Below are 228,668 nucleotides of genomic sequence, written 5' to 3'. Positions count from 1 at the left end.
GCCAGCCCGTTCTCATCCTTTAACGTCATATAAAACGCTATATGACAAAACGGCGCTATACTACGCACATGGCACCCTTTATCGTTAATATAACACGCGAACCCAAGACGTTATAAATCCTTTAGCGTGAATGTGACACGCACACCCTACCCCACACCTAAACTTAGCCCTCACAGCACGTGTTATATTAACGATAACGGGTGCCATGTGCGTAGTAGCTATAGCGCCGTTTTGTCATATAGCGTTCTATATGACGTTAAAGAATGAGAATGCGTTGAACATGCTCATGCTGCCCACTTTGGTGATATGGTTCTATTGCAAGGTACATTACCGTGAACATCCATTGTTTCATAGAATAAGGGACAAGACTAAACTAACTAACAAACTATAAAATATACATTGTATACAACATAGAACATTTTTCCAATCTAATTCATGTAAAGGCAAAAGAGCTTAAAAATAAAAAAATAAAAAAATATAATATAACCAACACATGAATTATTAGATCATGAAAATCAATTAGATGATCAATTAACATTCCTTGTGTATAAGCATTAGTGTGTTAAAGTCCCCAAACAAAAGCAATTCTATTTATATATTTCATTTATTTATTATAAATTATTTATAAATACAAACAATGGCCACACTAATCCTCAAGGCAACCAGCTCTTCAGACTAACTGAACTTTTTATGTTCATTAATCACATTAAATGCTGCTTCCCACTGAGCCAACAGTATAGCAGTATTAAGAGATAATGCAAAGGAATTAAGTTAGAGAACAGTATCTGTTTATCATTAATTATTAATAACAGACTTTCACATGTTCTGTCCAGCAATATGACAGCATCATTTAAAACAGGTCTATTAAATCTTGAAATGATGTGCACACCAACAGTATCACTGGTATTTCGCCACGACACATGAACATGAACCAACAGGATTGTTAGCATTTTTGTACTGTTTGCCTTGAATGAACTTGTGGGTAGGAATGATTTAGTCTCACAGGCTTAAGGGGCTGGAAGATTTGCTGAATGAGTGAAAGGGAACAATAAAACTTAAAGAAAGCTAAACTAAACCTAAACCAAATAAACATGTACATTTGCTTCGAAGAAATGTAACAAATTGTGCAGGAAGAAAAAGGTTTTGGGGGCGGTGTTAACGTAAAGAATATTAAACCGATAAAGCAGCAAGGAAGTCTCACTGTAAAAGTTTACAATAATATAAATTATAAACTTTTACAGTGAGACTTCCTCGCTGCCTTATCGGTTTAATATTTTAGCTCATCTTCACACACAGATGAGTGGCTTCAAACAAGATCAACCTGGGGGGCCTCTCTAGATCAGGTGTCTCTGAGGCCATTTCCAACTTTAAATAAAAGCATTCTGGAGCCTAGACACCTCAGCCCTGCGCAGTGTTGTACACACATCGCTTCCCACATAAATTACACAAAGGCACGATCACCCTCTCACTTCCACTGTTTACTCAGCACTTAGTGATGAATGACCATTAGTCTGCTTCCTTTCAAAGACCCAGTGGGGAATTTTGCCGATCAGGGTCAGAGGAGATTGACACATTATCGGATCAATGCTCTGAGTCCTGAAAGCGATAATCTACCTTCACTCTTCACATAGACATTGAATTAATTCCACACAATGCATTAATGCAATTACAGGTATCACTTTATAACTTTCAGTAATAAATCATTAACAAGCATTATATAATGTTTATGTTTACTAATTAACCTTTTTTGAAACATAATGATTAATAGATCATTATTTAATGTAAATTGAAATGCTTACAAATGTCAGTTCACATATAACATAATTCACTTTCTAAAAATTCTACATTTACAAATGTAGAAATGCACAAAGGTGTTTGTTAGCTACGAGTCCAACACATTCTCACCCCAAGGCGTCACCTTTGACCATGCTTCAATATTTGACGTTTTAGGCGCCCTTTAGCGTCACTTACATGACGCGATCCTACGGCGTCATCTAACTGACGCTAAAGGAAAGCGTCAGTTAGAGGACGCGGTTAGGTTTAGGTATGGGGTGGGGGTAGGGTACACGCGATCCTAGGGCGTCATCTAACTGACGCTAAAGGGCGCCTAAAGCGTCAGATATTGAAGCATGGTCAAATGCTTCCCAAGGCGTCAGTTAGGTGACGCCTTGGGAGTGAGAATGGGCTGACGAGTCATCTGGATGTTAAATAGAAAATTGAACAATAACAACTACTTGTGTCAAAAAAATTGTCAAGTGTACTCTATTGTGTACTCATTTGTAAATTTTAAAAAAGTGCATGATCATATGAATTGAAAGTTGAATGACATTTGAAACTGCATTTCAATTTAGATTAAAAAAATTTCTGCTAATCATAATGGCAAGGCAAGGCAAGTATATTTATGTAGCACATTTTATACACAATGGTAATTCAAAATGCTTTAAATAGAATAAACAAAATTAATCAAAACAAATACATATCATTAAAACAGTTTAGAATAAAAAAAATAAAGTACAGTCAAAACAGTCGGACGAACAGTGGCACGGTGCTCATTCAGTAAATACACAGCTAAACAGAAGTGTTTTGAGTCTGGATTTGAATGTGTTGATCTGGTTTATTTTCAGTGAGCATATCTGCAAATATTGAGGTCCTAACCCATTGATTGATTTATATACCAGTAATAATACTTTAAAATCAATCTTAAATGTAACTGGGAGCCAGTGTAAAGACCTGAGGATATTTTCTGGTCCTGCTCAGAATCCCGACAGTGGCGCTCGAACTGCAACTGTCTTATGGTTTTTTTGGGAAGGCCAGTGAGGAGGCCATTACAATAATCTACCCTGCTGGTGATGAAAGCATGCACAACTTTCTCTTGGTCTTGGTCAAGTCTTGATTGGAAACCAAGCATCTTGCAATATTTGATATATGCTGATTATTGCTTTGACACTACTACTGAAACTAAGGTCTGACTGTAGAGACACACCAAGATTCCTGACTTGATTTTTAGTTGTTGGACCCCTAGACTGAAGGTATGCATTCACCTTGAGAACTTAATCTTTGTTTCCAAACGCAATGACTTCAGTTTTGTCTTTGTTTAACTGCAGAAAGTTTTGACACATCCAACTGTTTACTTTATCAATGCATTTGCACAAGGAGTCAATGTGGCTAGTCGTTAGGTGATAAGTTAGCTTTTGCATAGCTGTGGTAGCAATATGGTTCTTTCTCATTATTTGGCTCATTGGGAGCAAATACAGGTTGAAGGAGTGGCAGGAGTGGCACAAGAATTGAGCCTGGAGGGACTCATGAATGTCCACTCAGACTTATGGTCTCCTATACTCACATAATAACCTCTCCCTTCTAAGTATGACTTGAACTATTTTGTCAAGAAGTATGTGGTGATCGACACAGTGTCAAATACAGCACTGAGGTCAAGTAGAACCAGTACTGATAATTTGCCAGTAGTATTTAAGTGAAAATCGCTTATGAGCTCTGTCTCTATGTTGTGATTAAACCAGATTGAAAATTGTCAAAGTATCCATCAAAGCTTAAGGATTTGTTCAGCTAATTGAAGACAACTTTTTCAATGATCTTGCCTATGAAAGGAAGATTTGAGATCGGTCCATAGTTGCTTGATATGGTCTTATCTAAATTGCTCTTTTTTCAGGAGGGGCTTGACAACTGCAGTTTTCAGGGAGTTTGGAAAACTCCCAGAGAGAAGTCAGGCATTTACCACTTCTAGGAGATCTGCTTATAAGCTGTTTAACACACTTTTAAAAAAAAGATGCGGGTGTGTCAAGGGTTGATGTTTTAAGGCGCTGTACGGTTTCTTCCAAAACTTTGCCTTCAATTTCTTCGAAAACAGACATACAGTAGTAACTACTTTCTCCAGTTGTGGTCTGATCTGCCTAACCCCAGAGCAACTCAAGGATGTGCTGATCACCTTTCTGATATTATTGATTTTCTCAGAGAAGAAAGAAGAAAACTCACTGCACTTCTGAAATGCTGTCTGAGAGCATTTCACTGGGAATCTGGCTTGGGGAGGGGGTTGTCAGTCTCTCTACAGTAGCAAAAAGAGTGCATGTGTTTGCTAAGTTGCTGTTTATAATATTCGAGAAGAAAGTCCGTCTTGTGTCTAGCTTTCCATATTAAAAGCACGGATGCTGTCTTTGTAGATGTAATAATGGACTAATGAACTTTTTTGTCTACCACTATTCTTCCCGACTTTCACTGGAGCAATTTCATCAATTACACTTTTATATTTTGAGTTTTGAGGAGAAAATCAACAGAGTCAGCATGATATGCTTGGTTTTAAAGATATAGCCTTTATAAATAGCACACTGTGTTCTCATTTAAGCATCTCTTCTTGACAGACAAAGATCTTCAATGGCAGGAGAGATCAGTATATCAAAGAAAATACAGAAATGTTCAGACAGTGCTACATTCTTAATAACAATTGATAAGATATTTAGACCCTTACTGATAAGTAAATCTAGAGTGTGTCCACGATTGTCTGTGGGACCATGTGTACATGCTGAATCACATCAAAAGTTTTTAAAATGTCAGATCAAGTGGTTTTGATTTATTTTACCATATGGTTTTCTGCATTATCTATGTAAATGTTAAAATCTCAACTCAAAACAGTCAAACTCTGAAAAAAATTGTTGATAGCAGTTCTGTAAAGTCCTCAGCAAAGGCTGGAGAGTATTAATAAAAAAAGAGTAATGGAATGTTTAATACATTAATTAGTAAACATGAACAACCACATTATCTCATATTTGTGAGAATATATATTAATTAATGATATGTTGAGCATTTGTTAATGATTTATTAATGAAAGTTATTATAAAGTTGTACCCAATATAATGTGCATATGCAAGTTATTTGACATAGTTGGATGTAGGACCTGAAACACTTCATATTATTGTATATTTTAAATATTGTAAATATATTTTATTTAGTTCTCAACAAATTGTCAGTGAAAGGAGGTGCTTAACCTTGATCATTTTAATGTCAGCCTTAGGAGGTTGTAAATACTGTACGAGAGATGCAACCTTTTCCCTAATATTTAGGACATTTATAAATACAGTTAAAAAGTTTCCAGATATAAATTGTAAAACATTAAGTAAACATTGAAAGGAAAAAAAATATGAAACAACATAAAAGCTAAAACAAAACTATGCCGAAATGGGCAAGCTATTTTAGTTTCAAATTTTGGTTTGTAGTTCCTTTTCTCATAAATTAAAGTTTAATTTACAGTCCTTGTCTTTATTTCATACTGAACAAAGGGACCATCCAAATAAAGTGAAACCAAGTTTAATTTACAGTATATGGCTAATTAAACAATAGCTAATCCAACAGTTCTCACAACAATAAACAGCGGACTTGTGCTTTTAACCGTAAAAAAAGTGCCATATTCTTCGAAAGTGCCACACATTATACTTGCATTGAAATAATTATTTTAAAAAAAGGTGCATTAATCTATCAGTGAATTTAGCTGCCTGGACGACGGACATTTGGATGTAACTTGGCAAAGAATGAGAGAGAAAGAGAGAGAACGAGCTAGAGAGAGGCGTCATCTCTCTGCCTCTTCACCAGCTGCTCGGTGCAGCCCGGCTCTCCACTCCAGGACTTGCAGTAGTGGGCTGTATTGCCGCAGATAGGCTGAGGAGGGTCAGGGGGGTCCTCTCCTGGGACAGCTGTGGGGGGTGGGGGCTGTGGAGTGGGCTAGAGTGCTTGAAGCAAGGTGGGAAGTTCAACCGCAGAAAAGTAATTCCACTGAGACAGGAAGAAAAAATAAAGAGACAATAGATTTGTTTTGTTTTTTTGCAATTTCTCTCTCTTTTGCACCATCTCTCTCTCTCTCTCTCAGGATCTTTTTATTTCAGAAGTTAACATGCTAATGTAATCCTTAAGTGCAATGACAGTAAACAGATTTGGCTTGCAACGGATGGGACTCGACTCAAGCTCTTAATTCCCCTCGGACTTCTTAATTAGTGGAAATTAATGAATGTGTAATAAAAATATTAAAGGTGGAGTCTGAACTGCATAGGAGTCGGAGAAGGGAATAAAACGCCTGCGTGTATATCTTCACATTGTGATACTCAGGTTTAGATAAACATCCTCACAAAATGTAATTTAGAAGTGAATGAAGGGGAACAAACAAGGATCAGAAAATATTGCAAGCAAAATTCGAACTCACACCACCCAGAAGCCCTTACCAATATGCAAAAGCACCAACCCCTCCAACGCGTTCTCATCCTTTAGCGTCATATACTAGGTGACGCTATATTACAAAACGGCGAAATATACGCACATGGCACCCATTATCGTTAATATAACACGCGCTGTGATGGGTAGGTTTAGGGCAACACTAAAGGATTTATGACGCCTTGGGTTTGCGCGTTATATTAACGATAAAGGGTGCCATGTGCGTTGTATTTCGCCGTTTTGTCATAGCGTCACCTATATGACGCTATAAAGGATGAGAATGGGCATGGGTTTTCATAACTTCATCTATTGTTCAGCTCACATCACTATTCTTAATCTAACACTGCCATCAAAAATGAAACAAAATGTCTTGTAACAATATTTCACAATGTTTTCATTTTTACTGTAGTTCTGATCTGTAAATCCTGAAAGCTTTTTGGCCTATATTGTGTGTGGAATTTTTTTTCTGATTTTTTACGCGCCGCAACCCATCAGTTTGGGACTAAAGTTTGGGACTACGACTTTCCATCCCACTTTAGTTCTGATCAAATAAATGCAGTCTTGTCAAACATAAGAAACTTTTTTTAAAAATAAGATTTGAACAGTAGTGTATATAGCATGACTATCAAAAAAAGTAAACAATAATGCCACAAAGTAGTTATTCATATCCAAACAGGATCTGACATATGCTCATAAAACAAAATTTACAATTTACCATTTATGTAATCTGTGGAAGGGGAACTCATTTCATGACCCATGTTGTTGTGTCACCTCACCTGTATGTTTGTGACATTGCTGGCAAAGTGGAGGACAATTCAAGTGTTTTAAAACTCAAAGACAGACTATACTCGAATGCTGAGGGATCATGATATCATAAGTTTGCTATGATACTGGAGAACATTTGATGGATGGGGAAAAAAGAAACAGCTGAACCTCTGCATGAAAATCAGAAAGAACGAAACGATCCCCCATGAGGCGAGATGGTTTTCACTTCCTACAGTGGGTAAAGAGGGCTTTCCTTTTTCTGAAAGATCCTGCTAATTTGTCTTGGAGGATTATATAGACATGGCAGAGTGCTGACAGACATTTTTCGCCTGCATCCCGCTTGCTTTCTCTTTGCTTGTGGCCTTGATGACAGGAGGTCTGTCTGTCTGCGGGAGTTTTCTAGGCTGTGACAAACAGGGCTCCCTGTTAATTCAGTCACTCAATAACAGCAAATCCACAGCACATATACACCTGCGCAACCTGTGACAGGGCACAAGCTCAGCCTCACGCTCTGTCATATTGCATTCCAGTGGGAATGAGAGGCTTTGTCGGGCTAAAGAGGGACACTGGTTTTCAATAGCTGAAGCCAGCAGCTGCCGAGGAGATAGCTTGTGCATCACAGATGCAGATTGCTTGATTACAGATTGGACCTTGAATGTCTCATTTTGCGCAAAAAGAAGTGGCAGTGGTAGTCGACTTTAATGGTTAAAATTACATCCAACTAACATCAGTCAATATATAAAGGGGGGAAAGTCCAAGTCTCTCCCGGCATGTAAAAATACATCAATGCCGTTGACATATTCTAAATTCTGGGGGCAACATGTAGCAACAAAGAACACCTGGGTGAATCATACTGAGAGAAATTGGTCTGACATTTCACAATGATGAGCTAACAGCTCTTGATAAGTAAAAAGCTTTTGCATACATTAGCGCTCGTGTCAACCTTTCCTACTTCAGACACCACCGAGGCTGATGAGTCACACCGAGACCCTCATGCGAGTCTGCCTCGATAATGTTTAGAGGCCAGACCATCATGACCATTTTCTACTGTTTACTGAAGGCCACCAACTTCTCTTGTCAGGCGTTACAGCCTGAAGCAGGAATCAAAATCACTTTTTGTATTGTTCTTCAAAGAGGAAAAATAGATATGTATTGCTCTGAACTATAATAACCATTAGAAAAAAAAGAATAAACCATTGAAATTAACATGAAACAAAAATTGACACTTTTTTTTTACTGTCTTTATGCAGTTTCCTAGTGTACGATTCATTGGTGCACATTAAAAATGTTGCCTTCACATCCTTGTAATCATTTTCTTTGTGTAAACTTTTGAAAAAAAAAAAAAGAATAATTATGTATCTACATATACAAACTAAAATAAAAAGAATGCTGTTCTTTTTAACTTTCATCAAAGGATGTTAAAAAATGCATAATGTTTTCCAATTAAATATAAATATTAAGCACCACAGCTGTTTTCAACACTTATAATAAGCATTTTTCTTGAGCACGAAGTCAATATATTAAAATGAATTCTGAAGGATCATGTGACATTGAAGACTGGAGTAATGGCTGAAGAAAATTCAGCTTAGCCATCAGAGAAATACATTGCATTTTAAAATTTATTCAAAATAAAGAAAGTTATTTTAAATTGCATTATTTTTTCACAGTATTACTGATTATCAAATAAAGTAGCCTGTTATGCATAAGAGATTTTTTCAAAAACATTTTAAAATTTTACCGATCCACAGATTTTTTTTTTTTTAATGGATAGTGTATTCAGTAAACTACCATTAATTTCTGGCTCCTTCCATTATGCAATGCCCACTTTTCAAGATCAAAACAATTACAGATGGATAAAATCAAGCCCATCCTACATTTTTGCTCATTTAATGCTCATTAAAGGAGCAAAATTGGTTGTGAATGAGTCGTCAAGTCCAACATGACATCATGACTTTTGCATAAACATATACGCTACTTTCAAGTCAAGTGGCGTACGTTATCTATATGCATTTTGAGCTATCCGCGTGTATGCGTGTATGTCTACGCCGTTAAATGTCTGAGTGATTGTGCGTGTAGCCTATGTACACGCCGTTAAATGTCTGAGCAAAATGTAGATTTACATCTGGGGTGCGATATTTTTTTTTCCTAGGATGGTAGGGGAAGACTCATAAATGGTATTAACCCCAGTGACGGGTAGGTTTAGGGATGGGGTTCGGGTAGGAAAGGCTGAAAAGCGATTATGCGTGTTGATAGCACGCCAAAAATGGAAATGCGAATTGGCGTGTCATACAAGTTTACTAATTTTAATACCAAAATCTATGCCTTTAGGATTTTCATGCTGTACAAATACTATCAATATACTTCTGCACAGCCTGACTTTATTGTGTTTGCAATGCAAGACTACGTTTACATTCATTAATTTAGTAGAACTCGTAGTGCACTCAAGGTATGCATGTTTCAATTAGCATGCGCATTGGGACTCAATCTCCTGCTCTACCAACTGAGCAACAGGAAATATAATGTACATCTGTGTTTGACAGATGCATATCTCATACATCGTTTAAATATTTTAGTGCTATTCACAACAGTCTGTTTAAGATTGCAAAACTTTTAACATTTAACCTGAAATCCCCAATTTATGGAAAATATGATTAAACAAACTGAGTGATAGACAAAGTAGGCATATTTCCTTTTAGTATTGTCTTCGGAGGTCTGCCTCACATCAGTTCACTTCAGCCACAGTCATTTTCCCATCACTCACACATAAAAAACTGAAAGTGCTCATCTCTGGACATCCCAGAGCGGCCCCAGAGAAGTAGTACATCATTTCTCATCTGCAACATGTGGGTGAAGGGACAGAACAGACAATCTCTCTTTCCTGGAAACTAAGACACTATTGATGTCATACTTCTGTGGCAAGTATGCTATAAAAAATGAGCATTAAACACAAACTTATGATCATTTTTTGGGGGTTTCTCTGATTAAACAAAGGACATTCATGGCAATACAGTTGTACAGTATCATACAGAACCATGGTGTGTGTATATTTACATGTTTACACATATATAAAGATATATATCAACCTCTAAAACCTCTAAAGAGTAAGGGTTGTGTGTCCATTTAAAAAGAAACAAACTGTACGAATTCTTCAAATAAGCATCCTCTTTTAAGAAGTATTTCTGTACTTTTTCCAAAGGTTCAAGGCCTGTATAGCCTACACATTGAGATTTTAAAAAAGGTCAAAGTGATCTGAGGTTTAACCTTTGCTGGTGTTTTGATGTGATTGCAGTTTAAGTTGCATGTGGGATTGGGAAATTCTGAGTGTGGATTTTTTTTTTTTTTTTTTTCATTTTAGATTTTTACAAACACTTGTCCTCTCACTTTCTCTCTCCCTCTCCCTCTCTCTCTCTCTATTCAGAAACAAACATTCAAACGCAGTGAAAGCCCATTGGGAGACAAGGCACCCTAGTAACCATGGCCGTTGCTAGGGTAACAGCGGAGAATGGGAGGGTGACGAGTAGGTGTCCAAATTGAGTTTGCAACAGAAACATTATGGGCTCAATAAGACGGAATGACATAATGTCAGCTTTTTCATTGAAACACTCTAAAATAAACAACAAAAATATAAAATATTATTTCATTATCATATAAAGCAAAACCATATTCACAATCATGTTGTGGTTCAGCTTTAAATAAAGAGTTTTTTATACAACAACTGTTTAAACAAGAATGTAAAATGTACATGTAAACTTGAATTCTGTAAGAGAGAAGTAAATAGAAGGATTGGTTTTATTCAATATTTGTCCCCCCGACTGAGTCTGATTTCTCCCAATATTTTTTTTTTCTCCATTTACATTTAATCATTTAGCAGACACTTTTATCCTAAGTCACTTACAAATGAGGAGAATAGAAGCAATTAAACTAACAATAGGGCAACAATATGCAAGTGCCGTGACCAGTCCCAGTTAGTCCAGCACAGTACACATTGCAAGTTTTCCTTTTCTTTTATAGATAAAGACTAATTAGTGTTAGTATTAATGTTACTGAAAACTATACGTCTACAGCAGTTTCTTGAAAATGGCTAAAGACAGCAGCTCGAGTAGAGGTGGGCAGGTCATTCCACCAGCAGGGAACGGTCCAGGTAAAGGTCCGAGAATTTGTGCAGATTTGGTATGGCAACACAAGGCACCGTTCACTTGCACAACGCAAGCTTCTGGATGGCAGGTCTGGATTAATGAGTTTAGGTATAGGGGTGCAGAGCCAGTACAAACCTCAGTGGCTTGAATTTGATGCACGCTCAATTTATGAGAGGTGTGACATGTGCTCTCTTCGGCTCGTTAAAGCCCACTCTTGCTGCAACATTCTAGATCAGTTGCAGTGGTATGCACATACTGGAAGGCCGCGCAAGAGAGCGTTACAATAGTCCAGTCTGGATAGAACAAGAACTTTGACAAGGAGTTGTGTAGCATGCACTGATAGGAAGTGCCTGATTTTCCTAATGTTGTATAATGCAAATCTTGCGGCACCAGGCAATTCTAGTAATGTGGTCTGTGAAGTTCAACAGATAATCAATTAAATGGATGAAGTTATTGTTGACAATAACACAGTCTCATCCCAAGAAGTCATATAACTGACGATACGTCAACATCCGCCTTTTTAGGGTACCCTTAAACGTAGGTTACATGACGATCCCAGACAGTCATACAACTGACGCTTCACCTTTAACGTCGGTTAGGTGACGGGGTATAGGTTTAGGTCTGGGGTAGGGTTAGGATCCGATAACGTCATCTAACCTACGTTTAAGGGTACCCGAAAAAGGCGGATGTTGACGTATGGTCAAAAGATGAGACTGCGCTGTTGACAAACCAAGCTGAATGGAGAAGTTGTGATGAAGTGTTAGGTTGTCTGAGACCACAAGCAGTTCTACCAGAAAGACTCGGGAGAATAAATACTATAACAATACATTTATTGATAGCCCAGCAAGCAGTAGGCCCCGTCCATAGCTCGCAATCCGAGGGTCTGGACTCAGGGGTGCAGCCGACCCACTGGGAGGTATAGGAAGGGACCATCCTGGTGGTGGTGGGGAGGATGGAAGGGAAGGAACCATCTTGGAGGTGGTGGGGAGGATGGAGGTCAATGGAAGTGTCGGCATCTCCGAACTCAAACATGTGTACCTGTCTTTTTCATTACCTGTCTTTTATACCGCAAGAATTAGACACGATTGGATAGATGAGGAGGTAATTAGTGATGCAACGATTGAGTCTTCCTGGCAGAACTTGATGCTAAAGCTTCCATTTCTGTCTTTTGAAGGTTTAGTTAAAGGTGATGGTCCTTCATCCGGCAGGAAATGTCGAGATGTGAGCCTCAATCACCGGATTATGGTTGGTATAAGAGGTAGAGTCGTGTGTCATCAGCATGCCAGTGATAGTAAAGTCCATGTTTCTGAATGACAGATCCTAGTGTTGACATGCAGATGGAGAAGATTAGTGGTCCAATCACTGAGCCCTGAGGCACCCCAGTAGCTAGATGTTGCAACTTAGACACCTTACCTCACCCCTCCACACCGCCCTAGACCTACCTGAGAGGAAAGACCTGAACCATTGGGGTGCGGTTCCTGAGACTCCCTTTATCTTGAGGATTGACAAGAGGATCTAGTGGTTAACAGTGCCAAAATCAACATACAGATCCAGCAAGATGAGTTCTGAGGAATTGCAAGCTGCCCTTGCCAGTTTTAGAGCTTCAATAACCGAGTCTCAGTTAAGTGGACACTTTTGAAACCAGACTGTTTGTTGTCCAGGGTTCTTCTGTGTAAGGTAGAGACCTGTTCGAAAATGACTTGTTCAAGTGTATTAGCAATGAATGGAAGAAGGTCTTTAATTTTCTAGATGAGCTGTGGGGAAGGTACCAGTGTGAAGACAGGTGTTGGTAATATGAGTGAGTGAGGGGACAACTGAAGTAGTAATGGCTTGAAGGAGATGAGTGGGTATAGGATCAAGCGGACAGGTAGTAGGGTGATTGAAAAGGATGAGTTTGGAGACATCTGCCTCAGAGAGAAAAGAAGGAAAGAAAGAGGGAAGATTGTGTGTGTCTGCTGTTCAGATGTGCTTGTTGATTTGTGGTGTGGGAAATTGGCCACTGATAGTTGTTGTTTTATTTATAAAGAATGTGGCAAAGTCATCAGCTGTTATGGTTGATTAAAGAAGGAGGAGGGTTAAGAAGAGACGAGAAGATTTTGAAAAGCGTGCAAGAGTCAGAAGAATTGTTAAGTCATTTTAGCAGTAGAGACATCAGCAGAGAAGGAAGAGAGGAGGGCTTGGTACAAACCAAGTTCAGTGGGATCTTACGATTTATGCTACTTCATCCCTGCAGCCGTGAATTTAGAATGATGCTCAGGGAGAACATCAGATAACCAGGGGGCAGAGGAGGTGGCCTGGATGAAAAGGGTCAGCAGTTGTCTATGCAAGATGTTAGAGTAGAGAAAAGAGTATCAGTTGCACTGTTAGTATCTAGTGATGAGAGCTGATTAGGGAGAGGAAGTGTGGATGAGACCAAAGAGGATAGGCAGGAGGAGGAGAGTGGGCGTAGGTTACGGCAAAAGGTGACATGTGGAGGAGTATTTGTTGTATCCTGAGCCAGGTTAAGTTTAAGAATGTAAGATTTAAGTTTAAGTGATCTGAGGTGTGGAGTGACCAGCGTATGGTCAGTGGAGTAGTAACTGGAGTAGGGCTGCCAGTGGCTTAGTGGTTCATGTAGGTTGTTTACACACCAGTCCATGAGCAAGACACCTAAAGACACCCAAGCTGCTCCTGACAAGCTGGATGGTGCATTGCATGGCTGACACCATATGCCGTCGGTGAATGAATGAGTGAGTGAATGTGAGGCAAAATTCAAAGTGCTTTGGTGGCTGGGTGAAAGTGCTATATAAAGGCAGTCCGTTTACCATTTACAATAAGGTCCAGTTGGTTACCTGATTTGTGAGCAGCTGTAGTAGGCCTACATATTCACTTGAGGCCAAACAAGACAAGCAGAGTGTGGAAATCAACAGTTTTTCTTGGTGGATGTTGTCTCCAAGAACTACCAGAGGAGTACCATCCTCAGAAAAGGTTGAGAATAACACATCCAACTCGAGGGCTGCCAGTGTGGTAGTGTTCTCTGGTCTGATCCAGGTCTCAGTCAGGGCCATACGGTTGAAACCTGAATGGCTTGTAATAGATGAAGTATACTTTGGCAATTTTGTCATTATTTACTTACGTAATTCTGTCACCTAATGGAGTTTCTTGCCCCTTTTGGTTTGGCCCATTGACTCATTGACTCTATTGGATGAGAAGTGAACTGAGCTGAGCTGGATGACGACATCACTGTTTTCTACAGAGCTGCTTTACAGCCTAATTGAACTAATTTAATAATTGATGATCTTTATAAAGGAACTGAACTGACAATTACTTTTTTCTTTTGCTAACTCTGTTTGTATCACTGAATAATTTTTTTTTTCCTGTTGATCACCCTAAAGCTGCTTGAAACAATCTATATTGTATAAAGTGCTATAAAAAAGTAAAACCTATACCAGTCAGAATCAATTATTCCAGAAAGCCACTTAATGCCAGCAAAATATAATATAATATAATATAATATAATATAATATAATATAATATAATATAATATAATATAATATAATATAATATAATATAATTACCTGAGAAGCAAAACTGCCAAGCATCAAGAAAATAATTTTTTTTGGTACATTTTTCACTTATTAAACATAAAAAAATGTACTAAATTTATTACTTTATCTCTTATTTTTATACAGACATTTCTGGCAGTATGCACACGTTTACATGTAGATTTGGTGAACATTTATCTCACCTCACAGTGCACTGCTATAAAGGACATGCGAGTGTGAAAGGATCTGTGGACCCGAGTATAGCCCTGTGCTTTTTACAAGATGAATATTGAAAGGCTGTATGACTCCTCTAAGAGTAGAGTGACAGGGAGGTGAGAGGCATATCTACATGTGTCGGTGTGTCTAAGTGTGTCACTCTTTAATAGCGGTTGTGTGGGCTGTCGTACATTCTTCTAGCCTTATTCACAGGACTCGTGTAGGCGGTAAATTCGTGTTTGTATTCCGCAGGTTTACCTTAGGGGGGAAACGTTTTATTATACACTCTCTTTGAAAACGATGACTAATTGCTTTCTTTTTTCCCTCTCCCAGCCATGGTCCATTTCTAGATTGCACATTTTCTTGGGTGTGGGGGTGAAAAAAGGTGGGGGTTGGACGTCTCAAGGTGACTCGAGCAGATGGTGAATTCGGCGGGTGAAAAGGTGCCTGAGCAGATCTTTATTTCTTTGTATGGATTCTTCCAGTTTTTTGCTTATGTAGGGAAGACAGGCAAGAGGCTAGAGCTCCAAAGTGATGTGCAAACACAGGGGTTGAGTCATTTCATTTGCATACAAGTGCATGGAAATAAACTGACAATTCACAGAAATATGTCCAAATATGTAGTAATGGCAAGCAGAGGTCCAACAATGAATCAGACAATGAATGGAATTAGTTTCAGCAAAATCTATTATACAACATCTGACATCATCAAGATAAAAAAAACAACAACTGGATTATAACCCAATTACTTAATGCTATTACTGGTACTGTTAACAGAGCAGTTCACCCCAAAAACAAAAATCTGTCGTCATTTACTCACTCTCATGTTGTTGCAAACCTGTAGTATGACTTTCTTTTGTGGAAACAATTTTTGTTAAATATATTTTTTATATATATATATATAATATCTTGTTTTTTTTTTTTGGTATCCAAAATTATTTTATTTTTATTTAAAGTAACTGACTGTGAACTGGGACTATGAGAAGCCACATAATTACAAATGAAAGTATCATAAAAGTCAGTGGTTAATACTACCTGTGCTCTATATTCTTAATATTCTGAAGTTTAAGACAAGCTCTGTGTGAGGAAAAGACTATAAAGCCCAATGATGATCTTGACATCTGGCCTGGTTCTTCTTGGTATGTTCAGAAAAGTGCAAAATAATAATTGAACAAATCAGCATTTATTGAAAAGACTATGAATTGAAATTGGTCATTTGTGAAAGAATTGGTCTTTTGAGTCAGATCTTCAGTGATTCATTCAAAGGATTCGTTCACAGTCTCAATGATAGTCACACAACTTTACTAATACTTTAATAGTGTTTGTTTTGTCATTTTGGAGCTAGACCTTAGCCCTTTTTATTGTTTCCAAAAATTCACCTATTGTGTTTTACAGAAGAAAGATGATGGTGAGTAAATGAAAAGATTGTCACATTTAATTTGGCAAACTATTCCTTTCTCAAGATTGTCAACACTTACCAACATGATATCACAATTTTTGATAAAAAGGAATCTGCTTTTCTACGTGAGAAAATTAATAGCATCCTTCCAGTACATAAAAACAAACAAACAGTAAGAGTCCATACGTAAGAGCTTTTCATATAACACCAAACAAAATGAAGCTTGAAATGCTGCAGGAAATTACAAGATGCCTTCATCAAAAGCAAATTTTCTACAATAATTTAAAATGCATTCACAAAGTCCAATTGAATCGTGCATCAAAGTTGTCAAAATGAATGAATGATTGTGCCTATAATTATGCTCTTGCTGCATGAATTTCCCTGCTCCTTATTTCAAATGATTACGCTGGCAAAATAAAAACATGTTGAATGTGACAGGGAAAGCTGAATTTGGCACATTCCAGAGAAATGTGTCTATTATAACCCAAGCATGTATTGGTTAAACTTTCCTCATATTTGGCATTTAAAAACAGAGCTTTTTCCCCTCAAGAATTACAAAACATTGAATAATTATATCTAATCTTTTCAATTTTGTAACAGGTATTCTGGTTCTGGTGCAATATGGCTGCCGTTGCATCATCCAGGTGGATGGTGGTCGTTGTGGAGATTCCCCCATCCGTGTAAAATGCTTTGAGTGCCAAGAAAAACGCTATATAAATGTAACAAATTAGTATTTATTTATAAATGTATTAAGTTAATGTTAATACCTATTGAATCACATTAATTTAAATGCTAACACATGCAAGCTAATGTAAACAGTGTTTCAACAAGTTGAAATTCATCAAGGCCTTCACAAATACAGTTAACAGTGTTCATAAACAACATTTTACAGTAAGGTTAATGCATTAGGACTCGTGAAGTATAACAATGAACATTACTTTTACAGCATTTACAGTAATAATGTTAGCTTCTTCACAATAATACAATTTTGGCATCGGAAGTTATATGAATTAACATTAATGAACTAATTAAATATATATATATATATATATATATATATATATATATAGCATTAACATTAATATATTCTGTGTAAAAATTATATTCATATGCACCTAAACCTTACTGTAAAGTGTTACCTAATCAACAAACTTTTGGTGGTTTCGGTAACAAGTGAAAGTAGAAATTTGAATGTCTGTTGACATAAGTAAACACCACAGAAACCCCATCTTTGAATTTATGAACCTTATTGTTTGGCTTAAAGATGCTCTAAGCGATGCTGGTTGTCGTCACTTCTTGTTGACGTTCGAAGTTCGAAGAAGAAAATGACAAAACGGAGACTAGCTAGACCCTCCCTCCTCCTCATCCCATCCCATCCCCTAGGCGAACATGAACGTCGATTTAGAAAAACAAAAAAATAGATTTACCCACCTGTCCAGCAACAACAGAGCTACCTGAATATCGGATTAGACGCTCTTCTGCCGGCTGAGTTTTCGACACCTTTCAAATGCTTTTCCAATGTAAATTTGGGACTTTGTACGTTCCTTATCCTTTTCCCTCTTCTTTGCAATTTGTTCATCGGAAAGTCGTCTCTTTGGTCACATGTCACCCATATCAAACGTAAAGAGAATATAATTCTAACTTCCCTCTTCATGCTTCTCTCCTCCACACCCCCCTTCATGCGTACGCACACCAACCCCCCTAACCCCACCCCCAAATCATTCTTGTCGGTTATTGGCTGGAACACTGTTTGTTATGTTTCGTGGTGCGGGTTGGCCCAGTTTGTTTTTGTTGTCGTTTGTGGAGCTGTCGTTTTTTTTACAGTGTGTCCTGGGTAACGACAGCTTGCGGATAGTGAAGAGATGTTTGCTGTGTGTGACAAAAAATGTGTGATATCGCTTATCAGAGCACCTTTAACTTTGCATTAGACAGACCACATCTCACTACTTATGCTGACTTTCTAAACACTGCTAATATTTGGAAGTCCTTACTGAGCTAAAAACAGGGTCCGAATTTGATGAAGACCCAGACAAATATAAATTTTTAAAGATTTGTGGATGCGTAAAAACATACACTCTAAAAAATGCTGGGTTGTTTTAACTTTTAACCCAATTTTGGGTCAAATATGGACAAACCCAGCCATTGGGTTACATTTTTACATTTTTACATTTTTACATGATATTTTTAACCCAATGGCTGGGTTGTGCCACATTTTACCCAAAATTGGGTTAAAACAACCCAGCATTTTTTAGAGTGTATCTAGAGGGACTATTTGACACACTCACAAATAAACACAAACTCAAAGTCAGTACCAAAGGGTAGAGACCAAAACTAAACCCACAAATGTTTTGGTCTTTGAAGACAGGTTGGCATGTGAATGACTCTGTAGTTTCAAAGGTGACGGTGATGTATGACGTACATTTGTCAGTAACCTCGAGGTCAGCGAATCAGCCTGTGTGTTTGTTTATGTAAAGGGGCAGGGGGGATACCACACAAATATTAGAACATTGCCCTCAATCAAGTTAAAAAATAAAGAGTATATAATTATAAATACATGCATTCTTCAAGCAAAACGGCTAATTTCTTTAAATTGGAAGAGTATTTGTGCACCAATAAGACGTTGGCCAAAAGAAATGGTAACAAATATGTCAATGGAAAAGATTACTTAAATTTTAAAGTCAAATATAAAATGTTTGATGGAGTTTGGGGACCTTTCAGAGATCATTCTTTAAATGTGGTAGACTTGGAAAGGTATTAATAAAAGAGGAGGTATAGAATAGCAATGTAAAATACTGAGATGTCTAAACACGTGTATATGTTCATGTGTTTAGTTTAAAAGCAAAAACAATAATAAAAAAATGAACATTGCCCTCAAATGAAGTCTCTAAAGTCTCTCTCGAAGACAAGCGTCATATGGCTTCAACAGCAGTGAATGAACAACACAGAATAAGCTATAGGAGTCATGCAGATCTGCTGAATAATAGTGAGGTTTAGCACACTGTGAATAAGGAGGCAAAAACGAAGTGGCGTGTGAGAGAAAGACGGCCAAATGAAAGAGGGAGGGAGTGGTTTCTTCATAGCGGTTCAACCACAGTCCATCACTGCCGAAGATAATATGACCTATACTGTAAGAGGGACGTCAAAGGCCTTTGACACGCTCAGATCTGTTTGCTTTAGTGTAGGCTGAGTGACGTCCAGTGTTATCAAGCCTTTTTTCCCCCCATCAATTAAAACATTTCAGCAAACGGTCAACTGCCTCCTGTAAAGGTCTCATATTGCCTCAGAAATCTCCTTCCACATTCTGGTTTTTGTAACACAAATGGTACAAACTATTTTCAAAAATGCCACTACGTTTGGGTAGTTTTACAAGGCAAAAATAAATGTCTGCATGACATAGTTGTGGTGGCTTTTTCCTGAGACATGGCATGCTAAACACATGCAGAGGGGAGAAAATTGGGTGTGCAGACCACGGAAACGACGACAGAAAACTCTGCTGGCAAGTCATGAAACACACCATTATACAAATTTTTATCATTAAATACAACTGCAGAATGATACCGCAGGTGCAGGCTATATTTTGCACAAAATGAGCGGGTCACTGCTAAACAACGAATAATTAATTGAAAGGCTGAACACAGTTCAATGCACTCAGTTAAAGGCTTTTAACAGAATATTGCGTTTAATAACCACTGTGGTCTCTGGAACCATATCTGGTAGGTGAAAATACTGCTGTAACAGAACAAAGTGATTCCACTCACTTCAGGATGCCAGACTCTCAAAATAAGCACATCTTCCTTGAGAAGCAGCTAGCATCCAACTAATGAGTAGAAGTCTTAAGGTGCGGTCACAGCAGACTTTGAGCTCCGTTCACTCACAATACGAGTGCAAATGTGGGAGAGCGGAAACAAAAGCACATGCAGTTGTTTCATCCTCCACTGTGTATCAAAGTTCAAGTTTGCTGATCTCTAACCTAATGAGAAGACATTTGACAATGTAAACATCATATATCTTGGCTCAATACAAAGAATACAAGTAAGATTTTTTTTTATATTCAGCAAGGATGCATTAAATTAGTCAAAACTGACAGTAAAGACATTTCAAATAAATGCTGTTCTTTTGACATTTCTATTCATCAAAGATTCCTGAAAACAAATGCATCACGGTTTCCACAAACACATTGGGAAGCTCTTTTAAGCATCGATGATAAAATGTTTCTTGAGGACCAAATCAGCATATTGGAATGATTTCTGTAGGATCATGTGACACTGAAGACTGGAATGGATCTCACGGGAATTCGTACGAATTTTACGAGGTGGCTAATTCGTAACAATTCGTACGACCTCACTCGTACGAATTAGTCCGATTTTGCTAAATCGTACATATTTTACGAATTAGCCAATTCGTATGAATTCGTACGAATTACCTACCCCTGACCCCGCCCCTAAACATAACCGTCACGTGGGTTTAGACAAATCGTACAAATTCGTACGAGTGAGGTCGTATGAATTAGTACGAATTAGCCACTTTTTGAATCACTCGTACGAATTCGTCGTGAGATAGGGTAGGATATTGCAGTGATAGCAAAGCTTTGAATTACAACCCCAAATCAGAAAAGGTTGAGACATTTTGTTAAATGCAATAAAATCAAGAATCTGATATTTGTTCATTCTATTTTACCTTTTATTAGCTGACAAAAGTGCAAAGAAACGTTTTCCAATGTTTTCACTGACCAACACAATTGTATTTAGTAAATATGAACAAATTTTGATTTTGATGGCTGCAACACACTCCACAGTCCACAATGAGCAAGTGAATTGGTAATAGTTGTGGGTATCATGTTTGGGTGTAAAAGTGCTTCTCAGTCTTTCCCAAGCTAAGATGGGTCATGGCTCATCACTTTGTGCCAAATATCTTGAGAGAACTGTCAAAAAATGAAAAATTGAAAAAAAAAAAGAAAAAAAAATCACATTTCTCAATGCAAGATTGCAAAGCATTTATGCCTTTCATCATCTTCCATGCATAATATTCTCACAAGATTCAGGGAATCCTGAGATTTCTCTGGATTCCCTGTAGACCTCTGTTGAATGTGCGTGACCTTTGAGTCCTCAGATGGCATTGCACAAGATACCATCATGCTACTCTGTCAAGCCACATGTGTTCAGGAGTAATTTGGATAACTATTTTCACTGAACGCAGTCAAGAAATCAAGAGCTGTGTCAAGAAATGCCACTAGAATCTCTGTTACGCAGGGAGAAAGCTTTACATCAGTTCTATGTGGAGATTTCTATCTGGGCCTGAGCTCAGATGATCAAGAAGAAAGTGCAAATGTCTGCTGTGGTCAGATGAATCCATGTTTTAGCTTGTTTTTGGGACAAAATGGAATCGAGTTCTCAGTCCCAAAGACGAAAGGGACCAACCAGACTTTCACCAGTGACGGGTGCAAAAGCAAACATCTGTCCTGGTATTGAGGTGCATCATTGCAAACGGTATGGGTAACTTGCATTATTGTGAAAGTACTATTGACATGGCAGCATATATTTGGATTGTACAGAGACATAAACTGCCATCAAGATGGCATCTTTCCTGGGAAGCAAGACAATGCAGGCCTCATTCTGAACGTGTTACAACTGAGTGGTTTCTAGACACTCTGCACTAAACACTCTTAGAAAAAAAGGGTTAGGATTCTTTACTCAACGCGATTGTTATTTCCAAAAGCTACCTTTAACAGACGGAACCAGATTGGCCGACCCGTAGCCGCCCACAAGCTCACTCATAGCATATGGACGATCTGACAGGATTAACGTTACGTTACCTTGGTTGAGTGGCCTGACTTCTACACCTACCTTATAGAGAAACTAAAGAGAAACTGGGGGCATATAAATCTTTAGATGCCTATATGGTCCTGTACAAGACTTGTGTATACGATCCCCAGTTCTGCCGAGCCAGCGCCGAGATGACGACAATGTAAACAGTGACATTACGGTGCGATTTTAATGATGTGAATATTTTCTAGAACTAAAAATTCCAGATACAGCATATTCATTTTTCATCAATTCTTGCACCAAACAACACAACATGATGACATTTAATAATAGTAACAATTATTTAAGCTTGGTCAGCGAAAACGTTAGAAAACATTTCTTTGTACTTTTGCTAATTTAAAAAAAGGTCAAAAAGAATTAACAAATTACAAATTCTTGATTTTTGCAAAATGTCCAAACTTTTTCTGATTTGGTGTTGTAATAATATAAATATATTCAAATAAAAAACAGTCGTGTTTTGCGATTGGATTTAAATCGGCGAATGCTTAAGAGTATATGATTGGATAATTATTTAATTAGTAGATCATTATAAGAGAATAAACATCTGATTTGCTTAGATAAATTCCTAAAGCATACCTGAACTAGCAGTAGCGTTAATGTGTGATTAGATACTTTTTTTAATCAATAACTTTATTTGAATAAGTTCATCACAGAATTTCAAAGGGTCTAAATATTTTATTCTCACAATTGTAACTGAGTGTGTGTAGACAATGAGTGAGTCTAAAACCTTCATGAGCTAATTTAAGAAAATAAGATAACGATTAAAAGAACATTGTTATCTGTAGTACAGATATCTTCAACACAAGGGATAAAAAGCAGCAAAAAATGAAGAAAAAAGGCCTGATTGTTTCAGCTTATTATAGTCATGAAATTAATTTTGGGATTCCAAATTATCTGCACTCATTCAATCATTAGGCATAAACGTAACGTACCATTAGCAGAAGTAATTTCATTACAAAAAAAAAAAAAAAAAACGAGAAAAATAATATTACATCATCTGTGATACAACAGCTTAGAACTGAACACTGAGCAGAATGTGTGAAGATGCAAAATGAAAGAAATAATAAATAAAATATCACGGCCAACATCACACCTGCCATGTTGGCCGTGGTTTTATTCCCTGCCTACAAGTCAGCAAGAATTATTTCAAAATACCAGCTGAGGTAAAAGGATACTTGTATAACATGTGACATTTGCTACTCACTGGAGAGTTTCTAGGCTATTCTCTGCACAGTACAGTGATCTCGTCACAACTCCAATTGCGTGTGAGGGGTGCTGGGATCCCAGCTGATCAGATCAAGGCGAACCGATAAAACCATGCCACGTTTAGTCAGAAAAAGAGAAACGATTTTGCCGCAAGTGTTTCATGTGCCCCTAATCAAATGGTTTCGAAGGGCACAGAGGAAAACATAACTCAGATAAGACCATCCCCTGCCCTTTTATTTGGCTAGTCAGGAGGTCGCTTTATCAGGTCGGCCCACTTTGAAACACTTTACAAGGCCATAAATGTGTAAAAAAAGGTATTTGAATATTGAAGAAGCCAGCCCACGCACTCACACCTTTCTTATATTGGTTTTGGATTCTTTGACTGAAGTCTCAAAAGTTTCTGAAACCGACATTCAAAAAGTAAAACTGACTTGAATTTTTATGATACAGGTATATTTTTGCCTTTTAAATTACTCCAACTGTTTATTATTAAAGAAGTGGAAGTGGGGGGAAATTGTTTGTAAAACCCATCATTTTACAGATGCCTAGCAACAATGTTCAGTACACAATTAAAACAATTCGGAGAAGGGAGCTGTTTTGTTACCGCAGCATTGACATCAGTGGGCTTTCACAAGCTGATGTGACATAATCAGACTGTAAACTAGAAAGGGCACAAAATGTCATTGACCCCTTAGAAAAACCACAGCAGAGAGCCAAAACAAAGAAAATGCCAACAGCTCAAAGCATAGTTCAAAACAACATGATAAGATCATTGAATGTAAAAGATCACTTTCACAAGGGCTCATTTAATTTGAACGCTTTCAAATTTGAACTATTTTCTTACACATACAGTCAGTAGGCCTAAATTTTCCAATGTAAGGGAAAAGAGTAAACCTAATGCTTTTTTCAGACACGGAAATTAGCCTACTTGAAAAATGTTTCTTTAAATCGGTGGCCTTCTTAGCATGGCTGTCCTGTACTCGTCTCCTCTCACCTGGCCTTACTCATCATCACTAAAGTCGAGGGCTTTATGTGAAACACTGTGACATCTTAAAGGCATCAATCAGCCGATGGAATGGAGAGAGTGGCTAAAGTAGATGCTCTTGATCTGAAGTAGGCAGTGTGTGGGCTTGTCTAATAAGCACACACACTCCTGGCTCCTCAAAGGATGTCATCCACACAGGTCTGAGTCGAGAATACAGCAGGTTAATGAGGACTGGCTGAGAGCTGCATGCAGCACTCTGCTGGGTTATGCAGTGGTTTGACTTTACTGGCTGATGCCTGTTCGTAGTCGCAGGGTCTGAGTTTAGGTCCCGCTCGGGGGTTTGACAAAATGACAGAAAGAATCACCTGGATCTATCAAACTTAGTCTCAGACAAAGCACCCACGGTGGCCATCTGATGCATACCGCAGTGCACACAAAAAGGGCTGAAATTGGCACTTCTGATTGGCCGATCACCTCGCCGCATGCATCATGTGACAAATTACTTGGGAGCAGCAGAAAAGCGTCAACCTGACAGAAACATTTTCACACTTCTAATAGCCCTCAAAATGTTTTTTATTAAAAATCAGTCAATCAAACAAGTCAAGACAAGTCACCTTCATTTATATAGAGCTTTTAACAATATAGATTGTTTCAAAGCAGCTTTAAAGTGATAATAGGAAATTAAAGTAACAGAGACTGTTTTGGCTTCACAGCAGCTCTAGAATAAAGTTATTATCTAGATAAAGTTAGTTTTGATTGATTCACTTCTGTCGCAACGATCATTAGTGGCCGCTAACACGACACCGTTCAAACAGAAAATCCTTAATGCGATCCGGCCGCTCATTTGCACAAAACAGTGCCTGGTGGCTCGAGAACGCAAACTGTGAAATAGGTTCCAAGGTACAAACCTTGAAAAATTATAATACAGAAGGTCCTTCATCAGATCCGGATACGGCCTGGATCCGGCGGACTGCGGTAAACCTCGGAAACCTCTGAATAAACAGAGAGACTAATATTAGCGTAGACGCCATTCTTCCTAACAAGTACATCAGAATTTATGGAAAGTGTTCCGGCTGACCTCATTTATGCAACCTAACATTAAATTATAGAAGTCTATAATGTGTTATGTGTATGCTAGGTCAAAGAGATGTGTTTTTAGTCTAGATTTGAACTGACAGACAGTGTCTGCTACCCGGACAATGTTTGGAAGACTGTTCCGAAGTTTTGGTGCCAAATAGGAAAAGGATCTACTGCCAGCAGTCGATTTTGATATTCTAGGTAAGGTATTATCAATGAGCCAGAATGTTGAGATCGCAATAGACGTTATGGACTATAATGCGTTAAGAGCTCACTCAACAACTGGCGAGTTAAACCATTTAGCACTTTGTAAGTAATCAGCAATATTTTAATATTTATACGATGTTTAAGAGGGAGCCAATGCAGTGTTGATTGAACTGGGCTAATATGGTCATACCTCCTGGTTCTGGTAAAAACTCTAGCTGCTGCATTTTGGACCAGCTGTAGTTTATTTATTAAGCGTGCAGCAGGGCAACCATAATAGCATTACAATAATCAAGCCTATCGAACGCATGATCTAACAGTTCCGCATTTTTCATAGAGAGTACATGACGTAATTTAGCAATATTTTTAAGATGGAAAAATGCAGTTCCAAATGGATAGTTGATGCCATAGTGCTGGTATACAGGTCTAAAGGCTTGAAGTGTCCTTTAGGTGTTAGAGTGTACTCCACAAGTGGCATGGCCTCGTCGTGGGCTTAGTCTAGCGGGATTACCTTGCCACAACGCATTCTCACCCCAAGGCGTCACCTTTGACCATGCTTCAATATTTGACGCTTTAGGCGCCCTTTAGCGTCAGTTACATGAAGCGATCCTACGGCGTCATCTAACTGATGCTAAAGGAAAGCGTCAGTTACATGACGCGGTTAGGTTTAGGTCTGGGGTGGGGGTAGGGTTACACGCAATCCTAGAGCGTCATCTAACTGACGCTAAAGGGCGCCTAAAGCGTCAGATATTGAAGCATGGTCAAAATGCTTCCCAAGGTGACAGTTAGGTGATGCCTTGGGGGTGAGAATGGGCTCCTTGCCAGATATCTGTATTGCGGCAGGCTGGGCCTCACGGCTTGAGCACCGCTAGCTGATCGAGAAAATTACTCCAAGGGCAAAAGACCCGTACTGTTACACAGTTCAGGCCGAACAATTTCACCCTGACTGTGTGGAACACTGTTGATGTGATTATCTCCCTTAGGACGCAAACTTATTGGGAATGACGCTTCTAGCCTCTCTTCTCAGACTCTTTGTGAGTCCCTGGTGATTTTGCACTATATGAGCCCCGGGCACCTGCCCTTGGGACTTTGGTGTTGGATCCCAGCTCGCACGGCGTTTTATACTGTGTTCCCCTAGTGTAAGATATTACACAGTAAGAGAGAACCTCTCGTATGAGAACGTACTTGGTTACTAACGTAACCTCGGTTCTCTCTAGAAGAGGGAACAAATACTGCGTATCTTTGCCGTGCCTGCAACACGCTCTGGTTCGCTTCGGCGATGAGAAAACAGATTGTATCAGACCATCAAGCTATATTTAGGCTACACATACCCACTTTGGCAGGAGGTGACGTAGTGGGCACGAAGCGCCCTCTCCAAAGGCCTCTCTCGATAGGCTGCTCCAGTTGCCACAGGATAGCCAGTAGGCACACAAGCCGCCTTGCCTATGTCTGCATGCTGCCGCAATGCGTTTTACATTAATTCAAAATTAAGGATAATTTTTGGCTTCAATATCTTGTGGAAAAGAGGATTGAAGATTGGTATCAAAGAGCACACGCAGGTTCCGAAACGACGAAGAAGACTTGACAGAGCAAGTCTTAGACAGTGTTCTAGGTTAGTATAACACAGTCTCATCCCAAAAAGTCATATAACTGACGTCTTGGGACGTCTTTTAACCATACGTCAATATCCGCCTTTTTAGGGCCCCCTTAAACGTTGGTAGATGGCGATCCCGGGTGACGCTTTACCTTTAACGTCAGTTAGGTGACGGGTTAGGTTTAGGGTTAGGTTTAGGTCTGGGGTAGAGTTAGGATCCCATAACCTCATCTACCGACGTTTAAGGGGGCCCTAAAAAGGCGAATATTGACGTATGGTCAAAAGACGTCCCAAAACGTCAGTTATATGACGTCTTGGGATGAGACCGGGTTGGTTAGTACTGTATGTGAGGATGTTTTTGGCCAATAATTAGAATCTCTGTTTAGTAAGAATTAGGAAGTATTAGCAATACATTCCATTAATTTTGTGAATTGGTAAGTTTTGTCAGGGAGTGAAGAAATATAGAGCCGAGTATCATCAGCATAACAGTGAAAACTAATACCCTGCTTCCTAATGATATCTCCTAAGGGTACCATGTACAGAGTGAACAGCAACGGTCATAATACTGAGCCTTGTGGTAGACCATACTGAACTTTTGATTGATAAGACATCTCTTCATTTACTGCTACAAACTGATAACGGTCAGATAAGTATGATTTAAACCATGCTAATGCAATTCCACTAATGCCAACATCATTTTCAAGTCTATTTAAAAGAATGTTGTGGTCAATTGTATCAAATGCACCACTAAGACCGAGTAACACTAATAGAGAGATACAAACATGATCGGATAATAAGAGCAAATCATTCGTGACTCTGATGAGAGCTGTCTCAGTACAATGGTACGTTCTAAATCCTGACTGAAAATCCTTCCCGAAACTGGCCTCACAACCACAGACCACGTGTAACCATACCACCCTAGGACCTCCACATCCAGCATCTTCACCTCCAAGATCGTTGAGACCAGCCACTGGGATAGCAGCTGCAACAATCGGTTTGCATAACCAAATAATTTCTGCACAAATTTCTTGACCTGACTGCAGTTCATCGTCATAACCGACTTGGGCTCACATTTGATGGCGTCTGGCACTTTAGAGAGGAGTTCTCTTCACGGATGAATTCCGGTTTTCACTGTACAGGGCAGCATGATAACCCACAGCCCTATGTTGCAAGGATCTGTACACAATTCCTGGAATCTGAAAACATCCCAGTTCTTGCATAGCCAGCTTACCTACTGGACATGACACCCATTGAGCATGTTTGGGATGCTCTGGATTTCAAAGTTTCTTGACAGCAAGTTTCTTTGCGAATTCTTCATTACACTGTGGATTTACAAATCCAAACCGTTTACAAATCCAAATGCTCCAAACAAACATATAATCCTAGGAAGTGATCAGGGATGTCATTTAAATAAAGCACTCATTTGTTACCGAAGTTGGGAACCTTCTGAAAGTCTGTACAGTTGTTGGCAAACAAGTTGTTTAAACTAGATGCATCAAAGTGAAAATTCTTTCACTCTTCCTTTTGTCCTCTTGTCGACAGACTCAAGAGCTCTGGGTTCGTTCGTATCCCGTGTAGACAGCCATGCTCTGGAGACAGTCATATGCAAATGTATTAGCCTCTGTGACATCATAGATCCAGCATATATAAAATAAAAGCTGTTTTTGGAGCTTTTTCTTCCAATAAAAGAACTGTTTTTGGAACTTCATTAAATAAATGCTTTGTTTATAATGAGGATGATGTTTTAAGTTATGAAACGAGTTTACAGATATTAAATTACAGGATTTATTTCAATATTCATGAGAAATTCTATTTGAATATATTCTTATAAGAGATATAAGAACATAATATGATAATTATCAGTATTAACAATTGATTTAATTTAAAGAGGTATTTTAGCCTATTAGTGTGGCATCATCAATTTAGGATTTACTTGTTCATAAACGATAAAAACAAAAACTTTGGTTGGTGGTTTTACGTCACTTCCTGTCTAACAGTCGAAAGGCTGGCTGAGCACCATCAAACTGATGTGTGATGGCTTTTTGCATCTTTAAACAGCATTAGACAGGGAATTTTCTGTGTACTTTTTAACACTACTAAGGAAGTACGCTGCATACCGCATGCAGATATGTGCGTGCATGCGTATGTTTAAGTATGTGAGAGTACTGGGCATGAAGTTACGCCCCACAGTCCTGTTCCCACAGCTGGGTTGGGCCAGGCAGGGAGGATAAAACAAGAACCACAAAAGCCCTTAGGAATGCACTTCCACTAGAACTGGGAAACAAATCTGTTTCGTTCAGACATCAGAGTGAAATGTGCATTCAGTTAATAAATACATTTTTAAAAAATAATTATGTTGACAGGTGGCAAAGCAACTTATTGTACAATATAAAAGCAAGAATTTAAGAATGAATCTTCTCAGCTGTCTGCAATAACCCAACACTTTGCCAGTGGTGCCTGAAAAAATAAATAAATTAATTAATTAAAAAATAAATATATATATATATATATATATATATATATATATACACACACACACACACACACACACACACATATAAAAGAAATCCAAGCATATCCTGGCAACCGCAGAACACAGAATGAAGAGAAGACCTTGGCATTTCTCTTCACATACCACATTTCATTCAAAGCTGTCCATCTCCATCCCTTATCTGGGAAGGAATTAGTTTCCAAGACCGTTTCATTGTTTCCCACACAAGCATTGTGTGAGCTTAATAACGCGTGGGTGTAGTTTCGATCAGTCAGGTAGGTCAGGTTTCTGTTAACGTGACTGCATACCTTTGAGCCATATCGGCATACACAATGATCTGTGGAATTCTTGGCATGCCTGCCATGGTCGCAAAGACAGCAGTTTAGAGAGCAAACAGTGCTGACCCCCTTGTTTCAGTCTGGTTTCTGCATTCGTGCAGCGAGTCACAGGTCAAAGCGTTCAGAATTCACACACTGCTGAAGCACTCAATATTCAATCAGTTCTTTCATTCATTATCTCTTAAATTTGTGCAAACGTGGACACAAGAACGTATGGAGCAACTGATCTGATGTTCTCTAGATGAATGAGCATGTGCAGGCTAGAGACCACCTGATAAATAAGACGGTGAAAGCAGTTCTGCAGATGCTCAGTTCTTGATGTTAAATGATTACGCAAATAATATCTGCCATACAAAGCTTTGTTAATTAGTAATGCTGCTGCAATTGCTTTATACAAATATTTCTGAAATTCGATCCATTTAAAATGTGGCCCCATTTAGCTAGAAATAAACTGTAATTGCAACATCTGTATAATAAACTAATCTGATTGATGCCACTATGACTTAAACCACAGACAATAGGCCAAAAAATGTCGTTTGTTTCCAATTAAGACCCAGACATGGACTGCAGATGCAGATTTTCATATTCAATATATCCACATTAAAATATTTCATTCAACTCGCGTGACCACACAATATGCAACCATCCAGATATGATGCATTCTAATCTTCTTTTAAATCAGAAGTACTTGCAACTTCCGTACAACTTTATAAATATTTACGCAGTCTAACACAGCAGCTTTGGGCAAAAATCTTTTATAGCATTTCATTCATTAATAATTCATTCCACCATGGTCAATAGGAGCAGGGCATATACTCCTACTTGTCCTGATTCTGTACAGGAGACGAAAAGAGAAATATCAGTTTGTTTGTATAAAATTTTACTTCCCAAAAAAAAATAATTAATGGTTTATTAAGAAAAGCATAAGGGGTGAATGAATTTCTGATGTAATTTGGCAATAACTGATTTTGAAGTACTGGAAACCAGCAACAGCAGCCAATTTTTTTAGGTGTTTTCAATTCCTGTGTTACAGGGTTTGTCTACAATAAATAGATTTTTACAAAAGCAAATTGATCCTACTATTACCAGAGAAATAAAAGCTAAGTGAAATCTAATCAACTCCCATTAAAGCAGAATCAGTTTGAATGTGTGCAGGGTTATTCTACAGCTGCTGATGTCCCTGACACAGACGAATAGATAGAACGCCCTTTATGCTAACAATACACACCGTCTGCCTGTTCCCTTTCACTACGAGTGTGGAGATGTCACACACTTCTCCTAAAGACACAGCTGAGGGAGATGGTCAGCATCCAGCAGCTCTCATTTCATGCCACACTCTTGCAGCAATGCTGACTTTCACCGTCATGCTGTCATCCACCTGAAGCAGGAATATCTTTTACAGAGGGAAGAAATAAATAGAGGTTTGGAAAATAATATGCAGAATAAAATGTCCTGCACTCTCTTGTACGGCATGAATTGGAAAGAGAAGGAATGAATAAGACAGGGGCAGAGTTGCAGGCAGTGAAATTTATGTCGATAGCTACATGTTTAACCTAGAAGAATGCATGAAGTGGATAATTGACCAGACATAAAATGATTTTTAAAAAATATTTAATCAGTGAAAATATTTATTTTTTGATATCACTACCTCATGCATAAAGGAGGTCAAATTGTCCTGTATTCATTTCCAGCGCAGTCTCATCGCGAGACGTCATATGACGTCTTGGGACGTGTTTTGACCATACGTCAACATCCGCCTTTTTCGGGTACCCTTAAACGTCGTTTAGATGACGTTATCGGATCCTAACCCTACCCCAAACCTAAACCTATCCCGTCACCTAACCGACGTTAAAGGTAAAGCGTCAGTTGTATGACGGCCCGGGATCGTCATGTGACCAATGGGTACCCTAAAAGGCGGATGTTGACGTATGGTCAAAAGACGTCCCACGACAGTGTTTTTTTTTTTTCTCGATACATCCTTAGTATATATAGTAGGTGAAAAGCAGTATCTAGGCTATATGTCTGAATACACAGTAGCCTATTCATAGAACAGAACAACGCAAAAAAGATGAGTTACTACTTCTGCCATTCGCATCCAATGGACATTTTACTATCAGACCTTGAGAGATGAATGGAAAGGATAACTCACTCTGTATCTCACATGACAATGCTGACAAGGTTGATTCAGATTACACTCATACAACACACATTCATGCGTGATAATACCTTTCATTCTGTATTAATTCTGTACACATGCACACTTTTTTAACGTAAAGAAGTTCTCAGTATGCGCTTTCATATCTAGTATGAAGGCCACCCCAGACAGCAAACTGACATTGAATCAACGTGGAAACGACGTCTCTCATGACATTGAAACAACGTTGATTTGCTCATCGAATTAACGTTGAACCAACGTCAGACGCGGCATTCTTCAAAGCTAAATGAAAATCGAAAATTGGTTTGCTTTCATAACGTTGAAACAATGCGTTGATTTCAAGTTGATTTTCCGTTAGTTTTGAAAGAATGACGCGTCTGACGTTGGTTCAACGTTAATTCGATGAGCAAAACAATGTCAGATCAACGTTGTTTCGATGTCATATTTCCACGTTGATTCAATGTCAGTTTGCTATCTGGGACAGGAAAGGAAAGCTGAAGGCCCAAACAAAGGAAGACGGGTAAACTCTGCCCAAATGTTATGCTTAGAAAGGTGCAAATCTTAAGTGATATGTTCTGTCTCTGTCTGCAAAAATCATTTTTACATAGTCTGTGAGAAAAGTTGAGTGACTAAAAAACAATCTATATTAGATTAGTGTCTTTATAATAAGAACAACTGCATTAAAAAATGTAATGTAATCTTTTGTAATGCATATACAATATATAAATATTAAAACATTTGTTTATCATAAATTATTTGAATCATTTCATTAATTTTGACCCACTTTATGCATTCGTCCAAGTTCTTTGTTTCATGCATTGTGTTAGGGAAATATATATTGGATGCTTGAATATTTTGTTTAATTTTGATCTTGTTGACTCAAATTGAACTAAAATAAATGAATATGACATGATCGAAACATTGACTAAATTTAAAGAATTGTTTGTTATTGTTTGCTCAAACAAAAACTGTGTAAAAGTGAACGCTGTTCCCATGTGAAGGGGAATGGGATGGATTTAGCTTTAATTCATTCTAGTAAATGACTTACTAGATTATCATGTTTCCATTAATTAGCCATTGATTGCACATTGTGCCCTTTTGCTTGACTCTGAAGATGTTCATTATTAACCTTCTATACAGGTGGCTCGCATCCCTCACCCCCTAACTGTGAAATCTTGAAGCAATGTTAACTTCAATTGCGACTCACATCATCACACTCCAGGCTAACGTAGTATATTTAATAATATATTCCACCTGAATTAAGTCTGCACTCCACTATCAAATGGGCCTCCATAAACGTTGTACATTAAGATTAGCTGAAAGCAGACAAAAACTGCGAGCTCTGTCTCGGTGAAGCAATCTCACCATTGTTTGCTGCACAAAAAGCTTCCAGACCCAAGTCGCCTCTTCTCTCCCTCTCCCACTCTCATGCTCAGCCTAACCTAACTATCAGTGGCAGTGATTGAATCGCTCTGTCCTTTGCAGCGAGGGCCCTACCTTATTTAATCCTTTACGTAGCAGGTCACTCTGTGAGCGGATGCTGTGTAAACAGTGCGGGCCCTTGATGTGGGGGCTCTGGGGTAAGAGAGCAGGGGCCGAGGGTTATGGAGTCTCCCGGCTCTTGGGAACAATGGCCCTTTAGAATGTGGGGGCAATGGTGCACTGACCCTTAGCAAATAAGAATCATGTTCTGGCATTCCAGCCTTGATTGGCACTTTGAGCTTGAAAAAAAATCTTAAAGGAACACAGGAAATGCTCCTTGTGTAATTGGTTATATATTAGTGCTGCATTCTCTCATTTAAAGGATGGGAAATTCCTGGGTGACACATGGAAGAGACTGTGGCATTCCACGGGTTGAGGTTAGCCGGAGAAAGCGGCAAGATCAAACCACCTGGGGGCCATGGCGAGGAGAGAGGTACCTTAACACCGCTTGCAGATAAATTATCTTCCTGGCTTGTTCTCTTTCTCTCTGTCATTGTTTTAGCTCTCTCGCTTCAGACGCTCTACTAAAATAATTTACTCATAAGTATGGATCAGTAATTAGAGCATTAGCACACATATGAACGGTCAACTTGAAATTCATACAGCTACTTGAACGTGTCAAAAAATGGGCCAATATTTTACTTTTGAAATTGGTAACAGCAATGCATACCTTTAAACAGCTATGTGGAGCATAAAGGTATGGTAACATATACCAAAATTTGCAGGCGAAAGAAAGCGGGAACACATATGACAAAATATGATGAATGACATATAATGACGACATCATCCCAACATCCCAAGGTATTCTGCTGGCTAGCAAATGACCCAAAATGAGTACAATAAAATATCTGATATTGACTAATATGAAAATTAAAAAAAAAAAAAATCTATTGTCGGCAAATAACCAATACAGATATACTGTGCATCCCTTGAGTAGATCTGTTGAGTACTTGATGAAAGTCAAACATGAAAGAGGATGAATTTTGTATTCCTATTTTTCTACCTAGCTAGGTTAGTGTGGATTTACCAATGAAATTACAACTTAATTTGGAAAAGATTGCAAAGCAATGGAAACGCGAGACCAATCCGTGCATGCAAAAACGCACACACACTCTTTCTCACACACACACACACACACAATCCTTGGTATGTGACCTGGGGAGAAACTACAAAAACAGGCCCATCTTCTCGTAAATTAAACAAAAACTTGTCAGATCCCCACTGTCTCAGCCCATTAAATTCTAAACAAGACATGGGAACCGACTCAGACAGGACCAACCGCCAGCCATCCCTCTCCTTCACTCCTCATTCCTGTTTTTCCTGTGGAGAGCTCTGATCAGCCGGGAAGAGTTCGTCTATCACCTGCTCCATGTACGACACCACAGTGTAGGCCCAAAAATGAGTCACAGAGGAGGGATCAGAATGAGGGCAATGTAAAACATGTGAAATCAGCTCTGGAATTTCAACAGCTCCACGGCATACCGCCACCCCCCGACAGCACCCCACCCCAAGCCAGAGGAAATCTGATCAAGATAAAGTGTGGAGGTTAAGGAGATGACCTGCTTTCACTGTAACAAGCCATTTCTGCTCTTGGGTGGGAAACCAGGAAGGGGGATTCATTCGGAAGAGTCACGATTCATAAAAAATTTTGGTTGACACTATAAGATGGCAATTATTGAGCCCGATCTCATGAAAGTTCGTATCTATAGCACGAATGTCATTTCTCTTGCCATTTATACGGCAAAACTAGTTTTTGCGTGTATATGGTACGAGTTTTTCGCGTGCAGATACGCACTTTTTGATGTATAATAAGTTCGAACTCCCCAACTAAACCCCCCTAAACCTACCCAGGGGGTTTTCAGTGTGTAGTATATGCACGTAAAGCGTATAAATTCCACGAGAAATGACAATCATGGTATATATACGCACTTTCATGAGACTGTGTTGTATTTTCATGTAATGATAACCAATAATTGGCAGATATTTAAATTCTACACTATTTTTACTAAAACCAAAAATCATCAAGCACAACTTGATCTATTTGGGTTGTATTGATTCATCGATATGGATCAATGCCTCGATTCATTTTTAACAATAAAGATTCGGATTTCCCTGTTGGGATACAGCATTTGCAATTTTCAGAGATCAATTCAATTTTCATGTTTTCGGTTACATTTGTGAGTTACTAAAAATGGATCTGGTTGTGTATTTATCACAATATTATAATATTGATCAAAGGTTTCTGGATCTTAATCTAATCAAACCACAATCAGATCGCTACATTTTTTGAGGTATCAGCAAATATAGAATAGCTGATTAAGAGAATCAATGTCAAATAGTATCATGATGAAACGTCCGATCCGATATACATTCTTAATATCTATGGACAGCATTCAAGTTTATTTGGTCTGCTTAAATTTCTTTGAAAAAAACAGCCCGATCTCATGAAAGTTCGTATCTATTGCATGAATGTCATTTATATGCCAAAACTAGTTTTTGCGTGTATATGGTACGCGTTTTTCGCGAGCATATGATACGCACTTTTTGCCGTATAATAAGTATGAACTCCCCACCCCCCTTCCCCCTAAACCTACCCAGGGGGTTTTCAGTGCGTAGCATATGCACGCAAAAAAACATTTTTGGAGTATAAATGCCACGAGAAATGACAATGATGGTATAGATACGCACTTTCATGAGACTGTGTTGGAAAAAAACACTGGTCATCCATTTTAAAATGATACAGTAATGAAACCCTCAAAAAAAAGAGCACAACTTTTAGCACAACTATCTAAATCTAGGGCTGATTTAGATTTATTTCCATGTTATATCTGATAAGCATATCATGAAAATCTGTACTAATAAATTAAATGCATTAATAAAACATTTTTCAGTGATTTAGGGATCACAATAGAATGAAAATGAACAATTATTTTGAGATTTTCTAAGTATTACATTTAACAATGTTGAAAGTATCGAATTATTAATGTTTTAAAGATTACCTTTAATGGGAAGTAATCTAAATGTAATAAATAAATAAAAAACAAAGTTCTGTCATGACATTCAAGATGCTGCAATAGCAACCCGGTCTCATCCCAAGACGTCATATAACTGACGTTTTGGGACGTCTTTTGACCATACGTCAATATTCGCCTTTTTAGGGCCCCCTTAAACGTCGGTAGATGAGGTTATGGGATCCTAACTCTACCCCAGACCTAAACTTAACCCTAAACCTAACCCGTCACCTAACTGACGTTAAAGGTAAAGCGTCAGTTGTATGACGGCCCGGGATCGCCATCTACCGACGTTTAAGGGGGCCCTAAAAAGGCGGATATTGACTTATGGTCAAAAAACGTCCCAAGACGTCAGTTATATGACTTTTTGGGATGAGACTGTGTTAGCAATAGCAGTGCAGCACACTTTAAGAAACCCTCCACCTTCCCCAGCTCCACCTGTGTAGATCTGCGACAGGTAACTCTACTTTGTATAGCAGCAGCATGTCTTACTTGCTCATAGCAGTGTGTTTTGTATATTGACAGTCGCAAGTCCCATACCTGCTCTGCAGCAGCAACAAATCTATTCTGCCAATACCAAGCATATCAACAAGGTCATATCTATTTCCATACCAAACACTCCAAGAGTTGTCATGACATAAGTAAATAAATAAATGAGCATGCACAATTGGATATGCAATATTAAACATTATTCCTCTAATATTTGTTCTTATAAAATATGCAGGGCCTCGTGTCAAATGGCTCATTTGATCTTGTCTACTTAACAGGTGCTAATACCTTCCACATTGGAAAAGGATGTACACTAGGAAGATCATGGATAAATGAGATGTTTAACATTGCAGAAACATGTTCCAGACATGACCTATATTCCCAAGCCTCACCGAAAGGCATTCTGACTGATGTCTGTTGTATTATAAATAAACATACACATTATCTCTAATATCTTCTGGAAAAACGATCCTCATCTCTGCAGTGAGAAAGAAAACATTTTTCAGCTTCATTTCTGCAAGTCACATCTGATGCTCTCCCATCTAAAGAGCAGGATCAGGAGGGTTCACTCCCCGGCATTCCCAAGCAGGGCAGAATTGACCAGTTTCTATCCAGTTATAGAGCCATAAGTGAACTCTGACATCCTGCGAGAGCTTTTAAAATGCCTTCTGTAATCCCTTGTTTGAGCAGTCTGGAAACGTCTTGTCAATGCCTATCAGTGCGCTGTGACTGATGGCATGGGCAATGGCTATAAAACATGGGTGGCTTACGATTTTGAGCGACTGTAAAAACGAAGGGGTTACGAACACAAATCGTTGTTTTAAATAAGCCTAGATATGGTGACAGTTAGCCTGCGTGGTATTTTGAATGTATGCTAAAGGCATTCCCTCCTAAAACAAACCAAGCTGCTGTGCACTAGTCTACAGTCACATGAACCTGGGAATGATCTGGCTGATGGAAGACAGACCGATCCACTCTAGCTCCCCCAGATCACCACTATGCCTGTTTCTAAGTGCCGTTACTTGACCCTTATGTTCATCTTTAAAGGAAACGCCAAGGAATGCACGGGTTTTGGGAGAAAAACGAGATAACCGGGGATGTGAATCGACATGTCCTGTTTACACCACAATAACAATCTGTGCGAACATTGCGGAGAACAAGATTCAGGCATGCCGGTTATGCACTGCGCCACACTGGAGGTGTGTGGGCAGCGCCGGAGGAAAAATATGAACACAATAGAATGAAAATATGTTTATGTAAGTGAGAAGGGGTCAGGCGTAACAGTGTGCAAAGTATTTAAACGCTGGAAGGAGCAACATATATTGTTTGAGATCTGGCACCTTAAATTTGTTGATGCTGCAGCTGCGTGAAAACAATTAACTGTTTGTTGTGTAATTAGACTATTAGTAAAAAGGCAAGAGTCTTTGCACAAATCACTTTGTATAATGACTAAATCATACAAAAATGTAAAAAGGGCTCCTGAAAACTCAAGTACGAGGCTGAAGATTGACCACACACGTAGGCCTACTGACATGCCATCCATCCATTTTTTACAGCCACTAAGTAGCTCTCAAACATTCAAGTGACTTTTCTTGCAGAGCAAACCGTTCAGTATGCAATATCGCCATCATCTGGTGGTTTATTGTTTAAGTGTACATTAGTGTTGACTAAATCAATCTGAATGTAACAAATGTTTTCGCTCTCATCTATGCAGCAGATTACACCCTATTGCTCTGTCTAACCTCTCACCCAAATAGCAAGATGTTGAGTCGGAGCACCGTAAGAGCAGGCAAGTTTGAACAAGGAGGAGACAATTTGTGGTTTTGGAAGACCTTTAAAAAGATGATAGGTGCGGTGTTCAAAGCATAGCATTTACTTAATCATCACCACAAACTCATGTGCTAGTTATGAAAACAGTCTTAGGCATTTAAACAATATTACCCAGACCGAAAGCACTGCAAGTGTGCGCTATGCTTGTTATACAGTAGTTCAGTATACAAACGTTAATGTAGGCTATACTGTAGATTAACGTTCATTTTAAACAAAATGTAGGTAGCTTGTATGTTTTTGACGCAAAAAAAAAATAGTTCTTAAAGAATCAAAGCATTCTGCCACCTTGCATTTATTTTGCCATTTTACTTCTTCAATTATGTTGTGGTGTGAAATACAGAAATGTGTCAAATATCACGCATAACTGCAACTTTATTAAAACCTAATTTATTTTATTACCTTTAATTTATATTTATTATTACCTAATTAAAAATAACTTTGTTTGTTGTTTGTATTTTTCGTTTTTTTTTTTTTTTTTTTCATGCATGATGTTTTTAAATATTTGCATTTGAATTAAAGTGTATTGAATGAAATCCTATTTATTAAAAACTAACAAACAAACAAGTGGTTTTCCAGCAGGACTGGAACTATTCACTAGTTGAGTGGATCGCTTTCATTTCATTTTTTATTTATTTATTTTTTTTTTTAATTTCCAGTTCAAGTGAACTTGGATTGACGGAAGACGCTCATAGGATTGGATTGACGGAATATACGCTCAGGTAGGCTATTTTTTCCTGCTAGCATATGTCTTTTAAATTGATTTTGATTGTATTATTCGATTTATTTTTACTTATGTTTTTTGTCCTTTTACTGTATCTTAGTGGTTCACTTTAAAAAAATTAAAAAAATAAATAAAAAAAACTTTCTGATCATTTACTCACCCCCATGTTATCCAAGATTTCCATGTCATTCTTTCTTCAGTGGAAAATAAATTAAGGTTTTTGATGAAAACATTCCAGCATTTTTTTCCATAATGCACTACTGGGAACCAAACGGTTCAAGGTCCGAAAGACAGTTTCAGTGCAAATTGTTCAAAGGGCTTTAAACGATTCCAGAAGATGAACAATATCAAGTGCAACATTCGCTCATTTAAAAAAAAAAAAAAGTTTAAGTTTTATAAACTCAAATGCTCGCCTTGCTCTGTTGTGATGCGTGTTCGTGACTCTCCTTTTTTGCCTTACATAATTTTGAATTAAATGGGCATCAAAAGTGGATAAACAGTGACATCGAGTTATAAACCAATGACTTATTAACAATGACAGTTTGAACTCTCAGAATGGCACTTTGTAAAATATTGTAGCAATGTTTAAATGTTAAATAAGAGTAATAACCATGGATGCACCTGTTCCCCATCATCAAAGCCAAGTTTACATTAGGGTGTATAACAATATATTGTGTCACACTACACAATTACACTATTACAATAATAAAATGCAACAATATGTATTGTGAATAGTGACAATGTGTTTTGTGACCCAAAATTAAAATTACTGTGTGAAAAAAAAAAAATCAAGTTTGCATAGTTTTAGTGTCAGTACTACATTAAACTACTATAATGTTGAATATAATGTATAATAATCCAATGGGGGAACATTTGTGGGTCCCGGTAATGTCAAAAGTCTTATGTTACCAGTAAAAATTGGCCTCAGAATCATAAATATGTTTATTCTGGTGTGACCATTGTCCTGTGCATTGGGTTACCAGCACCAAGTCCAAGCCTATTTTCACTCTCAATGCAGTACCAAATTTATCCCTTTTTTACCATAGGCAATGTCTTGGAGTATCGAATCATGTTTGTTTTGTTTGCTTCTTTACACGCGAAGTAATACTTAAATCCAGCAGGTGGTGTCGCTAGTGATTCATTATGCTACTTCCTCGTCCATTATGATGGTGAATATTTAAAGGGTTAGATCATTAGGATTTTATTCACATATGAACATTGATCAGCAAACGTAAACAGAAGCTCAACCGAAAAGCTTGAAGCACGAGAACAAACAGCCCATTCTCGGAACAAACCTCATTTGTTTTTGCAGAAGCAAGCGTGCTGCGTAATAGACGAGGAAAAAAAAAAACGTATTGGTTCTCTCAGGTCAAGCGAACTGCAATGATGATGAGCTTGCTTGATCATAACTGATTGATTAATATTTAGTTTTATGATCTCATTATGAACTTGTTGAAGTGTCAAATTGTAGTTGTCAATGGAGAGTGGGCCTACAGAACTGGCCCAAACAGTTTAAAATATATTCATTTGTGTTCCGACGACGAAAAAAAGTCTTATATATTTGGAACAACACAAGGGTGAGTAAATCATGAGTCACGACAGAATAAAAAATGTTGGTGAACTAACCAAATTGGGTTGTTGGGAATAACCAAGGTGATGCTTTACACAAACTACCAGTAGGAGGCATTACCGCCACATCTTATTGATGTAATGTTTGAAAATCCATGAAGAGGTGCAGCCCTGTGCAGCAGACCTTCCTCATCTGCCATAGACAACTTTTCATGTCAAACATTTGCTTACCACAGTCATCATCCATTATTGTTCATAGACGAAATAGTTTTGGTCTGTGAGCCTAGAATACATCATGTTGTAAAATGTAAAGAGATATGAGATTCAAAAGTTCCATGTGTAAACCATTTCTGATTTTGTTCAATGCAAAGTTTTGTGGTAAAACGCATATCAATGCAATACAATTTCCAACACTGGTCCCATTTCTCTAGCAGAGGAAACAGACTTTCAGATGCTTTGCGTAAAGATGTTCTGCGTCAGAACACCCAATTCAAGAGTGCCAACTATTTCAAGTATATTTTATGAGCTGCCAGCTTAATCTGTGAGACAAGAGGACATATTTTATAGGCTTCTGTGAGTGTGACAAACTGAAATAAACAGCCCTCAATTAACAAACCAGTGGGCCACATCACCATTTGAATGTAGTAGGCCTAACTGGATTTTTAAATAGCCTGTTGCTCATGATGTCTTCAAAATACAGTCTTTTTCTGAAAATATCAATATAATAGAAAAATGTAAATGGTAAAAGGTAAAATGTACCACAAAGTAATTTAATTAACTTTAAATGATCCAGGTCACAGCAAACTACAATACAAAACTAATCAAATGTTTTCAGTTTCACAGTTTCTATCAAAATTAATAATATAAAAATATAAATCTTAGAGTGTTATTATTATTCTTTTTTATTCATTAATTGTTTTCTGGAATTTATTAACAAGCTTATTTTATATTTTAAAATTCTTTGGAAAATGAAATCTGTGGTGCTTCTCGGTACTAAAGTGCAAAATTAATAATATAAAAATATAATTATAATAAATCTTAGAATTGTATTATTATTCTTTTTTATTCATTAATTGTTTTATGGAATTTATTAACAAGCTTATTTTATATTTTAAAATTCTTTGGAAAATGAAATCTGTGGTGCTTCTCGGTACTAAAGTGTTAGCACACACTTGATTTTGTGAGACATGCAGTTCTACGAAATTAAAATCAGCACATATTTTGGCAAACGTACTATTTAATATGGGATCCATTTACTGAAGTTAACATTATTTCATTTTATCCATGCCAAAAAGAGCACAAATGCATACTCAGCTGGCTGTTTCTGTATGTGAGAAATGGTTTGCCTGTACATTTTACTCCGGCAGACAGTGGACTCCTGAAGCACACTTAAGGGAACATTAGTGGTTTCTGACACCTGGCATGGAATTGGTTGTAACTTATTTTTATGTCTTCCTGCATTCTTCAATTTATTATTATTTACCCGAGGGCCTCATTAATTTACATGTGACAAAATGTCCCTCTCTTGCTAAAAACACCTAATCATTCCCCCCACATTCCTCTCTTTGTAGAAACCTCAACCAAAACACAACTTTTATTTGGGTGAGAGAGCCCTCTATCATTTAAAGCGGAAATTCTCATACCTTCCCTGATTCACAAAGAAACGTGTGATGGTCTAAATGAATCACACAGCCTTTTCCTTGCTTCAGTTTTTAGTTATTGGAAAGAATGTTCTCGTTGGATGATTCAGTTCCCTTTTTGTCACTGCAGTGAGTTGACCTTATAAAGTTTCCATAGAAGAGGTCTGTTAGATCAATTAGCCTCGGTCATCCTTTCATAATGCATCCGTGCAAGGTTTGATCAAGCTCTTCAAAGGTGCCAATTAATGTCTATACAGATAAAAAGTGAGCTTTACGAATTAGCTTAACACATGAAATTATTTTATACCACGGGCTTTGGATGAAAAATGTTATTGTTCAAAAATTGTTAAAGGAGTAAAACAACAATGATGTAAATTCTATGCATGGGTTTTGTTGAATTATTAGCTGCAAAACAGATTAGTTAAGACTGTCACAGTGTCACCCTGTCTTTACACCGGATCTGAGTGGCACGATGCGACATGTCAAAAGCCAATTGAACCCCTAAAAACACGCAGTCTAAAATGGATGTGGCGCAGTGCGATGAGTACTTTAGCAAGTGGCTTCATTAGTGGTCACATTAGTGAAATTTCACTGGTAAAAAGGTCCATATTGTCATTATATGGTGCGATGTATGAAGCACAGTTCACAAAGTAATCACTTTCAAACCAAGCAGCTTTCTGTTGGTCAGCACTTCTACTGAAATCACTGTGGAGAAAAAATAAATAAATAAATAAAAAACACTGAATAAAGGTAAACAGATAGCCCATGTCATTCTATGTCTGACGTAGCCTACTCCATGCGGCTGCTGTAATTTTGAGGACAAATGATTTGGAACTTTCGCTTTCAGTGTCCAGTGTTGACAAAACATTTAGTAACATTCGAATGTGAATTGCATGAACACCCTACAAAACGCTCAAGTGTTCACAAACCATTCAATTATCACAGAGCGAGATGTTCAGTAATTGCAGTCAAGAGGTTTTCAAAAAATGTGAACTTTAACACACTCCATCTGCAGCAGAACCAATCAAACATGTCCTGACTCCACAGGAAGACGTTATGGAAAAGTACTGGAAAAAGGATTTTTGGACATTAGCCCATCCAAATTCACAAGAGCAAATAATGTGTCTCACATTTGACCTGTGTTGATTCAACACATATAGCATATGCTTTATTTACTCTGGCATATAACAGTCAAATTTAGCCAGCGAAGATTTAGTTGTTGTGTTTATCCATGTCAAATTCTAAGGGATTTTATATATATATATATATATATATATATATATGTGTGTGTGTGTGTGTGTGTGTGTGTGTGTGTGTGTGTGTGTGTGTGTGTGTGTATGTGTATATGTATATATATGTACATTTTAGGTGCTAATATGTACATTTTAGGTGCTAATATGGACATTTAGGTGCTTAATATGTGCATTTTAGGTGCTAATATGGAAATTTAGGTGCTATTATGGACATTTTAGGTCATATTATGTACATTTTAGGTGATAATATGTACATTTTAGGTGCTAATATATACATTTTAGGTGCTAATGTGTACATTGTAGGTGCTAATATGGACATTTAGGTGCTAATATGGACATTTTGATGCTATTATGCACATTTTAGGTGATAATATGTACATTTTAGGTGATAATATATTCATTTTAGGTGCTAATATGGACATTTAGGTGCTAATATGGACATTTTAGGTGCTATTATGCACATTTTAGGTGCTATTATGCACATTTTAGGTGATATTATGTACATTTTAGGTGCTAATATGTACCAGCTACCTATATGCACACTTTAGGTACTTTTGAAAAGGTACAGCTCCAGTGACAGCTTTTGTACCTTTTTTTCTGAGAGTGAGTGCCCCTGCTTAGATTTTCAGACACTTTCTGTACAATATAATAGAATATCAGTAATTGATAAGAAAAAGACAATAACAGAAGGACACATTTCATGCTCAGTATGGTGAGGTCAGCGTTGGGAATAAACCACTGCATGGTAGCAAGAAAACTCAGCATCATCTACAATTATTCTCATGATTGTGGAAAATGGCAGGCAATGGGAAAAAAAGGGCTGGCAATGTGGTATTTGAGCGCTTGGAGAGAAACCTTGAACTTGTACTGAAACACTGTTCATTCACTTAAGTACTTTATAGGTCTTTTTTTCTCTAAACTGGAAAAATTTTCTCTAAAAATACTGTAGGTGGAAAATGGTAAGTGGATAATTAAGCTGATAAAGTAAATTGCATCTACAATGTCTTTTTTTCCCATTTATTGAATGATGTTTGTCTTCAATATGGAGCTTCATTCAGAGATGTATTCCAGATATCACACACAATTCCCTTTCATTGCGATTCTGAGGAAATAAAGAACAGATGTTCTTCAAGGTTTTGTCCATAATAAATCAATTACAGTGGCCCACAGAAAACTTTTCATTGCCTCACAAATCAATAGATGTCTCACCCGCAACACTGCTAACCTACAGCCTCAATAACAACAGTTTGTTTAGTTTGTTAATAAAAGTACAAGAGTATAAATATAATGTGACTGCCTAAAATGAATGACAACATTTTTAATTGGCCCTTAAAATTCCCTCCCAGTGGTGATGTTCAGAAGACCACCTTCATAAACATCATTTTTCCTGCAACCAAACATTTATACAAATTATTTACGTACAACAAAGGTCAGATATTTTGTCACAGCACAATAAGAGTCATGTAACCCAACAGATCTGCTTTTGTTTATGGGTGTGTCACCACAAACGTGAAAAGCCCTGGATACACACAGATACAGAGAGAGAGAGAGAGAGAGAGAGAGAGAGAGAGAGAGAGAGAGAGCAAATGTCCACAGGAAACCCACAAGACTAAACCACCACTGATGGTTCTTATTAGAGAACTACAACAGACCATCCTGGCTTTTACAGTCAAAGACACATGTCTGTGCTTTCTACTCATAAAGGAATTCCTCTGAAGAGTAAATGTGTTTTTATAGTGCTATCATGAAAAGAAACAGAAAAGAAGAGGGTGAAAATCTATACTGATGATAATGAGTACTACTAGTGCAGCATAATGGCTTATTCTGTATTATGTATATTTGCTTTGAATAAAATCTACTAAATAAGTAGGAATAACAACATGGTAGTGACATTCAAAGTGTTTTGGGCACTCAAAAGACAATTAAGTGATATAAATATGGTACTGTACAAACTGTACCGCATTCCATCTGTATTCAAGCCTGCAGAAAGGTGTCGAAGAAGTGGGTACAGAAATAACATGCCACAGCATTCCATTACTATTGGCTGAATATTCTGCTTTGTATCACAAACACATATAACCATCACTCATAAGTAAAAGTCATCAAGAGGCTGATTTTTTTTAAAGGGATAGTTCACCCATAAATGAGGATTCTGTCATCATGTATTTCCAAACCTGTATGAGCTTCTTTCTTCTATTGAACACAAAAGAAGATATTTTATTGAATGTTGGTAGCCAGAAAGTTGACGGTAGCCATTAACTTCCAGTAGGAAAAAAAAAATACTATGGAAGTCAATGGCAACCGTCAACTGTCTGGTTACCAACATAATATAACATATTTTCTTTTGTGTTCAATAGAAGAAAGAAGCTCATACAGGTTTCAGCATGAGGGGAAGTAAATGATGACAGAAAAATGATGATGGATTCAGCCTTTTTTTATTTTAATTGAATTGAATTTGATGTTTAATGTTAAACGCAAGCAAAAGCACCTTTAAGTAAGTCTTTGGGATACATAACTTCTGTGTCTTAAACATAACATTACGCTGCTCTTGACTGACTGGACCTTATACTGTGTACACAAGTAACCATGGCCTTCTCTCTCTCTCTCCCTCCCTCTCTCTCTCTCCCTCTCTCTCCCTCCCTCTCTCTCTCTCCCTCCCTCTCTCTCTCTCTCTCCTCTCTCTCTCTCTCTCTCTCTCTCTCTCTCTCTCTCTCTCTCTCTCTCTCTCTCTCTCTCTCTCTCTCTCTCTCTCTCTCTCTCTCTCTCTCTCTCTCTCTCTCTCTCTCTCTCTCTCTCTCTCTCTCTCTCTCTCTCTCTCTCTCTCTCTGTGTGTGTGTGTTACAAAAAGGAAGTGGAAACTGGTAGAGAGGTGAATGTGTGGGGGCGAGGAGTGGGAGAGGTGGGTCAGTCCTGCCTGGAGCTGAGCACAGAATGTTGTTCTAATACCTGACTGTGGAATGCCTTGTTCAAACACTGAAGTCAAAGCTGGCTCCTTAAAGGTTTAATATAAAATATCTGGCTATCCTTCTTCAAACATAATTCAGAGGGACACATTTGATGTTGCGGGCTGGTACATCAAGGTACATCAAATAAACAACAAATAATGAGGTCTTTGAATTCATTTTTTTTTTTTAAGAGAGGGAGGTAAGTTTACATTTTCAAATGAATTAAGAAAGAAATGAAAGCATAAAAACCCCCAGTAAGTTGAAACATTCTCATAACGAATGACATCTGAAATGACATACAATTGTTAAAAATGTTCTTGATAAACTAAGTAGATTAATTTGTTTGAACTAGGATGTTTGACATGCTCTCTGTGAGATGTCCGTTTAAAACAAACTATTTATTATAATAAAAAGCAGGTGCTTTATCTGGTAAAATTCAAGATGGTCTGGATCTTATTATGAATAAACTCTATACTGAGAACTTACTATGAAGCCTGAAAATTGATTACCTCATGTCTGTGGCAGCAGATTCATGATTAAACACACAAAAAGTCCAAAAATAATGTGTTTCCAGGGATCATTTTAACATTGATAGTACCATATACTTAAGCAGCTGAGCTTCAGAAACATCAATCACTTTGCTAAGACTACGACCCTAACCACGGTTATATTTTAAGATGATATTGCAATGATTTTAACAACATGTTTTAGTGAGAGCTGTGTTGTGTCCTGATCCCATTCAATTAAGACATAATTTAATATCCCAACGAGAAGTCAATGAGGCCCAAAAGAGAAGAAAGTCAAACAGGTTTGGAATGACAAGAGGAATTTTCTAAATAAAAACAAAATGTTTTGGTCATGGTTATTATTACTAAAACTGAAACCATTAAAAACAAAAAAAAAGAAATAAAATGCACATTAACTGAAATAAACTAAATACATTTATTTTGTTTTATGTTGCTAAAAAAACTCAAATTAAATCAAACTAAAACTTAATAAATACTACAGTATATGGGTGGTATTATAAAAAAAAGAACAAAACACAAATCAAAAATACTAAAATAAAATGAAAAAATTAAAATAAAATCTAATTCAAAACATTAATAAAAACTATATTTATCAACGATAATAAAATAATGTGTTCGGTGAGCTTTCCCTTTAATACATAACTTTTACATGTCCATTTGACATATGAAGAGTTCAGATGCAAAAGCCTCTAAATGCCATTTGAAATTTTCTTCTTTAATGATGATTTTTATCAAACTTGTATATTTAAGTTCAGTAATTTCACTTAAATAACAATTAATAGGTAATTATCATTGCCATTTAAGTGAAATTACTGAACTTAAATATACAAGTTTGATAAAAATCATCATTAAAGAAGAAAATTTCAAATGGCATTTAGAGGCTTTTGCATCTGAACTCTTCATATAACCTATTCTTGCTCACTGACAAAGACTGATGGCACTCTGCCGTAATGTTTGCGAGGTCAAATTTGCACACTTTTGCAAGTGGTCCAGGTCCACAAACAGTGAGAAGGAAATTAATGACTTGTCCGAAGGGTTTAATTTCACATGGACCCCAGACTACACATGTTCTTCCTGTACAGTGTGTTTGACAGAAGTCTGAGATATAGTGGAAATACTGTATAGTGGAGAGATTATGGGTTTTACCTCATTTTTATGGGCTGTTGAGGTCATTTCAACTGGAAGCAGGATGGGACAGCAAATGTTTGAGATGCCTTCATTTAATCTGTGTAAAACAGAAAGGAACAAGAGTTGAAAATATTAGCACAAATCATGAGCTGGTCCTCACCGCAAAACATGAAATCCAGGGGAAGGAGATGGATCCAGATCTAACTCCTCCCACCTTACATATACCTAAACCTATCCGTCTCCGCCGTCTCCACCCCCTGATCTCTAACCCCACCCCTAATCCTACCCATCTCCACCCCTGATCCCTATCCATATTTTACCCATCTCCACCCCTTGATCCCTAACCCCACCCCTAATCCTACCCATCTCCACCCCTGATCCCCAACCCCACCCCTGATCCCTAACCCCACCCCTAATCCTACCCATCTCCACCCCCTGATCCCTAACACCTTACATATAACCTAGACTAAGAAAAGTTGGATGACCCAACTTTTGGGTCATAAAAAGACCCACCTGGTCCATTTCCCTAATCAATCGTTTGTCTCATTAAAGCAATTTCACACGTGACAAAGTGCTTAATGGCCTATTAAATTAAAAATACAATAAAATATTAAAAATGTTGTTATAATATTAATAATATTAAAAATATTAAAATGTTGTCATAAATATTTAAAAAAAGATCTGCATGCTGAAGTGAATCCCGTGCCTCAGAGGGTTAATTTAATGGATTTTATCCAGGCTGTTTTCGCTTCATCTATCAAATCTAATAACAGGGGACTCTTGGGCACAGTCAATTTTCAATTACAGCTCTGTAAAATTAAGGGAACATTGCCAGTGTCTCCTTGTATCAGGGTTAGATGTGTGATGAGTTTTAGCTTCCAATCCTCAAATCATTTTTTCATTACCTTGTTGTAAAAGGCATGTGTAAATATTATGTTTCCCCACTTTTTAAAGCAAAAGTCTATTTTTATTCTTTTAAATTTATGCCTCAGCTCTGCTCAGATGAATGGTAAAGTATAGTGTAGAGAGCCCACACACAATTTCTGTCCGCAGAACTCAAAATGTTCCAAAGATTTCTAAAAAAAACTACACATCCTCTACCCCTTGCATGTTTGTTATCAAATATCATGCTACATTACAGTGCCAATGATTAGCAAAGAAAATTTATGAAAAGTCTGCTGATTCCATTTTGCCCTAATTATTGCACATTTCTGAGATTCCCATAATTTAAAAGGCTTTGGCTTTTATTACAAACTAATGCACTGTAAGACCCACGTGTGTCAGGAAGCGAGCATGGGTGTACTGACTAAGTCCTAAACAAAGTCTAGTACTGGTTGCTGATTTCGTGGATTTAAGTTTAGACATGTGCGTGTGATCTTACACGTAAAATAAAGACGGAGAGCGTTCATTAATGTTATTATTATCTAGCAATTTATTTTCCTGCATATCATACAGCGGCAATATCTTAACTCATAATATAACATACAACACACCGTATCATTTACCCCAAGCGCAAGACCATGGGCACAGTCGAAAACTGTTTGCTTCTCAATCAGCGACACCTGTGTCTGAGTTACCTCCAAATTAAAAGACTTACACGGGCTGACCCAAGATCAGCTGTGCCACAAAGCACATACAGCCCCCTAGTGGCACAGCACAAAAATTGACAAATACAAAGTGAATATGGCTCATACACTCCAGCCCCTAATTGCATCTTTCAGAGCAATTACACCAAATTCAAAAAGAGCCATAATACAGAAAATACATAAATACCCCACTGTGAACCAATTACTCTTTAGCTTCATTTAGCAAGCATATTTTAGTAATGGGTCGTTCAATGATGTTTGTCTTGGTCTTCAAACGAACCACACGTACCAGACCTCTCTTATCGGGGAAGGTTTCCAGGACTCTTCCTAGCATCCATGACCCACGTGGTGCTGTTGAATCCGCAACCATGACCAGATCTCCAGGAACAAAATTCCTCTTCTCCTGGTTCCATTTTTGACGCTCTTGTAAAAGCGGTAAGTACTCGCGGATCCACCTCTTCCAAAAGAGATCCGAAATGTACTGGGTTTGTTTCCACCTTCTCCTTGCGTAAATATCCCTTTTGTTGAACAATCCTGGTGGGAGAACTGGTTTTCCTTTGAGGAGTAGCAGATGGTTTGGCGTCAACGCCTCTAGATCATTGGGATCCTCTGACAGTCTTGTGATGGGGCGATCGTTAAGTATAGATTCAGCCTCACAGAGCACGGTATGGAACCCTTCATCATCTAAGGTTTGCTGTCGGAGCACAGAGCACAAGATCTTCCTAATCATCCGTATCAAGCGCTCCCATGTGCCACCATGATGTGACCCAGTTGGAGGGTTAAAGCTCCACTTAATTCCCTTTTTAGACATGGCTCTTCCAATGCGGTCATGATTCAAAGAGGCTAAGGCTTCTCGCAACTCCCTTTCTGCACCCACAAAGTTGGTACCATTGTCAGATCTTAAGTGTGCAACTTGTCCTCTTCGACAGATGAACCGTCGCAATGCGTTGATGCACGAGTCTGTGTCAAGGGAATAGGCCACTTCCAGGTGCACAGCCCTGCTTGTCATGCAAGTGAATACTACTCCATACCTTTTCATGATGCTACGCCCTCTTTTTATGTCAACTGGCCCAAAATAATCTACGCCAACGTTAGTAAACGGCGGTAGATCAGGAACAACTCTCTCTTCTGGGAGGTCTGCCATTTTTTGCTCACCAGGTTTTCCACCATGGAGCTTGCAAATGAGGCATTGTGATATGATCTTCCTCACTGCAATAGTTCCACTAGTAATCCAGTATTTTCTCCTTGTAGCGGAAAGAACATGGTTTCTACCTCCATGTCCAAGCTGTAAATGGACATGACGGAGGATAAGATCGGAGATATGTTGGTCCTTGGACAAGATGAGAGGGTGTTTAATGTCCTCAGGGATTGCTGCCCTTTTCAGCCGTCCCCCAACTCGTAGAAGTCCTCCTTCAAGAACCGGATCCAATTTGAGAAGGCTGCTACTTCTCGGCACTTGTGGCTTTCCAGAAATTAGTGCAGCAAATTCTGTGGGGAATCTCTCTCGCTGGCAAAAAGTAATTATGGAGGTCTCAGCCTCCAAGAGATCTTCCAGGGTTACCTTCTGATTCCCAAGCGATGTTGAGAAAGCTTGCATCTCCTTTTGCACATCCAAACTTGCTGTTCCAATAGCACTGGTATTTGCACGCTCCAACTCTTTCCTCTTTTCTTTTAATTTAAGCAGAGTTCCTTTCAACCTAATGAGCCACGCAACTGCAAATTTCAATCTTTGCCAATCAGAGAAATGGGTCATCAATTGCGATGTGGGATTGGTGTCAACAAGTATCGCATTGACTGTCAGACTGTTCTTTACTTCTGGGTCATCAGCAGTGACACTTGTATCCACAGGAAATGTTGGCCACATTTCTTCAGGTTCCCATAGGAATTTTGGGCCTTCTATCCATCTTTGCTTCACAAGATCTTCTGCCTTTAATCCACGTGAAGCATCATCAGCAGGGTTCAAAGATGTGGGAACATATCTCCACTGCTTAATTTCCGAGTTGAGCCTGATGGTGGTTACCCTGTTAGCTACAAAGGTTTGAAATCTTCGGTCCTCATTCTTTATGTACTTAAGAACTGATGTGCTGTCAGTCCAAAAGCAAGTCTTCTTTAGTGGAAACTGGAGCTCCGATCGAAGCATCTTGTCCACTCGTACTGCTACAACAGCAGCAGTGAGCTCTAAACGGGGAATGGTCACAGTCTTCAGTGGGGCCACTCGGGCTTTACCAAATAAGAAAGTAACATGAACTCTCTTTTCCATGTTCTGCATCCTCAGGTAAGTAGCTGTACCATAGCCGTTCTCGCTCGCATCAGCAAAGTGATGCAATTGGGCGCTGACAGTCGTCCCAAATCCAGCAGGTTTCACACATCTGTGGATCTTAAAATATGCCACCTTCTCAAGATCTGTCAGCCATTTGTTCCACTTCTGCTGAAAGGCTGGAGGTATTGGATTGTCCCAATTATACTTCATCCTGCATAACTCCTGCAACAGCAGCTTGGCCGGGAATACTATAGGCGCCAAGAACCCCAAAGGATCGTAGACGGAACTGATGATGGATAGCATGCCTCGCTTGGTTGCCGGCTTCTCCTTGACTTTCAGCTTGAATTTGAAAGTGTCCGTCTCGATACACCACTGCAAACCCAAAGCTCTGTCCAGCGGCAGCTTATCCCTGTCCAGATCAAGCTCTTGCAGGTTCGTGGACTTGAGATCATCTGGGAGGCTTTGAAGCACTTCTCGACTATTACTGATCCACTGAGTGAGGGTAAACCCTCCTTTGCCGCAAATGGTTATAAGGTTTTTAACCATGGTAACTGCATCCTCTTCAGAGGGCAGACTCTTCAGTAGGTCATCCATATAGAAGTTTCTGTTGATCGTTTCAATCACTTCTGTTGGAAAATTAGCCTGATTGTCTTCAGCAGTTTTTCTAAGAGCAAGGCAGGCAACACTGGGTGAGGAAACCGCTCCAAATAAATGGACAGTCATACGATGCTCTACAAGATCTTGCTCCAGGTTACCTTGAGGCCACCATAAGAATCTTAGGTAATCCCGATGTTCCTCTGCCACCTTAACCTGGTGGAACATAGCCTTAATGTCCGCCATTACGGCCACTTGTTCCTGTCTAAATCGCATAAGAACTCCAACTAACGAGCTGGTTAGGTTCGGTCCTTGCAAGAGCTGACTGTTGAGCGAAATCCCTTTGTACTCTGCTCCACAGTCAAACACCACTCGTAATTTTCTTTTCCGTGGATGGTACACGCCATGGTGCGGAATATACCACACCTTCCCCATTGGCGTTTCCAACTGATGCTGCGACACTTCTTCAGCATAGCCATTGCTAATAACATCAGAAAGAAAGTTGTTATACTCTTCATGAAAGCCTGCATCTTTTTGAAGTCTCCTTTTCAGACCACGAACACGTTGCATGGCAACACAGAGGTTATTCGGCATTGAAACATCTTTCCCTTTGAAAGGCATTTGAAACGTGTAATGTCCATTTTTAAACTGAGCAGAGCCTTCCATTATCTCCACAAACTTCTTCTCTTCCCTTGACATTTCTTCCTGTTCTGCAGAATCTTGCTCATTAAAGTCGTAGTTGTACTGGCTGGTTAACAGTTCTTCAATTCTATCAATGGCAATTCTGTTGGCATAAACTAAAGGGTGGTCAATTCCACAGTCACTACTTCCCCGAAAAGGACCATTTATTACCCATCCCAGTAGGGTTCTGATCGTGTAGGGTCCTTCACCATCACGACTGTTAATCACCTCCCAAGGCTCCATCAACTTGGAGGCGTTTGTGCCAATTAATAGGTCAACCTCAGCATTTATATGGGGAATCTTTACATCGTCTAAATAAGGCCATTTTCTCAGCTCCCTTTCACTAATTATGTTGGCTGTAGAGATAGGTATCTCTTCCTGGGTACACACTTTAGAAAGTGGATAGAAGCACTCACTAGAAACTCCTGAAATTTCCAGATTGTCAACAATGGAGCTTTCTACTGCGTTATCATGGCCCAAGGTGCGAATGTGAATTTTGCATTTGCGTCCTTCCACATTCAACTTGTCGATGAGCTGCCTGGTGCAAAAAGTTCCTGTACTCCCCGGGTCCAGAAAAGCATAGGTTTCAATAACCTTGTTTCCTTTTGAGCACTTCACCTTAACAGGCAAAATGGGAAGAATTCCATTGCAGTGACCAGCCCCTGTAAGACAACAAGCGGAGGATGTTGTGCAGCTGTCGGAGGAATTCGACGCCTCAGTAAATTTCTGCTCACCATCCTTCTGATCCTTTTGAATAACTCTTTCCATCTCTCCTATATGCAAAACACTGGGGTGCGTTCGGTTACACTTGTTACAAATAATGCGCCTATCGCAATCTTTACTCAAGTGTCCTGTGCACAAGCAACTGAAACACAGACCTTTCTCTTTTAGATAGTCCAGTTTCTCCCTGTGTGTCTTTTTCCCCAGTTTAAAACTTTGTTCCAAAACATGATTACCAGCAGCACAATACAGACAGGAAACAGAATCAGTCTTGGTAAAGGATGTTCCTTTTTTCTGAGCCATTTCCTCGGTACTATCTGGTTTGCTGTATCCTTCCTCAATGACCACCTGTGTTACAAAGCTGTTTCTTCCCAACTGAGGTTTTACCTGTGACTTGTTTACTTTTGTAGCTCCCCTAATAACAGGTAAATTGTCTTGTATATCACCAAAGACTGGATCTGCAGTGATTCTGACCTGGCGCTCGATGAACTCCACAATGTCTGGGAATTGTGCTCTTCGCCCAGTTTTCTCCAGTATCTCACATGCCCTTGCTCTCCACTTGTCTCTGAGTCTGTATGGAAGCTTTTGACACAGAATCTTTATGTTTGCTGGCATGTTAAGTTCCTCTAAATACCGAAGGTCCTCCATAGCGTTGGAACACTCACGGAGGAAGAGACCATATGCTTTGAGCGCGTTGGGGTCCTCAGCTTTGATACTTGGCCATCCTATGACTTTCTCCATGTATGCTTCTGTTATCTTAAACTCATTTCCAAAGTGTTCCTTGAGCAATTTTTTGGCAATAGCGAATCCTCTATCTGCATTCATATGAAGGCAGCTGCGCACAATATCTCTTGGCTGCCCCCTAGTAAATTGCTCAAGATAATACAAACAGTCACCTTTACAGCTGGTCTTTGCCTCCACACAATGTTCAAACGCCTTTATAAATGTGTTGAACCTAAGAGGATCTCCATCATAAATTGGAATTTCTCGGCGTGGCAGCATTTGTAAAGTTTGCATTTTAACAAGAAGAGCTGTTATATCATTCTGTTGCTGCAGCAAATTGTGGATACCTGCTGTCTGATTTTGGCTTGGCAGGGGTTTATGTTGATCCAGAGTGGATGGAAAGCTTTGAGTTACAGTTGGCTTTGGCAAGATAGATGGATTGGTTAAAGGTAAAGCATTGCTTTGTAGTGGTGGAGATGCATATCGCTGTGAGTGCGGAGGCACAAATACTGAGGCCTGTGGATTGAGAGGGGTGGGTGGGAGCTTAGATCTAGCTCCTTTCCTAATATAGGACGCTATTCCATCAGATTGCCTTGAATGGGTGCTACTACCGACCTGTAGCACTGCTAACTTAGCAGAAGTGGCAGCTATCTCAGTGTCCATCTCAAGTTGCTCCTTCTTTCTCCTTAAGATGAGCTCCTGCTCCTCCAATGCATGTTTGTCCTTTAAGGCAGCAGCTCGAGCCAAGAGTGCAGCCTGTTCTGCCCTTGCCCTGAGTCTGGCTGAAGAAGTGGAGGATCTACTACTGGAGGACCCACTACTTGACCCATGGTGCCTTGACTGCACATTTGAAATGCTGTCTTGAGGTTGAATCTGATCATCTTCCTCATCCTTTCCACCAGCATTTCCTCTTCCATTGCTGGCATCAATCTCATTTCCATTTTCAACATCAACATTTTGAGTTTCAATTTGAACCGGCAAATCATCATGATCATCATTCACTTTAGTAACTGAACAAGCTTTAGTGTCATACAACCATTGATTTGTACCCACAAAAAACTCATTGAAACTCAACATTTTCGCTTGATACCATATTTCATGTTTTTTTGCTTCATCAGCAGGCAATAAACCCAATAAAGATGTATGTACATGCTGAATTTCATCACACAACTTATTGTACATGTTAAATTCATGTTCAACCTCACTGACATGCCTTTTATCACCCATCAATTTAGTAATAGATTCTTTTGCAATTGACAATTTGCTAAATTTACACTTTCTTTCCTTTTCTAAAGTGCTTATTTTTTCCAACAAAGCTTTGGGTGTTAATTTAACCACACGTTTTTCAGTCTCAGGGCCAAGCTGGCCTTTTTCCTTTTCAGCCATAATGACAACACAAAGCGATTTAGCTTATTAATCAATAAGTTCGCAGAATAGTTTTGTGTTGCGCAACAACTCGTCTAGACGCGTAAAGTTATTTTTAGACGGTTGCGAATTACCACCAATGCATTGGTTTTACGTGAATGTGTGCACACAAATTACCATGGCCATTCATAATATCAGCGCTGTTTACCACATACCCCAATCGAGCGTTGGCCGGCTTGATGAATGGTGTCCCGATGTAAAGATGCTGATAATCCGTTGACCCAGCAGCTCGCTCCGGTACAGCTCCTTTCAGCAATCGGCAACTCCAAACATTTGCCCTCCTCACATCCGTGATTTCCAAACGAACACAGTAAAATCCACTTTATGGCTGGTCCGGCCGCGTCCTCACGAACGATTATCCAAATCGAAGCAGTTTTCGACCTATTGACTAAGTCCTAAACAAAGTCTAGTACTGGTTGCTGATTTCGTGGATTTAAGTTTAGACATGTGCGTGTGATCTTACACGTAAAATAAAGACGGAGAGCGTTCATTAATGTTATTATTATCTAGCAATTTATTTTCCTGCATATCATACAGCGGCAATATCTTAACTCATAATATAACATACAACACACCGTATCATTTACCCCAAGCGCAAGACCATGGGCACAGTCGAAAACTGTTTGCTTCTCAATCAGCGACACCTGTGTCTGAGTTACCTCCAAATTAAAAGACTTACACGGGCTGACCCGAGATCAGCTGTGCCACAAAGCACATACAGCCCCCTAGTGGCACAGCACAAAAATTGACAAATACAAAGTGAATATGGCTCATACAATGGGTAATAGTGGATTTAAGTAGAAAACTTCAGTAAAAAAGTCAGATGTGGAGCAGACTTAGTGAACATAAAGGAGAGTAGAAAATAACAGAATAGAATGCACTGTATAGACCTTGCTCTAGAAGATTGTACTGTATGGATGGAACCCTCTCATAAAAGAATCATGAGTTGAAAAGAATATAGATCTCATGATAATTATTTCACCTTTGCAATATTTTAGAAATCTGTGTATTGAGTTCAGAGACGTAATGTAACAACTGTTGTGTGTCCATGAACAAGATACCTAACCCCAGCTGCTCCTGACGAGCTGAATGGCACCTTGCATGGCTGTCGGTATGAGTGAAGGGTAAATGAGGCAATATGTAAAGTGCTTTGGTGGCCATTGGGTCTGTGAAAACACAATATTATACTGGTATTTTTTTATTTGTATTTTTTTATCATGTTGTTGGTATATTATGATGATACTCTAATACGTTTTAAAGGGTAAGAAATACAGTACCATGTACCCCCTGGATTCTCCTCAGCAGCTGTAATCATCATACAGGCCTGATGTTTTAAAGGATTAGTTCGCTTAAAAAAAAAAAAAAAAAAAAAACTTTTGCTGATAATTTACTCACCCCCATGTCATCCAAGATGTCCATGTCTTTCTTTCTTCAGTCGAAAATAAATTAAGGTTTTTGATGAAAACATTAAATGATTTTTCTCCATATAGAGGACCCCAACCGTTTCAAGATCCAAATGACAGTTTCAGTGCAGCTTCAAAGGGCTTTAAGCACTACCAGACGGTGAATAAGGGTCTTATCCCTATCCAGCGAAACGATCAGTCATTTCCAAAATAAAAAAAGTTTAAGTTTTAGAAGCACAAATGGTCGCCTTCGTTCGTTACTCTCCTGTTCGAACTCGTTCATCAAAATGAATATTTTTTAATATTCAATATTACAAAATATTTTTTTCGAGTCATTTGGTTCATTCAAAGAACAAAAGATTCGTTTAATTTCAATCTCCATTGTTGACATTGTTTAGTTAAAGAATTTTGACCTTAGTTTGATACATAAAAAAACAACAAAAAACATTAAGTCTTATGTTAATTAAGACTTAATAAAAAGTTATGTCACTCACTGTTAGGCCCTCTGACAAAGTATTTGATTATTTATTTATATATTTATATATTGTTTATTTAAATAATTATGTTGTGATAACAAAAGTGCTGTATCAGTCTGAACCGGCTCTAGTCTCAAGAATAAACTAGGCTATTGTGAAATATTCTAAAATATGTGATCCCAATCCTCTAGAGACTTACATTCTTTACTCTGAAATATGACCCTATCATATATTACCAGTTACATGCTTTTCATGATATTTTCTATGGGTTGCCAGTTGTAGAATATCTGTGCATATATGTAGCCTATGTAATATATATATGTATCAATCCAAAATAAACGACCTTGAAAATGATATGATAGTATTTTAGATTCACCAACTAATGTCATGTATTGGCATACTCATATGCATCTTCTCGCCATTGTCACCTTTAGTTTGCTTCATTGGGCACCATTTTCTTAAAATAATAGATTTAATTAACATTACTATAGTGGAAGGGAAAATATATACAGTCAACTTTAAAAAAAATGTTTTCCAAATTTTATGTTAAGAACTTGCATAATATGGCTTTAGAACATTAACAAGACATTTATTTAGTTTGCTAAAATCCTATTTCTCACACTGTAAATGGCCCCTTATAAATAATATACCTTTGTAATGTTCACTAGCAAAGTTATCATCATATTTTTTTTTTTTAATTTGAGAGCCAGTATTAAGGTTCATTCTAATAGCGGTTTTCTCAGGAGTAAATCTATGCGCACTGGCACCCCTCAGCTGCATGGGTTAGTCCCTTCCCTTGCGCTCGTCAGAGGATACAGAGGCTGCTGTGCTGTTACTTTTTGACATGTTTGGGAAAGCTTCCAGTGATAAGGAGCCGCACAGAGCTTTTTCCATACTTTTCGAAGTATTTCTGACGTCTAATTTTTCGCGACGTGCTTTTTGTTGAAGTGGCGCGTATCAAACTTCTCAAGACTCACTAAGGACCGGAGCTTGACTTCATGGAAACTATTTTCAGTTGGTTAAAGGATTGTATGTATTTCAATATAGGAACGATGAGATGAGAAAATTTGGCGCTGGGCAACAGTAAATGCCCCCTTTGCTTTGAATCAGCCATATCTCGCGCTGAATGTTCAAATGTTTCCTAACGCACTTACAGGTAAACAAAGATCGATATAACTTTTGTCTTTATTAAAGAAAAAAAATTGTATTGGTTTGTTAAGTATCTAAAGATGGTTTTAACGAACATTTGCACTATTTTGCACTGAGCATCAGAATTATAAACTCTTTAAAAATACATCGGATCTTATGACCATTTAATGGATTGTATCTCTCTACTGACTTAAGTGTATCTGAAGATTTCAAACATGAGGGGAAGGTACATGCTTGGTTTCGGTGTTTTGTGTCTGTTTACATGGGCTGTTTACGTGTCTGAGAGCAGCCCGACCGATAAACAAGCAAAACTCAGAATGCTGTCCATAAGACGAGCAAGACAAAACAAATCACGACAGGGTCAGATTTTTAGAACAGGTACTTCTTCATGGATCAATGATAAGCGGCAGCAGTTGCAGGGAGATGAAGGTATAAACGTTACCAGGAATGTCCAATCCAGAAAAATGTTGGTACAAAGGAGACCAGCACAGGGTGGGGCTATGAATCCAATCCAGCAAGATGATGGAACACCTGGAGCCAGGGCCAGAGCATCCCGCATGCCAAACAGTGCCGGTTCACCAAACTTATTGGCATCATTTGCAGGGAAAAATCGCCTGCTGGTTATTTCCGCACCCCACGACTCTGATGGTTACTACAGATTGATGATGAGTCTTCTTAAACCAGAGGTTTATTGCGAGTTGGCAGAGCGGCACGTGCATCAGATTGTCATGTTTCACCAGGAAGGAGAGTTGGGTGGGAAAATCAGACGCATTACTAATGAAGGCAAAGTGATGGAAGAGCCGTTGGATACGACTCTTATTCCCAGGCTCATGAACATTCTTAAATTAGAGAAAGGAAAGTTTGGGATGGTTCTTCTTAAGAAGACGCTTCAGGTAGAGGAGCGCTACCCCTACCCTGTCAGACTGGAAGCGATGTATGAAGTTATCGACCAGTCGCCTATGCGCAAAATGGAGAAAGTCAGGCAGAAAGGCTTTGTGCAGAAGTGTAAAGGGGCTGGGGTGGAGGGTCAGGTGGTCGAGGGTGTCCCCAGCACTGAGAGAAGAGAGGAGAGGAAACCCAAGCGAAGACCTACCACAACAACAACTCCAACAAGACCAACAACCACTACCACCACTACCAAAGGAACTACCACCACCACACGTCCCCCAACTACAACTCGATCCACCACCACAACAACGACAACAACACGGGCGACCACAACACGGGCCACCACCACCCCAAGGACAACCAGAGCTCATACTACCCCACAATGGATCCCAACCCACAAGACCACCGCCGAGCCTTACTATTACAACCGAAGGGAGAGATACCAGACAACCTCATCCACGACACTTCCTGTCTACACCAAGGCTGACACAGCGAAATACAAGGAAAACCGCACTGATAAAAAAGAATACAACCACAGACATACCAACATTATACCTACACAACACAAACCACCTAAAGTTAAGCCTACGAAGAAAAAGAATGGCGATAAGGAAATTAGCAATGCTTACGAGGAGAAATATGATGTAAGTGGGCCCACCAACGGCTATCCTGAAGAGAAGGAGGAAGAGATTGTGCCCGTCAAGAAAGGCAAGGGCAAGACAGATAAAAAGAAGAAAAAGGTGTCCAAGAAAGACAAGGAGGAGAGGAGGGGAAAGGATGGAAAGGGCAGTAAGAAAAATGGAAAGAAAGTTTCAAAGATCCACGAGAAAGAAGAGTATCAGAAACCAACCAAGAGACCACCACCACCTAAAGGAGCTCTGGCAACCTTTTTGGACTATTTTGAAAGCAGAAGGAGACTAATTGTGAGTATAATCTGATTCAAAAATATGGATTTCTTTATTATAATATTATTTACTGTTCTTCTGTTTTACACTCTTTTCTTCAGTTGATCACCTCTCCAACAGAGGAGAACAACATGTATGTTCAGCAGAGGGATGAATACTTGGAACATGTGTGTGAGATGGCAATCAGAAAGGTCTCCATCATCACCATCTTTGGCACACTTACAAACAGCACCATGAAGATAGATCATTATCAACTTGGTAAGCCACTTTTGATTTTATTCAAAACACCAACCATCATTTCAGTTAGCATAACGCTTACAAAATGATAGGAGAAGGTCTTCATCACTGCATGCATTTTCCTATTATCTTTTTCTATTGTTTTACTTTCCTCATTCTTAAACAGTAACTGCTGAGAATCAATGTCATGCTTGACATATGGACATTTAAGCACAGGCTATGGAAGTTCCAGTCAATGCATTCTATCCATTCCCACTGAGACAAACTGAACTCAGGCCACCCATCATAAAAAAAAAACTGTTTCCTGTTCTTTGAGAGCTTCACTAGTTGTGACATGCAGCTATGAGTGATTAGGCCGAAGATGGATATGATAAACACAAGCCATTTTCTTATGCTGTAGATTTAGAGCTATTAATTGTATGGCAAACAAAATGGGCCTTTTATCCAACAGTTGGCACTCACTTGTAAGTTAGGGAAGCACTTTTCCAGATTATGACCTCATATGACACAAAACCTCACAGCAAAGGAACTTGAAGTCTGGTCTGGGAATGGAGTGAATGGTGCTTGTTCATGTGTCACGGAATGCTGCTAGATGAATCAAATGGAAGTTTGGGAGCAGAGTCTGCCATGGCATGTTATTCTCTCTTGTTCATTATCCAAGACATGGGAAAATGTCTGTTTCCTTTGTAGCTGATATTCTGACTGGAGAGTTTTAGTTCAGTAACAGCAGTCAGTTCTTGGCAGGCGAGACCGTTTTTTATGGAGTGTAGAAGTAGCATACATTACTCTACTCTTGTAATTTATTCATTGGACATTTTACTTAACAGTTTTATCTGAAAATGAATTCTACCTGGGCCATTCAGAATTTAATTGATAAAGCCATTCAAATTCAAATTCGATTCCTGTTTTTGATACAGAATTGCATCCACAATTTGAATTGGAATGTAAGGCCCCGTCCACACTACTGCGTTATCGTTTAAAAACGGAGACCTTTTGCTACGTTTGCACCTCCCGTCCAGACTAAAACGCAAAAAACGAAGACCTAAAATGGAGAAGTTTAGAAACGCTGCAGCTCCGTTTTGCGTTTTGAATCTCCGGAGGGCGTTTTATTGTGGACGAGACAAAACGTAGGACTTCAGAAACGCTGACGCAGGGGCTGACACTCGGCTCTATGATTGGGTGTTATCAGTCGTGACGTATCCTTCCCTGATTCGCCAACCACTGTTTGCACCGGCACGCGCATGCCCAGTGTTGGTGAATGGTCACGTGATCCACATTTTCAGTCGTTTTAATGTGGACGGAGATCATTTCTAATACGCAGATAAAACGCTGGTGTGGACGGAGATCGTATTCGTTTTAATTCACCGTTTTTTTACGAAAACGCAGTAGTGTTGAGTGTAAGTAGATTTGAAATGAATTGAAATTCTTAGTTGTAATTTTAACTGTTTTTAAAAAGCCTAGTTCAAAATCAAGCCAATTCTTCAATCCCATATTTTGCGCAGCCCTGGTTGTCACTGTTATTGATAATTCGCCAGACGTCACACAATTAGATTCTACAAGCATTAAAGGGTTAGTTCACCCAAAAATGAAAATCAAGTCATTAATTACTCACCCTTATGCTATACCAACCCCGTAAGACCTTCGTTCATCTTTGGAACTCAAATGAAGATATTTTTTATTAAATTTGAGAGGTGGATCACTGCTACATAGGCTCCTAAGGGATTCAAACTTGACGGCCCAGAAAGTCATTGAAGAAAATGTTTAAATGTTCCATGTGACTGCAGTGGCTCAAGTATAATTTAGACGAGAGTTCAAGAGATTTCCCCAAATGCATGCGCGAGAAATGAACTGAACTGAAGTAGAGTTGAAGAAGATCGCAATTCTCGCGTATGCATCGTGGAAATCTCTTGAACTTCCGTCTCAGGCCTACTAGGAAGAAATGTAGTAGTCGAATAAAGTAGTTATTTTTGTTTGTTTTTTCCGCACTAAAAGCATTCTCATCGCTTGATAAACTTATACTTGAGCCACTGTAGTCACCTGGAATATTTAAACATTTTCTTCATTGACTTTCTGGACTGTCAAGTTTCAATCCCTTAGGGAGCCTATGTAGCAGTGATCCACCTCTCAAATTTAATCAAAAATATCTTCATTTGTGTTCCGAATGGTATGGTAATTACTTAATTTTCATTTTTGGGTGAACCAACCCTTTAAGACAAAATGCTGTGAAATAATAATGAAGTCATCATCATCTGGACTGCCTCTGAATGAGTCACTCCTTTGACTTTTGTTCCATATACTCATCAGTCTGGACTGTGTCACATGGTTGTGTGTGAGGGGTTACTTTCTCTGCCACAGGATGGACAAATAGAAGCAAAGCAGGTACACATAAACATCTCTCTATAGTGAACACAAGGCTCTCTGTGATCGCATATATCTGTCTGGCACGTTCTGAGCATTTATAGCCTGCCAGCTCACTGTTAGTGGTTCCAGTGCAGCATCAGAGGTACTAGAAAGGAAACATGACTGACTGTATGATCAGTGGTTCTTGAACCACAATTAAAGGTTCTCTGCTGTGGCTATGGTAGGCATATAATTAGGAGCACTGCTGAGGCTAAACCTAATCTTTCATGTTCCTTTTGTAATTTCTATGATGTAACTTTGCAGTTTTATCTTTATTATTTAAAAATGATAGTTATTTATAGTAAGATTGCAAGTAGCGTCATTGAGTAGGAAATATGCCTAAAGCCTCCTTATTTATTTTTGCCCTGAGAGATAAATAAAGAGCATATTTAATGAAAACCCAATGTTTATAGGAAGAAATACCCTTTTCCCTCCGCTTTGATTCGTTTTTGATTGTAGTTCACCTCCCGTGCTGAAAGTGGAGTGCCTTGAACCATGTGTTTTGTTGTCCACTAGAAATCAGAGTGAGAAATTCTTTGGATTTTGTGGAAAGGAAAACAAATATTTTGGTTCGGCCTCATCCTCCCGTGCTGTCTCACGCACCCGCAGAGTTTCCACAGACTAAAGGGGGTCTTTCACATGAGTTGCTCTGTTTTTATCTGTCTCTTTTAGAGCAAAGGAAGCCATGTTCCCAGAATAAACATGCAGAACAGCCATGCGGCCCTGCAGCAATTCATTAAAAGACTGCATGTCTGGTGATTTTCCGTTTAGATAAACAGCAGAACAGCATTTGGCTACTCATGTAGCAGAGGGCCTCAGTGTCCCGAGTTCTACCGGCGTTGACCGCACCGGAGGGGTCGCCCTACGTACTGTATGTTATGAAAGACGCACATGTCTCTTTGAACTGCAGTCAAAACAAAACTAGCAGACTGTGCTATCTGTAATCTTCTGTATTTATCTCTCTGGTTGGTTGATCAGTCTGTGGGATTTTGTGTGGCGTCTTTTCAGAGAATGACAAGCCCATGAAAGGTTTGAGACAGGAGGATTTAGAGAACCAGAATCTCATCACGGAGCTGAGGAAAGAGTATGGAATGACCTACAGCGATTTCTACATGGTCCTCACAGATTTGGACATGAAAGCAAAGGTAAAAGACATGTAACTTGGCACACACAGTACATTTTTAAAGCTTTAAATCTCTCTTCTTCCACAGTGCTTTTCAGTGGTACGCGAGGTGTGCCAGCGCAAAGCTGAGTTCTGTTTCTAGACAGCTGGAATAAACAAAGAAGCCACTGTGCAGTCAGGAGGTGGATAGAGAGTAAAACTTCTCAGAGACACCCACAAATGCTGATTTAATTCTGGGCATATAGAGTTGTGAGAGCTTAATGTTGACATAACTGACTATACATAAACTGCCCACAAATAAAAACGGATCATCACGGTCCTTGTAAATTAATTTTACTTTTTGTTTTGTTTTAACATCCAAAGTAATTTTATTAATTTCATTCATTTAATGCGCTGTATTTGATGTAATGGTCAATATAAGACAAATAAAACAATGTAGCGTTTGCATTAAATGTAGGCATTTACATAATAAGTTAAGTTTAATTAGTGTAATAATAAATATTAATTTGTTAAAAAATAATTATACATACATAGCATTATTATAAAATTAAGCAATACCGTTTAAACACAATAATAAAAATGGGCGTCTATACAAGTTCCACAGAAGAAATGTGATGTTGGATGTTGAGTTTTGCATTGCATTCTTGTTTGACCAGCATATTTGTTGTGGTTTGCAGAAAAATGTCAAGAATTCTTCACAGCTCTGTCAATTTGACACATCATTTTAGCTCCGGCATTCTTGGCTGCTCAGAGCCTATTGAGAAAAGTCCCTTACTAGTTAAGGTATTCGGTTTCTAACCCTTTATGAGGATGTTTATGAGGACCCTCTAAGTTGTATGTCTCTTTTTATTATTTCCAGCAATACTATGAAGTTCCAATTGCAATGAAGGCTGTTTTTGACTATATCGACACGTTTTCCTCACGCATCAGAGAGATGGAACAACAGAAACGTGATGGGGTGACGTGTAAAAAAGAAGACAAGCCAAGATCTTTGGAGAACTTCCTTTCCAGGTAAAGCTTTTTTCCATTGAAATTGTGCTGTGCTGGAGCCAGGGCTCACAGGGGGATCTCCAAAAGAATGAAATCTGTGCTTTTATGCCATCACAAGCTGTCTTATATGTATAATGTCATTATATACTGAATACACATCATTTTCATTAGCATTCCACATTAGCATTTCACACACATATTTGTCAATATTTCTATTTATATATTTTTTATACAGACAAAGTGGAAAAACACTTAAAATATTAACAATTATGTATTTGTCAGATGGTCCAGATGGTATTGTTACAAAAATCTACCAAGAGTTAACCAGAACATGCTAACCAGCAACACCAGACATATCATTTTATAAAATCTGTTCAAACATGTTTGGTTTAACTTTTTGATCTGTTAAATAATCTAAAATGTTCAATAACTACATTTAATCTGTCAAGTAAATCTCTCACAAATGGTATTATGTATAATATAAGTATAGTATAACATTCGAATGACTCAAATGTTGTATCAATAATAATCATCATAAATATTGGTGATTCATTCAAATATAACTGATAATGTCTATTCAAATGTGAGGTGATTCAATCTCTGCTGGATTTTTTTTTTTTTTTTAATGGGGTGGCACAAAGGGGACCAAGAATCAGTCAGGGGGGACCTGGGAAAACAGAAATAAATGCTATTTGAAATAAATGCTAAATGTAAAATAAATACTATTTGATAAATGCTATATAAGGGGATTTTACTAAATATTTACTTCTAGGTTATCTGTATTAACATTGTGTAAACACTAGATAGATGTATATGCATGCCTATATATACATATTTAAAAATGGTTGTGTATTCCCTAGTTGCTTGGAACATTGTTTTCAGACATAACTTGTTTTAGGTTTTTTCATTTGGATATATATTTACACATTATTAAAGACTACTTTTTCTTTTGTTAAGTTATTTGAAGTGTCAGTTTTTGCATGAATTTATAGAGTCAAATCAGAGAAAGCATTTTGTTACTCGTACTGACTACATATAATAGCTTGATCAGTCACACAAAAGTAAGTGCAAATAGGGCTATATTTCAAAATATATAATTGAGTGTTCATATTCAATGAACAGAAATCTGGTCTGTGGTCTCTCCTCCGGTTTGAAAATCTCTGCATTTTAAATCAATCAGCATTTGACAAATTCAGTTTCAAGTTGCGTTATTGGCATAGTAAAATGGCTTTACATTGTCAAAGCATTGACTGGGCTCTGATCCAACTGTGCATTGTCAAATTTATTTATATTAATGGGCAGCAAGTAAGGCAGTGATGGACAGCGCTTTGATCCAATGGCGTTGGGCATGGTCAGAGTAACAGTACCTGTTCTTGACAAGCGCGTGCTCCAGACTTGCATTGGTAACCGTCAAATTTTGCATGTGCGCTGTGTTCTCATCAATTGCCTGTAATTTTAAAATCTCTATCCAGTAACACTGGATATGAATGACTAGTAATGTAGAACTAGATCAGAAAATATTTGCAAAAACTGCTGAACAGAGATCAGGTGGGCCCATTGCTACACCCTAGATTTCCCTATGTATTAATCCACACCTGCATTGATCTAATGATTTTGGTCTATCATGCCATAGGTTCCGCTGGAGACGTAGATTGTTTGTCATATCTGCACCAAATGATGAGGAATGGGCCTATCAACAACAACTCTATGCACTAACCAGTCAGGCGTGCAACCTGGGTAAGAATGATAATCACTGAACTGTATGTCATTGAAGGAGAATTTCGATAAAATTACCAGATCACATTATTGCAGGGGTAGATATTCTTTAGGGACTCTTACTACAAATTGATCTATTTACCCGCAGGGTTTGCAGATGTTTCTTTCTCATGTCTCAAGTTTGCCAAGATAGTATCTCACATTGATTGTCTCTTGTCACTCATCGAAGATTGAAACCAGATCGTTGTTACTGTAGTTCAGACCAAGCCAGTTCTTATAAACTCCACTGAGTTATGGATTCTTGGTATTATTCCCAAAAACAATGTGTATTCCCGACGATACTGACAGTCAGAAATTGTTTCCCACAAAATAAGCTTGACACAAACAGCGTTGAATGTTTGCCATTTTGTATCTTGTCCCAGAAATCTTGACAAGCATACAACTCATGTAATTAGCTAAGCATTTATTCACCATTGCAGCAAGCTCTTGAGACTTGAGTACCCCTTTTTTGTGTTATAGCTTTGCGTAGACAAGAATATATGTTTGGTAGTTTATTAGCCAGTTCCAAGTGTTGACCAAGGCCAGTGACCACACCTGGAACAGCTAACAGTGAGGTGTAACCTCATGTTCTTAGTCCAGAAGAAGCCCAATCCACATGAAATGAGTGTGGGAATCAGTAGAGATGTTCCTAGTTGTAAATAAAATAGTAAATAATAGCAATTTAACAACTTGTTAGCAACTTACATAAAAACAGCTGCTTCATATTTCACACGACTGTAAATAATAATGTATAATTTAGGTGGTGTGAAAGTGTCTTCAAATAATGTCAACATGCCTTATTTTACTCATAATTTTTAAAGTGCTATTTTTAAAAGAAAGTATTAAAAATATCATAGGGAACCCATGTAAGATCAGACTACAAAGTGACATCACAAGTTAAGTAGCTTTGTAAAAAATATATATTATGTGGCAGAATATGACCCGGAAAAGATCTTCAAACAATAAGAATGATGTTTGACGAGACATGAATGAAAAAAAAGAGGAAAAAAAGACCAGCTTTCTCTTATATTTAAACTAACATCGGTTACCACAGTGGATTTGACTTTGGCAATCAATTCAAGGATAAATGACTTGAGAAATATTTCTTTATATTAATACATCACCCACATATTCCATTAGTAAGCCACAGACATGCCTTTAAACAGACTAAATGTCAACATTTGAAGACTCAGCGGGGTGTTTAGATTTTAGTCTGATGCACTTTAACCTTACAATTCCTTTTGTGTTGGTCGATTTGCAGGTCTTCGCCATGTATCAATACTGAAGCTGGTGGGGACAGATCTGATAGACATGGGAGGAGTGTTAGAGCTTTACCCCATCAATGGTAAGACCATTGTCGCCAAAACACTAACAAAAAAAGATTTGACACACCGTCTACACTCTTTACTCCACTTTTTTGGAAATAGGCTCATTTTACCACTCCCCCAGAGTTAAACAGTCGAGTTTTACCGTTTTCGAATCCATTCAGCCGATTTTCTGATTTTTAGAAGAATATCAGTAACCAGACAGTTTCTGGTCTCGTTGACTTCCATAGTAGGAAAAATATATATACTATGGAAGTCAATGTCAATGAGACCAGAAACTGTCTGGTTACTGATATTCTTCTAAAAATCAGAAAATCGGCTGAATGGATTCGAAAACGGTAAAACTCGACTGTTTAACTCTGGGGGAGTTGTAAAATGAGTCTATTTCCAAAAAAAGTGGAGTATCCCTTTAAAATGAAAGGTTCTTTATTGGCATATTTTGTCCCATGATGAACCTTTCCACTGCACAGAAGGTTATTAATTGTGGGGGAAAAGGTTCTTGAGATTAGTAAAAAGTTCTTTACACTAAGAAAAAAAAAGGTTATTTTAAGTAGCCTACTGTTCACTTAAAGGTTATTTGGAGAACCCAAAATAGATCTTCTACCTCCTTTTATAATCTTTATTTTTAAGAGTGCTCCTAAAATGTTATATATATATGTTTTGTGGTGCGAAGAGCACTATTAACGTGTGTGTAAACATGTGTAGCAGTGGTTTAAAATATCAGCTGACCCAGATGCTTATTTATTGTGGTCACTTATAAAATATGAAAAGCATACCTGTAGCTGCAACAGAAGCCAGGTGTTTTGTAAGTGTGTTAAGGCATAGCTGTCAACCCTCCCGTTTTTTCCGGGTTTCTCAATTATTTTATCTCTGTTAATCTCTGTCTTCCCGTTTTAGTATTTTCCTGTAAAATATCCCGTATTTTTACGTTCTGATTGTGTGAGATGTACAAGTTTGGACATATTCGGCTTGAAGTCGTTCATACTCGGATGCAGCGCCGCGCGCGCTGGCCGGAGACACACTAGCTGCGTGCGTCTCAGCTGCGTGGCGTGACCGTTTTTATTTTACTGTCTGGTTTTTATTTCGGCTCCCATGTTAACAGATTAGAGATTGCACACTGCCTGCATTACACGTCCAAACGAGTGCATGCTAGAAATAGAACCAGAGATGCCTATTTTTCACGCGACACGCAAGCTTGTTGGAAGCGTTTCCAGGCAAAAAAACTGAAAAAAACAAAACGATGTTTATATGTCAAAAATGTCCATTATTTTTTCCTCTATATATTTTCATGTAATTTTTTTTAAACAATCGAGTCCTTGTGTCCACTACAGAGGTCATAGCATAACATAGGAATAAAATATCTTTTTTTTTTTTTTCATTTGTTTCTTATGCTCTTAATAATGTAAAAAACAATTCCCTTATTTTGGCGATGGATTCCGGGAAATCTCCCTTATTTTCATTGTTCAATGTTGACAGCTATGGTGTTAAGGGTTAATCAGCACATTAAATGAGAGCGGTGGTGTTGTGTTGACATTGGCTGCTTTTTTGTCTGTCAAAAGTAGCCAGTAGCCTCTGGTTTCAGGCGCCTCCCTGCATGACTCAGCCTCTCCAGCTCTGGCCGGGCTCAGAAATGTCCAAACAGTTCCCACAGGAATTATATTTTGCAGGATAGAAATGAAAGAGGGCTCAGGTGTTTACATATTTTCCATCATTGTTGAAAAAACAGACAACTTTGCCTTCGATGGCACCCAGACCCCTGTGCATCCGCAGTCTGTCTGATACATTAAGATCTAAAGATCTGTTTTTAGAGCGCTGGAACTCAAGTCTTCTATGTAAGATGAAAGCAATGTCAATATCGGATGAAAAAACATGTTGGTTTTATAAAATTAAATCTGGTTTCTATTTGAAAATGTTTTGTCAAAGATTTTTAGTACTATATTATAAGCCTCTTCATTTAGAGACGGTCAGTGTTATTTAGCTTTGAAAAAAAGATGAATAAATGGAAGGAAAGTTGGTAGACGAATATCTTTTTTATTTTATAATTTCAAAAGGTTCCTAAACATCCAAGAAATCACAATTTCTCCATTTTTAAGGACCTCCCCACCACATTATCTATATAATGTGTGTGTGTGATCCTTATACATTATTTTTCCCATAAAATATAATATTTGTTTTTTTCTTAGTATGTTTTTTTTCACAAGAAATGAATACATTTATTGGGCAAGGGTGCATTAAATTGATCAAAAGTGACAGTACATTTATAATGCTACAAAATATTTCTATTTAAAATAAATTCTGTTTTTATATTAATTAAACCATCTTGAAAGAAATGTATCACGATTTCCACAAAAATTCTAAGCAGCACTGTAACTGTTTTCAACATTGATAAAAAATATTTCTTGAGCACCAAATCAGAATGATTTCTGAAAGATCATGTGACACTGAAAACTAGAGTAATGATGCTGAAAATTCAGCTTTGCCATCACAGAAATTACACTTTAAAATATCATGAAATAGAAAACAGTTGTTTGAAATTGTAATGTTTCACAATATTACTGTCTTTACTGTATTTTTGATCAAATAAATGTTTCCTTGGGGAGTATTAAAGGGATACTCCCCTTTTTTTTGGAAATAACATTTTACAACTCCCCCAGAGTTAAACAGCTTGGTTTTACCGTTTTCGAATCCATTCAGCCAATTTTCTGATATTTAGAAGAAAATCAGTAACCAGACTGTTTCTGGTGTCTGGTTTCTGAGACCAGCAACTGTCTGGTTTCTGATATTATTCTATATATTAGAAAATCGGCTGAATGGATTCAAAAACGGTAAAACTCAACTGTTTAACTCTGGGGGAGTTGTAAAATGAGCCTATTTCCAAAAAAAGTGGAGTATCCCTTTAAAGATTTGTTTCAAAAACAAAACAACTCAAATCTCGCTGAGCCAAAACATTTAGTGTAGTGTAGTTTAACTATTGAGATTTAACATTATACTTGTTTTGCATTACACATCAAACTCAAATCTGTCAAATATTGTAAAGTCATTTGTGGAGCACAAATGGCAGAACTTCCTGTATCCCCTACCATTTTGACCATCAACGGTTTTGACACTGACACGTGTATCTGTTTCAGGAAGTGCAACGGTGGAGCGTGAGGGGATATCTGCCAGTCTAGTGCGGGACATTAGAAACTATTTCCAGATCAGCCCTGAATACTTCTCCATGCTCCTGGTGGGAAAAGATGGAAATGTCAAGTCCTGGTACCCATCTCCCATGTGGTCCATGGCCATCATCTACGACTTGATCGACTCCATGCAGCTCCGCAGACAGGAAATGGCCATCCAGCAGTCTCTAGGCATGCGCTGCCCAGAAGATGAGTACGGTGGCTACGGTTACCACCACGGCTATCAGGATGGCTATCATCAGGGTTATGGATATTAGGGTTTATAACATTCATAAGACAGTGTCATGGTAAGAAATAACTGAAAACTTCCTTTCTGAACTGGTTTTATAATTATCGTATACAGCTGATGTATTTATATTTAAAGATGCATATTATCTGCTATACATCTGTCCCTATGGACATAATCTTTTGTAGATAAAAGACGTTGACGGAACATTTGTATTTATTGAATGTCTTCACTATACGAAGTGATCATTTTTTTAGGTCACAACCTGCTTTTTCATGTTGAACTGTATTGTTACTCTATTTTTAAAGAGCACTGTCTTATTTATAAACGTATAAATTGTACGTTTATTAAACTTTAATTTCAATAAAAAATATATATACTGATATGGTCTTAATAAGTTCTTAACATTGCAGGCCATCATGCAAACTCTACATAAGCTGAACTGATGTACACCACAGTTGAGAATTATGTGCTTATATTATGTGACGCTTGAATTTTCCCCCATTATTTTATAAAGGCACTCTTCTGATACAGCCAATTTAAGCACCATATCAAACTACCAGTATTTTTTTTCTTTGCTTTATTTCCCTCTGCTGGTCAGTGATATGTTGGCAGTTGCCACAAAATATCAGCATTAAGCAATTATTTGAGCATATAGAATTAAAATGTGGACTTTATTATTCCAAAAACCCACACATTTTTTTAAAGGTCAAATTTCATTAAATACAACATGCATCAACAGTATGGCACATTATACATGATGCTTTGAAATGTGATTGTTCCATAAGAGATGTTTATAAAAATGACCTTCCTCTTACTTCAATACCTGCACTGTCACCTTATGATCTACAGCTGTATGAAGAAACAAATAACAGTCCAACCAATAAAAATGAAAGCAATAATATCACATGCATGCTCATAATGGTTATACACACAATATGTAAGAGAGTATTACAGACTATATAAAGTATTAAACAACTCTTTGATCCCTAGTCTCATAGACATTCCACGTGATTGAAACACTTGTCATTCATTATAAATACAGTAACACAGGCTGATTCCAGAATATTTACATGATAATTAGAGAGATTCAACACTGACTTAAAAAGATTCTTCTTCCGATTCGCTCTCGGTGTTAGCCTTCGTAAGCCTCTCCAACTCTTCCCCATCCTAAAATAAAAACATGACACACAATCATGAAATACTACATACATCATTTTTTAGAGTAGACCACTGTTATGCAGAAAAACTTGACAGCTTTTAGTGATTTCCAATGAAAAAGGTTCATACAGTACTGCGTGTTCAGGAAATAACAGGGTCGTTCATACAGAATTCGATTTTGCATTTAAAGTCGGCATGCACCTGAAGTTGCGATACTCTTTTCTTGCCTATTGTGATGTATACCAGCTTCTCGAACTAGAGTGAATGTAGGGTGGGGCTTCATTTTTGCAAACTTGTTTGTTGCATACACAGAAAAGATGTTGCAAGAGGAAAGGAAGTTATTCTGATTAAAGATTATGAAGGCACATAGATAGAAACAAGCCATAGATACTTGTTTTTTTTTTTATAGATTACCTTTTTTTTAAACCTGACAGCTTTTAAAATAAATGGCGGTCAAGTGAGAAGTGAAGGACCAGTCAAATACTTCTGTCTAGCAAATGTCTATATTAAAAAAAGACCTCAAACACACTCACACAAATGTGTGTAAACCAGTCCCTACTAAACTATGTTGAAACAAGCAGGACTGGTTCACACGTTTTTGCGTTTTGAGTTGCTTTTTAGTCCTTTTTCTAGGTAAACATGCGATAGACGGGGGTCTTAATTTGAATGTTGCGCAGTCTCACGGCTATTTTAAATGCTATCAAATTAGAAAGTTTTCAAAACAGGTCTTTTTCACTCGGCTGCGTCTCAGAACAATGCGTTCTATAAGACGTGCCAACAAGCCACTAATCGAATTTCCAGCTCCATGATATATTTGATCTAAATAATGCTATAATCTAAATTAAGGCTTTGCTACGCACTTAATCAGATTAGTTTGCCAGATCTCCTCTACAAAGAGCCCCTTGTTTAAACTGGCAGTGTCAAAAATGAACGTGGAAACGAACAGGTCGAAGTAGCCCTCAATCGCGTCATGGGGTCTATACTACCCCAATCAACCTTTACTTAATAAAAAAAAGGTTCCCTTCATCTCAGTGGAATAAGATTTTGTGACTTTTCATACATTATCTATCTATACACACACAAAAAAACTGGGCTTGATTCGGTTGTTCTGATGGTATGTAAAAAAAAAAAATGTTTACACTTCTGGTCTTCGGGGTCAATATGACCCCACATTGAAATGAATGGGAAATGTGAAAAAAAAAACTAAATATATTTTCTTCATGCGGCAAAAAAACAAACAAATCCGGTATAAATCTGATTTTTTTTTGCAATGCAAAAATGCAATGTATCATAAAAAATAATAATATTTGATATGCAAGCTAATGGTGTAGTTGAGGAATTGTGTGGAATATGGATACAAAAGTACTTTATATCTCCAAAAACACAGCATTAATGAATAGATGAGAAGTAAACAAAAAAAATCATATATTATTTGTATGATTAAAAATGTATATTTTTTGTACAATTACTAAAATAATTGTTGGGGTCGTATAGGCCCAGAAGTGTAAACAGGAAATGAAGACCATTTAAAGGTTAAACAAATGATTAGCTAAGCTGCAAGTGACCAACGTTTTAAAATGAAGTCTATATTTGACCCTTACCCCTCTTGACCTCTCAAACACTTCTCCATTGATGACCCTGAGCCTCTCCTGCTGCAGAGTGTACTCTGGATCTTTCAGTCTGCTGCTGTGGTAGATAAAGATGGCTAGCAGTACTATAGGCGCCTGCAGGAAGAAATCCATCGATGGGCGAAAGTCAAATAGGAAGAGAGAGAGGGCAGTGACGATGACCGTGGTGATCTGACCCGTCAGAACGTGGAACATGTTATCACGGAACTTGAGAATGAAAGCCACCGACAAGCCTAGAGTGGCTGTGACGAGGACCAGGGCGATGGAGAAGACGTTGTGGCCGTAGAGGAGGCCGCAGTGCACCGTCAGTTCACGGTAGTCAGAGTGCAGGAGCAGCGTGAGGCTGTTGAAGATCAAACCGAACACATACAGCTTGCTGTTCTGGATGAAGATGCTCTCCACGAGCTGCTCCCCCTCTTTGAGGATCTTCTCGTTGTAGATGTTGGCCAGCGCAGAGATGAAGCACTGCAGCAGCAGTAGGACGTAACCCAGGCCGAAGCTGTTCAGCTTGTGGATGAGCTGACTGTCCCACAGATCACGTGTCCAGTACGTTTCGTTATGGTTTTGATCCTTCAGCTCGGGGTGGGCGTATTTCAGACAACTGTTGGAAGGGGTGGAAATGTGGGCTGGGTGGAGGCCATGTACGGCGATGGCATGCTGGTCACCACTGCCAGTGGTCAACGACACAATGGACAGAAACAAAATGGTCACAGATGCCCACTGCACCCAAGACAAGCGCCTCCTGCAGGCCAAAGGATGAAAAGTCAGCAAAGGATATATTTCAAGGATAGATAACTAGAAATGCCAGTACTTACTTTAGAACGACTCGGAAGAGAAGGGCTGTTGTAAAAATAACAATGTTGGAAAACATTACTGCCATAGCCTATTAAAACATGAGGAAAAATCAATAATTAAATTCATTGCTGATTAGAAGTAACAGTAAAGACATTTATGATGTTAATGTAATTTATATTATAAATTAATGGTGTTTTTATTCATCAAAGATTCCTAAAAAAAGTAACACGGTTTACAGAAGAATGTGTAAATAAGCAGCATAACTGTCTTCAATATTGATAATACACCAAATAAATGTTACTTGAGGAGCAAATTATAATGTTTTCTGAAGGATGATGTGACACACTGAAGGCTGGTAATGACAGTAATTCAGCGTGTAAAAGATACAAATTTTTAATTGTAATAATATTTCACAATATTACTAATTTAACTGTATTTTTAATCAAATAAAAAAAATAAAAAAACATCTACCCAAACCATTTAAAGAAATCTCACTGAACTATTGAACAGTAGTGTATGTGTACATTTCTTTATTTTCATATGAATTGAATAACACTAATCCCAGAAGATTTTTTAAATATTATTATTTATATAGGTAAAAGTTATTTCATTACTAACATATTATAAATCACTAAAGATTTTTAATAATCCAACATACAGGTTGCAGATAGGTCATCACATAGAAGATGATAAGGTTGTCAAGGAAGTAGAGGAATGCAGGAACAGACCACTTCAGGTAGCTGAGAAAAGAGGCACCAGATGAACATCCCAAATCTTTATAAGAGCGGCCCTCTGGAAAACAAAAGCAATAGTTCTAGCCCCAAAACAAATCCATCATATGCTGAAATAATGAGAAACATCAAAATTCAGTATAGACTGTACAGTATAGCTTAGTATATTAATGAGAATGGTAATTTTAGGACAACAAATCTGACTCACCTTGAATGATCACCCGTACTGACATGACTAAACAAAATACTAGTTTGATGGCCTCAGCCATTAAATTCACAGATGCAGGAAGAAAGTCATATTTGTTTTCTGTAATATAGAAAAAGACAGATTTGATAACATTTAAAATTCTCTACATTGTAAGTAAAAGTAAAGTTATCTGGTATTATGATAAGGAATATACATCAAGTTGCTTCATGGTAACATGTTACCTTCATTGGCTGAGAATTTTAGTAATAGGATACGACTGGTTCCCAAGGTGACAAAACCCAGACCCAGGGCCAAAGAGTAGGCTGAAGATCTCGAGCACAGCCGCGAGCAGGGGCAGCAGCGGCGGCATGAAGAAGAGGAGGAGGAGGAGGAGGAAGAGGGCCGGGCCATTATGGAGAACGTGAGCTGAGGCTGGTCATAGGAGGATGAACAGGATCACTGAGAAAACATCAGACAATCATATTAACCACACTCATAACACTGAAAAATTACACGTTTTCATGAAATAATAAATCGGATTGGTCTCTCCATACCCTTTTACAACTCATATACCTATTTGTCAAGACCTGCCGCGTTCTGTATCTAGAGCTTTATTTTCAACAAGCACAAATTATGAGTCAGCCATCAAAACATGCAGCGATTAAATCATGGAGCATTGGGTTTAGTGTTTACAGAAACAGAATGGAGGAACGTGAACATTGTGTCTTATGTGAAGGCAATGACGTTGTGTACATGTCTTTCAGTACAGCACTGTTTATAAACATCAAACTTCAAAATGAATAATAACTATAGACGATTATGACTTGCTGTGATCTTGGAAATATAGAAATAGACATTCTTAATGTAAAAAGGTTAAATAACATGTAAACTAAATTATTATAACGCACATTAATAATATGATTTACAATAATGTGGATCATCACATTCCCAACATTGTGCAATTCGATATTGATTGTTATGATGTTCGTAACGCAATAATAAGTAGTGCGGCATTCAGTTACAAGACAGCAATGTATCTATTATAATGTGAATGTCGTGATAAAGCTCAAACGGATTCATATTCGGTGCTTTATTTACCTGTCCATATGTTCTCACTCCACCAAACAACCTGCCCACGACTTCCGCATCTTTGCGCATGCGCATATCAAAAGCTACGTCATCATTTTATTTGACGTTGCAGGGCAACGGGCTTTGCTTGTTATACTAAGATTACTCCGACCTTCAACAGCGAAGCCGTGGCTAGCTGATGAATATTAAAATCATCCTTAGTCACAATTAAAGACTTTAGTATTGTTTTTAATCCCTGAATGTTAAATCTGCAAAAATGTTTATTTTATTTGAGCGTCGGATATAATGACAGATAAATATAGCCTACAGAAAAATTACCTTCTAAAGTTTTAGTGTATTTTTGTTAGTATACTTTAGGATTGAAAGTAGTTTTCCATACTTGTGTTAAGTGTTTCTCAGCTTCTGTCTGGAAAATTTAATAAGGGTAGTTTTTTTTTAGGAAATTTCAAGTAGGCCTATGTCTTCACCCAATAGGCTACTTCTTAGGGAAATGTCATGAGTGAGTCATGCCAAATCACATAAAGTTTGGTTCGTAACAATGTTTTCCTTTATTATTGTTATTATTACATGACGTGATGCTCAAAGAGTTGGAGGCAAGTGTTAAACAAAGTCCAGACAGTATTCTTCAGATACATGACTCGTTTTACTCATACATTTATGCAGCTTGAACACTGTAAACAAACAATGAATTAAGAAACTATGCAAGGGAAATCAAAAGGATTATGAGTAAATCCTTATAATGGAATTGTTGCTGTCTGGGGCAAATAAAAACGTTGCAATGGTATTTCACGGAAGCTGAAGCCCACGGTCATTTAGTTCTGATTTCATACGGTGTAGAAGTACCTTTTCATTTTGTGCAGATAGTAGTTAGTTGGTTATTATGAAAATTTTCAATATTTGTGCATATGTGTAATCTATGCCTGCATGCATTCAAATGGCACTGACAAACACACTCAGAAAAAAAGCAAAATTGTACATCTTCGTACCTTATTTAGGCCTACATGTAAATGGTACAGAATTTAAAAGTATTTGTACCTTAGTGTACCCTACATATTGGTACCTTTCAGTTTCGTACCTTTTTATTTCTGAGAATGAATATGTTCAAGGAAACTCTGTATTTTCCATTCAAAATAGCATTTGCTTACAAAAATAAAATAGTTTTACATGTTCAAACAGCCTTAGAGGTACTAATGATGACTAAACAAAAACAAGAAGTTTCAGTTATTTGATAATGATAGTCAGCCCTTGAATGTGGAAGTGTGTGTGTCTGTGTCTGTGTGTCTGTTTGTGCATGTGTCTGTATCTGTGTGTGTTCAACAAGGGGGTGGGCGATATAAAGCTCACTGTCATTTCTCTGAATGTTCAGAATTTCCTGAATTCTGGAACAGACCGTTTCTACCTGGAGTTTCATTGTCAGATATGAAACGCCACTCCTGGCCAGGGGCCCTGTGTGGTTTGGCCCTTCTGGCATTCCTGTGTCATTGTGCAACAGCTGTGGAGAGACGCTATTACATTGCAGCTGTTAATATTAACTGGGACTACACATCTGCCGGACAGCAAAGGTATGAAAAATAACATCATTTGTTGGGGTTCAAATTAATTCTTATATTTTTCTAAGCAGTTATATAAATAGTTTGTCTTTTACTTGTTCGGTTCTTGTGTTTCAGGAATAATAACTCTGTTGTAAAACTGTATCAAATAATTACATATCTGTCCTGGGACAGTTTGTTATCTGACAAGAAGTAGCATTCAAACTGAATATTTTTAATATCAAATTTATATGCAATTCAAACAAGGACAAGTGACAAAGACATTTTATATGAAATACAAAAAACCCAAAATAGACAAAATGTTCAACCAGCATATGGTTTAACTGGTTTAACATTTTGCCAATTTTAGTTGTTTTTGTAATTCATATAAAAAAAATTGTATTGTTGTTTTATAGGACTGGACCATTATACAAAAAAGTAGTATACAGGGAGTACAATGAGGGATTCACACAGCCTAAAACACATCCCTTGTCTTCAGGTACCTGTTTTTCGAACACCTATTGACTTTATTTCAATATTAAAATCCATTTATTAGGTATTAATGCTCGAAAATACATGCTTATGCATAAATCATTTACTCTACTACATTAAGTTTGAAATTATGATTTTTCAAAACGAATGCTCTAGGGTTACTTGGGCCTACATTACGTGGACAAGAGGGCGACACAATCGTTGTCACATTCAAGAACATGGCTGATCATCCCTGCAGCATTCACCCACACGGCATTGCTTACGAGAAGCAGTCAGAGGGTGTGTTTGTGGTAACATTATGATTAGCGCAATAGTGTTGTAATATATAGCACGTTAGTACATGGTGCTATGAAATAATAGAGATTATACATTTCAAGAGGAATGTTGTTTAAAGGACATTATAGATTATTTCAGTAGTCTTCGTTTAGCTGTGTAAACACCTTGAGCAACACAAACATCTGTGTTTGATTTCTTTGGAAATAGGATACAAATTAACCACAGGCTGTACCTAAGTCCAAAGCATTGAGTCATAAATAAATATTTACCTATACAAAATCACAATTTGTTTCTAAAAGTACAATTTGTTAACCAAGATACATGGTTATATACTCATTTATATCATCATTAGTTTCATTTGTGTATGATGAAGCTGCATCCTTTTTTCACCACTAATATTTCCATTTAGGATCTTCATACTTTGACAACACATCACTGCTTGAGAAAATGGATGACATCATTCTCCCTGGCCAAGAGCACACATACTATTGGGACGTGACATCTGAGGTGACCCCGACAGCTGCAGACCCCCCATGCCTCACCTACACATACCTTTCCCATTACGACATTGTCAAGGACTACAATACAGGGTTAATAGGCACAATGCTGATCTGCAAGAAAGGTATGTGAGAGAGAAAAAAAACAAGATCCTCGATTTAAAATGTGATGTTCAAAATGACATTTGTGCTGGGATGGGTTAAAACTCCCCTTTATCTTTTTCCTTTTGACCACTAAATCACATCTCAACACATTTACTAAATATCCCATCTAAAACAGGTATTAGATTAAATTAACTTTTTTTTGACAAGGATTAGTGATCTGTAAATGTATTTTATGTTACATATTAAAAGTGTTTGCCTGTTTTTTTAATGGGGGACTTGTGGACACAATTCATTTAGATTTGTGCAATACACTTCTTTTTTATTTTATTTAAGTGAAAAGCTCAAGTGAAACTCTTGGGACAAGGTGCTGCCTTTAGAATTAGGGCAGAAAGCTGCTATATTTTAAAGAAAAGATTTAAAATGCAAATGTGGATTTACTGTCAATTGTAGTACACTAGGTAAAAACCTCTATTCAGTGAAACCAAATAATGGAACATTTTATCGTAGTGATAATATTACTAATAATAGGCCTAATACTATTACTTTGATTGTACTGTAAAATAAAAAATAGCATTTAATAATAATAATAATTTTATTTTACGGAAAACAACAATTTCTTAAATCCATAAATAATGTCTTAATTTCTTTGTTTTCAAATGTTAAACCAGAGATTTGATTTTGCCTTGAATCCTTACAGACCTATTATGGATTTTAAATTATGTTTTATAAACAGTTCGGGAGGAGCACATTCAAATAATTGATCCAATTATCACATCATTCCAACCAGCTTAGTAATCAACTTGTCTCAAAGCATCTGTGCTCAGATCCTCTCAGAAATCCAGGACACTGGCTCCAGAGGTGGACCAATTCCCAACTCCAGTTCCTTGCTATTCAGGACTGATATTCTCATAACCCACTCGATAAAACCCCCCTCGACGCATCACTCGACACCATCCTCCAAGCAGTTTCTTCCTGAACCCTCAAATTCTACCTGACCGCTTGGAGACGTTTTAAAGCATTCCATGTCTGTTCCATGATTTTTCTCTTTTTTTATCACCTCCTTTATTTTCTACCTTAATAGCGTTAAGGGCCTACAAGTCGGGTCCATTAAAGGTTACTTGAACGCCATTCAGTTTTTTCCCATAAATTGATATACAGCACTCCCTCCTCTGAGATAAACAATTCACAAACCTCTCTCCTGATTAAAGGGATTCAAAGATCCCAGCCCCTTCCCGACGCCAGACAACCCAAAAAAGGTAGACATTCTCACCAAATGTATTCACGTCCTCCACACAGGCTACCAGCCCCTCAATACCGCCCGCACACTTGCTATGCTATGTTTATCCTAGCCTTTTTTGGTTTTCTTAGATGCTCGGAACTCGCCATTACTTCCAATTTGACCCAAAAAATACACTCGACCATCTCAGACTTGTCAGTACTATATTTGATTACAGCCCATTCTCACCCCCAAGGCGTCACCTAACTGACGCCTTGGGAAGCATTTGGACATGCTTCAATATCTGACGCTTTAGGCGCCCTTTAGCGTCAGTTAGATGACGCCCTAGGATCGCGTGTACCCTACCCCCACCCCACACCTAAACCTAACCGCGTCCTCTAACTGACGCTTTCCTTTAGCGTCAGTTAGATGACGCCGTAGGATCGCATCATGTAAGTGACGCTAAAGGGCGCCTAAAACGTCAAATATTGAAGCATGGTCAAAGGTGACGCCTTGGGGTGAGAATGCGTTGTTGATTAAGCAAAGTAAGTCCGACAAAACCAAAACAGGTCATTAAATCTACATTTTTTTTTACCTCTCATCACCAATCTAACCATACCAGTCCATTCTGGCATATCTGCAACGGAGAAGAAACATGTGACACGCTTTTGGTTCCAGTCATACCTCAAATCTGTTCTACAACTTTCAGGAATTCAAGAATTTCTCAGGTCACTTCTTCGGTATTGGGGCAGCAACTTCAGCAGCCCAAAAAGGCCTCTCCCAACAGAAGATCCAAGCTCTTGGGAGATGGTTCTCAGATGCTTCTCAAAGCTATATCAGGACCAACCAGTTCCACATTTAAAAAACCCACCAAACCCTCATTGATTAAAACCCCCTGAGTCGTCCACCTCTGGGGGTCTCTCTATTTTTGTCCAGCGAGCATTTGGCCTCACAGCGAACGCAGCGAGAACTTTTCCGGTAGAGCACTTACACTTTCTTCCGTCCAGCGAGCATGGGTCTTCCATTGGACGTACTGTGTACTTGTATCTCTAACTCTCTCTGCAGTCAAGTGAGCATTGGTCTCCGAATTGGATGGACCATGTACTTATCTCTAATTCTCCCGTCCAGCGAGCATGGGTCTCCCAGTGGACGTACTGTGTACTTCTCTCTAACTCTCTCCCATTTAGGGAGCATGGGTCTCCCAGCGGGTTTCCCTCCAAATGCTACAGTCTTGGAACCAACCCCAGTAGCCAACAACATCAGAACACAGATCTTCTCAGGTGCAGACATTTATTTATCTTCCTGGACACAGACCTCCACAACAGAGTGTCATCTCCACTTCCGCTGGAGTTCCGTTTCTTCTTCCAACTCGCTCCATTCCCGTGGAACCATTATCTCTTCTGCTCCAGCAGGTGCTCAACAGCAGTGTCATCTCCTCGACTCCCGCAGGAGCTCCTTTTCTCCATCCAACTCTCTTCCACTGCAGCAGCTGTACCATTCTCCGCTTCTGCCCATCAAGTACAGTAGATAATTCACATCCTACCACCCGAGAGGCACATCCATCCGACCTCAAGACAACCAACTCCCGTCCTATGTTACAAGAAGCCTTCCAGCAAATCACCCCTTCCCACGGCTGATACTTTAAGCTTTGCATTTCACAAATTTCGGGGGGTCATCAACATCATTCTGGCAGCTGTCCCGCATTTTATTTGCAGCTTTTTGGGGGAGTACTCTAGATTCAGGCCAAATACCGAGCCCAGAGCCCTTTCCTCGGACAGCACGGGAGGAGCATGTTCAAAGAATTGATCCAATTATCACATCATTCCACCAGCTGTCAAAATTCTGTAATCAAAATTACATGTCTATCCAATCAGCTTGAGTTGGAGACCTATATACTCATTTGACCAATGTTCCTCGACAGTTTTTCAGCATCCCTCCACCACCCCCTCTCCTCTCACTCACCTGGTTACTTCTTAACCAGCAATACAGGGGGAGTACTCTGCATGGGTTCGGGTCGAATACCGAGCCCGGAGCCCTCTCCTTGGACAGCACACCAAATACGTATTTACTCTATATGACTTATTTGTAAGTGTGAACTCGTGAAATGGTGATTTTTGTAGAAACCGAATCAGGCTACATTCACACTGTCAGTCTTGAGTACTGACAACCGCTTTTATTTACTGCACAACTTACAGTATAGCATCTCGAATAGGCCTACTGTCTGTGAACGCGTAAGTCGAGTTTATCTATATCATCATTAACCAACAACAGCAGCTTTTATAGAGCAGAACACCAAACTAGCATGAAGCCCCATTGGAGAACAGTGACTGGATGTATTGGGATCCTATACCTTCAGATAGCACACAGCTCTTATCTCTATCACTGCAAGTTATAGTACTGTATAACCACACAAGAAAACCCTCGACACATGGAAGATGCAAGTTTATGCAGCTGAGCGGCTCTCTCGCACTGACAACAGACAACTAGTTGTCCAGTCCGGTTCCATTCACACAGCACGTTTTTTCCTAGAACATGATGTTAATAATGTAATACATTGAATGATACATTATTATCCTGTAGGCTATGAATGTTCCAGACCAATGCAGACTCATTTTGACAGTAAACAGCTCTGTTTGTTTAGAACAACATGTCCTTGTTCCACAGGCACCCTAGACAGCTCTGGAAAACAGATTCATTTCCACCAGGAGGCTGTGCTGTTGTTCGGAGTGTTTGATGAGAGCAAGAGCTGGTACAGCACCGGGGGCCCTCACCGGGCACAGGATGTCAAATACACTATAAATGGCTACACAAATGGCTCTGTACCAGGTTGGTTTGATATATTTCACACATAGCCTAGAATGTTAATTTCTGCAAATCTACTTATGCATAAAACTTCTTTTCGTTCTCCAGATCTGGACATCTGTGCTCACTCCAAAGTCAGCTGGCACCTGCTGGGAATGAGCTCTGAGCCAGAGCTCTTCTCTGTACACTTCAATGGGCAAGTCCTTCTGCATGATGGGCACAAAACCTCAGCTGTTGGCATCATTAGTGGAACTGGCACTAGTGCCAGTATGACTGGTATCCATCCCGGCCACTGGCTCATTTCCTCTCACATTAGCAGGCACTTGGAAGGTAAGACCTGCCAGAGAAAAACACGAATTATTCATTAAAAACACTAACATATCTCTATTTCATAGCTTTGTAGAATAACTATTAATTCCGACAGTACTTTATAAAAGTGTTTACAGTGCCATACACTGTAAATGTGATGTCATATTTGCAGCTGGCTTGCATGGATATCTAAATATCAGGACGTGTGATGAGTACACAGCACCAAAAAGAAGACTTACTATCCAGCAGAAACAAGAAAGCCAAGAGTGGACTTACTATATAGCAGCAGAAGAGATCATTTGGGATTATGCACCAAATATGCCAGACAACATTGATGGGTATGTGTGTGTCATGGTTCATCAACAGGACATGATCTTGTGTGAGCTCCATTCTAATATTTCTTTCTCAATTTATTCCACTCAGGGATTTCCGGATAAAATTTTTAAAGCAGGGGGCTCTGCGGATAGGTAAAAAATACAAAAAGGCTGTGTTTACCCAGTATAAAGACAGCACATTTAAAGAGAGAGCGGAAGACAAGCAGAGAAAGAAGGAGCTTGGGATTCTCGGGCCAGTGATAAGAGCCCAAATCAGAGATGTCATAAAGGTACAGCTTCTCACATAATCACAGCCCTCATCATTATTATATTATTCTATTTTGTGATGAAAGGTAAACAGAATAATATTTCAAATGTTACTTGTCAGGATGCATAATGATTGTGATGTTGTTTCCATAGATTGTCTTTAAAAACAAAGCATCACGTCCGTATAGTATCTATCCTCATGGACTGACCATTGATAAAGCAGCAGAAGGAGCCAGTTATCCTGAGGGAGGTTCGTCTAATATCTGTGAATCTGCACCACACATTCATCAATGTACCTCTATTTAAATAAGAATTCAACATTAGGAGATGTTCTGATATCTTTACACTCTCAGAAAAAAGGTAGGGAAGCTGTCACTGGGGCTGTACCTTTTCAAAAGGTAAACTTTTGTCCATTTTATTTGCTAATATGTACGTTTTAAGCATTAATATGTGCATTTTAGGTGCTAATATGTACATTTAGGTGCTATTATACATTTTAGGTGGTAATAAATACCCTTAAGATACCAATATGCACCCTTTAAGTGTACCTTTTGAAAAGGCACAGCACCAGTGACAGCTTTTGTACTTTTTTTTTCTGAGAGTGGGTTACACAATTCATCTAAATAAGATTGAAATAGCCATACAGCTTTGTGTGATTGTCAAATAAATATATGCGTTGCTTGTTTCAGAGGAAAGTGCACCACTGTGTTCATGATCCGTTTTTTGTTTCAGTGAAGCACGAAAAAAGGAGTAGATAACAAAAAGAGTCTTTGTTAAATCTAAATAGAAATCTTAGATGATCGCAGGAGGAAACAACAACCATATAACAGTGATAAACTGAACAAAACAGGGAACACAGAGAAGCAAACAATGGAGCTAAATGATACAATTAATCAGAATAAAACCACAGGAAATCAGGAAACATATGAAACCAAACTAAAACACAATGAAACTAAACATAATTGTGACTCAGAACAGCTCGGATCATTTACTGTGAATTGAGTTGCTCCGAGTTATCACACGCGAAACAGCTTCACTATCACAGCCTTTGATAGTCGTCTGTTTTTTCCCCCCCAGTATCATCCAGCTTTAATATATAAACTTCTTTATCCATGGCGAAGATAGGCTACGTGTAAAATCATAAAATAAAAGCTTAAGTGTGACGGAACCAAGAAAAGTTATTTAAACAAACCTGCTGTTTATTTGAAAGGGAATCAGACACATGGCATTCAGCCAGGAGAGACCTACACCTATACATGGAGTGTGTCTGAGGAAAATGTACCAATGGACAGTGACCCCAGATGTCTGACCAGGATGTACCACAGTGCAGTGGACATTCCTCGAGACATTGCTTCTGGTCTTTTGGGCCCTCTTCTCATCTGTAAGAGCCAGTCTCTTACCAAAAAGAATATACAGGTAAGTGCTTTCTGTTCGCCTCACTGAATCAGAGTCAAATGCTCAAATAATTCAAATGAATCCATTCTATGTAATGGCTTTATATAAGGCATCATAGGAGCACCTTGTAAGGGAAGACTTTTCCAAACAGTAGGCAGCAAACATTTTCTTTGCCTAAAATACGTATAGAGCGACATTGTGTGAAATCAGAATGTGGTGATACCATAGCTACTTATTTTATTTTTTTCAAAAATGCAAAATAGGTCTATCTATAAGTTGTATATAATATATATATATAGCGGTTTGTGCATATTACACATTGTTAGCTTAGTGACAAGCTACTGTAACATCAAATGTGAGTAATGGTTTATGGAGTTGCTGCTTATGTAAAGTGTTTTGAAGTTAAAGGGTTAGGTCACCCAAAATAGAAAATTAAGTCATTAATTACTCACCCCCATGATGTACCAATAAACTTATAGTTGAGCCACGGTAGTCACATGGGATATTTAAACATTTTCTTCATTGACTTTCTGGGCCGTCAAGAGCCAGTCTCTTAGGCAGCCAATGTGGTAGTGAGACAGCTCTCAAATTTAATCAAAAATATCTTCATTTGTGCTCTGAAGATGAACGAAGGTCTTACAGGGTTGGTACAGCATGGGGGTGAGTAATTAATGACTTAATTTTCATTTTTGGGTGAACTAACCCTTTAAGAGGCTCTATTTTGCTTAACATGCTAAGCAAGATGGCCGCAAAGCAGCTCACTTGAAAGCAATTTTTCTCTTTTTCAGCTAAAAGCCGACAAAGAACAGCATGCCATGTTTACAGTTTTTGATGAGAACAAGAGCTGGTACCATGATGAGAACATTAACACTTATTGTAGTGACCCCAAAAGAGTTAAAAGAGATGATCCAGAGTTTTACAAATCAAATGTTATGCACAGTGAGTGATTTTCTAATGTAATCATGTCAGTGTTGTTGATTCATGGTATGATATGGTAAATAATGTATTTATTGCATCAACTCTTACAGCAATCAATGGTTATGTTTACGAAAGTGGTCAAGAACTGGGATTTTGTCATGGTGAAATTGTGACCTGGCATGTGTCGAATGTTGGCGAACAAGATTACATCCAGACTGCCACTTTTTACGGCCATACTTTTGAGCTAAAGAACAGAGAAGAGGATATACTCAGTCTGTTTCCCATGACTGGCGAAACTATCTCCATGAACATGGTTAATATAGGTGAGTATCCAAATTATGTATAATTTAAATATTGACTATACACACTCTCCACGTTCATATACGACACTCTCCACTTTATAGGTATTTGGCTTTTAGCATCACTGAACTCTCATGATTCCACTAAAGGCATGAGGGTGAAATTCAAGGACCTCGAATGCTTCAGAGATTATGTTATGGAATATGATTATGAGTCAGATAAATTCACTGTATGGAAACCTATGTCCATCACTGACATCATAAAAGAGGCACCAAAACCAGTAAACCCTAGCATGGTTGACGAGGAGACTGACATATATGCAGACCTCTTCGGCTTGAGGACATTCAAAAACTTAGCAGATGAAGTTGAGCAAATCGATTTTTCAATGCTAGATCAAGATGATGGTTTATTGCCGACTGTTGAGGCACAAAGTCCGGCCAACTTAGCAGATGAAGTTGAGCAAATCGATTTTTCAAAGCTAGATCAAGATGATGGTTTATTGCCGACTGTTGAGGCACAAAGTCCGGCCAACTTAGCAGATGAAGTTGAGCAAATAGGCCTTTTGACGTCAGATCCCGATGATGATATATTGCCGACTGTTGAGGCAAAAAGTCCAGCCCTAAGCAACGAGTTGGACAAATCACACAATGCTACTTTAGGAACTTTCAATCAGACTCATGGTTTATCAGCTCAGACGGCTGGTTTGGACAAGATACAATCGTCATATAAAGTTTTGAATATGAGCACTTTTGATTCCAATTCAGAGGAGATGTCAAACAATGAAACAGACAGTATTATCTCACATGTTCCGGTTGTAGAAAGAAAGGTTCGCAGTCTACCAATAAAGCCAGTGAATGAAACAGAGAGTGTCTCCACAAACGTCACTCATGCCAACATTGCAGAAAACGGCAATTCATCATTAAAGACAGAAAGTGTCCCAGCTAATACTACTCACGCGCCAACAATTGAAACAAACATTATCCACACAATAATAACAACAATGAGTGAAACACACAGTTTCCCCACTAATGCAAGTCTCACTTCATCTGATGCTCCAAATGGTGAAATAAACATCACCATGGAGGATGAAAAAGCATCTTTAAATGTATCTGAGTTGAAACCCCTGCTATCAAACCAAACCTTAGTAAACAAAACAGTTATTCAAGAAGAGCTAAACGCTACTGACGTAGCAGAGGGTGACCGGGATGGATCGGGTCACGTCTTCATATACAGCGTGCCTAGTCCTGACTCTCTGTCTAATAACCCAGAGACACAAGTTGAGGAGAATTTTGTGCTTTTGGGCAGTGATTATCCCTCGGAAATTTCAACCGATTTAACGACTAGGTTGGAATATGATGTCTCACTATTGGACACACTGGAGGACATTGGTGAACTAACTGAAAACACAACACGGATTCTGGAAGTCAACAGCACAAAAGGGAATAACACCACTGAGATGCTTTCACAGATAAATTCTACAGCTGAGAGCAATTTTAATCTCAATCTGTCTTCGCCTTTGAGAAACAGCACCTCACAGAGCAATGAGTCTGAAGCTTCAAATGAAACCTTTGTTGACTTCAGCCTCCACCTTGAACCTGAAATAACAGAGAACATGACATCATCCACTAATGATTCACTGCAAAGTGAAATTTCAAGGAATGCATCACAGTTATTCCCTTTAGAGAGTAAAGACAATACATCCTTTTCTCTTGGCACTTTCAATGTTTCACCGATGAAGAACGGCTCAGAAAGCGAAAGTGACGAGGAAGTGGTCATCTATCTGAAGAACAATCACAGCGAGGCCATACTCACATCTCATATCGACCCAAAAGAAGAGCACTGGGGTTATGAAGGCAAACACGAACTTGTTCATATGGAGATCCCAGATCACATGAAAAAATACACGACGGACACAGCAAATTCAAGTAAGCCAAAGAGTGAAAAGAAAAAAAAAGTAGTTCACCAAAGGGTAAAGCCGAGAAAGGGACATGGCATGAAGACGAAGAAAAGGAAAGAGTATAAGCCACAGCCACGTTCTGCTTTTTCTCCAAGAGGTTTTGGACCTTCTGTGCTGAGCCCAAGGGGAACCAAGCCTGTCTCGAGCGAGGACGACTTGATGGGGAACGACATCGTCATAGGAGTGCCAAGACGGGATTTCAATGATTATGATATATATGTTCCAAAACAAGAGCAGGAAACAGATTTTGATGGTATGGTTGATCCCCCGGAAGAATATGAATATGTAGAGTACAAAGACCCTTATAGCAAAACGGCAGATGCTCAAAGCCCAGTTCTGGATACAACATCCCAGCATTTCTTAAAAATGGCTGGAGACAAGAATACCAGGACTTATTTCATCTCAGCTGAAGAGGAAGAATGGGATTATGCTGGTTATGGGCATAGGTACTGTCAGCATCACGCATTTCAAATAATAACAAATTTAGCATTTCTAGAAATAAAAATAGAGTGTAATTAATTTGTGAAATTACTTTGTTTCATGTTTCCAAAGGAGGCTTGATAAATCAGCTCAAAACGAGAGGCCCACAGCTTTCAAAAAAGTGGTGTTCATAAAGTACCTGGACAGCACCTTTAGTATCCGAGACATCCGAGGGGAAATGGATGAACACCTGGGAATTCTGGGTCCGGTTATTAAAGCTGAAGTTGATCAGACTGTTCTGGTACACCATTAAATTGAATTAGAAACATTTATATTATGAAATTATGATAATAAACATTAATAATTACCTTCCTGTTTTCTAGGTATTTTTCAGGAACCTTGCCAGCCGTCCTTACTCTTTGCATGCGAAAGGAGTAAAATACTTAAAACAAATGGAAGGCCTGAGTTATGATGACCAATCACCGTACTGGTACAAACAGGACGATGCAGTTCAACCCAACAGCACCTTTACCTACATGTGGACAATAAATTCCAAATCTGGACCTCAAAATAATGAATCTGACTGTCGAACATGGGCCTATTACTCTGCAGTGAATCCTGTAAGCATGAATGTTCCTTCATATTGCTTCAAGGATAAAGTACTTCACCCAAGATTGCATCCATATTATGAATGTACTGTAAGATAATTTGGATAAAAATGAGTGCAAAATTACTGTTATTAATTTTCGTATTTCAATTTTGCATAGGAGAGAGATATGAACTCTGGGCTGATTGGGCCGCTTCTGGTCTGTCGGAAGGGTACACTGGCTAAAAAGCCTGTGGACAGAAGAGAGTTTGTCCTGCTCTTTATGACATTTGATGAAAATAAGAGCTGGTACTATGAGGAGAATAGGGAGAGGATTGAAAGGAAAAACAGAAGAGCAATCATGGATCCAAATTTTCATGATAATTTAAAGTTTGACTGTAAGAAAGTTATTTTCAGCTATTTTTTGTGTTCCATTTTTTGTTTTTACCGTCAGTATCACTAGATTAAAATGAAATAAACTGTAGCAAGTATTGAGATTTTTTTTTTTTTTTTTTTTACTATTTTGGATATAATTAATATTTATACCTTATTTTTACACTTTGTTTCATCAGCTATCAATGGTATTATCTACAGTCTCAAAGGACTTAGAATGTACACAAAACAGCTAGTGAAGTGGCATCTGATCAACATGGGCTCTCCCAAAGACCTCCACAGTGTCCATTTCCATGGTCAAACATTCATAAATAAGGAATTAAAGGACCACCGTCAGGGTGTTTACCCACTTTTACCAGGTTTGTAGTGGTGTTAGAAAATATCGACTTACCTAGAAGACCTAAAAAAAGCCATTCACACTCAGCCCTCATCATTTAGGTGGATTTGCCACATTGGAAATGCTGCCTTCAAAGCCTGGTCTCTGGCAGCTGGAGTCTGAGGTTGGACTTTCACAGCAGAGAGGAATGCAGACCCTATTCCTTGTGTTAGATAACGGTATGACTACACATAGTCATTTATCATGCTGATCTTATTACAGGAAAACATAACACATCGTAAAATCTTACCTGATCTGTTTTGCAGTCTGTGATCACCCTCTTGGTCTCATCTCTGGAACTGTGCAAGATGAACACATAACAGCATCTGACTATAAAGGTAAGATCTGAAACTAGCTTTTTATGTACTATGGTTGGTCACACTATTAACATATTTAACTCTGTGTTTAAGGATCATGGTATCCGCATTTGGCCAGACTACATAATACAGGGAAATACAATGCATGGAGTACAACAAAGGCAGGACAGTATATTCAGGTAACCACTCATAATTGTGTGTAGACAATTATACCATAAATAAAGAAATGCTAATGACTAGTTACTTGAGGTGGCTGTATCCTGCTTTCCAGGTGGACTTTCAGAGGCCAGTAGCGATTAGTAAAGTTGCCACACAGGGAGCCAAGCATTACTTTGCACATCATTTTGTGCAGAACTACACAATTTCCTACAGTACAGACAAAAAGAAGTGGATCTTCTACAAGGGAGACAGTGATACTGTCAGAAAGGCAAGTGACTATTTCTGTGTGGTTTTACACATTCACACTAAACATGTTTTTCCATTTCACTTTTTTGCTTTTTAGTTGTTTTTATATAAAAACATAGAGAACACTAGGCGAGGACGGTCCTGGAGGGCTACCCAAAACCTGGATATAGCCTATATAATGAAAAGTCATGCAAAACATTCTGTTATTAAAATCTGGAATGCTGAAATTGTATAGTTTACATGAAATGATTGTAGTTTATTTTAGAGAAACTAGAAGTAGCCATTGATTAAAGGGATACTCCACTTTTTTTGGAAATAGGCTCATTTTTCCACTCCCCCAGAGTTAAACAGTTGAGTTACCATTTTCGAATCCATTCAGCCGATTTCAGTAACCAGACAGTTTCTGGTCTCATTGACTTCCATAGTATATATTTTTTCCTAGTATGGAAGTCAATGAGACCAGAAACTGTCTGGTTACTGATATTCTTCTAATTATCAGAAAATCGGCTGAATACATTTGAAAACTGTAAAACCCAACTGTTTAACTCTGGGGGAGTGGTAAAATGAGCCTATTTCCAAAAAAATTGGAGTATCCCTTTGAAATGGGCTGAAAACAAAACTAGGGCTAGGGGGACCTTTGAATTTTGTTACAAACATTAGAGGGCCTTGGAATCACTTGGAATTGCTTTGGCCTTGAAGCTGCTTCTCACTGCTACTTTTTTGCACCACATTTTTAAGATGCTGTGTCAAGTTAATAATTTCAATGCATATGCATCTCAATACATGTTCTTTTTCATTCCACTACATCTAATCTGAATGTGTTCTGTGTGAAAGGAACGGCCCGTAGGGTGTAAGCAATAAACCTTGTTTTTCAATGCCGACAGACTATTGAAGGGAACACTGATGCTACCGAAACGAAGGAGAATATATTTTTCCCACCTCTGATTGGTCGATACGTGAGGCTGCATCCTTTACATTCTTACAACTCCCCAACTGTCCGTTTGGAGTACTTTGGTTGTGAGCTTGATGGTATGGACCACAAAAATCAAACGGATTTTGTTTCCCTACAGTATATGGTTCAGATAAATGATTCCAAACCTCCTCATTGTGTTGGCAGGTTGTTCTCTGCCTTTGGGAATGGAAAGTGGCCTCATTGAAGATACTCAAATCACTGCCAGTTCTGTGGCCTCCAGTTGGTACGCTGGACAGTGGCATCCTTGGTATGCACGCTTAAATAAGCAAGGGACCGTCAATGCATGGCAAGCCAAGGTATCTATGTATCATAAATTAAACTTTTAATGGTACTGTTACACTGCAAACCAACCTCAAGCCTAACTAAACTGTGTGCAATTTACAGAACAATGACATTCAGCCATGGATCCAAGTGGAACTGAAGGATGTAACGAAAATAACTGGGATTATAACACAGGGGGCCAAAACGTTAAGAAATGAGATGTTTGTGACAGCATATACTCTGGAGTACAGTGAAGATGGAAAACGATGGACAAAGTACACAGATGACGAGGATTACGAACAAAAGGTAAGGAACCTCACTTTTTGGGATTACTTTTGTGGAAAAAACAACAGTGTTTTATGTCTTCAGAATGACAGAGTGACTTCTTTTATTTTCAGACATTTCAAGGCAACACAGATAACAATGGCCAAGTAAAGAACTACATCTACCCACCAATATATTCCAGATTCATCCGAATTATTCCAAAACGATGGCAGAAATGCATTACTATGAGGATTGAGCTGCTTGGTTGTGATTTTAAATAAACACATGCACTATCTTTAACTAATTTGACAACACATGTTTGTTTTTTGTATATAATAAATATATTGTGTGTTAGAATCAATTGTATTAGGTTAAAACTCTAAATAAATTCCTGAAAGTGAGGTGGATGAACATGGCTATTATTTCTTATCAGTTTACACAGATAAGACATGGTGACAGGAGCTTCCAGTGCAGAAGGAAAGTACAGATAAAAGAAAATAACACAATAATTATGATCACAGTATGCATATGCCACCTAGTGTTGAATGAATGTCTGCTTGCTCTCTCTCTCTCTCTCTCTCTCTCTCTCTCTCTCTCTCTCTTACACACACACGTGTTTGCAACATGCCTAGGTGGTCTTGGCCAAAAGAATCAGCTTTATCCATTGTATAAAAACACTGAAATGTTAATTCAGTTCATTCAATTCAAATGTAGGCCTATTTGTATAGCGCTTTTCACAATACATATTGTTTCAAAGCAGCTTTACTGAAAGTGCATTTCAGAAATGTCTCCATGAGAGGCTGGATAAAGAGTTTTTCCTTTCTCGTAACCAGTCACAATATTTCCATCTATGTTATGAAACTTAACTAATTTTCAGATTTCTCACGCAGACAGAGCAAATAAAACATTTTGTTTAAATTTGTACTCACATTTAGCCTATTCACTGAATGCCAGCAGTACTTCTTAACTATAATGGGCCACAAGATGATTTACTGTAGTTATTTACGTAATTTCTGTAATTTCACCCTTTAATTTTATTTAGGCTACTTTTTATTTATTTGATGTGCTGCATTTCAATAGGCAGACCTATTACTTAGCAATATTGTAAATGTTACAAGCATAATAAAGTTTTTTTATATCTTAGAACTTTTGCCGTCTGGTCAGTGCTCCGGAGTACTGAACAACATACAGCCAGGAACAGTTTCTTAAGGCAATCCATCTCATGAACAGTTAAATAATGCTCCCACTTGGCAATACAAAACATTTGTTTATTTACTGTAATACACCAGACTTATTTGCATTTCCTTGCATTTAGCCTACCTAACTGTATAATGTCTATGTCTGTTTTAGTATATTCTGGGTTTTTTTGTGCACTGTTATTTTCTGTTTACTTATTCTATTTTTATTCGTTTAATTACCTCTGTCCTGTCTGCCATTCTATTTGTGCTGCATGGAGGCTTCTGTCACCAAAAAAAATCCTTATGTGTAAACAACATAGGCTACCTGGGAATAAAGCTTTTTCATAGATTAGATAGATAGATAGATAGATAGATAGATAGATAGATAGATAGATAGATAGATAGATAGATAGATAGATAGATAGATAGATAGATAGATAGATAGATAGATAGATAGATAGATAGAAAGATAGATAGATAGATAGATAGATAGATAGATAGATAGATAGATAGATAGATAGATAGATAGATAGATAGATAGATAGATAGATAGATAGATAGATAGATAGATAGATAGAATTAAACAAAATAATGTGTAGCCTAGTGTATAGGCTATAGATATTATACCCAATAAGAAGACAGTAGAGCACATTGTGTGGTCGGTGAGAGTGAGACCCTCTGGACGGTCTGCCGTAGAGACGGAGGCAACTTTTCAAGACGGGGGTTGTCGACGCCATTGTGACGTCAGCAGCGCCTCTTTTTCACCGCCGACCGCAATAGCCGCAACAAATGAACATCCCTTAATGGTTTGATACTTTGTAATTGTGTTGAAACTTCGAACATGCGTCTCCGAAAAGATTTTTCGTTCCGCGCGAGTGTGAGAAAACCCAACATCTTGCAGGAGGGGATAACGTTTTGGGATTAAAGTTTGTATTCGCCGCTCACTAACAAAGCCAGCCGGAGAAAGTTACCAACCAGCACTGCTATAGCGGGATATCGCCTGGCCTGGGGAGCTGGTACGTTATCCATGCATCTATAATTTTATTGGGATAAACTATACATTATGAATCTAAAGAATCAGGAGCACGTTTTGGGGCAATTCAGAATATCGCTGTTGTTGGAAATTTGAGAAAGAAATCTGCTCGCGCTTCACACTCGTGCTGTGATTGTTCATTGAACGGGCATCATGGTGAACAATTTATTGAAGAGACATGACAGATCCACATCCAGTGGACCCAAACGCATCAAGATACTTGAGTCACACTTACACTGTTAACAACTTAAATATATAGCCTATGTTATGGTTTGATATTTTGTTTCCTAATGCAGTGATTATTGCTATGTGTCCAACTATTTATTTGTTTATTTGATGTTGTAGGATTTTTGGATTTCTAATTAACTTAATCTCAGTATTGTTATCTTTAAGTCATCCACAATAGTAAGCATGGTTACCTTATGTAAAGCTTGCATTTATTTTGTGTAGCCTACACAAATTATAATACACAAATTATGCAAAATTGTGAGCGTATAGTTGAATAAATATGATGTTCTCTGAATTCTTCTCAGCTGAGTTATATAATCATTTCTCATTATCTTAATCTAATTATTTTAAACTTTTTTTTTTTTGTTAGCCATCTGATTGAAGCCTTTTTACCTGATGTAAATATTGCATATTTTTTTCCATATAGTTGAATATGACTCTTATATTCTGTGATTCTGGTAGGAGTCTTATTCTTAAAATCTGAGATCAAATGGTCTCTGAATTCTTCACAGCTCAGTTCTTAACAAAAAGCACATTGTGAGAGTGTGCATAATCCACATTTGTACAATGTTTTGTACAATTTAAATCAGCTTGCGTTGTAAAGCTTTACTCGGTACACCCTTGAATTAACCCACCACACCAGATTATTTCTCAAGATCCAGACAGCTTTAACCACACTGCTTTTTCTCTCATGTGTTGTAGTTTGTCAACATGTCTGTCCAGTCCTGGGTAGCCAGCAGCCTGCCATAATGAACAGCACTAAGAATGGGACAGCGGTGGCCAACTCCACTAATGGCCTGGTCGACGGTGGGCTCGTGGTCTTGGAGTCTGTCTCTATCATCATCATAGCCATATTGGCGTGTCTGGGCAATCTGGTCATTGTGGTGACGCTATATAAGAAGCCCTACTTGCTGACACCCAGTAACAAGTTTGTCTTCAGCCTGACTTTGTCTAATTTGCTGCTGTCTGTTCTAACGCTCCCCTTCGTTGCGGCCAGCTCTGTGCGTCGTGATTGGATGTTTGGGGTGGTGTGGTGCAACTTCACAGCACTCCTCCATCTACTTGTCAGCTCGTCTAGCATGCTTACACTGGGAGCCATCGCCATTGACAGGTCAGTCATTGTGTTGTTATATCCTGTAGTTTGAGGAATCATTGGGTGTAAAGGCCAATGCAAGTTTTCATGATAAAGAAAATGAACAAACTTTGGTTACATATGGTTTCAAGGAAAATGTAATGACTCTAAATAAGGCCTTGTGGTGTAACCATCATATAAAACGTTATAACATATTTTCCTTACACCTTATACATGTGAGTGTACATTTATATCTGTTGGGCTAAACATTATTATATACACTATTTTTTCAAAAGTGAAAATATTTCTCAAATATCATGATTAGTACATAGGCCTAAATATAATTAATTTTGAAAGTAACTCCACGTGGCATTTTGCAGCTTATTTGATATTTTAAAAGATTTATTGACCTTGACACAAGGTCATAAGGGTTTGCAGGGGTCCTTTCTATGATGTAATTGCCTGTTTTATGTTTGTTCCAGCATGGTGCTGTTACTTAGATTTGTTATTACATATTAATGAGCACTTTTGTTTTTCATTTCTTCCAAATAAATAATAATAAAAGATTTTGCCGAACTACTTAATAATGTTTTTGACATTATACGGCAGAAATCAAACACAAGCATGTGCTCATTCAAGTCATTGTATTTATGAATTACATTTTTAATGTATTTTTAAATAAATAAATAAATATAATATGTTATGCTATTGACCCAAAATTAAATACATGAATGTTCAATATTATTATAACATCTCTAATTCAAGTTAATTAACAGTTCTTGGCGAAACATGCTTTTTGACTGCTGTAGTCAATGATCATAATGTAATTCTTTAATTCTGCAGTGACACTGAAGTATAGTCTTGCTTGAACAGTTCCTCTGTTTTTCTCTGAACAAGATACACATTGAAAAATATCAGACCTATTCAAATCTCGAACAAACCCTCGTGCGCATCTGAGAAACTTAAAGACCATACTTTATTTTTTTGGCAATTTGAGAGTCTTAGAGAAAAACCCCCTGTTGTTTCATTGGCTAGTCATGTGTATCTCATGAGGAACTGATTGACTTGTATCTGTTTTATTTCAATGTCTAGGTACTATGCCGTATTATATCCCATGATCTACCCCATGAAAATCACGGGAAACCGAGCTGTGCTCGTTATTGTTTACGTGTGGCTCCACTCCCTGGTCGGATGCCTTCCACCGCTTTTCGGTTGGTCCGCTTTCGAGTTTGACCGCTTCAAGTGGACCTGCACGGTGGCTTGGCACAAGGAGATCAGCTATACCGCCTTTTGGGTTACTTGGTGCTGCCTTCTTCCACTAGTGGCCATGCTGGTCTGCTATGGCGTCATCTTCCGTGTGGCCCGCATCAAAGCTCGCAAGGTCTACTGCGGTAGCGTTGTGGTGGCTCAAGAGGAGTCCAGCTCTCAGAAGAACGGCCGCAAGAACTCCAATACGTCCACATCTTCTAGTGGGAGCCGCAAGAGCCTGATCTACTCTGGGAGCCAATGCAAGGCCTTCGTCACCATTCTGGTGGTGCTTGGGACATTTCTGACAACTTGGGGTCCATATGTGGTGGTAATCAGCACTGAAGCACTGTGGGGTAAATACAGTGTTTCTCCTCAGATGGAGACTCTAGTTTCCTGGCTGTCCTTTACCAGTGCCGTGTGCCTTCCACTTATTTATGGGCTGTGGAACAAGACGGTACGCAAGGAGCTGTTGGGCATGTGCTACGGCGACCGCTACTACAGAGAATCTTTTGTTATTCGGCATCGTACCTCTCGTCTCTTTAGCATCTCTAACCGGATAACGGGTGAGCCTGCTACTGTTATCTTTATTTCCAGGGGTTCTTCATAACCTAATGTTTGGATGAGATGTCTGAGAGTCTTTGTTGTTCAACAGATCTGGGGATGTCTCCTCACCTGACGGCCATGTTCGTGGGTGGTGGGCAGCTCGTGGGCCGTGGCAGCAGCACGGGAGACACTGGCTTCAGCTATACACAAGACTCAGGTAGACCTTCTACTGTTGATCACACATGGGACAAGAAGCTTTAAAAGGAATAGTTCATCCTGAAATTAAAGTTCTGCCATAATCGATTGAACCTTCTGTGGAACAAAAAAGACGGTATTAAGATAAATGTTCTGGGCGCTTTTTTCTCATAGAATAAAAGTAAATGGTGGCAATTGTTTTCAGTTTCAAAAAAGCATGCAAGCACCGTAAAAAATAGTCTATGCTACTCATGCTGTGTTTAAATCATCTGAAGCCATACTAGATACATTTCCTGTAAGGAAAAGGCCAATTTATGTTGCCATTCACTGAAAATCTTCTCTTCTGCTGTAGCTCTTGGATCTCATTCACACTTCTGCTTAAACTGACATATTACATTCAGTCTCATGCTGGTATGCAACAAATACAGTGAGATATTACTAGCACAACACATCACACCACTTTTGAATAAATGGAAACCGAATCAGATTTGAGAGCTACAACAAACTGGAAGGTTTTCAGTGAATAGCAACTTAAATTCCAGTCTGTTCGTCAAATAATAATGGCTTTAGATTACTTGGATAACAGATGAATAGTAGACTACTTTTATGATTCTTTTTGGTCATTTTTGGACACCATCCATGACCTTTGAATTCCATTGTATGGAAATGAGCTGTGCAAACATTATGCATAATATCATAATATGCATAATATCATTATCAATCATTTTTTCATGAAAGATTTTAAAATGGATTGAAAAAGGTACATTGAAAAAAACTGTAAATTGTTTAGTAAACTGTCTTTAAAGAAGTTTTTGAAAGGTTAAATACCTTTTTGGTTTTGTGACGATATCCTTTTTTTTGTATGGATCCACAATATACAGTAATCAACATTTGAAGTGGATCAAAACCTTTCATCGAAGTTATACATGAATTTTGAACAATACCCGTTCTTGATCTACTTTTTTGGTGACTTGATGAAACTTTTGATCCACTTCAAATGTCAATTGTCCGATATTAGAGAATTGTTTTTGTTTATTTTGTCAGAATCAGCCAATTTTGTATAATAATTTATGTATTCATTTTTACTTCTAGATTGCCTTTGTCTTGTTATAGTGGTTATGTTACAATATATTAATTAATTTCATACAAAATATTAATTTCATCATTTATCAGCAGTCAGAATTTTGATATCGCTGCATCCTTACCTCTCTGAGTACTAGAAAAGCAAACAGCAGCAACCTCCACAGCTCTGAGCAGTCAGCAGAGGTGGTTTGTTGGCCTGCATACTACTGTTATCAGGGTGTGCCATATGAGGAAACACAGGGCCCATGAGAATCGCATAACAGACAGACGGCGATGCTCAGCGGCTCTCCCACAGTGTCCAGACTGGTGTGGGTGGGTGGTGGTGAGCAGTGTTAAAACTGATATTTGATTGAAAGATGCCTGCTGTGATTTACCCGCTAGCTACAGACGTCATGCTGTTGGACAGCTACACCTCAGAGCCCTCCCACTCAGCCCTCTGTGTTGCCAATAAGAGAAGAAGTTCTGTCACATTCGAGGACCAAGTGGATCAGATTCCTAAAGGTATCTATCATGGTGTTATTTTACGTCTGACTAATGCAAAAATGTCTCTTAGTTGTCATCAGTAAAAAAAAAAACCAAGCACATAGAAAGGAGATCCTTGTGAACGGTTGTGGTTTACAACATTTTAATTGGAACCAATACAATTGGGTTTATTCTGAATTGGGTCGGTTTTGGTTTAATGTTGGTCTCAAGAAACATTTCTTGTCATTACCAATGATGAAAACGGTTGTTTTAGAAATTTTGTGGAAAGTGATACATTTCTTCAGGATTCGAATGGAAAGTTTATTTTAAATATGTGTTTACATATTTCTTATTTTTATACAATATCAATGTAAAAGTATTTTCTGAGTTTTGATCAATTAATGCGTCCTTGGTGAATGAAGGTATGAATTTATTTAAAAAATATTATTGACCCAAGCTTTTTTTGAACAGTATTGTGTATATATGTGTACATACACGCCATTTAGAAAGTATAGTCATAAGACTTTATATGTATTTACTTGAGACTAATGCAATTAAGCACTTTGCAAAGTTATATCCAGTCTGTGTGGACTGTAATGTCCATGTTAATCCATTAAAATAGGTTGTTTTTACTGGATACATTTATGAAAATGTAGACTTGCAATATAATGTTTGTGCAAACTTGGTTTAACTGTTTAGCCTCAAAAGTTTGAATTAAACAATCTCAAATTTGTGTGCAGAAGAAACTTCCTTTGTAAAGACACTAGTATAAAATGTCATTTTCACAAACTGACAGAAATATTAATTAACAAAGCAGGACCTAAAAGTGTCAGATATTTTAGTTTTCTTCCATTTCTTTTTCTCAAGGTGACCCCTCAACAGAACAAGTGACCGCAGACATCCATAACTCTTTGGACAGCTTTGCGTCCTCTCTGGCTAAGGCTATAGAGAATGATGCCAAACTACAACTCTTTGGGGAATGGACTCAAATTCCCACAAGTCTGTTTACAGTACGAAACACACAGAGAGCTCCCCGTTACCTTGATGGACAGAGACTCAGGATGGAAAGCATCGATGAAGGAATAGTTAAAGATGATGAGGATGAGGATCATGAGGAAAAAATAGGTGACAGTTCCATGTAGTTCTTTCACTCAGTGAACCACTTAACAACCTGAACCTTGTGTAATCTTTAGCTTTTAAAGGTACAGAACATTCAACAAACACATTGGCAAATGTTTACAGATATACAGTGGTTTATGTGTAATTTACATACTAGGTAACAAACTTATACTTGATTATTTTAGAAGCAACTGCTGCTACTTGCCTTGGTGAGACCAAAGACCTAGAATGATGGCTGTACCTGCAAGGTATCAGGTACTAGAAGCCCCACTGTCACTCACCATAATAAGTTATGTTTTTGTAACTTACAAGATATTGTAAAATCATGTACAGCCCTCATATATTGTCAGGTATTTTGCCTCTTTTGGGTATGTATTATGTTTACTCTTTTCGTACAAGGAAACTGTAACCACTCTTTATATGTACTGACTATTTGTAAGAATGAATATCCTTGAGAAAGTCTTCTCATCTTTTCAAGTTCATTATTAATATATTCAATTATTTGTTTTAGTGGCACAAGGTTTAAAGAAAATAGAACGAATCTCTTGGGGGTTATATCGATGTGGACAAAGAAAAATAACCTATTTTCAGGCCCTTACAGTGAAAGGTAATGTATTTTTTTCCAGCATTGGAAAAACAGGAAGATACTGGGCATATAATGTATGGCGGAATATCTCTTAAAATGCATATTATTTTATCCATAGTTTTTGGTGGAAAATCTGATTAAAATGCTTTGGCTGAATGTAAAGTTTTGAGAAAGCAAGAGCAATATTGTTGCTTTGTCTACAGCATCATAAGTCAATGGTACAATTGCACTTGAAGATTTTACGCTTGATCAGTGACTGATCACATTTGTGTTTTCACTCCTGCCTTGTTCGGTTAGTATATACTCTGAAAATGTGTTTTGAAATAAGGATAAATCATTCCTGTGGAATCTTCTTTTTTTGCATTGTGCTAGTCATTTACATTTGTGGTCAGAATTATTTGCACCCCTGGTAAATATGATCAAAGATGGCTGTCAAAATAAATCTGTTTATCCTTATGATGTTTTGTTTAAAACATTTGACAATCTAACCTTTCATTGAAGTAAAGGAATTAATAGTGTGGGTAAAATAACATTACGAAATAAATGCTTTTCTCCAAAACACGTTGGCAATAATTGTCACCCTTTCACTGAATGCTTTTTGCAAACTCCTTTTGTAAATATAACAGCTCTGAGTTTTCTCCTATAATGCCTGATAAGTTTAGAGAACACCTGACAAGATCATTCCTCCATACAGAAATCTCTTCAGATTCCCAGATCCATGTTGGTGCTTTTCTTCAGTTCAGCCCACTCATTTTCTATAGAGTTCAGGTCACGGACTGGGATGACCATGACAGAAGTATTGTGTTGATTTTTATGTTTTTTTTTTTTTGGATTATTGTCTAATGGAAGATCCAACCACGACCCATTATAAGATTTCTAGCAGAAGGCGACAGGCGTAGATTTTTTTTTTTTTAATCTGTTGGTATTTGATAGAATCCATAATACCATGCATCTAAACAAGAAGTCCAGGACCTCCAGAAAAAAAAGAGAAAATAGGCCAACAACATTAAAGATCCAGTGGTATATATTTAACAGTGGACATGGGGTACTTTTTATCCCTGTTTGCACCAAACCTATCTGGTAGGTTTGCTTCCAACAAGCTCTTCTTTTAGTTTCATCTGACCATAGAATCCAGTCCCGAGTCTGACAACTGAATATGCTGGAGTTTGTTTATAGAGTGAAGTATTTTTTCTTTCTCCTCCAAAACAACATGTGGTGATGTAGGAGTTATTTGATTTTTTAAAGGCTTTCTGACTAAGACTTAAATGTTTGTTCCCAAAAATGAAAAAAAAAAAATCAGTAATTACTCACCCTCATGTTGTTCCAACCCTCAAAGACTTCCGTTCATCTTCAGAACACAAATGAAGACATTTTTTGATTAAATCTGAGCTCTGGATCACTCCTCCATAGGCTTCTTAAGGGATCGAAACTAGCCGGCACAAAAGTTATTAAAGACATCTTTAAAATAGTCCAAGTGACTACAGTGGCTCAATCTTAAGTTTATCAAACGACGAGAATAATTTTTGTGTGAAAAAAACAAAAATAACAAATTTATTCAACTATTCATTTCCTTCTCTGTTGGCCTCGAGTTTTCATGTGATCCAGCTCTCAGACTTAATAAAAAATATCTTAATTCGTGGTCCGAAGATGAACTATAGTCTTACAGGGTTGGAACAACATGAGGGTGAGTAATTACTGACAGAATTTTAATTTTTTGGGTGAACTATCCCTTTAACCTCTGCTAGTCTCCATCTGTGGTCCTTGGAGAGTCTTTGGCCACTCAAACTTTACACTTCGCTGTGCATGAAGAAAATACACACATACTCTTCCAAGCAGATTCGTAAAAGTTCGTATGGAACTTCTTAATTATTACCCTGATGGTGGAAATGGGAATTTTCAATGCTTTAGCTATTTTCTTAAAGCTACTTTCTATTTTGTTAAGCTCAATCACATCACACATCAGAACTACAGGCTTTAGTTTTACTCAGTGTGATGGATGATTAAGGAAATTTGGCCTTTGTGTTTCCTTATATTTATACTCCTGTGAAACAAGTCATAGTTAGACAATTTCATGCTCCTTGTCACCCTGGTGTTCTAAAAAAAAAAAAAAAAAAGTATATATAAATTTGAATATACTTCAGAGATATTCTGTAGGGGTGCCAATATTTGTAGCTGTGTTTTTCATAATGTGATTTCCCCCACTTCCATTTATTTTACTTCAATGAAAGGTTAGATTTTTGATATTTTTTTTATAATACAAATGTATCTGTATAGCCATCTTTGATCATATTTTACCAATAAATCTGACCACAACTGCATATACCAAAAATAAGATTTGATTTCAGTGGTGGTACTGTGTTATTAGAATTTAATAACAATTTAATTTAATAATAACTTTTATGAAGTTTTCAGTCATGTTTTGTTCACAATCATAATACTTCATATTTAAACTATCCTCTGTTCCATTGTTTGATTTGATACATTGAACTTAATCTGAAAATCTGTAGGTAAACATTTAAAAAGATGGCTTGCATTCCTTAACAGTGCTGAATGAGGTTAGCATAGAAAGGTACGCAGGATTTTTCATCTTTGCTCCTCCCAATGATCGCTAGTCACTTAGCAGAATGCTCAAGCCAACAGCTGCCACAACAAAAGGCCATCTGTGCTGTTAGGAGAGAGAAACACGACCTGCTAACTAATGCTAGAACCATTTGGCCAAACAAGTGGGTTGCATAGACCGAGTTAAAAATGGTTCTCATTTTAATAAATTTTCATAAACATCCCTCAGTGTAACAATGTATAGTGCCTGTTTTGGATAATGAAATATTGCAAGAAGTACCTGTAATTGGGGTTAGGCAGAAGATGTCAAGATTTAGTAATGACAAAAAAAGAGCCATTTTTATACACAACATTGTTAGAGACTAAGAGAACATGTTTTCAGCAAACTCATGTTTGACATGCATAATTCGTGGTATACAAACATCTGAGTTCTTCATTTGAGGCTACAATAAGATTTCACACTTAACACCGTTCAAAGCTCAACCATTTGATTTAACAAATTAATATTGCACTTAAATACTCTCAAGCACCAGCCGTCTAGTCCCGTCTTTTGATTTCTTACATATCTTATTTGCATGAACTCCCCAGACGCAGTTTACTCTCATATAGAGTAATTAGTTAGAAAAGTCTCATTAAAAAATAACAATGCCAAAAACTGAACTAATAAGGAAATACTCTATTTTGTAACTTGTACAAATCTCAAATGCTCAAGTGCACTGTAGCAAAAAACCATTCACTTTTAGCAGGAGGGCTACTGTTCATCCTCGTTCTCCTGTCCAGATCCTTCTGAACGGTCACCCTCCACACGGTCTGAGGAAGAGAGATCAGTCAGTTAGACACCCGTTCAAGGTGGTAAAATAAAATGGTAGAACAAGTATCCACTAGTATAAAAAATCATTGATAAATAAGACTTATTTTAAAAGATAATTAGTCCAAAAGTCTTAGTATTTGGAGTGCTTTTGCTTTAATGACAGCAGAACTCAAGCTGCATGAACTCCACAGGTTTGTGTAAAAGTTGATGGTTATGTTTTCCAGCTTGAGAATGATTCAAAGAGCATCTTAGGCTTCAATGGAAGCTGGAAATCGCATGATCAATGTGAAAAATATAGCATACCATTCAAAAGTGTGAGGTCAGTAATATTTTTTGATGCATTAAATTGATCAAAAGTGTAAGTAAAGACTTTTACATTGATAGAAAAAATGCTGAATGCTAAAAAATTAATCTTTGCTTTCACAGGGATAAATGACATTTTTAAATAAATTCAAATAGAAATAGTTATTTTAAATTGTAATAATATTTCACAATGTCACAATATTTTACAATGTTACTGTATTTTTTATGTATTTTTATGTCTTTTTTTTTGTTTTTCTTTCACTTTTTTTTTGAAAAAAACATTTGAAAAATGTTTTGATTAGAGACCTAGAAAAAGTGCAGACTCACAAATATGTCTTGCGAATTTTTGGTCATTAACATATTTAGATTTATTTTTTCCGCCCCGAATTTTCAATGTGTTTAGTTCACCTTTAAAAGAAACTTTGCTGATAATTAATGCCATCCAAGATGTCCATGTCTTTCTTTCTTCAGTCAAAAAGAAATTAAGGTTTTTGATGAAAACCTTCCAGGATTTTCATTGGGCACCAAACGGTTCAAGGTCCAAATGACAGTTTCAGTACAGCTTCAAAGGGCTTTAAGCACTACCAGACGATGAATAAGGGTCTAATCTACCGAAATGATCGGCCATTTCCAAAATAAATAAAAAAGTTTTAGTTTTATAAGCCTTGCTCTGTTCTGTGATGCGCATTCGTGACTCTCCTGTTCGAACTCGTTCATCAAAATGAACGAATCTTTTTTCGAGTCATTTCGTTGTTCATTTTGATGAACGAGTATTTTTGATCAAATAATTCATCGTCTGGTAGCGTTTAAAGCTGCACTAAAACTGTCATTTGGACTTTGAAACTGTTGGAGTCCATTGAAGTGCATTTTACGAGAAAAATCCTGGAATGTTTTCATCAAAAACCTTAATTTATTTTCGACTGAAGAAAGAAAAAGTTGGACATCTTGGATGACATGGGGGTGAGTAAATTATCAGAAAAAGTGTTTTTAAAAGTGAACGAATCCTTTAAGGCTTTTAGACCTCACTACAAATCTGCTACATGGATATATGTGAATGTGTCGGATCAAATCAAAAGATATTCAAAAAGGAATTGGAAGAAGTTCACCTGTTCTGATGTGATTTAATGATGCCAGCATTCGGAGCATGAAGGAAGCAGGGACGGTGATGGTGTTTCTCGTCTCTTCCAGCATTAACTCATTACGAGCGATCACCTACAACACAGAAACAGAATTAAATCCATATGTACATTTATATAAACGGTCACTTTCCTCCTATAGTTACAGGCATTGGCAGATATATACAAATAAAACCGCCTTTAAAAGCCTCTATTTACTAGATTTGCCTGGCTGTAAATCAGATACAGTTCCTAGACAAACACAGGCTCTTAGAGCTCTGGTGCCCTCTAGTGGGGATTTTAATTACTTCTCAAAGCAAACAGCAGGCCTACGATACTGCATCACATTTTAAAATCTGAAGGATCAAAACATAACTTTATTCAAACAGAAAACATTGTCCATACCTCATCAGCAAGGACTCTGTTAAATGACGGTGACTGTTCTAAAGGCGACCACAGCTTAATGTCATAGTCAATTCCAGATGAAGCAAGAACTGCAAAAAAAAAAACAAAAAAAAAAAGAAATGATCAGATACAAAGCCTTTACTGCTTGCTCAATCTATCGTTTTTAGGTTGTTGTTTTTTTGCTCACTGGGGTCAAAGGGGTGAGGCTGCAGGCAGTTGACCACATGGTTGTCGGCCTCCAGCAGCATCAGGTGCTCTCCTGTGTGTCTGTCCCAGATGAAGATGTGGCCACAATCCGAGCCGCTCATCACAAAGTTATTCCCCCAGAAACACGACTCCTTAATCTACATGCACAACCAGGTCAATAAAGCCAAATGTCAGTGAATCACAAAACCTGATTGTACTAGAACTAAAAATGAAGTAAAAGCAAGTTGCTTTTTGTTGACTCTAATACAATGTCAACGTACCATGGTCCTGGAGTTGCGGTGGCCCTTATACATCATCTTGACAGAGGGTCTCCTGATGTTCTGAGTCTCACTCTCCTCCATCTCACGTCTTTCTTTTCTCCTGCGGAACAGCTCCTGGATGCGGGCCGCGGCAGAGCGTCTATAAAAATGGAGCACAGAATATCGCTCATGAAATGCACAAAAACTTTAAAACACACACTACAACTCAGCATCTCAATGCAATATTAGTCCAGGATGGTCAAATTTTCACAAGCTTAAACAGTTTCGATACATCTTACAGCATTGAACTAGACAGACAATATTTTATCTGTATTGATTTCTACATTTTCTGCCGAAAATATTAGTGTCGCATGACCGTGCAAAACTCGACACAATGCTAGGGTGTTGTGGGTGGAGCTGGATCGGTCCTCGAGTGTTTTTTTCTATGTCCTGGTCACTAGAAATACTGTAGCTCAAATATGACTGTTTTATCATCCACCCATTCCATGATCTAATAATAATAATAGCAGTAGTAACTTCACTTTCAAATAACTTTTGCTGATAATTTACTCACCCCCATGTCATCCAAGATGTCCATGTCATTCTTTCTTCAGTCGAAAAGAAATTAAGGTTTTTGATGAAAACATTTCAGGATTTTTCTCCATATAATGCACTTCAGTGGGAACCAAACGGTTCAAGGTCCAAAAGACACTTTCAGAGCTGCTTCAAAGGGCTTTAAACGATTACAGACGATGAATAAGGGTCTTATCTAGCGAAACGATCGAATCATTTAAAAAAAAAAAAAGTTTTAGTTTTATAAGCTCAAATGGTCGCCTTACTCTGTTCTGTGATGCGTGTTCGTGACTCTCCTGTTCAAACAAAACAAACAAATCTTTTTTCGTGTCATTTGGTTCATTCAACAAACAAAAATGAACGAATTGACTCGGAAAAAGATTCGTTTATTTTGATAAAGTTCGAACAGTAGAGTCACGAACGTGCATCACAGAACAGAGCAAGGTGAGCATTTGAGCTAATAAAACTTAAACTTTATTTATTTATTTTTTTAATGAGCGATCGTTTCGCTTGATAAGACCCTTATTCATCGTCTGGAATTGTTTAAAGCCCTTTGAACAGTTTGCACTGAAAGTGTCTTTTAGACCTTGAACCGTTTGGTTACCAGTGAAGTCCATTATATGGAGAAAAATGCTGGAATGTTTTCATCAAAAACCTTAATTTCTTTTCCACTGAAGAAAGAAAGACATGGACATCTTGGATTACATGGGGGTGAGTAAATTATCAGCAAAAGTGTTTTTAAAAGTGAACTACTCCTTTAATATTATGAATTGGTTTGTTATACAGTGTGACTTTGTATTTTGGTTAATGTCTCCTTTTAGAGAACATTTTTGGAGTTAAATCAACTTTTTTGTAGAGCCGTGAAAGCATGGAAACTGTGAAAAACATACACTACCAATGAACTTGGAGCACAACTGCTAAGTTACAACAATAAGAAATGTTTCTTGAGCAACCACTCACTCAGCATATAAAAAAATATATATTTTTGAAGGATCATGTGACACTGAAGACTGGAGTAATGGATGGTGAAAATTCAGCTTTGCCAATCGCAGGAATAAATTACATTTTAAAATAAACTAAAACAGTCCTTTTAAATTTGAATAATTTTTCACAATATCAGTGTTTTTTGATCAAATAAATGAAGCCTTGGTATAATTTTTGCTAGTTTTTGTGGAAATCTGAATTCAGTTTTTGAACTCCAAACAATTATACCCAAGGTAACTTGTAAATTCATGCATGAAATTAATTTTCTAGGTTAGTAACTAACCAAAGGGTCATTGCTCACACATTTTGTACAGTCTCAGACAAACATAAAGTGAATAGGATATCATCACATACATTATATAGTGAATAACATTTTACACAGCCACACAATACAAATGTCAAGTTAATGAAAAGTAAATCAAATCAGCACTCCTTGCAATTAGATAATATTAGTGGCTGTCTTTGAAACATCACAGTACCTTATCATCCTATCACCTACAGCTGATCCTCTGAAATTAAATCTAATGAGAAGAGTAGAATTTTACTACCAAAAGATAAACACCGTTTAACACAAACATGCTCATATTTTATGGGACTTCCCGTCTGTCATTACATTTGCCTACACATCGTGAGGATTTGCATCATCATACATCTTGACATGACGAGAGTCCATACCTCTGTCCCTGACCTCCTCTGTACCTGGCAGAAGGGATAAGGATCGGGTCGTCGTCACTGTCATCAGAGTCCTGATTATTTCGAGGGGGTTGAGTCGAACCCTGACCGCCCGTCCCTGCGGTCTCGCTCCTCCTGCAGTCCTCCGAACCAGCAGCCTGGAGCTCGTCCGAGGGACGGGGTGCGCTGGGATGAGCTGTGTCTTCAGTAGACAGCCCCTCTAGTGGTGCCGCTGGTGGTGTGTTGTTTTCAGAGCTGATAGAGGGCTTTTCATTGCCACTGTCAGCAGTTTGCGCCCCATCCGGTGTGGGTTGCTTCTCTGAGGGTGGGATTGACCCTGGTTAAGTAAAGTTAAGATAACCCACAGAAATAAGCTACACATCTTCTGTAGCAATGAGCATGTGGTTGTTGTTGACTCACTCTGCACTGAGGTTTGTCCCATGGGCTGGCTCTCCACAGGCTTGTGTCCTCCACAGCCGCCCTTGGCACTGGACGCTGGGCTGCTCCTGTACACAGATGCCGACAAAAGTTAGTCATCGGTTTCTTACAAAAAGCTATTCTTAAAAATGACACACTCAAAGTAAACAAAAGGAGGAAGCCAAGGATAATTTCAGACAGACATTTGCAATTCGTAAGAATGTGTCTTTGTGAAATTTATATGCATATATTTGATGTCGGGCTGGCTCGAGAAAACTTAAAGGGATACTCCACTTTTTTTGGGAATAGGCTGATTTTACCACTCCCCCAGAGTTAAAAAAGTTGGGTTTTATCGTTTTTGAATGTATTCAGTCGATTTTCTGATATTTAGAAGAATATCAGTAACCAAACAGTTTCTGGTCTCATTGACTTCCATAGTAGTAGTCAACGAGACCAGAAACTGTCTGGTTAGTGATATTCTTCTATATATCAGAAAATCGGCTGAAAGGATTCGAAAATGGTAAAACTCAACAGTTTAACTCTGGGGGAGTGGTAAAATGAGCCTATTTCCAAAAAAAAGTGGAGTATCCCTTTAAGTGTCCAGGTATTATAATAAACTATTTTATTAATTAACTTTTTGAATTAGATTCCTATATTTTTGATTTGTATTTTTTTGTCATTTTGTAATATTCTATTAGTAGTAATAATTTTGAAATTTGAAATTAGTAGTAATAATTTTGAAATTTCTATTGGTTATTATTTTATATTTATTTTTATCTTTAATCTAATTTATTTCAGTTTTAGTAATTTTAATACAAATTTTAAGTTTCATTGTTTTTATTTAATTTTTTTTTATTTTATTTCACATATGTTTAAATTAACAAAAAACATCTTTAATAGTTTAAATTAACAATAACAATGTTTATATTTTATTTTATTCTAATTTATTTTTCTTTTTAGTTTTTCAACCTATTTTATTTCACTTAGTATTTCACAATTTTTTCTAATATCTATCTATCTAAAATCTACTATTTCTGTTTTATTTATTTCAGCTTCAACAAAAACTGTTTTCATTAGTTTTAATTTTAGTTCACAATAAAAACACTCAATTCTCCGAGAATGCAAGAAAAGAAAAAATGCGTCGTTATAAACTGAATGAATTAACGACTTGTGCTTCAGTAGATGTGTCATGTTGACTCAGTAACCACTCTTGCAGACTCAGTGAAGGACTTATCAGATTGATTCAAAATAATACATTATGAATTTGTGAGCTTTTATGAGTAATTTATTAAAGAACCAGTTCCTCAGAGTAATTTTTTGCTTGTGAATCGGATCGCACAAGTTGCACACAGTATCTTTGCAGTTTGATCAACGCAACAGAAAGACATCTTGGCATTATTTTTAGTACACTATTTTTTTTATTCGAGATATGGCGGTCGGACATAGATCATACATCGGCTACCATGTGCAAACTAGGCATTTGCCAGCGAGCCTTGTGTGAGTGATTTGTGTGCAGTGGTCAAGGCTGATTCTCTGGCCACTCACCACTCATCGGTGAAGTCCAGTTTGATGGTGCTAGTGGTGGTGCCTTCAGTGCTGTAGTGCAGGCTAAGGACCGGTTCTGCTGTGCCCGTCCGGCCAGGCCCTGGAGGAGGGACGCTAGTGCCAAGTGAGGGCGCTGATGTGGATGGCACGGTTTCTGTAGTCTCTCGGGACGCTTCACTGATACTTGCACTCTGATCACCGATTACATGTCCTGCTGATCCTGCACCTCCTGGAAAGAAGACAGAGGAAACATGAGGGATGGAAAACTAAACCTCAGGAACATTACATTCGTCATAATTAATTAAATTTGTTCATATTTACATGAATGTTTATTGTTTTTAAAAAAAGGATTGCAAGAGCACTTTCATTTTGCAACCCTAGTGCCTAAAATAGTCTCAAAAAATAAATAAAAAAGGAAATTGTCTAGTACACATATAAACAATATATGTGGTGGGAAAGTGAGCTGCATACATAGACTTCATGCTCTAAAGAATTAGATTAGAGTTTGTTAAAGTTCAACAACTGCAAGCAGTTAACTCAAAGCAAAGGGATTTAGTACAAAGAAAGTGAAAGTAATAAAAGGAGTTCAAGCTTTCTTTGAACAGCTTGTTCTGAAGGGGAATATGTGCAGACACCTGTATGGAGTAAAGAGGACTGCCATAAAGAGGAAATATTTCCACAGTTCCTAGGAAACATTCCATATCCCAAAGCAGAATAGCAAGACCATTTTAAAGGAGTCATATCAAACTTTAAAAAAAAAAAATCATATTTATTAAATTTAGTTTTTTTCATTTATAAATGGACCATAAACAAACATTTAAAATATTATAATTGAAAAACATGAACAAAAAATGCTAAAACTGAAAGTATGCACATTATTTGTCTTATCTCCCTCATTATTATTTCACCAACAGGCCTGCACCATTGCATGGGGGTTGTTGACATGTACACTACCATTCAAAAGTTTGTGTGTGTATATATGTGTTTTTAAAAGAAATGAACACTTTTATTCAGCAAGATTATATTAAATTGATCAAAATTGACAGCAAATACATTTATAATGTTACAAAAGATTTCTATTTCAAATAAATGCTGTTCTTTTGAACTTTCCAAATTTCCAACATTGGTAATAATAATAATAAATGTTTCTTGACCACCAAATCAGAATTATTAAAATGATTTCTGAAGGATCATGTGACACTGAAGACTGGAGTAATAATGCAGAAAATAATTACGTTTTAAAATACATTCAAACAGAAAAAAAGTTATTTTAAATTGTAATAGTATTTCACAATATTAATGTTTTTACAGTAATGTAAATCAAATAAATGCAACCTTTTTGAGCATAAGGGACTTTTCAAAAACATTTTTAAAAATCTGATCGACTCCAAACTTTTGAAAGATATTTGTTAATATTGTTAATATGAAATTGTCCTTTTTTCTAACTTAGTTTCAATAAATACTATTTTGAACTGGAAAGGAAGTTCTGGAATTCAGGAATTTCCAGAATGTTTCGATAGCACAAAATTCTCTTGATGCGACTCCTTTAAGATAAATTCTGATGTTGCAAGCCCACAACATTCTCAAGCAGGGTGAACTCATAAGGATGAGAAACAAAAAATAATTATGTGTGCCTGTCTACAAGACATAATTTAAAAGATGCGGTTTATATGAACTTGGCCCCAAAGAAGGGGAGAAAAAAAGTGGTACAATTTTGAGAATTATGGGCTTAAGCGTATATATGTCCGTTAACTGATGATGCTTCACAGAAAGCCTCTGTATCTTTCTGAAGTTTCTCTGTTCACTGAAAGAGTCTTCTTAAGATGACTGAGGACAAAGACAGCTCCAAACACAGAAGCTCAGGCGCAAGGGTGTGAAAGAAAATCAGGAAAAGGGAAGGAAAAAGAGGAAAGGACGCACCCCGCTCCTCATCCAGACTCATGGATCCGAGCTGTTTGTTTACCACAGATGAGGGAGAATCTGAAACAAAAATAAGACGTACTGAAAAACTGAAACAACAAAAAGAGCCGGTACAAACATAAAAGTGCATCCCTAAATCCGCAGGAAACACTGCAGCACATGTAGGATAAAAAAACCTTCCCACAGCAAACTCAAAAGCCACAAACTCTGTAAAGATGAGTCTAAGAGGCTTCATTCTGAGTTAAAGACACAAAGCCAAGGGTTAAAGATTGGGTAGGCTGTTCCTGAAAAAAAACATTCAGGAGGTCAGCAAATAAAAGAGCAGTTTATTAAGAACGAACTGATGCACAGCCTTATTGACTTCCAAGCAGAATAAGTCATACAACAATCCGTAGTTCGGTGGTTGAGGGTGACAGTGACAGAAAGGTTTATTCAGATGCCAGACCTACGTTCACACTGACAGTGACTTGCCGCGACAAAGCAACCAGAAGTCATTCATTTTTGTTATAGGTTTTTGAATGATGTGATGTCAGGGTGTTGTTAAGCTAATAGCGCAATACTTTATGCTCCGAAATACACTAGGGCTATCAAATCAAATGAACTATTCCTGAAGTGCCTGGCTTCAAAGAAAACAAATATGTTCAGTTTGCCTCTGGCTCTAACCATTTCATATTTTTCTACAAAAGGCAGAAGAACAAGAGAAGCTTTGAAAAGAACAAGATAAATGTGTATCAGTGTTGAAAGTTTAAATAGGAGAAAAAAAGCCAAATAGCACCAATCAACTCTATATGTGTGTATATATATATATATATATATATATAGGGTATGCGCGTGACGTCACCGTCGGCTGAAGTGCCTGCAGTTACTCACAGTGAGTGGCAAAAAGACTGAGCGGCTGTATTTGTTTTCAGTGTGAATGCTGGGAAAAACAAACACAACACATATAAAGTGGGAAAGAGCTTTGCGATTGACTGTACAACTAGATTTGACAAAAAATCGGAAGTATATTTTACAGACTGCTATAGAAAGAGGAGCAAATGGATCGCTGCAATTCACATAAACAATTGGACAGCGTAAGGTGAATTTGCAGTTATTATTTTGTGTCAATATGCTGAATTTAGGTGTAAAACCATACCCATATATTTTGTATTGTTATATATATTAACAACTCATCAATTAAATACTTATCATTGCATATTCTGCATTATTGGATATTTTTTAATAAACACTGACCAAAAAAAAAACAAAAAACTATAAAGTTTTAGAACTGGACGATATGATGATTTGTATAGGCTGAATATAACACTGATATAAGTGATTATAAAGCATTCACAGGCAAATCTGCTTTATGTTTAGGTCTATTTTGCTTTTATTTCCCTGGTGTCGAAATCAGGCAAACGTAAATGTCAGGCAACACGATTCCTGGCTGCTTGTCAATATCCATGGATCACTGGATCTTTAGTAAGTTTTAAGGAACCCTATACTGAGTCCAACATTTTGTTTAAATTGATAAAATTGTTCATTTTAGTCGCATTTTCGGTTTCCCCTATTAAATCCAGTCACGCAGCAGATTTTTTGCCACTCAGTCAGGCTGAGGGGGGGTTGTTCCGGCGGGAAAGTGACGTCAATGCATTCCCTCTCTCTCTCTCTATATATATATATATATATAGTATATATATATATATATATATATATATATATATATATATATATACATACACTTTTGTGATTGCATTCCAAATAAATTAATCTGATCTCTGTGCCAAAATCTAGTAAATTACCTCACTGTCTACTTTACACACAAGTGCTGCTAATATTCAGCAATGATGTCAAAAAAAAAAAAAAAAGATTTATGTCACAAAAGATTTCTATTTCAAATACATGCTGTTTATTTAAACTATCTATCTATCGACGAATCCTGAAAAAATATTAATAATACATTTGTGCAGCCTTGCTAAGCCAAAAATATCCAACCAAACCCAAACTTTTGAACACTATATTTATGTAACATTACAATAAAAAACGTCTAACAAATCAAAACCTAAGGGGCAGCTTTTGCATCGGGTTTGCGTCTGTGATGCTTTAAGATGTCACTAGGTTTTGAAACAGAGCTCTGCTGTTGATGAATGTAAGTGTGAATGAGCAGAAGTTAGATGTGTGCGCATCAAAGTGGCAGAGGAAGAGGAACACACTTGATAGCCAGAGGTGCAGCAGTAAATCAGGACAGCCATGAGACAGGCAGCCAGAGGGGTCAGGAGGTTAAAGGAGAGCGGGGATGCGGGCTATGAGGGTATGGTAACCTGCAGGAGGGCTTGTGTCAGAAGCAGCAGCAGCAGCAGGAGCCGGGTGGGCTGAGCTCCCTGGGCTGGAGGTCACGGGTATAGAAGGCATTGTGCGTCTGCCCTGTCCAGGGGGGTCGTTCAAGAGAAGCAGTCTCTGCAAACGTCTACACACTAAACTTACCGGCAGCCGGTGAGGACCATATTCTGACAATGTGGGGTCAGACGGAGAGAGAAGGGCAGGATGGGAAAATTGATGGGAATGGGGGAAAGAAGAGAGGCAAATCATAGATAAGGAGGAATGATGGGTAAAAGTGCACATTAATGACTGAAGCTGTATGCGGAGTGATGACAGAAATGACTGCAGGGTTTCATCACCCGCCGCTAAAAAAAAGTGCTTTAAACTCACACATAAAAATAAACGCACAGCATGAGCGAATAGGAAGGATTTATCATTCCATAAATAAAAGAAGGCAAATGACATCTACATGTTTCATCCTGCTTATATTTGTGGGATTGTTGATGCAGGCCCTAACGTCACTCAATGTTCAAGAAAGAAACCCCACCCAAGGACAATAAATCGGTACACACAAAGGCCTTAAAAAGGAAGATGATTGAAAGCTGATAAAATGGACCCATTTCCATTTCCGTTTATAAAAAACTGAATGAGATGAATTTGATTTGAAAGTTCTTTGTTGTGTTTTACTTCGTGATTTTTTCCTCCCCAAAACATTAAAAGAAATGAACATAAAATCATATGCACTAGTTTAAAAGTTTGGGGCCTGTACATTTAAGTGTTTTTGAAAGAGGTTTCATTCTCACCAAGGCTCTAAAAATACAGTAAAACAGAATTATTGTGATCACAGATAATTATTTTAATACGTTGTTCTGTTTTATTATTTTTGTGGAAACCATGATACATTTTTTCCATGTAGTTCCATGGATAGAAAGGTCAAAAGAACAGCATTTAATTGAAAAAGACATCTTTTGTGACATTAATGTCACTTTTGAATAGAAAATCTTACTGACACCAAACTTTTCAATGGCACAGTGTATAAGTAATTTAAATGGCAAATGATGTGCATGTAAACATGCTCGTTGTCTCATAACATGTAAATCCGATCTAAAGGAAACGTGACTGTATGGTCAATTGAGTCATCTTACCAGATAAAGCTGCCTCTCTAGATGGGGTGGGTGTGGCTAAAGGAGTGGGTGTGGCCGAGGGAGTGGGCGTAACCTCATCCTGGCTCTTCTGCTCTCTGTCTGGGGAGGAGAGGAGAGAGGAGGATGCGCCGCTCTCCATGGAGGAGGAGCTAGATGGGGGAGGAGCTGTCACCGTGCAGGAGGAGCCTGAGGAGGAAGAGGAGGAGACGGACTTGGGGAGAGGCTCTGCAGGTGCAGTAGGAGCAGCATCGGTGGCAGGTGTCTCCACCTCCATCAGTCTTTCAGCTGACACCACAGCAGGCTCCTGTGTCTCAGTGTGCGTCTCCGAGGGCGCAAACGTCCCTTCTGGTCGAGCTGCTGCACCTGAAGCCAAATCATTAAACCTAAAGCTTAACTTTTTAAGTAGAGGACATTTAATTACAGACTTCAAACCCTTTCCTGTGACACATGAGACAACGCAACATTCAATTGATGATGTTAATTAACAAATAGATCAAAGTTGAAATTGTCTCCATAGAGTTCAATGCATTGTGGACCTGACCTGTTATACCTCTGGGTCGGGTTTGAGGACGTGCTCTGCTGCTCTGGGCCTCGCTGGCCTCTTCGAACCAGCGTGACAACATGTCTGACATCCTCTGCATGAGCGATACATTTGGACTCTGCTCTCCTGCAAAGACAACATAATAACAATATAATAACAATTCATTACATTTGTATAGCGCTCAAAGCGCTTCACATAGAACGGGGGGAATCTCCTCAACCACCACCAATGTGCAGCATCCACCTGGATGATGCGACGGCAGCCATATCTCTTCATAATCAATATCAAACCAGATCAGAACCTCAAATCTTTCCACTTACAGAAAGCAGAAGTACTGGAAGCCTGCTGTTCGCTTCAAGAGCTCGCTGCAATACACTACAGTGAAGCAGTCTTTGGACTAAAACCCTGTGAAAAGCTAACAAGCTCCCCTTAGACGGGCTGGGTGTTGATGATCTTCAGTCAGAGGTACTGAGAGAGATTAAAGATGTATTGAGAGACACTGGCTCAGATTGTTCAAATAATGGAGGAGATGGCCAGTGCGGATAACAGTTCTGTTAATAGATGAGACAGCTGGAGATGAAGTGGATGTGCAAATGAGTTGTGTGGTAAATCAGGAATAGCAGAGTTTCTACTCTGATACATTCTTCAACAACGAAAGATAATCTACGAAGCCAAGATGAAAGATGGCTTTGAGGCAAAAAATAAACTAATAATATAAAAAAATAAATATACAAATAAAATAATAATAACACAATAATACTAATTTGGATTAAAGGAGCTGTATGCAAGATTGTGGCCAAAACTGGTACTGCAATCACTTTCACTTGCAATCACTTTATTTAGGGTGTATCCCCCACTTCCCCCATGACTCAAGGTTGCCAGATATGCTCCAGCAGGAATGTAGGCAGCTACAAGAAACTTCCAATGGCAAGTGACGAGTCCTACACAGTGAGTTTTATTCTGTTAATTATTTATTTCAGACTTTGTAACAAAGTATTTCGGATTCATATCGAGTTTTTTGGGGTTTCGCAAAGTTAGAATTTTTTAATCCGATTAAAAACATGTTTGTATCTGCAGCTGTGGTAACTAGAGAACGGCTGGCAACCCGAATGCCACAACACTTCTGACTCCGTGATTGGTAGATCAGTGGAGGGTGACGCATCAGAACAAAACACAACTTGACAACATCAACATCAGTCAAGGGCTGTGACTTCACTTTTTAAATGACAATATCCTGGCCGGACTATTGTTGTCAGTAATATAAGTATTTGAAATGAACATATCAGGGAAAATTTATGATTAATTGAAATAAATTTCTTGCATAAAGCTCCTTTAACTATGATATTTGTTCTCCTTTCAATCATGGAATAACATGCGTCGGAATAACATTTTTCTTTTTTTCATTATACAAGGTTAATACTGGGAAACTGGTAGATTAGTAGATTAAGTACCCTATTTGAGATTGATTGTATATGAACAAATCACAAAAATCATGTGCAATATGGGCACTGCTAAATTGATAAAAGTGAATAAATTGAAAATTGATTTATGCTCAATGACAAAGGCCTATTACAGACCTAATTTAAATTTTGTGCAGGTAACAGATATCCAATCAGTTCTCCAGATACAGACGTGAACAAATCTAAAAGTGCTGATTGGCTGATGATCAGATCTGCTTGTTTGGATCACGGTGATCGCATGTTAATGCCAAGTGTAAACGCAGCCTTAAGAATTTGTGACATGGATAGGGCATGCCTGCATGCCATCTTACCATCTCGCTCCCTCTCGCTCTCAGGCCGAGCACGCGGTCCAGTGTCTGACCAGTCCCCTCTCAGACGCAAACGTTTGACCGGTGGCTGCCTCAGCTGTGGAAAACACACATCAACAAGCTGCCAATCACAGTCAAAACCTCTCAGACACCCTAAAAATAACACTCTACCCCGAGCCTTCACACTTATCTATAGGTAAAAGATGACAGAATTTCTATTGTGGGGTGATCTATCCCCTTAAAATTCAACACTAAATTTGATACATTGTGTAACAGTATCCAATCCAACAAGGGGTCCGTGGTCTGAAAAAGTTAAGACCTTGAGATGGTGATAGGATAAACTATTAAGGCCACCTTTCCACATGCCTCACTCACAACTTTTACCATCTCACTCAGTCAGGACACTCTATTTTGAGTGTCCGGGTGTATTAACATGACAAGCACCAGTGCTCACATAGACACATTAGACTAAACAGAGCACATCAGAGACCAATGTGTTCATTCTAAAAATATTATAATAATGAGCACTGCAGCTTCTCACCACTTCACACGAAGGGATAAAATGAGCTATTCTTTTTTTTACCTACTGTAGGCTGGAGAGGACACATGCAGACTCTCGAGGTGCTTGCGGTTTAAATGAGTAAAACTGGCAGAATGGCTCTGTTACATGACCATTTATAAAGAAACATTATATTTAAAATGTAAATTTGAATACTTGACTTTATTTAACCTCCATTCTGTTTGGACACCATTCATATACAAACTCAGCCCTCAACAATTTGTCAGCGCACCAGCTCCACATTCACTGATCGCAGCACAATTGATTCAAATCCTGGTGTTGTAGCAAAGATTTATTGAAGTCAACAGACGCTCCTTCACTCTCACTGGCAGTGATTGTGCACTAGGTGCCTATTTCTGTCTCGGCAGTGGAGCTCTGCGTGTTTCTGCACCTCTATTTGGAAAGGAATGTGATCGCGGGGGATGCGGACACAGCTGATCACACCGTACGACAGCTGAAGGGACCAGAGCAGTGACCCAGCACATTTCAACACTACTATCCCAACACAACACAAGTCTGTAGACTGGCAGTTTAGATCAAAGAGACTTGATTAAGCAATTATCATCATTAATCATGTGTCACTAAAGACTGGAGAAATAGCTGCTGAAAATTCAGCGTTCAATCACAGGAATAAAATGACATTTTAAATTATATTAATAGAAAGCAGTTATTTTAAATTGTAATAATATTACTGTTTTTATTTTACTATTGATAAATGTAGCCTCGGTGAACATAGGAGAAAACGCTCTTTTTTTAAAAATCCAGGAGCATGTCGGACTTCTGGCTGATATTGTCTTTTCTGGTTGCGAAAAATCTACACATTGTGACAAATAAATTACTTGTTGCAGCACGCCTGGTTAGTACAAGGTATAACAATTACAAAGTCTGTCTTACTTTCTTTGCTATTTCATTCAGGTGCACTCAGTCATTTATTTCCTCGTTTTTACGTATAGAATAAAGGAATGGCCATGAAAACTGCACAGTTCACTTGCAGAATAAATCAATTGAACCATTAATGTGTTTTTTTTTTTAATTTATAAAAAAACCCTAAAGACCATTTTGCAAGATGTAAACAACACTTGTCCAGAAGCACTTCCTGTTTCAGTTTGTAAATAGTTTCTTTATTTCAAAAAACATCTTAAACATGTGTGTTTAACTTTTTGATTTAGTTGCATATGTTCTGTTGGTTGTATTTTATTACAACGTTTATGTACTGTTAAAAAACTGAAACAGGAAGTGCTTCTGGACCAGTGTTGTTTACATCTCGCAAAATGGTCTATATCATTTTTTCATTCCCTGGCCACAATTAGTCTTAACAGGGGAAGTGTAGCATGCAGCAATCCACATCCTAAACCAAAGCAGCAACGTCTTTTGATCCATCCTCTCTGACACTTCTCTAAAAAACCAATTTCAAACTGCATCACTGAAGCACAATACTGCTGAGGATTACACAGAGTACATGAGACAAGAGCGCAGAGAACTTCAAAAGTCCTTTATTTTGTTTTTGCCTTGGGCAAGAACAGTAAGTGCACACACTTGCCCCCAGACCGGTCGCTCTTGACTTTCAGATGTCTGACTCCATTTCCATTAAGGCTTCACATCTCATGGAATTAAATCGAAAGCGCGATTTGATCTTTTGCGATTGATAAACAGTGAAAGGTTGCAATTTGATTACATAATATATAGTCTGAATGTTTTAGAGTTAAGAAGTGGCACTCTGGTGTCTGCAGTCGGGTGTAGGGGTCTCATGCTTTCACATACTAATACAGTTCACTTTAAGTTTTTGCACAGAAAAAGCCCTAGAGGTTCACGCTTGTGTAAATTTCATGTATTAATTTGAAAAAAATTGATTTGAAAAGTTTTGTTTAAAGGGGTGATGAACTGAGAAATCAAATTTTCCTTGAGCTTTTGACATCTAAGAGGTCATCATACTGTATAAGAATATGCTGTAAGTTTCAGAACTGAAAACGTCCTTTTTAGTCCAATAAAAGCTTTTATTGACACCAGGCTCAGCAAACGACTCGTTTTTTAAAGTGGGGAACTATGACGTCAAAGAGGATAAAACACCAACCCCGTAGAAGATGATCAATGCCTACTTCAACACGGCCGGTTTAGCCCCGCCCACCGATTCGCGCATTACACGCATAGCTAAATAACATAGGCCTACCTCGTGATGACAAACCGGATCAAGCTACCAAGCAATACAAAATATTGTGCAGTGCCTGGTTGTGGAAGAAGACAGTCGCTGCAAAACTGTTTCCCCACGCACTGACGGGTGAGTTGAAACTCATTATAATATGCAAATCTGTTATCCAGTCACAGCAGTGGGCGTTTACTTCCAAATCTTCAATGCAAGACGCCCATAAAAACCGAGCGTTTTTAAGCTTGGCTCAAAACTAGGGTAGAAAATAGCCTACTACTTATTCATTTTGATGTTTTTGAATGTAAAAACCAAGCGAACGTCATACGTTGACCTCAGACAACAATATAATAAAATTTAAAAAGCCAGTTCATGACCCCTTTAAAATCGGCACAAAATGTAAGTTAAGATAGTATTTTCTTCCCTATTGAGTACATTATATCCGAATTAAACGGCTTCTTTAACAAGATAATATGTTGATTTTGTCCATCAGATTAATGGATCTTTGTGGTTTGCTATTGGATACAGCAATATTTCATATAAAAATAAAATAAAAACTGGATTTCATGGTGACCACACGTTAACCATGTCACTGTTAAATACTGAAATGTCTGGTATTTGTAATGTGACTAATATCTCAAGAACTTCTGTGGCAAGTGTGGGTTTTTGTGTGGGTTTTTGAGTATTTCCTTTTTGTTCTGTTCTCACAATGTGAAAAACACAAGAGACACTGTCTTCTTGTGATCTTCTTATCCGATTTAAATATTTTCCATAGATTATTCCACTAGTCAGCACTTGGAATCTATTGTTTCTTTACACAAATTCTCACTCACATCTTTCTCTCGGCCTATTTTAACTGGATGCTTTAAACCCCTACTTTTCTTCACTTCTAATCCCTATTAGCATACCATACTGAGGGAGATGTAGGGAAACGCAAGAGACAAAATACTAGAGCCAGACCGATAAAGGATTTTGATTGCCGACACCGATACAAATATTTGTTGGTTTTAAAATCCAATATTCCAATATATTGGCCGATATTATTATCATTATTATTTCAGAAACGCACAAAAAAATTGACAGATTTCCCTAACATTAGTTATTTGTAGTTATTTATGAGTTTTAACTAAAATAATATGATAATGCATTTTAAAAAGAAACTTGTTTCTATTGATCACAACAGAACAGAGGAACATCAAAATATATTAAAGTTCTGATAAATAAAATAATAATTAGCCCCTTCTTTGCCTTATAGTTATAAGCTGCGTGATTCATCAGTTTTTATTTTATTTTTGAAATATTCATTTATCGGCCATTATAACTGCCGATACCGATATTTTAGAAAATGCCTAATATCGGCCTGCCGATATATCGGTCTGGATCTACAAAATACTTTCATTTTTATCTTTCTAAAATTATGTAAAGCATTTTGAATTATCTGTCGATGTTTTTTAAATTTAGTAAAATAACATGTCAGCTCTTCAATAACTCTTCTCAAAAACAAATGACCTCAGATGCACACCATAAGCTCTAGTGTGAACATCCTGCTGATATCAGCTTACCTCCTCTCGCCGCTCTTCAGAAGGGCCCTTGAGCTCTCTGGCCTGATCATCTTTGGGGTCAAACAGGTAGATGTAGTCAGAGGAGTAACTGACTAGCACTTCTTGTCCATCTTCACTGTAACACAGAGAGGTGACCCGACAGGATTTGGTGGACAGGTGGGCTGGGACAAAACGCACGCACATGCCGGTCGTCCCTCTGCCCATGTAGTTACCTAGCGAAACAGAAAAGCATTTATAGGACAACATAATGAAACATTTAAAACTCTGGGCTTGTTTCAAGCTTAAAGTGGGAACTGAATTTTTCAGTATTTCGATGATTCAAAAAATGTGAAGCCATCTTTAAGAGAACATAAAAATAGAAGCTATGCTTCTCAAATTATGGTATAAGTCACAGATCCATATCTGGCTCCTAATACTAAATATAAAAGATTGTGAATCATGAGGTTGGTATTTGTTCCTCTCTGAAGGCTGAAATGATGAACTTGAACCATTTCTCACCCGTAGCTCTTGTTCCCAGCATTCTTCTGTCGTAGATCCTCACGGAGCTATCTGAACAGCCCACAGCAAGATAGTAGGGGACTAGGGGGCAAATGGATATTGAGGTAGCGGCTCTCCGGCAATTAATCAAAATGTCCTGATAAGAGAGAGAGAGAGAGAAAGTGGGGAATGACATATAATAGACAGAAAATAAATATGTGGGTTGTAACATTTGAAAACCACAGCACAGGTTATCAGGAAATCTTAGTGAATCAAACACAAGGGGCTTTTTTTTAGATTGACGGTATCATTTGGGATAAAATCAATAATGTTGGTTAACTTTCAAAAGCAGTACACAGCAAGTATATGCAGTTGTCCAAAAAGTATTATTTTTATGTATAAATGCTATTGCATCAGAACAGTGGGGATTTCAAACCCCAATATTGAGAAATAGAAGAAAAAAAAAGATAGATGATGGCATAAGATAACACAATACCGAACGGCATTTATTTTATTATTATTATTATTTATTATAGGACAAGCACACTAGTCCCGCCCACAACAAAACCTCATTGGTTCAAATCCCACTTCAAATGTACTGTATATTAAATGTATTTGACAGCTGAAGTCCTACTACTGGCAGAACACAAGCAGAGTACAAACAGTGTGTTCATTCCATCTTATAAACAAACGCCTTCTGATAGCAACAGAAAGCAATCATGCCTTCAGGCCAATACTGTCCTCACAGCACACACTCTGTGGGTTGAGAAATCGAGGTTGCAGGCTGCTTTCTCAGAAATATATCTAAGGTGCATGCAGCACTGCATCAGTGTTATTCACCAGCGGGAATGGAGACATTAAGGAGATCTCAGATCAGTACAGCAGTCCCTCTCCAGAGCACTACTAGGAAGAAACTTGCTAAGCCTTTGGGTATATTTGGTAATGCGTGACTACAGCATGTTCAAAGCATTCTTACATCTTTACAGTCCTCCTTTGTGCAGCTCGTCTTCATCCGCAAGTCAAACCACCTCACTGTACCATCTTCTCCACAGGACAAGAAGGTATAGGGGTCATTTGGCACCGTCATTATCTTTAGACAGAAACAGAAAGTAAGAAATATGTGAGACGTCAACCAAACTACAAACAAAGACACTTATTTCCTGTAACACCTGTACCTCATAAGCAGTGCCATAGTGGCATGTGAACTGGCACTGTCTGTTGATTTCTTGGCTCTTTTCTGTGTGCGTGTAGAAAATGATGCCGTCTCCTGAGCAGGACACAATCTGTTGATCGTTAGTGTGGGGCATGAACTTAGCGCTGAAGATGTTGGCCCGATGTCCTGAACGAATAGTCGTCTTGACCTCAAGGAGAAAGCACAGCGATTTTAAATGGACCAAAAATGTCAACAAATACACCACGGTTTAGCACAAGTTTGGTTCAATATTATTATTATTATATATATTCAACGGATCAACCTTTCTAGATTGTTTAGCAAATTCTGGCTGATACAAATACAGATAAACATTTTCATGTAATAGCCAATAACAACTCTATAATCTGTGTTGTATATAATTTTATCCAAATAGCGTTTTATCTAAATAAATAAATAAACTAAAATGCAAAAAACTAAAATCAGTCATTAAAATAAATAAACTGTAAGTGAGCATTGGATGATGGCAACATTTATGTAAATTTCCTCTAAAATAGACAAAATTTTATCCTAATTATCCTACATTTTTAAAAACTATAGTCCGATAATAACCAATATGGTACTATTTGTATGCCAGCGATTCAAAATAATCCAATATTTTGCTAAATGCATACAGTAGCATGCATGACAAAAGTGGAATGCCGATTTATTAGCACAAGTTTGGTTCAATATTATTATAATTATATATATATACATATATATATATTCAACGGATCAACTTTTCGAGATTGTTTAGCAAATTCTGGCTGATACAAATACAAATAATCATTGTCACGTAATGGCCAATAACTAATAAATGGCTGATATTAAAAACTCTATATAATTTTATCCAAATAGCGTTTTATCTAAATAAACAAATAAACTCAAAAGCAAAACCTAAAATCAATCATTAAAACAATTAAACTTTAAGTGAGCATTGGATGATGGCAAAAGTAATGTACATTTCCTCTAAAATAGACCAAATTTTGACTGAATACCAAATATCGACTGATACCAATATATCAAAAAACTTTATTATATTCCGATAACCAATATGGTACTGATTGTACGCCACTGATTCAAAATAATCCAATATTTTGCTAAAATGCATACAGTAGCATGCATAACAAAAGTGGAATGCCGTTTTATTTGTAGCAGTTTTGTCTTTACTTACCTTTCTGTTGTAAGGGTTTGTGATAACCAAGTTGGTGTCATCGGAGCCTGATAAGATGTATTCTCCGGTTTCATTCCAGGATATGGTGTTAACCTTTAAAGAAAGACGAAAACCAGCTGATATGAACACCAACACTGATTGCTCTAAAATAGAAAAGCTTATTTATTCTGTCCCATAAACTGTGCCATTATTTAGCATAGTGTCCATCATTTTCTTTAATGAAATATTTATCATCACCCATATCATTTCTTCTTCGGAACACAATTTTGAAGAACTAATCTTTTGTGTTCCACTATTTGATGACAGGAACTGAGCATTAACTAACCATCACATAAATTCCTGCTTTAACATTTGAGAGCTGAGGTAGAGTGTGCTGCCTGTGCCTTTAAGAGAAAGCAATCAATATTTCATTAACTCAAGGTTGATACGCTCTTTTCCTCCCCTTTCTAGAGCAGCTCAAACATCATCACACAGGGTCCATTTCCTTTGACCTCTTCCTTTCAAAAATAACATCATTGGGAGGGATTAAGCATTTATCCCTCATTCTACTCTTACGCTTTTCACTCGCCTGTTCTGCTTTGTATAGTGGGGAGTTGGAATTAGATTGTGTTAGATTTAGTAAGATGCATTGCATGTTAGAATAACAAGTGCTGAAAGCAGTCTGAACTGCATGTTGAAGGAAATGTGGGGAGTCTGCTTTATAATGAGGCAACACTGGAACAGAACCTGAAACGTTACCCCAAAGTCAGGTGATAAAAGACATCTATCTCTTCTTGAAGTTAAAAATGCACAGTGTGCTTTTGTCCTGGTTTTATACACCAGCTGACATAGTTAAAAAAGAGTGAAAAAGGAAGGCCATGGAGAAAGGTCATCTGATCAAATGGAATAAAAACTGATTCTCTTAATAATTAGGGATGGATAGCTTTTATAAAGCAAAAAAATAAAAGACCAATTTTATGTTCTTTTTAGGGAGAGAAAGAGATATTACTGATATTACTGATGATAGGATATGATATTACACATTCATTCATTCATTCATTTAATGAATTATGCTTGTATAAAGGTTTGCTTATTTAATGTTTTTAACAATTAAGTAATAATAATAATAATAAAACGGATCCATAATTTAGGTCTTTATTCAACCTGAATACTCTGTAAGTACTCCATTTTTCTCAATGGATTTATTCTGAGCTATGATGTGAAAGGAAGCAGAGAATTGAAAATGTCAATTTCACAGTTTTTAGAGCCCTCCAGAACAGATCTGGCACTTACTTCTGACTACTATAACATAATGAAATATTTATTTAAATATTGCTTGCACAAAACAGTAAAATATTAAAATATGATTACATTTTAAAATAAAAGTTTTGTTTTTTTAATATATTTTTTAATATAGTCTTGTCACATGATCCTTCAGAAATCATTCTAATATGCTGATTTGAGGCTCAAGGAACATTTATTATTATTATCAATCTTAAAAAAAACAGTTAGGGTTAGCTTAACACTTTTGTGGAAATCAACCATCTTAGATGAATAGAAAGTTTTAAAGAACAGCATTTATTTAAAAATAGAAATCATTTGTACCATTGTAAATGTCTTTACAGTCAATCTTTGATCAATTCAGAGCTCAATTTCTTTGCTTAATAACAGTATGAATTTCTTTAAAAAAAAGAAAGAAATTCTGAATCCAAACTTTTTAATGGTGTATTTTGTCAGAATACAATTGTTTTTTTTTTTTGTTTTTTTTTACAGGCCATTCTCACTCCCAAGGCGTCACCTAACTGAGGCCTTGGGAAGCATTTGGACATGCTTCAATATCTGACGCTTTAGGCGCCCTTTAGCGTCAGTTAGATGACGCCCTAGGATCGCGTGTACCCTACCCCCACCCCACACCTAAACCTAACCGCGTCCTCTAACTGACGCTTTCCTTTAGCGTCAGTTAGATGACGCCGTAGGATCGCGTCATGTAAGTGACGCTAAAGGGCGCCTAAAACGTCAAATATTGAAGCATGGTCAAAGGTGACGCCTTGGGGTGAGAATGCGTTGTTTTTTAAGGCTGCCAATTGAGAAATATGCTCATTGCAGCCAAATGGGAGTTATGACATCTAGCAGCATGTTTTGTTTTTTTTGTTGTTGTTTTTTTGTTTTTGTTTTTTTACAAATGTGATGTGTTATATCTGCTTATTGTGAACAATCCATATCAACACTAGAAGTGCCAGAATTGCATAACTACCAGAACTGTCACAAGCAGCTATTTTGACAGCAAGATTACAAACTCTAAATCTTTAATGATAAACACCCAATTGAAAGATTAATGCATTTATTGTATTAGGATATATTTTAAAAACAAAACACCAAATTGTACATTTAAACAAGTTTAACTATACATCTATAAATGATAATATCATTTGTAGCCTACCGTAATTATTTTATATTCACAACAGATAGGCTATATTTCCATATCAATTAAACATAACTCAGAACAAGATAATAACAACTAAAACGAATCTTATTAGATATTCTGTTGACAGTGAGAGAGACAAAGGTCAAAAATGGGAAATGTAAAAAAAAAAGAAAAGAAGAAATTCAGTGAGGTCAATATGACCATCTATGGCCGAAATTGGTAAATATGTAAATAATTTGCCTTATGTGTAATTTAAAAACATTTTAAATGAAAATACAGACACTTTTAGGAAAAGTCATGTACCAGCAGGATTTTATTTATTTTTTCAACAAAGTTATTGCAGATAAAAAATTCAAAATGGCCGTTCAAGTGTTAAACTGCTGCATTCTGTTCCTGATCATGTTCAGGCCTCAAATCCTCACAGTACTGTAGTAAAACACAGAATCCTTTTCACTGATAAAAACTAATTGAAAACTTGCGCCAGCTCGGTACTGCAGGTTTTTTAAAGCCCGATAATGGTTATATTAGACTGTTTGTCATTTGCTAGACTTGCAATTAAAATAGAGTACATGTCCCAGCAGTAAAGAAACATTGACAAAATGACGTCCCCGATGGCTGTCTGGCGCCTATCATCTTTTGAGGTTAAATCACTGACAGATAAAGAACAGGAGCCACAGATAAGTGGGTAGAAAGAGACACACACACACACACACACACACACACAACACACAACATACACACTCAATTCAAGCACAACGATTCATTCCCCTGAGATAAAATAACCCAGACAGACACATTCTCCAACAGGCACATTTGTCAAGGAAAAAAAAAATCAACAAAAAAAGACACAAATGGACACTTGAGTACAGGTGAAACAAAGGGTTTAGTGACTTACACATCCATCGTGCACACTGAGAACGGATTCAAGCTTCAGTCGTTGCACAAACTCTTTTCTCCCTACAGAGAAACAAATAACACATTTTATTGAGGCATCTCTTTTCACTTAAAAACTCACAAGAGAAAAATCACACAAGAGAGTATTCACAAGGACATACAACTGATGTATCCCACATTAAATACACATTTAATTCAGCCCTTTAAAGCTGGAATTTCTGTGCTAATAGCGGCACCAAATGTAATTGCACAATTGGCTGTTTCCAAACAGGTTTCTTCCCATCATCACAATTTTTAAAGAATTGTATTTAGCAAGAATGAGACAATAAATGCCTTTATGTTGTTACAAAAAAAAAATGCTGTTCTTTTGAATTGTGAAAAAAAGATGTATCGGTTTCCACAATAAAGCTGTGCAACTGTTTTAATCACTGATAATAATAATAAAAGATGTTTCTTGAGCAGCAATTCAGCATGATTTCTGAAGGATTGTGACACTGAAGACTATATGACGGTTTCATCTGCGCAATAACAAGATCAAATTACATTTTAAAACGTAAGTTTTAAATTCTAGTTTAATTATGTCCCAATATTTGTTTTTATCAAATTGTTTTTATCAAATTTTAGCAAGTTGATCCAATGCTGAAACATCAGGCCACTCAAACAAACATCAGCAATGTGTTGACAGCACCAGTTTTCAGTTTCTTATCAATAGTCAACCACTATGGGCTATATACACGCATAAGTTCCGCATTTGACCCAAGGATGCTCAACAGTTTCCAGTTGGGGAGATTAAAGCGGAGGAAAACCAAGGTAAACAGGATTATGGCAGAGTCTTCAAAATTTACTGTCCTCCCGTCTTTGAAGCGAAACGTTCATTCGTTTAGATGTAATTTTATATATAGTTATGTTTATTTAATATACTTTTAAAAAGAAGCATTAACACAACGAGGGGTGTCTGTTTTATCTATTTTTGTGACTAACGTTTCTTTAGTATAACCATGGAGTATAAAATTCAATATAAATTCTCTGTATTGCATTGGACTCTACGATCGGTGGAAGTTATCGAGCATCCTTAATGCTTCACCGGAAATACCGCCGTGCATAGAGCCCATTTAAAAAAAAGATCAGCATATGTCCCATTTACTCTTAAAGGGATAGTTCACCCAAAAGTGAAACTTCTGTCAGTATTTATCAAGCAACAAGAAAACAAAACAAAAATAACGACTTTATTCAACTATTAATTTCCTTCTCTGTGGGCCTCGAGTGAGTTCACTAGTGTAACAGCGTAAGCTTCTGTTGTTGTACGTCATCACACACATGACCAGCGTCAGCCAATAGTGAGCCTACGTGTGATGTAGCTCTAAGCAATCACACTATGTTAACTGACTAGACTAGAGGCCAAAAGAGAAGGAAATGAATAGTTGAAATAAAGTTGTTATTTTTGTTTGTTTTTGCGCTCAAAAAGTATTCTTATCGCTTGATAAACTTAAAGTCGGCGTGAAAAGGAAGTTGAGAATGTCATTTTTTCCTTGTCGTGACGTACTGTATATCCGAGTGAAACGGCTTCTAAAATTAGAAAAAAAATTAGGGCAGGGCTTGATTTCGTCCCTCGGGAGTTGATTGGATCGATGGAGGTTGGGCGTTGCATACAAAATGGAGGCAGATTTGAATGCGAGTATTACATTTAAAAAGAAGATTTGTCAAATTTGATTTCATGCCGACTTTAAGATTGAGCCACTGTGGTCACTCACAGTATTTTAACAATGTCTTTAATAACTTTCCGGGGCTGGCAAATTTCAATCCCTTAGAAGCCTATGGAGGAGTGATCCAGCTCTCAAGTGTTCCGAAGATGAATGAAGGTCTTACGGGGTTGGAACAACATGAGGGTGAGTAAATACTGACAGAATTTTCATTTTTGGGTGAACTTTTCCTTTAAGCTGAGTTCAGACAACCAGAGGAAATTTACTATGTCAAGGAAAAAATAAATCAACAAAAAAAGACTGCTGGGGGGGGGGGGGGGGGGGGGGGCAAGAGTACAGGTGAAACAAAGGATTAGAATATGAAATATGAATAACCAGCACACTAATCTAAGGTTGAAAGGCGCATTTATGTTGTAAATCAAAGCTCCAGTGTGCATAAAACTATATTATGTGCCTGAGGAGGCTGGAATGATTGTTAATGGCTGCTGATATATCTTCACTGCTTTGGAAAAATGCCAAAACGCTATTACGTTAGCTCCTGTATTTCCTGAGTTGCTGTCCGAAGACAGAAAACATCCTGTCATACACTGATGTGGTAATTTCAGGTTTGAGGATGTTGTTTTGTTTTTGTTGGTCTAATCTATTATAAATACCTCAGATTTATTTGACATGCAAATACTGGAGTTGCAAAGACAATAGCAAGCCACACCTGGCACTTCTTCCATTAAGAATTTTTTTTTTTTTATTCCTGACATGCAGATAACTGCATGTGGTTGGTAAATGACAGATCTTTCCATGGCTGTATTTTCAGCCTGTGTAATAAGGAGCTACAAATAGCAAGGGGCAAACTTAGGCCAACCATTTTCAATGGTGCAAGCCTGGAGAAGAGCAACAGTCTGAGATGACATTGCTCTATGCATTGATAGTACAACCTCTATACTGGCAGGCCTCACATGGCAAAATAAAGCAAAAGCTGGCATTCAATTATAAAACGCAACATCTCAGCATTTTGGACTGGGTTGGGATTTGTAGACTAGAATTTGAGAACATTAGTAGGGATGTAAATCTACTCTCACTCCATTCACAATTGCATAAAACAGATACTCTGTTGTATTTTTGGCTGATCTTTGTTTCTAACAGTCCGCGCTGGCAGGTTTCATAATATGAACAAGAGCCGAGCTAAATTTGGCACACTCTGAATGATATGCTATCATCACTATATCTGAATGTGAGATCCAGAGCAAAACAGCTCACAGGCACAAAACACTGAACATATTGGAGCAAGTCATTAACCAAACAGAATTAAGCATCCAATTTTTAGGGTACAGAGAAGAAATGAGCTGAACTGGTCTTGTTTAAAATACATATTTGGGTCAGATCAGGTGGATTCTATAACAAAAGCGTGGTTTGAAGTCTGCCAAGACTGACTGACACTTCTCTCAGGTCTCTAACTCAAGTGTAATGTTGCAGAGAGGGCTGTCTCACAACACAATTTTATTATTCACCAGTGAAGTAAAATATTGTTTTGCCTGATTTGAGTGAAAATGACTTTTAGAGGTCAGAAAATGTCAGATTCTCTTCACTGTCAAGCCATGAGCACAATTCCTATTTATTCCTATATAAGTATTCAGTTTATGGAGGCACAGTGACAGGGTAGGCTAATACTGAATCAAAATATGATTGTGAAATGAAACTATGAAGTGAAAGTCACAATATTGTTTCAAAGCAGATTTACAGAAAATGGATGTCTCTATTATAAATTAAGTGATCTGTTTCAAACCCTAACCCTTACACAAAGGCGATAATATGGCTTTATAAGACTAGTCCAAACATCATATCATGGACTGGGTTTGTGGTACTTTTTATGTTGTTGTTGTTGTTGTTGTTGTTGTTTTGTCATCTTAAGAGCTTCTGTACCTTCACTTTCATTTAATGGAAAAGTACAACATGGCCAATCCATGATTTATTTGTGCTTTACAAAAGAAAATAACAATAATGAAAGGATGAGTAAATGACAAAATAAAATTTTTTGTGTGAACTATGAACTTTTTGGAAACATTTTTCAATCCTGATTTGGTAACAGAGAGATTCTCCATCAAAAAATAAATAAGAGCTAAACTATGGCAATAAATAAAATATATCTGTACCTGAAAACCAAAACAACAATAGATGTTTTGTGTCAAAAATCAAAAGCGCTTGTTAGTCAATGACTAACAAGTGAAATTTTGTGGAACAAGTTTGACAATGTAAAAAAAAAGAAAAAAAATTCTGTTTAAAAGTTATTAAAAACATATCAGATCAAAAAAACAAACAAAAAAAAAAACAATCAGTGGCAGTGTTGTGTTTTGCATGTTTTAATGGATTATTACAATCTCTTCACACTATAAATCCCTTTAATAGCATAAAGACTAACATTAATGACACAAATTTGCATGTATAAAAAGTAAAAACAGAAACCTATTAACATCTCATGTTTCCTAACAGATAGATCCATCTTCTTATGCTTCCATTTTATTTATAAAAACAATCATAATATGCATAATTGTTTTCTTGTTTTGGAACATAAACAACCTTTTGAAGCAAAGGACTCATTGATACCAAAAATACAACAAAAAATAATAACAACATTTCCTGTGGGGTCTATTTCATTTTTGATATAATATGCACTTGTGAGACATGTATAATTTAAATTGGTAAAATTAAAAAGGAAAACGAAAATTGTAGCCAAAATACAATAAGCTACTTCCTCTTAAATCAGAAAAATCAAAGTCAGAGCTCTTTCCAGACCAATCAGTTTGACATTTCATTTATTTATTTATTTATTTATTATTATTATTCTTAACCAAAATGTAACCGGTAACACCGTTCTGAAAACAGATCAGCATCAGAGTAACAGGTCAGACGATCTTTAACCAGTCCCTGTCCTGTGTGCAAGCTCAAATGACAGCTGTCACCTAAAAAGGTCTTCGTAAACAAGTCTAATTTTTATGTGTCATTACGTTACATACTGCTCGTAGTTTCTTACCTAAATATTTTGTCCTGACCGCAAATGGATCTGTGCATCCAATGGTGCGTTTTCTTACATCCCAAATGAGGTTGCCAGAGCAGGACATGTTGTTTTAAACCTCTAACGTTGAGACATGCATGGATGAAAGGGGGGAGCAGACGCTTTTCTCTGTGTTTGTCTTCCTTCCGTGTCGTTTGATTATTATTGTTTCCCTGCACAAAGCTTACTAGTCGGTCTTATAAGTTCATCGACAACTGATACTGGATGAATGAGAGAATATTACTCCTCGATATCGACACCCCCGCGGCGATCCGTTTCCGACACTACGTCCATGATTGCTTTAAGGTGTAACGTTAGTAAAATATTGGGCTTCTTGTTTGGCTATCCGCTTTAGCCTCTGCTGCTCTGGTACGTCAAATCCATCTCGAGCTCAAAGCCAATGAAGGGAGAGAGGCGCAGTGTGTTGACTGTAATGAGCGGCTCGCTCTCGAGAGCGTCAAGTGTGCGCAGTAGGTACGCCGAATCGCTGACGATAAATCTGGTAAATTTTGTCTATAGGTATTTGTATACACTAAAATATATATTTTAAAAAATTGGATAAATCTGTTAGTTCTAAATCTGTAACTCACCATAGTAGGCACTGTCTTTATTGTTTGTTTGTTTGTTTATTTGTTTGTTTGTTTTTTTATAAAAAGAGTAAGGTGAATATTGAATGTAGACGTATTTTTAAGAGTGTTTGCTCATCTGCAAGACGTCTATATGACGTTTCCTGTCAGATGTCAAATAGACGTTGAGAAGATGTCTCTATGTAATGATTTAGAATGCATGTTAAATTGACATCTTATAAACATCTATTTGACATCTGACAGGAAACGTCTTATAGACGTCTTGCAGATGAGCAAACACTCTTAAAAATTCGTCTTCCAGATGTAAATAGGATAGGACATCAAATATAGCACACGGGTATTTGATGTCCTATCTGGAAGACATATTTTTAAGAGTGTTTGCTCATCTGCAAGACGTCTATAGGACGTTTCCTGCAGATGTCAAATAGACGTTTAGAAGGAAACGTCATAGACGTCTTGCAGATGAGCAAACACTCTTAAAAACACGTCTTCCAGATGTAAATAGGACATCAAACAGCCTTGTGCTATCTGGGTAGCCTACATAAAAACATTGAGAAAAGTAATAGCATTTTTTTTTCTTAAAAACAAAACAATACACAAACAAGAAAACAGGATTTAAAAACGCTACAATAGCCTGGAAGAAAATATTGACATATGAAGAGTTCAGATGCAAAAGCCTCTAAGTGCCATTTGAAATTTTCTTATAGAATGATCATTTTTATCAAGCTTGTATATTTAAGTTAAGTGATTTCACTTAAATGGCAATGATAATTACCTATTAATTGTTATTTAAGTGAAATTACTGAACTTAAATATACAAGTTTGATAAAAATCATCATTAAAGAAGAAAATTTCAAATGGCATTTAGAGGCTTTTGCATCTGAACTCTTCATATTAAATCACACTTTTTGGAAAAAGGAGTTTAAAATAAAAGGAAACTAATTTCGATGCTTAATAGACAAAAAACACGTCATGCAATTACAAATGCAATGCAATGCAATATATTTCCATGCACTGTACTATATTAAACAAAACAAATCAACCCAACCAATTAATCAATAAATGTTTGTTAAATTAATTTCCAAAGACGGCTACCCTCTTCACTACAAAGGATAGGCCTACTGAATCCCCTCGAGGGATTCTTTCCTTCTTTTTTTATGAATTGCATGGAAAATTTTAATTTCCACTCCCAGTAGGCCTATTTCACATTCAATTTCTTGGGATATTTATATTTTAAACATCTTTGACGACTTTCTGGCTATTTGGAATAATTATATTGTTAACCTTGGTCTTCTTAGGTGTGTTTGAATCATTGAAAAATCAAATGTTACCTTCCGAAACGTATTAAACAGACACCTTTCTTAAGTATCTCATTAATGTATTATTCTATGATTATTCAGCCCATTATGCTGCAGTGTTTTAAGTGTATGATTTCGCATTCTTCCAACAGAAATACCCTTTCGTTTTAATAAGCAGTACAATATTAGTACATTCTCTAAAGTTTCTGCTGGTCCACATTAACTACGATGATTCAGAGCCGTGTCACACCCTTGTGCCCAGGGCGAACCAAAACTCCCTTTCAACCCATCCCTACTTGATTTTAAATAATATCTTGTCTTCCTCTTTCCTCCATTTTTGAAATTTCTAGCCATTCCCCTTTTATAGCTGTTCTCATTTTAACCTTAACTTCTGTATTTAGTGGAAAAAATAATTTCTATATGTGATACATTCTTTTACTGTCTATGGATACATTCAGCGCCTGCTTTGCTAAATAGTCCACTTCCTTATTATTAAAACACTCATTTCTCAAAGGTCCCGCCTTTTGAGCGAGTACGAACGCCTCCCAGCCAATCACACAAAGAGGCTTGACCATGCCAACTGATGTCAACCAATCCTATACCACAGTGCGTCATGACGCAATTAGCTTTGCGACGCGTCCTCACTGACACTTAACAACGGCAACACACCAGTAAACTGCATTAGCAAGGTCGAGAGTAGGACAGTAAAGTAGACTTTGTACTTTATGCTCGTCCAAAGATCCCGTTTCCTTGTCTGCGGGCTCTTGCCTTTTGGAAACACCCCGGTTCAATAGCATTCGAGTGTCCTGCACGTCCTGAGCTGTATTAGTGATAGTGCGTGCAGTGATAGCATTTAGCTTGTTTAGAAGTCATCATGGCTATGGGTGGGCTGAGAGCTTCTTACCACAGACTCCTGGGCAAGATCGAGCATATCCTGCCGGCTAAATTGAGACCTGTTTATAACCACCCCGCAGGTAACACAAATGCTGTTAGTGTGACCTTTAATGTCACTGACACTGATCCAGTTAACCTCTTGAAATGGGGCCTGGCGGCATACACTGATGTGTGCCAAATGAGGGTGCAGCCGTAGAGACTGCTACCTGAGCAGGTATTTTGTCTTTTGGTCAAAGAACAGTAACTCCGATATTTAAAATAAATATATTTGATGAAGATGTAGCTTAGAAAATAATATATTCTTAGATATAGAAAATGTTGATTATATTAGGAAGGTGTTAAATTATAGGCACTGTATAATACTGTATTTTGTTGACTCTTTTCTGGATTTTTGTTATGTTTGTATGAGTGTTTTTGGCATTTTCAATTACACTATTTGTGCAAATTGCCCTTTACAGACAGATATTATTCTCAGCAATTTATCCGTTACTGTATCAATCAATATATTTTCTGCTAAAATGACCTCACATGATTTCTTTTAAGAGATTCAGTGTGTTTAGTTCTATTAGTTTTTGGTGGTAGAAAAAAAAGAGATCAAATTGCATGCGTGTTGATAAACAGAGTTTAAACAAAACAGAGATTAAACAAAACAACTGTGTTGGCATATAAACACAGCAGATTTTGACCTTAGCTTCAATTTTGCCAGAGGTCATATTAAGTGCTAGAGATCACTTATTTTTTTATTAAATGATATTACTTTTTTATGCAGATTGTTTTCTCAATGTTCTGAAACAAACCGTAATTGTAATAAGTAGATCACTGATGGCACAAACTCCAATGTAAGCTGATTATTAATTCATTTTAGTCTCACTGATTGATTGTTCAAATAAATATTAAGTGTTAACAGATAATAGCCCATAATTGTATCATCAGCCATTGTACATTGTATTTCTTATTGAAAATCAATTAAAGTTCACAACACAGAGGGATGCAGGTTCGAGTCTGTGTCCTGATCCCAATCCTCCACACACTTTCCTGTCATGTAAATAAATAAAATAAAAAAAACATCTAGTGTTTACATTTACCTTTATGTTTTGGAAGGATAATGGGTAATGAAGAAAAAAGTGCCAGTATGTAAAGATCAAGTATTGGTTCGTTTTGTTTTGTATGTTAAAACACATTTTTTGTGAACATTTTACCTGTGAACCATGAGTTTAACTGGATTGATTCATTGATTTGCTCTTTGTTTAGGTCCAAAGACTGTGTTTTTCTGGGCACCGATGTTTAAATGGGTAAGATATTTAATTTCTGAATGTTCTTTGTGTGTGTATCAGTGTCTGAATGTTCTTTGTGTGTGTGTGTGTGTCTGTATATATATATATATATGTGTGTGTGTGTGTGTGTGTGTGTGTGTGTGTGTGTGTGTGTGTGTGTGTGTGTGTGTATATATATAGAATATAATTTTTTTCTTCTTTTTATTTCTCATTTATTTGTGATCTCACATAGGGTCTGGTCTTAGCTGGCTTAGCAGACATGGCACGTCCAGCAGAAAAGCTCAGTACCTCCCAATCTGCTGTGCTGACAGCCACAGGTATATATCACAACTCTTTAAAAAAAAAATGGCACATTTAGAAGTTGAACTCGTTCACTCCGTTTTTCAGGTCTTATTTGGTCCAGGTATTCCCTGGTTATTATACCCAAGAACTGGAATCTATTTGCTGTAAACTTCTTTGTTGGAGGTGCAGGAGGATCACAGCTCTACAGAATATGGCAGTGAGTACATTCATTCACATATAGAACATGTTCAGGAGTGTGCAATGTAAAATCACATAAATGGGATTTAAGACTATTTTTCAACTATTTTAGACTGTCTTGCATAGTAGTCATCTGAAGTCATGTCATTCACAACAGCAACATGTGAACCAGTTCTGGATCAGTCGGTGGCTCTGACAGATCAACAGAAGGAAACTTAAACATCAACTATCTAGATGTATATGATAAAAAAGCTTCTAAAAGGAATCAACTGTACGGTCTAATACCTGCCAAATACCAAAACCTAATGTCTGACCATACCTAAAATGGGTCAAAATGGTAATGTAAAGGGGTTTATATCATTTTTCCTCCCTTGAGGTGTACTTTTTTTCCCCCCACCTAAACACTTTAAATTAAATGGGATGCTTTGTTGTTGTGGTGTCTTTACAACATTCTTTTCTAAAACTCTTCTCACATTTTATCAGCTGTGAACTCAAAGCATATTTTTTGGTTATCACATACATTCATTTGTAGCAATAAAGCAGACAGGGTCTTCCAGCATATTTCGCAATGTAGGTGTGTGACTAAGTGTGGGGGATTTTCAATGTATGTGCTCTTTAATCCCCACAGGCATAACAGGGAACTGAAGGCAAAGGAAAAAGAAGCACAGGCTTGATAGTAGTGCCGTGTAAAGTGCACCCAGAGGACCGAAAGGGACTCTCCTTAACTGGTACCCCAGAAACTTCCTCTCCATCATCAGTCATCCAGTAGAGCCTCCAGACACTTTCTTCCTGAACGGTGATCATCTGATTTTTTTTTTTAAAGTTCAGGTTCAGGTCATTTTCCCGTGCCATTAGTACCTATAGCAACAATTATTGCGGTTGTTAAAAAAACGCACAAAATGTTACATATTCATATTAGTATAACTGTGCATTCTTTAAAATGCTTGTGTTTGAATGCATCTAATCCAATGCACTTGAGTTCTTCTTGAGTAATTTTCTTCACTCAGCCTCTGTCATTCTGTTAACTGAATGTCTCCAAATAAATTTTAGAAAAGTCATTTCATTATTTGTATTTCTTAGGAAATATTTATTATTTTTTTTAAAATTCCAGTCATATTGGTAACTTGAAATAATTTGTTAAAACCCATACATTACGAAATATAAACTGAACTGTATTTTAATATTGGAATGTTTTAATTCACATCAAAATAAGGTAACATTAAAGTCAGATTTACTAAAAGTGTCTTGCTCTTACAATCTAGTGTGCTGTTAAATGTTCATATGTGCATTAATCTCTTTAGTTATTCACCTGTCTGGCATTATAAAAAAAATATTTACTTTTTAAGTTACTCTTTTGTGTTGAGGCTATCCTATAGGCCTCGGCATAGATGGCATGGTTTTCTCAACGCGTAGCAGAGAATGCAGAGTCCAAAACTTTGCTCTCTTTGGGTGGTGTTCCCGTTTATTATAAAAGTATGAAAAGGAATAATTTACATTAAAATGGTACTTCACCCAGTGCTAAATAATAAAGTGCTGTTGATATTGAGTGCTCACGGCTATGGTAAGAACCTTGTGTTCCTCACCATCCACACCTATTAATTGCCACACCTGTAAATATACCCAATTCCCAATGACGTGTCACAACCAGTGCAACACTCCCACCAAGTGGTTAGTATAAATAATAGCAATATTAAACTATCCAAAAAAGGTGAATATATAAATGGCTCCTAAACTCTTTATTTGCAACAAAAAAAGGAGTATCAGAATATCATACTACTCATAAATTCTGCTCATATTATCCACATTTTGTGTATGCTTGACTTGAACTTGAAATACAAGATGCTACTAAATTTTGCCAGAATATGCAGCAAACAACCCAAGCATATACGGGTCAATATCACTGTAGGGTGCCTTTTGGTGTCCTGAACATAAATAACTGATTTTCCATTATACCTTAACATACAAATGACTATGAAAGGGTGTGTTATATAAGTTTTTTTATTCATAGCAGTAGCATTATTTGGCTCTTTAGATACATTTTCAAGATTTTCTATAGTTTTGTATAAGAGGATGTATTTATTTTGCTATGTCCCAGGCACTGCTCGTCAAATTTGAATGAGAGTAAAATAGTCCAATCTTATTTGTTTTTTTTATTTATTTATTTTTTTTCCTATTAATATTTTGTTTAATAAGATATTACTCAAATTTAGTGTATTGATCAGTTTATAATAAAAACAATAATTTTATTTAATAAAAAAGAAGAGTTTGTCCATGTCCCTTAAAGGGTAAGTTCACCCAAAAATGAAAATTAAGTCATTAATTACTCACCCCCATGCTGTACCAACCCCGTAAGACCTCCGTTCATCTTTGGAACACAAATAATTATATTTTTGATTGAATCTGAGAGCTAGATCAGTCCTACATAGACTGCCTAAGGGACTGGCTCTTGACGGCCCATAAATTCATTAAAGAAAAGGTTTAAATAGCCCATGTGCCTACAGCGGCTCAATTATAAGCGTATAAGATGATGTGCTGATATAGCTGGAAGCGCAAAACTTTCTGTTTACAAGCAGAGGAAGATGCGCGCTGTACATACGCTTTTCAATTTGCGTATTTTCCGCACTATAAGGTGCACTTAAAAGCCTGTAATCTTCTCAAAAAACGACAGTGTTCCTTATAATCCGGAGCGCCTTATATATGGATCATCATTTTATACGGTAGGTGGCGGTAAAACTCCTAAGCGGTGAGCAGCCGGTAACAAGAAGTAGACGAATGAGAACGTCCTCGTCTCAGTTCTCGCGCATGCGCCCATAAGGAAGTAATGGAATAGTGGAATAAAGTCGTTATTTATGTTTTTTTCGCACAAAAAGTAGTCTCGTCGCTTGATAAACTTATAATTGAGCCGCTGTAGGCCCATGGAATATTTAAACCTTTTCTTTAATGACTTTATGGGCCGTCAAGAGCCAGTCCCAGGCAGTCAGGACCGATCTATCAGATTCAATCAAAAATATAATTATTTGTGTTCCGAAGATGAAAGAAGGTATTACGGGGTTGGTACAGCATGGGGGTGAGTAATTAATGACTTAAGTTTCATTTTTGGGTGAACTAACCCTTTAAATGTTTGTCCACCCTGTCGTATTGTGGAATCTCCCCCTTCATTCAGATGGTAAAGTCAGAATTCGTGAAAAGAATGAGAACATGGATGTCTTGTTACCACTGTGCAGGCTGGTGGTGGTGGTGGAATGGTGTGGAAATGTTTTCTTGGCACACTTTCGGCACCTCACTTGAACGCCACCACAATGTCGTAAATACCAGTGGGGAACTCGGGATTTTCTTTAAGCCACGATCTGTACGAGTTGGGGGCGTGTGAGAAACGTTCATTCAACGTCTGTTGACGGTAAATTTTAATTGAATTTCAATGTTTACTCATTGACATTGTAAGGCTTTTTCATTTATAAAGCAAGCTCTCTGCACAAAATATGATATCAATGTAATATAAAAGTTATACCCAATGATAGAGTTTAGATTGGCTTCATAATAAAAACATAAAAAGAAAAACACACCTGATGCGCATTCTTTGTTCTACATTTTTTTTATTAGCAGAGTTAAGAAACCTTGCTGTATTTTCGCGTAATTCATTAAAAGAAGGTACACCGCCATTTTGCTCCGACGAAATTAAACACGTAAACACGACTTCCCACCTACGAACTTCCCAGGAGGACGTACGCAGCATTAGTGCCATAGTTTAAATGCCACGGCCAACCTGCAGCATTGTCGCCATGCTTTTTGTGTTCTGCTTTATGTGTCCACCCCGTCGTGTGCTTGTCCACCCTGTCGTGGGCTCGTCCACCCTGTCATCTTGGTATTTTTAAATAATATTTAAATAATAATTTAATCAAACCTATATAATCCATTGTGCTTGGTGTTCTTAATAATGCAATGAAAACAACAGTCATGTATATGTCCATGACAGGGTAGACACATGCTTTATGCTCTAAAAAATGGCCCATAATTTGAAAAAAAAAAATTATAATTGTGGGAGCTCAGATAATATAGTATTTGAGTGTCTACTATTATGACATGACATAAAGCGAATGGTAAATTAAAATCAAAATTTGTGAGGGTTGAATGGTGATATTGACCCATACATCCCACAATACAGGTTGTCCATTTCATTTCAAATTACTCTTTGAAATGTTTGCTGTTTCACATAAAAAGTAAAATTATGGAGTACTTATATCTTTTTGTGACTGTACCCCGTGTGGTACCTGCATTGCTTTGTGCTCAGTGGAATGAAAATGAGAAATGCAATGGAAATGCATATTTTGTGATCTACATCCACATAGTAAAACAATGTCTAGCTTACATCTGCAGTTACATATACAATTTTTAATACAATACACTATATTAATCGCTAGTTTTAATGCCCGTGGTTATAGCCTATAAATAAAACTCAGCCCGAGGATACAGACATTTGTTGTGCTGGACGTTACTGAATGCACTCATTCAATCCCACAGTACTGTACTGTACTGTAGTGGATAATTATACTTATAAGCATAAATGTGATGTTCTGTCCTCTGTCCCAAAATTCTATAGTATTTCATTTCACAAGATGTAAACAACACTGGTCCAGAAACACTTCCTGTTTCAGTTTGTAACTGTTTTCTTTATTTCACATCTAAAGAAAACATCTTAAAGATGTTTGTTTAACTTTTTGATTCAGTTTTAAATGTTCTGTTGGTTGTATTTTATCCCAGCTTTTATGTAGTGTTAAAAAACTGAAACAGGAAGTGCTTCTGGACCAGTGTTGTTTACATCTTGTGAAATGCTCTATAGGATTAACGTTGCTATAATATTTTGTCCTAAAATTCCTATAGTTGTTTTTCATAAGGGATGTCTCTTTCACATTAGTGTTATCAGCTGAAGGTATCAGCTCAATACAGACTGCAGTCTGTGAGAATTCGGATAACTGTCAGGAAAGTCCCTCGGCAACTTCGTAGCTACTAGCCTACTACTGATCACCGTTTTACAAAATGATTAATAGTTTGGAGTAAAGCATTCGTACAATTGGTAAGTTACAAGGTTTTATCTACTTATAGTAACTCGCAAGTTGATAAGAGTTATAGGCTGTTTACCGGTCTTGGAGATTCAACTAGCTGCTAGATAATAGCCTGGAAACAACACCCCCGGCCATTTGGTTGGGTCACTGACAGTTTTTAATTAAATAAGGGCTACCGTTGCCGGTCGGCAGGCGTCAATGACTCGAAATTACATTTTTGTCATTCAAATATAGGCCTACGATGGTCGGGGTGCTTTCCCCCACACCGACCATGCCCCCCAATGATACGTTGCTTGCCGACTGTATGTTATTTGTTATTATTATTTATTTTATTTATTTTTGTGCTTGATGTATCCCCTGTACTTTTCTGTTCTATGGGAAAAAAAACTGGATTTGCGCAATGGCGCCTACTAATAATGTCATCAAGAAGACGTCAGCGCATTCGACCAATCAGAGGCATCTATAGAGGCAAGTGTTCCTCACTGCAGTGCAGAACCTATGTGCAGAACCTGCAGAACAATAACATTATCATTACTAAAGTTTTTTTTTTTTTTCATTGAAACATTATTTATAATTACCAAACAAAACTTTTATTGTTTTTTGTCTTGGTCAGTAAAGTAAAACAAAAATAAATCCCATCAACAGTTCATCTGTGGATTGGCTCATGCACAATTCCGAAAAAAAAAAAACAAAAAAAAAAAAACAATTTGGGATTAAATTGCAAATTTGTCACATTCGGATTGCAGCCCAATCAAACCGGGAAGTTTGAGTAGGCACCTTCAATGACGTATGCAGTCGACACATGCTTCTACCTCAGTGGATGGAAGTAAAACATTAAACGTCCTTTGATGCAGCGTAAAAAATGTAAAATGATTTCTCATTATTAACGCTACCTATTGAAGCGCAATATGGGACCACACGAAATCATATGACCATTATCTGTTCCCTGTTTTTTGTTTTGTGTGTGTTTAACGTTACATGCGGAAACGATTATTTCGACGCGTGCATTTTGAGTGTTAGCAAACGCTTCTCGAGTCTCGCCTCTCAATGCGCAGGCACTGCTGGCTGTCCTCTGATCTAATCGGCTTCAGTGACTCGGTTATTTCGTACATTTTTGATTGACTGTTGGTCATGATGTTGGGTTCGTAATGGATGTAACAAAGCAGGCAGCATCAGCAGCACGTCAGGACTGGAGCTTCAGTGCAGTAAAGATAGGTGAGTTAATGATGCTACATTCATTCACAGCCTCGAGATTATTATTATTATTATTTTACTTTATTCTGAACAATACACAGGACAATAGGTACAGAGAACACTACAGATAATGTAACCTGTTCAACAAAATTAAATCCAGCCTCGAGATTATGCAGTTACATGAATTCTCAATCTTTACGTCATTCTACGTGTGTTTTAACATCCGCGGCATCTAACCAGCATCCGCTCATGCACCAAAATATAAAGTTGTTTTGATATTCGGTGTTTCAGACTCAAACCTTACTGTGGAATTTTTTTTTTCTGATGCTATTAATAAGTAAATAAAACATTAGCATGTAGCCTGCAGATATTGTTCCTGTGCTTTACTAGACAATTTTGAAGTAGTTCAGAATCAGTTTTGATTTATTTATATTTATTCATAACTGTCTGAAATAACTATTGCTAAAAATAGATCAGACTGTAAGATTTTTTTTTTCTTGAGAAAAATTAACATGTTTCTACTGTACCTAATATCCAAATGAATTGATATTAAATCAAGATCGGAATCAAATCATAAGAATTTATTTGAATAAAAAATCGTATATATACAATAATAAAAACATTTGCTTACTAGTCATTGTACCATGTAAACATTGTAACATGTTGTCACTAAACTTACCAAATGTTTTGACAATCACAATCCACTTATTGCACAATTCTTACACAAGTTAAAACGTTACTTGATTACAATTTCATCTTCTCTTAACCCAAAAGCACAGAGAACATGAACAATTTGCACGACCTGCAAACCTTTTACCTTAATTACTGTTTACATTTCTTTTAATTTAAGTAATGCCCTCTTTCTTTCTTTTCCATTCTCATTTATTTTACTGTCTACTCTAGTTCTGTTTTTGGCACCACCATCTCTAGGCACCACACAATTCGATTACATTTAGATGGCTGCAATGCTAAATGGATTATCGATGCATCTTTTGTGTGTGTGACTACTTGGTTCTTTTAAAGCAAAGTATTTATAATGACCCATACAGAATTTACTCCATATTCATTTTATTAATAAAACAAATAGATGTGATTTGGCACGTCAACTATAAGGTTACATTTGCCAGCATATGTCCCAACGTTACAAAAAACAAAACAGGAAAAGAAATGTGTGCCTTTACTAGCAGCATACGTGTAGTGAATGAATAAAAACTTCAGCATACTCTGAATCTCTATAACATAAAATTCTCCTGTTATGTCCAATGAGCAATATAATCCTTCAGACAAAAAAAAACCCTTTTGCTTTAGCAAAATCACAAACAGCTTTCTTACAAAAATAGAATTATGTAGGCTACCAGCAGCTCTCATACAAAAATAATGCTTGTGGACATATGCATATTCTGAATAATTAGTAACATACAAAGCTGCTCTTATACACAACTAAATAATAGTTTAAGACATTTGACTTAAAATTGTTGCTGTGTACAAAACTCAAAAACGGCTTATATAAAAAAAAAAAAAACAGTCTTTTTCAGTCTTCCAATCCTTCACTATACACTTCTTGGCAGTCGTTGCTGCTAGTAACACAAAAAGCTTCATGTTTGAGTTCACCTTCAGTAAGGTTACATCCCCCAGTAACCAAATCCTGGGGTCGGCATCCAGAGCCTGTCCAGCTTACTGCGATGATGTGAGTCCAGTATGGCTTCAAACGGGTACAACTCCATAGCATGCGGACGAGAGTTCAGACAGAGATGGTGCATCTTTGACATTGATCAGAGATGTCATTTCCTAATATGGCGTAAAATATGTTCTATGGTAAATATTGAATTGAATTTGTGAGTGTTACTAGACACCAATGTTTGTTTGTGCCAATTCCAATAATCTTTTGTCCAATTCCCCGCTGTGTAAATACACCCAAGATCAGATTCCCACCTTGTTTTGTTTGTATATCTGGCATAAGCCAGTAAGTTGTCAATTGTGGTTTTATACATTGTAGATATTAAACCTTTAATTCTATTGCGTTTGGAGTTAAAAATGCATTTTTCAAGTAAAGATTCCTCGGGTCTGTGTGGAAAACTATCTTTAGTTTCCATATGTTAGCTTTTAAGAAAAAGGGGTGTCGTCTTCTGCCAATCTCTGCTGCTCATGCTATTTTGGTTTGTCCTATTTGCTAAGAATGCAGTAATGGCCAGCCATGACCCACTGTAGTGTCGGACAGAAGAATGACAGAGAGAGAAAATCATGGGGAAATACCATCCCAAATATATTCCGGTCTTTACTCTGCTGGCACTGTCAGGACTTCTTTTCCTGCTGTGGAACATCGCCTCGTTGGAGGTGAGTAGAAGCCTCATCTTGTGTTTTAGTTTGTTATAATGGTTTGTAAGTACAACAAGTACATAATCTGATTCTGAAAAATAAGACTGACTGCCCCTGACTAACTGCTAGTGGGTCATACTAGAACTCAATCTTACCATATTGGCTATGTTTATGCAACTGGCTCAGGATTTAAAAATAAAAGTTGTTGGGGGCTAAATCTAGCTCAAATATTTGTCTAGTTACTGAACAACACATTAGTAACTATCCAGCTTATTTTGCGGTGTGATGACATAGTAGTTCAAATTTCCTTTCTTTGTCCAAAACTGTTTTATCTGCTAGCTAACTACCTAGGTCCTAGAATAAGATAATGCTACAATTTAGCTCTTTGTGGTCACACAACAGGATTTACGGAAAGACAATTTAGTACACAGCAGTGAAGTATAAATAGATCATTCACTTACTGCCAAGTTACAGTTTTGTTTATGCAGAACCATTACTGTTAAAATAAGGTCCCCATTACTTTTAAAGGCAGGGTAAAAAGCGGGTTTTCTCTAATACATGCTCAGTCTAAACTCTCAAATACTTTCCCTTGCTTTTCTGTATTTAAAGTGTTCGTTCATTTAAAAATGAAAATCATGTGATTAATGACTCGCCCTCATGTTGTTCCAAGCCCGCAAGACCTCTGAGAGCTTTCTGTCCCTCCATTGAAAATGTATACACAGTATACTGTCCTTGTCCAGAAAGGAAATGAAGACATCCTCAAAGTAGTCCATATGACATCAGTGGGTTAGTTAGAATGTTTTGAAGCATCGAAAATACTAACCCTTTAAACATCACATTGAAGCTTCTGTGATTTTATCTCCTGCAGAGCTGGAACTGCCAGACAGCATCCACCTTCTATCAACTTCAAAACAGTATCCAGTCAGTCTTGAAAACCTCTGAATTTCTTCTCCCCGTGGAGTTCAACTACTCATTCTGTGCCCACCTTGGTCAGGAGTCCTCCGCAGAGGAAGCCAGGGAGGAGAGATATCTTCTCAAATCCATCGCCTGGCCAGAGCCATCCATACTAGGACTGCCGTTGCGTCAAAGTAGCGATCCTGCTCAGAGCTATTATACTATTCAAAACACTGGAGAGCTGCAGGTTGGTGGGCAGCTTGCAGTGAAGGTACAGCTGCAAAACTTTTTGGGCCAGCCCAAAAAACACGGAGGAGACTTCCTAGTAGCACGACTTCACACACCGGAGCTGGCGGCAGGTGTGGCGGGGCGGGTAAAAGACCACAACAATGGAAACTACACTGTATATTTCCCACTGCTTTGGGCAGGCGTTGTGCAGGTGGAACTGACCATGATTCACTCCAGCGAGGCCGTGGTGATCCTCAGGCGACTGAGAGAGGAGCAATCGGACCGAGTGTTCTTCAAGAGCCTCTTCCGCTCAGGGTACCTCTCTGAGACCACTTTGTGTAATTTGTGTCTGCCACTCAAACAGCGGCCGCTTTGCAACTACACAGACCCACAGACCGGAGAACCCTGGTTCTGTTATAAGCCCAAGATGTTAGACTGTGATACACGGATCAACCACTCAAAAGGGGGGTATAAGAAACACCTTCTCACTGTTTATGAGTCACAGTTCTTCCACAGGTGAGTGAGAAGTTAACTACAGCAATTTTGTTTTTGGCTGGCCTATGCCAATTTTTAATGTGCTGAGAATGCTGATATATATATATAAACACTTCAATTTAATGATAAAAGAACACTTTTTTCCTGCATTCTTCATGAATGACACTTTAATTTTGTTTTGATCCAGTGGAGTAAATATCAAAATCCCAATACATTCTGCAGGGGTGGACAATGTGACTGTTCTGCCTGCTTCTGAAGGTAATGTTTCACATGAAATATCATATACACTACCGTTCAAAAGTTCTTTCAGTCAGATTTTTTAAACATATTTTGAAAAAAAAGTATTTTTGTACTCAGTAAGTCTGCATTTATTTGAATAAACAGGTTAGTAAGGACCACTCTGGCAATAAACTAAACAAATTTTTTTTTTTGGTTGTGGATTCAGTATTGTCTTTGGCAGTATGGTTCCTTGTTAGGGTTCTGTATAGCAGCACATTAAAGGGATACTCCACTTTTTTTGGAAATAGGCTGTAAAGACTCTGGGTCGGTTCTGATCAGGGGGGGATTTGCATATCATAATTAATAATTGATAATTAATAATTATTCATACAGATTTGGATCAGACCGGTCTTACATATTAATTTATTAATTTTACCCATATGCATACATGTGCATCCCCGCAATCAACCACAAATTAATTGTTATTGATTGCAAGGACCACGTTTTACAAGATAGGCAAAATCAATTAGCTCAATAAGTTATATAGCTTGTGAAAACAAATTCTGTGGCCACTAGAATCTGCCTTCCCTGCTCTATAACCAAACACCCTCTTAGGTATTTATAGTTCTGTAAAGCGTGCAGCTTTAAATTGACATTTCATTGACCCGTATTATGAGCAAGACAATCAGTCAAGGTAAGCATATTTTGTATTTAATAAAGTTACTACTTAAGCATTTACTACGTTACAATGATACATGTATTTACAAACATTAAAACACAAACTAAGACGACGCAGAGCGTTTAGACAATGGATACGCGCAAGTTAAGTGAGTTGGAGAGAGAGAGAGAGAATGAGACAGAGAGAGTGAGTTGTGAGAGAGAGAGTTACGTTCATCAAAACAGTCAGTTAACCTTTCTGAACACCACGAAAACACTTTCTTAATGCTTCTTAGAAGCTCTAAAAGAAGGTATACTTGCAGGGCATATTTGGTCTGTGTGAGTCGGGCTCCTCCTTGCTCGGCCGTTCGGGCCACGTGTCGGCTGGAGGCGCGCCTGTCCTGCGCGCGTGCGTCACGTGTTTGCGCGGCCCATCCCGGCTCGTTCATGGCTGCTTTGTTCCGTGGGGAGTCACGTGGCGTTCGTCGGCATTTAGCGCGAGTGTTTGAAAGGCTGAAAGTCTTTGAGGTGACGTTACCCGAGGAAATAGTTCGGCAAAGTCCACTTCCTTTCCTGTGAGACGAACTTTGTAGTCCATTTGAAGGAAAGACGAGACTTATAGACGAACAAAAGAAAAGATCCATGGTCGGATCAGATCTCCGTGAGGAGATCTACAAAAGCATTACATGTTTCTCTGAGGGGGTCAGACGAAGAAGGGATGAGGCGGAGCCTGTGCACTCCTTTTATCCCCTTGGCGGAATCAATCCATTTCCTGTTGGCTTGAGCCAATCGGGGAGATGGTCGTAGCCCGCGGGAACTTAGGGTGCTTCTCAATATCCCTCCTCGTCTCCTCGCTCCTCCGTCCTCCCTCCTATGACCCGGAAACCGATCGAGCTCAGCCATCTTGAAGGACATCTCAATTCTCTAATTGCACCGTGAGGAGTCGAGGATCGAGGAGTGAGGAGGCTTCCTGAGGAGTCATAAGCGAGGATACACAAGTGCATCCTACGCGGAACTGTTATGCTGACTAAACGTGACGCACGTGTCAATTCTCCTCCCCCTTCACATCGGTCACAATCATTGTAATTTATACTTTACTTTTGCAGTTTATATAAACCACAAATCTCAAATATTTCAACAGTATAGCCTATCTTTATTATTATTTATTATGAATTTATTAAATAACCAAACTTCAACATCATAAGGGCAGATCCTTTTAGCGCTGCTGATGACACTGTGGAGTGACGCTCGAGTGATCAAGTACTCCAATGTATATAAAAAAGCTTTTATTCGATTCCTCTGTCCTCCTTTCCTTTCCTCGCTTCCTTCCCTCGCGTCCTACAGGGGGTGGAGCTGAGACGCAAGGAAAGGAAGCAAGGAAAGGAAACGAGGATGCACAAATAAGAAATGAGAAGCACCCTTAGTTTATTGTCCTTTGTTCCTCAGCGCGCGCTTCTCGTGGAAGGGGGTGTGTTCGATGAGGGTTCTATAATAACAATTTGATCTTCATTGGCAGTAAAACGAATTAAAAATACACTTTACTTTACATCTCTATGCATATTCGAGTGTTTCATTCAATAAGCATTCTAGAGATATCAAGGAACATTATGTTATATCAAAGGAATATACACTTATGTTTCAAATGCATGACGAAGGTATTTTTAATTCCTATTTAAACTGTGACCAAACAAAGTTATTTCACTGTGACATGGGGAAGACACATATACATAAAAACCATTGAAAACATTTTGTTGAATGTTTTTAAACACCAAAAGTCCTTCTCTTTGTTCAAAAACATTCCACACATTCCGATGTGTGGGGGAAGTGAAAGGTTTGTGTGTGCGTGTGTGTGTTTCAGAAAACCCCTGGGGGTGGGTTTGATCCGCCTGGCCAAAATCCTTACAAGGCTCATTTTACAACTCCCCCAGAGTTAAACTGTTGAGTTTTTTTAATCCATTCAGCCGATCTCCGGTTCTGGCAGTATCACTTTTAGCATAGCTTAGCATACATCATGTGAAGTGCACAAGACCATTAGCATTTCTCCCCAAAAAAATTACCAAAGTGTTTCGATATTTTTCCTGTTTAAAACTTGACTCTTCTGTTGTTACATCGTGCACTTAGACTGACGGAAAATGTAAAGTTGCGATTTTCTAAGCTCATATGGCTAGGAACTATACTCTCATTCCTGCGTAATAATCGGGAAACTTCACTGTCGTACCATGAGTGCAGCAGGCACGATGACTACACAAACTTAGTCCCGGTCACGTTGGAAGCTGGGCACTTTTTTCAGGCGCTGCGTCATAACATTACGCCTGCTGCATAAGGTGGTACGACAGTGAAGTTTCCCGATTATTACGCAGGAATGAGAGTATAGTTCCTAGCCATATGAGCCTAGAAAATCGCAACTTTACATTTTCCGTCGGTTTTAATGCACGATGTAACTAGAAGAGTCAAGATTTGACTCTTCTAGTTTGACTCTTTGACATGTAGAGGAGTCAAGTTTTAAATAGGAAAAAATTCAAAACACTTTGGTCTTTTTTTTTTTGAGAAAAGCAAATGGTCTTGTGCACTTCAATGATGTATGCTAAGCTATGCTAAAAGTGATACTGCCAGAACCGGAGATCGGCTGAATGGATTCAAAAAACTCAACAGTTTAACTCTGGGGGAGTTGTAAAAGGAGCCTATTTCCCCAAAAAAAAAAGTGGAGTATCCCTTTAAATCGAGTTGAACCTGTGATTAACTTGGTAGGTTAATCACAGGTTCAACTCGATTTAAAGGGATACTCCACTTTTTTTGGAAATAGGCTCATTTTACAAGTTAATCACAGAACACAGCCATGTGGAATAGCCTAACAGTGCTTTTCCACTGTAGTTAGTACTGCTTCAAAGTGGGTGGGACTGATGGTTATAGTTGCGCAACCAACGAGAGGAACGTCTAAACCTCGTCCACTGACCACGATTAAGCCATTTCTTTTTTTTCAAATTTTCATATTCTTTTTTTTTTCAAGCAAGTACTTTAAAAACAAAGTGCTACAAGGTGCTACATCGTTGGCTGTTGTCTACTTGCTATTGAAATCTAGCGGGTTTTAGTGTCTTGTGTTGCAAATACAATGACGCCGATAGTGACGATTCTATCTGTCTGACCAATCAGTGATCTGCAGTGTTCTCACGTCACATTTTAGTATCAGAACCACAACAGACCAGGGGCCTCGTGTATAAACGTTGCGTACGCACAAAATGGGCATAGAAATATGCGTACGCATTTTTCCACGCGCACATCGGGATTTATAAAAAATAAACTTGGCGTAAATAAGTGCGCACCGTAAGGATGCTCTTGACTGTGCGTACGCACTCTTTTAGAAGAATATGGGTTTTGGCGACAACGATGGTGAGCTGGAGTCAAATGTCTTTTTGCTCACTATTAGACAGAGAATCTAAAGAAAATTATACATCTACAGAAAGATAATACAAATATAATTTCACAAACCTATCATCACTTGAAGCAAACATCCACCCCTTCTTAAATGACCGTGCCAGCACGCGCGTTGGGCCGTTTAGTGAAACTGACGCACATATAGCCTATAATCTAACAGCAGATGGAGTAAAACCGTAAATCATCATTATGAGTCCAAATCATGCCAGAAGAAAAGTGTTCAAAAGCAATGCATCCACAACAAATAGGTCTATTTCTATTTATTGAATATATATATATATATATATATATATTCAATAAATAGAAATAGACCTATTTGTTATAGAAATAGGTCTATTTCTATTTATTGAATATATATATATATATATATATATATATATTCAATAAATAGAAATAGACCTATTTGTTGTGGATGCATTGCTTTTGAACACTTTTCTTCTGGCATGCTGTGTTTTAATGTTTTAACTAGAGATTGTCTGAGAAAACTGTTTCGTGCAAATAATGCACAACCATGTCTATCTCTTTCTATTAAAATATAAATCAATTAAAAATACTATTTGGCCATTGGAAAAGATTGAGAAACTTTATCTGAAATGTATTTAACACTATTTGATTTATTCATTCAAAAACAAGGCAAGGATATAGGCTACTAAAAAAATGTTTGTAATAATGTGACGGCACATCCGCATTTCCGTTAAACTTGGTATCACGTGGATGAATAATCATAAGCAAATGATATGCAGATGAGGATATGCATATTTAAACTAGGCGTTGTAATCTCCATATTTGGTTATTTCGGGGAGGAGACGCACGTGCGCACAATCTCCCGTTGACTGGGATTTATAAAGTGAATTCTGCGCAGGTTCTGGCGTACGAACGGTTTTATAAATCTGAAAACTTTTGTGCGTACGCAAATTCTGCCTTATGTGCGTACGCACACTTTAAGGATGAAATCTACGCAAAGTTTTATACATGAGGCCCCAGGGGTCTCATTTATAAAACTGTGCGCAGGATCCTTACTAAAAGTGTACGTGCGCCCGAAAGCCAAAAATGGCGTACGTCAAAAAAATATTCAGATTTATAAACTGTTCGTATAAACTGTTATTGAGAACATGCACTGTATTTATGAGGACTCATGACGATTTTCGGTTTTACTTCATCTGCTGTTAGATTATAGGCTATCTGTGGCGTCAGTTTCACTAAACGGCTCAACGCGCTTGCTGGCGCGGACACTTAAGAAAGGATGGATATTGGCTTAAAGTGATAGGCTTGGTGAGTGAAATTATATTTGTACTCTATTATCTTTCTGTAGCCTATTGGCTATACTTTTCTTTAGATTTTCGGTCTAAAAGTGACCAAAAAGACATTTAACTCCAGCTCACCATTGGTGTCGCCAATTCCCTTTGTCTCCAGAATGTGCGTACACACGGCTCAAAGTTTGCTTAAAGGTGCGCACATTCTCCCGTCAAGTTTGTTTTTTATAGATCACAACCTTTGTGTGGAAACTGGCGTAAGCACGTTTCCAGCCCCATTTTGTGCGTACGCACACTTTATAAATGAGACCCCAGGTACCATTTAAAGCCATACCGTACCATGCAGTGGAAAAGCACCAATACAGTATACCCTACCACAAAATAGGGAGTTAAGTTACATCCAAGGACTTGACAGCATAATTAACCAAGTTCTCATCTTCATTTTTTATTCGAAAATGTCTTCTACTCAGTTAGGAATAAATCAACATTTCCTCATTGTCACTTCTTTCTTTTCTTTATTAAACCTTAATATTTCCGTTTCCTTCCAGTACGAACCAAAGGGAAGCACCGTAAATTCACTCCTTCCGGTTACTACTACCAGGGATCGTGGAAGCCGTTGACTGGTGTCGTCATGCGTCAGTTCAATAGCTCCTCTGCCATAACCCAGTGTCTTAGAGGGAAAATGGTGTACATGTATGGAGACTCCACTGTGCGACAGTTGTACGAGTATCTCATTGCCCATGTTCCAGGTCTGTAATATTTTTGGAAGTCTTTTTAAAATTGATTTTTGTGGTTTTGATCACATCTTCAAATGTTCTTGAGCCAACCCAATGTCAACAAACCAGAGCACACAAATATTATTGGCTGTCAGTGATGCAAATTTTTACACACCTTTATGCAGAAAATTTACGTTTTGGATACAAAATAGGTCATTTGTGTGGATCTGATTTCATTTCATTCATCAGATCTCATTTTTCAAAGTGGGGGCGGGGTCTGTGAGGATTGATCCAGGTGTTTTGAGCAAAAAAACAAGAGCTCATAGATTTAGTGCTTAAAATACTGTGTGCCTTTACGTGTAAGCGGCTCATAATGCAGTGTTTTAAATGTCTCAGAGAGCTATACATTCTACTCCACACAAGCGTCATCTTTGCAAGCGCTGTGAGTTTGGGTTGCCTATACTGTACATTTAAAAAAATAGTCATATTGAATAGGTTCCATTAAAAACAACAGTGTAAATGTTTCCTGAGACAACTGAAGTAGAGAGTGGTTTGTTGTCTGTGGTGAGTTTTTCCATGTATCCTCATCCTAAAATTCTTCTGTTTGGATGGACAGCAATCTTTTGTCTTTTCCAGATTCATATCTACATCTCACCCCCTTTTTTTCCTCAACATTATAGAGCTTAAAGAGTTCAACTTTCATAGCCCGAAGAATGTTGGCCCGTACATGGCAGTCGACAGCAACCACAACACACTGTTGAGATACCGCTGCCACGGGCCGCCGATCCGCTTCACATCCGTGTTCTCGGCTGAGATGCGCTATATCTCAAATGAGCTGGACGGCTTACGAGGGGGCTCGGACACGGTGGTCGTGATTAGCATCTGGTCACATTTCAGCACTTTCCCAGTGCAGGTTTACATACGGCGCCTGCGCCACATCCGCAGGGCGGTGATCCGGCTGCTGAGCCGAGAACCATCGACTTTGGTTCTGATTCGCACAGCCAATCTCCAGAAGCTGGACCCTGAGTCCAGCATGTTCAACAGCGACTGGTACTCTCAACAGCTTGACGCAGTGCTGCGAGCCATGTTTAAAGGTCTGAATGTCCAGCTGGTGGACGCCTGGGAGATGACACTGGCCCACCACCACCCTCATCAGCTACACCCTCCTCCTGACATTATATCAAACATGCTGAACTTTGTCCTTTCCCACATCTGCCCAGTAAGGAGAAAGAGAAGGCATGGCTAATGCAAGGCTAAACCGCTCTAGCAGTATTTGAGGAATATATATTTTAAGTGGAATTTCTAGTCTCCTTTAGAGAGGGGAACCGGATCAGCGCTGGGAATTGAACTTGGGTCACCCGAGGTGCAGTTGCACTGTATGGCGGAGCGTTGCCTCGTGGATAACATTTGTGGGCAATCTTGAGGAACTGGTGAGAGCCCGTTTGCTATTTATTCATCTGTTCGGGCTTGCAAATGTTCATAAAGATTTTATTGTTCAGAAATATAAAAGCAAACCGTTAATGTAGTCCTTTATACTTTATAGCCAGGCAAAGTGGGTTTAGCAGACAATGGCTGCTGTAAAAGGTTGTCATCACATAAAAATGAAATCTATGATGTCCGGGTGTACAACCTGGTCAACAAGCCGCTGGAAACATGTAATTAGGGTCAAAACAACTCCCCGGAATCACTTTAACATGCTAAGGTTTCATTATATTAATGAATCCTAAGCCATATCTCCCTGATACCTTATGCTAGAAACAAACTGAGCACACCTTTCAAAAGAGTGGAGAGTAAGCGTTCATCTGATGCCTTGATTGTACATGTAATTAGAATGTAAGAGTTAACCCTTGTGCTTTTGTTTAAATCCACTACCCTTAAAGGTTCTCTAAGCGATGTGGGGCCAAAACATTTTTTGTCACATACATCAAACGTCTCCTCACTATCGGCTAGCTGACTGTCCCCTAAACACACTGTAAAAAAAAAAAAAAAAAACGTGGTCTCTGTAGACACCACAGGCTCCACAAACGGCAACAAAAACAATCATGTCTCACCCGGACCACGAAACCTAACAAACAGTGTTCCAGCCAATCACTGGCAAGAAGTATTTGAGGGTGGGTCTGGAGGGTTAGTGCGCGTGCACATGAAGGGGGTGTGTGTGTGAAGGAGATAGAAGCATCAGAGGGAAGTTTGAAAAATGGCCGACACACGACCAAATAGACGTCGTTCTGAAGAACAAATTAAAAAGAAGAAGGAGTCGGATAAAGAACGTGCGAAGTTCCGAATTTACATCGGTAGCAAAGCTTTTGAACGATGGCGAGAACTCCGGCGGCAGAAGGGCTTCCAGTCCGACGTCAGGTTGCTCTGGTTTTGCTGGACAGGTGGGTAACGTTAAATAGTTTTTTTTTCTTCTAAATTGACGCTTTATGTTCGCCAAACCCACACAAGGATATAATTAGCTAGAACTATGCACGTTCACAATTATTTCAGGAAGCACGGAAGGGAGGGGGAGGAGATGAGATGCGGCGGAGGGAGGGTCTAGCTAGCCTCCGATTTGTTTGAAAATATTCCGAACGTCAAAAACACCCAGGATCGCTCAGAGAACCTTTAAAGTGGCTTATCTTCCACTCTTTTGAAAGGTGTGCTTAGTTTGTTTCTAGCATAAGGTATCAGGGAGATATGGCTAAGGATTCATTAATATAATGAAACCTTTTTAGCACGTTTGGGTGATTCCGGGGAGTTAAAGCAGAATTTGAGGTAGCATTGTTTTAACCCTAAAATAACCAACAGCTTGTTGACCGGGTTGTGATCCTCAGACATCATAGACTTCATTTTTATGTGATGACAACATTTTACAGCAGCCCATGTCTGATTTTCTAAAAAAACAAAACCAAAACATGTGTTTTGCCTCTTGGTTATTAATGGCAATATTCGGAGGTTATGCAGAATCCGTTGGATAAAAATGTAATTCAGAATATGTATTTATAAATCAGTTTGTAAATAACATTTTAGGGAAATAAGTTGACATAATTACAGAAGGTATATAAGAGTATTATAAACTATGAGTGCAAGAACATTTGTTGTTGTGCCTTGGTAAACTGTGATGCATTAGCTGGTCATAATCGGTCTGTCCAGCTGACGTAAATGCCATACGTCACGTGACCGTGTCAAATTCCAAAGTATGAAGAGCATGCCGGCCTGGCAATGGGTTTCCAATGTCATCCAGAGATAGAGTAGTCAACATTTGAAGTGGATCAAAACCTATCAAAGTTACACATGAATTTTGACCAATATCCATTGATTCAAATGTTGACTACTACTGTATAATAAAATTATACTTTGACCCCTATTTAAGTGTACATTTTAACCATTTTGTTCAGTTTAATCATTGGCTTTAATATTTATTTTGCCCGTCATGCCTTTGAGAAACATTAATATATTTCTCCTAATCTGCATTTACTTCTGAATGATCCAAAAATGTAGATAGTTATGACATGTTTTCTGTCTGTTGTGTTTTATGTATCCAAGTATGATTATTCCGAATTATTTTTTTTTGGAAGAGTTGTTTACAGTCAGTTAATGTGCCTTATTTAACACTTCCCTTTTTGTGTTTATTTGTCCCATTCCATTTTTATGTTATTTACAGCTGAAAAAAATGACTACTATTAAAGTGTGACCTACTGTAACATGACATGTCGGCATGAAAAAGAAGTTCTTATAATCTTTTCTTCCCTATTGTGATAAGTAAAATAGCGCACTAATGAGGAAAAAAATGTAGGACTCACTGGTGAACAAGTCATCAGATCAGAGATTATTTTACAAAATTATTTTGAATACGTATTAAAGCTCTTAAAGCTACACTGTGTGATTTTTACCCCAATCTAGCGGTGAAAAGGTATATTACGGGGTATTAGTTTCTGTTCCTCTCAATTCCGATTTCGTTTTAACTCCTACGGTGGCCATTAATGTAGTCCAAGATTAACATGGCTTCCAGTTCGACCTCGTCCATGAGTGTTAACTCAAACGTAAACGCGAAAGGCGAAGCTTGAATTAACGGGTATGTCCCTCTTTGGCTAATGTACTTTCAAGATGGAGGGCCAACATGGCGACTGACATTAGAACCCCTTACCCATATGTATTTTCATACGTATATATTATACACTCACGAGAATACTTTATTACTTGAACGAAGTAAATATACATTAATGAGCACATATATTTTTGAAAGAACAAAGTGTTTTTAGCTAAGAATAAAGTAAAAGAGTTACACTGTGTAGCTTTAAAGCTGCAGTCGGCAAGCTCATCATCCAGTGTTGCTCATGACTTAACAAAAATAAATTCCTGAAGCATCCATTGAGTTGTCTAAACACCTGTTGAATAATCTTTGGCACTGCAGATTAATAATTATTTTACTAATAAGTAAAAAGTATGTACTCATGTAGATGCTAATCTCCCATTGTGGGCTGTGTTCTTAATCAAAATTGTTTTAATGGATGCCAATCCATCAAGGAAACATTAGGGTTAACCCAAACCGAAACTTAGCATTGAGGAAGTTTGAGAAACAGAGGAAAAAATAATGTAACTGGCTGTTTGAGCAGTGAGAGTTGTACATGTGGATAAGAAGTCTAAACTATTGAGAGGCTGCTCACTGCAGAGTCATGGGTGGAGTGTGAAGTCCTGCTCCCCTTCTCTGAATGTAATTTGGGCCTAATGGGTGGAGCTAGAATATCAAACCACCAAGTGGTGCTCACTGCAGTCAAATGATGTCCAGCTTTTCCTCTCTGTAAGCTCAACCAATTTGCTCTAAAGTGAGCAGCCACACCAAAACTCTATCCCTCAACCCATTAGACGTCCAGAGGGGTGGAGCTGGACATAAGTCCAAAGACTTGGACCAAGACGCCAATCTCAAACTAAACCCATATGGATTTTTAAGCGTTTATTTAAAAGTCACAATTCCTTTAAAATCCCGAATTATTGAAAATAGAATTCCATAGTCGAGCATTATATAATAATAAGCAAAATGAGGAAAAACGTTAAAAACGATTCCACATGCAGCAATGAACAGAGACAAATAGCTCACTTCTCAGGTGGACACTTAAATAAAAAGATATGCTCAATATAACAATTTCCAATATTCATTGCATGACAATTATGTTACATGACCATTATATGTTTAAAATGAGACAAACTTTGGTGTAGACAACTGGAGAAACTTGTAAAAAAAAAAAAAAAAAAAAAAATACATTGCAAAATAACTAATTTCACACGGCAGCTCATTTGATAACTACTTCACGCACCTGATAAGAATTCCTTCTTATACAAACTTTCAACCCAGGCAGTCTGTCATTTCCCAATGTCTCAAAAAAACTCCCTACACTGACATTTGCATTTGCAGGAGTACTAAATAGCTGGAGTGGATAACTGCAGACAGAACAATAATGAAAAACGAATATACTGGAGAGGAGGACCACTGCGAAACAAGCCTGATTAAGTGGGAAAAAACTTGCAACTTCTTTAAACAGAGCTGCATTTTTTCCTTCTGAACTGAGCCACTCATCTAAAGACATTTTGAGCTTGAATGAACACTGTATTCTTTTATCTCTTTTAGCCCACAGCGGATACAGCTCATCTCGTGGCAAAGCAGTGGGAACAGCAAGAGTTTTAGGATTGGGTGGGCCTGGAGCTGGAGTGTATATCGTCATGATTATGAACCGAGAAATATAGCATGTGACTGATTCCCTTTAGAGAGGTCGATGGTCAAATAATCTATACGTTCTGAACCTTCATGGCATCCTTGGGCCAGCTGTATGAATCCAGAGTGAAGGAGTCATAGTCAGAGTTATAGACATGGGATAAAACAAAGGCCTCTTTATCTTTGGGTTCAGGGTATGAAGAGGCAATGCCCTGCTGGTAGGCATAGTCCACAATCTAAAGAGGGAAAAAAAGTGAACGTGAGTGAACAAAATTATTGCTTTACTGTTGAGTACAGTAACAGATTTGCTCAGTTTTGCAATTAAAACTTATGCAAAGACAAAATCCATCCATTTGTGATAAGTATAAGGGGAAGTTTATTTTGTTACATGCTAGTGTGTTATTGTGGTTACAACATATGCGAGTGTGGTCATACATTTTGATTTTGGACCGATTTCAGCTCAATGGCATTAATGCTACTGCTAACATCTGAAAAAGCTTACCAAGGCTGCATTTATTTGGATAAAAATACAATAAAAATAGTAATATTGTAAAATACTAATACAATTGAAAATAAACATTTTAATATATTTTAAAAAAGGATTTATTTCTGTGATGGTAAACCTGGATATTTTTGGATACTTTTTTCAGGATTCTTTGGTGAATAAAAAAAAAAATAATCAAAAGAATTTCACTGAAATCTTTTGTAACATTAATAATACCACTTTTGAATTCTTGCTGAGTAAAAGTAATTTTGTTTTTAAATCAAAACTTGCTATGTTAAAGCATTTTTGATGGGTGCCAAAATTAATCTCTGAATTTAACATTTCAGCCACATGTTATATGTGCTAAATGCTAATACATTTTGATTTTGTTTACTAGCAGCACTAGTGCTAACTTTTGAAAAAGTAACTGCAGCACCAATTTACAGTGAAATCTGTCTCATACAACCTACTTTGCTATATTAATAAATCTCTTAATTTAGCATGGTCTCATTCCATATTTGTTATGGGTGCCAAAATGTAGAGCTGGGCTAATGAGACCTGGTCTTAAAGTAATCATCATCATCATCATCACACTTACTGACCTTAACAGCAATTTTGAAGGACACTTCTCGGATGGTATTCAGAGGAGGGTACAGTCTACCCTCAGCCAGATGCTCCTCAGTAACCATGTCAGATATCGCCTAAAAGAAAAATCAAATTCAGCTTTCACATTAAATAAATTTGTAATCAATGCATTTTGTATTCACGTTTACTATTGTTTCATCTTACCTCTGCTGTAGTGAGGAAAACGTCATCCGAGATGTGGCGAACACCACAGGCAATGACTCCCAATGCGACTCCAGGGAACACATAAGCATTGTTTCCCTGGCCAGGGATGAAGCTGCGCCCATCTGCCAAGGTGACCTTTTTAAAGGGGCTTCCGCTGGCAAATATGCCCCTTCCCTGTCATACACACACATGCCATTAAAGCATTTGGTCTAAAACTGCTATATGGGATGCTATAATAGGAAAGGAAACCATTAGTTAACATCCCTCTCACCAGTTTTATTCATTTGATTTGAGAGAAGATTACCTCAGTAAGTGTGTAGCACTGCTCTGCTGTGCATTCAGCTTTGCTTGTGGGATTGCTGAGGGCAAAAATAATTGGACGTTCGTTGTAAGTAGCCATGTTCTTGATGATCTTCTCAGTGAAAGCACCAGTTATAGCCGCCACACCTGTAGATAGGTGGGATTATAAACAACAAACTTGACATTTCAAACTGTAAAAGTATTATCTGTAAAAGTATTATGCATTTAGCAATATAAACAGAAAAACATTGACTTTAGTAAAAATATTAATGGTTTCAATATGCCATTGCAATTATTATAGTATGAATAAAAACTAAACACCATTATAGATATAAAACACACATGAGACGGGACGAATTTCTGCAGTCCTCCAGTTTCATAACCTGCTAAAAAGTATTCATTGTCAAATGTAAATAAAACTAACTTATTTCAGTCCGTTTTTTCTAAAAAAAATGAAATTTATAAGTTTAAGAATTAATATTACTAAAAATGAAATTCAACAATAATTAAAATATATACAGAGAATTAAAATTATAGTTATATTTTAATTATAAAAGCTCATTTAAAATATTAATAAATGCGATCATAGTATATAGATAGTATTAAAATAACAGGATCAAACACGACTTACCAATGATAGCTGTGGGCTTAATAGTTTCCACCACTTCCTCTAAAGTCTTGATGTGCGGATGGTCATGTGCAAATTCTTCCTTTTCATGGTTCAGATTACCTCTGCCCTAAATGGCCAAAAGACACAAAATAACAGTTTTGGTATAATGTTTAATTTTGGAAGCATTCAAATGCAGTTTATTGCTGTAATTTAAGCATTGCATGTTCAATTAAGCCTACATGCTTTTGTATATTCAGATGTTGAGGAGGAGGAAAAATATAGCTTTAATGAAAGAAATGACAAACAAAGACATGGTGTGGGTTTGATTGTTACCTTGACAATTAGGCCTTTAGAATCCACCATCCAAATCTTCTTGGCAGCCTCAGCATGAGATACACCTTCCTTGGCCATGGCCATTATCAGTAAGTGAGCAATGCCCAAGGCAGCCTGGTCATGTGACAAACAAAGACCAACACATATGATCATCCTGAAATAACTACTGTAAAGGCCCGTTCATACTTTTCATCAAGAAAGATAACTATATTAGTTCTGTTTATTTTAATCTCGCGCTGCAGTTTTGTCGTTGCTGCTCTTAAGCAGAATGGATGTTGATTGGCTGTCAATGTTTTTATTGTTCATTAGCTGGAACAAAAATAATTCCGAAAGTGACTCCAGTGATATCTTTTGTCTGTGCCGTTATCATTATAGTTGTGGCGTGAACTCTGCTATTCTTTATTTAGAACGATTTTTTGAACAACATCCTTCCTTATCGTTATAGTTATTATCCTTGGTGTGTACGGACCTCAAGCTTTTCAGTACTTTGTAATTTTACTGCTATTTCTCAGTAAAATTTTGTATCATCTTACTTTTAAATTTTGAATGTACATTACCTCTCCTGCTCCCTGAAATACGAACTTGTGGTCAGAGAGTTTATTCTTTGTGATCTTAAGAGCAGCAAGGATCCCAGCAACAGCAACCGATGCTGTGCCTGAAAAAGGTGGAGAAAGAGATAAACAAAACTGACACATTTCATTATACATTATTACAGTAATATTACATGATATCATTATAGTAATATATAATATATTTGTTATTACACTGCGCATACTTACCCTGGATATCATCATTAAAGGTGCAATAACGGTTCCGGTATTTATTGAGAATACGAAAGGCATTGTTGTTCGCAAAATCCTCAAACTGAATTAGACAATTCATTCCATACCTGAAACAAAAGATATAAAAAAAAAATATGGCATGTTTTTACAATCTGGAAGTATTTCACACATATAATCATACCCTCTAGAGTCTAGTTAAAGGGTTAGTTCAACCAAAAATTAAAATTATGTCATTAATGACTCACCCTCATGTCGTTCCAAGCCCGTAAGACCTCTTATATAAACACAGTTTAATATATTTTAGATTTAGTCCGAGAGATTTCTGTCCCTCCATTGAAAATATAAGTACGATATACTGTCCTTGTCCAGAAAGGAAATAAAGACATCATCAAAATAGTCCATGTGACATCAGTGGGTTAGTTAGAATGTTTTGAAGCATCAAAAATACATTTTGGTCCAAAAATAACAAAAACTACGACATTATTCTGCATTGTATTGTCTTCCGTTTCTGTTGTCAATCCGCTTCAGTGATGCTGATGACGTAAGACGCTGCTGACGTGTTTCCGTGTATTCGAATAAATATGGCTGGGCAAAAAAATGCAAGGCTTCCAGTGTGTCGAAATACTTAGACATGTTTGCGAAGATTGTTTTGTTTACAGTGTGCATCTCCCTCAGACTGTAAACGAAGCTCGGGCGCACATATAACACGTTAGCAGCATCTTATGTCATCAGTGTCACTGAACAACAGAACCTGAAGAGAATACAATGCTGAATAAAGTTGTATTTTTTGTTATTTTTGGACCAAAATGTATTTTCGATGCTTCAAAACATTCTAACTAACCCACTGGTGTCACATGGACTACTCCGAAGATGAACGGAGGTCTCACAGGCTTGGAATGACATTAATGACATCATTTTCATTTTTGGGTGAACTAACCCTTTAACTATTAACTTGAGGACAACCTAACCGAATCATTGGGTCTGAGTTGAAAGCACGAATCAGATAATTTTTGATTCATGAACAAATCATTGTGAAAATATCAGCTCAAATTACAACTTGATCGCTTGAACAAAATGATGGTGAATAAATGATTTTTCATTTCTAAATTTTAATTTCAAACATACCTGTCAGTGACGGCTTGCATGAACTCATCAATGAGGTCATCGTATTCTTTGCCCCTCACTCTTTTGTGCTTTAAGCCGATGTACAAGGGGTCATCCAAGAGGGTCTGAACAAAAACAAACAGAAATGGGTTAAAAGACGACAACAGTACAACCATGTTTGTAAATCCAATGAAACCTGTAAACAGAGTTCAGTTTTACAGTATACACTAACATGTTTGGGGATTCAGCAATGATCTATTAAATTGATCAAAATACATTTATATTGTTACAAAAGACTTCTATTTCAATGAACTTTCTATTCATCAAAGAGTCCTGAACTAACATATTACACAAAAAATATAACAATATTTTTTAACATTGATAATAATAAGCATTGTTTAGTGAGCACCATGAGCATATTAGAAGGAATGACTTCTGAAGAAATGTGGCGCAGAAGACTGTAATGGCTACATGCAATGCATTTTAAAAACAGATTACAACAGAAAATTTTTATTATTTTATAATATTACAGTTTTTACTGTATTTTTGATCAAATAAATGCTACCTTTGTGCACATAAAAGACTTCAAAAACACAAAATCTTGCCGTTTGACAGTAGTGTAATTATGCTAATCTCGTTTACCTGATTATCAGTGCCAACATCTAGCAGCACAGGCAGGCACTGCTGAGGTGGCACTCCTCCACATGCTGTATACAGAGCTAGTTTGCCCACTGGGATGCCCATTCCATGGCCACCCAGGTCTCCTAAGCCCAGGATTCGCTCTCCATCCGTCACAACTATGGCCTATCAATGCACATACAATGAAACGTCCATCTACTGGCACTGAATGACATTTTATCACTCTTTATGACTCTGCACATACCTTTATGTCCTCCTCCGGCCATGAGTTCAACATGGTGGCAATATGCCCCTTGTCATGGATGGTGATAAACAACCCTCTAAAGAAAAAAAAATAATAAATCAAAACCACGTGTTCCTTATATGTCCGTTTTTTTTCCACCCATGCAGCTAAGTAAAACTGGTTGGACTGCTCTGAGTGTATATAAGCATTTGATTCAGAATTGGTCTGGCTAAACCAGTCGTTCCAGGTCTAGAGAATGTATATACCTCACCTTGGTCTTCTGAAAGCAAAGCCGTACTGTTGGCAGGCCAGGCCCACAGTAGGAGTATAGACAATTGGCATAAATTCTTCAATGTCAGAGGTCAGCACACGATAGAAAAGCTTCTCATTCCTGTCCTGCAGAGTCATCAGCAATATGTATCTGTAGAGTTAGAATGGTTATTTTGAGTATGAATTGGAAATGGACCAACTAAAGTATCATCACTGTGCTTTTCATTGACATGGCTCAGGCTGAGTTTATCCTGAATGTTTCAACGAAGTTTGGTTACTTGTCGAGGGGGTTACTGCGTGTCTCGTAGCTCTTCATGACACGAAGCACTTGGACATCCTGAGAAAGGAAACAAGGAGGAAGAAGGCCATGGATTCCCAGCTGTAACCTCTCCTCCAGGGTGAACGCCATGCCCTGTTAACCATAACTTCATTAACAACATGTGACAGCTGTGAACGTAAAAGAAAAATGCACATTCATCCTACAGTTTGGTTGGAATACAAATTATCACCCTGCAAGAGTGTCTGCCCTGGGCAAACTTCCAGCTTAGGGTAGATGCATCACATGTTGGATCTATTTATTTCTGACCAATGGGAAGTAAGCATGGCCACCCTCCCCTGTTAGATTCTCCACTCACCGTTTACTTCTAACAGTTTCCATTTGCCAAGGCTTTTAAGTTCAACACTTTTTAATCATACTCATTCCTTATCCTGTATCTCATTCTGACTTCTGATACAGAATGCGCAAGCAACATTTACAAGAGACATTTCTATGAACCACCCAAAAGTGCTTTCCAAAACTCATGAGTCATATCCTACAACAATCCTGAACTGATTTTAAGAAGGATATGAGCATCCACTCTTAATGATTCATGCTCGTTGGTAGGGGTTAAAGTCAGACTTTGCCTCTTCACAATGCTACTTTCATATTTTCTTATCTCTGGGGACTTTAGCATAACTAAATGTTATAAAATCACATCAAAGCACCGGCTGCTGACAATCCAATACCTGCTTTGTCACGTAGATCACACCCTAAAGATGCTTACTTTGTTCAAGTGGGGGTTCCTGGTGATATCATAGCCTCGTTTTTTGGTGAAGACAGTGACCTTGGAGTTCACACCTGTGTGACAGACCCTCACTGTCCCTATGATAGCAGGAGGAAGTGACAGGGGACTGGAGAAAACCCTGCACAGTGCCAGCACACTCTTGCCCGAGAGAGAGTTCATGATTCCTGCAAAATGAGAGAATTTAGGTTCAGAGAGAATTCTTTTGGAAATTTCATTATGGTATAATCCTGGTTTCCACCCACAAAACCTGTTAAAGGGTTAGTTCACCCAAAAATGAAAATTCTGTCAGTATTTACTCACCCTCATGTTGTTCCAACCCCGTAAGACCTTCGTTCATCTTCGGAACACAAATTAAGATATTTAGGATATTAAAATCGCTCCTGCATACAGTCCATAGGCTTCTTGAGGGACTGGCTCTTGCTGTCCTCGAAAAGTAATTGAAGACATCGTTAAAATAGTCCAAGTGACTACAGGGGCTCAATCTTAAGTTTATCAAACGACGAGAACACTTTTGTGCGCAAAAAAACAACAAAAATAACGACTTTATTTCAACTATTCACTTCCTTCTCCATAAGCCTATAGTCCGTTAACGTAGTGTGATTGCGTAGAGCTACGTCACACGTAGGCTCACTATTGGTCGACGCTGGTCATGTGTGTGTGATGCGTGTGACGTACAATAACAGAAGCTTACGCTATTAAACTAGTTAGCTGACTCGCGCAGAGGGAGAAATAAACGAATAGTTGAAATAAAGTCGTTATTTTTGTTGTTTTTTTGCGCACAAAAGTGTTCTCGTCGTTTGATAAACTTAAGATTGAGCCCCTGTAGTCACTTGGACTATTTTAACGATGTCTTTTATGACTTTTCGGGGACGGCAAGAGCCAGTCCCTCAAGAAGCCTATGGACTGTATGCAGGAGCAATTTTAATATCTTAAATATCTTAATTCGTTTTCCGAAGATGAACGAAGGTCTTACGGGGTTGGAACAACATGAGGGTGAGTAAATACTGACAGAATTTTCATTTTTGGGTGAACTAACCCTTTAAGACAGGCTGTATCTTAAAAAATAGTCTTAACAACAAGCAGATAACCAAGTAATCAGTATTTTCAGATTCAAATTAGACAAATCTACCCGTTTTAGTAACTTAGACTACTAAAAGTTATTTTTTGCAACTGGTCACAGTTCACACTGGTTTAATAGATGTTTGTTTTTTGTTTTTTACTGGTTGGCCACCTCAGAGCTCAACAAACCAGCTTTTAGATGTTCAAGCTGTTTTTTTAACGATCATCAAACTAATGACCAGCTACTCTACTGTAACAAAGTAAGATGAGTTCTCCAAAAAAATGATTTTACAGTAATAAGAATAACTGTCATAGCAATCATAAACTGTGTTCAACGTGTTAATTTTAAAAATATTTGTATTATTATTATAAAGGGCTGCCGTGGTGCACAGAATAAAGCACTAATGTTTCCGTAATAGACTACACATTGGCAGGTTCAGCAACTTCGTCCTCTACCATTGTAAACAAGGCCTTTAGGTAGAACACATATAGCCACACAAATGCGTTATGGATGATCTGTAAGTTAGATGTTCACCACCCTTTTTCCGTTGAACAACAGTAACGTTTGAGACCAAATGCACATTACGTACAGCGAGGCTCATCATAAGCATTGGCATTGTTCTGCAAGACATTTGTTTCCAAGCAAAGCCGCGTACCTGAGAACAGCAAGTCCACCGGGACCTTTTGCTTCACTAGGTTTAATCCAAACGCTGACCTGCTGCTGCGGCTGCTGCCTGTCTCCACTGACCAGCCTTATCTGTAAATGATGTTGGGATAACGATCCAGGTTTGTTTAACATTGACACTTTTGCTTCCCAACGCTCTTGTATTGGGCCCGCCCCCACTTGGACAGAAGTAGCCAATAGGATAAGGCGATGCGAGTGACGAAGCTATAAACGGAAAATGTGTTGGCTAGTCTTGTCATTCTTTTGTTTCTTCATTTTTTTTATTTTTATTTTTTTTACTGTCTATGTTTTTTCTTCACTTCAAATCTTTTTTACAGTCTATGCTTCAATGTGGCCTATGGTTTGCATATAGAATGTGTAGAATAAAAGGACACTTAATCGTGTACGTCGCTCGGAATCGATTCAAACATGATCAACTGAGATGGCACATTCAAACTTATAAATTAAGTTGTATGGTCAATCTTGCACAAACATACAAAAGACTCCATAATTTGCGTATTCTGTACAGCAATAGGCCTATAGTTAAGCATTTTGATATTATTAACAAACAATTTTAATTGACAGTGAAAAAGTGCACATTTCTGCATTAATGGCATGTTGGAAAGTATTCAAAAGATCGAAAATCTTAAGTTTAAAACTTGTAAAAGTAACTTTATTTGTTAGCAAGACAATCCAAATAACTCTTTTTTTACATATATATTGGAAACCGTAGGTATAGTTCTTTTGAGAAGGTGTTAAAAAATGGCACTGCTCTTCTTTTAAATGCAATAACAGTAGCCTATTCACATAGTCAAATATAAAAGTGAAATCTTCCCAAGGATTGCATCTGGATAACCGCATCATGAAAGACAACAAATAAAGCAACTAAACCAATATTAAAACTACTCTAGACAAAGACTAACTAAAAGCAAACAGAAAATCTAAATGAACCAAAGAGTTTTTATTTATGTACAACCTTCATTGAAGTGCCATCTATCTAGTCTCTGTAAACTGTACTGATCAAATACAAAAAAACCTTGCTGTGGTTAATAACTAAACAATGTAGCTACAGTGAAAACAGTGAAAAGTTAAAAAAAAAATCAATTTAAAATACATAAAATGTTTTTTGTTTTAATTAAAGATGATGATGATGTACAGTGCATTTACAGTCTTTCAGGGGTCTATTACAGGCCATCTATGATCAATCTTATGCTTTCAAAGCAAAATTACCCAGGGAAAATTACCCTTCCTTTAATTCTTGTTCTAAAATGCAACATTAGTCCCAATAACAGTAGTCCAGTAGACATTCATTTGTAGATAGTCGGTAATGACAGGATCAGGCTGGAAATGAAGAACAAGGACTCAGATCACAACGCTCGTACCACTGCGAGAGCTCTTATCCTGTAAGAGAGAGATTTATGATGAGAAAAACAATAACAATTATTTATATGCACTTTTATTCATTTAGAAGACACGTTTTTATAGAAAGTGACAATAAAACACTAAAAATGTTATATTTTTATTCAAATCATGTCCTCTCATGTCAGTAAACCCAATGGATAGTTTTATATTTTAGAGTTCACCCATAAATTAAACGTCTGTCATCATTTACCCTCATTTCATTCACCTGTATGACTTTCTTCTGAGGAACACAAAAGATGATATTTTGAAGAAAAGTTTTTTAATGCAAAACAACTTCTTTTGTGTTAGCAGCAGAAAGAAAGTCATACAAGTTTGCAATACATGAGGGTGAGTAAATGATGACAGAACTTTCCTTTTTGAGTGACCTATCCCTTTTATTTGTGAGAACAGTACCTCTTAGTGATGAACGAATCAGAAATCTACATTCTTACCGAGAAGTGGTCGCTCCTCCTGCTGCGACCAGGCAAAACGTCAATGGGAGAGTAAGCTGGCGGTTTCTCAGTCAATCTCCCTTGAGATTGCTTTCCCTTTCTATAACTGTCGTCCTCGTCTGAACTCCAGGAGCCCCTGCGCGGTGAAGGCGAATAGCTCCTGTCTCTAGGGTTTGTCGCACGCTCCAACTCCTCCAGCAGCTCCCCTTTACTGCGAACACGTGGATTAGACCTATCTGAAGCTCCCCTGCGTCCTGCTGAACCTTGACCTCCACGCCTATCATCCCTGTCCGACTCCTCGCTGTAGCTGCGTGGGATCCCTCTCCGTGAAGATGCCGGCTCCCTCCAGGAATTATCACGATGATGACCATTATGGACAGAGCTACTGCTGGACTGACTAGATTGCCGGGTTCTTCCACCATCATTGGGCCGCCGAGAGCTTTGTTTCGCCCGGCCCACGATGGGAGGCAGCTGGATGACCCTGCGCTCCACACCTTGGACACCCATCTCGTCCAGGGCTGAGAGCATGCTGGGTGGCCTGGCTGAAAAAGACACTTGTTGTATAGGTTGAGGTGGTGGCGTTACATATTGGGGTTGTGGGGCTGCATATTGATGTTGAAGGTTTTGGTGCGGGACTCCTGTGTAGTGATGTTGAGGTTGGAGCATCGGGACGGCCATATCCATCCCTCTTACTTGGGTCTCCAGAAAATCTAACACCTGGTTATTGCCATGTACACTTCCATTAATGCTGCCATTGGCCTGGTATCCATGCTGAGGTACGAATGGTGGGACAGGTTGAGGGGCATAATTAACCATTGGGGCCATTTGAAGTTTGTGTTTAGATGAAGGTTCAGAAAAAGATCCTGTAGAGAACATTTTATTAGCGACACTCTATTACTGTTCTTTGATGCAGCTACAATGTTATTAGCAGATATTAGTAAGATAAGATAGCAAAAAAAAAGATAAAAAAAATAATAAGATAAAAAAAAAATTGTATGAAAGTAAAACTGACCTGAATAAAGCAAAGGGTTCCCCTGAGAAGATGCATTTGAGGCAATGGGGGCATAGATGGGCTGGCCATGGAGCCATGGTACCATTGCTTTTTGAGCGTCACGCATCATTTTGTGGCGCATCATCGCTTAAAAGACAAATTAAGAAATATTTTACTGCATTTAAATACAATAAAACTTTATAGGATGGGCTGTTTAATAATAAAAAGGTTATTATAATAATAATAACATCTTATTATTTAAAAGAATACATATACTTATTATCATAGTCTACCAGTTGTATACATGTATATATGTGTGAGTATATATATATAACTCAATTATTATGTGGAGTCAGTAATCAGTAGACATTTATATTAAGAAACTGATAACCAGTAGAATTAGAACACTGTGAATATATGTAACATTGCCTAGTGTGATTGATGGACAGACAAAGACACTTCAATGCGGGTGAATACCTTCTTCAGGGCAGCAGCAAGTACGAGGACAGCAGGGACATCGGACATAGCAGCAGCAGTTCTGAGGACAGCACTGGCAGCAGCAGATACAAAGCAGCATGATCAGGAGCAACGCCCCAAGGATGATGAGCAGCACAGTCAGCCAGTCTGGGAGGAAGAGGGCATGTGACCTTAACAGCCTCTATAAAGGTTTTTTTTGGTTTTCGGTGTGTTAATACTTACGATATACTACAAGTCTGATTTCCTTGTCTGAGTCCCCTACAACATCACCTGCTGCGTCGATGGAGCAGAAATACATGCCGTTGTCCCACCACATGACCTCATTGATAACCAGGTCTGCATCTGTTAAACACACATACAAAAACATAAGACTATAATGAATTGTATGCGTATAATATATATATATATATATATATATAATGAATTTTCTCTGCACTCAAAGCGCTTTACATAGAAATGTGAAACTCCTCAACCACCACCAATGTGCAGCATCCACCTGGATGATACGACGGCAGCCATATTGCATCAGAAACAGCTTATTGGTGGAGAGGAGAGAGTTATGAAGCCAATGAGTATACAGGGATGATTAGGAGGCCATGTTGGACAGAGGCCACTGGGCAGTTTGTGCCAGGAAGATACTGGGGTTACAACCCTACTCTTTTAAAAGACATCCAGTTATTTTTTTGTGACCACAGAGCTGGATCTGGGTTTAACGTCTCACCCAAAGGGCCGTGCTTTTTGACAGTATAGTGTCCCCGTCACTATAATAGGGTGTTAGGACCCACACATATGAAGGTAAAAGAGTAGCAAAACTTGAAAACATGTAGATGTGAATTTGAGAACTTGTACAATAAATATTCATACTTGTACGCTAAAATATACTCAACCAGTCTTGGGCTACAGGGTGAAATGGTTTCTGGCTTCTATATATATATATATATACACAATGGATTCCTCTCTGTCTGAGGAATCCATTGGCCAGCAGCGTGGACGACATATCTAGCCTTTATATAGATATCTATGCCTTTAACCCTCTAAGTAGAGTACCTTTAATTGTTCTGACTATTATTTAATAAATCAGGCTTTACAGGGTAAAAACAATTTTCAGACTCACTGTTTTGTATGGAGATCTTGCGCTCTCGATACTCTGGCCCCAGGGTAGCTTCACCCATGCCTCTTTTCTGAACCACTATGCGGACAGTGCGCTGACTGTCTGGACAATCATTGGCTGGGTCTTGCTTCAGACCCAGAGCTGCTTGATATGCTGAAGAAACAGAGAACCGCACAGGGTCACATCACCACGTCACGCTCACCAAAGCTTTGCACACAACAGTTTTGCAGCACTCGGCCTTCTATATTCAATTCACCCTCACCAGCTGAATAGTATTCCAGCACTGGATCCAAACAGAAGGACTTGTATCGCCATGTGACCAGGACATCTTGAGTGTTTGCAGAGGTGGAATAGTCACAGCGCAGAGTGACAGAAGCAAACAGCATTGTGGTTCTCTCTGTCTGAGGAACATTAACCTGGATAGACAACAACCCTGGGAGAAGAGGGAGAGAGATCCATAAACATACTGCTTACATCAGGGTTCCCATAACTTTTTGCCAACGATTTTCCATTATTTTTTCCAGTCATTATTATTTTTATTATTATTATTTTACTCACAAATAACTATTTTTAACCAAAGAACTATTTTAGAGCTGAGCATAAAAAATAATAATAAAAAAAAACATAGGCTATTACAATTTGGAGAGATTGCATTAATTACTGTGACTGCTCCAGGGCTGAAAAAAGCAGTATTTTCATATATAAAAAGAACGAATATATAAAAAAAGAATGGTTTCATATATAAAAAGAATGGTCCAATAAAATATAATGTAAATAATATTAGCTGGCATTGAGCTTATAAATCACGTGATCGGGTTTATCGACCTGTCATGTTTGCACTTGCTGATCATTAACCTCGCCACTTACAGAATTTACAGAAAATATTTTAAAATAACCATGATAATAAACAGTACCAAAAATTCCAGTTTAACTACTGTTTTCCAGTTTAAGTTTTTTTAATGCTTTATTTAAACATTCAGTTTACAGAGTAAAACAACATAATAACAACAACAACATAATAGCACAAAAAAGAAGTTACACAACGATAAACAAGAAAATAAAAAATAAAAAGAGGGCAATACATAGATGAACAGTTTAAGTTATTTTGAATGGCAACTTACCTGTTGGAAATACGCACAACACGAGCGCAAACACCTTGAGCTTCAGCGTTTCTTTCATGTTTCTCGGTTACACGGAAGTTTTTTCCTTTACTGTATTTTTCCAGAACACATCCACATCTTATTTTTGCGACTCAGTCAAATACAGACAATACAACGACAATCGCCATCATGAGTAACGTTACATCCAGAAATCTTCTTATTTACCTATTTATCCTCTCGAAAAAGTAAACACCTTTGCTCTTTGCTAGTTCGATTACCCTCCCCCATTCCACGATGACGTCACACAAACTCCACCCATCAACAGGTGCATAAACACCGAGAACAAAACAAGTTAGGTCATTATTTTATTCTATTAATGGTGATTAATTAGTGATTATTGTTCAAAATCAAATTCTTGTTTTTCAAATTGACATTATTCGTATTATCTGTTTCATCTTTCAAAAAATGTTTCATCGTTTACTTTATTCGGTTGAATGAGAAAAAAAATTGTTGGTATCATTTTTCACATTTAACCACCAGGGGGCGTAACTTGATAGAAGATTAGGCTTTTATCTCAATGCTTTATTTAGTAACGAACCAAAAGTATCCTTATCCCTGTAAAACCATGCAGCCAACAGACAAGCCTGTTTAGATGTGGAAGAGACCAGCAAACCAGCTCAGACCAGCTTAGACTGGGTGATTAGGTAAGTTAAACTAATTCTAGCTCTAATTCTGAAGCTGTGTTCATTCAACTGTAAAATGCCACACATTATTATTAATATGGCGATTTGCGACGTTTTTGTTTGCTAAAAACTGCCTAAACATCTTATTTGCAGTGATTTTTAATTTTTTTTTATTAATCGTAAATAATAATTTTATAAATAACTTTTAACTATAGCACAATGTATGACTGCGTGTATGAAAGGATACTGAGATTGAGCATACAGTTTGACCACTAAACACCTGTGAGGGCTCGTATCAGATTGTTTCCTGGTATTGTAATCTCATCCTGTAAAGAAGCATCCTTTCCTTTACTGTGTCCTGTTTAGTTTCCTGCTTGGCCTTGATTTTGTATTGGTGAGGGAAATGTATTATTTGTTTTCCTTAATTTTGAAGCAAGAGCAAGAAGGGTCCATGCCCTGAGATGAAAAGGATCAGGGATATTTTCTCAAGAAATGCTATCTGAAAATAAATAAATAAATAATTTAAAGTGTTCATAGGTCGAAAACAAGACCTCACTATTTTGGTGTCCACATCGAATTAAATTTTTATACATAAAAAAAACATTCAATTCAAATAAAGTGTCTACTTTCATGTTTTACTTTTGCGAAAATAAAATGTCAAAATATAGGCTAGGTGAACTAATGTTCCAAAGTGTAAAAATGTAATTTAGTGTAATGGTCCGCACATTGATTTTACCCCCATGTCTTTAAATAAACATTGAATACATGTTTTCTAAGCATTTTTAAATACGTTTTGGCTGTTATTTTAAAATGACTATGTCTTATTGGGTATTATTTTAAGTGATGAAACAACCTGGTGAATTTTGTCCCAAATATGTTTGTTAGAGCAGTGTAAAAGGATCAAGAAGCCATTCTGAAATAATAATTAACCATTTTTTACCAAACCAGTCAACAGGCTGTGGCATTATTTAAAAGGCACCCTGAAGATCCTTTGGCACTGCTGAAAAGTTTACTACTTTTTGATAATTTCACCTTTACATTGTGTTAACCTAATTAAACCACTCAAAAAAAAAAAAAAAAAAACCTTTTTATTCGGTGTATTGCAAAATCTCTCTTACACCACAATGTCACCCATTACACTGAATGACAGTATCGCTGTATAGATGATTTTAGCATCATTATTATTTAATGGTATTTTTGTATTGTTTTATTGATTTATTTTAGATGCATTATCAGAGAGAGTTATAAAAAGCCCCAAAAATAAATGCAGACCCAGTAGCGTGGGCAGCAATTTTAGTAAGAAAATGAGAATTTATTGAGGATTGCAATTGTCAGAATAATAGCTTACTAATATTTCTGAAAAGAGTTATTTCTGAACGTTCAAGAGAGGCCATATAGGGTATTCTCCACCCAAAATACCATCCTGGTAAAGTTATTTAGTGGCAAACAGAAAGCATTCATAAATATAGCTGCAAGGAGTAATTTTTGAAGCTAAGCAAGTCCGAAACAAAGTGACAAGCCAAGCATGGAAGGGAGCATCAGAACAGTAGAATAAAATGCTTTTTGTTTTTCAACATTGGCTTCTGACATCATTTACTGGCAAAATGTCATTATAACAAACCATAATAATTCATTGTAACAGATTATTCATGTAAAAATGAAACAATATACTTATTCTGACCTGAACGTTTTAAAATATACAAAACAATATAAATTGTGTTATATTTTAAATTATCGTTACTTCCTTATAAGTGGGTAAAACCTATTGGTTTGAAGGATAGTGGCAGTGTAAACTGTAAAGATAAAAAATACAGATAATAGTTAGTATTTGGGGACTTCACTGTGATCCTAAAATAAGTATTGTCATCAAATGATTTTTGTTTGAATAAAAATGTATTTTTTTGGTATATATAAACTATTGTTACACTGAGTAACATTTTGTGTCTTCTGTGAATCATGGTAAAGAAATGTATGAGTAATTTCCTTTGCTCAGAAAAATCTAAAAACAAACTGGACACATCCTAATGTATGGGGTGGTGAACAAAAATGTTTATTTAATGTACTACACTTATTTTTTTAAACATTTCAAACCCCCTTTTCGTCTTTGACCCTCATATCAAAATTATTTTAAAACTATGTATTAAAAAAATGGCACATTTTAAAAAGCACAATGCATGCTTCCCTTGAGAGTCAGCCAACTGATGAACACTGACACAAATGTAAAGTACAGTGCAAACAAAGGCCATATTGAAATATCCCATTACAGTACTGAAGATATACAAAATACAAAGGAATGTTTATAACACTTGAACATCATCTGAACCATTTTAAAGTCCTTAACTTTAGTGCAGTCACAGTCTTGAGGACTAATGAAGAAAGTAGGTCATAATTAAGCAATGTAGAAAAACAGACACACACAGAACACATACGTTCATGCCCGTGACCAGCAAAAGTTCTTAATCTCTTCATGTCTGTGTGATCCTGCATAAAATGTGTCTTGCTGACAGATTGTTGCTTAGTGTCTGGGGCATTTCTCTTCAGCTTGATGGTGATGTTATTAGTATGATGTCAGCTCAGTCTGAGGACGTCACACAATTAGAGAGTCTCTGCTTAGATGAGTGGTCTGTTAAAAAACACCAAGAGCCACACATTAGACTCCCATTAGCATTAGTTCGCAGGTGCATTGTTAGTGTGCCAGTGTAATGCAGTACTTACAGCCCATTAGAGTTAGTGATGCCATTTATGGCACATTCAGGCAAACAGAACAAACACATAAACCCTGGCTGAGAAATCAACCTTTTTGATGATTCAAAGCAGACTTGCAAACATTCTTGTAAAGAATATGATTTACATTTCAGCATACACACTCACACACACAAAGAAACATACTGTACAATTAAAATAATTTCATATTCAGATCTCTCTGAGACACTCTTTGGAAAATAAATGACATAAAAATACAAAAAAATACAAAAAAATCTAGGCTGCTGTAGATGCAGTCTAATCTATTGGAAGAACTGAATGTTTCTTCCGATTTAAAAATAGGTAATTGTAATTCGCAAAAGCTAATTGTGAGATAAAATAAGACATAGTCACATTGTGAGCTATAAAGTCATGATTTTTAGATATAGCCTAGTCACAATTGCAAGAAATAAAGGTTTATTTCTATATTCTTTTATTATATACACTATTGTTCAAAAGTTTGGTTCGGAAACTTAGGCTCACCAAGGCTACATTTCTTTGATAAAAAAAAAAAAAAATACAGTGAAAACTGCAATATTGTGAAATATTATTGCAATTAAAAATAACTATTTTCTATTTTAATATATTTGAAAATACAATTTATTCCTGAGATGGCAAAGCTGAATTTTCAGCAGCCATTACTCAACAGTTTTAAATTACCGGTAACAAAAACTGAAGTCTGAAGGAAATTCTGTTACAAATATCAAAACAAGTAGCTAAATAAACATAATTTTACCCGTCAGTCTTAGCTCCTCAAATTCTGAAGCTGTAAGAACAAGTTTTATATGTAAATGTAATTGTTGCCCTTTTATTGCAGGGAATGGTACTGAGAGATGTTGCAAGCTGGATTTGACCTTGCATATCTCAAAAGGCCACAGTTCTGAGAAGTGCATGATTTTCTGAAACTGATGTTGGGACTCGTAGGATTTTCAGATTGTGATTCGTTTATGTCTGGTGAGTTGAGATGTTTGTTTGTTTTTTGACAAGATACAGCTTGTTTTCAAGGACAGAACACTTATTTGTGCTGTTTAACTTTACATTTCCTATTAATGGAATCTCAGACATCTCTTCTTTTTAGGCTTGGAGAAAGTTTATTCCACCCTTTAATGTACAGAAACCAGGGCAGACCGTTATAAGTAACTCACCAGTTTCCTGGGTTTGTCCCTGTCCTCCCTGCGCTCCTGTAGAGTATGGGACCGGTCTTGAGCCGGACGTGTGTATGAAAAAGGGCGCATGCCTGGATCAGCAGTCCTGTACCGGTCTCTCCCTAAATGCTCTTCAGTTCTAAACCTCTCCACCTCCCTCTCAGAGTACGGTGGTAAAGAGTCATCCTCCTCGGGGCGATTGCTTGGTGACCTGCTTTGGTAGCAGTCACTGCTCTTCTTGGAACTGCCTTTTGAAGGAGTGTCGCTGTCATCATCCGCCCTCCCACCCCGCTCTCCGTGGCCCCTAGCCTTGCGCTCCAGTAGAGTGTTCAGGTAGGTTTCGTCATACGACCTCTGGCGAGCAACATAGCGCTCACTGCCGCCTGCGTCACGTCTTTTTGGTGGGGAAGGTGGCGAGCCTCGACGACGCCAGTTGTTGTCGTCATCCTCACGAGAATATCGTGGCCCGTCTCTGTATGATGTGGGATAGTCCCGCGACCTTGGAACCATTTCAAAGTCTCGCTGAGGTCCACGAAAATCACCTCTTTGTCGACCGTGTGGGCCATATGAAATAGCAAACTCTTCCAGCTCATCTAGTGACCCCGTGCGGCCCCTGCCTTCAAAGGCTTTGCGTGGCAGGTGCTCAGAGCGACAGTTCCACCTGCATAAACAAACAGTCATGATATTATTAGTGTTACTACTTTATACTATGTATTGCTTAGTAAGTAAGCAGATTAATAACAGTATTGAAAATGAAAAAAAAACAAAAAAACAACATTCAATTAGAATTGCAACTTCATGTTCTACTATAAAGCGGCTCTCCAGTGTGTTTATGTTTTTACTCGCGGACATCCTACTTCGACAGACTGAACAGAAGAATGAACCCGGAGAACATTAAAACTTGAAAGAAGGCGGAGCCTCAGCGCTTACCTATCTATTACGTAATCGCCACCGACCAATGGTAGCTCCAGGGTATTTACTAGCCGAAGCAAACTTTTCTTAGCCTGGCATGCCAGACCTCATCATTGACAGGTCTCAATCGGAGGGGCGGGATAAACGGTTGTCTTTCAAATTCTCTCTGCACGCAATTGGATAGCGCTACAACCAATCAGAGCAACGAAGAATGTGACGGCTGAGTCCCATGCGTTTTCCCACCAGCGGAGCAAGTTGATATATTAAACGTTTACCGTTTCCAGTCGGCAAAACTCCAAACATATCTTTTTTTTTTTTTTTTTTTAATGACTCAAGTGCCGTTCGTTGTTATGGTTTCAAAGAAAAGCTTAAGTTCAAATCATCCAGAGTAGCTGTAAAAGACAAATCGAAAGACAAATCGCCAGCAGCAGCCTTGTTTTCAAGTAGCAGTGAACCGTCGCAACTCTGTCGTCATTATGTTAAGCCCGCTCGCCGACTCTATACACGATGTGATTGGCCTGACCAGAGTTTGGTTTTTCCAGCTAAAACGTCTATGGAGAGTTGCTAGACCACACTGGCTGCGAAATCATTTTTGCTGCCACTAGGGTACGTCTAGATTTCTAAGCTAAACTTTTCTTGCAAGCTGTTTCGAACTCCCAAAACGAACTATAAACAAACTTATTTTTGCCAAGATTTTGAACCAACAGTTCGAAGTATATCGGGGCCTTAAAAGTTCAAATGTTTTTGAAAGAAGTATTTTACCCTCATCAACGCTGAATTTATTTGATTAAAAATACAGTAAAATTTGTAATATTGTACAATTTAAAATATTTGAAAAAAAAAATATGTTGCTCCAGTCTTCAGTGTCACATGATCCTTTAGAAATCATTCAATAGGTTGAGTTGGAGCTCAAGAAACATTTCTTATTTAAGTGTTGATAGTGTTGAATAAGTTTTGAATCTTTGATGAATGGAAAGTTTTTTTTAAAGAAACAGCATTTATTTGAAATAGAAATATTTTGTAACACTGAAAATGTGTTTACTGTCACTTTTGATCAATTTAATGTGTCCACAGACCACCTAACCCCCTCTTGTGTCTCCAGATTGAAAATCCAAGCGCTAAATTTTTAGGTCATACACACACACAGACACTCACAAATCGTACCTGTTGTCAAGCTCATCCAGTGAGTGATTGCTCTGATAATGTGAGGGACGGAGCCCATGGCCAATCGATGCTGTTCGGCGACGCGACTCATCAATGTGATCAGTGATGGGTGGAAGAGCCTTCCTCTGGACCTGCCGATATGTCTGTCTGAAGTCTGTGTCACCATCATGCAGAGAGCTTAGTTCTGATAGGCTGCCAGCTGTTGACACAATGACATCATTATGGACATTATGTTCTGCTTTTCTTTTACGATAACACACACACAAATCTATTGCCATTGTCTAAAACCTGTAGCAGAAGATCTTTATATGGCAGAAATTATGTACTTATGGTTAGAATATTAGGAATGTTGATCAAGAGGCATGCACAATCACAGATTTATTTTAAAGGGATGGTTCATCTAAAAATGATGTCATTATTTACTAATTCTCATGCCGTTCCAAACGTATGACTTTCTTTCTTCTATCGAACACAAAAAAGTTTTTTTTGAAAGTGTGACATCCTTTAAGATATCTTCTCTTGTGTTCAACAGAAGATCAAAATCGTACAGGTTTGAAACTACAAGGAGGTAAGCAAATGATTTTTCAGATTTTCCATTTTTTTGGGTGAACTATCCCATTAATGTAAAAGGCAGGTCTATGGGTGAGTTTAGATTGGAAATGATCATTATTTTTGCACTTTGATTTAGTGCCCCTAATATTGCATAAACTTCACATATATTATGACCTTTAAAAGACAGTGATGATAATATGAATAATATCTGTCATAAGGTGTGTCAGTTGATCACTGTTACATAGCTTTTCACTGACACACAAATACAGAAACATGCTGACTGCATACAGGCTTACATGGATGACAGGCCCCCTTGGTAGGGTGGAACTGCGCCAGGTCCCTCTCTACGTAGTACACAACCTTCATAGCATCCTGATTCTGACTGGCCTGGAGTCGATAGCCACTGCGCTCTGTGGACACACATGACCTGTGTGTTGCTACTGTGTCCATATTATCACACATACTGTGCATAATTTAAGGTTAAATCACGCACGTAACACTCACACAATACTTAGTTAAGCCTTTACAGAAGCATGCAAACAATTTTATAATATTTATGTACTGTATTTATGCAATGATTGGATTTCATTAAACTGATCCATTTTAGCCTGCACGAAACGTCTGAGTAGGGAACGGAGATGTCACGTCGGATGATGACGAATGGGGTTTTGCTTAGAAAGCCTATCAACTTTGAGTATAAAAAACAAGCCAATGGCAAAGACATGCCATGGGTCTGCGGAATTTGCATCGCCTATCGACGCCTTACCTCCTGGGTATAAAAGGAGAACGCCAGCAGAATACACTTATGAACACTGGGGTATCCAGCCACAGGTGGAATATTTCAAACCCAGGGGTGGCAAGGAGGCTTGCAGAGGGAAAGACACATGCTCAAAGAGAGACTACCACCTGAAAGGAGTGGGCCTGCTACCACCTCCTGGAAAGAACTGAGTCCCATCTCTGAGGAGCCCATCTCAGCTGAGCGTTTTTGCAGGGGGCGGGGCTGGAGAGGGCTGTGGCGCCTACCTGCTGCTTCCTCCACAACACAGCCCGTTGAAGGTTCCTGCTGGGGTTGTGCGGGAGGGGTGGGAGCCACGGGAAGGAGCCCTTGGTGGTGGGCAGACTGAGGGATCTGAGCCGACGGCGGGGCAGCAGCGGGCCGTCGGGGCAGAATATATTGGAAAGCCTCAGTCTGCGCCTGGGCGGTTGAGAACTGTTGGTAAAAATCCTCAAGTGCACCGCCGAAGAGGCCGGCCTGGGATATGGGGGTGTCGAACAGATAAGTCCGGTCAGCACCCCGCACATCAGCCAGGTTCAGCCACAGGTTTGTTCCTGGACCACATTGGTGGACATCACCTGACCCAGGGAGCGTGCAGCCACTTTTGTCACTCGGAGAGCAAGGTCAGTGGCGGCGCGCAGCTCATTATAGAGTCCTGGGTCAGTCCTACCCTTGTGTATGTCCCTGAGCATCTGGGCCTGGTAGACCAGCAGAATGGCCATGGCATGCAGTGAGGCGGGTGCCTGTTCTGTAGCACAATGGGATTTCACCACAAGTGTAGATGAAAAACTACAGGCTGGTGATGAGGATCACACCGAGAAGAATCACTCTGAGGACACAGTAGCATCGAAACAGAGCGTTCAACAGAGGGGACCCCAGTGTACCTATGGGCAGCGGCCACGACGAGGGAAGGAAGGGTGGAGGAGATCAACGAGGGATCGCTAGAAGACATGGGGGTCATCCACTCATGATAAGAAGCATAGACATTCATTGAACAATGTCGCCTTCAGTGTTTGCCACTCAGCTGAGGGGAAATGTTTTACTTGTTGATACAACACACACACAGTGTGAAACCATTCACCAGTCCCATAGACAAAACAACTGCTACCTTCACAATGCCAGCTAGCTTGTTCCACTGTCAGCATCTTCTAAACTTAAGATTCTACTTCCAAGTCTTTGTCTACTGTTGTTATCATACAGCAACAGTCAGATCTCATCCAGCCACAATTCCTTCCATTTTTAAAAACCTTAGCCTGTTTTTTAACACGAAGACGAAAGTGACAGTACCAGCTGAAGAGGATGTAAGTTGAGTTTGATTGGAGTTAGATGATGCAGACATAAGTTGTTCAATCAAATGCAGATGCATTTTCATTAGGCAGGCATTGGAGAGATGCGTTTAAAGAAAAAGCAAAGACTTTACACATACTGTTGCATTTTCACTTACGTCCAGCTATATTGTTTTGTACTGAAGAAGGCACTATAGACAACTTGGGTTCAATGATGGATGGAGCGGCTGGAGGGACCACAGGAACACCAGGAACGTAGTAAGGTTGATACATAGCAATCTGAGGAGGTTGGCCACTCTTTGCCATCTTCCCTGCTTCATATACTGAGAAGGCAAAGGTGAATGTTTTTTTTTTTTCAGGTTGTGAATACGAACAATGCGTGTAGTAGGTATGCATGTTTGTGTACTCACAGTGTTTTGGACAGCAACATGTATCAGGACAGCAGCAGCAGCGCACATAACAACAGCAGGAGTGAGGGCAACACTGGCACCAGCAGATCCCAACCAACAACAGGAAGAGAACACTACCAAGGACGACAACTCCCACAAACACCCACTCTATAAGGGAGACAAGAAAGACTCATCAGGAAACTTGGTTTCTGTAGAACAAGCAGATCCTGAAGGAAGAGCTGCCCTAAAATAATTTATGCCCACAGGATGTGAAGTCTCTGATCATGACCAACCACAAGGGAGAGTATGAATGATGCAGAACCTCTTATCTGGACTCTCTACAGGGCTAATGATGAATTTCCTCTGGGTGTGGTGTTAAAATTCCAACAGCATACATTACAGACCTTTTTTCTTAACACAGATCCTTTAAATTCTCAATAAGGTTCATATATATGTCTCTGAGCACTTACGGCGTATGGGGTAACAATAAATGAGCAAAGTAACATTTTTGGTTGTTTATGAATTTGCACCATAATACCAGAGCTGGGTATCAAAAAAAATTCTGAATTAGATTCCAGATTTGATATTTAAGTTATATCTATTTTATACACATTTCTTACTAAAGTGAAACTTGATGTTTCTGATCTTTGGCGTATCCATCAGATTTAAAATCTGAGTTCATGAGTCTTTTTGAATGGTTCATTAAAAGGACCGGCCCATGAGAGTAATTTGTTTGTGAATTGGAAAAGTAACAATCGTGTGATTAAGTTACTTAAAGGTATGTAGTAATATAACGCATTACGTCATGCATATACAGTGTGTATAATATACAGTAATGTCATGCTAAACTGATTGTGTCCTGATTTTTGAATAATCATTTGATGATTTCAGAGAGAACAGATCAGGCATTATGGAGTTTGCCGATTGTAGCAGAGGATAAAGCAGATTAACTGAAAAGGACCTGTGTGAAAGCACCCACTGAAAAGGAAAGGGGCAGAAAGAGGTATGGCAGGCGTACCTGGCATAATCTCCAAATCAAACTCAGGCAAGATGTCATCCAGCACACCTGTCCTACCTGGAGAAGGGAGAAGATCAGATATGAACAGCAGCAGTGGGCAGCAGGTGAAAGTTAAAAGTTTAGATTCGTGGGTAAAGGCTTGTGTGTTTGCTGTTATGGAGTTAGTGGGTGTGGATTAATCAAAAGAGTAAGTGGAGAGCTGATTTGTTGAACTTTGATCTGCAGTTTTAAACATGATTGGCGTTTTAGTCAGTTCAGACTAAATCAGGTCTGATATTTTATTTAAGAATACAAAAGTGTAAGTCTGCATGTATATACAGTACCAGTCAAAAGTCAGAATACAATTCACTGAATTTATGTTTCTCATGATGCTTGCATGCTTGAAATTGGTTTTGTAGGCCTGAGTGGATACCAATTTTGGTCACCGCATAATCTCTATACTTCCAATGTTGTAACTTCATAACTTTGATGACTGTACTATTATTCTGTTATATTACAAAAATAATAATAATAATAATAATAATAAAGAATGCATAGCTGTGTCCAAACATTTGATTGGTAGTGTATGTGCATAGGTGTGTATGTGTTTGTTTGCAGAAAAAGGTTTGCCAAGGAAAAAGGTGAAAGGTCAAAATCCTCTGTGGATGAGTAACTAACTTTAGGCCAGTGCTGTGTTTCTGTAGTGGTTACTGACAGTAATGATATGTTGACATGTGTCTGGTTCCCAGGGCTTATGCTAATGAAGATGTAAACATGCGTTCAGTATTTATATTTGGCCTGAGCACAGATCAGGTTCACTAATGTGCACGAACGGAGAGAGTGGGAAAGAGATGGGGTTTCAGTGGGAGAGACAGTGGAGGAATATGGGAGACTAATTAATCACACAGCCTCATTAACCCTCTTGAAAAAGGGCAAGGGTACATCATCACCATGGAGATCAGTGTTGGCATTGTATGGAATTAAAAGGTGTCCCAGAGTACTGTCTTCCATGAGAGCAAAATGGAGGGGTGGCCTTACACGTACAGTCTATTTTACACTAAGAAAACTTTGTCCGTGGCTGGCACACTGCCAACAATAAAGAGCATTCTCACTATCTGAACTGACCTCAATGTTTAGCCTAAAACCTGAAATGTTATGTCTGAATGCAATTCACAATGCAACAAGTGTGCAGCAGACTGGATCTTTTCTTTTAAAGTTTTCTAAATGCATGTTATTATCAGTGCATATGTTTTATTGTATTTATTTATTTATTTATTTGATAAAAATGTATCTTCTCTCTGGTGACATATTCTGGTCATCTCCAATAATTTTAGTCCGCTTAAAACCCTCCCCCATCTTACAATCGGCCACAAGCTTGCATTCACATCTGCCTCCATCCAATCAACAAGCGAAGGATAGAATCAACTCCCCACATTTTTTTTTTCCAATAATCCTTTTCACTTGGATGTACTTCACAATACGGAAGAAAATAACTGTCGCTATTTCATCATGACTTTAAATTCCGTGAAAACAGATGTATTTTACTAGTCTTAATAAAAAGCAGCACATCTTTAAATTAAATGAGATGGTGTTGTAAACAAATTTGCCCAATTTTAGAGCACATTTATCTCTGAGTGACAGGAAGTGCTTAGGTAGACAGGATGAGGAAAAATAATATCCACCTCCGTCTCCTCTACTCCTCCATTACAGTCATTAAACCAAGCGTAACTTGAGAGTAAAGAGGACCTCATGAAGAGACGTAAAAACACGAAGAGAGAGACAGTGTAGATTACAAGTTATTATCAGACTTAAAGGGATAGTTCACCCAAAAATGAAAATTCTGTTATTGTTCCAAATCTGTATGAATTTTTGTTCTGTGGAACACAAAACAGGATATTTTATTTTGGTCCATAAAATGGAAGTCCATGGGGCCCAAAACAACACTGATCCCCAATGAATTAGTATGGACAAAAAACACTGAAACATTTTGTGATTCACCAAAAAAAGACTTATTTTTATTTTTTGGGTGGACTATCCCTTTTTTGAAATATACCCTACAACCAATTATGTTCTGAAACACTTTCATGGCGACTGGGAGAAAATAAATTAAGAGCAAGTATGGTCCAAGGGAATACTTAACTCCAAGGGCCAGATTTACTAACAGCTTGAGCCAGCACAAACCCTCTTTTGGAGTAAAAAAAACTACTGTTTGGATTTACTAAAGACATGCAGTGAAAAATTAGCACTGAAAGGTGTCAACACAGTTATTTTTGAGGCTGTCCTTATTGCATATCCATTTGTTAGAGTTTCCCTTTCAGACAAAAAATTATGAGCGGAGAGTATTTAACTGAATCACCCAACGCAATCTACCAAGAGCAGTGCAAATTTGGGTCTGGTTTAAGACAGGCTTTTTGGGGCATTAAATAATGCGTTTGCACAAGTCAATTTAATGGTATTGGCACCAATATTTAACGCCCCCCATCATCAGTAGATCAACTTTCCACTCCCATCGACGCTTTTATGGGTTTGCGGCCTGTTTAGTAAATCTAGCCCCAAAATGTCAAACGAAACTCAACGGTTTAGATAAAACTTTTTTTTCCACAGTAATTTGTTGTATTACCTATAAAAAATGAGGGCATTTGCTTAGGTAAGCTAACACATTTCTGTGGTTAAAAAGTGAGTTATTATTACAAACAGCTGAGTTGTAAATTTTGATTTGGTGAAAATTCATTTCACCTGTATTGATAACACAGTAAATCTCTTAATACAGTATTGTAATAAAATACTGGTAATTACAGTGCAATTCCTAATTCTAAGTAATAATAGTGTTGGTTTTCTTAAAGGGATACTCCACTTTTTTTGGAAATAGGCTCCTTTTACCACTCCCCCAGAGTTAAACAGTTGAGTTTTACCATTTGCGAATCCATTCAGACGATTTTCTGATATTTAGATGAATATCAGTAACCAGACAATTTCTGGTCTCGTTGACTTCCATTGTAGGAAAAAAATATACTATGGACGTCAATGAGACCAGAAACTGTCTGGTTACTAATATTCTTCTAAATATCAAAAAAGCGTCTGAATACATTTGAAAACGGTAAAACCCAACTGTTTAACTCTAGGGGAGTTGTAAAATGAGCCTATTTCCAAAAAAAGTGGAGTATCCCATTAACATGCATCACTAAGAACCAAGAGCCAAACAGTAGGCTAAGTAAAATATGACTACACAGCAAGTGTGATGAACTCTCCATTTTATAAACCAATTAAATCTCGATTACTCAGAGGGCAGGAGAGACTTCCTCCACTTCTTATACGCCTACATAACACTCTCGTTGATCCTCTTGTGTAAGCTCTAACCCTCTCATGTTATTTTTCTCTTCACCGCACAGGACTGTTCTGGAGGCCCTGGCATCCTCTGGCCCCTGAAAAACCCCCTTCGTTCCCATGGAAACGGCTTAAGAAGTGGCTTATATTGCTCATGTCGATAACGGCCAGTTATTTACTCTTTGTCTGGCATGAGGCGTCTGACTTTGCTTTGTCCAGCTGAAACAGAAATAACTTATTCTGTTGGGGTCCGTCCCACAGCACCAAACAAATTGTTTCTCTCTGCAGTGGTCCTGTCCAGGACATGTAAAATATGTGAGGTTGTCCTGATCTGCCAGGGAACAAATGAACAATAGCTTCTCTTATTAAGGATCTGAGCCATGTTGAGAGGCATGCACCGTTCAGTTGTTGCCATGGTAGCGCTTGTAAGTGCACTTAGGAATTCAGTGAAGGATTGGCATTAACAATTATTTAGAGACAACAACCAAGCATCCACACACTAAAGTAAACACATTTGGAAAGCAAGGTCTTAGGGAGCATGCCACTTTTTCATTGAGAATTCTATAAATATATCACATATATTGGGAGTCACTAAAGCACAATATTAACAAATTAATTTAGGGTACAATTCTCACTATTAATGAGTTGCTTATTAGCATGCTTATTACTAGGGTATTGGCTATTTATTAGTACTTATAAATCACATATTAATACATATTGACCATATTTTACATCCCTTAATCCTACCCAATACCTAAACTTATAACAACTACCTTACTAACTATTAATAAGTAATTAGGATTTTATTGAGGTAAAACGTAATAATTAGTCAATAGTGAGAATTGGACCCTAATCTGAAGTGTGACCAGCATTCACTGACACTATTTCAAGCATGTTTAACAGTTCAGACTGAAAACCATGTCATACCCATCTAACAAAATATGTTCCCATTAAGTTCCCAAAAACTTTCTTTCTTGGTTATGCAAACGTTAAGGGAACATTTCATGTTATCATTTTGCAAACATAATGGGAATGTTATTGTAATGCTATCGGGCAGAGCAGATCTATGTGCAGGGTTTACAGAATTCTGAACGAACACACAAAACATAAACTGAGACTGAGAAATAAGCAACAAAACAAGCGAGGAAACACGAGGAACAAAAGAACGCAAACCATCTAGATGTAACAGCAAACATCGACTAACCAGGGGAACAAGCTAACAAGATACATCTGGGAACAATTATGGAATTAATCAACATGAAAAACTACAAACGTGGCATAGGAAACCGAAAACACAACAAAAGTGCTCTCAGGTACTTTTGAATGTTCTCTTAATTTTATTCTAAAAAGTAGTAACATATAAAAAAGCATTAGGCGAACATATAAAAGTTGTTGAGCAATATCTCTGAGAAAATTATCAGTGTTCAGTGTGTGTCTATGAGTGTGTATATGTACTACTGTGTATAACACTACTGACTCCGTGATTGGTAGATCAGTGGAGGGTGGAGCATCAGACCAAAACACAACATGACATCATCAACATCAGTTGAGGGCTGCAACTTCACTTTTTAAATGACAATATCCTAGCCAGAAAACTGTTGTCAGTGATAAAAGTATTTAAAATGAACATGATTTCTTAATGTCTAGTGACATATCAGGGAAAATGTATGATTAATTGAAATAAATTTCTTACATACAGCTCCTTTAAAGGGATAGTTCACCCAAAAAATTTAAATTAAGTCATTAATTACTCACCCCCATGCTGTACCAACCCCGTAAGACCTTCGTTCATCTTCGGAACACAAATGAAGATATTTTTGATTAAATTTGAGAGGTGGATCACTGCTACATAGGCGGGACTGAAACTTGACGGCCCAGAAAGTCAATGAAGAAAATGTTTAAATATCCCAAGTGACTACCGTGGCTCAAGTATAAGTTTATCAAGCGACGAGAATACTTTTAGTGCGGAAATAAAACAAAAATAACGACTTTATTCGACTACTCCATTTCTTCCTTGTAGGCCTGAGACGAGAGTTCGAGAGATTTCCACGACGCATGCTCGAGAACTGCATTCTTATTTTACTACTGAAGCACAAAAAGTAGTCTCGTCGCTTGATAAACTTATACTTGAGCCACTGCAGTCACATGGAATATTTAAACATTTTCTTCATTGACTTTCTGGGCCGTCAAGTTTCAATCCCTTAGGGTGCCCATATGCAGCAGTGATCCACCTCTCAAATTTAATCAAAAATATCTTCATTTGTGTTCCGAAGATGAACGAAGGTCTTACGGGGTTGGTACAGCATGGGGGTGGGTAATTAATGACTTATTTTTCATTTTTAGGTGAACTAACTCTTTAATATAGTAGTACTAACCGATTATGGAAACAGGTTTTATTTTTTCTTAAAAGTTACATTTTGAAAACATTTCCATGTAAATACCCTGTGTTGACTGTTACCGTTTGTCTTAGTTCTAAAAAGTTACATAAAAATAAAGTATAAAAACAAGAACGTTTCTTCACAACTTCACACAGAGAATCTAGCTAAAGTACTACTCATGAGACTCACCCTGCACCAGTAGCTCCACCTGGCCTTCATTTTTCCCTTCCAGATCATCAGCAATGGTCACCTTACAGAAATACACACCGCTGTCGCCCCACTGCAGCTGTCCAATGTGCAGATCTGCTTCTGAAAAGGACAGAAAATATTATACTTATACATTTAATTAGTTTTAATATTTTTCGGTTTTGGTTTACACAGTAACATTGTCAGTTGCACAGCTTGTTTGATCTAAATTACATCAGTCACTTTTAGCACTTAATGTTTTTATTCAGTGAGAACAACAGATGATTCATACACATTATCTATCTGTTATATTTTGTTAGAACAGTCATAGTCTTTGTTGGAGAGGTGACTGGAGGAGGGAGAGCTTTAAAGGCTAAAGTCAGACAAGAGGGTGTTTGCGTTTGATAAGGAAAGCCATGGGGGTGTTTTGTGAGGCCTTTATGAGGTCCAGCCCCCTGACCATTGTTCGACCTAGAAAAAAAAACAGCCCTATTTAAGGAACAGGAAAACACAGCACAATCGGCTGGCTGGGCTTCCAAGGTGGGTTTATACACAAAATTGCAGACTTGAGAGTATAGAAGAGGCTCAAAATGTAATAATATAGCATGATGATTTTATTACACAGTAGCCCCAAGAAGTATTTGGATGATTAAGCCACAAGTATCATTTTATGAAGTCATTGCATTAAAAAGAAATTTAAATAAGTGGAATCTGAAAACAAATTATGCAAGACTTTTTCTCTGAACTAATGTCATTTTGCAATTACTTTTAACCAACTAATCCCAAGGCCATGTGTGTGGATGTATGATGTCAGTTCCCCTTAAGTTCACACAGGTGCCCCACTAGATGAGTAACCCCATGTGTAGTTTATCACATTAACTACACTACTACAAACTGTTTTCAACATTGATAATACCTTATATAGCATTTTAGAATCACTTCTGATGGATCATGTGACAGTAAAGACATTTTAAAATAAATTAAAATAAATAGTTTAAATTGTAATAATATTACTGCTTTTACTTACAATGTAAAAATATATTGTTGGTTTAACTTAAAAATGAAGTAACCTGGTTGTCTTATAATTTTAAGTTCATTGAAATGGAAAAATTGAGTTAATACAATGAAGGAGATTGATTTAATCATTAGAAACTCAAAATATTATGCTATCTGAACCACATAAATTATTTAAGTTGATTTGACAAAAGAAAAAATGTTGTGATTACAAATCATGAACATATTTTTTTTACAGTTATGGCCTTGGTGAGCGTAAGATAATTCTTTCGACAATATAAAAATTTGTACTCAACCCAAACTTTCGAACAGCAGTGTTTCAAACCTATCAAACCTAACTATCAAGCATGCTTGAGCTGTCTTTTTTTAAATAAATTCCACTTAATTTTTTTCTAATGTAATGAAATGTATACATTTTTAAGTGTAATTTAGATTTGTATGTTTTTATGCCAGCGTTGCTTCATAAATCCCTCTAATCATGATGTTATTTAATTGACTATTAAGGTTGCTGAACTTGTTGACCTTTTTATCATTTTCTGTTGGACACTAACCTGTTGAAATGTCTAGTTAATAAATGACCATGGAAGTCCCCTTTGTGAGTAATTAAGTTTGAAATTTCACTTTCCAACTGACTAATGCTGTCATTTTAATGTGCCTCTTATCTGATCTAAACTATATCTGACTATAAAGGATTATAAAGGTTATGATCATATTCATGACAATATTCTGCCTTATATTTGACAGAACTTCAACCTCTAATCAAGCTAAACAACCTCCATCAAAAAAGTGCAGTTATAAGACGACAAAGACATTACTGTTAATGATGGAGATATCTCTTCCTTTGTAGTGTTCTGCTAAGGTCATGGAAGCTCCCTGTCCCGAGGCCACGATGCGGACCGTGCGGCCCTTGTCAGCGCAGTCCAGATGAGACGTGGCTCCCAGATCAGATACGCGGACCCCCAGGGACTCAGGAAAGGTGAAGGAATCCCGGGTGCGGTCTGTACAGTAAGACTTGTACCACCACTGTACCACTGCGGTTTGAGTGGAGTGAGTGGTGTAATGACACGGAAGAACAATGGAGGAGAACAGCATGGCAAACTTCTTCTCATCTTTCACAATCACCTGTACACCATTACAGCTTTGCACTGTGCCAAAAAGAGAGACAGAGAGAGAGAGATTTAAAGTGAGAAACAAAACATTATTACTGAATGACAGCAATAAAACGACACTAAAAGTAATACACTACACACCTTTTGCTTAAATGTTTGTCCTGTTTTGCAGTATGGACACTGGTAGTCAAAGCTATAGCAAACGCAAATCAAAACCAGTCTCCAGATTTCACAGCATGACCGAGCATGATGGGCACAACTTCAATTTTTGAATCTTCAGAGGATATAAATTTTAAATGTATGAAATTTTGATCTAGCTTTAGAACACTTTTTTTCTCAATTTGACTTGCATCTCATGCTAACATGTGGGTTTGCTGTGTTCAGAATGACTCAAAAAAGATTCCTCAGTGCATGATGGTAGGTTTATCTCTGTAACCACTTATAATGACAGCATATTTGTTTTGTATATAGAAGTGGTGTAACAGTTAGAAGAAAAACAGTTAGAATTATTATATAATTTAAAAAATATATATTTTACAAACACAACATTTTTGGGACATCTAAATGCAGTGCAGAACCCTGTTTTGTGTGATTTTTAATAAAGACAAAAACTATGCCAGAACTACGCAAATGTTTGTTTGTAATTACTGATAAATATTATGTTTGTTTTGTAATAACTTGGGAAACGGGGTAACACTTTAGAATACAATTCCTTCGTTAATGAATAACTACACAAGAACAACACAATATTACCAATTTTGTATTAACTATCAAGAAACTCTGATTAACGAACTAGTAAGTAATAGCGCACAGATGAAAGAGGTAGTTTACTATTAAGTAATCAATAACTACTATTTTTTTAATACTTCCCAGAGAACTACTGAAAAAGTTTATTAACAATCTAGTAAGTACTAACTAAAAGAAACTCTTATTAACGAATTAGTAAGAAATAACTCACAGATGAAAGTGTTAGATACTTCTGTGGGAATTACTAATTATTTGGATTCGTATTATAAAGTGAAGATCATTGGAACTAACTAGTAATTACTCAAGTGTTACTACATGATCTAGTCATGATTTGTGCAAACGTTTGAGATTTTTGGTGAACTTTAGTATACTTTTAGAAAATGTCTTTAGTAACACGAGTCATTAGTTAGTTCCAATGATCTTCACTTCATAATACGGATCAAAATAATTAGTAATTCCCACAGAAGTATCTAGTAACACTTTCATCTGTGAGCTATTACTAATTCGTTAATAAGAGTTTCTTTTAGTTAATAGTAGTTACTAGATTGTAAATAAACTTTTTCAGTAGTTCTCTGGGAAGTATTAAAAAAATAGTAGTTATTGTTTACTTAATAGTGGACAACCACTTTTGTCTGTGCGCTATTACTTACTAGTTCGTTAATCAGAGTTTCTTGTTAGTTAATAACAGTTACTAGATTGTTAATATTGTGTTACTCATTGGTTCTTGTGTAGTTATTCATTAACGAAGGAACCGTATTATAAAGTGTTACCGGAAACAGTACTAAAGGTTGAGCTTGATAAAAATAAAGTCAACACTGCAATTTACTTAACACATTGAGAAACTTAATATGAATTAATTAGTAAATAAGATGATGTGTACTACAGTCATGTTATTCAATTGGTGTCACAATTATAATAAATTAGGGCTGTGCAAAAGTTAATTGTGATTAATCGCATCCAAAATAAAAGTCTGTGTTTACATAATATATTTGTGTGTGCTGTATATAATTATTTTGTATAAATAAATACCTATGCATGCATGTATATATTTAAGAATTATTTGTGCTTAAATTCTGTATATATTTATAAATGCATAATCTATATTATATAAATATAAATATTGTATATATGAATAACACATTTTCTTAAATATATACATGCATGTGTGTGTATTTATATATACAAAATAATTATATACAGCACACACAAATATATTATGTAAACACAGACTTTTATTTTGGATGCGATTAATCGCAATTAATTTTTGCACAGCCCTATAATAAATTTGTGTTTTGCATGCTAAAATTAGCTAATTGTTACAAAAAAAGTTTTGAATGAAAATAATTTTAACAAAATTATGACACTTTTTCATTTTCATTGTTGCATACAGTCAGAAAAGTAGACGATAAAATCACCATATTAAGTGGTTAACATTGGGTGTTTAAAAGAGGCTACTTTTGTTGTAGGTTAATTTTTCACAAGAACAAAATATGTTTTTGGTGCCTCTAATCCCCCAAAAAATGAGAGACAAAACTGCATCCTTTCCTTTTTGTGGAATTTGGTGGATCAGCAAACACACCCATGAGCAAAGAAAGTAATGCAAATTGCAAGATAGCTTTCAGCGGCAACTGTAATGACTACTGACCTGTTCATGATTAGTATTATGGTGTTTGAGTCTAATGGTATGTTTCATAGTGTCAGAGACAGTCATGTGTTCATTACTCAAAGCCCTTTCCCAGACTAGGCCTATAACTAACCAGTGCATCAAAAAACAAAAACTGATTTCTCTCCCTGCCTCTTTTCGAGAATGCTTAGTCACTCCATTCCAAGGGGAATCAGCTAGAGATCACAAGGTGAGACGACCTGAAAACAACCCTAAAAACATCTGGATCCAGTCAGTCAGCATTTGAGTGTGTGTGTGTGTGTGTGTGTGTGTCTAAGCATGAAAGAGTGTGTTTGTCCAGCCGTGTGTGGGAGATTATGGAACAAAAAGCTGGACAAAATCGTAGAAGTTCCCGAGAGGAGCATCTGCTGGTGTGAAAAACACAGAGAGAGAGAAAGAAAGAGAAGTGTGAGCAAAGAAAGATAAATTCCATGCTATGCAGGGGGCGCACAGACGTGGGGGCTGTAGTTTTTTGTAGAGACGTCACCGTTTGTTGCTCTGACTGTTTGGGGTGGAACCCAAATATTCTGAGAAAACTCTTATGAAAGATCAAGTTTAGTCCAAGTAGAGCAGAGGTCTCTCCCACAAACACAGAGACACCCTAATTCTCGTCAAAGGGTGGAGCACACTGCATACAAATATACAACTGCCAGTCATCACAGATGTCTGGATGAGATCTACACTCATTCATTGCAGCCTTAGTGGAAACAGAGCAGCTTCCTGAGCATTTTACAACTGTACTTAAGAATGACCATGTTGCAGAGGGAAATGTAGGCGAGAAACCTTGATTACATTCATTAATACTCAGGACTCCAGGGGAGATGGAGTCCTCCTTTTGTCCTCCCTTTTGCCTGTTTGACTCATTGTTTGGCATTAGGCTGAACCCCCACCCACTTGACTAGTGCAGGAGGGGGATGTTAAGTTCCCACCAATAAGATACACTCATTGACTCAGTCATAGATGACTACCCAATTAGGTTAAAGAGATTTAAACCAAGCCGTTAGTAGCAGGAAACTACTTGATTGTATGTTAATAAGCTGCTGATGCTTACTAATCCATTATAGGTAGGTGTATATGTATTACATATTATTGCAAATAGTATTCAGCAGTTCAACCGCTCAAAACAACTTTTCTCTACAATGTTTATGAAAATTCACACATACACTGTCTACTGAGAGGAATTTTAGTTCACATGGTGGAGTTTGTGGAAAGTGTAGTTTTAGTTCACATCAGTCCACAGTTGGCCTCTAACTTGCTCATAAAACAACCATAATATTGTTGTTGTCTCAGTTACATCCATCATTCAAGAACTGATACAATGCAGCTGCACTCCCTGACACACATTCCTGCAGCACTTCCCACAATTCTTCTCTCCCACAACAACAACTTTGGGATGTTAAATAGTTTCAAATGTTCATCATGCTATCTGGGCAAGTAAAATTTTGAGCTGTGAGGTCTTTTAAATGTATATACATTTATTTACTATATAAAAGCAGACGTGATGCATATAAAGCCATTCTATAATCATCAATAATCAATGTAATAAAGATTATTTTTGAGCAAATAGGCTACATTTTTTATTTAAATCAGAGTAATTTATTTTATTATTTTAGTTTAAGTTTTTTGCTTTTAGTTTTGAATACAACACTTATTTTACAATAAAAAGTGACCAATACATATATATATATATATATATATATATATATATATATATATATATATATATATATATATATATATATTATTTATTTTTTTATTTTTTTTTATAAAAATTTGTAAGTTTTGTCAGGTGTAAATGTAAATGGAGTAAAAACCGTCGCGAAGACCCGTGATCAATCTACAAATTATAGCCGCTCAAGGTTCTCTCTCAACCTGTTGCTTTAGTTGTCTGTCTCTGTTTTCTATTTCTAAATCATGACCAAAATGAAAACAGATAAATAACTTACGTGAAAATAGTATGAAAAGAATCCAGGAACCGTGTAACAAAACCATGATCCAGTTTAGTGTGGTTAATATTACAGCTATCTAGTCCATCTTGTCCCGGACTGTTATTCGCTTGCTTCATCTCGGTCTGCTCTGCGCTGGTTAGGGTTAGAAAGAGCGGACTGTACCACTTTATTGAAGGGGGAAGAAACTGTGAAAATTGCACAGGCTTTATGCTAAACGGCTATTGAAATGAAAAGTAATTTGATAATATATAGCCTATATAAATAAATTTCACGAAATAGTTGTCAAATAACTATTAAAAACTACTTTACATAACAGCTATCACGATCTCCCAATCTTCTAAAGTGGATGCGTCTTTCAGAAAAATAGCAACTGGGTCTGCAACATATTGAATTCAACGTAAAAAGTACTATAGGGCTGTAACTTAAGGTGACTTTAGAGCTTGCTCTTGTTACAAAACCCCATGTTAATGGAAAAAAAGAAAAATAAACAGTCATACATTCAGTATTTTACAATCCGTTATTTATTTAGAAAGTGAAAAGCAAGTGTGTGTAATTAATTCTAGCCATTTTAATAAATTCCAACATTGTGCCGTAAAATTACTGAAAATGTCCTAACAGCTCGTAAAACTGCTCATAAGAATTATAAGGATTGCAAATTATACATGATTATAATTAAGTAGGGCGTATTTCATTGGATGAAAAAAAAAACCATACATAACATGACAAAGCTTTTTCCATTCTTATAATAATATAGAAATGTACAAAAAAAAGTGTCACCGTACTTAAGCACCATTCTGAACACCTGCCCCAAAAAATGACTGAACACATGCATGATTCAGAAGAACAAAAATATGATTTTGCCTAATTACTTGAGTTAAGCTGAAAGTCAGAACAACAACAACAAAAAAACTATATGCTGTATATAAAATACTACTACAATCCTGTCAAATAAAACAAAAAAGTAAATAAAAAAGGATAATTCGTTGAGGTCAGAGGAATCAGTTGCATTTGCCACTGCAGGGATAAAGAACAATTGTATTTGATTATCAACACAGAAAAAAATATAGAGGCCTTGGCTCACGGCCATCCTCCTTATAACATTTTGATGGCTGTCATAATAATTCAATGGTTCATCACATACTGATTATCATACTGATCTTAATGATTTTATCTATAGCGATATCTATTGTCATCATACTGATCTCTGCGATCATCATACCTATCTCTGAGGTCATCGCGGCTACCTCTGCGATCATCATAGCGATCTCTGAGGTCATCGCGGCTACCTCTGCGATCATCATTCCGATCTTTGAGGTCATCGCGGCTACCTCTGCGATCATCATACCGATCTTTGAGGTCATCACGGCTACCTCTGCGATCATCATACCGATCTTTGAGGTCATCACGGCTACCTCTGCGATCGTCAGAGCGATCTCTGAGGTCATCACGATCTCTGAGGTCATCGCGGCTACCTTTGCGATCGTCATAGCGATCTCTGAGGTCATCACGGCTACCTTTGCGATCATTGCGATCTCTGAGGTCATCACGATCTCTGAGGTCATCGCGGCTACCTTTGCGATCGTCATAGCGATCTCTGAGGTCATCACGGCTACCTTTGCGATCATTGCGATCTCTGAGGTCATCACGATCTCTGAGGTCATCGCGGCTACCTTTGCGATCATCATAGCGATCTCTGAGGTCATCACGGCTACCTTTGCGATTATCATAGTGAACGCTGGTGTCATCAGGGCTACCTCTGCGGTCATCATGGCGGTAACTGTGGTCATCACGGCCACCTCCATTGTCATCACTTCGAGCTATGTCAGGTCTCTCTTCAGTGATGTGCACATTCCCTTCATCGATGTATTCTGTTTGTGGTGTGTCATGGTATTCCAGCACTGGAGTTCTAAATAAAGTAAACACAGATTAATAATAATTAAAAAGAATAACTTAATAAAAACCAGAATCACCTAAATACCAACAAACACATAATTTATTGCTTCCAGAGGATAAATGGTGACCTATTCCACTTGACTCTTACGCTCTTGATTTCTGTTTCCGTTTGCGGACACAGCAGATGATGAGTATTATAAGCAATGCAGCTCCAGCAATACAACCAGCAACAATGCCTATTGTGGCCATATTCATAGAGGCTGTAAAAACAGAAAGGAATGGAAATTAAAATGTAGCAAAATTAAGCTGAAAGTCTCATTTCATGCATTGAAGGTAACAAATCATGATAATCTGACTTTTTCTGTGTTTAAGTGCTATAATTGGGTCCCCGGTGCATCTATCAACCCAGAAAACGTGAAAAGTGACGACCAGTGACTTAGTTTTGGTAAGCTTTTTCTCTACAAGCATGTAAAAAAAAGGCCAATCAGATTTTGCTCCCCTTCTGATGTAGAAAGGGGATATTATAAATATTACCAACAATTAATCTGCAATTAAAGTTTCCACCCACGGTGCTGACATTTGGTTTGTGCAAGTGACAAATATGTAACCAATTATAACACAATGGGAAAAGTTTGAACAAAGCATGCAAACTGCTCTGTCATTGCTCCACAGATGAACACAGAAGTCCCAGCCTCAGAGGAGACGAGAGAGCAGTGAATTTATTTTATTTTAAACGGAAATCCCCCAGAAACAGATGAATAAATGTAGCTAACCATTCAGAAAGGTCCAGGTGCAGTCTGGCTGCACTCCACTACTGGTTATTTCTGAGATTTTGGATGACTGAGATTCGCATGTTTTGTTATTGTATCCGAACTACAACGCATTCTCACCCCAAGACATCACCTTTGACCATGCTTCAATATTTGACGTTTTAGGCGCCCTTTAGCGTCACTTATATGACGCGATCCTACGGCGTCATCTAACTGACGCTAAAGGAAAGCGTCAGTTAGAGGACGCGGTTAGGTTTAGGTGTGGGGTGGGGGTAGGGTACACGCGATCCTAGGACGTCATCTAACTGACGCTAAAGGGCGCCTAAAGCGTCAGATATTGAAGCATGTCGAAATGCTTCCCAAGGCGTCAGTTAATTTTAACCTAAAATTACCATAAAACTGTCAGATCGACTTTTCCGATAAACCTTATTGCTATCTGTTGTTTTTACAAGCAACAACGTTTTAATTTTTACTGCTAAAGAGTTAGTTAAACCAAAAATAAAAGTTTTGTCATTAATTACTTCACAATACAAGATCTTGTATTGACAATGCAAGAGTCAAGCTGTAAAGTTTACTCGGTACAATAATCTGGTACAATAATCAAAACATGATAAAATAATCTGAACAAAATTAAATACTCATATAAATTTATACAGAAAGAAAGCAGGCATACTCACCTGGCACTACAGACAATGTCATGTTACATTTGGCTGATCCGACCTTATTGGTTGACATGCAGATATAGTAACCTGATGTCTCCATGGATACATTGACCAAAGCCAGAACTCCATCCTCTGTTACACAAAATCATGTGAAAACTTTAGCGTTTAATGACAAAAAAAGTTATGGTAACACTTTAGAATACGGTTGCTTCGTTAATGAATAACTACACAAGAACTAATGAGTAACACAATATTAACAATCTAGTAACTGTTATTAACTAACAAGAAACTCTGATTAACGAACTAGTAAGTAATAGCGCACAGATGAAAGAGGTAGTTCACTATTAAGTAATCAATAACTACAATTTTTTTAATACTTCCCAGAGAACTACTGAACAAGTTTATTAACAATCTAGTAACTACTATTAACTAAAATAAACTCTTATTAACGAATTAGTAAGAAATAACTCACAGATGAAAGTGTTACTAGATACTTCTGTGGGAATTACTAATTATTTGGATCCGTATAAAGTGAAGATCATTGGAACTAACTAATTACTCAAGTGTTACTACATGATCTAGTCATGATTTGTGCAAATGTTTGAGATTTTTGGTGAACTTTAGTCACTTTTAGAAAATGTCTTTAGTAACACTTGAGTCATTAGTTAGTTCCAATGATCTTCACTTTATAATACAGATCAAAATAATTAGTAATTCCCACAGAAGTATCTAGTAACACTTTCATCTGTGAGCTATTACTAATTCGTTAATAAGAGTTTATTTTAGTTAATAGTAGTTACTAGATTGTTAATAAACTTTTTCAGTAGTTCTCTGGGAAGTATTAAAAAAATAGTAGTTATTGATTACTTAATAGTGGACAACCACTTTCGTCTGTGCGCTATTACTTACTAGTTCGTTAATCAGAGTTTCTTGTTAGTTAATAACAGTTACTAGATTGTTAATATTGTGTTACTCATTAGTTCTTGTGTAGTTATTCATTAACGAAGGAACCGTGTTATAAAGTGTTACCAAAGTTATTAATCTAATCCACTGAAAGAGAGAACAAACTTACTTTCAGTGGTTTTAATAGGAAATGCTTTTGGGACATTTTTGACATCATATCTCTCCCATTTGTATGTGGGCGATGGCGAGCCCTCCTCGGAAACACAGGTTAGGCTAATATCGTGTCCATATTCTGCGGTGCCTACTACTTTACAAACAGGTTGTGATGGTGCAACTATAAGACAAATGTAGATATTATTTTTTAAAAAGGATTCAGCCATATTATATGGAATTTTTATTTTGAGATTTTATTAAGTTATAAGTTTGACAAAGTGCCAGAGATCTTACCCTGAACCAAAAGAGAAGTAGAGTCAAATGTTTTGCCTTCAATGTCCCCAGGAATCTGAACATAACATCTAATTATTCCACTTTCTTTAAGAGTGACTTGTTTTAATGTCAGTTTTGATGTTTTTGCACCAAGGTCAAACTCTACTGTGGCTTTGCCTACATACTGTGGTCCAATGTCTACTTCGTGAGGATTGGAGTAATAGGTACCAAAAATTACCTACAGGGCCAAAAAAGGAACCAATCATTGTTTTTACACTTACCATGGTTAGTGGTATTTTGGTAGACAGTTGAAGTTTATCAATACTGTCATTACAAAAAAATTGGTTTACCTTGTCTTCAGATGTCTCATCGGAATGACCACTCCATGTTATAATGATAAGAGTGTTACTGTTTACTTGATTTTTAGGTTTAAAATTGCATGTAAGGGTGACATCATCACCCCTGGCAACCTCCACAGAAGCTTGACTCATTGTCACATCCAGTCCAAAAGTAGTCGACATCACTATGAGGCAAAAACGAGAACTTTGTGAATATCACACAATGTCACAAATTATTAAGACATTTTAAATACTCAGACTTCAAGCGTGGGAATAATGTTTGAAATGCAGAATTCGCAAATAACATTTCACAAAACTTTAAGAAACATGAAACTCAAAACTGTTTTTATAATAAGAGAGAATGATCTGAAAATATTTAGTAAAATTCCTTGTATTTCTGCATTTGAAAATCAATCTCATTTACAGTATCACAAATCTACATCACAAGTAACCTAAATCAGCAATACATTTGGTGTTATTATTATACATTCTGCTAAAATATGAACTTATTATTAATATAATTTCTTCATTTAATTATTTAATATGAAATCATTTCAGTATTTAAGAATGCATGAGTCCAGCTTATTTGTAAACTGCCTACTGAAGCTTTTTATTGTGTCTAAAGATTATTATAAATTATTATTATTATTATAATTGTGTCTATTATAAAAATGAATGAATGAAACAAGTAGCCATTTTGTAGCCCTGGTGAAAACATTAATAACATTATTACTTGAAAACATATTTTAAATTAAATTTAAGTGTCACTTGTTGAACAATTGACAAGAAAACAAATCACTTGTGTGATCCACACTGTTATCTAACATATAGTGTCATTGATTTGATCTTGATGTACTCGATGTAAATGTAATGAAAGTGACCACCTCACCTGATATTAAATATAGGCTGCAAAAAATCCACTTCCAGTTGGTCATTTTGTCGATGTCCAGTCACACAGCAATAGATGATGTTTTGGTGAATTAGGGGAATTTGGGGCAGTTTTTCTTCCGCAGTCTGTACCTGTGTGACTGTGTCTACCACACCTTTAATGCACTTTGGACCCTTTCCTCTCACTCAAAGTTTTACAAGTTAGGTTGAAACAAAATGGCAGATGTGATGTCATAACCAGGTCATAACAGTCATATTAGTAAAGGGAGTCATTGCTTGGAAATGAACTGACATACTATGTAATAATGGGGTAGGGGTTGTTGCCAGTAAGGGACAAACTACATATTAGTTCTTGAATTTTATTCTGGATGATTTGTATACAATATCACTTGATAAAACTTACGTTTTACGTACATAGGGCACACTCACTAACAAGCTACTTGTGTTCATGTCAGTATAATATTAAAAATATCATAATGTTTCTGTCTTTCGAAAAAACAATCTAGTCTAACCCAGGGGTTCTCAACTCCAGTCCTCGGGACCCACTGCTCTGCATATTGTGTATGTCTCCCTTATTTAACACACCTGATTCAGATCCTCACATACAAAATGTGCAGAGAACCCCTGGTCTAACCTCAAACAAGGATGTACATACCAGCTGTGGTGTATTGCCATATATCTGACCAGCAGATGGCAGTGAATGAGCCATAATTGAAATCAGAGCGTTTGAGAACAGTTCATTTTTCCATTTGGTAAAGAACTATTGATCTTCTTTACCAGACGCCATGCTGACAAAAACTGCTTATGCTAGTTAACAGACTTGTTCTCACTCTTTCCATTTAGACTATTTAAAAAAAAAAGTATAAATTAAACACAAAATTGCATTCTTTTTTTTACTGTCAAAGTGTTTGTTGTATTTGGCCTTTCAGTACGTTATCCAGAACTCAACTTTATTTGTTATATTATTTTATTACATATTAACTTACAATATGTACACAGTCTATTTAATAGTTGAATAATAAAGTTTTTTTTATAAAATATCTGAGATTTGTTTTAACTGGAATTTAATTTCCAGTTATCATCAATGAAACTAAACTGAGATAAATAATGACACTATTATCTTGCAACAGCAGCATTACAACAGAATTAGAACGTGTCTAATCAAATTACTGAAGTTTGCGTCATTAAATCTGTTACTCTCATGTTGTAACTGTGTCATCATTTTGCCAATGTTTTATATAATATATAATATAGCTACGTTTCTCAAATATCTGCAATAATGCAAACATCTTTTCCCTAGGCCTAGACAAATGTAAAATTTTCAATATTTACTTAGCCTATTTATTATTTTCTTTTCACTTAAATGTTCATATAACATTTTTTAATCAATTTTTCCCTTTCCTTTTTCCTTTTTGCACAACCCAGCGCATGCAAGGTCTACGTGTAATTATGGTTGGTGCAGTTTTTTTATTTATTTTTTATTTTATTAATCGCAAGGTATCATAAATGAAAGCAATAGGCTACAGCACATAGCCTGTATGTATACACATACTAGTATGCATAAAAAACAAACAAAAAACAAACAAAAAAAAACAGAACAGAATGCACTAATAAAATAAATTAAACAGTTCAAACAAGTTTATGGTCTTAAGAGCTTTAAGATTCTTGGATGATGAGATATTTTGGATGTGATGATGTCAGTGAGTTTTTGGAGGTGGTTCTGGCCGTTTCAAACCAAACGCACTGATGATGGGAACCCTCTGATCTGCCATGCTGATGCTGTGGGTGAGTGCATCGGTGAGCCGCTGTATTGTGTTTTGAGGATTTGGGCTTAAATATTCAAAATGGCGGACGGAGGAGCAGCGAGTCAAGATGAGAGTTCAGGACCAGGTAATCATTACTGCATTTTACATATTCATATTCATATTCAAACACTCTTTCTCTCAACCCAGAAAAGCGCGGGAGAGAAAGCGTAAACAAAATACTCAAGCCCGATATTGCAGTCATATGCACCCTTTAAATAAACGTATCGGGCAATAATTCTCTGTCTGTGCGACGTGAAACTGGCGATGCAGTGCTACGGCAAATTAAAGGAAAAATGCCTCCTTTGTGTGATTAGAGCAGTCGCGTTACATATTCATACCGCCGCCGAGCAAACGCCGCTTTGCATATTTTATTAGTCATAATCGGCGACAGCTCGCTGGGTTTTGCACTATCCCCGGTCAGAGCTTGTAAGAATTTTACAGTTAATCTCAACTAAAGGCTACTGTGTGCATGCTAGGCGGCTAATGCTACTCCAGCGGCTTTGTGTTGCTGTATTGTGCCGTGAGCCAATCCCACATATAAAGCTTTGAATATTCATTCGCTCGCAATCAGCCGGCGTCTGCGCAACGTGTTTACGGTGAAAATATGAAAGAACAGAGCAGCGGGTTCTTGCTTGGTGTACAGTTAGGACATGGCGTGATTTTTTTAATGCCCATTCTCTTGCCTTTTGTGCCCACTGCAGGCGTGTAGTCCTGTTATGTTATTCATGTGGGCCTTCTAGAGATCAGAATGCGCTGTTCAGCGTATTCTATCAGAATGAATCCATTTCATTGTCGAAGGATGGCGGAACGTGCCAAAATGGAACTCTGACGGCAATTGATACAATGTTACAGGACAGTTGTAACAAATTGATATTTTGTAGCACAGCCAGTGTCTCTGGGCTACTCGATGAGATGTATGCAGGCATTATGCCAGCTTTATTTGCTAGTCTAATAGGTAATCCTCATATAGAGCCCAGCTTCTCCACTATTGTCCCAGCAGCTGTATGCTTGTGTATTTAGTTTATTATGCTCATTTGTATTTATTTTATTGTATTGTCCGTGAACAGGGGGAAAAAAACAGTTTTGCTCTTATGACAAATAATCTTTTGTCAAATTGCTTACATTATTAAAGATAACACTTTCAATCCAATCATAATGCAGTTCTAAATATCTGTGATTCTATGTAGATACGAGGGCAAAAGTAATCACAGTCGAGATGATATTCAAAACTAATGCACAGTTGGGAGTGTCAAGTCTGTTTTGTTTGTATAGCACTTTAACAAAATTTACAGAACCACTTTACTGAACATGTTTGTGATGTTTATAGTCCACATTTAGCAGTTTAATGCTGGGCTGTAGAGGCAAGTTTACGTTTGCTGATGATATAAAAGATCAACCAGATTTGTAAATACCACTGTATGTGGGTAAAGTTGGATATATCATGTGTATAATAGTTGTAAATTGAAGTTAGCAATATGTTTTGTGTTGATATTAAGGATTATGAAGTCTAAAAGATTGTGTTTTCAGTTTAAAACATTTTGGTGTTGTGATAACCTTATTGTTAGGTATTGTTGCCATGATTAAAATAATTATAGGCTAATATTAGTATTACTAACATTCATTTTTTTTAGTATCTGAATTAGATTTTTTTTAAATATACAGTATATCATTTTGTTTTAATTTGAGTTTGTTTCAGTAAATTTATTTGCTTTTGTCATTTTTGTATTTATTATACAGTTAGCCCTAATTTATTTCAGTATACTTTTATTTTTATTTTATTTGGCTGCTTTATTTTATAATTTTTTTTATGTAATATTTTATTTCAGCCATATTTAAATTATTTTTAGCTAACAATAGCAACACTGGATGGTGCATATCTGGGTTTAAGATTTTGGACAAAACCCCACCCTGTAATATATTGCTTGTATGCAGTTCTCCCATTAATCAACACAGAGTATTTAAAGGTAAAAGTTGTCTTGGCCAAACAAGATAAAATCATTTTAAAACTTACATTTCTCTGGTGGTGTCTCACAACACGAGAAACTTAAGGGAAACAAATTTGCATTTGTTTTGTTTGTTTTAATTTACCACTTGGTTTCATGTTGAATCTGCTTTGAAATCCTTTGCACCAGTCTTAATTATCTTTTAACACGAATTCTCTGGATGGAATTATTTGGTTGACAATTTAAATTCGCATATAACTGTCTGGTTTCGATATGTCATTGAGTCAGGTGTAACAGACCCTGCTGTTTATCTGATAACAGTTTCACTTTGTGTAGTGCCTAGAGAAGCAATGACATGCCGTAACTTGTTTGTTTCCTCTGTCCACAGCTCATACCTAAAGTGTAAATTACCCACATAAATTCTTACTTTTATTTTAGAAGTAACTGAGACTTATCAAATGTAGGAGTGAAACGTCATGGCATTTTGCATCTCTTTTTGACCATCTGTCTATATTTCTTTTCTTGTTCTTGTGCTTTTCTTCATGCTCTGATAATGTGAACATGCAGAAACACTTCAGGCTAAAAGTTAATTAAAATGATTATAGACCTAAAATCAAGTTGTTGTTTTTTTGCCAGCCTTTGAGATTTTGTCGAACAGTCCTCTTTGTATTTATTTGCTGCAAATTGGAGTAACTTCATGCTTTTTGTGTCTTGTTGTTTAGTTAAAATGGTTTTAGGTTACAAAAGCCATGTGTGAAAATTGTGGTCTGTGATAGCAACCATCAAGTGTTTTTAGTGTTTCATCAGTTCCTCTGAAACTCAAATGGAATGTTTTCAAATATATCATTTTAATATGAATTACATTATTTGTTCATGCTTTCTCATAATGAATTATTATCCTCTGTCCTGCGTTCATGCCTGTTTTTAAAAGTATACTATTTGCATTTTTTTCTGCTAATTTGAATATAGCTCTCCAGGTTAGTTTAGCCTTTTCAAAGTGTGCCGGCTTTGGATACGAAGTTGTCTACTAAAGGAAAATTAAGAAATATAACCTTTGAAACTATCTGTTTTGTTGGATAATAATGCTAGTCTTGTCCTTTCATTATCCTCCTTTTGTTTGAGTCGGTTTTATCACTCTGAAAAAGTATTTTAAGTGTCTGCAAAAGTTCCTTACAGACGTTCTGATTTCTTTGCTTACTCCGTCAGATCTTTGTTCTAATATGTAAATCTCTGTTGTAATTAGGCCGAGCTCTGAAAATATCACTTAATGAGGTGCACAGTTATTTTGGATATGCAAAGCAGACTTCATGTTCTTTTCCATACAATACGGCTACAGAAGTCACGGGAATTTGATCCGTGAAGTGTTTGGGTCACAAGGGGCTGTGTGAATAGGATGGTGGAGAATGGCAAGTCATTTACTTCCCGAACAGCTCCATCCTCAACCTCTGGTGCTTAGAAATGTGTAAGAAACACTTCTCTACGCAACCTGCTGTCTTTATGTCCAGATACAGACCTCGCCGTTTTTTCCCCCCTTTGATCGCATTGACAGAAAGCTCACCTGTTTCACCTAATTTAACCAGCACTCGGTAGGTAATTGGGCTTGTGCATTGACACTCCAGCTTTTTTTTCCCCATTCCTCATTTTTCCCTCCAAAGCGATCCAATTAATATGCAAATAAGATGATAAATATTTATGAACATTTAAATTAGGGAGAAAGCTCTCAGAGCGCCGTGCGAAATGAATTGCTTGCAGGACTTCAAAGTGTTGCTCGTCTAATGAAGTGCGGCCGATTTGCATATGGCTTTAATCAGCTGCATACTGATTACGCTTTATTACGGCTCTGGCAGCCGCTCCGCTTCTGTTTCGTTACAGAATGAAAACGAACTTCTTCACACTCTAGTTGTTATGACAATCATGGCACAGGGAGAGTGAGAGAGAGCAAATCAAGCAAGCCGGAGAGACTGAGAGAAAGGCAGCCACAGTTTCAGCGAAGCTTAGCTGTGCTCTGCACGTGTGTTGTTTTTCCACTCCAGTCCGTTTAGTTAAACCGAGACTTCATTGCTTTTGAGTGTTGTCAGCGAAAGGGGCGCTAAGTTTGTTGTGATGCTCGTAGAGACGCTTGAGAAGGGGAGTGTAGCAGCCGCCGGTGAGTGATATTTGCTGTCAGCAACAACATTAAGGTCTGGTCTATTGTATAGTGATGCTGTTACTATCTAGGGTTGAGTAGGGGACATGTTTGGCTTATAAATCCAAATGGTGTAATTAACAAAGCAAACATGTCCACTGCTCAAACCAAGGAATTTTTGAAGTGTTTACTGTAAAACGTTTTTTAGTCGTATGGTTTGAAATAAAAAATGGGAATTAATTCATTTTTTTGTGATGTTGAGGATGCTGTCTCACTTTCGAAAGTCACTGAAGCTAAAACTGAAAGTCCGGTCTTCCTCTGTCTGTTGTAGATTCTAGAATGAGTAATCCATCGGAAACAAGTAAATGTGCAATGGAGAGCGGGGACGAAAACACTGGTGAGTTACCCAAGGAACCGTTGGCTCTTTGGAGATGTCTGGCTTGCATGTTGTGCCTTTCATGTATTTTTCCCCATTGATTGCTCAGATCATTTTGCCTGATCCTTCCAGCACAGCTTTCTTTTAGATTTTCATAAGCGAGTTAAAGACTATCAGTTCACTGTTCTAAAGGGTCGCTTGTGCAGCTTTGACTGAGGTAGAGCAATCAGGACAATGTCTCTCAATATAAATCACCGTCAGAAGTTTTTTTGTTTTTTTTTATTAATAAAAAAGGCCATGGAGCTGAATAACTTGGCTGAAAAGACCTTTTTGTGTGTCCCTGATCTATTGTGGCATTGCCTGCTTTTCTTCTTCCAGGTGCCCAAACAAATGGACTGGACTTTCAGAGGCAGACTGTGCAAACAACAAGCGCAATCACCAACGCACACGCACAGGCCTTGCTCCAACAGGTATGATCTTTTTCTCTGAGCTCACACACACACATTTGTGGTCTTTGTCATGGATGAAAGAGCTATAGGAATTTAAAGATGTCCCCAGGGACATAGCTCTCGTGTGTCTGAGTCACTAAACTGCCACTGTCTTGAAATGGATGTGTGATTATAATGTCTCAGAGTGACTGCTCAGGCTTTCCACCTGATGTCATGAATTGTTTTGTCTGTTTGTATATAATGTGTGAGATTTGTTACAACTCTGAAGATTAAAGCTTAAAAGCGCAACGTTTTATCTCCTGGTTGCAGGGGAAATTATTGGGCCCCATATGCTAATGAGCTGCTCTGCAGTTGCTCGGAAACAGATGGTTGAGAATATGCAAATCTATGCAGAATTTACATGTACTGCATAACCGTTTCGTTAATTAGCATACCCGCTCTGCTCTCCGCTTGAAGTCTCAGAAGGCTGCGGTACATTTATATCACCGTACATGAGCATCAAACAAAACGTATTTTTGCTAATACAATTTTGGGATGGTCTTAATCTAGATTTGCCTTCTCTGATTGACACCACTTCCACAATAATTGAAAAGCACTCTTTATTAGTCCTTCTTTGCTTCTACTACCAAACTGGAGCTTTTAAACCAGGAAAAAAACATGACCCACATTGTGCAATAGTGTTCAGCAGCGGTAATCTATCCGCCTTTTGTCAGCAGTCTTGGTTCTGGAAGTATATTTCCCACTCATTTTTTCCCTCAGGGATTTAAAAAAAGTCTTTAAAGAGTTACCAATCAACCACGAGGTGAATCAAAACATTTTATTTAAAAATCAGACAAAAATACAGTTACAAGACTGTGTGCTTAACGACTTTAATGAGGCGAAAGAAGTACAATCCCCTGAAGCATTGCGAATGACAAAATTGAATTAAAATCTATGGAGAGCAAAGGAAGACTATTACGCCTCACTGTACTTCATGTGTTATAGTGTTCTTTTGGTTTTTTCTTTGGATTTCTTTGCAGAATCATAGGTAATGTAGTTCGTAGGGGTGTAACGATACCCTCATGTCACAATTCGATACATATCGCGATACTGAACTCACGATACGATATTATTGCGATATTCCAAGACAAAATGTATTAAATTGATTAAAAATTGATTAAAATGCCAATTTGATATTACATTCAAGGGTTAAACGAATAGGCTTGGACTGGGTGCTTGTAATCCAAGGACAATGGTGACACCAGAATAACAATATTCATGATTCTGAAGCTGAAATTACTATTGTAGATGAATATGCTTTCATGCTTTCACTGACTAGATATATTTAAAATAATGTCGGCCACTTTTTACTGGTAACTTCAGACATTTGGCATTATCATGACCCACAAATATTCCCCCCATTGCATTATTATACATTATGTTTGATGTAGTTTTTTATTTTTATTTTGGGCGGACTAACCACGATACCTATTGTCAGTGTCCATGATACGTATTGTTGCATTTTTGTATTGTGATATATTGTGGCACGATATATTGTTACACCCCTAGTAGTTTGTCACCAAGGATTCTGTTTAAAAAAAATAATTATTTTAAAAATAAGTTGAAATAATGTGATCCAATGTCTTCAACAAAAGCATAGACCATCGTAGCTCACAGTAGGTATGTCTTTAAAGTTTTATAAGTTATGGATTTTTGGATTCGGGGGGGGAACATGTTAAAATGATTAATTATTGGAATGCATTTTTTTTTTCTTAATTTCACCAATAAAAATTATTGTGTTCTGCTTTTCAACACAGCAGTGTTTCATTACTGAATGAATTTGTGTATATTGTGAATTTGTGAGGGAGCCAATGATTCAGTAACCCATTCATAAAGTTTGAATAAATCTATTGAATGATTATTATTAATCTGCTATTAATTAATCTGGACATGTAATTAGATGACAAATATGTAATTGCTTGACAGCCCTAATTATAAATCGTGGTCAACTATAAATGTCACATTTCAACAATGACAACTGAAAATGTATAAAATTATTGTTTATGCCTTTTAGCAAAACAAATATACTATAAACAGTTGGGGGTTACGCTTTTTGAATAATGGATTAACTTGCACCTTAGGAAGACTATATAATTTTGTGTGAGCCTTGTGAAAAATGTGGTCATTAGACATAAAATGAATTGCTGTCTGTGTCCTCTTTGTGTCAAGTTGACTTTGACTCCAGCGCAGCAGCAGTTATTGATACAGCAGGCTCAGGCTCAGCTCCTGGCAGCAGCGGTGCAGCATTCAGCCGGCCAGCAGAGCAGCACCACAGGAGCCAACATCTCCGCCTCCGCTGCCACCCCCATCACCCTCTCTCAACCCATCCAGATCACACCTGTAAGAGAGACTCCTAAAAGGGGCTTGTTTTATTTTAAACTCTAATGACGTTTCATGCAAATTATCCAGTGATTTATTCAGTGCTTTTGCTTGGGGCTGAATTTTCTAGTGCTGTTGTTTTTAATGAAGAAGCCCCATTCTTTCATTATTTATGTTTTCATTTGAAAAAATGGCATTTCAGTAAAGGCAAAACAAATTGAAATTACAGACATTAATGAAAAAGCTTTTAAAATGTAATCACTAATGAATTGAATTACATTTAATTACTAATAAATAATTCAAACTAACTGTAATTCACAGAGCTCAACAATAAGGATTTGCCCTGGCAGTTTTTTCACCTGTCCTGGGGATGTCTCAAGTGTTAAAGTGAAGTGTATTTTTAATTAACATTAATAACAAATGTTATAAAGAAAAAAAAAAAGTTTGAAATATTTGGCTTTTGGAAAGATACATGTCCCCCAGCTCTTCAGCTATTTACATGAAGAAAGCTGCATCTAAAGTATTTGGAGAATCATTGTACCCAATATAATATGATAAAAATTTGCAATGGATAAGAGAATTCAGAAAACAGTGTATCATATGATTAAATGATATACTTTGCTGGTTTTGATGGCAACAGCAATTTCGTTTTCAAACAAAATTTAAAACGTCTTTACTGTCAAATCTATTGTAATTAATGAGGTTGTCATGGCCATAGCTGCACTGGTGCTCTCCGGAAAAGTGACGCACACTAACATTCTTCTTACTATGTGTGTTTGTGTGAAACAATGCAGCAGTTACAGCAGCTGCAACAGCAGCAGAACCTCAACCTGCAGCAGTTCGTGCTGGTCCAACCGGGACACCACATCGCAACACAGCTGCAGCCCACGCAGTTTATCATCTCGCAGACGCCACAGGGCCAGCAGAGTGAGTCCTCTTAACCTCCTCAGATCTCTTTGTCCCTCAGTATGATCAGTCTATCTGATTGTTTGGTCCTTCCTCTTGTGCTAAACAGGTATCCTGCAAGCCCAGAACCTTCTAACTCAACTACCTCAAAGCCAAGCCAACCTCCTGCATACCCAGCCAAGCATCACTCTTGCCACACAGGTCAGGGATATCCCATTTACACACTGGATCTATTTTTATTCAGTCCAATTTTACCAATTAAAAAAAAAAATTTAAAGACCAATTTTACTGGTTTTATTTGTTAAAAAAAATCTTCATAATCAGAAATTATTCTAATGTGCTGATTTGGTGCTTTAGAAATATATATAATTTTACTGCCTAAAACCGCTATACAGTTTTCAGGAGTCTCTGGTGACTAGAACACCATTTATTTGAGTCGGAAATCTTATATAAATGTCTTGAGTGTCACTTTTGGATAATTTAATGCATCAGTGTGGAGAAAGGTCCATCCAGAAAACGTTTGGGAACCACTCAGACTATTGCTGTTTTCATTATTGTTTCTATATAAAATTCAGCTGCTGATGCCCAACTATCCTTGTCTATCTCTATACGTTTATCCTTATGCTTCACAGCCTGCGACACCTACGCGCACGATAGCAGCGACCCCCATCCAATCCCTCGCTCACAGCCAGACGACACCAAAGCACATCGACACACCCAGCCTGGAGGAGCCCAGTGACCTGGAGGAGCTTGAGCAGTTTGCCAAGACCTTTAAACAGAGACGCATCAAACTGGGCTTCACTCAGGTAAACCAGGCTTCACTGGTCTCACAGTTTGTGTTGTCTGTTGTTGATTTCACTATTCAAAAGTCTCTGCTGTTTGGTCATCCATGTCATTGCAGAAATCGTGACTTATTTTAATAATTTAAAGACATTTCTTCTTTAACTGGGACTCATTAGGTGACTCGAGTAAATTTTGAATGTCTGAATGTTATTTTATGCTGTTCCAGGGGGATGTTGGCCTTGCCATGGGAAAACTTTATGGAAATGACTTTAGCCAGACCACCATTTCTCGCTTTGAGGCCTTGAACCTGAGCTTTAAAAACATGTGCAAACTGAAGCCCCTGCTTGAAAAATGGCTCAATGATGCAGGTATGTATTTTCTCTGCTCTAAGCCATCTTCCTCCTTTCCCTCCTCTGTCAAAATAACATTAGAGACCATGAAGAATGTTAGAAAGGATATGAAGATTCCTGTCGCATTCCTCTTTAGTTTTGGAGCTCCTCTCAGGGTACTAGCGTTAGAGTGAACGAATGCGTCGTTGGTTTGTTATATAAAGCAAATCTTTAACTTAAATAATGTTGCTAAGTAGTATAGCTGATGCTCTGAGACATGTCTGCATTGCTGTTTGCCACAGCTGCTTATATCAGTCTCCCTTTGTGCTTTTGTGCGCGCTGTTTGTGCAGAGAACCAGACTTCTGAACAGGCCCTGTCCAGTCCCAGCTCTCTTGGCTCGCCTGGGCTGGGCATAGAGGGCTTGAACCGCCGCCGCAAGAAGAGGACCAGCATCGAGACCAACATCAGAGTGGCCTTAGAAAAGAGCTTTCTGGAGGTGAGCGACATCTCATATCAGAGCTTATTCTGAGACCGTGGTTTAAGTTTTAATGGCACAAAATCAACCTTCGGTTTTCATTGTCAGTGAAGACTCGAGGGTTTAACCCGACCACATGGCAATGACAAATAAAATTGTGACAGAAAAATGTTCGATTAAAAAATTATTTAATAATAATTATAAACTATTTTCTGTAATTCAGTTTACACAGATTTATTTTGCATTTCATTTGTATTATTTTATCATTTACAGTTACAGTTTCATATTGTATTTGTTATAATTTATTATTATTTATTGTACTTATTTTATACAAAATAATAATTTATGCTTGACAATAATAATTATGTATTTATAAACGGATATAAATTACATGATATTGTTCATTATTATTTTAATAATAATTAGTATTTATGTGCATTAATTCAGCTTACATAGATTTATTTTACATTGCATATTATTATTATCATTATTATTAGTAATAGTTGTAGTAGTGTACTTTTATTACTACTGTTTAGTAATTTTGCTGTTAAAAAATCAGTTCTGTAATTTAGTTTTCACAGGTTTTAATATAATTTTATAATATTTTATTAGTTTAGTTGTAGTAGTAGCGTACTTTTAAATAATTATTACCATTATATAATAATTATAATAATAGTGTAATATTAAACTTAAATAATCATTACCATTTTATAATAATAATAGTGTAATTTGAAACTTAAATAATCATTACTATTTTATATAAATAACTGTGTAAAAATATAAAAAGCTTCCTCTTTAACGGAAAGATATGTAGTGTGACAGTATTTGTGTACTGTTGTTTAAACATTTGATATTGTCCCAAAGTCAAATTTTCCTGCTGAATTGTTACCTCCTCAAACTGTGGACTGCAGTGCTTGTGAATTGTTTTTGCCGTAAGGGCGTTTCTTGTGCATTTGCCCTTTTCAAGCAGAACCAAAAACCTACCTCTGAGGAGATCACCATGATCGCGGACCAGCTCAACATGGAGAAAGAGGTGATCCGAGTGTGGTTCTGTAACCGCAGACAGAAAGAGAAGAGGATCAACCCACCCAGCAGTGGCAGCATCTGCAGCACCCCTATCAAAGCAATCTTTCCTCACACCACAACTCTGGTACGTCAAACTGCCCCAACCCCCCCGCCCCCTCACACACTTCATTCAGACCAACAGGTCTGACTGCTTAAAATAGTCCTAAACCTCTTCCTTCTATCCCCTGTTTCAGGTACCGAGTACAGCCAGTCTTGTGACCAGTAACACACCGACTACGATGACTGTCAACCCAATTACATCTCTCACCAGCACTAGCGTCGGTTTCACTGGTAAGCAAGACTGAAATGATTGAAAAAAAAAATTCCTTACAATCTTTAAATGGGTCATACGTGCACTTTTTTAAGTTGATTGTACTGAAATGTGTGTTGCCAATGCCTGTACACAAGCATCATTTAATGATAAAAATCTTTCTAGTGTTTTTGTTTTAATCTCCTTATGCTTTTCCGTCCCAAATCGAGCCGTTTGTTCCTACGATTGTTGATTGACAGCAGCGTTTCAACACATCCCCGCCCTGAGCGAGCTGTCATCATAGTCCGTCATTGTTGATACGCTGGAGCAGAGTGGCGTCTAAGCAATTGTGGTGTTCTGTTCTTGGCTGTAATTTTGCTTTTGGGTGTAGTTTTTTTTTTTCGAAGGAAATATTCCCCACGAGCAACGTCAATGCTTTCATGTTTGAGCGATTCGCGAATCTTTTCTCACTATTATATGACCCCTTTAAAAGATGATTTTCTTCCTGCAGGCACAACTATTGGCTCGGCCACCACTAACACGGCATCGGTCATCTCCACTGCACCTGTGGTCACCACCGTAGCATCCTCTCCTTCGCTCAGCCCTTCCCCCAGCGTGGTGCAGACGTCCTCAGAGCAGGCTTCGGCTCAGGAGATAGTAGCGGCAGTGAGTCAGGCATCTTCCTCCTTGGCAAACACTCTGGGCACTGGGCAGGTGATGGTGGCGTCACCCAGCCTCACGGCTGCTCTACAAGGAGCTGCCCAGCTGCCCACCAGCGCCAGCCTCGCCGCCATGGCTGCAGCCGCTGGCCTTAACCCTGGGCTCATGGCATCCTCGCAGTTCAATCCTGGGTAAGTGTATTTGAATTTTTCTGACAAGCTTGTAATGGGATATCTTTGTGTTTAATGTTAATTCCATCTTTTTTCTGGTGTTTCCTGTGCAGCGGGGCTCTTCTTAGTTTGGCGCCAGGAGGTCTCGGAAGCGCTTTGAGTCCAGCACTGATGAGCAATAGCACCTTGGCCACAATCCAAGGTGTGTGGAGCGGCAAGTACACCTGTATTTACATTATGATTCTGCATGCAATTGTTAATCTTGGTGTCACCAGCTTGTTTTAAATAACAAACTACTGTTCCAACGTTTGAGGTCTTTGATTAATTTATAATGTTACAAAAGATTTCTATTTCAACAAAATGCTGGACTTTCTATCCACAAGTTTCCTACGCCCCATGAGGCCTTGTGTCAAAAGTGGACGTGTCTTCCGGTTCGAAGTAAACAAGCGAGACGTGACACTCATTCATTCATTCCACTATCGAGGCATATGTCGTAGGCGTTATTATTATATTATATTATATTATATTATATTATATTATATTATATTATATTATATTATATTATATTATATTATATTATATTATATTATATTATATTATATTATATTATATTATATTATGATTTCCATTACATGAGAGTAGATGTTAAAATTTAAATTATAATTATAAATTAATATTAATTTAAATTAATATTAATTAAAATAAAATTATATTGTGTTGTATTATATTATGTTATGTTATATTATATTAACAAAAAAAAAATCTGTTTTCTTTATGGCTTCCAGGTTTCAACAAATAAATTAGACTTGAATTGTAATGATTTATGACTACAGTGCATTTCTAATAATGATTCAATGCTTTTAATGAATGAAGGTAAACAAAATAAAAAATTAGTAATACATAAATGTGTTCTTTATATCGTTCAGATTTCAACAATCAAATTACAATTACAATTTTAGTAACTAGCATCACTACTATGTATTCCCAAAACAGCTGTTTTTTAATGAAACGATTCAAACCTAATCTGATGTGTTTTTATGCACACTGTAATGAACAGAAGTATGAGCTTATATAGCAATAGTAAAAGCACATTCCACAAACATTGCAGTCCTACTGTAGGTTTACTAGCGAAATAACACCAAATATAGAAAATCATTCACGACGAACATGCTAATCCACAAGAAACTGTGTGTAATATAAACCGTAACTGATGTCACTGTCATTAAATGATAGGCTGAGGTGCCTCACGTGATCCAAGTTAGCCGTTACACTTTTAGCCGTTACACTTCAATAATAAGACAATCTCAATAATAAGAAAAAACTTACTGATACCAAACTTTTGAATAGCAGTACAAGTTATCTGTTTGTAAAACAAACATGTTTTTAGTGGCACTGGTGTCAGTCTACACCAGGGTTTCTCAAACTCGGTCCTGGAGGGCCACTGTCCTGCATAGTTTAGCTCCAACCCTGAGTAAACACACCCGAACAAGCTAATCAAGGTCTTCAGCATCACTAGAAACTCACAGGCCCTCCAGGACTGAGTTTAAGGAACCCTGGTCTACACCCTCAAAAGCTTTCTGCATGCAAAATTTGCATACAATTCAAACTTTGTAAATTACTTATTTGCATACAATGCAAATCACCTAGGTGCATTTGGAATGCCATTTTGTATTTTTATTGAAAAATATGACTTTTTTGTGGGGCTGTTGTATTTAACATGTTAATTTGGTGTGATTTAAATAATTTGTTGAAATTCTTAGCGTTTACCATGCCAAGTAAGAATACTTGACCTTTTGTCTGTTGTTAAAAACGTATACAAATTAGCTAAACTATTTCATAAATGAACATGCAAGGAATCTGAAGAATTGTAAAAAGAGGTGTTAACCATCTTATCAGTGAAAATTCCTATATTGCTGCATCTCTGTTCTTGTGATTTTAGTTTGTTTAGGCAACCGCTCTGTTTCCAACACCAAGTTCTAATATTGATCTGTCTTCCTCTTTAGCTCTGGCATCTAGTGGCTCTCTGCCCATTACGTCACTGGACGGGAGCGGGAACTTTCTGTTTGCCAACACCAGCGCTGGCAGTACCCCTAACCTCATGACGACACCACTCTTCCTGAACCCTCAGAACTTGTCACTGCTTGCCAGTAACCCGGTCAGCTTAATGTCTGCAGGAGGGGCCGGGGGTGCTGCCGGAGCCCTCAATCTGCACATCACCGCCGATGCCCACCAGAGCGCTGTTACCACGGCAACTATGCCCGCCTCCACCATCACCACGGCCTCTAAGGCCCAGTGAAAGCTTAACCCACTCCTCTCCTCTTCTAGACCCCTTTCTTTAATATCTTGCTACCACCAAAAACAAACCCACTAAAAAAGGATTTGATGTTGTTTTAACGTTATTTTACCGTTTAAGGTTTGTGTGTTCTAACTTTACAGATATCTTTTTTCACACATTAATCAATAAGCGAATGTTGGCGTCACCACAGAGCTTGCATCAGGAGAGCAGAAACCTCCCTGGACATTGTTCCAAGTCTCCGTGCGACGCAAAAGCATATTCGTTTCAGCAAACTCACTCTCTCCCATTTTCACATTATACCTCTTCTTCAGAGGTTCTTCTGAGATGCTTTTAACCAAAAAACTGTTTACTCTGTGTTAAATGACACCTTCTTACTGCTGACCGTAACCGTAGAAAAAGGACACCTCATATCCTTCTGTCTATGATCTCTTCTCTTTCCACTGGAGATCCTGCTTTACAGATGTTCCTGTCCTCCTGGATCTCCTTTTAGATGCACATCATTTATTTTTGTCAAACAGTGGGTTAGCTTTATGTCCTATATCTTACTAACTTGTGGTTACAAGGCTTTAAATGGAGTAATAAGCGGCTGTGATGCGGTTTCATTGCTTTAAGGAATCGTTCGACTGGCCTTTCTTTCTAGTGAATATTGTTTTTGTATAATTTCGTAGTTTACTCAGTAGCAGAAGACTAGTCTGGGTCTCAATTCTGACCCAGTCACAGGCTTATTTAATACTAAAAGCTTTAACGAATTATGAGATGATTCGTCGAGGAGGGGTTGTTCGGCGTGGGCAACAGTGACCGAGCAGTGCTGTCTACTTTGGAGCTTCAGTAACTCAGAGCTCACAACTCGTACGTTAGCGTCAGGACTGTGTAACCACGTAAGGTAAACCTCCCCAAGGTCTTCCTAACATGGGATCTACTTTTGGTATCACCACCTGATTGTGAAGGTGTTGGTCAAGCCAGTTGGGGTGGATGATATTCAAGTTTGTTTTTGTTTGATTCTTTGATTTTCTACTTGTGCACAGTATCTGTACCAAAAAACTGGATTTGAGATCAGAAGTTCTGCTAAAAACCGAGCAGACTGCAGTCACGCTTTAAGAGGTCTTTATTTCGGGGGTCTTTGTATTGCCTCCATTTCAAGATATACCAAAAATCTTTGTTATACCTGTTGCTGTATATTGCTACTGTAGCATAGTTTAAGCCTAAATATTTATGAGCAAAGGCTCTCGGTAGACCACAGGAAATATAATGCAATATTTTGATCTTTTCCAAAGACGAAAACAGTTATTTTCTTTCTTTATTTCTTTTTTTTTTTTTTTTGAGATGGCTGTCCCTCCTGTTTTGTAGTATCAGTGCAACTAACCAAATAGATTCGAGTCGAGGTGAGAGTAGGGCGTGAAACTACAGCAAAGTACCAGTTTGAGGTTTGGGATTGTCCCTTCTGCTAGCAATTCATGAGGACTTTGAGTGAGAAAAATGGGGGAGTCTTCTTCCCATTGTTTCCGATAATTGAAAATTGTAAACGTGCGTGTGTTGGAAGTAATGCAAGTGTGTTCTTACCTGATGGGCTTTTTTGAGTATTTCCCTTTGTTGTAGCTACAAGGTACCAGATTCAGTCCTCTTAAAAATACACTTCTCGTCCCCTGGGCCCAATGTGCTGGCTATACCATTGGGCAGTGGTTTTCAAACCAGGTCCTGGGGACCCATTTTGTACGTCTTTCTTATCTGACACAGTCAGTTGAGTTCTCCTAATGAGCTGATGATCTGTATCTATTGTGTTAAATGAGGTAGACGCACAAAATGTGTAGAGCGATGGACCAGGATTGAAAGCCTTTGCCATTGAGCTTTAGTTCCTAACCCTGGTCCTGGAGTACCCCCAGCACATTTTAGATGTCTTCCTAATCAAACACGCCTGATTCAACTCATCAGCTTGTTATTAAAGACCCTAAGACCTCAGATGGGTTGTCAAATAAGAGAAACATCAAAAATGTGCTCAGGGTTGGCAACCACAGCCATGTGGCACAGTAGTGGGCCTGAAATATCTCTTATAAGGGTGCGGGGACATAATTAGGGGTTTAGCCAAATGGTCTGTTTTGTTTTTCCCTACCAATGTAATGCAGCCATGATGTAAAGCTTGAACCAAAGTCGATTTCTCACTAGCTGCTGTGCCTGTGTGGGCCAGTGCAATGCTGACCACACTTTCACCACTCACTACTGACAAACTTTACCATTTATTACTCTTCTTTTAAATCCTATTCATTCATCTTGCATTGACCCAAAAATTGTGTTTGGCTTGATGAAGAAATATAGCCTCTCTAGCACAGCGCTAACTCGCTTTAGCTCTCGATGTCGAAGCATTTAACGATCCAAATAGAATCTTAAGGGCCTTGTGTTTAAGTGCTGTTGAGATTTTGGGAGTCTGTGTCCTTCGTTTCATTCATTCACCTACTCTGTGAGTCTTTGTTTTGGATGTGATCTTTTGGGTCTCAACACTGATGCTGTGTTTCAACAAATGAATAGCAATATCAAGAGTCCACCAAGATAATTTAGTTTAAAGTCCATAAAAACCCGTGGAAGTCCAAAAAGGCCCTGAATTTGTCCATGGGAAAGGTAGATTTTTAAGTGTTGCATTGGTTCATTGTCTAAACTTGGATTTTATTTCTTAAACGACCAATAAATACAGGCATTCTGGGAGAATTACAGTAGTATTTCATTTCTGTAGCATTGCTTTTAACTCTGTCACATTTTTTTAATTCTGTCACAAAGAGATCAGAGTCTCCACTTATTGTCCCTTTTGTGGTTTGTTACTGTGTTCCTTTCTGTATTTTTTTTTTCACGACTCTCTTTTTGCTAGCATTGCTATTTGTGTTATTGTAATATGATTTGAAATACCTCAGCAGCACTTACATGAAAGGTTCACTTTAGGCAAAACACCAGAAGTCAACTCCAGAATGTACAAAAGCTGTTTCTAACAGTCCATTTTTAAATGGCCAACGTGTAAAACAAAACTACAAAGTATAACAGGAGAATCTGTAATAATAATGTCACATAAGTCTACTACTGCTATTTCAAGTACTACTACTTAAAGGGTTTGTCCAGGTTAACTTGTAATATTTTGTTATCCTACTTGCCAAAGTTGAAAAAAAAAAAAGCCTTTGTCTTTGCGGCTGGGTCTTGTTGCTGCTCATTCCGCTGGTTCTGTCCGGAAATTTCAACGTAGCCTCTCTGGATGTGTAGATTTATGTGTTGTTTTGCGCATTAGTGTCATTACCCGGTGGTGGCGCCGGGACTGTGGGGAGTTACTGATATATTTATCTGAGGAATGACTCAAGGTTAGAGAACTTCTTTTCTAAATTCTATATATATTCACTTATGTAAGATGCTCATATTTTATATTTGAACTTATATCTAGTTTGAATGTAGTGTTTTTGTCATGCTTATTCACTAAAAGGAAAAAATAACAAAAAATTACTTCATTTATATGATAGCTATTCTAAGATAAAAAAAAAAAAAGTCAAGACCAAAAATTGCAACCACACCCTTGTGATGTGGGAGTGGCTGTTGTGTGCCCCGCCCACATTGACATGTTTGTTTTGAGTGGGTGGGGCTTGTGATGGTGCTCTAAAGGAAAGCCCGCCGCTTTAGTTGATAGTTGACTTGATGGCACCAAACTACTCTTAATTTTATTTTATATTTGGTTATTGTTTTTCCTTTTTTTAATGGATTTAATTTGCCATGTTGCTTTTTAACAATCTTTTACAATCATTTGAATTTAATTACTTTATGCCTTTTTTGTATATCATGAGGGAGCAACGTCACTGGCTTTCTTTGTTTGACAAACTTGCGTTTATCATTTATGCCTTACTATTATTTCAGAGTTTGACACATTGTAGCAAACTGTAATATGTTGATGTTACAGATGATTTTGTTCGGTTGTGAATTTGTGTGTGCGTGCGTTAGTGAAAGATGACGCAACAGGGCATGCACCAATGTCAACTCACACGGTGCATATCAACCACGAAAATGACGTTGATATGTCACGCGGTGCATATCAACCATGAAAACAAGGCTGTGTTTTATTTGTGTTTTGTGATATTTTGGAAGTGTTACTGCCTATTATGTAGGTATAATTCAAGGCTGTTGGAAACCTGTTGAAAGCTTTACTAATAACTCAACTCCAGCTGATATGTAGGGGGCGCTAGTGGTGCATTACTTTGAAAGATGATATTTTAGAGAGGATCTGTCTGAGGTCACATTCTCAAGTGACTCGCTTTTCGGAAATACAGGATATTTTTTTTTTTTTGGTTTTAAGTGGATATAAGGAAGCGTCATACATCATTTGATGCAATTGACCACTTGGCTGTAAATGATATCCTTTTGAACCTGTGTGCACATGAGATGTTTCAGATGTGATTTATCCAACGGTGTTGAACCTGGCAACAGCTCTGTACATGTGAAGTTGTTGCAGATCCTGTTTTTGGCACTTGATTTTGGCGTGTGTGGATGCTCTGACTTGTGATTGGATAGTTTCTTGATTGTAGCAGGGTTTGCCACTGTAGACCCTTAGTCTAGTAACAAAATAGGATAGTTGCAGAAGAGGTCATGCACCAAGCGAGAGCTGGTTTGAGTAAAGGAGCTGTTGTATACCTCATTTATAACTCGAAACGGAGTAAAAACTTGCTTTAATCTACTTCGAAAGATGAAATAAAAAAAAAACAAAAAACAAAGATCTGTCCCAGACCAGAAGCCTGCAGATGTCTGTTTAGAGTGAGGAACCAGAGGATACCTAGAAGGCAAGCTCATGCATATAGGAAGCCCATCCCACTTATTTATATTTAACTTTTAAGTTCACAGTATAGCTCCTTGTTCATTTTACACCAAAGCTTTTTTTTTTTTATGATTTGACAATCGTCGTCTTATGAAACCCCAAAAACTAACTTTCTGAAACTTTCGCATGGTGTGCGCGGTTCGTTCTGGGTTTGCTTGTTCCTCACCTTCTCAGTGGTAACCAAAGACTTTTAAAGTGATTGTATGGAGTTCCCTGCCTCAACCATTAGCTTGGGGTTTGAGATGATCGATCGAAGCGTGTGGCTGAGTGGGCGGGGCTTAGTAGAAAGAGGAAGGAAAAAAAAACCAGCTCTGCCGGCTTCTGGAAAGGACTTGAGTAACCCCTCACGGGCTGGGTGATGTTTATTAATATACGCTGAAGGATGTCCTGGGCTCACTGCAACCTGCTCAGGATAAACTGTCCTCTGGAGTTCCACTCTGTGGCTGCAGCAAGGCAAAACTGTTTCTATGATTGTCTACAGAAAACATGCAACGTCTCTCTCCATAGTCGTCTTTTAGGTGCTGTCGTCCCGTGGTTTCGCTGTTCTGTCGATGTCTTTATCTAGCTTTGCTGTGTCCACTGTCATGATTTCAATTGGTTTGATCAGCTGTGCATCAACTATGCATCGTTGTCCTCCATCCTGCAAGGGCGGCGTCTGTGTGACACGGCCCTTTTCAGATGGATTTTGATCTTTTTTATTGCAAGTGGAGGGTCCAAAGCAACTATAAGCTCTATCCCAAAGCAAAAATATCCAAATATGAAATGTTTTACAAATGCAGATACCAAAGATTCCTCTTCCTTCCCAAACCCTTCAGCTTGTGTATTAAGAAACAGAACCCAGCTCTGACAGTAGTCCTAACCTCAGTAATCCAAAGCTTAGATGTATATTTTGGTATTTTTCCTGAGATGCTTATGGGGGAAAAAGTTTGTCGTTTTTTTGATTTTCTTGTTCGTTGGATCTGTTGCTCTTTTTTTCTGTCACAGCATGGAATTTAACTGCAAAACTGTCTTACTGTAGGTTAAAGAAATAGTATTTTTGTATGTTTTTGGATGTGTCGATGTATGTGATATCAGTTTCACTGCCCAACTTATCATTGTTTTTAAAACAAAAGACGTTAAAAAAGACGATGTACATAATACTTAAGTCATTGATTTCAAACGAAATCTCTCTCTATACTCTCATTTCCATATTTCCTATGGCTAAAGCTCAAGGAATGTTTCATTTTTCACCTCTGTCTCATACTGTAGATTGTACTTGTATATCTCCCTTCAGAACGCTGTAACTCACTGTTGTAATAGTGATGATTGGTTGGGATCTGAGTATCACTACAGACCTGAACTCTAGTGCCACTCGTGGCCTGCTACCAAGCGAACATACACCCAAGACTGAACGCTAAACGGCTACATCACTGTAGCTTAGAACTGAATGATTGTGTAGAATATAAGTATGTGAATCAGGATACATGGTAGATATGATGCATTTGTCTGCTGTATTTTGTTTGTTTTTTTATATATATATAAAGATAATCTTTTACTGTAACTGTACAGTTCTCTTTTGTTGTAAACATCATTAAACCATTTTCCAAGTGTTTTAATATTCTAAGAAGTCTTTGGTCTTTTAATATTTGTCCTATTTCAGAGCAAGAACTCACGGAATTGATCATTATTTTATTTCATTTTACCCTTGTTTTACAGTAATCAGTCAAATGGACTATTTTAGACACACATGTAGAAAATAAGAGCACTGTCTCCTACCTCTCCAGACAGAGGTCTAGTTCTTAAAGGGACAGTTCACTTTGAAATTAATGTTTGATATGTTTTAGCTTACCTCGAGGGCATCCATATGTAAGTGTCTTTGTTTCCACAGTATTTTCAATTTTGATATTTTTAGGTCAAACCGTTCTTGTCTGTCAGTCATACAGTATAATGGAGGTATATGGGGTCCACCTCAAAGAGCATGCACAGAGAAGTCCAAATTAAGCATGATTTAATGACTCGTAAATGTAAGTACACATTGATGGCCTAAGACACGAAACGAGCGGTTTGTGTGAGAAAACGAACAGTATTTATATCGTTTTACCTCTTGTAACCACAGCCACGTCCAAGTGATCTGAAGGCACGGGCGCTACGGTCTGCGCAAGTGCGCCGGAAGTGATTGTTGCAAATCTTTCGAAATCGTCTTCCATTGCAATTTCCTGTATATCTAAATATGTTTTGTATGTTTACACTTCTGAAATCTCTGTGTAAACAAAGAGTGACGTACACACGCGGGAGATCACTTCCGGGGCTTTCCGGCATG

General features: G+C 37.7%; 12 protein-coding genes and 1 long non-coding RNA gene across 38 annotated transcripts; 7 read left to right on the top strand and 6 right to left on the bottom strand.

Moving 5' to 3' along the window:
* The first annotated feature begins 59,371 nt into the window (after positions 1–59,371).
* ccdc80 (coiled-coil domain containing 80) lies at positions 59,372–73,142 on the top strand. The gene is made up of 7 exons (XM_039677077.2): positions 59,372–61,542; positions 61,626–61,782; positions 65,170–65,306; positions 66,144–66,295; positions 67,908–68,011; positions 69,291–69,374; positions 72,483–73,142. Exons 1-7 carry the CDS (start codon positions 59,947–59,949, stop codon positions 72,788–72,790), a joined length of 2,538 nt encoding a protein of 845 aa, XP_039533011.1. The 5' UTR covers positions 59,372–59,946; the 3' UTR covers positions 72,791–73,142.
* A 272-nt stretch (positions 73,143–73,414) lies between these two features.
* slc35a5 (solute carrier family 35 member A5) lies at positions 73,415–78,487 on the bottom strand. Its single transcript, XM_039677078.2, has 7 exons — positions 78,360–78,487; positions 77,504–77,720; positions 77,283–77,381; positions 77,002–77,135; positions 76,364–76,431; positions 75,522–76,290; positions 73,415–73,929 (listed from the first exon to the last, which is right to left on the bottom strand). Exons 2-7 carry the CDS (start codon positions 77,670–77,672, stop codon positions 73,861–73,863), a joined length of 1,308 nt encoding a protein of 435 aa, XP_039533012.1. The 5' UTR covers positions 77,673–77,720; positions 78,360–78,487; the 3' UTR covers positions 73,415–73,860.
* Positions 78,488–79,715: 1,228 nt separating this feature from the next.
* On the top strand, positions 79,716–95,123 carry f5 (coagulation factor V). Its single transcript, XM_039676695.2, has 25 exons — positions 79,716–79,912; positions 80,296–80,378; positions 80,528–80,650; positions 81,057–81,269; positions 85,130–85,291; positions 85,376–85,597; positions 85,749–85,914; positions 86,000–86,180; positions 86,311–86,407; positions 87,368–87,573; positions 88,341–88,491; positions 88,581–88,793; positions 88,875–91,173; positions 91,280–91,448; positions 91,531–91,767; positions 91,915–92,131; positions 92,306–92,485; positions 92,565–92,681; positions 92,769–92,840; positions 92,913–92,998; positions 93,091–93,246; positions 94,109–94,253; positions 94,342–94,493; positions 94,582–94,764; positions 94,857–95,123. The coding sequence occupies exons 1-25, from the start codon at positions 79,770–79,772 to the stop codon at positions 95,001–95,003; spliced, it is 6,120 nt and encodes a 2,039-aa protein (XP_039532629.2). The 5' UTR covers positions 79,716–79,769; the 3' UTR covers positions 95,004–95,123.
* A 1,437-nt stretch (positions 95,124–96,560) lies between these two features.
* Positions 96,561–103,345, top strand: gpr161b (G protein-coupled receptor 161b). Its single transcript, XM_039675362.2, has 6 exons — positions 96,561–96,916; positions 97,864–98,272; positions 99,326–100,044; positions 100,134–100,241; positions 101,684–101,803; positions 102,632–103,345. Exons 2-6 carry the CDS (start codon positions 97,911–97,913, stop codon positions 102,904–102,906), a joined length of 1,584 nt encoding a protein of 527 aa, XP_039531296.2. The 5' UTR covers positions 96,561–96,916; positions 97,864–97,910; the 3' UTR covers positions 102,907–103,345.
* Positions 103,346–106,211: 2,866 nt separating this feature from the next.
* On the bottom strand, positions 106,212–136,533 carry dcaf6 (ddb1 and cul4 associated factor 6). 9 transcript variants are annotated; one of them, XM_039676836.2, is made up of 21 exons: positions 136,096–136,533; positions 131,372–131,433; positions 128,073–128,165; positions 126,885–127,070; positions 126,686–126,799; positions 125,731–125,866; positions 125,233–125,444; positions 120,975–121,068; positions 119,204–119,329; positions 118,663–119,025; positions 117,520–117,705; positions 115,220–115,279; positions 113,300–113,528; positions 111,758–111,843; positions 111,341–111,674; positions 111,145–111,186; positions 109,130–109,268; positions 108,850–109,006; positions 108,663–108,751; positions 108,249–108,354; positions 106,212–106,838 (listed from the first exon to the last, which is right to left on the bottom strand). In XM_039676836.2, exons 1-21 carry the CDS (start codon positions 136,181–136,183, stop codon positions 106,780–106,782), a joined length of 2,961 nt encoding a protein of 986 aa, XP_039532770.2. In that variant the 5' UTR covers positions 136,184–136,533; the 3' UTR covers positions 106,212–106,779. The 9 variants fall into 9 exon arrangements, with proteins under 9 accessions (XP_039532770.2, XP_039532774.2, XP_039532773.2 ...); XM_039676840.2 differs by having other exon boundaries at positions 111,365–111,674; XM_039676839.2 differs by having other exon boundaries at positions 111,341–111,656.
* A 2,100-nt stretch (positions 136,534–138,633) lies between these two features.
* On the top strand, positions 138,634–141,707 carry mpc2b (mitochondrial pyruvate carrier 2b). The gene is made up of 5 exons (XM_039677940.2): positions 138,634–138,975; positions 140,147–140,187; positions 140,402–140,486; positions 140,557–140,668; positions 141,278–141,707. Exons 1-5 carry the CDS (start codon positions 138,876–138,878, stop codon positions 141,321–141,323), a joined length of 384 nt encoding a protein of 127 aa, XP_039533874.1. The 5' UTR covers positions 138,634–138,875; the 3' UTR covers positions 141,324–141,707.
* Positions 141,708–145,325: 3,618 nt separating this feature from the next.
* On the top strand, positions 145,326–160,801 carry nxpe3 (neurexophilin and PC-esterase domain family, member 3). 5 transcript variants are annotated; one of them, XM_039677464.2, is made up of 7 exons: positions 145,326–145,720; positions 146,140–146,177; positions 149,079–149,237; positions 150,088–150,857; positions 151,024–151,094; positions 156,946–157,146; positions 157,794–160,801. In XM_039677464.2, exons 3-7 carry the CDS (start codon positions 149,145–149,147, stop codon positions 158,357–158,359), a joined length of 1,701 nt encoding a protein of 566 aa, XP_039533398.2. In that variant the 5' UTR covers positions 145,326–145,720; positions 146,140–146,177; positions 149,079–149,144; the 3' UTR covers positions 158,360–160,801. The 5 variants fall into 5 exon arrangements, with proteins under 5 accessions (XP_039533398.2, XP_088989281.1, XP_039533399.2 ...); XM_089133155.1 differs by having other exon boundaries at positions 146,137–146,177; XM_039677465.2 differs by lacking the exon at positions 146,140–146,177.
* A 1,214-nt stretch (positions 160,802–162,015) lies between these two features.
* me3 (malic enzyme 3, NADP(+)-dependent, mitochondrial) lies at positions 162,016–171,297 on the bottom strand. The gene is made up of 15 exons (XM_039676569.2): positions 171,116–171,297; positions 169,380–169,564; positions 168,615–168,748; positions 168,338–168,487; positions 168,088–168,163; positions 167,847–168,008; positions 167,226–167,329; positions 166,098–166,207; positions 165,876–165,973; positions 165,319–165,432; positions 165,007–165,112; positions 164,380–164,522; positions 164,076–164,249; positions 163,889–163,987; positions 162,016–163,038 (listed from the first exon to the last, which is right to left on the bottom strand). The coding sequence occupies exons 2-15, from the start codon at positions 169,557–169,559 to the stop codon at positions 162,877–162,879; spliced, it is 1,812 nt and encodes a 603-aa protein (XP_039532503.2). The 5' UTR covers positions 169,560–169,564; positions 171,116–171,297; the 3' UTR covers positions 162,016–162,876.
* Positions 171,298–171,769: 472 nt separating this feature from the next.
* ildr1b (immunoglobulin-like domain containing receptor 1b) lies at positions 171,770–176,956 on the bottom strand. Its single transcript, XM_039676570.2, has 8 exons — positions 176,677–176,956; positions 175,818–175,988; positions 175,559–175,708; positions 174,667–174,786; positions 174,445–174,591; positions 173,989–174,114; positions 172,977–173,839; positions 171,770–172,524 (listed from the first exon to the last, which is right to left on the bottom strand). The coding sequence occupies exons 1-8, from the start codon at positions 176,732–176,734 to the stop codon at positions 172,486–172,488; spliced, it is 1,674 nt and encodes a 557-aa protein (XP_039532504.2). The 5' UTR covers positions 176,735–176,956; the 3' UTR covers positions 171,770–172,485.
* A 173-nt stretch (positions 176,957–177,129) lies between these two features.
* On the top strand, positions 177,130–183,967 carry LOC148978325 (uncharacterized). The gene is made up of 2 exons (XR_016169272.1): positions 177,130–177,359; positions 180,898–183,967. It is a non-coding gene; the product is annotated as an uncharacterized LOC148978325 (long non-coding RNA).
* On the bottom strand, positions 179,366–199,807 carry ildr2b (immunoglobulin like domain containing receptor 2b). 4 transcript variants are annotated; one of them, XM_039677120.2, is made up of 10 exons: positions 199,668–199,807; positions 195,018–195,347; positions 193,192–193,311; positions 187,322–187,378; positions 186,325–186,471; positions 186,073–186,237; positions 184,150–184,263; positions 183,302–183,500; positions 181,226–181,886; positions 179,366–179,961 (listed from the first exon to the last, which is right to left on the bottom strand). In XM_039677120.2, the coding sequence occupies exons 1-10, from the start codon at positions 199,711–199,713 to the stop codon at positions 179,926–179,928; spliced, it is 1,875 nt and encodes a 624-aa protein (XP_039533054.2). In that variant the 5' UTR covers positions 199,714–199,807; the 3' UTR covers positions 179,366–179,925. The 4 variants fall into 4 exon arrangements, with proteins under 4 accessions (XP_039533054.2, XP_039533056.2, XP_039533055.2 ...); XM_039677122.2 differs by lacking the exon at positions 184,150–184,263; XM_039677121.2 differs by lacking the exon at positions 187,322–187,378.
* A 366-nt stretch (positions 199,808–200,173) lies between these two features.
* Positions 200,174–205,715, bottom strand: gpa33b (glycoprotein A33 (transmembrane), paralog b). 2 transcript variants are annotated; one of them, XM_039678240.2, is made up of 8 exons: positions 205,552–205,715; positions 204,675–204,847; positions 204,346–204,562; positions 204,068–204,232; positions 203,011–203,127; positions 201,712–201,823; positions 200,890–201,576; positions 200,174–200,684 (listed from the first exon to the last, which is right to left on the bottom strand). In XM_039678240.2, exons 1-8 carry the CDS (start codon positions 205,595–205,597, stop codon positions 200,669–200,671), a joined length of 1,533 nt encoding a protein of 510 aa, XP_039534174.1. In that variant the 5' UTR covers positions 205,598–205,715; the 3' UTR covers positions 200,174–200,668. The 2 variants fall into 2 exon arrangements, with proteins under 2 accessions (XP_039534174.1, XP_039534173.1); XM_039678239.2 differs by having other exon boundaries at positions 200,174–201,576.
* A 1,580-nt stretch (positions 205,716–207,295) lies between these two features.
* pou2f1b (POU class 2 homeobox 1b) lies at positions 207,296–227,975 on the top strand. Of its 10 annotated transcripts, none has more exons than XM_039676434.2 (15): positions 207,302–207,440; positions 211,755–211,820; positions 212,178–212,269; positions 214,457–214,627; positions 214,928–214,993; positions 215,401–215,533; positions 215,622–215,713; positions 216,145–216,318; positions 216,522–216,663; positions 216,976–217,121; positions 218,068–218,250; positions 218,360–218,456; positions 218,927–219,266; positions 219,359–219,459; positions 221,249–227,975. In XM_039676434.2, exons 1-15 carry the CDS (start codon positions 207,395–207,397, stop codon positions 221,539–221,541), a joined length of 2,142 nt encoding a protein of 713 aa, XP_039532368.1. In that variant the 5' UTR covers positions 207,302–207,394; the 3' UTR covers positions 221,542–227,975. The 10 variants fall into 10 exon arrangements, with proteins under 10 accessions (XP_039532372.1, XP_088989279.1, XP_039532375.1 ...); XM_039676433.2 differs by having other exon boundaries at positions 216,967–217,121; positions 218,071–218,250; XM_039676435.2 differs by having other exon boundaries at positions 216,967–217,121; positions 219,359–219,447.
* Positions 227,976–228,668: the final 693 nt, after the last annotated feature.

The sequence above is a fragment of the Pimephales promelas genome, chromosome 7, assembly GCF_988280905.1.
Source record: "Pimephales promelas chromosome 7, fPimPro1.hap1.1, whole genome shotgun sequence".
Lineage (NCBI taxonomy): Eukaryota > Metazoa > Chordata > Actinopteri > Cypriniformes > Leuciscidae > Pimephales > Pimephales promelas.
Note: the sequence above shows the minus strand (reverse complement) of the source record. Positions and strands in the feature narration are given on the sequence as shown.

What these genes read in the sequence shown, in the direction of transcription:
- gpa33b (XM_039678239.2), bottom strand. Translation starts at nt 205,597, where the DNA reads ATGACCAACTGGAAGTGGATTTTTTGCAGCCTATATTTAATATCAG. An exon ending in CAGCCTATATTTAATATCAG is followed by an intron (nt 204,848 to 205,551) that starts GTGAGGTGGTCA and finishes TTTGCCTCATAG; the next exon opens with TGATGTCGACTACTTTTGGA. An exon ending in TACTTCTCTTTTGGTTCAGG is followed by an intron (nt 204,233 to 204,345) that starts GTAAGATCTCTG and finishes TTTGTCTTATAG; the next exon opens with TTGCACCATCACAACCTGTT.
- pou2f1b (XM_039676429.2), top strand. Translation starts at nt 207,395, where the DNA reads ATGGCGGACGGAGGAGCAGCGAGTCAAGATGAGAGTTCAGGACCAG. An exon ending in GAGCGGGGACGAAAACACTG is followed by an intron (nt 211,821 to 212,177) that starts GTGAGTTACCCA and finishes TTCTTCTTCCAG; the next exon opens with GTGCCCAAACAAATGGACTG. An exon ending in CACTAGCGTCGGTTTCACTG is followed by an intron (nt 218,457 to 218,926) that starts GTAAGCAAGACT and finishes TTCTTCCTGCAG; the next exon opens with GCACAACTATTGGCTCGGCC.
- ccdc80 (XM_039677077.2), top strand. Translation starts at nt 59,947, where the DNA reads ATGAGGGGAAGGTACATGCTTGGTTTCGGTGTTTTGTGTCTGTTTACA. An exon ending in GATAGATCATTATCAACTTG is followed by an intron (nt 61,783 to 65,169) that starts GTAAGCCACTTT and finishes GCGTCTTTTCAG; the next exon opens with AGAATGACAAGCCCATGAAA. An exon ending in TTGGAGAACTTCCTTTCCAG is followed by an intron (nt 66,296 to 67,907) that starts GTAAAGCTTTTT and finishes ATCATGCCATAG; the next exon opens with GTTCCGCTGGAGACGTAGAT.
- me3 (XM_039676569.2), bottom strand. Translation starts at nt 169,559, where the DNA reads ATGAACTCTCTCTCGGGCAAGAGTGTGCTGGCACTGTGCAGGGTTTTC. An exon ending in CTTTAATGATGATATCCAGG is followed by an intron (nt 165,974 to 166,097) that starts GTAAGTATGCGC and finishes CACCTTTTTCAG; the next exon opens with GCACAGCATCGGTTGCTGTT. An exon ending in TTTTCCTCACTACAGCAGAG is followed by an intron (nt 163,988 to 164,075) that starts GTAAGATGAAAC and finishes TTTTTCTTTTAG; the next exon opens with GCGATATCTGACATGGTTAC.
- mpc2b (XM_039677940.2), top strand. Translation starts at nt 138,876, where the DNA reads ATGGCTATGGGTGGGCTGAGAGCTTCTTACCACAGACTCCTGGGCAAG. An exon ending in TGTTTATAACCACCCCGCAG is followed by an intron (nt 138,976 to 140,146) that starts GTAACACAAATG and finishes CTCTTTGTTTAG; the next exon opens with GTCCAAAGACTGTGTTTTTC. An exon ending in TGCTGTGCTGACAGCCACAG is followed by an intron (nt 140,487 to 140,556) that starts GTATATATCACA and finishes TCCGTTTTTCAG; the next exon opens with GTCTTATTTGGTCCAGGTAT.
- f5 (XM_039676695.2), top strand. Translation starts at nt 79,770, where the DNA reads ATGAAACGCCACTCCTGGCCAGGGGCCCTGTGTGGTTTGGCCCTTCTG. An exon ending in AAGTTGATCAGACTGTTCTG is followed by an intron (nt 91,449 to 91,530) that starts GTACACCATTAA and finishes CCTGTTTTCTAG; the next exon opens with GTATTTTTCAGGAACCTTGC. An exon ending in AGGCAGGACAGTATATTCAG is followed by an intron (nt 92,999 to 93,090) that starts GTAACCACTCAT and finishes CCTGCTTTCCAG; the next exon opens with GTGGACTTTCAGAGGCCAGT.
- slc35a5 (XM_039677078.2), bottom strand. Translation starts at nt 77,672, where the DNA reads ATGGCCCGGCCCTCTTCCTCCTCCTCCTCCTCCTCTTCTTCATGCCGC. An exon ending in AGTACGGGTGATCATTCAAG is followed by an intron (nt 77,136 to 77,282) that starts GTGAGTCAGATT and finishes TTTGTTTTCCAG; the next exon opens with AGGGCCGCTCTTATAAAGAT. An exon ending in CTCTTCCGAGTCGTTCTAAA is followed by an intron (nt 76,291 to 76,363) that starts GTAAGTACTGGC and finishes TTTGGCCTGCAG; the next exon opens with GAGGCGCTTGTCTTGGGTGC.
- nxpe3 (XM_039677465.2), top strand. Translation starts at nt 149,145, where the DNA reads ATGGGGAAATACCATCCCAAATATATTCCGGTCTTTACTCTGCTGGCA. An exon ending in GAGTCACAGTTCTTCCACAG is followed by an intron (nt 150,858 to 151,023) that starts GTGAGTGAGAAG and finishes GTTTTGATCCAG; the next exon opens with TGGAGTAAATATCAAAATCC. An exon ending in TGTTCTGCCTGCTTCTGAAG is followed by an intron (nt 151,095 to 156,945) that starts GTAATGTTTCAC and finishes GTTTCCTTCCAG; the next exon opens with TACGAACCAAAGGGAAGCAC.
- ildr2b (XM_039677120.2), bottom strand. Translation starts at nt 199,713, where the DNA reads ATGGTTTTGTTACACGGTTCCTGGATTCTTTTCATACTATTTTCAC. An exon ending in AGATATCTCCATCATTAACA is followed by an intron (nt 193,312 to 195,017) that starts GTAATGTCTTTG and finishes TGTCCTTTTCAG; the next exon opens with AAGCAGATCTGCACATTGGA. An exon ending in TGATTTGGAGATTATGCCAG is followed by an intron (nt 186,472 to 187,321) that starts GTACGCCTGCCA and finishes TCTCCCTTATAG; the next exon opens with AGTGGGTGTTTGTGGGAGTT.
- ildr1b (XM_039676570.2), bottom strand. Translation starts at nt 176,734, where the DNA reads ATGAAAGAAACGCTGAAGCTCAAGGTGTTTGCGCTCGTGTTGTGCGTA. An exon ending in GAACCCTTTGCTTTATTCAG is followed by an intron (nt 173,840 to 173,988) that starts GTCAGTTTTACT and finishes TGTTCTCTACAG; the next exon opens with GATCTTTTTCTGAACCTTCA. An exon ending in GGAGGAGCGACCACTTCTCG is followed by an intron (nt 172,525 to 172,976) that starts GTAAGAATGTAG and finishes TCTCTCTTACAG; the next exon opens with GATAAGAGCTCTCGCAGTGG.
- dcaf6 (XM_039676836.2), bottom strand. Translation starts at nt 136,183, where the DNA reads ATGTCCTGCTCTGGCAACCTCATTTGGGATGTAAGAAAACGCACCATT. An exon ending in TGACACAAGCCCTCCTGCAG is followed by an intron (nt 115,280 to 117,519) that starts GTTACCATACCC and finishes TTTTTGTTTCAG; the next exon opens with ATTCTCCCTCATCTGTGGTA. An exon ending in ATTAAATCACATCAGAACAG is followed by an intron (nt 106,839 to 108,248) that starts GTGAACTTCTTC and finishes TCTCTTCCTCAG; the next exon opens with ACCGTGTGGAGGGTGACCGT.
- gpr161b (XM_039675362.2), top strand. Translation starts at nt 97,911, where the DNA reads ATGAACAGCACTAAGAATGGGACAGCGGTGGCCAACTCCACTAATGGC. An exon ending in CAGCTATACACAAGACTCAG is followed by an intron (nt 100,242 to 101,683) that starts GTAGACCTTCTA and finishes TTTACCCGCTAG; the next exon opens with CTACAGACGTCATGCTGTTG. An exon ending in AGTGGATCAGATTCCTAAAG is followed by an intron (nt 101,804 to 102,631) that starts GTATCTATCATG and finishes CTTTTTCTCAAG; the next exon opens with GTGACCCCTCAACAGAACAA.